The sequence below is a fragment of the Taudactylus pleione genome, unplaced genomic scaffold (genome assembly GCF_031769625.1).
Source record: "Taudactylus pleione unplaced genomic scaffold, aTauple2 ptg000788l, whole genome shotgun sequence".
NCBI lineage: Eukaryota > Metazoa > Chordata > Amphibia > Anura > Myobatrachidae > Taudactylus > Taudactylus pleione.
Window position 1 is genome coordinate 1,917,478 of NW_028285190.1, and position 249,337 is coordinate 2,166,814.

Below are 249,337 nucleotides of genomic sequence, written 5' to 3' on the forward strand. Positions count from 1 at the left end.
GGAGCGCACACCACCAAAAAATTGCTCAATTGTATGCGACACATAACCAGGCCCATAGAGCAAGTTCTCATTGCACCAGCATTATACATTAATAAGTGCAAATATTACAAACACCAGACTTGCTGGGATTACTTTTCGCACCTTCCTTTTCACGCTGCATATAAAGTTATCCCGTTTAATTATCCCCCTCTTGTGTTTCAGTTCTTACCTTGGCTCAGAGTAACACACTGACACATTAGCTGCATCCCTTTTATTCTAATTGAATGCCTTAATATTTCAGCAGGCAGCACCTGGGATTAGGTTCCACTACCTTACATAGTGTATTGCTGTACATTCTGGGCTGGTGTCTGGGGAACGATGTTTCCGCAGTTGGCCGATGCTCCTTCTACTGTGCCTATGGCATCTGTCGCTTTTCTGTACATTGTCGGCCGCAGTGAGGATTTTTATGCAGAGTGATTAGCAGTCCAGGAGCATTTGTGGGAGGTAACGGGAGGGGTGGCGACTCAAACGCAAGAGTGTCATGACCTCATTGAGGTCATGTCTCAGCCTGTGACTGCGATCCCATGCGCAGTTGCGAGGGCTCCGGCATCTCAGTTCCGATTTCCATAGGGTTACTCATAAGTTTGATGGAGTGACCAATGTGTGACCGACGGTTGCGTTTTTGTAGACAAGAGGCGCACCTGAGACAGTTGCATATTTCTGAACACCTGCTGTATACAAAGACACAGCCGTGATGTCATTAGCATCCATTTCTGAATCAGGCCCAATGTCTCCACAGTTTACACATCATAATACAGTACATTGGCTAATCTCTAGGGCTCTGGGAATTTTTACCACAATTGTAGCAATCTCCCAAACAGGGCTGCCATCAGAAATTGTGGGGCCCAAGACTGAAAAAATAGACAGCCCCCCCACACACACAAAGATATAAGGTGCTTATGTACTTCTATAGATCACCAGCACTGCGAGCTTCATCCTCTTGAACCACTGTTTTTTAAATCTCCCACTGCCTGGCTCACGTACACCAAGTAGTAATATATTTAAAAACAGCAGTTCAGAGAAAGCCTAGAAGACCACTGCGATCCCTGGACGTTCCTGGGTGGAGTCGGGGAGGTGGCCAAAAGTGTTCACAAAAGGAGGCCGGTCCGTGGGCGTTTTATGGGAGTTTCAAGGATGTGTCTGTAGAACGCAGCTTCGCTCCCAAACTCACATCATGCAGTCTCAGAGGCCATTATTAGTAGACAAAGTTGACTTGTAATCTGCACAGCCCAGGACTTACTTGAGGAGTCGATGTGGGTCCGATGTTGCTTCGATGGTGGTGTGTTCTTAACCCCAGGAGGACCTGCACATAAGGCAGATAGGGGAAATGGGTGTAGCAACATTTGCTCAGTCTGTCACACAGTATTTCAGGCATTCATCTATCTTTACACATTAACTGTGAGCGCGTTCGCGGCTGTGAATGTAATAACGAACAACTCTGAATCAGACCCATTATCACCAATTAGTAACCAAGTGCGTATTATTGACACATTGTTCTTCATTCACTTGACTTTGTATTGTATTGTATTGTACAAGCTAATGAGCCCACTATATAATTATAAGCTCCCAAATAAAATGTTCACTCCCAAATTAATTTAAAAATGCTACAAATGAATTTTGGACCACCACATAAATTATGTTAATAAATTAATTAACCATAAAAAAATGTATCAAATAATAAATATATAGATAGGAAACAAATCAATATTATATAATTTGTCAGAGTACTCAAAGATTTTACAAAGGTTTCCTCTGAATGATGAATCAAATGTTCCTATCTTCTGTATTAAAGTGTGTCTCACAAACATCAGCACTCATCCCCTGTTCTCACCTCACTAACAGGTTAACAGGATTATAAAACCTGTAGTTCAAAAGCATGTAAACCGCATTGGCTGTGCTGTGGGGCTGTGCCCTAGGTAGCGGATTAGTGAGCAAGAAGAGGATGTAGCAAAGCATGCAGGGAATTGTAGTCAATGGATTGCAGCACACTCTTATGGACTACAGAATAAACCAACAGGTACTGTAGTATGATCTATGTGCTCTGCCATATACAGGGGTATTCAATTTGGAGCGAAAAGTTCGGAATCTGCGATTAATTATCGGCGATGATGTCATTTTCGCCGATTTCAATTATCCCCGTATTCATTTTCAAAGACTTTTCGCAAGTGCGAAAAGTTTTTGAAAAAAAAACAGGGATAAGTTTTCACCATGTCTTACACGGCGAAAGAAAGTGCAGAATTGGGGTTCAGGGGTGCAGGCTTAAAAAAAAAATCCTGCACCCCTGGGAATTACATTTAAAAAATAACTGTGTAAAAAAAAGTTTAAAAAAAAAAAAGGGACACCCCAAAAAAATAATTAAAAAATTTGGGGTTAAAAAAAAAAAAGTGTTTAAAAATAGGGAAATAGGTTCAGGGCTATTCTGCAAATATGCGGCAGGTGTTTTCTAGAATAGATTATTAGCGGCAGGTGCATTTTTGCAGAACTTTTAAAAAAACACTTTAGGGACTTAAAAATATGCTACTACCCATTTTCATGTACCCCAAATTTGATGGGACCACTTAAAAAAATGGAAAAAATAACCTAAGTGCTCTTCTGCATCACTTCTTCAATGTCGGGAAAAAACACCTGCCGCAGCTATTTAAAACCCAGACTTACTTTTGCAGGCTAAAACGGGGGTACCCATAGTGATCCCCCATATCTGGACAGCTTTAGGGGGGTCCTATAATTTATTCCAGATAAATCCCGTTTTTTTTCGCCGATCCTGTTTTGCCGGCTCCCGTTTTCGTAACTTTTTAGTTGAATACGGGGATAAAGCGGGCGGACGCGCGCCCGATACTTTATCCCCAGAAAAGCACCGATGTGGAGCGAAAAGTCCAGCATGGACTTTTCGCTCCAAATTTAATACGGCTGTTCAAAGCATACCTCCCAACAGGAAGGACAAAATTATCTGTTCCTGGTCTCCCCTTTGTAATTTATAATTGCCATAACCTGTGTTGAAACACCTTTCTTATCAATTAAGTAGTTCAACACATGTGATGGCAATCATAAATTACCAGGGAAGTCCAGGAACAGAGCATTTTGTCCCTGCTGGAGGGGGTCATGTAGGGGAGGTATGTAGAAGAGTAACCGTGTGACTACTTCAGACGTTTATAGGGGCTGCCTTAGGAAGCAAGCAGCATCACAATACATGGGTGACATTCTATTAAGCAGCCAATATGTCCACTCCTGTTGCTAATGATGAATAGAGGCCTCCAAATCTGAAATGCTACAAACTGACTCCTTTAACTCTAGAATATACTGTATCTTTATAGAAACTGACTCTCTATACATTGGATGTTTACAAAGTGAGTTCATGATTCAGGGACATATTTATTAAAGTTATACAGCTGTTTTGTGGAATCTATGCAAAAGCTAAGCATGTTTTACCAGCAGAATTTGGCATCAGTTGTTCCCAGTCTTCCACACCACAGCTGAATGCATGCAGACCTTCCAACATGACCCATTTCATCAGGTACAAAATGCTCTGCTCCTGGACTTCCCACCTAATTTATGATTTGAGTCACCTGTGTTGAACTAGGTAATTTATGAGAAAGGTATTTTTCAACACAGGTGACTGCAATCAAAATTTAAGAGGGAAGCCCAGGAGGAGAGCATTTTGTACCTGATGGAAGGGGTCATGCTGGAGGGTCTGTGCATGGACCACTGATGGCAAAGCACTGTTCATAGACTCCAATAAAAGTGAATTTAATAAACACTGTGGATTGGAATCCATGTAATGATGCATAAAGAGTGGAATTCAAATATTGTATAATGGAAACATTGTACCTGTGAGAATTTCCCTCCTGTGAAGCTCCACCTTAACATCACTCCCAGGGCTAGGGGCATGAGAGAGTTGACGCTTCCCAGAGTCCAAGGCCTAGTGGGCAGCATGTTGCTGCCCTGTGGCACCTGCAATGCTCAGTACCAAAGTGATACCAGCTGCCAACGGTAAGAGGACTCTCACTGCTTTTCTGGGCCGTCCTGGTCTCCTCTGCACATGTGAGCCTCTGCTTTGTTGTTTTACACATGTGCAATGCACTGAAAGCACAGAATTGGACTTCTAGTTGCATATTTAGATTGTAAGCTCCTATGAGCAGGGCCCTCTACCCTCTTGTGCTTCTCCTAACTCTACTTTCATCTACTTCTTACTCCCCACTAGGGCACCTAACACTTGGTTGCTTTGCTCTGTTGCTTATCTGGGTGTTAGGGTGGCGAATGTAGCAATGTATATTATCCATGTCCTGTATTGTATTGTACTGTAAGTCACTGTAAAGCTGGCCACACACTTGACCAACTTACATCCAGCCAGCCAACTTGTTGATTGGTTGGAATGAAAATCTGGTAAGGAATGGGAGTAACTGATGATCAGCAATTTGCTCCTAAATGCCAGAAAACAGATGAAAATGGACGTTCAGACAAGTTTGTTAAATGTTTGATCTAAACAATTTGTTCAAACAACAGTTTTTGTCCATTTTCCAGCGTTTGGGAGCAAATTGCTGATTGTATACCTTACCAGATTTTCATTCCAACCAATCAAGTAGTTGCCTGGTTGGACAGATAATCTTTAGATGTGTGGCCAGCTTAAGTCAACCTTTTTGACAATGTACTTTGTAAGGCGCTGTGGAACACTCGTGGCACCATATAAATAAATGATAATAATAATAATAATAATAATAATAATAATAATAATAATAATAAAAAATCTTCAATAGAAAAGAATAAAATAAAAATGAAAAAAAAAAATTGAAATAAAAAATAGTTATTTTAATATATTTTGCTAAAGAAATAATGCTTTATTTTAAAAATATAGTATTTTTTCCAGTAGTGATTCTCTGCTATAGACATCTTGAGATAGTGAGGAGGCCTATTTAAACACATTTTTGCATAGTGAAGCTATCACGGCGGTAGCTGGCGAATGATATCACTGATGATACCAGGCGCTAGTTATTGCCAACCGTGGGCCATTGCTAAATAAGGAATAAGGAAAAGCCTTATCTCAGGGGTTTCCAAACGCGGTCCTCAAGGCTCCCCAACAGTTCAGATTTTAGAGATATCCATGGTTGAACACAGGTGGTTAATTAATTTAAGTCACCTGTGCTCAACTATGAATATCTCTAAAACCCGAACTGTTGGACAGCCTTGAGGACCGGGTTTGGGAACCTCTGCTTTATCTTACTTTAATAAATATTTCCCATAGTCATCCAGAAATCAGAATTCTGTATCACAGATGTTAACATCCTGTCACTTATTTTAATGTAGCATTGTCACAATAAAAGAAGAAAATACAGGGCCCGGTGTGACGAGTGATTACCGATTGGAACTGAAAGACTTGCTATTTCCAGCACAGAGAGTGTTAAGCATCCAGTGACAAATGAAATCCTCTTGTCAGCTGTGTGGAGATTTGCATTTATACCTTCTCTAAGGAACCCAGAGAGAGATTAACTATTTCTGGAAGTTTGAGTTTATCTAAGCAGCCTGTGTGTAAAAGAATGTACGGTTGCTGCTTAGTGTGTAAGCCGGAAGCTAATCTAGGAAATACCTTACAATTCTATTTACTTCCAAGAGACAGCAATTTGTTACCAAAGCTTTTGTGATGCCCACTAATCTGCTGCCTGTGCCATCTGAGACCATGAAACAAAGCGGGGAACATTTCTAGGGCAGCGTAAGTAAGGGAAGACTATCAGAGTTAAAATGACACCGGTTTGACAGTTTACATTGGTCATTGGTATGTTTCACTATAAAACTTTAATGATCTGCACATCAGAGCATACCAACATAAAGGAAAATGACACTTGCTGTGTAGAGGATGTCTTTGCTCTATTCCTGCTGTACGAGCCTGTAGGTGAGTAATGTTGATGTATAAATAGCTGTGCAATGCATGGAACCTAGCACTAGTTTAATACTCCTGAAGTTCGAAATGTCACATTATTATTAATCATGTAAGTTTATAAGTACAGTATGTATGTGTGTCCAGGTTTTAGGGAATATAGATTGTAAGCTCCACTGGGGCAGAGACTGATGTGAATGACTGTAATATTCTCTGTGCTGCACTGCGTAATATGAGTGCACTATATAAATAGCTGTTAATAAATAAACTGTTAATAAATAAGTAATTAGCAATACTTTATGAACAACAGATCAGCCAAATGTTTAGTTCCGGTTCATTATGCATTCTTTTTAATTATTATTGTCAATATATAAAAGCCTACAGAATAATCGTATACCCTAAAAGCAGATGAGATGATGGCATTCATTGAGGTGGACAGTGCATATTGTAGTTTTCTATATACAGTACGTGTTTTGGGAGGAAGCAAATAAACAGAGGTACAGTACACATTTCTGAAAACTGGTACGCAGATAATTGTACTATGTAATATGTTACAGTAAAATTTTTGCCACCAGTTTTCAAATTTTGTTCCTATGGGGATGTTGTGCATGGTACTGTGGGTCTCATTCAGACCCGCTCGCGAGCGCTGTACGCTCGCAAGCGTGTCGATGGTGCCCAAGTGTGCATGCGCACGACGGAGGGAGCTCCGTCGTGCGCATGCGAGAGACCCGGCGAGCGACGGGGAAGCCGTCACTCCAGGTCTCGCACCAAAGGGGGCGTGCTGTCGATGGTGAGTGACAGCACGCCCCCTTTGGTGGGCATGGCTGCCCAGACGGAGACGTTCCCATGGGAACGCCTACCTTCTGTGTCCGGCCCCACTGACATCACTAGTGATGTCAGTGGGTGTGATTTTGGCTCTGATAGAGCCAGAATCACTCCAGGGCTTGCAGCCACGAGACCCTACCGCAAGGATCTCGTCGCAAGCCCGATGGTCACGATGGTCTTGACCATCGCGACCATCATCATGGACGCTCGCATAAGCTGTGGGTGGTAACCCACAGCTATGCGAGCGTCCAAGAGGCCGCACTAATAAAAAAAAAAACGCCCTGATTCAGAGCGTCCGGCTCTGAATCAGGCCCTGTATTAGATGTGCAGTTCGGTTCTCGAGAAGTCACAATCCACCCTAATTTCATGAATCCGGACAGATCCGTGTCACGGTTCTGATCCCTTGAAGAGATTTACTGAATCCAGACAGATCCATGTCACGGTTCTGATCTCCTGAATAGATTTCATGAGTCCAGATAGATCCAAGTCGAGGTACTGAGCTTCCCATAGTTCGCACCTCAGATTTTGAATCCTTATTTCGGGTTTTGGATTGCAAAACTTACATGATTTTAGCTGTTTTTATAAACTTTTTAAAATTTAAATTTTTTTTTTTTAAACACAGATTCATAACCAAAACACTTGAGGGTGGTTTTGCAAAACCAAAATACGAAGATAAATCCAGATCCAAAACCAAAACACGGGGGTCAGCGCACGTCTCTAGTTAAATATTAACACTTGATTTTGTTAATAAAGTGGAGGATAGTTAATAAAACTGGTGCAAAGTGAGCGGCAGTGCCAATGGCAACCACAGTCTCCAATTTTTCTACAGCGTGTTTGGAAATGAAAACAACCCTACAATATAAATGGCTATCACAATTTGACCACTTCGTTTGTGTTTGATACATGCCAGCCATAAAGTTTAGTGACGTGTTTGGGGAGTAATGTGCAAATTGTATTTTGGAAATAACTGCACTATAACCTACAAAAATATATTACTAACACACTCTCTTTCCCTAGCTACGATTTACAAACAGCCCTTTTTCCCAGGACTCTGTCATTTCTGTAGTCAAGGGTGCTGAGAGGAAGGGGGGCAGATAAAAAGAACCAGTACTCAGGCCCGCCAAAGAGGCACAGAACCGCCCCTAAAGTCCTGAGACCATGCTCACTTCAGCAATGTGCTGCTGTAACATTTAGAATCAATTAGGGATTTTAAATTCCCAGGACAGACATTTCTTATGTGTGATGTCTGTAATACAGGACCTGCTGCTAATCAATACAGTTTAGTTAAGTAATCTCTTGATTGTAACTTGCTCACAGCACCTCCAGTTCTCACCTAGGGTTTGTGAGAGGTTTGGTGGAGCTCAGAGATATCAGTTACAACGATTCCACCTTAGGGTGGGGGCACATTAGTACATTCTTCTGTAACATTTACTTATTACATTGCTTTATCTTTGTGGTCTATTTCTATTTATAATATACTTGCCTACTGTCCTGGAATATCTGGGAGAATCCAAAACTTTGGTGAGTTCCCCCAGACTCCTGAGTCCTGTCCACTTTCCCAGTGAAGTGGGAAAGAACAGTTTGAATGACGTGAGTGGCATCATTATAGCCTTGCCTTGCTCCCTGATGCATGACACCACATTTTGCCAATTTATTTTGAATAGCGCCCCTCCCCCCACTGGCATACCAGCACACTACCTCCCCTTCACTTTTTAATCAGAATTTTTGACTGGTTTACCCCATACATTGCCAATTTGTCAGGACGGATTTGCTGGTGCAATCCAACATGTTGGGCTTCCTAATTTACAGATTCTGATCACTTTTGGTCAGAATCGGAGATCAGTGATACCCATACATTGCCAATTTGTAAGGGCAATCATCTGAAAAATGCTGAATCGCCCCAATTAATCCCAGATGTATGGGCCCCATAAGATTTTGCCCAACAATGCTAACGATTAGAGAGATTCAGACCAACCAAAACGATCCCGAAAATGGGCGATATACAGTGCACACACTTTCCTATAAGCATTTACTTCTAAAAGATCCTTTTGATTCCAAATTGTCTCATCTCAAAACGCAATGTTAAATAATTGTGCTTTTAGTAAAGGGGATTGCTAATTAATTAGCAGACAGCAGGTCGAGGTCCGTACACACTGCACTTTCTGAACGATACCAAAACAATGGGACCGACATAGTATGTGCAGCATAGACTGTATTGGGAACCAATCCCATGGGTTTTAGACCGACCGTCAGGCCCTGGTGCTGTGTACACACTACACAATTATCGGTCCTATCTGACAGACATAGCCATGCAGAGCCAAGAATCGCATAGTGTGTACCCAGCTTAAGTATGATTTATAGATTAGTTTCATATTAACCAAAATTAGAGGTAATGAGAAGAGAATTTGCTATAGGAGGTTTTATTTCCTGCATGTGTATAATAAAGCAATTATTTATTTCCCTAACATATGCAAATATCAATCCTGAGGCCATCGCTATCCACAAAAAGTATGCTTTTAATAGCGTACATTAATTTTCCTAATGTGCTTTCATTATGATTTGTGTTGTGTGATAAAATCAGTAATTATCTAATAATTATATATTCAAATTGTATTCACAAAATTGTGATATGAAGCAACAACCACTTGATTATCAATTAGTATGATCTAGAATAGGATTTAATAAGTGGTATTAGTAACCCATATATTGTGTCCACGTATGTTAGACATATAAAACTCTTGTATTTAAGCTGTTTACTATTGGCTATTTCATATTTGCATTCGTATTGCGTGCATTTCACATTTCTATGTGCATGTGATTTAGGGGGATATTTACTGTATCAGATCTTGGAGAGAGATAACATGGAGAGAGACAAAATACCAACCAATCAGATTCTGTCACTTTACGGGATGTGCTAGAAAAATGACAATTAGAAGCTGATTGGCTGCTATGAGTTAAGGTTCCCATGTATCTATGATGGATTAGTACAATTCCTCGTTTTGCAGATGATTGGAAAAAATGGACAATGTATGGGGTACACCAATCGTCGATTCCGACCAAAAAGTGATTGGAATAGGTACATTAGGTTGTCCAACATGTTGAATGTCATGACCAATTGGGGCGGTAGATTGCTAGTGTGTGGTAAGGATCTGCTGATTTGCCAATCGTCACTAATAAAATGATGAGCCTTTCAAGATTGGCAGATTTGCCTTTCCTGAATATGATCTGAAAACCACTGAAAAAGATCTGTAATGTATGGTCGAAAATTGGTGGATTGACAAATCTTTAAATCAGATGAAAAAAATCACAGAATCTGTAAATCTTTTGGGGGGATTCTTGGTGTACGGGCCCCTTTACTTCTCTCCAAGATTTGATAAATCTCCCCCTTATTGTCATTTAATTATCTAACCATGGATTTAGTATCAGTCTGGCAAACTTTGCAGACCTTATACAGTATGTGTGTATGAACATGACCTTAGTAGGCTCAGTTAGGTATGAGTGAATTAAATGGTTAAGTACACTATGCAGGCAACATTATATTTCGGCAAACCATATAAGAGAACTATAGGATGTTGGTTAAAAACTTTACATTTTTCTTTACATCAACTAACACCAGTATTTACTATATATGCAGTGTACTGTAATTGGACTAGAATTATTTAGTAACATCCTGCACATGATTCTATTTAATTATACAGAAATATGATACATGAAAATGAATACAATTTGTTTCCTTAAAGAGGTTACTGTCCATAAGAGCTAACCATTATACAATTTGCAGTTCAAATTTTACTCAAGTGATTACGTGAATAATGGGTCCAAAAATCCAAGTTCCAAATTTAGCATTAAAAAAATCAATAAATTCTAGGAGGAGGACACTTCTCCAATACCTCCAATGCTCTGTTCTGCTTGTATGTTTTTAATTACATTTTTCAATTTGTATATGTGATGTGTGGTATACGAGGGTGGTTAAATAAATAATTAAGGTAACAAGACCTCTTATTGCGTACATTTATTCAACTCATACATACAGTATACAAATGATCAATAGTATGGCCTTGGTACAGATTATTTTTCCACATAGTAATCATACTTGTCTAAGCATTTGTTCCAACGGTACACCAAGGAATCTATCCCAGCATAGAAGAATTCAGTGTCAAGCGCCTGAAGTCAGGAAATAACGACTTGCTGAACTTCACTGTCGGTTGTGAATCGTCTTCCACCCAGGTGCTTCTTCAATGGTCCAAAGAGATGGAAATCACTTGGTGCCAGGTCAGGGCTGTAGCGAGGATGGTCGTGTACCTCATAATGGTAGCACTGTAACAACTCACGTGTGTGGTTGGCTGAGTGTTACCTGGCATTATTGTGCAGCAATATGACACCTGTTCACAGCAACTCAGGACGTTTTCAAATAAATGACCTCCGCAAATGGCTCAATGTGCCACAATGGTGGACAGCATTCACAGTATCCCCTTGTTGAGGAAATCAACAAACATCATACTCTTTTGCTCCCAAAACACGGTTGCCATGACCTTCATTGCTGATGTAGATGTTTCGAATTTCTTTGAAGGTGGGGACGATGCGTGTTTCCATGTCATGGATGCTTGCTTCCTGTCCGGTGTCACATGATGCACCCACTTTTCATCGCCTGTAACAATACGCTGCAGGAACTGCACTTCCTCCTCATGGTACTGCGTCAACTGCAGGAGAGACAATCCCATCCTATTGTTTTTGTGTACTTCTGTGAGTTGCTTTGGTACCCAGTGTGAACACTTTTTCCTGTACCCCAGTTGCTCATGAACAATGTGCACAGTACCCACTGAGATGCTCAGTTCATCAGCAATATCACTAACTCGAAAGTGTCTATCTTCCTGAATCAGACCTTCAATGCGACACAAATTGTCTTCTGTGGTGGACGTGCTTGGTGTTATCAAAAGCAGCCCACCAAACCCAAACCAGTTTCCGTGACATGACATTATCACCGCACACCTCGACAAGTTGGTGACGACTTTCAGATGCTGACAGGCCCTTTAGACGCAAAGTAAGTTGGATGCAATAAGGAGTCTGCATTACCGTTTTGGCCAATGACCACAAAATGTGATTTAATAGGAAATTATTACATTTAAGTTTTTAACTAATATCTGTTATCACATTATAACCTTCCGTTGATTGGGTCTTCAAGAGTTGAATACAAGCTTTTGCTATTTAGGTTATAAATGTGCTAATGTGTTGTTTTTTACTTTGTATATCTGTAATCTACTGCTCATGTATTGCATAAAACATTTACTTTGTCTATTATATTTAATTTAAAGGTTCTACTGTACCAGGAATTGACAGAACAATTTATGTGTCTTTTATTAATGACTTTATTACCACCTGCTGGCTTTCTAGATTGCTGGGGTCTACGCCAATCTCTGAGACAACATATAATGATGACCAGTGGTGGGTAGGAAGTAGGCATGATCAGACTGAATAATTGAGCACTGTGTGTATTCAATGTGGGAGCCACCCAGCACACAGCCACCTCAGTGCTGGATGGTAGTTAAGGAAGTAAAGCACCAGGCTTGTGGGTATGTAGTCATTATGTGGACATTCAACATGTGGACATCTTGACATAGCAGTTTAACATTATGACCATGTTGACATTCTTGTGTCAACATTTCATACCTCACCCAGGCTTGTGGTGTGCTTGGGTATAGTCAAACACCAAGGTTGGTTGAACAGGGCCCCTTTAAGATTTATGGTTGCCGTTTTAAATATATTATATATTTGATTCTGAGGTAACCTATGGTGATAAGGGGGTGTGTTTTTGAGATGTTATATGAGTGACTGCTGTCTAGCAGCACCTCCTCTGGCTTTCATGAAATCTATGTTTTGTTTCTTTCTGTTAATGTCTTTGTTTTGTTGGGTGGCGTAAAGAACAGCTGTACAGTTGAATTGTTATTGTTTATTAGTTGGATGCGCTCTACACATCAATAAATATAGGCCAAAATGACCCTGCCGGGAATTGACACAGCATGTCTGGGTATGTTTTTGTATTTGGTATGCAGAGTTGAACGCCAGCGTTTGAGTTTATAGGCATGATTTATGGTTGTCTTGTCTGTCACCCGTTCTTTTGGTCTGCCACCATACTAACCCCAATCACTATTATTATTATAAAAATTTGACCTAACTTCAACACCAACTACAGTTGTCCTGTGTATTTATTAGATAATATATAAATATATAAGGTTTGTAATATTTAAAGGGTTATCCTTGAAAACCTCAATTGATAGGGAGTTTACTATACATCACCATGATGTTTCTCAGATTCCGTTTCATGTGAATATCCTTTAGGTGTATAGGTGAAATCCAGACCAGATCTTCCCTAACAATAATGTTAGAAGATCCAGCAATGTCTAATAGAAACTTCCATGTGACACTAGAGCAGTTGAAGTCATTCAGATTTTCTCCTCACACTATGGGGCTCTGAGTTGGGAGCAAAACAAACAAAAAAAGGAGTAACTTGCATCTTGCAAAATCATAATGCACCACAGGTTGAGCATCTCACAGGCTGTGTTTGAAAAATGACAGTTGGGAGCTGATTGGCTGGCACCTTATCACTTTTCACTGTGTCTCCTAACACTGCTTAGTAAATAGACCCCTTAGGGGTGTGTCCTAACTCATTTCTGTTCTGTTTCTGTTTTGCATGTTGTTGTGGGCAACGTGCAAAAGCAGCCACTATTTACCCTGCATGCAAAAGAAAAAAAAATATTTGCAGTCCTTGTATAGCAACATGGTTTGTACAGGTGCAAAGTTACTGGATTTTGTTTTTTTTTGCTTTGCTTATCCCATCTTTATCTCAGAATCAGCCCCATACATGTCTCTGCATGTTAGAATATCAGCGCTGCTATAGGCCCCCATGGGAGTGCTAAGTGACCCAGCTATTATTAAGAGGAGAGGACACTTACCATCTCACCTTCATCACCTGCAGCTGCCGGTATCTGCTTCTCCTCACATGACGACCAGTGAGAAGCAAGAAATTCCAGGAAGTGAGCTCTGTCACTTTTGTCTGGTTCTTAATAAAGTTTGTAAAAAGGTCTAAAACACTTCTCATTGCTGAACTGAAACTGCACGGGACAGGAGAGCAGAGGTGACCGGTAAGAGCATACTTGTCTAATATCCTAGAACGGCTGGGAGCCTCCTGAAAACTGGGTGTAGCTCCCGGCTGCCCGGAAAAGAGGGCAAGTTTCCGGCACTCATCTCTAGCCTCCTGCATTCCCCCGCAGCTGCCCACTTACAGAGCATAAGTGGGCAGCTGCGGGGGAATGCAGGAGGGTCAGAATGATTTTATGTTGGGGCAACATAAAATCGTTCCAGCGCGCAAATGCCCCCCCACTCCTCTCTCTTCCCTTCCCTCTCCTCACTCCCTCTCTCTTACCTGGTCCTGAGTGGTGGCCGCAGATGGTGAGGGGCTGTTCTTTATAGCAATAGGCCGCACAGCTCCTGCACCTCTTGGTGGAGGAGGTGTAATGTGCAGTGTTTTAACTGAACATTACACCTCCTCCAGCATATTTCTATAAGGCACAGCCACCGCTCCTTTCACATAGCCCCCCCCATTCCGACGCCCATGGACGGTCCGGAGGGGCGATGACACAGTTTGCGTCAATGTAGCATCAATGGCAGCAGTGTGGCCTTGCCCCCCACTATACAATGCATGTGATTTTGGCACTATATGGAAGGGGGAGGGGTCACGGTGATGCAATTGCTTAGACAAACCCACCTATGTGGCTGCCACGCCCCTTTTAGGCCGACCTGGCTGCCCCCTGCTGAAGGAGAGGACAGAAAATTCGGCAAGTATGGGTAAGATTCCACATTGTCAAGACGTGCAATGCGTCTCCAAGGGGACGCAAATGACTTTACATTCATACTCGTGGGCGGCTCTAGTTTTAGTACATCACTTTAGCCACCTTCTGCTTCGCAACGATACAATATGTAAACATTAGTGAGATGCATGGAACCAGGGCTTAAAGTGATCCTGAAGAGGTGGTGGAACTCATCTCTCCTGCCACCTACTCCCCGCTCCCCCATCACGGTAGTCTGACAGGCCAAAACAAGTGTGAAGCTTTGGGGGCTATGACAGTGTGAAATATATTTTAGATGCTTTTTTAGCACTTCTGCCATCAGCTGAGACTACAATGTTAGATCACTTAAAAAGAAAAAAAAAGTTCCATATCATCAGTGTTATGTTTCTGCCGTGCCTCTGAGTTTTTTTATGTAATCTACACAAACTAGTCTATGTCACTTGGATGACCAATGTTTTTTTGCAACCCCTATGTATTGCCTTCGCTTGATTTTTTCCTTACCTATATGCTGGTTTCTTTGAAGAAATTGAGATCTCCTAGGCAGACAGTGAGTGGCTCTCTGTCTGTAGGACTTCTGTGTAGGGACTTGGTGGAGGTGGAACTAGTTCCAACTACCATTAGAGGTGACGGAACTCAGTTCCACCCCGTTCCTGCCCACTTTAACCCCTGCATGGAACGGCTCTTAAGTGCTGTGGCTAGTATGTTTCAGCAGCCTGAGTTTTTAGTTATAAATAAGTCTCATTTACCAATATCATGACAATACATCCTTGGTCGTGCTGCAAGAATTGATCATTTGTTTCTTATTTCAGGCCGATGCATTAAAAATGTTTTCATTATGTGGAAAACCATTTGTATTTGATGGATTTCCTGACCCATCCGACACATGGGAAATAATTGAGACTATCGGCAAAGGGACCTATGGTAAAGTTTTCAAAGTGATGAGTAAGAAAAATGGAAGCAAAGCTGCAGTAAAGATCTTGGATCCATTTCACGTAAGTTCCTTACAGTACAAATGTCAATAGTTGCTTTTATTTTGAAAATGTGCATAATTATCCCATGTCCAAGAGATAGTTTTTGTTTTTTTAGTTAGTGAACATAATGGACATTTCTGAAAACAGTTGCACAAGTGACTGTGCAGAAATGGCGTTACTGATCAACCAACCAGACATTTGCTTTTTATTCTCTAATCTTTATGACACAAATGACAGTGAGAATCTAATTTGCTGCTATAATCAATTCAATATTGTATGCTATCAGTGTGTCTTCTTTATGCATTTTATGAATTGTTTAAAAGTCATTTGATATGAAATACAAGTGATAGGTTATATAATAATGCTACTCAATGCAATGTAACCTTTGTTATTATACAGTATATTATTTGATTTATTATTATATTGCCTTATGGTTGAGTCTCCCATATCCAAAATGCTTGGGACCAGGGGTATTTTGGATATCGGAATTTTCCGTATTTTGGAATATTTGCATACCATAATGAGATATCTTGGGAATGGGACCCAAATCTAAACACAGAATACATTTATGTTTTATATACCCTTATACATACAGCCTAAAGGTAATTTTATACAACATTTTTAAGCATTTTTTGCCTTAAACGTTTGTGTACTGTAAAGAAAGAAATCAGAAAGCAAAGGTTTCACTATCTCAGTCACGCAAAAAAAATCTGTATTTCTGAATATTTGGATATGGGAGACTCAACCTGTATATATAAATATCTTTGTTTGAGTAATGATGATTATTATTAGCATATATCTTTGTTTGTGTAATGATGATTATTATTAGCATATATCTTTGTTTGTGTAATGATGATTATTATTAGCATATTTGTGATTATCAAGCTATATGTAACAATGATAATTTTGTCTCTCTTGAAATAACTGCATATATAATGCTGACTATTGGAATACTTGTGATGACGCTGATTATAGGTATATTTGAGTTGATGAGAAAATAAAGGATTCTATGTAAATAGGAACAAAGGCCCTCATTCAGAGCCGTACGCTCTGAGCAGAGCGCACGCTCTGAATGAGGGCCGGGCTCCATTTTCATGGAGCGTCCTCCTGGACGCTCGTATAGCTGTGGGTCACCACCCACAGGCTATACGAGCGTGCATTTTGATGGCCGCGATGGTCGTGACCATCGCGACCATCGAAATTGCGAGCCGGAGCCTGCGGTTGAGGTTTTCAACCGCAAGCTCCGGAGTGATTTTGGCTCTATCAGAGCCAAAATCACTCCCACTGACATCACTAGTGATGTCAGTGGGCCGGCTTCTGACGGGAGGCGTTCCCGTGGGAACGCCCCCGTCAGGGAGGCACGCCCCCAGCACGCCCACCAAAGGGGGCGTGCTGTCAATCAACATTGACAGCACGCCCTCTTTGATCGGACACAACGAGCGAAGGAAAGTCCTTCGCTCGTCGTGTCTGGCGCATGCGCACGACGGAGCTCCCTCCGTCGTGCGCATGCTCAGTGCAGACCATCGACCCACTTGCGAGCGGACAGCCGCTCGCGAGTGGGTCTGAATCAGGCCCAAAGTCACAAGTAGAAATGTGCACATTATGCATGCTTTCTGAGATTATCTGCAAACACTGTATTCATTTTTTCTCTTTCACGTGACTACATACATTTACTAAAGTGAGAGTTTTTAGAAGTGAAGGTGTTGCCCATAGAAACCAATCAGATTCTAGCTATTATCTTCTAGAAGGTGCTAGTTAAATGTTAAGTAGAATCCGATTGGTTGCTATGGACAACATCTCCACTTGTAAAAACTCTCACTTTAGTAAATATACCCCATAATATCTAAACCGATCTTCTCTGCATCCCTATGAATAATGACCACATGTATTAATAACAAGCTAGTTACAACGCATAGCAAAGTTCATCATGTCGGACACGTTGGGGGCAAACACCCTCACTTACTGCATGGAATGGAGAAAATAGTTAATGGAGCAGGCAGCATTCAAAAAGATGCTGCCACATTGCTGATCTTCTGAACAGCAGACACAAGTGCCAGTGCAAAGCTCTAGGGAGGGGAGTATGAGCGGTGCCGTCACCCAGGGTGCAGGGCCTTGGGGTGGCGGCACCATTGCTGCCTGACAACCCCTGCATCTGGCTAGCAGGGTGCCTGGCACGTACCATGCAGCCAGTAGTGCAGTTTCAGTCTTGCACGGAGCATCAAAAGAACGCACTGGGCTTGGCACTCTGCAGTGTGTATCAATCTATCATCACTTTACACTAGAGATGAGCGGGTTCGGATTTACTTGGATTTACTCGGTTCTCAAAATGGCATTTTATTGGCTATCGGCTATCACATGTTTTGGATAGCCAATAGAATAAATCAGACTAATCTGAACTTGCGGTAATGTGGCGATAAGAACCGAGTAAATCCGAACCCACTCATCCCTACTTTATGCCCACTAGATTCATGTTGGCTGAAATCTCCAGGTTCTGAGTATATTAAAAATAGATCAAAGACAACTAATCCTGGGTAGACATTTAGACGATGGATCGGTCAGCAGACTGATCTGCAGTCAGAGAGGCCGATTGGTAAGCTATACATACTTACAGATCAGCCACTCAATGTGTCTAAGCTGTCACAACTGGGCGGACATTTAAATTTGCCCACCCAGTTGTGATGTCAGTGTCGGCGGTCCCTGCAGGAAGTGTATGGGTGGTCAGCAGGTCACTCGTACACAAATGTAGATACACCGATATATCGGCATCAGCTGTGCTGCAGGGCCGACCTGTTATGTCTGTGAACGACGTCGTTCACAGACATATCGGGTGTAAACCATTATGCACTCGCCATATATCCGATGCACTCGCCATATATCTCTCGTAAATAGTACAAGTGATATACTGTATCACCAAGTGTGTACTGAGCATAAGAGGCATGCAAATTGTATTATCAATGGAAGGGCTTTTATTTAAAAAACAATATGAAGATTTCCCTTTTAATAATGAGATTTTGCTAAAATAAAGAAAACTCAAAGTGTAGTAGATGTAGACTATCATGTCTTAAATTAGTAAATTTTAAGGAAGGCGTGCTTGCAGGGTCGGATTAACAATGGGGTGGATGGAGCTGCTGCTCCAGGCCCTTCTGTTAAAATAGGCCCATAGGATCCAGTCAGTGCAGTGCAGACCTGAGAAAAAACTTTTCTCCTGTCATTCCAATGTCCTGCCCAGTGCCCATTCACCTCCTGGCCGGCAGATCTGGAGCCCAGTTGATCATGCCCCCACCCTTCCCCGATCGGGCCTCCCAAAGCTCCGCCCAATTCAGTCCAAAGAGCCGACCCTGGTCGTGTCCAACCTTTGTCACTGTATAGTGCAGCAGAGGTATTTCATCACCTCTGTACTGTATATAAAAGTATATAGGTCCTCCATTATATAACAGAACTGCACAGTCACTGCAATGCTCTCTGTATGATATGTCAGTCACTACAATATTCTCTGTATTATATGGCATTCACTGCAATGCTCTCTGTATGATATGTCTGTCCCTGCAATGTTCCCTATATTACATGGTGGTCACTGCAATGCTCTCTGTATGATATGTCTGTCACTGCGATGCTCCTTGTATGATACGTCAGTCACTGCGATGTTCTCTGTATGATATGGCATTCACTGTGATGCTCTCTGTATGAAATGTCAGTCACTGCGATGTTCTCTGTATTATATGTCAGTCACTGTGATGCTCCCTGTATGATATGTCGGTCACTGCGATGTTCTCTGTATGATATGTCAGTCACTACGATGCGCTCATACTCCCCTCCCTAGAGCTTTGCACTGGTATGTCAAGACCATCGCGACCATCGGGCTTGTGACAAGACTAGAGATGAGCGGTTCGGATTCTGTGGAATCCGAACCGCTCCGAACATTGGGGATCCGAGTCCACCCGAACCCTGTTCGGGTGTTCCCCGCCTGACTCGGATCCCCGTTCTTGGCCGAACGGCGGCCGCCTGATGTCGGATTCTCACTAGAGAATCCGACATCAGGGCTCCTATTGTGTAGGGCAGAGCACTGTGATAGCGCTCTGCCCTACACAGATACAAACACACAGCCGCCAGCGGCAGCTGTGTGTTTGTTACAGCATCCAATGAGAGTCACACAGACTCTCATTGGCTGCTGCACGGACGGAGCCGGCTGGAGCTCACACATGAGCTCCGTCTTCCGCTCCCTCCGCAGTGTGTGACAGAGCGGACGGCGCGGGAGCGGGGATACAGGTAAGTTTTTTTTTTTTTTTTTATTACTTGTGCAAGGGCCGGGGGCGCTACTGGGGGGGTCTGCTACTGGGGGTCCATAATACTGGGGGGGCTATGCTACTGGGGGGGGCTATGCTACTGGGGGTGGCTATACTACTGGAGGGGGCTATACTACTGGGGGGGTCTGCTACTAAGGGGGGTCTGCTACTGGGGGTCCATACTACTGAGGGGCTATACTACTGGGGGGGCTTACTACTGGGGGGTGGTCTGCTACTGGGGGGGTCTGCTACTGGGGGGGCCATACTACTGAGGGGCCATACTACTGGGGGGGCCATACTGGGGGGGCATACTACTGGGGGGGCTTAGTACTACTGGGGGGGCATACTACTGGGGGGGCTTACTACTACAGGGGGGGGCATAATACAGGGGGGGCTAATACTGGGGCAGCCTACTACTGGGGGGGGGCTGCTACTGGGGCAGCCTACTACTGCGGGGGCATACTACTGGGGGGGCCATACTACTGGGGGGCATACTACTGGGGGGGCCTGCTAATGGGGGGCATACTACTGGGTGGCATGCTAATGGGGGGCATACTACTGGGGGGCCTGCTAATGGGGGGCATACTACTGGGTGGCATACTACTGGGGGGGCCTGCTAATGGGGGGCATACTACTGGGGGGCATTCTACTGGGGGCACTGCATAGGGGACCCTACTACTAAGGGGACTGCATAGGGGGCACCACTGCTGGGGGCATTGTGTAAGGGACACCGCTACTGGGGGCATTGTGTAAAAGGGACACCGCTACTGTGGGCATTGTGTAAAAGGGGCACTACTGTGGTCATTGTGTAAAAGGGGCACTACTGTGTGTCGTAACATAAATAAGAGACACTACTTTATGGTGTAATGTGAATCAGGCCCTATGTGCGGTGTAATGTGAATAAGATTGTGCACTGTGACTCCTTGGGCCGTAGCCCACTATGTAAACAAGTACTGTGACTCTGCTGGCCGTACCCACTGGGTGGGTGCACTACTTTTAATTTCTGCCACTGCTGTGTGGCAATGTGTCATAGATGTGCTTTATATTGTGGTGTCTGTGTCGTTGTGCCGCTGCTTTGTCGCTTAGTAACCAGTCAGCTCACTGCAACCTTTGGCCAATAATGTTGAAAACAATATTATAAGCTGTGATATGGTCTAAATTGACTGGAAATTAATGTTATTGAGGTTAATAATACTCTAGGAAGAAAAAAAAGACCAATTTATGTGATTTTAGCTTTTTTTGTAAATTTTTGTAAAAAAATCCAAATCCAAATCCAAAGCCAGTCACCGCAGTTTGGCAAATCCAAATCCAAATCCAAAGCCGGACGACGAATTAGAACCAAATCCAAATCCAAATCCGGCAAAAATGGTCCGGCGCACATCCCTAGACAAGACCCTGCGGTAGGGTCTCGCTGCAGCAAGCCCAGGAGTGCTTTTGGCTCTATCTAGTGATGTCAGTGGGGCCGGCCCCAGATGGTAGGCGTTCCCATGGGAACGCCTCCGTCTGGGCAGCAACGCCCCCGGCACGCCCACCAAAGGGGGCGTGCCATCACTCACCATCGACAGCATGCCCCCTTTGGTGCGAGACCCATAACGACGGCTTGGCCGTCGTTATTCGGGTCTCGCACATGCGCACAACGGAGCCGCCTCCGTCGTGCGCATGCGCACTTGGGCAACATCGAACCGCTTGTGAGTGCTCAGCGCTCGCGAGCGGGTCTGAATCAGGCCCTGAGTTCCTATCTATCAGTACTATAGTGTTCCTTGTCCCTGGAGTAAAATCCTGGTCTTACTGGCCTTCACAGGTCACTAGATGAGGTTTTGCCCAGTGGACCTTGCCTGTTCACTCCGGTGCCCCGGGCAGCATGCCCCCTTTGGTGCGAGACTCATAGCGACGGCTTGACCATCGCTATGCGGGTCTCGCGCATGTGCACGACGGAGCTCCCTCCGTCGTGCGCATGCGCACTAGGGCACCATCGACCCGCTTGCGAGCGCTCTGAATCAGGCCCACTGTATGATGTCAGTCACTGCGATGTTCTCTGTATTATATGTCAGTCACTGATGCTCTCTGTCTGATATATCAGTCACTGCGTTGCTCCCTAAATTGTATGTCAGTCATTGCGATGCTCTCTGTATGATATGGCCGTCACTGCGGTTCTCTCTGTATGATATGGCAGTCACTGCGATGCTCTCTGTATGATATATCAGTCACTGCAATGCTTTCTGTATGATATGCCAGTCACTGCGATGCTTTCTGTATGATATGTCAGTCACTGCGATGCTTTCTGTATGTTATGTCAGTCACTGCGATGCTCTCTGTATGATACGTCAGTCACTGAAATGCTCTCTGTGTGATATGTCAGCCACTGTGATGTTATCTGTATGATATGTCAGTCACTGCGATGCTCTCTGTATGATATGTCAGTCACTGGGATGCTCTCTGTCTGATATGTCAGTCAATGTGATGTTCTCTGTATGATATGGCAGTCACTGTGATGTTCTCTGTACGATATGTCTGTCACTGCGATGCTCCCTGTATGAAATGTCAGTCACTGCGATGTTCTCTGTATGATATGTCAGTCACTACGATGCTCTCTGTATGATATGTCAGTCACTACGATGTTCTCTGTATTATATGTCAGTCACTGAAATGCTCTCTGTGTGATATGTCAGCCACTGCGTTGCTCCCTAAATTGTATGTCAGTCATTGCGATGATCTCTGTATGATATGGCTGTCACTGCGGTTCTCTCTGTATGATATGGCAGTCACTGCGATGCTCTCTGTATGATATATCAGTCACTGCAATGCTTTCTGTATGATATGCCAGTCACTGCGATGCTTTCTGTATGATATGTCAGTCACTGCGATGCTTTCTGTATGATATGTCAGTCACTGCAATACTCTCTGTATGATATGTCAGTCACTGTGATGCTCTCTGTATGATATGTCAATCACTGCAATGCTCTCTGTGTGATATGTCAGCCACTGTGATGATATCTGTATGATATGTCAGTCACTGGGATGCTCTCTGTATGATATGTCAGTCACTGGGATGCTCTCTGTCTGATATGTCAGTCAATGTGATGCTCTCTGAATTATATGTCAGTCACTGCAATGCTCTCTGTATGATATGTCAGTCACTGGGATGCTCTCTGTCTGATATGTCAGTCAATGTGATGCTCTCTGAATTATATGTCAGTCACTGTGATGCTTTCTGTATGATATGTCAGTCACTGTGATCAGGGATGGACTGGCCCACAGGGGTACAGGGGAAATCCGCGGTGGGCCCCACTGTCTGTGGGCCCACCTCCCCTCCTCTAGGTGTCAAGTTTTAGACCTCAAATTATAGGTTGTTACTTTATTAGACAGTCAGTTACCTGGTAGAGAAGGACCACTGATGAACATGGGGGCTTGGTTCCCATCTGTAGAAACTACACCAAGATTTGCCTAATGGTTAGCCAAGCGTCTGTGGTGGCTGGTCACACCCCCTCTGGTGGATGACCACACTCCTTTAGCATGGGCCCTTACCACTGATTCCCCCGGTGGGCCCCTCATTGCCCAGTCTGACACTGACTGTGATGCTCTCTGTATGATATGTCAGTCACTGAAATGCTCTCTGTGTGATATGTCAGTCGCTGCAATGCTCTTTGTGTGATATGTCAGTCACTGTGATGCTCTTTGTGTGATATGTCAGTCACTCCGATGCTCTTTGTGTGATATGTCAGTCGCTGCGATGCTCTTTGTGTGATATGTCAGTTACTGCGATGCTCCCTGTATGATATGCCAGTCACTGTGATGCTCTCTGTGCGATATGTCAGTCACTGCGATGCTCTTTGTGTGATGTCAGTCGCTCCGATGCTCTTTGTGTGATATGTCAGTCGCTGCGATGCTCTTTGTGTGATATGTCAGTCACTGCGATGTTCCCTGTATGATATGTCAGTCACTGCGATGCTCTCTGTGTGATATGTCAGTCACTGCGCTGCTCCCTGTATGATATGTCAGTCACTGCGATGTTCCCTGTATGATATGTCAGTCATTGCGATGTTCACAATATGTGATGTCAGTCACTGCGCTGCTCCCTGTATGATATGTCAGTCACTGCGATGTTCCCTGTATGATATGTCAGTCACTGCGATGTTCCCTGTATGATATGTTAGTCACTGCGCTGCTCCCTGTATGATATGTCAGTCACTGTGATTCTCTTTGCAATATATGTTGGTCACTGCGAAGCTCTGAGATGGATGATGTAGTGTAGTACAGTCAGCAATGCTCCACACTGGCACCTTCATGTATTGGCACCAGCATGTGGCTTTTAGGATTCCTGCAATGGCACCCTGCAGCCACTAGTGCTACTACAGAGCTGCCTCAGTGTCCAGGTCTCTACTTATCGGAGCTGGCGGCAGTGCAGGTAATCCCGCCCTTAGGCATAACGTAATGATGTCATGGGTGTAGGGGGTGGGGCCAGCACAAGGTGCAGTGCCACCTTGTTACGATACTGCACACAAGCACTGCCCCCCCCCCCCCATCACTAGTCACACCATAGATTTTAGCTCCAGGCAGAGGCGTATCTATAATGGTTGCAGGGTGTGCGGGGAACACGGGCCCCTGGGTCCAGGGGGGCCCGCACCGCACACCCTGCACTGACTTCGGCACGGGCGTCCGGCGCTGTAAAACGACTGGAAAATGGCCGCGGCTGCTATTTTCCCATCGTTTGCGCATACGCAGTACAGGGAAAATGGCCGCCGTGGCCATTTTCCCGGTGACCTGTGCATTCATTATAGACTCTGGGCACACTCTAGTGCCCAGAGTCTATAACTTCGGCACTGGCTGCGCACAGCTCAGTGCGCTGCCGGCCGCCTTGCGGAGAGGAGGGGGCCCGTGTCGGAGACTGCACACAGGCCCTCTCCTCTCTAGAAACTGCCCTCCCCTGGCTCCAGGCCCATGTGAATATTAATTTGGCACTGCGTGCTAGAAAATAAACATTTTAAAAAGGGTGCTGGGGTCAATCATGTCAATAGGCAGAGGGACTGAGAGACCCCCTCTAATTAAATTTACACTGTCTGAATTCTGAACAAAAAAACTGAAAGACATCAGATCTACAGCACTTTCCTTCATGCATTTACTTGTGTGCATTTGTTTATGCTGGTAAGAGTTGAGCTTAGCAAGTCAACATAGGATCAGATGTAAAGGTGCAAAATGTAGTGGGATTGGTGCATATCTTGCTGAATATGGACTAGGCACAGTCACATGACTTAAAAATGTAATTTTCCATTGATGGACTAAATTCTCTAATGAGCTTTAAAGGATGGAGACTGATCTGATGGCATACCTCCCGACAATCCTGATTTCAGTGGAACAGTACCAATTCAGGCTCAGTCCAGCTATATGATCAGGACTGTATTGTCTTGAATGCCAGGAAGTTACTGAGGCATGGCGTAACTACCATAGATGTAAGGGGTGCAGCTGCTATGGGACCCAGAACTGAGGAGGGGGCCCATCTTCCTTGTCAAAGTTACATGTATTACATACATTTCTCACCATTGGGTGGTACATAGGGGTCCTTACAAACTTTTGGTATGGGGCCTTTAAATACCTAGTTACGCTCCTGAATGTCTGTCTGTCCCCATCTTTTGCTATATACAAGTGATGCTCCATGCTGGTCAATGGTCATGCAATGCATGGAAGTGCTTCCTAGCTACAAAGCCAGCATGTGCCTGTGTATGGGGACAGTAGTCAAATAGGGGATGTAGTTATGATCCTGTTGGTCAGGTTGCCGATGCTTAGAATGCCAATGCCGAAATCCAGACACTAGCCAGAATCCCGGTGCCAGCATCATGACCGCTGACATCCTGACGATAAGTATTGGGGTTTAGGGGCATTTAGGGTTAGGGGGTTAGTTTTAGACCCTAGGGGGAGGGTTAGGGTTAGGCTGCGGGGGGGGTTCAGTTTAGGCTGCGGGGGGGGGGTTCAGTTTAGGCTGCGGGGAGGGATGGTTAGGTTTAGGGGTAGGGCTAACCTACTCACCGGTAGGTGTTGGCATTGTAACCCAGTCTGGATGCCAGCATCGGGATTTTGAGTGCCTGGGGATCCTGAGCAACGGCATCCCGTAGCCAACCCTTACAGATGCAAATATTTTGCAATAGCAAATTAAATTTACAGTGTCATTCTATAACTGAAATTAAAAGTCTTGATGGACTTAAACCTGTATGTCTTGGGTTAATTTCCCTGCTGAAGATTACCTTAAAGGACATTCCATCAGCATGAAAAATGTCTGTGTGTGCAAAATGCAATGTGCTTAGAAAGTGGGTTATGTATTTTATGGTCGAACATTTCAGCAGATAAAACGAGAACATATTGAGCTGAGGAGTGAAAGTTATTTACTGACTAAAGACTCTCTCTTGTAAAATTTAATAGAAAACACAATTTTCCCCAGCTCGGTCAGAACATGGGAATCAACAGAGCAAAATCTAACAAAAGGGACAATTTGATGGACATTTGCCCTTTAAACTTCATCTAGTGTTTTGCTGGATAAAGAAACATGCAAATATTAACTGATTTATAGCTTCGGGGGAAACAGTGATTGGTAATAATATATTATGCCATTCATTGTGGTTATGTAAATATTTTGTGGAATTTATTAGGAAATAAATTTTTGTTCCAGAGAAAGGATCTTTTCTATTATTGCCCGCATATATAAATTATAATGTAACTCCATATTCTATGTATTATAAAATCTGTATGCAGATGAATATGTAAACTAGCTTTCAACAAAATGCAATGTGGACAAATGCAATTGTAATTTTGAAAAAATCAACCTTGGTATCAAACTTTAAACTGGGTTAAAAGCAAAGCTAATAGGTTGGATTATTATAGTTTTACATGGCTATAAGGGTACTTTAATGGTGTACTCAGCAGTCTCAGTATTTTGCGTTGAAAAAAATTAACATCGAAAGTTTCAGAATTATTTTATTGTAAAGGTGCATACACACACAACGATTTTTTGAACGATTATCATTAAACGATATCGTTTAACGATAATCGTTTGAAGAAATCGTTCACTTTCTGAGTCAAACGATGAACGATTATCGTTCATGCGCGTTCACGTTTGTATTTGTAGTTTGTCGTTTGTAGTTTGTAGTTCAGTCAGACTTGTCAACTCAACGATTTTCATTAAGGGAATATGCAAAAATCGTTGTAGTTCATAAAAATCGTTCATTACACTTTAAAAAATCTGACAGATAATCTAACAGATAATCTGACAGAAAATCGTTCATAAAAATCGTTCATAAAATCGTTGGTAGCAAAATCGTTGTGTGTGTATGCAGCTAAAAGGTGCATACACACACAACGATTTTTTGAATGATTATCGTTAAACGATTATTGTTCATGTGCGTTCACGTTTGTAGTTTGTAGTTTGTAGTTCAGTCAGACTTGTCAACTCAACGATTTTCATTAAGTTAATATGCAAAAATCATTTGTAGTTCATAAAAATCGTTCATTACATTTAAATGAACATAGTAAATGAACAACTTTAATAAACGATTTTAGTTAATCTTTTCAAGGTAGAAAATCGTTTACTAAAATCGTTCATTAACTCAATCGTTGTGTGTGTATGCAGCTTTAGAGTTGCATTCGTTCTTTTACTGTTTCTTCTCACACTCAGGGCCTGATTCAGAGTTGGGAATAGAGAGAGATATCTCTCTCAACTGATCATCTGGGTGAAACCATGCTGCACTGCAAGTGGGGCAGATTTAAAATGTGCAGAGAGATGTAGATTTGGGAGGAGTGTTTCCAAACTGACATCTAAATTATAGAGTAATAATAAAGCTGTGCAGTATTTGTGGGCTACATGCAAAAGCAGCCAGTATTTACCCCACATGTAGAAAAAAATTATGTATTTACACCCCTTGCATTGCAACATGGTTTGTTCAGGTTCACAGTTGAGAGAGATATCTCACTCTATTCCCAACTCTGAATCAGGCCCTCAGACATAATGGCCTGCCACTTTCTATTGTTATGCAAACAATGAGTAATAACTATTCCTTTTTGCCCACTGTTTAGACTAGGGGTGAGCGGGTTCGGATTTCTGAAATCCGAACCCCCCCGAGCCCCCCCGATCCGAGGCCGATCCGAGTCAGGCTAGACTTTTCCCGCCTGACTCGGATCTGAAATCGAGGCAAAACTTCATCATCCCGCCTTCCGAGTCTCGCGGGTTTTGGATCCTATATAAGGTACCTGCGTCTGCTCCATTTTCTCACTCGACTGTGGACAGTGAAGAGGGAGGGTAGGAGTTAGGGCTGGCTGGGCTGAGTAGAGTAGTGTAGTGTAGTGCAGAGTAGTGTTGTGCTGTGCTGTGCTGCGCTGTGCTGCTGTTGTCCACTACTTCAAAGTCCAAAGGGGCTGGCTGGACTGTGTTGTGCAGTCAGTTCTCCATAGGGGCTGTGTCCACTCCAAAGTCCTGTGCAGTGTCCCAGTCCTAAAGGGGTGCTGTAGTGTTGTCCAGGGGGTGCTCTGTCCATCAGGGGTGCTCCCCCCAAGTGCTAAAAAAATAATATTTTCTGTGTTTGTGAATTGTGTGCACTGTGGCTGCAAGTGCATCAACAAAGGAGCAGCGCCAAGCGTGCGCCTGTGTCCCATAAGTAAAAGGCCGGCTGGCTTGTCCGTTAAAGGGTGTTGTAACCCCCAAAGGGCACTCCAAACAAAATAAAAATATATATTTTTTTGTGTTTGTGAATTGTGTGCGCAGTAGCCGCACAGGCATCAACAAAGTAGTGCCAAGCGTGCGCCTGTGTCCCATAAGTAAAGGGCCGGCTGGCTCAATTCTTAAAGGGTGGTGTAACCCACAAAGTGCACTAGTCTCCAACAAAAATAAAAAAATATTTTCTGTGTATGTGTGCGCCTTAGCCGCACGTATATATCAATGTAACATAAATGGAGGACCAAACTTTCTCCGATAAAAATAAAATAGGGAAAGATCAAGAACCACTTCCTCCTAGTGCTGAAGCTGCTGCCACTAGTCATGAAATAGACGATAACATGCCATCAACGTCGTCTGCCAAGGCCGATGCCCAATGTCATAATAGAGGGTACATACAATCCCAAATGACAAAGTTCAGGAAAATGACCTTGAAAAAAACATTTAAATCATCTGAAGAGAAACGTAAACTTGCCAATATGCCATTTACGACATGGAGTGGCAAGGAACGGCTAAGGTCTTTCCCTATGTTCATGACTAGTGGTTCAGCTTCACATGACGATGGAAGCCCTCCTCCCGCTAAAAAAATCAAACGAGTTAAGCTGGCAAAAGCACAGCGAAGAACTGTGCGTTCTAAGAAGATATCACAAATCCCCAAGGAGAGTCCAAGTGTGGTGGCGGTTGCGATGCCTGACCTTCCCAGCACTGGACGGGAAGAGGTGGCTCTTTCCACCATTTGCACGCCCCCTGCAAGTGCTGAAAGGAGCACCCACAGTCCACTTGCTGATATGCAAATTGAAGATGTCACTGTTGAAGTACAACAGGATGAGGATACTGGTGTAGCTGGCACTGAGGAGGAAGTTGGCGAGGAGGATTCTGATGGTGATGTGGTTTGTTTAAATCAGGCTCCGGGGGAGACAGTTGCTGTCCATGGGATGAAAAAGCCCATCACGGTCATGCCTGGGCAGAAGACCAAACATTCCACCTCTTTGGTCTGGCAATATTTCTATCCAAATCCGGACAACAACTGTCTTGCCATATGTACCATATGTAAAGGTGAAATAAGTAGGGGTAGGGACGTTAACCACCTAGGAACATCCTCCCTTATATGGCACCTGCAGCGCGTTCATAAAAAGTTATTGTCAAGTTCAGAAACTTTGGCTAAGACCGTAAGCAGTCCAGGGACACCTAAATCCTGTTGTCCTGTTGTATCGAAGCGCCTGCAAACCACACCGTCAACTCCCTCCTCGTCAATTTCCTCTTTAGCCAGGATCGGAAGTAGTCCTGCAGGCCATGTCACTGGCATGACTGACTCTCCTATCCGGGATTCCTCCGGAGGATCCTGCATTGCTACGCCTCCTGCTGCCGCTACTGCTGTTGCTGCTGCTGGGAGTTGTTCATCATCCCAGAGAGGAAGTAGGAACATCACTACTTTTACTAAACAATTGACCCTCCAACAGTCCCTAGCAAGGAGGATGAAGTACGACAGCAGTCATCCTGAAGCAAAACGTATAACTGAGGCCTTGAATGCTATGTTGGTGTTAGAAGTGCGTCCGGTATCCGCCATTAGTGCAGTGGGATTTAGACAATTGATGGAGGTAGTGTGTCCCTGGTTCCAAATCCCGTCTACATTCCACTTCACTAGGCAGGCGATACCGAGACTGTACAGAAACATCAGAAAAAGTGTCCTCAGTGTCCTGAAATATGCGGTTGTACCCAATGTCCACTTAACCATGGACATGTGGACAAGTGGAACAGGGCAGACTAAGGACTATATGACTGTGACAGCCCACTGGGTAGATGTATCACCTTACGCAGCAACAGCAGCAGCGTCACCAGTAGCAGCATCTCAGAAACGCCAGCTCGTTCCAAGGCAGGCTACGCAGTGTATCACCAGTTTCAGTAAGAGGCACACCGCCGACAACCTCTTAGAGAAACTGAGGGAAATCATCGCCCAGTGGCTTACCCCACTTAGACTCTCCTGGGGATTTGTGATATCTGACAACACCACCAATATTGTGCGGCCATTACATCTGGGCAAATTCCAGCACGTCCCATGTTTTGCTCACACAATAAACTTGGTGGTGCAGAATTTTCTGAAAAGCGACAGGGGCGTGCAGGAGACGCTTTGGGTGGCCCAAAAAATTTCTGGCCACTTTCGCCATTCAGCGACTGCGTGCCGAAGACTGGAGCACCAGCAAACACTCTTGAACCTGCCCCGCCATCACCTGAAGCAAGAGGTTGTGACGCGGTGGAACTCAACCCTCTATATGCTTCAGAGGATGGAGGAGCAGCAAAAGGCCATTCAAGCCTATACATCCACCTATGACATAGGCAAAGGAGGGGGTATGCACCTGACTCAAGCGCAGTGGAGAATGATTTCCATGTTGTGCAAGGTTCTCCAGCCCTTTCGAACTTGCCACACGTGAAGTCAGTTCAGACACTGCCAGCTTGAGTCAGGTCATTCCCCACATCAGGCTTTTGCAGAAGCAGCTGGAGAAAGTGAAGGAGGAGCTAAGACGGAGCGATTCCGCTCGGCATATGGGACTTGTGGATGAAGCCCTTCATTCGCTTTGCCTGGATTCCAGGGTGGTCAATCTGTTGAAATCAGACCACTACATTTTGGCCACCGTGCTCGATCCTAGGTTTAAAGCCTATGTGGTGTCTCTCTTTCTGGCCATCACAAGCCTGCAGAGGTGCAAAGACCTGCTGGTGAAAACACTGTCAGCCGAAGCAGAACGTGACACGTCAACAGCTCCTTCTTCATTTTCTCCCGCAACTGGGGCTGCCAGGAAAAAACTTAGGTATCCTAAGCAACCCGCTGGAGGTGATGCAGGGTAGGCAGGACAAAGTTTGGACATCTGGTCCCGACTGAAGGACCTGGCAACAATTTCTGACATGTCTACTGTCACTACATATGATATTGTCACCATTGACAGAATGGTGGAGGATTACATCGGTGACAGCATCCAAGTAGGCATGTCAGACAGTCCATACCTGTACTGGCAGGAAAAAGAGGCAATTTGGAGGCCCCTGTAAAAACTGGCTCTATTTTACCTGAGTTGCCCCCCCTCCAGTGTGTACTCCGAAAGAGTGTTTAGTGCAGCCGGGAACCTTGTCAGCAAAAGGAGTAGGAGGTTGCTTCCTCAAAATGTGGAGAAGATGATGTTCATAAAAATGATTTATCAACTCTTCCAGGGAGACCAGCCTCCAGAACGTACAGAGGGACCTGTGGTGGTGGATTCCAGTGGGGACGAGTTAATACTCTGTGAGGATGAGGATGTACACAACACTGAAGCGGGTGAGGAATCGGTGGATGAGGAGGATGAGGACGACATCTTGCCTCCGTAGAGCCAGTTTGTGCAGGGACAGATTAATTGCCAGCTTGCTTTGTTGGGGCCTAAACGAACCAATCATTTCAGCCACAGTTGTGTGGCAGACCCTGGCGCTGAAATGATTGCTTTGTTAAAGTGTGCATGTCCTGTTTATACACCATAAGGGTGGGTGGGATGGCCCAAGGACAATTCCATCTTGCACCTCTTTTTTTTCTTTGCATTATGTACAGTTTGGGGCCTAGTTTTTCAAACTGCCATCCTGTCTGCCACTGCAGTATCACTCCTAGATTGGTCACGTGTTTGTGCCTCCCACTCGTGTCGCTTAGCATAGTCATCCAGCTACCTCGGTGCAACCTTTTGGACATAAAAAACACTATTGTGAGGTGTGAGGTGTTCAGAATAGACTGTAAATTAGTGAAAATTAAGGTTATTGAGGTTAATAATAGCATAGGAGCAGAAAAACCAACACATTCTGTGATTTTAGCTGTTTTTATGCTTTTTTTAAAAAAAATACAGATCCAAAACACAAAACCCAGAACCCAAAACACGGAAGGGTGGTTTTGGCAAAACCAACCCAGATCCAAAACACGAAGAAAGATCCAGATCCAAAACCAAAACACAAAACACGAAAAGTGGCCGGTGCACACCCCCAGTTTAGACCTAAACTCTAGGAGAACACGGTGAGGAGGTGCAAGAGGCTAGTGCAGGAGGTGTGACTACACAAATTGCATCATCTTGGCCCTGTCCCTTTTGTACAGTGACGTGAATCTCATGCAGCAGGGGGCGGGGCTATATTGAAACCTCATAAAGCAGCAGAGGGTGGGTCTATGTTGAAATGTTATCATGCAGCAGGGGGGGAGGGGGGCTATTTTGGAACCTCATCATGCAGTAGGCTATGTTGAAACAGTTCACTGTGAATAGCACCAAGGCCCCAGTCACTTGCTTCTGAACTATATAGGGGGGCAGCCTGCTCACCTGGAAGGACTCCCCTAAATTTAGGTGTCTGCCAGACAGTCTAGCAGAGTAGGCGAGTATGTTATTATTATCACTAATTAGCTGAGTGTTGCCTATAGTCTAGGTTGTGCACTGTGCTTTTAAGTCTAGAAAAAACAATACATGAAAGTGCCATTTTGTATGTGTAACCATGAGAGTCTGAGAGAGGCCTGTCTCCTATACTAAAAGGTATGAAACATAAACAACAAATCATGATTGTATATCATTAAACATATCCAAACAGATGTCCAATGGCCGCCCGGAGTTCACACAGAGAATCCGATGCAAATGCAGCCAGTGGAAGCCGACAGTGGCCTGTGGCTTTTGCATATTTTAGAGCAGCTGCTGCATACAAAGATGCAGCTGGGGTGACTTTAGCGTACATCTATGAACCAGGCCCTGTGTTTTAGTTCTATTGGACCCTATATACAACTACCTCAGAAAAATTCACTACAGAAGTACCCATCCAATCCTATACACCTGAACTCTCCCTGCACCCTGGCAGATATACCTGTTTTACAAAAGATGTGGTTTTATTTAGTAGTAAATACTTGTATGGGATATTTCAGTATCCTGCCACAGTGGATGCCGGTGCTTAAGAATATCAGCCCCGGAATCCCGACACCTGTCAGAATCCCGGCACTGGCATCCTGACCGCCAACATCCCGAAGGTAAGTAGTGGGGTTGGGGGGAGGGTTAGGGTTAACATTAGGGGTTAGGCACTAGGGGGAGGGTTAGGCACTAGGGGTGGAGAGTTAGGTTTAGGGTGCGGTGAGGGGGAGGTTAGGTTTATGCACCGAGGAGGGAGGGCTAGAGTTAGGGTAGGGAGAGGGAGAGGGTTAGGATACCTACCGACAGGTGTCGGTATCCTAACCATGTCTGGATGCCGACAGTGGGATGCTGATCCCAGCATTAGCATAAAGTCACATACGCTACTATAGAAAAAGACGCTAAAGAGGCCACAGCAGCATTGCCATTGTGAATCACCCCCTGGATCTTGCCGATGGTCGGGCCGATTTACCTTTGTCCTGGACCATGCAAGGTTGCCGGTACACATTAGAAGATTTAATGAACGAGGGAATGATGTGTCGTTCCTTCCTTCATTAATATGGCCTGCACCGCCTGTGATATCTTTAGATTGGCCTGCACTGCAAGCAGATCTGAAGATACGATGGACAGGAGCGCTCAATATTGCGTACACACTAGACTATGTGGTCGATGCACTAAAGCAAGAAATGCAGTCAAACCACCGAAAATTAAGTTTTCGGTGGTCTGACCACATTCTCATATGCATCTAGCCCCAGAATGCAATATATACTGGGGCTTTGATGCGGTGGGCAATGCTATCTTCAGATGGTGTTGCCCAATAGAAATGTATGGGCTTCCATTCACGATGCTCCCACAGGGAGGGATCCAATTGCGTCCCTCCCAGCACCCTCACCCCACCCCCCATGTTGCGCATATGCAGAAGGACGCCAGAGGGACATCTGGGTCATAAACCCAGAAGTCCCCCACTCGCAAAGGACACCTCTTACCGAGAGAGCTGTTCCTTGCATTCTCCGTCATGCATACCAACGTAATTAACTCCGGCATGCATGCAAAGACTGGCAGGATGCATCTCATCCCGAATGTGATACATCATATATCCCACCTTGTGTTTCTCCTGACACGCTGATAGCTCTCATGCTGCGAAGGAGATTGCAGTGGGTAATTTATGTACGCCCGTGAAACAGTGTGCAAACAGTCAGAAACACCTGCATCTCCTAAACCACCCCGTGTCCCTTCCCTCAAACGCTGACTACCTGTCACTCACTTTGTGAGTGAATCCTCTGTGCGAGCATAATCTCTAACCAATTGCTGCGCATGCTCAGTATGGCTTTCACGCATACACAATGGCTAAAAATGGTTCAATCTGCGTATCGGCATTGCGTAACTCTCTGAGTCAGGCACTCTGTTCTCAGCCGTCTGCTTTTCCCTCTATACATCTTCTCTCAATAAACTAGTAAGCTCTTTCGGCGTTCACTACCACATTTACGAAGATGACATAACAAATATACTTCTCCTCTCTTAACCTCTCTCCTCTTTTATTCCACATGTCTAACTGCCTCTCTGCCTTCTTCAAATGGATGTCCCAACATTACCGAAAGCTCAACATATTAAAAATAGTGCTTGCCAAATTTCCTCCTCCTAGCTTCACAGTCCTACGCTAGTCTCTCTCACAGGTGACAACATTACAAGTTCCCCTAATGCTCAAGCCCACTGCCTTGGTCTTATCCCTGACTCTACTATTACTGTAGTGTCTGACTTATGCTCTTCAAATTGCCTCTGACCTAGACCTCTCCTGCTCTCTGATAATCACCTTTCACTTCCACTTTCGAGTCTTCTATCCACATTTCTAACTCCCTCCTCCACCTAATCAGATTCTCCACCAACCTTTAATCCATCAGGTATTCTCTAAAAGCTCACCTCTTCTAGTAGTACTCCCCAATACTACTCCCTCTCCATGTTCTAGCAGCTACAGTTCCGCATCTACCCTGTGTCCCACTATCTCCTACTGCCTCAGCTTTGCACTCCCTCTGTAGACAGTAAGTCGGAGGTTCCCAAACACGGTTCTCAAGACAACAGTCCAGGTTTTAAGGATATGCATACTGAACCACAGGTGACTTAATTAGAATCTCAGTCAATTAGATTTAACCACCTGTGCTCAACCATGGATACCTCTAAAGCCAGAGCTGTTGGGGAGCCTTGAGGGCTGCGTTTGGGAACCTCTGCTGTGAGCTCAACCATATGCATTTGTTTTGTTTTTATATCTGCTTTGTATTTTGTATGTATTGTAATTCTGACTCTCTGATGCTGCAGAGGTTTTATTTGGCAACTTACAAATAAATGATGATTAAATGCAGTAGTACCACCCCTGAACTCACCTCCTCCACATTGCCTACATCACATATTGGGCTGTTACAAAATTGTATTTTATATTGATTGACATCAGTTGGACATCAAAAACTAATCAATCTCAAATGGCAGCTGTTTTATAGTACTGTGGTGTTTTCATAAATTTTGATTTTCTTTTTTTGCTCAAACATATTTTTATATTGATTGACATCAGTTGGACATTTTCATGTTATATATTGTTGCATTTTTTATTATATTGTACATTTCACACATGTATTTTCATTGGCCAATGATGTCTGATATGTATTGAATACATTTTTATATTCATATTATAATTATTAAATAGGTCTAATTGTGACTGATATAGCTGTTTTCATCACCCATAATTTATATTTTCCCTTCATTTATTTATTATCATTCATTATTTTGTACATTTTTTATGTTTATTTATTATTTTTCATTATTTTCAAGGTCTTAGGTGTTTCACAGTGCTGTTATTCACCGCCTTGTTTGTTGTTTCTATGGTTGGCAACTCATAACGGCAGCGTGAGACACCTGGTACTACACCAAGTGGTGTGTGTATATATAGTGATTGTTCTTTGAAGGATTGGTGGCTTTTATTTTTCATGTTACAAAATTGTCACCCAAAACACAAGCACGTGACAGCCTGGCAGGCTTTCCTTTGTCACATTAAAATAATATATATAATGAAACCAAGAAAAACAAAATGTAATTTAATGCAATGAAAAGTAAATTAATATTTTGTAAAAAATAAAAAATGCACACATTACTGTTAATTATACAGGTGATAAAACCTGTATAAATGCACTTAGCCTGTTGCCCTGTACTTATATATGGTCCTGGAGCTCCTTGGTGACTTCTAATATCCTTATACCACATTTCACAGTAAGGGGTACATTATATATTTTAGGCATTTGAAGGCCCCACAGCAAAAGCTTGTAAGGGCCCCCATGTACCACCCAATGGTGAAAAATTTATATAACGCATGTAAATTTGACAAGGAACCCCCTAAACTCTGTGCCCCATAACAGCTGCACCCCTTGACCCTATGGTGGTTACGCCCATGGTTATTGCTGATGCCAGGAAACACACCTGATTTTTTTGGATGAGTCCAGATTTAGCTGAAATCACACTTTTCTTGTTTGTTTACATTGAAATTGATTTTTCTGCACTTTCTTCTTATAAGTAAAAATTCCGGCTTTTCCAAACTGTTAAGTTATGCTCAATAGCAAGGTAGAGAATAAAGAAGAAAAAAGGCAGCAGCAGCAATTACTGGGGGGGGAGGAAATGTCGTTTTTGCTACATGTGATAAGTTCTTCCCTTTGATTAGTACTTTGAAGAGCCTATCTTTAGTGCAGCCTCCTTTGAATTGTCACACTGGCAATTTCATGGTTGGTGTTTCGAGAGTAGAGTTCCAGATAACATAGTGTGTAGTTCTAAATATCTTTGTGCAGTTGTAAATCCAAAATGTGTGCAGTTCTAATAATACCTTCAGGGCTCAATACACACTCCTCTGACCCCTGATGCTCAGCCTGTGATTGAGGCTGAGCCAATAGAGACACTGTAGCAGGAATAACAGGCCCTGCTCAGGGGCATATTAAGAGAGGAGGGGACGCCTAATCTCTACCTGGCAGCCCAGTACACTCTGGCCCTGATTCAGAGCCGAACGCTCTGATAGAGCGCTCGCTCTGAATCAGGGCCTGGCTTTTTTTTTTGTTGGAGCGGCATCTTGGTCGCTCGCATAGCTGTGGGTGACCACCCACAGCTATAGCGAGCGGCCATGATGATGGTCGCGATGGTCAAGACCATTACTTTTCAATAAGCCATCGTACATAAAGGGCCTGATTTATACCCTCTTGTGAGCGCTCGCAAGCGGGTCAATGGCCGGGCAGTGCGCACACGCGAGCCCTGGAGCGAGCGAGAAATCACTCGCTCCGGGGCTCGTTACAAGATGGGGCGGCTGTCGATGTTGATCGACAGCTCGCCCCGTTTTGTAGGCTGGTCGGGGGGGTGGCTGCACAAACAGAGGTGTTCCCTTAGGAACGCCTGCCGTTTGTGGGCGGCCCTACTGACATCACTCGTGATGTCAGTAGTGGACTTCCTGCTCTATTAGAGCAGGAAGTTTACTGGGGCTTACGGTGGACGAGACCCTACCACAAGGGTCTCGTCGCAAGCCCGATGGTCGCGATAATCGCGACCATTGCCATGCCGCCCGCTGAAGTTGTGGGTGGTCACCCACAGCTTAGCGAGCGGCCTGGAGGCCGGGGTTAAATAAAAAGTGTCCTGCTCTGATTCAGAGCTCGCGCTCGCAAATAGCGAGCGGCTCTAAATCAGGGCCAAAGTCTACTGCCACTACTGGCTGCATGAGTGTGTTCCACTATGAAATAATTGTGTACTAACCCTGCATATGCCTGCTGTGTATACTCTACATGTACCAAGTATTCCTGTGCATAGCTGGATCAGCTACTACCGTACATGAGCATACTGCATTAACTTTGTGTTATCCTGCAACGTGTTCCGGTTAATAAACCTTCCACCTGGTTAAGCTATTTTTTGTGTGCACTGACATCCATCGCATACTGCTGACACCTTGTCTGTCAATTAGAGACGTTGAAGGGGGGGAGACAAGGGAGCACTGGTGATATGGATAGTGCTGGGGAAGAACAAGAGGGTGGAGGGAAAAATTGAGCTCCTCTGCCTTTCAGCGGAGAAACAGGATGCTTGTTGCTCAAGTCCACCAGCTCTTGCTAGGTGACAATCCTATTCCCTAAAACAAAGAAAGTTTGCAGATCATAGCTTTCTGCAAACTAGTTTTTCCACTGTGCATACTAATTTTTAATTGTTGACATTTCCAGTGCCCAGTTTCACTGTTTTTGCTGTTTGGCAGTTCAAAATGTGTTTATTGTTTCTTTTTTGGCATCAAACAATATATTACTAACAATTACAAAAACATATGTAGAGGATTCAGATTATCATTACTGAGCAAATTTAGTATAAAGTTTTGATCATAGGAAACATGTTTCACCTCTGCATAGTGCTTATATTAAATATACCTAATCATAGGGTATGCAGTCGGGATGCCGACGATCTAAATGCCGACTGTCGGCATGCCGACTGTCTAATCCCGGCAAGTGTCTAATGACAGGCATCAAAATCCTGACGCCTGTCATTAGACCTATGCCGGGAGCCCGTCACCCGGCTTACCGATCGAAGGTAAGCCGGGCGCAGACAGCCGCGTGGGGGGGTGGGTTAGGTTAGGGGCTCCCTGGGGTGGTTAGGGTTAGGCACCCCCAGGAGGAGGTTAGTGTTAGGCACCCCCCGCCTGGGAGACTTAGGGTTAGGCTGCGGGGAAGGGGGGGGTTAGGTTTAGTTACTTAGAGGGGGGTTAGGGTTAGGCACTTGGGGGAGGTTAGGGTTAGGCACCCCTAAGGGAGGGTTAGGGGGGGAGGTTAGGTTAGCAAATAGAAAAAAATACTCACCTGTTGGGATCTACACTGCCGGGCTTCCGCTGCCATGCAGCCGGCGGTAAATCATAATGATTCCATTTATAGACACTGCAGGGTTTTTCTTGTGTTAAATGAAGTCAGGCCCCACACTCCCTGAACAATACTGCAAAAAGCTACAGTATATGGCAGGAACTTGTGGTGCTATGTGCCCCCATTCCATATGCAACTCCTACCTGGAAATAGGGTTACCTTATCACCCGTCCGGGTTTCCTCTGGAAAGTCTGGAGCTGAGGAGCTCAGTCCATCATTCAGAGGTTTGCTCATCCCGGACAGGCAGTGTCCAGGACTCCCACTGGGCACGGAGCCAGCGATGTCACTCCTCCTCCAGTCCCCTCTAAGACAGGATATGAGAGAATACTTGCGGCAGTTACTAGATTCCTCTTCACTAGAAGGACCTTCTGACAAGCTCTGGGGGGGACAGGGAGCGGGATTAAATACAAGCAGGATAGGAAGGTGTGAAAGAAAATGAATACATGAATACACCATGCTTTTCATCTTGCGAACAATTATTGTGGTGAACAAAATGTGAGGTAAAATTTGGGGGGAGTGGGGTAATTAATGAGAATGTGTTATGCCCCTGGTCCCCTGTGCCTTAAATAATTACTTTCCTGAATTCTATTTAGCCAACTTTCAATATCCTATTTTACAGTTCATCATTTGTTCCTTCTAATACCTACTACAGAGCTCTGTATATTATTTATTAGTCTTACAGGCAGAGGTATCTGCAAGCTGCTGATTTAGCTATGAAACAAAATTCAGGCTTCAACAGCTTTATTTCTCTGAGATAAACTCATTTTCATATTGTAGATATCCCACAATTTTATGAAAATTTGGCCACCATGGAGCATGTCATGGCTAAGGAGGCACTAAGGCTGGCATGTAAAAAGGTATTACTGAGGTGGCTCTGAAGCTGGCATGTAAAAGAACATTGCATGGCTATGTGGGCTTTGAGACTGGTATGCCAAGGGGCATGACATGACTTAATGACAAGAAGAGGACTCTGAGGCATGTAAAGGGGCATGAGATGGATCTGAGAAATTTAAAGAGGCATGAGGTGGCTATGAGGCATATAAAGAGGCATGAGAGGACTGAGGCATATAAAGAGGTATGAGGGGGCTCCGAGGCATATAAATGGGCATTAGGGGATCTTTATGACATTGGGAAAATGGCCTGATAGCTAGACATAAAATGGTTGTAACCCTCTTGATGTTTTGGTAATGGATCCAGTTACGCGCGTTGATCCAGTTACGGGAATTTGAAAATTAAAAGGTGGTAACCCTACATGAATTCCACCCATAGGGGATTCTTCCTGAGTGTACATTTAAAAAGTCTTTACATTTGACACAAAAGCAGAGATGTGGAAAAGTGGAGAATTTGCCCATAACAACTAAGCAGCTTATAGCTATCATTTACCTAGTACATCCTATACAATAATATCAAGAAGCTCATTGGATAACTACTTTACTTGACCTCTTTAGAAGGTCTGATACTTAGGTGGATAGATGAATATGAGTTATGTATAATTTGACAGTATTTGTATATATGAAGTATTGTGTATATGTAAAATAATGTATATATACTGCATTCATGTCATTTTTGCAGGAGGATATTGATGAAGAAATTGAAGCAGAATATAGCATACTGAAAGCTTTGTCTGATCATCCCAATGTTGTCAAATTTTATGGAATGTATTTTAAGAAAGACGCGAAGACTGGTGATCAGTTGTGGCTGGTTCTGGAGGTTTGTTATGATAACGTTACTACTATTCCTCTTATTAGTGTCATTACTCAAATTCTGGTCATTTTCAATAGTTGGTTGACCTATGCTTGCAACCATGTAAATGATGATTCCGTCTTCCGTAGCTGTGCAATGGTGGATCTGTTACTGATTTAGCAAAAGGACTTCTGAAAAGAGGAGAAAGGATGAATGAAGCCATCATTGCTTACATTTTACACGAAGCTCTTATGGTAAGAGAAGTGCAGCAATTCTCTTTATAAAGCCCTGCTATATTAAACCACTTTAGCCGACTCTGTCTGTCTCTGTGAAGGCAGTGAGCACAGATAAGTGCTTTGTGGCATGAAATGCATTACAACGCCTTGCTGTATATATTTTCTTTTAGAAAGTCTGATTAAGCATGAGTGCCTCTATTTCTATGTCCATATTTGATCTAATAATGGGCTCCAGAACTTAGGGTCCCATTTAACAAGAAACCTTTATACCAGTGGTATATATTGTTTGTATTGCAGTGAGACTAATGAATACACCATTGGTATTTAACCTTACTTACCTCTCCGGCAAGTTCCAGCAATGTCCCAGCATTCTCCTCATCTTCCCCACAATTGCTGGCAGCCTACCGCTGAAAAATGATGGGCATGCACGATGGCGAGTCTGCACATGTGCGTGACACTTTCACCCGGTGGGGACTCGGCAATCTCTGGAAGGCTTCGATGAAGCCGAAAATGCTGCATTGGGTCCCCATTGCCGGCAATGGGGATTGTACCGCTCTCGCCATCTGTAGATGGCGTTAGTGTTACAGTGACCAACAGTGGTAATCTTAGTTCACCGCTGTTTGTTAAATACTGAAAGGAGGACATAACTCCTTTAGCGAGTGCTAAGCGAGTGTTAAATGGGGCCCCCAGGGTGTGCTGACGTTTGTGGACTGGGGAATTTTCTGCAGATGAAGCGTTGTTCTAACTTCTTATATTATAGCAATTTGTCAGATCTTGCCAACAAGATACTGTACCTCAAAAATGATAAAGCTATACTAATAAACCCCGTTAGATTGTAAACTTCAAACATTCCTTCTTTCCTCTTGTCCATAGGCGTAACTATTCTTGGTGCAAGGGGTGCGGCTGCGACGGGGCCCAAGCTGCCTCCAGGGCCCACTTCTCCTCCTGTAGCCAGTCACGCAGCAATGTCTGCAGCAGTCAAACTGCTGCTGTGGTGGGAGGAGGCATGGAGGCCTGAGCAGGCAGCACCGGGGCAGAGTTAGATTAAGGGGAGGAGCTGGGATGTGTACTGAGCTACCCTCTCTCAGGTCTGTCTGCTCCACAAGCGCACATTTGCCTGTTGCTATTATGCAAAGCAGAGCAAGAGGAGACAGACTGGACAAGGAAAGGGGGCAGCCCAGATGAGGAGAGGGGGCAGGTTGGACAAGGAGAGGGGGCAGGCTAAGATCAGAGGGGTCATCCTGGATTAGCAGATGGGTGGGCCAGATGAGGAGCAGGGGATGGGATGTACTAAACTTTGCATTGTGGATGCAGTACATCAGTGGTGTCACAAGGGGGGTGCGGGCCGCACCCGGGTGTCACCCGCCGAACGGTGACACAAAGGTGCAGACTGACACTCCCCCACAGTGACAGGAGCCGGGTGCTGCACTGTAGTATTATGTGCAGCACCCGGCTCCTGACACTGTGAGAGAGCCAGCACGCACCCCCTGCACCCCCCAGTAAAGAGCAGGACCACAGGGGATCAGGATGCGAGACCACGCCACCATCCCGCGAGGCCACGTCCCCCGGCCAGCGAGGCCACACCCCTTCCTGGGACGCGTGCGGGTTCGCCACGCTTACAACGTCCCTCCCCGCACCAGGAGACACCGCGGGGAGGGACGCCACTGCAGTACGTACCCCCACTTATCGGGTACATATCGGCTTTAACAACGCCTGTATGTGCCTAGAAATGTGCAAAGGACAGCTTTCCCAATATGAGGCACTTCTGGGTTTATGATGCAAATTGGATCCCTCTCAGTGCAGAATGCACAAGGAAGCCCACAGGCGTCTATTGGGCAACGTCATCTGACGGCATTGCCCACCAGGTCAAAGCCCTGGAATGTATCACATTGCGGAGCTTGGGACATATTGAAAATATGGCCAAACTGCTGTTTTCGGATTTTTGGCCACATTTTCCGTTTAGCACATTCTGCCCAGAGAGTCCTGGATGGTGAAACATGCAGCTGCTGGCGATCTGGTATGCCAGTAGAGAGTACGGTGGCAGCAGACCTGCAGACCAAGTTCAGCAGAACAATAAGGAACTGGATGAGCCAACAGCGATGTAACCTGTGCAGCCAACGGTCTCCAGGTTAGTGTGTGCTTGGGTGAATATTTACAGGGTTTTTTATGTAAATGACACCTCAATCCCCAGCTTTAGCGTCCCGCCCTCTACTCTATCAGGCCCACCCACTCTGCTTTTCTGACTTCCCCCAGCTGTTCTGTCCTGCTCCCCCCTCCCCACACTGTCACTTTGGTGGAGTGTTGGGGGGCCCTTTCTAAATTTTGTTACGGGGCCCACAAAGGTCTAGTTACGCCCGTGCTCTTGTCTCATTTCTGTATTTTCGTCTTTCAAGTTGTATCTTTGAATTTGCTTTTTGCATGTTCCGTATTATGCTGTACTAGTATTACAGAGCCATCATGCGCAGTGTGGCTAGCTACTGTGACCGACAATGACATTGTTTATTCTCCTTTCTCTGTGTCCCACCCTCTGTCATGTATTCTCTTCTCCATGTCTCTCAGCTGCTACCTATCATTTTACAGAACACACTTGATATAACTGCTAGATAGAAGCTAATTGATTGCTATGGGCATCTTTTCCGCTTGTCCGCTTCTCCACTCTTTAGAAGGCTTGATACATTCCCCCCACATATAGAGCATAATATAGTAGAAGCTTGCCCAGTATTTCTGTTATTCAGTTACTTCAGAATTATGCCTGGTGTTCAACTATGTTTTGTGAATAACAAATAATTATCAAATGTATGATGCAACACAATAGTGTTGTCCCCTATAGATAAATAATAGAAGTAATAATTATAATAATAATAATAATAATAATAATAATAACAGCAATAATGATTTCTTCTGTTCCAAAATTATTCCTCATCAGGGCCTTCAACACTTGCACAGTCATAAGACAATTCATCGTGATGTGAAAGGGAACAATATCCTGCTGACAACAGAAGGAGGTGTCAAACTGGTAGATTTTGGTAAGACAGCACAGCACAGTATATATATATATATTAGGGGTGTGCACCGGCCACTTTTCGTGTTTTGGTTTTGGATCTGGATCTTTCTTCGTGTTTTGGATCTGGATTGGTTTTGCCAAAACCACCCTTCCGTGTTTTGGGTTCTGGGTTTTGTGTTTTGGATCTGTATTTTTTTGAAAAAAAGCATAAAAACAGCTAAAATCACAGAATTTGTGGGTTTTTCTGCTCCTATGCTATTATTAACCTCAATAACCTTAATTTCCACTCATTTCCAGTCTATTCTGAACACCTCACACCTCACAATAGTGTTTTTATGTCCAAAAGGTTGCATCGAGGTAGCTGGATGACTATGCTAAGAGATACGAGTGGGCGGCACAAACACGTGGTCCATCTAGGAGTGGCACTGCAGTGGCAGACAGGATGGCAGTTTGAAAAACTAGGCCCCAAACTATACATAATGCAAAGAAAAAAAAGAGGTGCAAGATGGAATTGTCCTTGGGCCATCCCACCCACCCTTATGTTGTATAAACAGGACATGCACACTTTAACAAACCAAACATTTCAGCGCCAGGGTCTGCCACACGACTGTGGCTGAAATGATTGGTTCGTTTGGGCCCCCACAAAACAAGCTGGCAATTAATCTGTCCCTGCACAAACTGGCTCTACGGAGGCAAGATGTCGTCCTCATCCTCCTCATCCACCGATTCCTCACCCTCTTCAGTGTTGTGTACATCCTCATCCTCACAGAGTATTAATTCGTCCCCGCTGGAATCCACAACCACAGGTCCCTCTGTACGTTCTGGAGGCTGGTCTCCCTGGGGGAAGAGTTGATAATTCATTTTATGAACATCATCTTTTCCACATTTTGTGGAAGCAACCTCCTACGCCTTTCGCTGACAAGGTTCCCGGCTGCACTAAACACTCTTTCGGAGTACACACTGGAGGGGGGGCAACTCAGGTAAAATAGAGCCAGTTTGTACAGGGACCTCCAAATTGCTTCTTTTTCCTGCCAGTACAGGTACGGACTGTCTGACATGCCTACTTGGATGCTGTCACCGATGTAATCCTTTAACAGACAGACGCACGCTTGTCGCTGCTGCTTTGAGGATGCAAGTGTGGCTACAGCCCACACAATTCACAAAGACAGAAAAAAAAAGAACAATATTTTTATTGTTTGTGTAGCACACTTTGAGGGTGTCACCACCCTTTAACAGACAGACGCACGCTTGTCGCTGCTGCTTTAAGGATGCAGGTGCGGCTACAGCCCACACAATTCACAAAGACAGAAAAAAAAAGAACAATATTTTTATTGTTTGTGTAGCACACTTTGAGGGTGTCACCACCCATTAACAGACAGACGCACGCTTGTCGCTGCTGCTTTAAGGATGCAGGTGCGGCTACAGCCCACACATTTCACAAAGACAGAAAAAAAAAGAACAATATTTTTATTGTTTGTGCAGCACACTTTGAGGGTGTCACCACCCTTTAACAGACAGACGCACGCTTGTCGCTGCTGCTTTGAGGATGCAAGTGCGGCTACATCGCACACAAGTCACAAACACATTAAAAAAATAGTTTTTTATTTTTTGGAGCACTTAGAGAGTTACTCCACCCTTTAACAGACAGACGCACGCTTGTCGCTGCTGCTTTGAGGATGCAAGTGCGGCTACAGCCCACACAATTCACAAAGACAGAAAAAAAAAGAACAATATTTTTATTGTTTGTGTAGCACACTTTGAGGGTGTCACCACCCTTTAACAGACAGACGCACGCTTGTTGCTGCTGCTTTGAGGATGCAAGTGCGGCTACAGCCCACACATTTCACAAAGACAGAAAAAAAAAGAACAATATTTTTATTGTTTGTGTAGCACACTTTGAGGGTGTCACCACCCTTTAACAGACAGACGCACGCTTGTCGCTGCTGCTTTAAGGATGCAGGTGCGGCTACAGCCCACACATTTCACAAAGACAGAAAAAAAAGAACAATATTTTTATTGTTTGTGTAGCACACTTTGAGGGTGTCACCACCCTTTAACAGACAGACGCACGCTTGTCGCTGCTGCTTTGAGGATGCAAGTGCAGCTACAACCCACACAATTCACAAAGACAGAAAAAAAAAGAAGAATATTTTTATTGTTTGTGTAGCACACTTTGAGGGTGTCACCACCCTTTAACAGACAGATGCACGCTTGTCGCTGCTGCTTTGAGGATACAGGTGGAATCTAGACGAGATTTGGAACCGGGGACACACTACCTCCATTAATTGTCTAAATCCCACTGCACTAATGGCGGATACCGGATGCACGTCTAACACCAACATAGCAGTCAAGGCCTCAGTTATACGTTTTGCTTCAGGATGACTGCTGTCATACTTCATTCTCATCGCTAGGGACTGTTGGAGGGTCAATTGTTTAGTAAAAGTAGTGATGTTCCTACTTCCTCTCTGGGATGATGAACAACTCCCAGCAGCAGCAACAGCACTAGGAGGAAGTGGTTCTTGATCTTTCCCTATTTTATTTTTATCGGAGAAAGTTTGGTCCTCCATTTATGTTATATTGATATATACGTGCGGCTAAGGCGCACACAAACACAGAAAATATTTTTTTATTTTTGCTGGAGAGTAGTGCACTTTGTGGGTTACACCACCCTTTAAGAAATGAGCCAGCCGGCTCTTTACTTATGGGACACAGGCGCATGCTTGGCGCTGCTCCTTTATTGATGCACGCGCAGCCACAGTGCACACAATTCACAAACACAGAAAATAATTTTTTTTTGGTTTGGACTGGAGTGTACTTTGGGGGTTACAGCACCCTTTAACGGTCAAGCCAGCCGGCCCTTTACTTATGACACAGGCGCACGCTTGGCACTACTTTGTTGATGCACGTGCGGCTACTGCGCACACAATTCACAAACACAGAAAATATATATTTCTTTGGTTTGGACAGGAGTGTACTTTGGGGGTTACAGCACCCTTTAACGGTCAAGCCAGCCGGCCCTTTACTTATGACACAGGCGCACGCTTGGCACTACTTTGTTGATGCACGTGCGGCTACTGCGCACACAATTCACAAACACAGAAAATAATTTTTTTTTTGGTTTGGACTGGAGTGTACTTTGGGGGTTACAGCACCCTTTAATGGTCAAGCCAGCCGGCCCTTTACTTATGACACAGGCGCACGCTTGGCACTACTTTGTTGATGCACGTGCGGCTACTGCGCACACAATTCACAAACACAGAAAATAATTTTTTGGGGGTTTGGACTGGAGTGTACTTTGTGGGTTACAGCACTCTTTCACGGTCAAGCCAGCCGGCCCTTTACTTATGACACAGGCGCACGCTTGGCACTACTTTGTTGATGCACGTGCGGCTACTGCGCACACAATTCACAAACACACAAAAAATATTATTTTTTTAGCACTTGGGGGGAGCACCCCTGATGGACAGAGCACCCCCTGGACAACACTACAGCACCCCTTTAGGACTGGGACACTGCACAGGACTTTGGAGTGGACACAGCCCCTATGGAGAACTGACTGCACAACACAGTCCAGCCAGCCCCTTTGGACTTTGAAGTAGTGGACACAGCCCCTATTAACAACAGCAGCACAGCACAACACAGCCAGCCCCTATGGACTTTGAAGTAGTGGACAACAGCAGCACAGCGCAGCACAGCACAGCACAACACTACTCTGCACTACACTACACTACTCTACACAGCCCAGCCAGCCCTAACTCCCACCCTCCCTCTTCACTGTCCACAGTCGAGTGAGAAAATGGAGCAGACGCAGGTACCTTATATAGGATCCAAAACCCGCGAGACTCGGAAGGCGGGATGATGAAGTTTTGCCTCGATTTCAGATCCGAGTCAGGCGGGAAAAGTCGAGCCTGACTTGGATCGGCCACGGATCGGGGGGGCTCGGGGGGGTTCAGATTTCAGAAATCCGAACCCGCTCACCCCTAATATATATATATATATATATATATATATATTAGTAACAGTTGGCAATATAAACAGTGCTTGTGACATGTAAATAATAAGGTAATATTCTAGATTCATAAAATATCTTACAACAAATATTTCGACATAGTGTACAGTAGTACAGTAATATAATATAATGTAACACAGTAAAACCACCATTCCTCTTACACATATACATAGCTCTCCTAATAAATTACACGTCTTGGATTGGGATTATAGTTGTTGCAATGGCAAAACCAAAGCAGTACAGGTACTATACTGTATCTTTAAATCGCTGACTCTGCAGATCTTGTGAACTATCACCAAACTGCTTCATCTCTTCTCACATCTAAGCAGCACTTTACAATATTCAATAAGGGCACTACACCTTTCAATTAATCCCTGTAAAGCGAAAAAAATAAAAAAATAAATTGAAATGTTTGAAGCAGTTATAGTTTATGGGAAACCAATATTAATCCCCAAATTAATGCCCTTTAAAGATCACTAAGGGGTTTATCTACGAAACTTCAGTTTGTAAAACTCTACGCTTCTGATAGTGTTTATTCCCATTTTTTAAAAAGGCAATCCTTTTATTAGCAAGACACAGCTAGTAAAAGCATTGGCCCTTTTAATATTGGACATAAATAAACACATTCAGAAGCGTCGGGTTTTACAATCAGACACTTCGTAAAAACACCCCAATGGGTAGATCAGTTTTTGTCTAACATTTTCTAGAATGCAATGGAGAAATGATAGCTATAATCTGATTGGCTGCTATGGGCAACAGCACCACTTTTAATATTTGTAAGCTTTAGTAAATCTACCCCCAAATCTGGAATTTTCAGATATGAAGCATAAAGATACAATGCATTTTTCAATGTCAACCTAACATTCCTGCTGGAAGAAATAGAAGCGAATCTCTCAGAAACCGGAGCCGCAGTTAAATTATTATTATGATAATTAATTTAATTTCATATCAGTCTAAATTCCCTAACACACAAGTGCACAAACACACACATCCAAGACAAGGGGAAATCATTCAAACTCCACAGATATGTTTGAGAATTTAAATGATAACCTCAGTGTTGTGAGGCAGAAATGCTAACCACTATGCCATTGTGCTGCCTATAATGTAGAAAATAATATGTGATTTATTTCCAAGAACAGGATTGTGCATATTAAGATGCAGTGTATTCGTCACCCATTTACTGATATCCATATATCAGTAAATGGGTGACGAATACACTGCCTACAGATTGTATTTACAATGCATATTGTATCATTTAGTGATTCCTGTATATGGAAGATACATTTTAGGTGAAAATAAATATTATGAAACAGTCAAAATGAAATATTTTTAGGAAGGCTGCTCCAGAGATCAAACATAGCGTTCTTAGCATGGATCCTACAATACACTGTGGAGTAGCAGTTTACTTACAGTACTGTGTAAATTGAACATTAAATATACTGTCCATTAACATTCTTTACATATAACTATATTACAGGTGTATCAGCTCAACTGACAAATACCCGTCTCTGTCGGAATACATCTGTAGGAACCCCTTTCTGGATGGCACCTGAGGTTGGGTATTATTTGTTCTTTCAGTATGTCTTTAAACACTGTCATTTATGTAATCACTGTGTTGTGCTCTACAAGAGTTAATTGTGTATCAACAAAAGCATATACTTATACTGAGGAGGAATCTGTTGATATGTGAAAAGGAGGTTAGTCCAGACAGTTTACCCTTAAGCAGGTTTGGAGGTTTATGCAGGATAACAGTGGTTGTCAGTGGTAACAGCGGTAACAGTATGTAATACAGAGAGACAGTGCCGAAGCCGGCAGCCAATCAGCAGCCGCTCTACAGTTAGCGGTAGCTGATTGGCTGCCGCCTCTGGCTCCTGACAGTTTCCACATGGGATGTGCAGTCAGTAGCCGGGTAGCGATGTATGTGGTCACACATACATCACTACAGTCCGTTCTGGTCCGGGTGTCGGTTTGTTATGCTGCTAAGACCCATGGATGCTACGGAGACCAGCGCAAGGACTTAGGTGAGTATAGGATTTTTTTTTAACAGGTACACCCGTGGATTTCTACTGGTCAAGGGGACAGAACAGGTAAGTATGTGTGAGTGTGGTAGGTAGGTATGTAATAACATTTTACTTACTACGGTGTGTGTGTCTTGTGGTTTTTTTAACTTTTTTTTTTACAGCGGTGGTACGGGTGCTGACTGCTTGCTGGCACTTATAGTTCCACAAGTGCCAAAGGGCAGGCACGTTGGCACCTGTAGTTCTACTAATGCAAAAAAAGCTCAGAATAACATGCACAATTAAACGTGGAATGCAGCTGGAGAATGTATACAAGCTTAGACACCCAAATATACTCCAAAGGTTTAGGAAATTCATAAATAGATATATAAATCTTAAAAGCGCTCTCCAAGTACCATGTTAGCATATAGAAACACCATAGTGTAAAGCATGTATAATAAAAGCTGTAATCACTGTCGAATATTCAAATAACCACTCAATCCTTTTCTAATAAGGTGGTTGAATCACAGGGGTTCCCAAAACTTCATGTGAAACATCCCAGTTCTTCAGACAATTAATTCACTTAGAAGCACCTTGATAAATCTGTAATAGACAGAGGGCCTGATTCAGAGCCGGACGCTATTTGCGCTCGCTCGTTCAGAAAAAGGGGCCGGCTATTTAAATTGAGCGCTCGCTCTTTGCGGTCTGTTGACGCCTCTATGTCTGAGCGAGCGAACGAAACATGCGCTCGCTATTTTGTAAAGATGCCCCCTGGCCGCTCGCATCCTACGTCATCTCCGCTATTTATTTGATTAATCGAGTACATCGAAAGTGCTTGTGGTAGGATTTTCCTACCGCAATCATGCGAACAGTTCAAGCTAAGAAACAACCAAGCGATGTGGTCGATGGCGCTGCTTTGTTAATTATGCACACCCTTAAAATGCCCGTTTTGACCGTTTGGCACGCCTGCGTTCGGATCTCCACTCCCCGTTTTCAAGCACCGTCCCCTGTTGCCACCCACAAAGGCCTCATCCTGTCACTCAAATTAGCAGGCACTCGCTATTTTGCAAGCGCTCGATTTCCGACTGCAATGACTGGTTGGCGCATGCGCATTACGACCCCTATGCATGTGCAGATGTGCGAACATCGCTCGGAGCGAACGGGCGGCCGTTTACGAGCGGCTCTGAATCAGGCCCAGAGTCCTCCCTCCCATATGCAGTAGCAGGGCCGTAACTAGGTTAGTGCAACCAATGCCATGACACAGGACACTGCAGGGCTGGGGGCACTTTTTGGGCCTGTCTATTTTCCTGTTTATTATCATTCTCACTTGTAGCTTCCTCTTCTTTTACCCCCAGCATCTCCTGGCCACCCCTATCTCTTTCCTGGCCCTTCCCCATATGGCCATGGCCCTTTTTCAGGTGCACTATCTTATGTCCACATTTAAATGGGGGCGCCAATGCTTTCTCTGGCACAGGGTACCAAAAAATCTAGTTACGGCTCTGTGCAGTAGTATAATGCAGTGGGTAGAGGGGGACACATAAAAACAGTACAAAGATAGTGCATATTTCCTTGTAAAACAGTGAATGTAATTACAGGTTGCACACAAATTAGAAGATAAAAGTATGTACCTGAGATGATAAAGGCATAAAACATTTCTCCATTGGCAAACAGCTACAGGCATCAACAGACGTACTCCCCTAGCTCCAGATGTTCAGAAGGGATGGTAGGAACCTTAAGCTGGATAATCAGATCCACCAAGGGGGACACACCATCAGCGCTGCTTGTACCAGGAGTCCACAGATGGATGAGCCACGCGCGGCTCATCCATCTGTTGACTTCAGGTAAATGCTTTTATCTTCTAATTTGTTAGTGCAATCTGTAAAATTAAAATTCCTGTTTTACAAGGAAATCTGCACTATCTTTGTACTGTTATTATGTGTCCTCCTCTACCCACTGCATTATACTACTGCATATGCTTTATCAAGGTGCTTCTAAGTGAATTAATTGCCAGAGGAACTGGGATGTTTCACTGTAGAGCTTGGAGAGGGGGGATCCCTTTATTGGGGGGTCCCCATCTCCCAAGATCCCCGGCTTGGGCTGACCAGCTTGAAGTGCTAATGCTTTGGCTGAAAGGGTCCCCTGGCTGTGGCATTACACCCAAGCCGGATTTGAGCCCAGTGCTGGTTTTAAAAATAGGGGGACCCCTACGCAATTTCCCCCCCCTATTTTTAAAACCAGGACAGGCTCAGCAGCCCAGAGCTGGTTCCTAAAATACAGGGTAACCCTACTTATTTTTTCCCCTTATTTTTAGGAACCAGGACAGGCTGAGTGACCCGGGGCTGATTATGGTTTTTTTGGGGGGACCCTACGTAATTTTTTATTTAATTATCCCTTTTTTTTACAGTTAAAAGACACAAGCAGCCTTCGCATATCTCACTGATATGTGCAGGCTACATGTTCGGGAGTATTTGGCTGCGGTCAGACACTGCAAACTGGGGTGAGAAATCTCGATCAGATACACCATTGGAAAACACGCTCTAAGCAAAACACGATCCTTGGTAAATTTCAGTGTTTTAGAAGCCTAAAATCACCCGAGATTCAGCGAGTCAAATCGAGTTTAAAAACAGAAAAACTCGACCAAACACAATTCTTAGTAAATTTACCCCTAAATTTAAGAATACGGGATGGGTACACTACAAGATGCGTTTAACTTTGCATGCGTGCAACTGCAAATATAAATGCACCTAGTTAGTGTCCCTTTAAGGCAATTCCCTTTAAAAGAGCCATGGGCATTCCCTGGCAGTAGACAGAATATACACTCTACCTGCAGTGATAACTGATCACTAGTAATAAAATAAGCATCTGGAAACATTCAAAATATTACTGTTTCAGCCAGGGGCGTTTCTAGAGAGGAGGGGACCCGTGTGCAGTCTCCAACACGGGAACCCTCCTCTCCACCGGCACTGAGCTGTGCGCAGCTAGCACCGGAGTTATAGACGCTGGGCACTACAGTGTGCCCAGAGTCTATAGTGTATGCACAGGTCACCGGGAAAATGGCCACGGTGGTAATTTTCCCTGTACTGCGCATGCGCAAATGATGGGAAAATGGCTACCGCGGCTATTTTCCTGTCGTTTTACAGCGCCAGACCCCCGCGCCGAAGTGGGACTCCAGAGAGATAAGTAATTCTACGGGTGCAGGGTGTGCGGTGTTGGGCCCCCCTGGACCCAGGGGCCCATGTTCCCCGCACACCCTGTACCCATTATAGATACGCCCCTGGTTTCAGCGACAAGTTATCCATATGAAAGTACATATAATAGAAACTGTTACAGTTGCTAATTGTTTACAAATACATTAAATATTCTGTAGCCAGAGTTCTATTATACATATTAAAACAGTAGGGATTATTTTTGTTTTGCTAGGTGATTGCATGTGAGCAACAAGTGGATACAACCTATGACTCAAGATGTGATGTCTGGTCTTTAGGCATTACAGCCATAGAACTAGGGGATGGTGATCCCCCACTAGCTGACTTGCATCCGATGAGAGCACTTTTTAAAATACCAAGGTACTTAAACACTTCTCCTTTTTAAAACTTTACTTTCTGTAAGATGTTTAGGCAGACATAATGATATTCATGCATAAAAAGTACATTTATTAAAAATAAGATGCCTGTTTTAGAGCTACAGTATTATATTTCATATGCACTGTTCATCCATAACATTAAAATCACCTGCCTAATATTGTATAGGCCACCCCAGTGCCGCCAAAGCATCTCTGACCCGTTGAGGCATGGACTCCACAAAATCTCTAAAAGTGTCTTGTGATATCTGGCACCAAGATATTTGCAGCAGATCTCCATGGTCCACACTTGTTTTTCCAGTACATTCCACAGATGCTCGATCAGATAGAGATCTAGGAATTTGGAGGCCAAGTCAACACCTTGAATGTTTTGTCTTGTTTCTCTAACTATTCCTGAACAATTTTTACAGTCTGGCAGGGTGCATTATCCTGCTGAAAGAGGCCACAAACATCAGGAAATACTATTGCCATGAAGGGGTGCACTTGGTCTGCAATAATATTTACAGTCAGGTGCATAAATATTGGGACATTGACAGAATTTTCATATTTTGGCCTCTATTCACCACCACAATGGCTTTGAAATTAAACAAACAAGATGTGCTGTAACTTCAGACTTTCAGATTTAATTTGAGGGTAATTACATCCAAATCAGGTGAACGGTGTAGGAATTACAACGGTTTCTATATGTGCCTCCCACTTTTTAAGGGGCCAAAAGTAATGGGTCAAACTAAACAATCCTAAATCTAACTTTCACTTTTTAATACTTTGTTGCAAATCCTTTGCAGGCAATTACAGCCTGAAGTCTGGAACGCATAGACTTCACCAGACGCTGGGTTTCATCCCTGGTGATGCTCTGCCAAGCCTCTACTGCAAATGTCTTCAGTTCCTGCTTGTTCTTGGGGCATTTTCCCTTCAGTTTTGTCTTCATCAAGTGAAATGCATGCTCAATCGGATTCAGGTCAGGGGATTGACTTGGCCATTGCATAACATTCCACTTTTTAGCCTTAAAAAACTCTTTGGTTGCTTTTGCAGTATGCTTCGGGTCATTGTCCATCTGCACTGTGAAGCACCGTCCAATGAATTCTGAAGCATTTGACTGAATATGAGCATATAATATTGCCCAAAACACTTCAGAATTCATTCTGCTGCTTTTGTCAGCAGTCACATCATCAATAAATACAAGGGAACCAGTTCCATTGGCAGCCATACATGCCCACACCATGACACTACCACCACCATGCTTCACTGATGAGGTGGTATGTTTTGGATCATGAGCAGTTCCTTTCCTTCTCCATACTCTTCTCTTCCCATCACTCTGGTACAAGTTGATCTTTGTCTCATCTGTCCATAGGCTGTTGTTCCAGAACTGTAATGGCTTTTTTAGATGTTGCTTGGCAAACTCTAATCTGGTCTTCCTGTTTTTGTGGCTCACCAATGGTTTACATCTTGTGGTGAACCCTCTATATTCACTCTTGTGAAGTCTTCTCTTGATTGTTGACTTTGACACATATACACCTACCTCCTGGAGAGTGTTCTTGATTTGGCCAACTGTTGTGAAGGGGTTTTTCTTCACCATGGAAATAATTATTCTGTCATCTACCACAGTTGTTTTCCGTGGTCTTTTGGTGTTGCTGAGCTCTCCGGTGCGTTCTTTCTTTTTAAGAATGTTCCAAACAGTTGATTTGGCCACACCTAATGTTTTTGCTATCTCTCTGATGGGTTTGTTTTGATTTTTCAGCCTAATGATGGCTTGCTTCACTGATAGTAACAGCTCTTTGGATCTCATATTGAGAGTCGACAGCAACTGATTCCAAATGCAAATGTCACACCTAGAATCAACTCCAGATCTTTTACCTGCTTAATTGATAATGAAATAACGAGGGAATAGCCCACACCTGTCCATGAAATAGCTTTTGAGTTGATAGTCCCATTACTTTTGGCCCCTTAAAAAGTGGGAGGCACATATAGAAACCGTTGTAATTCCTACACCGTTCACCTGATTTGGATGTAATTACCCTCAAATTAAATCTGAAAGTCTGCAGTTAAAGCACATCTTGTTTGTTTCATTTTTAAGCCATTGTGGTGGTGAATAGAGGCCAAAATATGAAAATTCTGTCAATGTCCCAATATTTATGCACCTGACTGTAGGTACAGTAGGTGGTATGTGTCAAAGTAAAATCCACATGAATGCCAGGACATGTTTCCCAGCAGAACATTGCCCAGAGCATCACACTGCCTCCACCAGTTTGCCTTCTTCCCATAGTGCATCCTGGTTTCACCTCTTCCCCAAGTAAATGATGCACATGCCATGGCCATCCACATGATATAAAGACAACATGATTCATCAGACCAAGCCACCTTCTCCCATTGCGCCATGATCCAGTTCTAATGCTCATATGCCCATTGTAGGTGCTTTCAATGGTGGACAGGGGTCACCATGGGCACTCTGACCAGTTTGCTGCTGCGCAGCCTCATAAGCAGCAAGCCATAATGCACCTTGTGTTCTGACACCTTTCAATCATAGCCAGCTGCAAGTTTTTCACCAATTTGTGCTACTGTGGCTCTCCTGTGGGATTGGACCAGACGGGCTAACTGTCACTCATCAGGTGTATTACTGAGCCTTGAGTGCCTTTGACCCTGTGGACCATTCACCTTTGTCCTTCCTTTGACCTCTTTTGGTAGGTACTAACCACTGCATACCGGGAACACCCCCACAAGACCTGCCAATTTGGAGATGCTCTGGCCCAGTTGTCTAACCATCACAATTTGGCCCTTGACAAAGTCACAGATCCTTACGCTTGCCCATATTTCCTGCTTCCAACACATCAGTTTCTTGACAGGTGCCATTGTAACAATATAATTAATCGTATTCACTTCACCTATCAGTGGTTTTAATGTTATGGCTGATTGGTGTACAGTACAGCCATACCTTGGTGAAAAATGAACATACTGCACATGTATTTGTATTTAGAGTTGCATGTATCTTGCCTTTGTGACCCCTTATTCTTGGAGTGGGGAACCAGGCAGTGTTAACACAGTAAGAGTGTGCATATGCAGATTAAAAACACCCCTTTGAGATGCTTCTGTGGACTTACACATATTTTTAAATGCATTAGCTATAAGATGTACATTTTGAACTTACTTGAATTAGGTGCTGGAGTTGTCCTTTTAATGATGATGATTGAGTCAACTTTGCACATGACACATCTATATGCTAGGTTTAAGGTTGCACATATCTTAATTTCTATGCAACTCAATACAAATAAACATACATTATTTTACATTTCCATTAATGGGACAACTACAGTACCGTAAATAAACTATTTTTCATGTATTAGAGAAGCTGAATATCTATGAATAAGCCGTTCTTGCTAATGTGGTATACATGAGGTTTTACATCGCTCTAGCAAAGGATAGAATCATTTTACATTAACTGTTCTGCATCCATGTTAAATGGACACACATTTACATACATTTTACATAAACAGGTTTATTATGTGTGCATTCTATGACTACTGTGTGTATGATTATTGTGGCAGTATCATGGTGCTGGTGAGCAGCAGATTCTGTATTGGACAGGACAGATCCACCCACAGAGTAGAAAACCATTGTGGGAAGATGCCTAATGGCTGCCATATGACCAGAGCCCAGGTGAGGCTGTTGGTGGACACAGTCGGATAGTCCAGGTGTGGCTGCAGTGTGAGTGAACCAGACCAGGTGGTCAGGATCATACCTGCAAGGAGGCAGGGAGATCCCTATACCTCTGACACTGTCCTGGTGAGAGGCGACAGCCAACAAACTAAGGAAGCTATACCAGGCTAGGAGGTCAGTGTCCAGTCCTGCATGTGGCAGGAAGGACCACCAATCTCAGAGACTGTGAGAGACTTTTATGCAGACTAGCTGCTTCTATAGAGAGGGTTCAAGAAGTGAACTAGTGGCCTTAGAGAGGGCTAGGCATTTATTATTTTTTAATTCTGTTTACTGGTTTCCATACTGGAAGTAAAGCACCATTTTCATTTATTTTTACTGGAATACAATGTGTGGACTCTAATTCTGCACCTAATCACAGCACCACTGACCCTAATCTACTGAGCTACTTACCCCACAACATCAGTATTTTCTAACTGCTTATATTGTATTGACCTCTAGTAATAGCTATCTTTAGTGCTACCTAAAAAAAGTACAGTACATGTATGATTTCCTAATTTATAAGATAAATACTTTAGTTATTAAACATTAAAAATGTTTAGATATTTATCATAATAATCAAAGTTATTATTTCAGAAACCCACCGCCAACACTGCGTCAGCCAGAACTGTGGTCAGCAGAGTTTAATGACTTTATTAACAAGTAAGTACTCATGTAAGGCTGATTTATTCCAAGTTGATCTACAATAAGCACTTTATTATTGCAAATAACACTTTGGAGGAGATGGAGGGAGGTAAAGTGGAGAGAGAGAAAGTACGAACCAATTATCCCCTGTCATTTTTTTAAACACAGCCTGGAAAATGACAGAAGATGATTCATTAGCACTTTATCTCTCCATTTTATCTCTTTCCAAGCTTTGATAAATATCCCCCACTTTAGGAGAGAAAGATCTGTTTATGCAGATGTAGATCAAGAAATGGATTGATTCTCTGGCTCCAAACAGAAGAATGCCTGTGGTACAGGAGGCTTAGGTGGGAAAAAGACAGTTATTACCCTTTCCAATAAAATAAGGTACAGTAGATGTAAATACAGTAGATACACACTGCAGTTCACCATTAGCCACTTACTGTAATTGGGAAGCCCATATTAAACCTAACAGCACACTTTTCCTTTAGGGGCCTTTTCATTATCAAGGGCCAATAAGTAAGTATCCAACTTGACGAAGGCTGTGGTGGGGGATACTAAAATACTGAAGCAATTCAATATTGCTCTGGTTTTGATTATGGCTGCTCCAAAAAGCAGCTGTACCTGTGATATCACAGCTGATCCCACCACTAATTATTAGTGGCGGAATTCACACTGTCGGATTTGACCCAGCAGTGTTAGTGTGGATGCGTTAAGCTACCGTTGGCAACCTCCCTGGGTTGGCCATGCCCCCCTACCTGTACCTGGGACTGGCAGATCTGGTGGCAGCCCTGCTTGTAATATACATGACACATACTGAATCAGAGCCATTACTACCGGTGCTACAACCAAGGGTGGAAGGCCGACGGGATGGCACCATTGCTGACTAAGTAGCAAATGCCTTACACTTCTGGAGTGCCTGGAAGGGCACACTGCTGCTTGTAGAAGTGCCTGGCAGGTCTCACTCCTGTGCGTGGGAGGGTGGGCATCGACAGCCAGCACAATGTGTGGAAGCGCCCTGCTATGGCTGAGAGCAGAATTAGTGGCTCCTATCATTTATTTTGTATTTGGCACTTAAAAATGAAGCAAGAACTATTTGAGATTAAAGGGCTTCAGAAATAACTATCACGTTACATCTGCAGATTTGATTGAACTTATCATATTATTGTCCCAAAAGTATGGCGACAGCATTTTAAGAACATGGGATTTCAATCCTATAAAATGTACAGTCTGCTAAATGTACAGTATTTGTAATAAAATGTGCACAAGATTACAAGCAACAGATGATGATTCTCAAACCAGGGTTATCCCAAGGTGTCATTAATATGTTAGAAAAGCAAGCTCTTGTAGACTTCTGCATACCCTGTGTTATGGCTATAACTGTTTGCATGTCTGCATATTTATTCCATGGATGCAAATTATGTGATGCAAACTAAAGCAAGAATGTGGTATTTTTTTACTGCAAGCAAATTGTGGTGACGTTTAAATAAAACTATTCAAATCAGTAGGTGAGTGTTTCTCCCAGATTGTACAGCACTTTGAAATTTACGTTAGTCTCAAATGTAGTTATATAAATGTTGGAGAATATGAGAATCTGGTGTAATTGTTGGATAATTTAATTTTTTTTGCATCACCATTGGCTCTGGTGAAAAGTTTAATGCTACAGACTGGTGGAAAGAGCCTTCCTCAACTTGTGGGTTCCCTCGTCCCCCATCCTGGCCTCTGGGTGCTGACAGCCAGGGCTCTAGAGAGGATTGCATGCAAGCCTTAATTTATATATCTTCATTGCTGTGACAGTTATAGTTCTTTACCTGAGAACAGTTTGGAAGAGAGGTTGTGTGGGAGCCAAGCTGCCAGTGAGAGCTGTAAGGGAAGGAAAGAAATGGGGCTTCCATGCAGCTCTGAGTCTGTGCCAGACTGCTGATGTGGAAAAATAGCATTTATTTTTAAATGTATTTATGCCTGTGAGTTTACAGTGTGTACAGACACAAGACAGATCTCCCAGCAATATCTCTCTGATTTTTGTATGGCTGCCCAAACTTTTAGACTCAGAGGGTGCAATTCATATGTTTTAGCGCGCCCGAACTCCCATCTAAAGTGACGGGAGATCGCGGGGTGCTATTCAATTAATGCCGATTACCGCGCCCATAGAGGCTTATCCGCATAAAGCGGTTACCCCCGATCAAAGTGTTGGGCGCGATTGTGAAAAGTGCCACTTGGGCGCCCAAACGAGTCAATTTTCGCCCATTTCAGTTTGCACTCCCCTGGAGCAACAATTGAATAGCTCCATTGGCCGCAAAGAGGGCCAACGGAGAATTCCGCCCAGAAAGAGGTGTGTAACTGTGTCCATTGTATGTTTTGATCTGGATGGAATTTGAGCAGATCAGGGAGTGGTTTGAGTGGGTCAAGGTTAGTATCTCCTGAATCAGTGGTCACTTAAATCAGATTTCTGTCAGTTTGTAGTGGATAAAAGAACGTTTAATAGTAAATGTATCCTTTGGATGGACATCTCCTGTAACTTGAAGGTGAATTTAACCTTAACATTGATGATTTTTCAGAACTAAGTGGTAAAATAAGTGTAATTGGAGTTATTCCTTATTTCTAAGCACAAATTGCTTTAGGCATTAAAGCTTTATTTGTTTTATGTGCTAAAGCAGTATTTCCCAACTCCAGTCCTCAAGGACTCCTAACAGTACATGTTTTACAGATTTGTTACACAGGTGTATTCATTATTGGCTCCCTCATTAGTGATAGTTTCACCATCTGTTTCTTTGTTTGGTATACATTGGTTAACGCAGTATTACCCGTTGGGGTGCTGCAAGTATATAAAAGTTTTAACAGTTTATAAACAGGTTATTTAGATTGCGCCTGGTATACTATTTTGTGTTATTTAATTGTTTAGATTCAACGAATATCTGCAAACTGTACATACTGTAGACTGCCGGTAGCCATCGCAGACTTCACATGAGCTGGACCATGCAAATGCACACGGGCGGGGATTGAAATATCAGACGATTCAATACATTCGTCATCAGATCACTCCGTGTAACGGGAATTTCTGGATGACTACTGGATGAAGACAATGCGATTGCACGGAACTGATGCATCCCGTGGGAGTGTCATGAGATTGTCAATGGCGTGTAGCCCGACTTCCATGCTTGTTTGAGGCGTCTAGATGACGTGGCCATGGGTGCATTCAGCTCAGAATCGGGTCCACAATGTTCCCATTTTGAATTGACAGTCTCACATCATTACTGCGGGCACGATACTGAGGTGAACGCTAAAGCATACGCAGCTGTGGCAGCAGCTATAATAAATATGCAAATGCTAGTCTCAGCCTCCCTTTTGTGTACTAGCATGCGACGGACTGTGCAAGCCCTGAGAAGCCCATTTTTCCATGCCCATGGACTGCACTCTGCTCGTGGTTTCAGATACTCCACCATCGGTGCACCACCGACAATTGCTACATGGGCTGCTCAGCGATTTCTTTTTAAATCCCTCTTGAACATGGCATCTGTGACCGACACTGCACCAACCTCTGCCTTAGGCCCTGTGTGCTGCTCCTTTCACTATCTAAGCCTAATCTTTCTGCTTGACTCGAATCACCTGCCCACAGTGCCACAGTGCCGCCCTAATCACCTGCAGCGTTGTCCCTCATAATCATGTATCTACTGTATGATAGTTTGTTACTTTGTTTTCCCTGTATTACATCTTTGCTCTGTACGGTGCAGGGGTATATTGTGGCGCCTTATAAATATAATGCTAATAATAATAATGATAATACTGTGTGTTGATGTGAGTATTTTGGATACATGTTGTTCAAATCTGTGGACAAAACAGTCAAGATTAATAACAAAAAGGTCCCCTGACTGTAGTAAAATTGAGCTTAGAATTCTATTACAAAAATATTAAGGGCAATCAATACTTTTGCGCAAAACTGGATATAAGCAGCCTCCTAAAACACCTTATTGAAGGAAACACCAACTTCACAGGCTAGTAAATAAATTAAAATTACTGTATGTACAGTAGGTGAAAAGGAATGGCGCTAATGCCTCAGATGGATGAAGAATATATATGTATCCCAATCAAGGATACAGCAGAGAACAAAATGTATTCAATATTATTCAAAATCAATTTTTGCAGTCACCTAGACTGGAAGTGACACTTGTGGTCCACACGTATAATTCCGGCCACCGGAAGTGACACAGGCGCTATGCCCAAACGTCACCTCCAATTACAAGGAAAACCGGGAGCACACCGCGTAGACCGCAAGTGTCACTTCCAGTTTAGGTGACTGCGAAAATTGATTTGGAATAAATTTGAATATTAATTGTGAGTACCCAATTAGATCACTTTTGGGGGTATAAATATTACCACAATCTGAACAGCATGTTATCCACATCAGAAGAAGAATTGATCACAATTCGAAACGTGTTATGGACTACATGCTACAAGGGAACCTTTGACTATCAGCAAGCCAGGACACTTTACATTCTCTGCGGTGGTGCCGAGCTTCATTGTCCGGGCCCTCTTGGATTTTGCTTTGTTTGAATCAAGCCAACCGCAGTCTTGTCTAATGGTGAGAAGCTATTTTCCGGTTACCTCAATATTTATGCCATCTTGATTTTATGGAATATATATATGTTTTAAATAAATTTTGTTCTCTGCTTTATCCTTGATTGGGATACATATATATTCTTCATCCATCTGAGGCATTAGCGCCATTCCTTTTCACCTACATAATTTTATTTTCTTGGAATTCTATTAGCCTAATACATGTTACCCATACAAGTAAGCGCTCCAAACTGACACAGTACTGTATGTAGAATAGGACACAGTCTCATTCTCAGGAACGGAAATAGCCCAGAATCTATTAAAGATTTCTACAGTTATTTAGAATCATATTAATTCGAAAAGTAAGTTGCAAACCGTAAAGAACTGACAAATACATACAGTATTAAGCACGTTTATCCATTTGTGTAAGATTCTGTTACAGTCTTTTATTATAAAATTGGAGCATGATATTAGTTAGGTAATCATGCATATTTGTGTAATGACCTAATCACGGCTGTGGCACTTGCACGTCACAGCTTAATGAGGGCCGAGGGGTAAGTATAGGGCGATGGGAGGGGGATGGGGATGGGAGGAGTGCAGCTCCTGTGGGGGTGGAGCACCTGAGGTAACCCGCCAGGTGCCAAGTAAATTTATTTACTACTGTGATATAAAAAAAAGTGTGTGAGCAAAATTTGTGAAGCACATATATTGTCAGTATTGTTTAGTAAATTTACACTTTAATTAAATGGGTTTCAAAGTATTAACGTGCAAATGTTTTATATATGTCTAGTTTTTATTACTTTACAGCCTTTTTATTATCTACAAAGTTAAAACTTATGTTGTAATAATTCTATTTTCCCGTTTTCATGATTTTCAGGTGCCTAGCCAAAGATTTTGAAAAACGCCCCATGGTTTGTGATCTCTTAGAACATGCTTTTATTAGACAAATTAAAGAGAATGAAAGAGCACTTCAAAAGCAGCTAATGGAATTCATAGATATCCACCAGCAAATGGGGATAATGGAGAAGAAGAGGTAAACAACTCACTCCTACAATAAGTGAATGTGCTGCAGGAAGTACTGTAATTGGAATTTGTTTAATAATTACATGCTGCATTAAATAAAGTCTCATTAATATGATTTTTTTCTGTAGCTGGGTATACACTGAACCCCAGTGAAAAGAGCTCCGATAAGAAATTTTTTTGTTTTGAGGCTGTGGAGGAGATGGCATGCAACTTAGGATGGCCATCAAAGGGTTCAACATCAATGGTCTGCATCGATGATGCCATCAGTGATTTACATTGATGGCATGGAACTATTGGTAAAAAACATTGATTGTTTCAATCAGATACCTAGTATCTATACTGTGGGACATGGTGGGCCATTCAGGGAAGTGGGTATGGCTAAGTGGGGTAATGGGTCAATTAAGAAAGGGGCCAAATTCAGCAACAGGGTGGAGTTAATTAGTGGTTATTAATGTATGTCCGTTAAATTAGGGCAGTCTGCTGTAAGGTTTTCCATCAAAGGGTTTGTCATCAATAGTCTCTTTATCAATGGTGTCATTGTTTCTTTCCATTGATGGCAGGAAACCATCAAATGAGAACCTTTTATGCTTTGAACCATTGATTTCTATACCTAACCCTTCTCCAGCTTCCAATGGTCACAACCGCATATAGCATATGTTATTTAATAAGACCATCTGTACATTTTGCTTATTTATCAATTATATAGTGTGTTAAAATATCTGTCCCTGACAATCAAAGTCAGGACACACGGTCCTTCCTCCTTTCTTGGTGCCATCTCCTCCTTCTGCCCTTTTCCCCTAGAGAGCCAACTAGGCGTTACATAGTGCTAGTGTCTCATGCTCTGTCCTGCTGCAGTGTGACCAATCTCTCAGGATCCCAGCATGGAACTGAGAATGGGGAAGAGAGAAAAGAGGTGGAGATAGGACACGGGTGGAGAGAGAGAGAGAGAGAGAGAGAGAGAGACAGGAGGAAAGAGAAATGGGACAGAAACAATAAAGAGAGAGATGGGGAAGAGGGGTAAAGAGAGACAGGGAAAATGGGGTAGGGGAGGATAGAGAGAGACAGAGATGGGATAGGCCAGAATTAGAAAGAGATGTAGGGAGGAGAGGGAAAAGAGATGGGGGAAAATAAATAAAAAATAAACCAACGGCTGTATACAGACTGATCCATAATACTGGTTTAACTTAATGAAATATGGGTTAAACAATGAAAATCAACTAGAATAAGCCCAGGCATACAGTATGAGTTTGTTAGCTTTCTTCTGACATATGTGAGCATTCCATTGGAGTTACTAGAATGTAGGGATGTGCAGGCTCGGATAGGTTCGAGTTTGCACGCTGAGTTCGGATTTTTCCCTCCAAAAAAACGGAACTCAGAAAGAGGCAAAACGTCATCTTGCATGGACAAACATCATCATTCCTGGACATCCCTACTAGAATGTAGTGTTTGTTGCTTCTTTTTCCATTGACGGCAGAGCAGAATGCAGTGCACAAGATATGACAGGAGGCCAAAAGCCTTTTACCATATAAATATAATCACAGTGTTATTCTATTGCTGAGTGTCTGGTAGGCACTGTAGTGTTTCTTAGTCAAAACAAAACTATTTTTCATTATTTACTGGTCATTTTTTCCTGTAAGTTAGTTTTAAGTGCTATGTACTGTCTCCTCCCCCTCCTCTTCCTCCTTCTCGATGTACTGCTCTTCTCCATTTGGTCACCTTACAGCCAGGTTGTGTGTTCTATACCCTGCCTGGCAGTTACTGGTATATAGGAAAGCAAGATTTGCATGGCGCTGAAATGGTATTATTAGTAATTGTGTCTATGACACATAGGTTGGTTCAAATTCCTTACTTGCCGAATGCAGTGAGCTAACCATTAAGGACTGCTCATTAATTTTAATGGAACAGATTCCATTACTCACTTGTAAACTGAGCTATGTGTTAGCAAGAAATGCCCAACAATAATAATGTCAAGAAAAACATAATTTATTATAATACAATGTACTTCAATAATACAAAACCATAATGTCATGGATAAACAAGTTAAAATGTTGCAAACTGTTCTTTCTAGTAAGGACAACTTCGTAGCTAAGAAAGAAAACATAATGTAAATATTATAAGTCGTTTGTAGAAATCAAAGTATTACATGATAAAAACATAATGGCATGATTTTGGTAAAACATAAATGACATATAAACATAAACCATAAAAAGAATAAAAAGGCACACTAAATTGCTGCAACCCTTTAACTTTGCAAAATATATTGTTGCGCCCTGATCCAATGACAGCTACATAGCGGCAGTTTTTGCATAGCATACTGGGACTCTGTTACATGACATATAGCTAAATAATTTTCTCCAGATATCCTATTGGCTTATACTGTAGTGAGTTTGCTGAGAAGTAAACCACCAAAGATAAAGGAGTCTCCTGAAATAGACTCAGCTGTAACTGACAAAAGTGGGTATTTTGCAAAGTTAACATTTTGACGTTTTGTGTTTATTCAAAGCATATTCTGTTACCATGACACAGCTGACACAGGCCCCTGTATATAATTTGACTGCAAATGAGGCCTCATTCTTTGGCGTAGGTCCTCACCATACTGCTATAGGTGAGCAAACTAAAGATTATGCTATGCAAACAACTCAAAGCAAATTCAAATTCTTCATTTACTTCCCTGTCAAACTACTGAAAAATGAATTACTTTGCTCTGCTGTCTGAAATATTCCCCTACTAACTCACTGTTCTGGAATTGCTGGAGCTTACATTTTTGGAAGACAATTTTATTACTTATTTTCTTTGCTGTTTAGGCATGAGCGGATTCATACCAAGAAAGGCATCTTCAGAGATTCTATGACACCCAACCAGAATGATGTGGATGACTTGGCAACCTTAGAGGTCCTGGATCAGGTACGATGGAACAAAGCTTTGTCCATTTATTTATTATTCACATTTTTTCCTTTCTTAGGACATTAGTTTGGTGCTTACGATATTATTTAAAATCACAAATGTATATGTCTTAATGCACAACTGAAAGTTCCTATTGAATTCAATGTACTGTAAATTGCACATTTGATTCTGAGCTTTCATACAGTTCCAAAATTTTTATTTTGTGGTTGTAAACTACTCATAAATTGAAAAAAAAGTTTCATTTGGTTTACAACTATGGCTTCTCATTTTTAGGAAGTCTCTAAAAGTCCTAAAAACAAAAATAATACTGTACAAAAAAGAAGACATGATGTAGTAATAAGATTACAAATATGCCAGCATGACCATTTGGTGCTTCTTTTTGGAATCACTGCGAGGAGCACTGTTAAACAATTTAGTAGGAGAATTACTGGGCCAGTGTGAGAAAATTTTATTCAGAAAACCCTATAAAGCTTGCCGGATAAATAATCCTATACCTATGATTTGTAAAAATAACTATTAGAGATAAGCGGTTTTGGTTTACTATGGGTTTTTTTTGGATCTCAAAAATGCCATCATATTGGCTATACGGAGCTCACGTGTTTTGGATAGACAATAAGATAAATCTGAACTAATCAGAATTTCCGCTAATTTGGAGAAACCGAACCATTCATCTCTAATAACAACCATCAATTTCAACTATTTTAAGTTTTTCAGAAATATTATTTACAATAAAAACACTCAAGGGTAGATTCAATATACATCAAATTTACAAAGCTGCCGATGGATTTCAAAGGGCAAAAGTATTACTAAATCAGCGTGGTTTCGCAGTAATCGCAATCGCCATTTGAATAATATCGTTCAAAGCCAATGATCATCATCTAGTTTCTGATCCCAATGTCTAGTAAATCTGCCCCTTAGTTTTTTTAATAGGTGTAGAAATAATGAATAAAATAGAGATAACACATCGATAAATGATATTAGTGCGTTACTTTGTTTTAACAGTTTAACGTTTAGACGTTGGTTTGAAGAAAAAAATAGATGATGCACCTTGGTCATCTTTTAATAATTTTGGCAATTATTTGATTGAAAATAAAATCCTCATTAATAGCACATGCTAATAAAATTATAAGATAGACCAGGGGTAGCCAACCTCGGTCCTCGAGAGCTACTGACAGTTCACGTTTTCCAGACCACCTAGCTGCTAGACTGGTGTATTCATTACTCACTAACACATTTGAAAAGATCCACAGGTAGAGCTAATTATTTCATTGGTGATTCTGTGACGAGACCTGGAAAACATGCACTGTTGGTAGCTCTCGAGGACCAGGGTTAGCTACCCCTAAGATAGATAGTTATGAGTTAGATCCAAGATATGCGATAGATTGATATGAAAGCTTATAAAATATTGAAAAATATGTAAAATACAGTTATGTTAAAAAACAGATTATCTATATATTAATCAGTTCTTATGCTGGAAATACACTATACAATTATCTGTCAGATATCTGTCCAATCTGGCTGGTTGGAATGAAAACCTGGTAATGTATGGGAGCTAATGACAATAGAAATTTGCTCCCAAACACTAGAAAACGAACCAGATTTTCCTTCCCACCAGACAGATTTGACAGATATCTGACAGATAATTGTAGAGTGTATGCCCAGCATAAGAAATAATGGCCCTCATTCAGAGCCGCTCGTTAGCGGCAGTACGCTCGTTCCGAGCGATGTTTGCACATCTGCGCATGCGTACGGTTTTTAGTACGCATGCGCGAACCAGTCAGTGCGGCCGAAAATCGTTGGTACGCAATATAGCGAGTGCCTGCTATTTTGAGTGACAGAATGAGGCGTATGTGGGTGGTAACAGGGGAAGGTGCTTGAAAATGGGGAGTGGAGATCCGAACGCAGGCGTGCTTAAAGGTCAAAACGGGCGTTTTATGGGTGTGCATATTTAAAACAGCAGCGTCAGTGACCACGTCACTGGGTTATTTTATAGCCAGAACTGCTCGCAAATTTGTGGTAGCAAACACCAACCACAAGAATAGCGAGCAGTTCATACGCTGGTCGATGTACTCGATTAATCTAATAAATAGCGGACATGACGTAGGATGCGAGCGGCCAGGGGGCGTTTTTAACAAATAAACGAGCGTATGTTTTGCTCGTTCGTTCAGACTTAGAGGTGTGAACAGACTACAATGTGTGTACGGATCATTTGAATAGCCACCCCTTGTTTTTAAACGAGCGACCACAAATAGCGAACGGCTCTGAATGAGGGCCAATATTCCTTGTTTTGCATTACCAGAATTTGCTTTCTTAATTTAGCAAATTTAGTTGTTTACCTGTATAACAGTTTTATATGAAAATGATACATGCGTGTTCAGTTCTGCAACGGAATGTAACGTTAGTCGGTTATTGTAAATTAAGCTAACAGAGTGCTATAATGTTGCTATGAAGCTTGTGATACATATTGCTGGAATGTGAAATGACATAAATAATAGTATTCTACACAAACTGCAATATGATATTTTTTGTATTTGAGAATATAAAACACTTCACTGCTAGAGAGAAACACTAATGTTTCCTGTTATACATTAACAAAACTGTATAGTGCCATAAGTTTTATGAAATGCAAATTATAGCTTGTAACCTAAAATAATTGTCCAACTATTTTCTTGAATAATTTGCGCGCACACACTCGTACACGCACACACACAAACACACGTACTGTACACACACACAAACAATGGACACATAATACAAACAGTCCTGATGCTCTCTTACTCTCATGATTAATTTACTTCATAAATAAGGCTAAACTGAGTATCATTATTGGATAAAACCTAAATATGCTGGGGGAGATTTATCAAATCTTGTAGAGAGATAAACTGGAGAAATTAGCCATACCAACCAATCCGCTTCTAACAGCTTTTACAGGCAGTTCTGGAAAAAAGACAGCTAGAAGCTGATTGGTTACTATAAATGAGCAACTTACCCTCTTATATACAAGATTTTATATACCAGCCCCATTATTTAAGTGTATCTTACATGAGGCTGGAGACTTATGTTGTGTTTAAACTCTTGCATGTATGCCTGTATAGTTACACTTACCCGGCACACAGAACTTCATGTACTTCCAGATGTACCTAAGGTAAAATTAAGGAGTTTTGCTCTGTTCAGCAAGCACATGTTGTTCAACAAATAAAATAAGCACTCATTTCCTTCCAGTGGTATCACTAGGGGGGAGCGGACCACAACTGCTGTCACCTCCTCAGATGGTGTCACCGAGTAGCGGTGATAGATGACGCATGCATACGCGCATCACTCACACTAGGCCAGGGCCCTGGAGAGGATTGGGCTGCCCAGCAGCTCCCAGATCGCTGGGCAAGCCCCCAGCTTTACGAGACCATGAGAGTGACATGCAGTCACCCCCCCAAAATGTCATACAACAGGGGGCGTGGCATGTCAGACATGAGGCCGCACCCCCGATTGCCTTCAATGTGCACGAGGAGTCCGCAGTGGTGCACTGGGTGACACCAACCCTAGTGATGCCACTGTTTCCTTTAACAGCTCAAATTGACCTATTTATTAGTGCTTAGATGATGTTGCATTCACATTTTACATTGGCTGGAGGAATTAAGATACTCTTTATTTCAACTATTATTAGGGCACACAGAACTATAATCTACAGTAAATAACCCCAAAACAAGAAGAAGAAATTGTTCCCTCAGAAATTAGGGTTGTGGGGTTAAAATAACAAATTACTTCATAGAATATACTGTATATGACAAAGCTACTCTTGTATTGTAAATTGTTTTAAAATATTATAGTTGACAGTTATCTTATTATTTATTTTCTCTCGTAGAATTCTGTAACGGACCAGCTCCAAAAACGCTACAACAGGGATCAGATATATACCTACGTGGGAGACATTCTTGTTGCAGTAAACCCTTTTCGAAGTTTGGATCTCTATACATCACAGGTTCGATTGTGTTCCATGTTGTCATACAGCAGGGGGCTCTCGTCTGAGTTTTCCTTCCATTGCTACATGAGAATGACTATATTTTATTATACTGTAGAGTCTAAACCAGTGTTTCCTAAATTCAGTACTCATGGAGCCCAACAGTGCGAATTTTCCATACCGCCTTGCTGAAGCACAGGTGTTTTCATTAGTTACTGACACATCTTAAAAGCTCTACAGGTGGATCTAAATATTTAATTTGTGATTGATGCCTGGGAAAACATGCACTGTTAAGCAGGGTACACATTAGACAATATGTCGCGGATCAGGCCGACATATTGTTGACATCAGCAAATGTGTACCCACTGTGTCAGCTCACGCAGTGTCGTTCATCGCATCGACAGATCCACAGTACATTCTTGTCAATCTGTCAATGTGATGAACGAACCCACGCATTTTGATGCAGCTGGTGAACAACATATTGTGTGGTCATTCACCAGAATGTGTGGTGTGTACGGACCACAAATGTTGTCCATCGCATCGTTGGTTGGCTGGGTCGTCTGTTGCATCGTGGGTCATCTGATGTGTACCCACCTTTAAGGTGCCATTATGAGTTGATTTGGGAATCACTGGTATCTTATATATGAAATTCATTGATATGTGTGTTTGTATGTCCAGTTATGCATTCAGACACCCCTGCACCATTTGGGATGAAACCAACACAAGGTGGTCAAGATAGATCCTGGCTAGGTTTTAGGGGAGTTAGGGTCCCGGTCAGACCTCCCATTGGTATACACTGGGCAGAACTTTAACCTGGGGAGCCTGTTCTGAGCCTTCCAATGCATGGATTTGGACAAAAACTTGAAAATGAGTGGTAACATTGGATCCCAGAAGACATACTAGGGGATTGAGTTCCCGGTCAGACCTCCTGTTGGTGTACGCTGGATAGAACTTTGACCCGGGGACACTGGCCAGAACTTTGACCTGGGGAGCCTGTTCTGGGTCTTCCACTGGCTAGATATGGATGAAAACTTCACAGATGTATGGCAATTGGTCTGGGATGACTAATGGAGTGGTTGGAGTCCAGGTTGGACCTCACGGCAGAGTGCGGCGGGCAGAACTATGACCCAGGAACCCTGTTCTGTGTCTTCTACTGGATGGATTTGGACGACATCACATAATTTGGACCAAAACTTCCCAGAGCTTATAACATTGGATGCCAGAAGACATACTATGGGGTTGAGGGTCCGGTCGGACTTCCATTTGGTATACGCTGGGCAGAACTTTGACCCGGGTAGCCTGTTCTGGGCCTTCCAGTTGGATGGATTTGGATGAAAACTTAACAGAGGGGTGGCAACGGATCTGAGATGCCTAATGGAGTGGTTGGGGTCCCTGTCGGAAATCACGGCAGAGTGCCTTGGGTAGAAATTTGACCCATGGAGCCTGTTTTGGGCATTCCACTGGATGGATTTGGACTACATCACATAATAAAACTTGCTAACTTGAAGATTTAAACCCAGGTAATGCCTGGTACTTCAGCTACAGTAGTAAGCTATATAGCTGAACTTGCCATAATATCCGGGACACTTATGATTTACACAGGTTCTGTGGCTGATTAAAACCAGGTGAAATCCAGGATTGAATTTAGCCAGCCACAGAATCTGTGTAATTCATGAGAGTCCCAGATTAAAGGGATAATATGGCAAACCTATATATCGCATAATGCTGCACTTTAATTTTAGGTTATAAAAAAATCACGTTGGTTCAATTGTCAATCCCCTTTATTGTCTTCTTTTTATATTTGTAAGCAGCATACAGTAAGGTAAGATAATACCAGTTCTGTTTTTACAGCATTCGCAAACATACATTGGTGCAAAGAGGGCATCGAACCCGCCACACATCTTTGCTGTTGCTGATATAGCTTATCAGTCTATGGTGACTTACAATTCAGATCAGGTAAGATCAGGTTTGGTAAGAGTATATCTAGCACATCTTCGAGCAGGTCTGTTTAAATACCCATTTGGGATATTACTTATTATAATTAGAGATGTGCCGTCCCCCGTGTTTTGGTTTTGAATACGGATTCATCTTCGTGTTTTGGTTTTGCCAAATCACCCTAACATGTTTTTTGGTTTTGGTTCTGTATATTATTTTTTTTTTAAATTACTTAATTTTGATCTGTTAGCATGCAATCCAAAACCCGAATTTGTTTTTTAAATCCAAGTTCTGAACCGCGAAAAGATGCGAATCGGGACTCGGTTCAACGTGGTACCCCAAAGTGATTATGAACTCGGACTCGGTTCGACAAGGAACCCCTATATTCGGTTATTGTTGGTTCTCTGAGAACCGGACCCATACATCTCTAGTTTATACTACTACTTTTTACTTTTATATTAAGCTTCCCAATCTCTAATAACCAAATCACCATCAAACAGCTTACACAGATTACATTTTCCATATTTAGATGCTCTTTAATTTACTAACCACATTGCATTAGCTTTTAGGTAAATGGATTAAATAATACTGACAGATTTGTGTGTTTTCATTGGCTTTGGATTTGACACAAAGCACAAATTAATAATATACAGTAGATGCTCTGATCATTGTGGAATGACAAAACAATAGACAGTAGAGCCGCAAGTTTTTGCTTTCAATGAAGCATCCTGAGCACATTTTTACCTTTTGGTTTTGATTGGTTGGAGTGAAAATCTGGTAAGGTATGAAAGCAAATGACAATCAGCAATTTGCTTTCAAATGCCGGAAAATTGACAAAAACTGTTGTTTGAACAAATTGTTTAGATCAAACATTTAACAAATTTGTCTGACGACCATTTTTATCTGTTTTCTGGCATTTAGGAGCAAATTGCTGATCATCAGTTACCCCCATACGTTACCTGATTTTCATTCCAACCAATCAACTAGTTGGCTGGTTGGACAGAAAATCTTTACGTGTGTACTCAGCTTAACTTTGCCTCTCAGGATTGAAAATATAAAATATAAATATAAACAATTCATACTAATATTGGTTCTTTCAATTTTAGTGCATAGTTATTTCTGGTGAGAGTGGTGCAGGGAAGACAGAGGGTGCTCATCTTCTGGTCCAGCAACTCACTGTTCTTGGAAAGGTAACACTTACTTTGTGCACAATACAATATAGGCGGCTTCGCGTATAACACAGCAATAGTAATATCATATGTGATGCAAAGTTGGATACATACTTAACATAATGGAAGAATTATACTTTATTATGCGCTTCAGTTCAGTCCTTCCTATTGGCAAAATCAAGTAGTGAGCAAACAATTTACATGATTGTGAGTCTCAGTGGGGGTGGATTGTAATCTGCCAATATATTGTTTTTTAGTCAGGTATAACTAATAGCAGGCCAATAGGTATGGATATGAACCCTTCCGCTGCTCGGGGATAAAGGCTGAGGGGGTGCCTGTGTTTGGCTTTCAAGGTGACTGGTAGGGCACCCTTCAGCCTAGAGAGCCACTCATCACTTCCTTAGGATGTGCTCTGCACTCAGCCTCCAGATCCAGGCCCCCTCTTCATGTATCATGATGATGTGTATCATGGCGACACATGACCGAGGGTGGTTCAGGGGCTGGTCCAGAGCACTGGTTGTGTGTAATAGTTGTGTAGCATACTATGAGCTGTATTCAATTTGAGCGGAGCCGCGATACTTTTCCGCCTCCCGGACTTTTTGCCTACTTCGCCTGTTTTGCAGGCGGAAAAGTATCATGCTCATGCCCGCGTATCCCCGTATTCAATTTGAAAGTACGCGAAAACGGGACCCGGCGAAACTGAAACCAGCGGAAAGTCATGTCAGATTTGTGGAAATCAGCCTGACACCCCGCAAAAGATGCTCTGACATGGGGGTTCACTATGATACACCCCGATTTGGCTTGCTGAAGAATTATAAAGTTGCTAAAGTTAAGTATAAAAAAACTTGAAAAATCCACCTGCCGCAAGCACCTGCAATGGAAAAAAACCTGGGGCATACTTGGGGACCCCCCCTTGAGTCTAGTTTGCTAGTTTATTAATTTGTTCCCCAATTTTATTTTATTTTTCGCCCCCAAAATAAAAGTGATTTTTTTGGGGGTGTTCTAAAGGGGTTTTTTTTACATTTTGACGCAGTTTACCTTTGGGGGACTGTCTGAAGGCTGCACTGGGGTTCCCGCAATGTTGCACCCCAAAACCCCAATTCTGCACTCTTTTCCGCCTGCTATTCATAGGCGAATCTTTTTCGCCTATTACATTGCATTCACTTTCCGCCTAGGCGGAAAGTCTTTCAAATTGAATACGGCGATACTTTTCCGCCTGGCGAAATGACGTCATCGGCGAAACTTTTCACCGATTTAGGCTTTTCACTCCAAATTGAATACGGGCCTATATACTGTATCTAGAAATTCCTGATCGCTGACAGATAAACACATGGTGCAGACCATGGAGCTCATTTATTTTTGCTTCCTTGCCATGTTCATACACATGTGCATGTCCATGTCCAAGGTTATGGGTCTACCCACCACATCCAGGTTACCTCTTAGGGTAGGTCCCAGACATACTGGGGTTAAAGTCCAGAGAGCAGGACACCATCATACCAGCCAATCTGAGCCACCCCAGGGCATCAGTCTAGAGAGAAAGGTGAAGTGTAAAAGAGTGTAAGATAGATAGGAGCAGCTGCTGCATATGTTAGAAGTGAGGTGAAAATTAGATGTGTGAAAATGTTACATATATAACAAACAAACAATAGAGGTGGCTCAGCTGGGCTGGTTTGGGGCTGTCCTGCACTCTGCTGCTTCAGAGCATCGCATTATAATTTATAACACATTTTTCCTTTTTTGAACTTTTAGCACCTTTTATTGTTTGTTTGTCATCGTCACATTGTGATTAACCCCTTGATGACTAGAGATGTTTTGTACCTAAGTGGCCAAGACCAATTCTACTATGCAATGTGCAGCCTGCAGTTCCACTTACATTCAACTCTTTATCAGGCCCTTACAGTGCCGTGGGCTGAGATAAATGCCTGGGGAGGCACTGGCTAGTATCAGACCCATATTTACACACATACATATATGAACTTGAGGGTTCATGTGGGCATTATACAAAGGTGCAGCAGTATATAGTGCTGGCAACTTGGTGTGTTTTGATCTGGGATGTGTGCAAAAGGTAGACAGGGGAGGCAGTGCCTCACCTGCCATACACTTTTACTCCAGTGTTTTGACTATAAAAATGATTAGAATAATACAAAGAAGACATTTATAATATTTTCTTTACATTTTTCTTATCATTTTTATAGTGAAAACTCTGGAGTATACCTAAGTATGACAGGAAAGGCTCTGCTAACCTGCCTCACCTGCCCGCACATCACTGGGCCCTTAGTGCACAAAAACAAGGGCATGATGCAAATTAACTTGAAATAATGTAATATATCTAAATCTCCTTTTTTTCTGTCGTTTGACTGTTGTAAATGACCCTTTGTGTTACAGTCCCGCATAACAAGCATTAGTCTTATTCATTTTTAAGACAATTGTTACATTTTTATAGTTGCACTATTTTAATCTTTTCTATATTTGTTAATAAAAGATGATCAAACAATACTGTAGTTATTATAAACTATAATTCATGCAACGCTATGAAATCAATGTTTAAATAGTTTTTCCTTTGGGGTACGTTAAAACAGAATCATTTGCTAAAAATCAACATAAACAAAGTTTTTTTCATGTCTGAAATTTACCTAAAAGATGCTATGGGAATTTCCATTGCAAAACAGCCTTATTTAACTTTAGTGAAATAAATTGTTTGTTTTCCAAAGCGCTTTAAGGGAGAGCAATGATATTTGCTCAGTTCGGTGGAAAGTGAAGTACAGTTAAAGATTTGAATTATACTGGTCTCCATAGGTGTAACTACCGTTGGTGCAGGGAATGCGGTTGCTACGGGGCAAAGCTGCTTCTTCACCCAGTAACGCAGCACTGTCTGCAACAGTCAAACTACTGCTGCTGTGCTGCCTGCCCTGCTGGGACGTCTGTTGGAGGAGGAGTGAAACGCAGCAGAGTTGGATTAACACTAGGGGTTAAATTTACTAAAGTGAGAGTTTTTAGAAGTGAGTTTTAAAAGTGATGTTGCCCATAGCATCCAATAAGATTCTAGCTATTATCTTCTAGGAGGTGCTAGTTAAATGTTAAGTAGAATCTGATTGGTTACTATGGGCAACATCACTTCTAAAACTCACTTCTAAAAACTCTCACTTTAGTAAATTTACCCCTAGGTTTACAGAGGGTGGTGAATTGACTCTTTTAAAATTTTGAAATGTTGCTGCTTTGTAGTTTAGGTAATTCTGGCTACGTAATTTTGTGACTTTTAATAATTTGGGCGATTTTCTAAAAAAAAAAGTAATAAAACTATTTTTCAAAAACAATTAGGAAATCTAATTTTAGCTTTTTTACCTCTCTTTACCAGGAGTGGTCATATGAATGTTCCTATGTTTTGTTGAAGTAACAATGGAAAAATGTGATGATTTCATTTGTTGATGTTTTTTTTTAACCTAACATGGGGGGCGATTCAATTCAACGCAAATTGAATAACGTTGGGAGCGAGCTCCCGGAGCTATTAAATTCAGTGCACTTTGTGGTTGGAGAATGCCGGTTATCGTGGTCATCACGCCTTAACAAGGGTGTTAAGGTGCGGTAACTGTTAGCGCCGCGCTATACAGAAAAACAGCCACGCACCCGACACTTTGATCGGATTTCTCTTTGCATCCCCAGGGGGGTGTGAGAAGAAAACCTTAGTGCGCCCAAACAGTGCGGTGTATTGAATAGTTTCGGGAGACTGCAGCAGCCGGAGCAGTCGGAGCAGTCTCCAATGGCTGTGGGGGGGAGTGATCACATGGTTCGCGCCCCCCCTGCTTAGCACCGGGCTGGGGGCCTTACAGCACCCTCCTCCCCGGCATGCAGCGCCGCTACGCGGCGCTGAAAAAGCTATGCTTGTTTCTTTTTTTCCAAGGGGGTGTGGCCACGCCTCCCGTGATTAGGCCCCGCCCCCTCCATTATCCGGGCCAGGCTCTCAATGGCCCTGTGACCAATCGTGTAAAAAGTGCTGTGTGTGGGCATGATAACGATGCCGATGCATGCCCCTGCTGTCGTACATTGTCGTCGCTAATCAACTAAACCTGCAGGAAGATATTGACCTACAGTATCTTTCACGATATGAATGACATTGTTCCGTGTGTGTGCACGATGCAGATGCATTTAGCACTGACCAGGGAGATCCGCGCTACATGCATTTGTGTCATTGACACAGAAGCATGGATGGGATCAGTGAGAACTGTCTGTGTTGCTGTGTATTTCAATGACACTGATGCACGCACGGACCAGGGAGATCCATTCTACATGTATCTGTCTCTTTGACACAAAAGCACGGACGGGATCAGTGAGATCCGTCTGTGACGCTGTGGTTAAAAAAAAGATTCCTGTGTAAAGAAAAAATGGCTCCCCCCACCCCCCCAAAAAAGAGCAACCAGCCCCAGGCTTTTAGTGACCCAGTGCTGGTTGGGCAAAATGCAGTGGAAAAGCGACATAGCACAAAACCCTTTTTCCCTTGGATTTTACATAATACAGGGGGACCCTACTCATCTTTTCCCCCTGTATTTCCAGAACCAGGACCGGATCAGAGCCCAGTGCTGGTTGCGCAAACTAAAGGGGACACCTACGTCATTTGTCCCCCGTATTTTGGCAACTAGTTCTGACTAGCCCAGTGCTGGTTGTGCTTAAATACAGGGTATCCCTATGTTGTTTGTCCCCTGTATCTTGCACAACCAGCACTGGGTCACTTAAAGCCCGGGGCTGGTTGCTCTTTGGGGTGGGTCAGGCCATTTTTTTTTTTTACATAGGAATCTTTTTTTTTAACCACAGCAGCACAGATGGGTCTCACTGATCCCATCCATGCTTCTGTGCCAATGATACAGATGCATGTAGCATGGATTTCCCTGGTCTGTGCGTGCATCTGTGTCATTGACATCCAGATGCATTTAGCACGGATCTCCCAGAGGTAGAATGCTGGGGGCCCTTTCTAAATTTTGCTGTAGGACCCACAAAGGTCTAGTTATGCCCCTGCTGGTCTCAAAACTAGAACGCAATCAGAAGTGGTTGTACAAGTCATCAGCAAAGGTGTATTTGTTGTAATTATAAAAAAAATAGTTTAACTATTATGAAAAGTGGTTTTAGCATTGTGAAAGATATGTACAAGGTAATTTTATGAAGTAGTTGGCTACTTATTAATTTTGTATACTACTTAATATTGTAATAATTATTGAAAGGAGAATATGTATACATGAGTGTAGTCATTCAGCAAAGTATGAGATCTACCAGATTTTGAATACAATGAGCTAGTTCACAAATTCAGAGTGGACCGTCAAACAAGAAAAAAAGTTGGATATGTTCTTTGACTGCATGCAGACTAGAGATGTGCGCGTACTCTCGTGTTCTGGTTTGGGCAAAACTACCCTCAAATGTTATGGTTTTGGATTTGGCAAAACCACCCTCAAGTGTTTGGGTTGGATCCAGATTTGGTTTTGGATTCAATTTTTAAATTCCAATTCCAAACTTACAGCAGACCCAAGCTGGGACTTGGTTTTACCCGGAACCCCAAAAATGGTCCGAGCCAGGACTCTATTTGACTCAGAACCCCGGGTGTGTTCAGTTTTCAGGAAAACCTAACTCTGCATCTCTAATGCAGAGAGGTCTTCATAATTTGCCTGTAAGCATATGGAGAAATGAAACACTTGGGAAGAAAATAAATCACCTAATGCTGCATTAACTCCTATGCTGTACCCTAACCAGTTCCTTACCCTGACTGAAATGTCATATTAAGTTACTGGTTACTTTCCAGAACACAAAAACAAAGGTCCACAAATGACGCTGTGGGGAATCTAGCTGGTTGTGTTATTGCAGAGATGGGAATGCTTTTCTAAGACCTGCTAAAAGAGAAATCCTCAATTCCAATCAATGTAAAATCAAGTAAAATAATCGATCTTTCAAAAGCAGATCAAACTATCAATTAGAAAATAAGATTATCCAAAGGTGTTTCCATATTTAGTTTTTTTGCGAAAGGAAAAATAATAGCTTACTGGGGGACAAAGTTAGAGATGTAAACAATTTAATCATGAGTGTAGAAACTGCAATGCACCCATTAATCTATTCATTAAACACTTCACAACTATTCATATTAATTTCCTTGTGCTGTCCCTGTGCCCCTCCCAACCTCTCCTTATCTCCTTTTCACTTTCTGTATAGAAAACTCAAAGCATTTTTCCTTGACCCTGTATAATGTGGGCCATACATCTACATGCTGATTCCCAGCTCTGCCAATGCCGATCTGATTCACCAATCAGTGATCAAAAACACAGATCGTTGGACACCGATGATCGGCAATCTGTCAGGGAATCTACAACATACAGAATGTTAAAATTCCTGACTCGCCATTTCCGATCATTTTTGGCAACGGCAGAATGGGGAGTTGCCCCGATATCTGCCTGATGTATAGACCCCATTACTAGATATTTGTTTATTTAGGTACATATCCTATGTGTTCTCATATGATATTATTTTTTTCTATCTTTATGTTCTTATCTAAAAATTTAAATAAATATATTATTTACAGTAGAACTGTGACACATTAATAAAGACAGTCCCAACATCTTTTGTTAAATTTAGCTACATAAAATAGGCTCCAACTAACAGTACTTTAGGTAAAATAAAGAAAGATAATACTTTAATGGGTAATCCATATGTGTTGCTAGGCAGTACTCTCTGGTAATGGTTAACTATTAAAGGTTTGACACGGGGATTTCCACACAGGAATAGAGAATCCTAGCATATACAGTAGTAATATTATTTATAACCAGCAGTAGCTTATGCATTATTAGAGATCAAAAGAGGTCTTGTTTTAATTGTTTGTGTTGGTAGTGCTCCCCAGTTTCACATAATTAATTGTCATAAAGCAGAGGATTCTCTACCAGAGTGTAGAGTAGAAGAAGACTCTCTGTTGGGGGCACTGTTACTTAGCTTTACGTTGTATTGTCATATAAATAATAAAATGAGTCCATATGTAAGACCAATGTTCCTAATTTATTGGTTATTGACATCCTTTTAACATAAAGGTTCAGTTCTTTACGGATGTCAATAACCAATAAATTAGAGAGATTGGTCTTACATATGGACTCATTTTAATATGTATATGACAATACAAGGCAAAACTAATTATTTGTGACACTGTTATACAAATTCATATATTTTCCGCCCAAGGCACTACCTAGCTATAATTTAGCTTAAAATTATAGGTAAGTAACACTCTCAGTCTCTGATAAGTACAATTCCAAGAAATGCCTATGTGCATCATTATTCCTATCAATTTTTTATAGTTCGATATGAGTTATGTATTCTTTTTTGCCTTTTTAAAGACATCGATTTTTTGACCCATGCTGCTACTTATTTTAAACAAAAACTATTAAAAGATATGTTTTAACATACTACAATTTACCAAACTTTATAAGAGTGCCCACAAAAAAGAGTATTTTTCCACTCTATACTCTGGTAGAGAATCTATTGTTTAATGGTTAACTTTTACCAACATGTACATTACTTTGGTCATTTTGATTATTATGAGCAAAGCTCCAGCGCAGACAACTATTGGGGATGTTATTGGGTGGGTCCAACAATGTGTTGCAATGTTTTAGTCTGCCACATAGAGTAAATAGGCCAGTGGCATTACTAGGGGGAGAGGACTGCACATGGTGTCACCATCCAAGGGAGTGACACCAAAATGTCGGCTCCTCCTCTGTGACAGAGAGCCAGCAGGTTGGGGAGACTCTCTGGTGGCATACCGGCATCATATGGAGTGCTGGGCACACCCACAGAGTGATGAAATGGGGGTGTGCCACAATGCCACACCCCTTGCTGTGAGACCACACACCCTTTTACAGAGAAGGGGATCTACTTGCTGCACTGGCTGTCACCGACCCCAGTGACACCACTGAAGTAGGCATATTATAGATTTTGAAAATGTGCATTGGCTTTGGACTTTTAACCTTTTAGTAAATTGTCAAAGTGGCGTGACAGTATATAGAACTTGACATTTGCATTCTGACTGCTTTTGACTTCCCAGGCAAACAACAGAACATTACAAGAGAAGATTTTGCAAGTGAATAACCTTGTGGAAGCATTTGGGAATGCTTGCACGTTCATTAATGAAAACTCAAGTCGCTTTGGGAAATACTTAGAAATGAAATTCACAAAGAATGGAACAGTAGTAGCAGCCCAGATATCTGAATATCTCTTGGAAAAATCCAGAGTTGTCCATCAGGCTATGTAAGTGCCCAAAATAATCTGTACACCAGTTTATTTACCTAAAGTATACCACGTCCAGTGGTATCAACCATGCAAATCCAGACACAGTTTACACATGCTACATGCCTGCCAGGTAGCTTTGCAGCTATTCAAAATACACTTGAACTAATTGAAGAAGTCATACATTATTTCGCTTCATAGGTGTCTTAGCTTACTTGGCTGATCTGTTATCTCTAAGTTTATTTTTTTGCTCTTGTTTTGCTTAATTAAATTATGCCTGTAATGTGGGCAAGGGCAGACTAGGCCAGCGAGAGTGGAATAAGGGGAGATACTGATGTACTTTAATGAACAAAAGGGTGTTTACAGAGCTTTTAAATTTAGTCTGGGGAGTGTCTGATTTGGAGTTTGAGCCAGTGTGTTCCCTAGAGTTGAGCGGCATGGGCGCAGTCTAGATGGTGGATGTCAGTTGTGGGTCAAAGCTTTAGTCATCTGTAGAGCAGAGAGGGCGGGAGGGAATGTGAAGTGGCATCATGGATGTAGGGGGTGGGTGCCTGAGGGATCAACAGGTGGCAGTTTGAAAAAAACAGTGCTTCCATTATGTTACAGCAAACCAATGGTTATTCTAAGCCAAAAATAAAAATATGCACATTTGAAATAAAATAATTTGAAAAAAATATATATAATTTTTATGTAAAATAATTCTGTGATTCACTGAATGAAAAAAGGAGATTATATGTATATTAGCTTATGACAATTAAATGTTGACAATGTCAATTGTTAAAGAATATAATATATTCAGAACATGATTTATCTACTGTGTTAAAACAGGCAATGAAGTTACATAGGCAGGTGATGCCTGTCCATAAAGCCTCTGACAATAAAACACTGGAATGCATCTGCCCAGAGATCACATATGGCTCTAAGGGACATGTAACCCTAAGGTGATCCCTTATCAGTGTTAACAGTCCATACGTAGCTCAGTAAGATTTTTTAGATATTAGTATTTATCATGTAATCATTGCCTGTAAAACTCCAAACCAGAGTTGGACATTGAACAATGTCCTCACTTTTCTACAATAAAAACACCTACAGTATGTGGCACAAAATGTGGTAAACTGAACATAATGATTGATGCCAAATCACCACCTTCTAGGATGTTTTGGTTTTGGTTTTGGATCGGATTCACCTTCGTGTTTTGGTCTTTGTTTTGCAAAACCACCCTCACGTGTTTTGGTTTTAGATCTGTATTTAAAAAAAATAAAATAAATATATATATATAAATATATATATAAACAGCTAAAATTAAGTAATTCTGATCTGTTAGCAAGCAATCCAAAACCTGAGTTTGGTTTTTAAATCAGGGTTCCGAACCGTGGGAAGATCCAAACCAGGACTCAGTGAGCCTCAGTACCCCAAAGTGATTCAGAACTCAGAATCGGTTTGACTGAGAACCTCTAAATTCGGTGGTTGTCTGTTCTCTGAGAACCAGACCCGCACATCTCTAAAAAACATCAGTCCATTTTGTGGTATTAAAAAATATGCATTTCATTATATTTTGTGCATTTAATTGCATTAATCTAGCGCACATTCAGAACAGAAATTTTGCACATTCAGAACACAAAATTTTGCTCCACACAGTTACTCCATGGTGACACACTAAATTATATGCTTAAATTTGAAGATAGGTGCAATTTTGCAATTGTAGATAAATAGCACAATAAGTTGGCATTTGTGCCAAAATAATTTTGTGGTTTGTAAATTATCCCCATTGAACTAACTACAAAATAAATCAAATCAATAGCACATGTTCGATTAATAGTTAACAATGTGCATTTGTGCCACCTATCATTATTTAGCTTTGATCATCTATTAATTATATTTATACATTCAATACAAATTTAAAATAGGTTGCTTTGGGCTCATGGGCATATAAACCAATATTGGTATGCATACTATACAGGCAGAAGCCTATAAACAAATCCACAAATTCTTACTGTATAGCACAAAAACCTGAACTATTCTCAAGGTAAATAATAATAACAGTGGTAAAAATAATAATAATAATAATAATAATAATAATAATTATTATTATTATTATTATTAATAAGGCATTCAAAGAATCACATATTCTAATAATTGAATGATAACAGTAACAATTCAATTATTTCCTTGTTTATTCTTATAGAGGAGAGAAAAATTTCCACATTTTCTATTATATTTATGCCGGATTGTCTGAAAAGAAAAAACTTGTACATTATAAATTGCCGGAAAACAAGCCTCCCAGGTAATACATTGGATTAAACTGAAAGATGTTAGCATATGATGGCGAAAATTTACTTTTCCATTCTCATTTAAGTGCTAATCATTTATCTTTCAAATTTCAGATACCTGCAAAATGAGCATATTAAAATGGTGCAAGACTTTATGACTAACACGTCCTATAAAACTCAGTTTGACTTAATTGAACAGTGTTTCAAGGTAATAGGTTTTACAATGGAGGTGAGTGATAATAACATGTCTCTTTTCTTATCTGACTTGCCAGAGTTGGTAGCCAACAGAATAATAATGTGTTCTATAAAACAATTTTATCCTTGAAACTATCAAGATGTATATATTTTTAATTTGATATAAAATATCAAACATAATGAAAAATTATAATACATTACATTATTAATTATGTGTTTATTGATTTATGTCGGTCAGTGCCTTCATGTTACTTGCTTATGTTACTATTGTTATCTATGTTGAAAAACGTTTTTAATAATGAAAGGCTAGTACGCATCTGGGACAGAAACACCATCAGACTATGGAAGATATTCCATGTCATAAACTTAAAGAACAACTGGCCCCTTTCTTTGGAAGGTGACCTAAAGAGTAAAGAGTCCATATTTGCAAATGGCTCTAAACTATATAGTTATTAGCATAGGAAAGGCTTATACTGCCTGGATGCTTACTGGATTAAGGCGCAGTAGAAAGCTGTGCAGGGACTTGGCAGATGAATTTTGAATTGGGTTATGCCACACTGTATATGCAACATGGATATAGATAGATAAACCTTAGATGGAGAAGCATTGAGAAATCCATGAGACAGTATTGTTGCACTCACTGTCAGACAGCTGCTGTAAAGGGGAGTAGAACCTGAGATACTTAAAAGGGGGATAGCTGCATGAGGTGCTATTACAAATTTTCTGGTGTATAATTTATTTGAAAGGATGGGGCAGATGTACTGTATCAAACCTTCTAAATAGGACAGCTGAAGAAATTGCTCATGTCAACCAATCAGCTTCTAGCTATAATTTTATTTACAATGTACTTGATAAACGCTAGCTGCACACTGACTGGCTGCTAAAGGGAGGGCCAGATCTATCCTGCTTCAGTTGGTAAGCAGCCGCCTGGGTCACACACTACCCCCCATGCAGAGGGCATTTGTCTTACTTGCGGTGCCCTCCAGTGGCTGGTGCTATATGCGCTACAATAGTTTGAGTATATGTCAGGCCGGACCTGCCTAAGGGGCAAGTTATCCAGATGTGCAGTATGACATACAGTATAGGGGCCTATTTATGAAACTTATAGCATAACTTATATCCCCTTAAATCATGGGAGAATAGCCTTCAGCTAAGAAACACTTCATTCCATGTCTATAGGACTGTGGCCTGCACCAATTTCCCAAGCTCTTTGACCCCCCTGATAGAGCCATTGTAATACAGTCTTGGAAATGCTTTGTTATAGAGGGATCTTTGGCTCTCTCCCCGGCAGCCTATACTTGCACATGTCCGGCATAATGGCTGTGTAAGTGCAGTAGGTAAGCTGCAGTTAAGTTATAGGATAAGCTACAGTATAATGTTACTGTTTTCTATTGTCCAGCACTGGGTGTATATGAGCCACTGTCTTCGCAAAATAATGTTGGTAAATAACTCCCCCCCCCCCCCAGAAATTATCATTTCTTATTATCTTATTTCTGCGATATGTGACAGTAAGGAATAATACTCAGGTGACCTCACTACGGCCAGTGATAAAGAGGCCCTATGATGTCACATATCTTAATGTTGTCTTGTGTATAATATTAACACTATATTGAAAACAAGTGCTAAGGATAATGATTGCTTTCAGGAACTTGGAAGCGTGTACAGCATACTCGCTGCTATTCTGAATGTTGGGGACATTGACTTCACTTCAGTGGCATCAGAACATCAGATAGACAAAAGCAATATCTCCAATCCATTAGTACTTGAGAACTGTAAGTCCATCTATTTTCTCCACTTAGATTATATTTGGTTTAATGAGAATTTTTATATTGACGAGCAGGACCCTCTTCCCTCATGTGCTTATCCTTCCATTACTTATAATATCATAAATTATACAACAGTCCATACTGCCTACAATGGCACCGAACCCTTGGTTTCTGCTGCCCTGCTGCTTACCTGAGTATTATGGCCCCTGATGCAGCAATGTTTATAAACCATGTCCTGCAATGTTTGAGACTATCAGTCACTTTTTTATTGTCTTGTTCATTCTGTTCATGTACTTTGTGAGGCACGGTGAATCCCTTGTGTCGCCATATATATAAAGGATAATAATAGTAATTATATCTTTATTATAATTACTATTGTAGGTAACATTATGGAGCGCTTTACAGAGAATGATTATTCTTTCACATCAGCAGACTGATCAATCAGCAGACAAACAAGTCTAAATTTTCTTCTACACACCCTAGGATTAATTTAATTGAAAGTCAATTAAGCTATAAGTTTAATTGTGGTCTTTAGGAGCTGGGATGGCCCTAGGCTTTACATGGAGCTTTGCCAATGGGCAGATGGATCAGGGGCAAGGGGTTGTTTGCTGCAGTGTTTACTATATATATATATATATATATATATATATATATAACTAATGTATATATTGTGACAGGGACAGCATGCTTTCACGTGAAGTTAATGCTGCTGTGGGTAATCGCATGGCACGATGCGTGCGCATATTTGTACTGCAATCAGCAAGGATGAAAGAGGACACATCTGTATATACAGTATATACATTTTTTCTGGTGGCTGGCCCCTACAGTGGACATTACCATGAGCATCCCGGATCAGTATAGAGCTTATCCGTCTCTCCTCCCACTCCACCGTCTGGTGCGCACACTTTACAGACACTTCTTACCCAAGTTTCCCAGGGTGACTACAGACATGCCAACTTGTCAACCTCCTTTGCGGGTCTTCATAGAAGAGCAACACCTGTTGTAGTGTCAGCATTCAATGTAAAAAGGTGACACTCTATTTAGATAAATGAAAATACTAAAGCACCTATATTTTTCCAGTTATGTGTGTTTGCTTCAACTGAATGATGGATGCTTATAAATTGCACAATTCACTAGTAAATAGACACTTTGGAATACAAATACAATACATTAGAAGGGAATGGAATCGTAATGCCGGTGGGTGTTTAGCCGCCGGTTCAAATCCCGGCATCGTGGGCCTGACAGATAGAAATCTCGACAGTGTGAGGTAAGTACCCTAACCCTCCCCCCTAACCCTCCCACCCCTAACCCTAACCCTCCTTTAGTGGTGCCTAACCCTAACCTCCCCCTAGTGCCTAACCCCAACCTCCCCCCCAGGGGTGCCTAAACTTAACCCCCCTCCCCGCACCCTAAACCTAACCCTCCCGGGGGGTGCCTAGCCCTAACCTCCCCCTGAGGTTGCCTAACCCTAACCCCCCCTAGCCTAACCCCAACTCTCCCGGGGGGGTGCCTAACCCTAAGTCCCCCCTAAGTCTCCCTAAAACCTAACCCCCCCTCCTGCGGCTAACAGGACGGGCGCCCTGTACTCACCTCGTTCAGACCCACGTTGTCCTGGATTCTGGTGTCGGGATTATGACAGGTGTCGGTATCTCGGTGCCTGTTATAAATCCTTAGCCGGCATTCTGCCATTGGGATTGTGACTGGTGGCCTTGCGGCCGCCGGTCACGTGACTACTTACCCATTAGAAGATGTCAGTCAAAAGATGAGGTATGCTTATGCTAAATGATTGCTAGTGCTTTAGACTAAAGTTAATATATATCTTCTTAACGTAGAATATAGTACACACAGTAAAGATAAGAAAAGATAATTTTATGAATAATTTTTGCAAAAGATTGACAGTCTTCCATATATTTATTGTACATGAATAGCCATCCTACATTCTGATTAAACAAATCATGTCTTTATTGTATGATGGTGACTGAGAAAGATGTCTGTGCTGTATGGTGGTTACTAGGATGCTATCTGTGCTGTAAGGTGATCATTGGGATGTTGTATGGTAGTCATAGGGCTGCTGTATGGCAGTTACTGGAATGCTGTCTCTACTATATGGTTGTCATGTGGACTCTGTACTGTATGGTGGTTACTGGGATACTCTCTGTACTGTTTGACAGTTATGTGGATGCTCTTTTTCTTGTATGGCAGTCATGTGGATACTCTCTGTTTGGTGGTCATGTGGATAATTTCTATATTGTGGCTAGGGCTAACCCTGCCTACATTTGTGTTGGCCCCACTTGCAGAGTATTTGGTCCTGTCTACATAAGTTATATAGTTATTTATAAATACCCTTAATGAAGGCTATATTTAAAATAAAGTAATGAAATATTTATATTGCTTATTAATATATTAAATGAATTTGGGGGATTCCCAATACTATTGATATTACCTCCTGTCAGATAGTAAACTTTAACTAGGAATAAAGCACTATCTTACAGGATATAGAAACCAGAGGTGGCTTCTAATATCTGTAATATCTGCAATAATTGGTAGTGATAAGTGTGGGTACATTATTCCTAATGAACACTGACATGATAGAAGAAATCTGTTTATACATATTTACAGGGATATTGGTAGATACTGATGTTATTGTTGGATATTGATTCATAATTATTGTTATACAATGGGAATCAATGTACCACATATGTATTGTACTGTCCATTTCATGATTTGAAGCTTGCATTATGTTTCTTTTCCTCAAAGGTAGTTCTGACATAGTTTTGGATCATTATCTTGCTGTAGGAGGAACCCTTGATCAACTAAGCAAAGACTAAAGTGTATTGCATTATGCTGCAAAATGCTGTGGTGGCCCTTTTGGTTCAGGGTACCAGTCACTCTGAATCCAAGATTCTCATGCTTCCTCCTCCACGCTTGACGATTGGTGTCATACTCTTAGAAACCATCCTTTTGCTTATTCCATTGCATACAAAAACCCTGCAAGAGGAACTAAAGATTTAAAATTTTAATGAATCTGTCCATATTGCCTTTTTCTAGTCTTCAATAATCAGCTGGTGGTGCTTCGTGGACCAGGAAAACCTCTTTTCTTTTATTGCCATCTTAGCAATGGTTTTCTTACTGCTACTCAACCTCAAAACTGCAACTTAAAGTAGTCTATTCAGAGTTCAAAGACTTTCTGAATTTCACCATTGTTAAGTTGTGGAGACAACTATTACCAGAGGAGCCAACAACAGTTACCAGAGGGAACCAAGAACAGTGACCAGAGAAGGCCAACAACAGTGACCAGAGGAAGCCAAGAACAGTGGCCAGAGGGACCCAAGAACAGTGGCCAGAGTGAGACAAGTACAGTGACCAGAGACAACGGTGACCAGAAGGAGCCAACAACAGAGACCAGAAACACCCAACAAGTGATCAGACGAAGCCAAGAACAGTGGCCATAAGGTGCCAAGAATAGTGACCAGAAGGACCCAACAACTGACCAGATTGAGCCAGCAAAAATGGCCACAAGGAGTCAAGAACAGTGACCAGAAGAAGCCAAGAAAAGTGACCAGGGGGAGCAAAGAACAGTGACCAGTGACAACAGTGATCAGAAGGAGCCAACAACAGTGACCAGAGAGAACACATAACAGTGACCGGATGGAGCTAAGAACAGTGATCAGAAGAAGCAAATAACAGTGACCAGAAAGAACCCACAGCAGTGACCAAAGGGAGACAACAAAAGTGACCAGAGGGAGACAACAAAGGTGAAAACATAATAAAGAGTGAAAAAAAGGTGGCCAGAAGGAGCCAACAACAGTTACTAGGGGGAACCAACAAAAATGGCTTGAAGGAGCCAAGAACAGTGACCAAAGACAAGAGTGACCAGAAGGAGCCAACAAGTTACCAGAGAGAGCCAAGAACAGTGACCAGAGAGAGCCTACAACAGTGACCAGAAGGAGCTAACAACAGTGACCAGGAGGAGTCAAGAAACTTGACCAGGGAGAGCCAAGAACAGTGACCAGTGGGAGCCAAGTACAGTGACCAAAGACAACAGTGACCAGAAGGAGCCAAGAACATTGACCAGAAGGAGACAACAACAGTGACCAGGGAGAGCCAAGAACAGTGACCAGAGACAACAGTGACTGGAAGGAGCAAACAACAGTGACCAGAGGATACCAACAACAGTGGCCAGAGAGAACCCATAACAGTGACCAGAGGGCCTGATTCAGACCCGCTCGTGAGCGCTGAGTGCTCGCAAGCGGGTCGATGTTGGGCCAGTGCGCACAACAGACCCGGCTCCGTCGTGCGCATGTGCGAGACCCGGATAGCGATGGGCAAGCCGTCACTATGGGTCTCGCTACAAAGGGGGCGTGCTGTCGATGGTGAGTGACAGCATGCCCCCTTTGGTGGGCATGCCGGGGGCATGGCTGGCCAGATGGAGGTGTTCCCATGGGAACACCTACCATCTGGGGCCAGCCCCACTGACATCACAAGTGATGTCAGTGGGAGTGCTTTTGGCTCTGATAGAGCCAAAAGCACTCCAGGGCTTGTGGCAGATGAGACCCTACCACAAGGGTCTTGTCGCAAGCCCTATGGTCGTGATCGTCTTGACCATCACGACCATCTTTTTGGCCACTCGCTATAGCTGTGGGTGGTCACCCACAGCTATACGAGTGGTCAGTAGGCCACTCTAAAATCAGGAAGGATGGCCCTGATTCAGAGAGAGCGCTCTGTCAGAGTGTCCGGCTCTGAATCAGGGCCAGAGGGCCTGATTCAGACCCGCTCACGAGCGCTGAGTGCTCGCAAGTGGGTCGATGCTGCCCAAGTGCGTATGATGGAGGTGGCTCCATTGTGCGCATGCGCGAGACCCGAATAACGATGGCCATGCCGTCATCATGGGTCTCGCACCAAAGGGGGTGTGCTGTCAATGGTGATTGACAGCACGCCCCCTTTGGTGGGTGTGCCGGGGGTGTGGCTGCCCAGATGGAGGCATTCCCATGGGAATGCCTACCGTCTGGGGCTGGCCCCACTGACATCACTAGTGATGTCAGTGGGAGTGCTTTTGGTTCTGATAGAGCCAAAAGCACTCCAGGGCTTGCGGCAACAAGACCCTACCACAAGGGTCTCGCCGCAAGCCTGATGGTCGCGATGGTCTTGACCATCGTGACCATCATTTTGGCCGCTTGCTATAGCTGTGGGTGGTCACCCACAGCTATGCGAGCGGCCAGGAGGCTGCGCCAAAAAGTAAGAGGGACGGCCCTGATTCAGAGCGAGCACTCTGTCAGAGCATCGGCTCTGAATCAGGGCCAGAGTTAGCTAAGCACAGTGATCAGAGGGAGCAAACAACAGTGACCAAAAAGAACCTCCAACAGTGACCAGAAGAAGCAAACAACAGTGATGAGAGGGAGCCAAGAGCAGTGACCAGAAGAAGCCAAGAACAGTGACCAGAAGGAGCCAACAACAGTGACCAGAGGGAGCCAACAACAATGGCCAGATACAACAGTGACCATAAAAAGCCAAGAACAGTGACCAGGAAGAGCTAATAACATTAATCAGAGACAACAGTGACTGGAAAGAGCAAACAACAGTGACCAGAGGAAGCCAACAACAGTGGCCAGAGAGAACCCATAACAATGACCAGAATGAGCTAAGAAAAGTGATCATAGGAAGAAAACAACAGTAACCACAAAGAACCCACAACAGTGACCAGAAGAAGCCAACAACAGTGATGAGAGGGGCCAAGAACAGTGACCAGAAGGAGCCAACAACAGTGACCAGAAGGAGCCAACAACAGTGACCAGAGGGAGCCAACACCAATGGCCAGAGACAACAGTGACCATAAAAAGCCAAGAACAGTGACCATGAAGAGCTTAAAACATTGACCAAAGCCAACAGTGACTGGAAGGAGCAAACAACAGTGAGCAGAGAGAACCCATAACAGTGACCAGAGTGAGCTAAGAACAGTGATCAGAGGGAGCAAACAACAGTGATGAGAGGGGCCAAGAACAGTGAACAGAATGAGCCAAAAACAGTGACCAGAGGGAGCCAACAACAGTTACCAGAGGGAATCAACAACAGTGACCAGAAGGAGCCAACAACAATGGCCAGAGACAACAGTGGCCATAAGAAGCCAAGAACAGTGACCATGGGGAACCAAGAACAGTGACCCAGAGACAACAGTGATCAGCCGTAGCCAACAACAGTGACCAGAAGGAGCCAACAACAGTGACCAGGGGAAGCTATCAACAGTGACCAGAGAGAACCCACAACAGTGACCAGAGGGAGTTAAAACAGTGATCAGAGGGAGAAAACAACTGTGATCAGAAAAAACCCACAACAGTGACCAGATGGAGACAACAAAAATGACCAGAGGGAGACAACAAAAGTGACAATAGGAAGACATTAACTGTGAGCAGAGGGGAACAGCAGTGACCAGAGTGAGCCAACAACAGTGACCAGAGAGAACCCATAACAGTGACCAGATGGAGCCAAGAACAGAGATCAGAGGGAGCAAATAAAAGTGACCAAAAAGAACCCAAAACAGTGACTAGTGGGACACAACATAAATGACCAGAGGGAAACAACAAAAGTGAATATAAATAAAAAGTGAAAAAAGTGGGCAGAAAGAGGCAAGAACAGTGAATAGAAGGAGCCAAGAACAGTGACCAGAGACAACAGTAACTGAAAGGAGCAAACAGCAGTGACCAGAGGCAGCTAACAACAGTGACCAGAGAGTACCCATAACAGTGACCAGATGGAGCCAAGAACAGTAACTAGAAGGAGCCAAGAACAGTGACCAGAGAGAAATAACAAAAGTGATCAAAGGGAGCAAACAACAGTGACCAGAGGAAGACAACAATAGTGCAACAGTGACTGGACGGAGTCAAGAACAGTGACTGGAGGGAGACAATAACATTGGTTGGAGGGAGCCAAGAACAGTGACCAGAGTGAGCCAACGACAGTGACCAGAGGGGGCCAACCACAATGTTGAGCCAACAACAGTACATAACAGAAACTTATAAGAGGTCCAGTGAGACCCTACAATACTGCCTAGGAAACAAACAACAGTGTCCAGAGAAAAACAGTCTATGGACAGAAACAACAGTGTCCAAACAGATGCTTACTATCACTGACAAAGAGGCAGTATTTTACTAATGGTCATGATAGTGAATGCTGTTTGTGTCCAATAAAGACTTGATTCTATGAGATGCAGCAATCATCATGAGCTGGATGATACTTGCTAATCGTGACTAGTACTGATTCCTCTACCAATATAAGTAAGTGATGTTTAGTGAAAGCCACAGAGATTCTACTTAAGGTGCAAAACTGAAGAAATCCGCACTCATCTCTCTGTGTTGTAGCCCTCAGTCCTCTGCTGTAAATTAATAATGACCCAGGTGCAGAACCTTATTCCAGCCCTTCCATGTTCAGAAAAGCTTAGCAAACACAGCACATGCTCCAACTAGTGGGTAATGAAAAAATAATTTTAGGTGGAGGTGCAAACAGTGAATACGGAGATCTTTCATGTCTGCTATGTCTCAATGAATCCAATTTATCAAAGGCCAATTCTTCTCTTCCCATTTAGCCTGTTGGAAACCAGCTAAGGAACTGATTAATCTTCCCCATGCAATTATCCTTCATTATGAACATTTCATGGTAGAGGAGCAAAATCGGCCTCTAAATAAACAGAGTGTGATTTGGCAATAGATTGTGAGATTCATAAAGAATCCAGTGAATGGAGCACTGCAGGTATTGAGTGACGCCTCTATTATCTAACCCTAACCCCATTGGTGGCTATTTACCAACAAAATGTATATACAGTACATGCCAATGAGCAGTAACCACTAGGGGTGAGCGGGTTCGCATTTCTAAAATCCGAACCCCCCGAGCCCCCCCGATCCGAGGCCGATCCGTGTCAGGCGCGACTTTTCCCGCATGACGGATCTGAAATCGAGGCAAAACGTCATCATCCCGCCTTCCGGGTCTCGCGGGTTTTGAATTCTATATAAGGTACCCACGTTGGCGCCATTTTCTCACTCGGCTGTGGACAGTGAAGAGGGAGGGTGGGACTTAGGGCTGGCTGGGCTGTGTAGTGTAGTGTAGTGCAGTGTTGTGTTGTGCCGTGCTGTGCTGCGCTGTGCTGCTGTTGTCCATAGGGGCTGTGTCCACTCCTCCAAAGTCCATAGGGGCTGGCTGTGTTGTGCTGTGCTGCTGTTGTCCATAGGGGCTGTGTCCACTCCTCAAAAGTCCATAGGGGCTGGCTGTGTTGTGCTGTGCTGCTGTTGTCCATAGGGGCTGTGTCCACTCCTCCAAAGTCCATAGGGGCTGGCTGTGTTGTGCTGTGCTGCTGTTGTCCATAGGGGCTGTGTCCACTCCAAAGTCCATAGGGGCTGGCTGTACTGTGTTGTGCAGTCAGTTGTCCATAGGGGCTGTGGCCACTCCAAAGTCCTGTGCAGTGTCCCAGTCCTAAAGGGGTGCTGTAGTGTTGTCCAGGGGCTGCTCTGTCCATCATGGGTGCTCCCCCCAAGTGCAAAAAAATATATATTTTTTCTGTGTTTGTGAATTGTGTGTGCAGTAGCCGCATGTGCATCAACAAAGGAGCAGCACCAAGCGTGCGCCTGTGTCCCATAAGTAAAGGGCCAGCTGTCTTGTCTGTTAAAGGGTGTAACCCCCAAAGTGCACTCCAAAAAAAAAAATATATATATTTTTTTGTGTTTGTGAATTGTGTGTGCAGTATCCGCACGTGCATCAACAAAGTAGCGCCAATCGTGCGCCTGTTTCAAAGGTAAAGGGCCGGCTGGCTTGACCATTAAAGGGTGCTGTAACCCCCAAAGTGCACTCCAAACCAAATAAAAACATATTTTCTGTGTTTGTGAATTGTGTGCACTGTGGCTGCACGTGCATCAACAAAGGAGCAGCACCAAGCGTGCGCCTGTGTCCCATAAGTAAAAGTCCGGCTGGCTTGTCCGTTAAAGGGTGGTGTAACCCTCCAAGTGTGCTCCACAAAAAATAAAAAATTCTCCTCTTTTTCTGTCTTTGTGAATTGTGTGGGCTGCAGTTGCACCTGCATCCTCAAAGCAGCAGCGACAAGCGTGCGTCTGTCTGTTAAAGGGTGGTGTAACCCCCAAAGTGCACTCCAACAAAAATAAAATATTTTCTTCTGTGTTTCTGAATTGTGTGCACTGTACGTGCATCCTCAAAGCAGCAGCGCCAAGCGTGCGTCTGTCTGTTAAAGGGTGGTGTAACCCCCAAAGTGCACTCCAACAAAAATAAAACATTTTCTTCTGTGTTTGTGAATTGTGTGCACTGTACGTGCATCCTCAAAGCAGCAGCACCAAGCGTGCGTCTGTCTGTTAAAGGGTGGTGTAACCCCCAAAGTGCGCTCCACAAAGAATAAAAAATTCTTTTTTTTTCTGTCTTTGTGACTTGTGTGCACTGTAGCTGCACGTGCATCAACAAAGGAGCAGCGCCAAGCGTGCCCCTGTGTCCCATAAGTAAAGAGCTGGCTGGCTCATTTCTTAAAGGGTGGTGTAACCCACAAAGTGCACTAGTCTCCAACAAAAATAAAAAATAATTTTCTGTGTTTGTGTGCGCCTTAGCCGCACGTATATATCAATATAACATAAATGGAGGACTAAACTTTCTCCGATAAAAATAAAATATGGAAAAATCAAGAACCATTTCCTCCTAGTGCTGAAGCTGCTGACACTAGTCATGACATTGACGATAACATGCCATCAACGTCGTCTGCCAAGGCCGATGCCCAATGTCATAGTAGAGGGCACATACAATCCCAAATGACAAAGTTCAGGAAAATGACCTTAAAAAAAATATTTAAATCATCTGAGGAGAAACGTAAACTTGCCAATATGCCATTTCCGACACGGAGTGGCAAGGAACGGCTAAGGTCTTTCACTATGTTCATGACTAGTGCTTCAGCTTCACATGACGATGGAAGCCCTCCTCCCACTAAAAAAATCAAACAAGTTAAGCTGGCAAAAGCACAGCGAAGAACTGTGCGTTCTAAGAAGATATCACAAATCCCCAAGGAGAGTCCAAGTGTGGTGGCGGTTGCAATGCCTGACCTTCCCAGCACTGGACGGGAAGAGGTGGCTGTTTCCACCATTTGCACGCCCCCTGCAAGTGCTGAAAGGAGCACCCACATTCCACTTGCTGATATGCAAATTGAAGATGTCACTGTTGAAGTACAACAGGATGAGGATACTGGTGTAGCTGGCGCTGAGGAGGAAGTTGGCAAAGAGGATTCTGATAGTGATGTGGTTTGTTTAAATCAGGCTCCGGGGGAGACAGTTGTCCGTGGGATGAAAAAGCCCATCACGGTCATGCCTGGGCAGAAGACCAAACATTCCACCTCTTTGGTCTGGCAATATTTCTATCCAAATCCGGACAACAACTGTCTTGCCATATGTACCATATGTAAAGGTGAAATAAGTAGGGGTAGGGACGTTAACCACCTAGGAACATCCTCCCTTATACGGCACCTGCAGCACGTTCATAAAAAGTTACTGTCAAGTTCAGAAACTTTGGCTAAGACCGTAAGCAGTCCAGGGACACCTAAATCCCGTTGTCCTGTTGAATCCAAGCGCCTGCAAACCACACCGTCAACTCCCTCCTCGTCAATTTCCTCCTTAGTCAGGATCGGAAGTAGTCCTGCAGGCCATGTTACTGGCATGACTGACTCTCCTATCCGGTATTCCTCCGGAGGATCCTGCATTGCTACGCCTACTGAAGCCGCTGCTGCTGTTGCTGCGGCTAGGAGTCGTTCATCATCCCAGAGAGGAAGTAGGAACACCACTACTTTTACTAAACAATTGACCCTCCAACAGTCCTTAGCGAGGAGGATGAAGTACGACAGCAGTCATCCTGAAGCAAAACGTATAACTGAGACCTTTACTGCTATGTTGGTGTTAGACGTGCGTCCAGTATCCGCCATTAGTGCAGTGGGAATTAGACAATTGATGGAGATAGTATGTCCCCAGTTCCAAATCCCATCTAGATTCCACTTCACTAGGCAGGTGATACCGAGACTGTACAGAAACGTCAGAAAAAGTGTCCTCACTGTCCTGAAAAATGCAGTTGTACCCAATGTCCACTTAACCATGGACATGTGGACAAGTGGAACAGGGAAAACTAAGGACTATGTGACTGTGACAGCCCACTGGGTAGATGTATCACCTTACGCAGCAACAACAGCAGCGTCACCAGTAGCAGCATCTCAGAAACGCCAGTTCGTTCCAAGGCAGGCTACGCTGTGTATCACCGGTTTCATTAAGAGGCACACTGCCGACAACCTCTTAGAGAAACTGAGGGAAATCATTGCCCAGTGGCTTAGCCCACTTAGACTGTCCTGGAGATTTGTGATATCTGACAGTGCCACCAATATTGTGCGGGCATTACATCTGGGCAAATTCCAGCACGTCCCATGTTTTGCTCACACAATAAACTTGGTGGTGCAGAATTTTCTGAAAAGCAACAGGGGCGTGCAGGAGACGCTTTGGGTGGCCCGAAAAATTTCCTGCCACTTTCGCCATTCAGCGACTGCGTGCCGAAGACTGGAGCACCAGCAAACGCTCTTGAACCTGCCCCGCCATCACCTGAAGCAAGAGGTTGTGACGCGGTGGAACTCAACCCTCTATATGCTTCAGGGGATGGAGGAGCAGCAAAAGGCCATTCAAGCCTATACATCCACCTATGACATAGGCAAAGGAGGGGGTATGCACCTGACTCAAGCGCAGTGGAGAATGATTTCCGTGTTGTGCAAGGTTCTCCAGCCCTTCGAACTTGCCACACGTGAAGTCAGTTCAGACACTGCCAGCTTGAGTCAGGTCATTCCCCTCATCAGCTTTTGCAGAAGCAGCTGGAGAAAGTGAAGGAGGAGCTAAGATGGAGCGATTCCGCTCTGCATGTGGGACTTGTTGATGAAGCCCTTCATTCGCTTTGCCAGGATTCCAGGGTGGTCAATCTGTTGAAATCAGACCACTACATTTTGGCCACCGTGCTCGATCCTAGGTTTAAAGCCTATGCGGTGTCTCTCTTTCTGGCTGACACAAGCCTACAGAGGTGCAAAGACCTGCTGGTGAAAACACTGTCAGCTGAAGCAGAACGTGACACGTCAACAGCTCCTTCTTCATTTTCTCCCGCAACTGGGGCAGCCAGAAAAAAACTTAGGTATCCTAAGCAACCTGCTGGCGGTGATGCAGGGCAGGCAGGACCAAGTTTGGATATCTGGTCCGGACTGAAGGACCTGGCAACAATTTCTGACATGTCTACTGTCACTGCATATGATACTGTCACCATTGACAGAATGGTGTAGGAGTACATCGGTGACAGCATCCAAGTAGGCATGTCAGACAGTCCGTACCTGTACTGGCAGGAAAAAGAGGCAATTTGGAGGCCCCTGTACAAACTGGCTCTATTTTACCTGAGTTGCCCCCCCTCCAGTGTGTACTCCGAAAGAGTGTTTAGTGCAGCCGGGAACCATGTCAGCGAAAGGCGTAGGAGGTTGCTTCCACAAAATGTGGAGAAGATGATGCTCATAAAAATGAATTATCAACTCTTCCAGTGAGACCAGCCTCCAGAACGTACAGAGGGACCTGTGGTGGTGGATTCTAGCGGGGACGAATTAATACTCTGTGAGGATGAGGTTGTACACAACACTGAAGAGGGTGAGGAATCGGTGGATGAGGAGGATGAGGACGACATCTTGCCTCCGTAGAGCCAGTTTGTGCAGGGACAGATTAATTGCCAGCTTGTTTTGTGGGGGCCCAAACGAACCAATCATTTCAGCCACAGTCGTGTGGCAGACCCTGGCGCTGAAATGATTGGTTTGCTAAAGTGTACATGTCCTGTTTATACAACATAAGGGTGGGTGGGAGGGCCCAAGGACAATTCCATCTTGCACCTCTTTTTTTTCTTTGCATTATGTACTGTTTGGGGCCTAGTTTTTCAAACTGCCATCCTGTCTGCCACTGCAGTGTCACTCCTAGATGGGCCACGTGTTTGTGCCTCCCACTCGTGTCGCTTAGCATAGTCATCCAGCTACCTCGGTGCAACCTTTTGGACATAAAAACACTATTGTGAGGTGTGAGGTGTTCAGAATAGACTGGAAATTAGTGGAAATTAAGGTTATTGAGGTTAATAATAGCATAGGAGCAGAAAAACCCACAAATTCTGTGATGTTAGCTGTTTTTATGCTTTTTTTCAAAAAAATACATATCCAAAACACAAAACCCAGAACCCAAAACACGGAAGGGTGGTTTTGGCAAAACCAATCCAGATTCAAACACGAAGAAAGATCCAGATCCAAAACCAAAACACAAAACACGAAAAGTGGCCGGCACACCCCTAGTAACCACTAGTATCCAATCAGCAATTAGATTGTATTTATCTGGGGAAAATTAGATAATGAAAGCAAGCATCTCATTGGTTACAATGTTAACTTGCTCCCAGAGGATTTACTTCATACCAACAGGGGTATCTTTCTGTGCCTGACCTGCAATTCACTTTCCCACGTCCTCTTTGCATACTGTAGCTTCCCACAGCACTAACCCCCACCTGCTGTACTCACATTGCATCTGAATAAAGTAATGCAATTAATCCTATCCATGCTTCAATTACTAGAACATGTAAATAATTTAATAAATTAATTTATTGCAAATAATTGAAAAAATTCCAATGTACAAGCAATTGCCACCCACTGCACACCTGTCACCCTAGGCAATATCTTTTGTGGGCTTTGTACAAACACTCATTGTTTTAATGGTTTAAATAAATAGTTTCTCTACTTTCTCCATGCATATTTATAGTTTTACTTTCTTCAACTACTCTGTGACCTTACAATTACCTACAGTTTTGAAGGAAAATATGTGAGGAAGTAAAAATATTTATTTCCTTTTAAACAACAGTATGTTATGCAAACATAAGAAAGCCCAGCTAAAATAAGTGGATCCTGTAAACAACAGCTGTGTTAAAATGGCTGAGGTTTGATGCATATTAACATAACGTACTCTGATGGAATGTAAAAAATCTACAAATTGTTGTAATAGTAAACCTTGGCCCTCATTCAGAGTCGTTCGTTAGCATCAGTACGCTCGTTGCGTTCCGATGTTTGTAAACCACGCATGCGCCGGTGTTCCACTGCGCATGTGCGTACGGCAGATTGCGAGCTTTTTTTGTCTCGTTCGTCAAATTGCGAACAGGAAGTGACATGTCAAATGTGATTGACAGAACAGGCCGTTTTTGGGCGTTGACGGGGGTTGAGATGGGAAAACGCAGGCGTGGCGGGGCGTTTTTGGGGCGTACATAAATTTTCTAATGCGAACGTCAAATGTGTTCGTACCATGTCATACGTCACTGGATGATCCTCTTTCCGTTCAAACTGCTCGCACAGCTTGGGGTCTGGATTACTCGACCACAATGGCGATGGCCTTGTCCTCCGTCCCTGGCCTCCACGATGTTTCATCGATTAATCACGGCTTGTCAGAAAAACAATCAATTTTGAATTGAAAACCAGCTTGTAATGTGTTTTGAAAAGAGTTTTTTTGGTTAGCACAAAACCGTACGCAGGTGGAAATCAAAGCTGCTAATTTCCGGATTACACAATCAATTAGCGTACATTTGTAGGTATGTTTTTTTTTTTGTTTTTTGTTTTTGTGCTATTGTAACAATAATGTAGTCATGTTTGTGTGTATTTTACCATTTTGCTTTGGTCAGGAGAATTTGCATCCTTATGTAATTTTTAAAGTGTTCCTTAAAGAGCCCTTTTTTTTAAAACATTTTTTTTTTTTGGGAGGTCGTTTTTGTCTTGTGAGCCAGGATTAACTCTAAACCATTTATAAAATAATGTCACAATACAATGTAGATAATTTTTTAAAAATTTATTTTAAAATAAACACATTTTCAGGCCCATATTTTGCCAACACTTTTTGGCCAGTGTTATTCCAAAAAAATTATAATTGGGACAAACATAAAAGGTATGGGCAACTTAAACAAAAAAATTAAAAACAATTCACAAGAAAGGAGAGGGAAGTTTTGGCCAGAAAGGAATATGGGGCAAGCACAGAAGGAGTGTGGGAAAAGTAGCCAGTGCTGTCAACGTTTTTTTCCCTGTTTGGCTGGGGGAGGGTGGGCGCCAGACCGGGTCCGGGATGTCATCTGGCTGGCCTGTCCAGAGGCAGATGTTGTGGCCTCTGGACTAGGCACAGGGCTAGGCACATTTGGAGGATTGGCTGATGTTGTGCCAGAGGTGGAGGATCCTGATGTTCCAGTCGGCTCCACCATGTGCTGGCGAACGAAATGCTCCAGGGCATTGGCGATGCGGATGTTGGCCCTGGTATTTTCCGCCAGGGCCTGACCAATGGTCACGTTGGCCGCAGCATTTTGCTCCAGGGCCTCAGCCACCCGTAGCAGACTGGTGTCCATCCTCTGCAGAATCTCCGTATGGAAATCCGATTTAAAATTGAGTTCTGTGAGGAGTGCCACTGCCTGCGAGGGGGATTGCCCTGGACTGGCTTCTGCAGGGTCCTCAGCCGGATGTACTGGTTCCTCCCCTGCACAGCCAGCAGAAATTCTGCGGCCAAGGCTCCCCTCTGGAGCAGACTCATCCGCCTGTGTCTCTGTGAGAAAAATGAGAAAAGAGTCACATTAGAATCTACATATTGGCACAATAACATTTCAGAGTTGGTTACATCACAATATTTACCTGGGACAACATGAGGAGCCGCAAAGTCTGGCATGTCCGTATCCATGTTGGACACGCCAAACACCTCCACATCCTGCACACACCCCTGTGCCAGCTCTTCCAAATCATTCAGCTCCAATGACACAGGGGTGGGACCTCCACCTGTTCCCCTTGCGTGCCTAGCCCTGTCAGCCAGTTTTTGCTTCAGGCGATATTTGAAGTCTTGCCATCTGTGGGTGAAAAATTTGGCATTATTCCTGCATTATTTGGCCCTGTATACTTTTTTTTTATTTCGGTTTTAACTTACTGCCGTTTGACATCCCGGTCTAGACGGACATAATCACCCACCCTATTGACAGCACTGGCTATCTCCTCCCACATTCTCCACTTCTGGCTTGCACCCATATTCCTGTCTGCCTGTGGCAGGATGTCCACACACTTCTGTACCAAAACCTCCATCTCCTTTCTTGTGAATTGTGGCTGTCTTTTTTTGGGGGGCGCTTGGCCAGGAAGACTGGGCCCAGCAGCCTCTTCCATGTCATCCTCAACACCTATTGAAATTAAATTATTTTAATTTGAGATGTCAATCTTTCAATATTTTCTTAATCTAAATAATCCTTGAAGATAAATGATAGAAATACTTACCGGCCGCCTCTTGGCCATTATTGGGCTGGTCTGTAGCCATTTTTAACAAGAAAAATTGAACTACACCAGACCGTTTGTGTTTTTCCGTGACGTATTTATACATGTGTCCTTATTTTTCGACCGCATCATTGATTGTGCTTTCCTATGATCCGTCCTTAATTTGAGCGGAAACGTAACACTATTTTTGGCTGTTGGCGACTCGAGTCAAGGTAGCGGGTGTTGTTTGTTGGAGGTTGCGTGGTTCGGAGTGTATTGTTGGAGGGAGTAGTGTTTGGAGTTGGTTTTTTGGAGTGTGTTCGAGGCGTTTTTTGGAAAACAACTTTCCGTTCGCTTTTTTTGTTCTGGTTATTTTATTTGTGTTGTATTTTTGTGTAAGTTTTTACCCGTCATCCTTGTGTAAAATTTTGTTCTGCCATTTATTAATTAGGGGTCTAAAATGTGTTATCTTTCTTTTGTAGGTTTTTTTTGGCTGTGCCCCAACGACGTTTTTGTTCTGTGACTTATTTATCGTGTATTGGTAAGTTTTGATTTTAACTTTTTTGTAAAATATTCATGTATTGTTCTTCGCATATTTTGGACTCATTAATGTTTTTTTTTCTGTTTTTTTGGGATGTACAAAATGCGAACCATTTAGCGCACTTTTATTGGCTGTATTCCCCTGTTAAAAATGTGAACCATTTAGCGCACTATTATTGGCTGTATTCCCCTGTTAAAAATGCGAACCATTTAGCGCACTTTTATTGGCTGTATTCCCCTGTTAAAAATGCGAACCATTTAGCGCACTTTTATTGGCTGTATTCCCCTGTTAAAAATGCGAACCATTTAGCGCACTTTTATTGGCTGTATTCCCCTGTTAAAAATGCGAACCATTTAGCGCACTTTTATTGACTGTATTCCCCTGTTAAAACTGCGAACCATTTAGCGCACTTTTATTGGCTGTATTCCCCTGTTAAAAATGCGAACCATTTAGCGCACTTTTATTGGCTGTATTCCCCTGTTAAAAATGCGAACCATTTAGCGCACTTTTATTGGCTGTATTCCCATTAAAAATGCGAACCATTTAGTGCACTTTTATAGGCTGTATTCCCCTGTTAAAAATGCAAACCATTTAGCGCACTTTTATTGGCTGTATTCCCCTGTTAAAAATGCGAACCATTTAGCTCTCAAAATTTTGAAAAATTAAATTATGGGGGCAAATTGTGGAAGTCCTCTCAATGTAGGTTTACTATTGTTTGAAATGTGTGCTCACCCCCATTTTCTGGAACACAATTTAAAAATAAACCTAAAAAAAAAAGGCCATCCAAAATTCTATGTTTGTTTGTTTTTTTGGGAAATGTAGGTTTTGGAAATCATAACAATACCCCGGCATGTAAGCATCTTTGGATTTTAACGTAAAGATAAGTATTTTTTATATTATTTTGGGGCAAGATACCGTAACTATAATTCTTACCATTTCAGGTTGATGTTAGTCGTCTTATTGTGGACATGCTCCCGGAAGCCGACCAACCTCAATCTCGTCCCAGGCGTAGGCATCGTAGGCGTGCTAGGCCCCAGATATATAGAACACGTGTCAGCCTTTTTGGAATGCCCGATGATGAGGTGTTAAGTCACTACTGTCTTCCGCCCCAAATCATCATAGACACTCTCTCTTTAATAGAGAGTGATCTTGAGCGGCATATTGACAGTCCAACAGCAATACCACCACTTATGCAATTAATGGCGGTGTTACATTTCTGTGCCTCAGGATCCTTTCAAACCACGGTGGGAATAGTTCCGGGAATCTCCCAATCCTCCTTTTCAAGGATCCTGAGGGCAGTGATGGAGGCCCTTTTCAAACACCTCCATCATTTTATTAAAATGCCTTTGGATATGGCTTCCCTTAGTGTGGCGAAGGCCAATTTTTACCAAATAGCTGGCTTCCCACACATCATAGGGGTTGTGGATGGTACTCACATACCACTTCAGCCTCCAGCACGGCTGGAGGCCAGTTTTCGGAACTGAAAACACTATCACTCACTGAATGTAATGGAGGTATGTGATGCCTCCCTCCAGATCCTGTCCCTGAATGCAAAATTACCCGGGAGTGCACATGACTCATTCGTCATCTGGCAATCAGGGATTTGGCAGAAATTAAACAACCTACAAGCTGGTGATGCCTGGCTTCTGGGTAAGTGGAGACCTTTAGTAGATACCAATGCTAAGCTTGATACACAGTGATCCTGATGTTGTCACGTCTTTTTCACAGGAGACAGTGGCTACCCTTGCACGCCCTAGCTGCTCACTCCTTATTTGGCTCCCACACCAGGGCCACAAAGTGATTTTAATTCCGCACTTACAGCCACCAGGCAAGTGGTGGAGCGCTGTATCGGCCTTTTAAAAGGCCGATTCAGATGCCTACACCGCTCTGGTGGCGAGCTCATGTATTTGCCGGATATGGTTTCGAAAATTGTGGTCCTGTGTGGGATATTTCACAACATCGCCATAAGGAGTGGTGTCCCAATGCAGCCAGAGGATGCCTTGCCTGAGGATGGCCCCCCCGAGGTTGGTCGGAGGTCAGTATGTGGGGGGGCCATACGCGATGATGTGGTGGCCAGATATTTTAGGTAATTATTGGCACAAAAGAAGTTCTTTGACACAATGTGGTAAGGATTTTTGGAGACCATCTAATTAATTTGTTTATTATTTCCCATCTTCTGTTTGATTTCATAATCTTTTGGACTGAAATGATGACTACTTCCTGCTACCCAAAACAAACCTTCATGGGGACACATTGGATACATATTCTGGACCCAATATTGCAACGCCACATTTGTGGAATCATGTTGGCATGCTCATTCGTCAACCAGTTCTTGATTTATCTTTAATTTTTTCTTATGGTGTTTGATGGTTTTTACATTTTGTTATCACTGTGTGTATTGTTTGTGAGCCAACACTTTATGTTGTGAATAAATTTTTAGAATTTGTAATTCCCCAAATTTTCTTGAACATTACAAGCAAGTGTAACCAGGTTCACCCACGTTAAATTTGCTTAAGAGTTAATCCTGTAATGTCGCAATTTGCACAAAATGTAACTATGCTTTCTGGGTCCAAACCAACACCAAAAGGTATTATGTCGAATCAGTATGCTTTGGAATCTCGGTCTAAGCAGGTTTCCCCCAAAATTGGAACATGTAAAATGTACAAAGTGAAAAAATGTAAACCAAAAAATTGCACCAAACCGATTGTTAGTGTTAGCTGTTTCATGTGCCTGTTTTCTAAAAATCAACAACACACAATCTTAGTGACATTAGTTGCAAATACTTGCTGCAAGAGTCTACTTATGTAAGTGTAAACAATCTAAGATTTGGAGACAAGGAATGAGACAAGGAATTTATCCTTTAGTGGATCCCTTGCTTCTCGTAATCTTTGTGCATGCATTTATGAGGGTAAATATTAAAATTGAAAAAGGCAATAATCTATTGTATCTAATATATAATATGCTTTTAAGCTGGGTATCCACTATACAATTCTCTGTCAGATATCTGTCCAATCTGGCTGATTGGAATGAAAACCTGGTAATGTAATGGAGCAAATCACAATCTTCAATTTGCTCACAAACACTGGAAAATAGCCAATAATGGTTGTTCAGACAAATTGGTTAAAACACACAAATTTAACGAATTTGAACATTTTTTTGTCCTTTTTTCAGTGTTTAAAACCGTATGATCCACTGTCATTTGCTCCCATACATTACCAGGTTTTCATTCCAACCGGCCAGATTGGACAGATATCTGACAGATAATTGTATAGTGGATGCCCAGCTTTAGATTGGAATTAAATTTGTTATGCATAAAAAAAACCTCTGAAGGATCATTAGAGAGTGTCTGTGTTCTGGGCCGCTGTGTGTTCAGTGTGGTTCTCATTTCATGACTGTGGATGTATTAAGTGGTGGGAGGTAGGAAGGCATAAAGCATATTTCTGGGAGAGATAAAGGGGTGGCTAGAATTAGAATGTCGTCAGTTTACCAAATCTTTCTGTACCTTTGCTGACTGTAACTTGTGCTCTGAATGGTAATGATGTGGCATCTGCCTATCATGCACGCTATGTGCTGTGGTTATCACGAAATGCAGGGACATTCATACAAAGAGCATGCTTCTGCCATGTAAATCTTTAACCAACATAATGTTGAAACAGGAGAAAATAAAATGTATCAAAAATATTTTCAAGAGCAAACAGATAATCTGGTATTAAACTCAATTCATTTCCTAGAAACAGCATGTGAAGGACTTATATACAAGAGTGAGTTCCCCACACAATGAGGCATGAAAACTTCTATAAACAGTGACTGTTTTCCAACTGTCAGTAAATTCCCTCAAAATGTTATCCAGGAGTCAGGAGTGCCTGCAAAAGGATTAATATTTTCTCTTTCCTTCCCTTGGTAGGATCAGATCAGTGTAAGCTGGACTCAGAAATGGCAGGCAGTGATGAGTTACTCAGGGAGGAGCAGAGCAGTGTAAGCTGGACTCCGAGATGGCAGGCAGTGATGAGTGTCTCAGGGAGGAGCAGAGCAGTGTAAGCTGGACTCAGAGATGGCAGGCAGTGATGAGTGACTCAGGGAGGAGCAGAGCAGTGTAAGCTGGACTCAGAGATGGCAGGCAGTGATGAGTGACTCAGGGAGGAGCAGAGCAGTGTAAGCTGGACTCAGAGATGGCAGGCAGTGATGAGTGACTCAGGGAGGAGCAGAGCAGTGTAAGCTGGACTCAGAGATGGCAGGCAGTGATGAGTGACTCAGGGAGGAGCAGAGCAGTGTAAGCTGGACTCAGAGATGGCAGGCAGTGATGAGTGACTCAGGGAGGAGCAGAGCAGTGTAAGCTGGACTCAGAGATGGCAGGCAGTGATGAGTGACTCAGGGAGGAGCAGAGCAGTGTAAGCTGGACTCAGAGATGGCAGGCAGTGATGAGTGACTCAGGGAGGAGCAGAGCAGTGTAAGCTGGACTCAGAGATGGCAGGCAGTGATGAGTGACTCAGGGAGGAGCAGAGCAGTGTAAGCTGGACTCAGAGATGACAGGCAGTGATGAGTGACTCAGGGAGGAGCAGAGCAGTGTAAGCTGGACTCAGAGATGGCAGGCAGTGATGAGTGACTCAGGGTGTGGGGCAATCTCTGCTCCAGTCCAGTTCACAGGGGCAGGGTACTCCACAACTCTACCTCAATTCAAGACTGCAGGGCAGGTGGTGAGCCAAGCAGAATGGCAGAGGGCAGTGGAGCACATCTGCATGGTGCCCAGCCACTGTGTTTACCATCCGCTCCACTATCTTCCTGAACTGTTATGTTAGGAAAGACACTTGGTTTCTGCCTGACTATGACTACACTGCTAAGTTATCACTAAAAGTCAGAGCAGTGGAGGCAAAGCACAAGGGAGGGGTTAGCAGGCTGCAATTCGCAGACACTGCTCATCCCGGATTGCCATACCTCTGGACTCCAGATAAATCTTTTGATTTCTGGAATGTACGGAGGAATCCCGGACGCGTGGTAACCCTAATAAGTTATTTGGTGCTTACAATCATGTGTCTAGCAAATACAGCACACCCAGCTTGAGAAATGACTAGTTTATTTGAAGAAATAAAAAAGTACCCAAACAGTGTGAGGTACTAGTATTTCACTATACAGCTGTGTCCTCATACACTGTGACTTCAGTCGCACCAAAAACAGGCTCTCTCGGTGCACTCAAAATGTGTGTCATATCCGCAAAAATAATACAACTGGAACCAACAAAACGACTCTGCTAGATTGCGCTGATCAATTTGACCTTTGTAAATCTGTGTGCGACTGAGTCTAAACCTGAATACGAAGTGCTACGATGCAGTGACGGCGGCTTTTCCTCATACCAAGTTCCGTTCTGCACCTTTGTACGCATTCATAACTGATTCCTGTGCAGTTAATGTCGCAGCCCAGTGACTGTAGTACACTGTGAGTGGTGTTTTGCTGCATCTACGATGCTAATAAGAAGCAACATTTAAAGAAAAATTCAGTACGCTACACCTCTCAGAGCAGCTCAGTGTTTTGCACTTTGTGGTGTACTGAGACAAAGTGTATTTATTTATTTATTAACAGTTTCTTATATAGCGCAGCACATTCCGTTGCACTTTACAATTGGAAACATTTATAGAACAAAACAGGATAACAACAGACAGACATAGAGGTCAGAGGGCCCTGCTTGCAAGCTTACAATCTATAGGGAAATAGGTATTGATACACAAGAATAGGTGCTATACATTGCAATTTGGTCCAGCCAGAATGCAGAGTTTCTTAGTTGGCTGCATGATCCAGTCACACAGGAATGTCGGCCAAATGTCAGGAGTATGTGACAGAAAGACAATGTGTGAGGTTATGTGTGGACTGTGAGAGGGGATGTAATAAGACATGGAAGCTTTGAAGTTTTTGTGGTCGGTTTTCGAATCTGATAAGCTTGTCTGAAGAGGTGAGTTTACAGGGAATGCTTGAGGGATTGAAGACCAGAGGTAAGTCTTATTGTGCGTGGTAAGGCATTCCATAGAGTGGGTGCAGCCCGAAGAAAGTCCTGTAACCGTGAATGGGAGTAAGTAATGCGTGGGGATGAGAGACGCAGATCTTGTGCTGAGCGGAGAGGTCGGGTTGGGAAATATTTTGAGATGAGTGGAGAGATGTATGTTGGTGTGGTTTGGTTAATGGCCTTATGTGTAAGTAACAGTGGGCCTGATTCAGAGCCGGACGCTATTTGCGGACGCTCGTTCATAAAAAGGGGCTGGCTATTTAAATTAAGCGCTCGCTCTTTGCGGTCTGTTGATGCCTCTATGTCTGAACGAGCGAACAAAACATGCGCTCACTATTTAGGAAAAAACGCCCCCTGGCCGCTCGCATCCTACGTCATCTCCGCTATTTATTTGATTAATCGAGTACATCGAAAGGCGTATGAACTGCTCGCTATTCTTGTGGTAGCATTTTCCTACCGCAATCATGCGAGCAGTTCAGGCTAAAAGACAACCAAGTGACGTGGTCAATGACGCTGCTTTGTTAATTATGCACACCCTTAAAACGCCCGTTTTGACCGTTTGGCACGCCTGCGTTCGGATCTCCACTCTCCGTTTTCAAGCACCTTCCCCTGTTACCACCCACAAACGCCTCATTCTGTCACTCAAACTAGTAGGCATTCGCTCTTTTTGCGAGCACACGATTTTCGACTGCACTGACTGGTTCGCGCATGCATACTAAAACCAGTATGCATCTGCAAAAAAGCAGATGTGCGAACATCGCTCGGAGCGAACGAGCGGCCGCTTGCGAGCGCCTCTGAATCAGGCCCTCTATTTTGTAGTGAATATGGTAGAAAACCAGCAACCAATGGAGGGACTGACAGAGCGGTGCAGCAGACGATGAACATTTGGCAAAGAAGATAAGCCTCGCCGCTGCATTCATAATGGATTGTAAATGGCGATAGCCTGTTTTTGGGAAGACCAGTAAGGAAACTATTGCAATAGTCAATGTGGGAAATAATAAGTGCATGGATTAGAGTTTTGCAGTGTCTTGTGTGAGATATGGTCGAATTTTGGATATGTTTTTTAGATGTATGTAACATGATTTTGAGACAGATTGAATGTGGGGAACAAAGGACAGTTCAGAGTCAAGGATAACACCAAGGCAGCGAGCCCTTGGGGCAGGGTGGATTGTTGAGTTATCAACAGTGATAAAGAGATCAAGTTGGTAACTGTTATTGGCCGGTGGAAATATAATTCATTCTGTTTTAGAAATATTAAGTTTCAGGTGGCAAGACGGCATCCTAGATGAAATGGCAGAAATACATTCAGTGACACGGACCAATAAATCTGGAGAGGATAGGTAGGTTTGAGTATCATCCGCATACAGATGGTACTGAAATCCAAAAGAGCGGATTAGTTTGCCAAGAGAGTTGGTATAGATTGAGAATAGCAAAAGACAGAGCCTTGTGGTACTCCAACTGATAAAGGTAGCGAAGAGGAGGTAGAATCCGAAAAATGAACAGAAAAAGAGCGATCAGATAGGTAGGAAGAGAACCAAGAAAGAGATGCGTATGAGGACACATCTGTATGTAGAAGGTGAAGGAATGACAACTTGAACCAAATCTTTTATAAAAAAATATACTTACTAAAACATCCTAAGAAAACATACAAAAAACATTCAACAATATCCATAATATAAATGTGTGTCTATACCTTTTTGGATATTATTGATGTCTTACAAATATTGCAGTCAGTAGTAACATTAAAACAAATAAATAATATGTTTGGAGTTATAGGTAATGAAATTAATGGAATAGTATATTATTATTATTATTATTATTATTATTATTATATATAATATTTGTATTATTTAATATAAAGTCTGTGAATTCCTTCTCTGAATTTTTAAATGTTTGACACCTGTAGAAGCCCTTTGTATTGTTGTCTTCTCTTTTTTATCAAAAAGGAAATCCTAACTAGTTTATCTTTCAACGATTCTCCAATTTTTTTATCATGTTACGACCTTCTCTTTTTTTGATGATATGACTCATAGGGTTTTTTGTCTCATGGGTGGGTTTGTTTGGCTTCAAGAGTTCCAATTTATCTACCCCATACACCTTATCTTTAGCATTCTCAATAAGTTTCTTTATCTAAAAACCTGTACCCATGCCATCTATTTGTTGCTTAAAATTTTTTGGTTTTGAACCATTTCTTGTCAGCCTTTCCAACTGGCCTAAATGGATTCCCTGTATATAAATAATGGAATGGAAAAGACTATTTCTGATTATTTAATGGTAAAACCATTAATGTTCAAAGATGTATGAATATCAGTAGGTAGAAACTCTTCACTCCAGTTAAAAAATATCATCTATAAAATCTATACGGGGATACCTGGTAAATAGAACATGGTTGAATGACAAAGAGAGACCCATTGTCTTTGTTCACTCTTTAGCTGCCTTATTGCTTTGCATACAATCCGATGAACTACAAGACGCTCTCACATCCCATTGTGTGGTGACTCGCGGGGAAACTATCATTCGTCAGAACACTGTGGAGAAAGCAGCTGATGTCAGGGATGCGATGTCCAAAGCTCTGTACGGACGGCTCTTTAGTTGGATTGTGAACCGAATTAATGCTTTACTAAAACCAAGTGAAGAATTAAGGTAAAATAATAGTTATCTATTAATATTTTTAATGTGCAGCCACTGTCACAAACAGATGGTCATTAAAGCTATAGGAAGAGGTAAAAGTGTGATGTGTGTAGGAGATGTACCATGTTTTATCAGTGATGAAGGAGGAGGAAAACAGAGAAACAAACACAGACAATACCTCCATCCAATACATTGCAGGATGGTGTCATTCAAATGCTTGATTATAGAGTGAGGGTGACCAGTCCATGAAGAGAGCATAATTAGAATGTAGCAAGCTAGAGTCTGCCTCATACAAACTGCAGTGTATACTAGGCCAGCAATCACAATAATCCATTAGATTTGGCAGTAGGAGTAAGTTTTGGAGTCTGGGGAAGCAACAGAAGAACCTAACACTGACCCAGTACATATGTGTGCACATTGATCTCATTATATAATAGATGCTGTATGTAATACAGTATTAATACTGTCATTAAAATGATAGATGGTCTATAGTGTAAGCAGGGGCGTTTCTAGAGAGGAAGGGGCCTGTGTGCAGTCTCCGACACGGGCCCCCTCCTTTCCGCCCAGCGGCCAGCAGCGCACTGAGCTGTGTGCGGCCAGCGCCAAAGTTATAGACTCTGGGCACTAGAGTGTGCCCAGAGTCTATAGTGTCTGCACAGGTCACCGGGAAAATCGCCGTGGCAGCCATTTTCCCTGTACTGCACATGCGCAAGCGATGGGAAAATGTCTGCCGCCGCCATTTTCCAGTCGTTTTACAGAACCGGACGCCCGTGCCGATGTGGGACTCCGGAGAGGTAAGTAATATTATGGGTGCAGGGTGTGCGGTGCGGGGCCCTCCTGGACCCAGGGGCCCGTGTTCCCCGCACACCCTGCACCCATTATAGATACGCCCCTGAGTGTAGGCTGTAGGAGGGAGTCTTAAAATAAACTCTGTATGAAACATTTATCTCATATAAATCACATAAATGGTCAGGAAAAGCTATTGCATTCCATAATAAATATACATGAATAAAAAAGCAGTGCTGTAGGAAAGAGAATGGAGCTTTCTAAGCACACATTTTCCCACCTCATGTTAAAACACTTGTATCTTCTTGCTGGCAGCTGCTCTCTGGTCTGGTGCACTAATTGAGTGTTCAGGTCCACACACATACAGCAGACTTGGTAGGAGAAGCTGCTGCCATTGGGCAAGCACAGCAGTTCTGTTCCTTATACTGCATGTTGTGGACACAGCTCTATTACTGGCGGAAGAGGGGGTAGCACAGATTAGGGATGGGCAAAAATTAGGATTAGCTTCATCAAAATCTTGTGATGTGCACACCCCCTAAATGATGTGACTGTGCTGGCCAATAGGACTAATGGTCCATATAATCACTTTTCTCCACCCACAATAGATGGAGATGCAAATGAAAAATTAGGCAAAATATTGATTTATAATAAAATATTACAAATAATTTTATACCAAGATACTTAATTATATGAAAAAAAGAATTAGAAGGCGGACCATTATAAGGCATTCTGTGTTGCACGCAGGTTCACCGGACAGATCTTAGATGTTTAGTCTCCATTTGTGAAATTGTTGCTTCTGGGTGTCAACAGGTGGTATGTGCCAAAGGGCACAATCTCATGGGAGAATTGTGGAAGTGTCATTCGGTGTGTGTAGCCAGAGCAACGCCATATTCTGAGTCATACATATGCCAGGAGTACGCCTACAGTATTTCAGTCATATCTCTTGCACCCATCATTGGGGGTGGGGGGATGTGCTATTACTAGTGATGACAGCTGGAAAACGTGGGGCAGAGCAATGTACATATAGCCGTATTAGCATTCTGTATGCAAAGCGACCAGAATTCGGACTTGCATGCAACTTAGGGCCAAGATATATTGGGTTAGGATCATTTGTTCAGCACAGACGGTGTATTGGTTAGCATTACTGCCTCACAGCGCTGAGGTCGTAGGTTCAATTCCCACTACGGCCCTAACTATGTGGAGTTTGTATATTCTCCCTGTGCTTGCGTGGGTTTCCTCCGGGTGCTCCGGTTTCCTCCCACACTCCAAAAATATACTGGTAGGTTATTTGGCTCCCAACAAAAATTAACCCCTAGTGTGCATGTGTGTGAGCATGTGGTAGGGAATATAGGACCTCATTCAGAGGCAGTTGCACGGAGCGATTGGTCGTAGCGAGCAATGTTTTTTCAACTGCGCATGCGTGTACATGGCAGTACGCGAGCCTGTCTTTCCGACCGCAATCCTCTTGCTCGTTAGTCACTACGAGTTCGTAGCTGAGATTGCCGTTTCGTGCCGTTTGTGGGTGGTTACAGGGGAAGGTGCTTGTGAACGGGGGTGTGGTGGTGCGGACGCAGGCGTGGTTGACCTTAAAAAGGGTGTTTTAAGGGCGTGCATATATTGCTGAGCGAGTCATCACTCACGTCATCTCGTTGCAATAACGATGCTACTGCTCGTAGTGCTAAAGGTAGCCCAGGGTGTACCTTTAGCATTGCGAGTGCAGGCGATGGTTTCTGCCTCAACCAATGTTTGTAGGCAATGAACACTGTAGTTAATTGTGCTGACGTAGGTTGACGCCTGCGACCGACTCTGAATTAGGCCGTAGAGATAGGAGGTGTGCTTTCATTGTTGTGGGTGTTTCCGTGCTTACGATGTGCGTTGCGACTGAGCACTCTTTTTGCATACTCTCGATCACTTTGGGTGCTACCGATCCCCCCCGAGCAACTGCCTCTGAATGAGGTCCATAGTGTGTAAGCTCAGTACCAGATTAATGTCCACATGGGCCTGGAACTGTAATTCATGAAGGGCCTATTGTGTGTCGCTGTTGGGGGTGTGACAAGTGCAGTAGCAGTGTGACTGGTGATGTAGGGTCGTGACCAGTGTTGTGTAGGTGATGTTTACATAGGGGTGTGCCCTGTGCTGTGGGTATGTTTAGTACCATGGAAGGTGTTGCTACCTTCAACCTGGAAATCCGCCAGTCTCTGTCCTTCCCTTTAAACACCACCCTCAGCCGCAGTCCCGGCTGAGACCCGATGACGTCATTGGCGTGCGACACGTCGGCGGTTTCGGGATCTCGCTGGGGGCAGCTCCTTATACATTATCTCGCTGACATTTGTTATGTTACAGGCTCACATTGTCAGCCAACGTCCTCATCACCATGGTTATGCTCATGTCACTAGACCACGCCCCCAGAGAGATCCCGACCGCCGGCGCGTTGCACGCCAATGACGTCATCGGGTCTCAGCCGGGACAGCGTGGATCATTTTGTGCATGTCGGGTGTATCACTCAGGTATATATATATATCTGTTGTTTGTATTCTACATGTTGTTATGTCTTGATAAAAGGGCTAATTCCCCTGAAACGTTGTCTTTATATTAGACTGCGTTGGTGCATTATTTCTGCTGTGGAGACTCCGAGTGCCATCCATATTTTCACTCTCATATATCTATCCATGGGAAAGTCACCGGAGCAGGCTGTCTATTTTTCATTTTTTGAGTGCCGGACATTCTCTGTATTTATAACTGTGGCAGGTGGCACTCAGGACGCCTGGCAATAATGACGCAAACGCCGCAATGGCTAGAAATCGACATTATCCTGAAGAAAATGCTGTGAGCATTGAAACATCGATTTCTAGTCATTGCGGCGTTTGCGTCATTATTACTAGGCGTCCTGAGTGCTGCCTGCCACAGTTATATTGATTTTATCACAATTGCTTGGGGTGGTAAATAGGAGGGCACCGGATGCAAGATTTGCAGTTCAGCAGCGGAGTGCTGTGATATATGTAATATATATATATATATATATATATATATATATATTAATTATACATATATACACACATATACACACACACACACACAAAGCAATAGCGGTGGCAGCAGCACTCCCCCAATAAAAGATACTACAATCGGGTTACAAAGAGCCTTTTATGTTTACTTTTGAAGTAAACATAAAAGGCTCTTTGTAACCTGATTGTAGTATCTTTTATTGGGGGAGTGCTGCTGCCACCGCTATTGCTTTGTACCTGTCATTAGTGGAGGGCACCCATCATAACAGGAAAGTGGAAGAGTGCCAAGACAGTGCTGCATATATATATATATATATATATATATACACAGTACACACATATGTATATATACACATATATACATACATAAATACTCAGGGGCCACACCGACCTCTGGGAAGTTTATCTGGACCTGCTGGGCTGTCTTCCCTCCTGATTCCTGAGCAAAGCGACAGGATGGTGAACACTGGTCACGTCTTTAGAGCACAGCAGGATGGTCGGGGCGGAGCTTCGAATGTGTCTGCACTGCAGCCTGTGTATGCTGTGGGCCTATTTTCAATGGGAGGCCTGGAGCTGTAGCTCCACCCACCCCATTGTTAATCCGGCCCTGTGTAAGCTCCACTGGGGCAGGGACTGATGTGAACGGACAAATATTCTCTGGAAAGCGCTGCGGAATATGTGTGCGCTAAATAAATAACTGGTAATAAATACATAAATAAATTTGGTGTAAGATAGAAAATGTACAAACAAATAAAGTAATAAAACAAACTATATTAAAATAATTCAGTCTCACCACTACTGTGTCATTTATAGCAAAGAAAAAGAGTCAAAAACACATATAGTCGTGGGGGCAGGGCAGTCCCCTATCACAGATACAGGTGCATTTCTAGAGAGGAGGGGGCCCGTGTGCAGTTTCAAACATGGGCCCCCTCCTCTCCGCCCGGCGGCCGGGAGCGCACTAAGCTGTGCGCGCCCAGCGCCGGAGTTATAGATTCTGGGCCCAGAGTCTATAATGAATGCACAGGTCACCTGGAAAATGGCCGTGGCGGCCATTTTCCCTGTACCACGGCCATTTTCCAGTCGTTTTACAGCGCCAGACCCCCGCACCGATGTGAGGTAAGTAATATTATGGGTGCAGGGTATGCGGTGCGGGGACCCCCTGGACCAGGGGCCCATGTTCCCCGCACACCCTGCACCCATTATAGATACGCCCCTGCACAGATATGCTGCTACCTAGCTACTTACGCAAAAAGGTTTTGGGAGCAAATAAAGAGAAGTCAGAAATCAAGCCGTGCCATACACTGGATAGCTAAAAAAATGTTATAGAACAAGGTGCTGAAGCTGCATAGGGAGATTAATCCTTGCAGCTTGCCTGAGTGAAATTTAAATAGGAGAGCTTAATTTTAAAATGCCACCACCATGACTGCAAATACAAATCTGCCCATCTGCGCAAATCAGCATGCCAATCCCTATAGAAGAACAGCATAGACAACTACCATCATAGTGGAGGATGAGGTGGAAACAGAGAGAAACCAGGTGACAGCTGTTGATGGACCTTGTAACTGACAGTTGGGTGCCTGATGCTGCATATTGCGGCAGCATGCACTTAAAGTGCACCTGCGACCTGTACACAGTTTGTTGAGTGAACCAAGAACGCAGCCTCTTCAGTAGGATTCAGAGGCTTTTCCGTATGACATGTTCTTGAGGCACTGGTTCCTAGTGAACTGCAGTCATGTGAACATTGGTTTAGTACACACAGTGGTTGACTCCATTGTGCAGGGGACTGGTGCCTTGAGACTGATTTCATCTTAATTCTGAAGACAGGATTAAGATCACCATAGAGTTAAGGACCCAGCTACTAAATGTTCTTTGGCCCCTGAGTGCTCATTCTTTTATTTCTTCTCTGTGCTTCGTTTGAAACCTCCTGTGCAATTTGTAGCCCAGTGTGAGATCATTTTGGGATTGATGTAAACACAATACATGAAATAAATGTGATTTGGAAAGAAGATTAATACTGCAAATGACAGGCTATAAATAGAACACAATTAAATTTGCTGTTTGATCTTTTCAGCGAGGACGAAGCAGGGTACAATATTGGGATTCTGGATATCTTTGGTTTTGAGAATTTTAAGAAGAATTCTTTTGAGCAACTCTGCATTAACATTGCAAATGAACAAATACAATTCTACTTCAATCAACACATATTTGCTTGGGAACAGGTAAAAGAAGATATATCAGTTATACAGTTATATTGTCTAACTTCAGATCAATGGAAAATGGGCATTTTTATATTATATACAAGTGTTTCCTAAATATATTTAGATAAATATGATCTCTCTTGACACCAAGCCAAGAGCCTTGTAGCACATAGCATAGTTTTCTCTAAGTGCACTCATTGCCGATACACAGGAAAGGCAGCCATTTTGGTGGGCTGACCGGGCAGCCATTTTGGTGGGCTGACCGGTATCAAAACACATTCTGACAAATGACTAGTATGCAGTGACATCACTGAGACACTAATCTGAGGCAGCCATTTTGAGGGAAGAACCAATATTCATGAGACTATCAGTGACAGGGCTGATGCATGCATGTGAGATCCACGTGTGTGCAAGCAATGTTACATTATACCAGTACAAGCATGCACTACCAACTGGCATGGCCTACATATTGTAATTTTTTTACAGTGCTACTCTAATCAGGAGCATCTTTAGAGAGGAGGGGGCCTGTGTGCATTCCCCATCTGGGGTGCCCTCCTCTTTTCACGGCGGCTGGCCACCAAAGCATTAGTAGACTCTGGGTACTAGAATGTGCCCGGAATCTACTGCGCATGCGCAAAACACCGGAACAATGGCCACGCTTTGTGTACAGCGCTGATACCTGGCGCAGGACATCGGAGAGGTAAGTTTTAAATAATATGAGTGCATGGTGTGCGGTGTTGGCCCCCCTGGACGTGGGGGCCCATGTGCACTGCACCCATTATAGGTACACCCCTGATAACTACTCTGGGGTGTCACTGCATCAGATTGGAGGGTTTCCCCATAGTCATGCCTAGCACTTCCAAAGCACCAGTCCACTCCCAAACCCTCTCCCCTCCCATCTACTAAACACTCCTCCGCTACACTCACTCAATACGGTGGGTGGGACATGCATCCCAAGAGTCCCAGCAGTTGGAACAAAAGTTCTGGCTTTCGAGACAGAAGAACAGTCCCCTAGTGCTGGGGCTTTCTTTGCACAACTTGGACATTTTGGTAGTATGTTCTATATACAGTACACATCCAATTTTAAGTACACCCCATTGTGAATGATAATATAAAAAATATACAAAACAAACAAATTTTGCCTTTAAAAATGCAGTTTGAAAACATAAAGCTGTTCATAAATCCAAACTTCCAGCACAAAGGCCCTCATTCAGAGCCGTACGCTCTGAGCAGAGCGCACGCTCTGAATGAGGGCCGGGCTCCATTTTCATGGAGCGTCCTCCTGGACGCTCGTATAGCTGTGGGTCACCACCCACAGGCTATACGAGCGTGCTTTTTGATGGCCGCGATGGTCGAGACCATCGCGACCATCGAAATTGCGAGCCGGAGCCTGCGGTTGAGGTTTTCAACCGCAAGCTCCGGAGTGATTTTGGCTCTATCAGAGCCAAAATCACTCCCACTGACATCACTAGTGATGTCAGTGGGCCGGCTTCTGACGGGAGGCGTTCCCGTGGGAACGCCCCCGTCAGGGAGGCACGCCCCCGGCACGCCCACCAAAGGGGGCGTGCTGTCAATCAACATTGACAGCACGCCCCCTTTGATCGGACACAACGAGCGAAGGACTTTCCTTCGCTCGTCGCGTCTGGCGCATGCGCACGACGGAGCTCCCTCCATCGTGCGCATGCTCAGTGCATAACATCGACCCACTTGCGAGCGGACAGCCGCTCGCGAGTGGGTCTGAATCAGGCCCAAAGTTTTCCATTGTACATATGCACTTGATTTACATTAAAAACAGTTTTTAAAAAACTGTGAAAATGTACCTCTACTTATTTAAATGTTTACTATATTTTTGCGTTTTTTTACTGCTTGCTCATTTATCTTTACATTATGTGAGTTTATAGTACTCTGCTTTCTCATCTAAGAAATTGTGTACAGTACTGTGCTATAACTGATGTAACTAATATATATATATAATTTTATATATATATATATATATATATTAGAGATGAGCGGTTCGGATTCTGTGGAATCCGAACTGCTCCGAACATAGGGGATCCGAGTCCACCCGAACCCTGTTCGGGTGTTCCCCGCCTGACTCGGATCCCCGTTCGGGGCCGAACGGCGGCCGCCTGATGTCGGATTCTCGCTAGAGAATCCGACATCAGGGCTCCTCGGGTGTAGGGCAGACCGCTGTGATAGCGGTCTGCCCTACACAGAACAAACACACAGCCGCCGCCGGCAGCTATGTGTTTGTTACAGCAGCCAATGAGAGTCACACAGACTCTAATTGGCTGCTGCACGGAGGGAGCCGGCTGGAGCTCACTCATGAGCTCCGTCTTTCGGCTCCCTCCTCTTCGCGTGGCAGCAGAGCGGACGGCGGCTGGAGCGGGGATACAGGTAAGTTTTTTTTTTATGTGTGTATGGGGGCCTGCAAATGGAGGGGCCTATTACTGGGGGGGCATACTACAGGGGGGCATACTACTGGGGGCCTTCTTATGGGGGCATGCTACTGGGGGGGCCTACTACTAGGGGCCAGCTAATGGGGGGCATACTACTGGGGGGATACTGCTGGGGGCCTGATTATGGGGGCATACTACTGGGGGCCTGCTAATGGGGGGCATACTACTGGGGGGCATACTACTGGGGGCCTGCTAATGGGGGGCATACTACTGGGGGGGCATACTACTGGGGGCCTGCTTATGGGGGCATACTACTGGGGGCCTGCTAATGGGGGGAATACTACTGGGGGCCTGCTAATGGGGGCATACTACTGGGGGGCATACTACTACTGGGGGCACTGCATAGGGGGCCCTACTAAGGGGACTGCATAGGGGGCACCACTACTGGGGGCATTGTGTATAAGGGTCACTACTGTGGGCATTGTGTAAAAGGGTCACTACTGTGGGCATTGTGTAAAAGGGGCACTACTGTGGCTATTGTGTAAAATGGTCACTACTTTGGGCATTGTGTAAAAGGGGCACTAGTGTGTGTCGTAACATGAATAAGAGACACTACTTTATGGTGTAATGTGAATCAGGCCCTATGTGCGGTGTAATGTGAATAAGATTGTGCACTTTGACTCCTAGGGCCGTAGCTCACTTTGTAAACAAGTACTGTGATTCTGCTGGCCGTACCCCACTGGGTGGGTGCACTACTTTTCATTTCTGCCACTGCTGTGTGGCAATGTGTCATACAGTAGATGTGCTTTCAATTGTGGTGTCTGTGCCACTGCGCCGCTGCTCTGTCGCTTGGTAACCTGTCAGCTCACTGCAACCTTTGGCCAATAATGTTGAAAACAATATTATAAAGTGTGAGGTGTTCTAAATTGACTGTAAATTAATGTTATTGAGGTTAATAATACTCTAGGAAGAAAAAAAAGACCAATTTATGTGATTTTAGCTTTTTTTGTCAAATTTTGTAAAAAAATCCAAATCCAAAGCCGGACGACAAATTAGAACCAAATCCAAATCCAAATCTGGCAAAAATGTTCCAGCGCACATCCCTAATATATATATATATATATATATATATATATATATATCAGGCTTAATCCACGGCACTGAACCATCAGGGGTGCTCTTGGTATGTGACTACACCATTTACATAATAAAACCATACAAACTCGGCACTCCCTTCCTTTTCAAACTGTAATGGAATGTTAGTTCCAAAATATTTGTTCAGCTGGCCAACCAAGTCAGGGTCTTCCCATCTGGGTTAGGGTCCCGGTTGGACCTCCCATTTGAGAATATGAAGAATAATTCACTCTTCTTATTTTAAGAACAAACCCAACCATTTCAAGTGAATGACTCTCCTGGTATTTATCAGGGTTTTTAAACAATTGTACATGTCAAGCCTATAAATATTATTTCTGTACATCCTAACAATTTGCAAATGAGCTTTATAAAACTGTGCTATGAACAGGTTCCTTTCCCATATCTGACATGCACATGTATCTGCCCAAAAACATAGCTGTGTGGTTTATTTCCAGCATTAATGTATGTGCACATTAAGAACATTTACAATGCAAATTCTCCTGGTTTCATTTGCATTTCTACTGCACGCAGCTATATGTAATTGATGTGACCTTTGCAATTGCTCATGATAGGTCAATTAGAGGAATATGTTTGTTCTATGTATATGCAAATAGTTTATATGAATCACTGATGTAATCACAGTATGAGCTTTCTGTTCCCCAAACGATCATCTGCAGTTTTTCACTGATGTAACATAATATGTCATATATTATTATAAAAGCTGTTGTCCGCAACTTCGCTCACAATGAAATCGCTTCTGCCAACATTTTCCTGTCTTATTTAAGGTGTTCTAGTTGTATTGCTTCGCATAGAATGTAACGAGCAGGGCCCTCTACCCTCTACCCTCTTGTACTTCTCCTTAGTTTACTTTCATCTACTTCTTACTCCCAACTAGGGCAACTAACACTTGGTTGCTTATGCTCTGTTGCTTATTTGGGTGTTATGGTCTCTAATGTAGCAATGTATATTATCTATCTTCCTGTGAAAAAGCCCCTAGCGAAACGCGCATCGGCACTACTAAAAGTGTACCTCTGTGCGCACAGAGGACCTCTGCGCCACCAGATCCTAGCCAACTGGGAACCCATTGCAACTATCTATCAGATACTTCATCTCCCCTCCGCTATTCTCTCACCAGCTACAGCTCTAACGCTGACACCCTGCAATGGTTCAGCTCTGAGCCAGTGCAGGCAGTAGAAACAGACCTATTGTTCTTTAACTGTGCTGTTGCACGGGACTCTCATTCCCAGTCACATGCAAGGCAAGACTGGGGAAAGCAGATCCCAGTGCATATAAATACACAGCTACTGTATTTCCTATCCATACTCTAAACAAATAGGTTTTAATGCATTTTACCTGAGAATATTTACTACAGTATTGATACTGAAATGAAACAAACAAGATGTGCTTTAACTGCAGACTTTCAGATTTAATTTGAGGGTAATTACATCCAAATCAGGTGAACGGTGTAGGAATTACAACGGTTTCTATATGTGCCTATATGTGCAGTTAAAGCACATCTTGTTTGTTTCATTTCAAAGCCATTGTGGTGGTGAATAGAGGCCAAAATATGAAAATTCTGTCAATGTCCCAATATTTATGCACCTGACTGTATAATCATATTTCCAGTTGTTTGAGGGACACCTCACTAAACAACTAACTATCTGCATATATCGGGTGTATTTTACACTTTATCTATATATCTTCATCAATATATTCGCCGATATTTACCTAGGTGGTAAATACAATCCTTATTTAACACAGTGTATGTATACAAGAATTTACAATTTTTATTCATTTGTTTCATTTTTAGTCAATTATTGTGATATTTATTGCCATATTTCCTCAATAAGGACTTATGCAAATGAATTGTTGAGCTTATACGTGTTGATTTATGCTGTTTTTCTGATTTTATGAGATGGACTAATTAAAAGTTATATTTTAAGTTATATTTTAAGATATTTAGAATAGTTTTGATGTGTGCCTCTGCACACCGGACACCGGAACAGATTTAAACTGAAAAGTGTTTTTTTTAATGGGTGAACTTGAAGACATGTACACTGATAATATAAAGTCCAGAATATAGATGGGGAGGTGATGACTTGAAACTGAAGTGAAGCAAGAGTGGTTAATGTCCAGGTAGTGACAGAAATAATAAAAAGTATTTGTAATCCAAATGGTTACTGTGACGCTGCAGACAGGATATCAGGTTACAAATTGATACTGGTATGATGAAATCCAGAGAGGTTATGGAGTAGTTGAATAACTGATGAATAGCACTGAGATGGCTCAGTGTAGAAACAGGAAAGCTAGGTAACTGGTGGCAGTGTAGGGACAGCTGATTGGCTGGCACCTTATCACTTTCTTATCACTTTTCACTCTGACTCCTAACACTGCTTAGTAAATAGACCCCTAAGTTAAGTTTCATGGTTTGTATCTAACTTTGTAAAATTGTTATATAATTTATATTTAATTAATCTTTACAATGTTCTTTAAATAATGCAACAAGTTAACAAGTTATAATTAGAGATGTGTGCCGACCTCATGTTTTGGTTTTGGATCCGGATTCATATTCATGTTTTGGTTTTGCAAACTCACCCTCGCTTCTTTTGGTACTGGATCTGTATTTTTTTATTTTTTTTTAAAACAGTAAAAAATCTGAGTTTGGTCTTTAAATCTGAGTTTGGAACCGCGGCAAGATACAAAGCGGGACTTGGCTCGACTCTGTACCCCAAAGTGATTCCGAACTTTGACTTGGTTGATGTCGGTTCTCTGGGAACTGAACCCGCACATCTCTAGTTATAAACAATCCCACTGATCTTGCAGTGTAGTACCAGAGAGCAATCCTGTCTACTATTCCAACAATCAGGCTGAAACTACAGGTTTGTCCTGAATAGATTAGACACATATCCCAGCTGTACATATCACCAAAGCTAAAACTACTATACAGTATTTCACTGGAGTCTGTAATTAGCACTCTAAGGGCCTGATTCAGCAAGGATCGCTATTCTGCTACAACGCACCCCCGCAGTTGCTAATATTAGTGGTGAAATGCAAATGTTTGCAATCGCATTGCGATCGCAGCTTACCATAAGGACACCCATATCCGTATACTTGGGCAACATAGCGAAATAATCGGTAACACCGAGTAACAGCGAACCCATACGCACAGTTAAGGCAGGTCAGACCTCACTCAGGAATTGCTAACGTCAGGTCACGCTATGAGGCCTCAGGCTGCGTATGGAATTGCAATGGATAATTTATGCATGCCCCTGCAATGGTGTCCCAACGCACTGGCATGCCTACGTTCGCCCAACCCCCCCCCCCCCCGTCACCACCCACGGCACTTCCTGTCAATCACTGTGCTCGGGGTTTGCGTAGCCTCTGTAAATGCATTTCCCATCGCAATTTGCGCAAGTGCACTGTGATGCATACGCATGTGCAATGCGAATTAATCAACCGATTGCATGCGTCTTTGCAACTGCGATCCTTGTTGAATCAGGCCCTAAGACCTACCCATACACAACATAGTTCTTTTACACAGAATATTCTCTAGCTTCACTGAATCCATCAGATAACACTAGGGTGGCCCCTCCAATATTTCTTATTCATTCATGCAAGTTTGCTGTTGAAAAAGGAGCCTCTGCTGCCCCTTGACCCCAACCTACTGCCCTAACTGCCATAGATTTGCTGATGCGTGCATATATTCTACCGTAACGTAACAAGCTTTTCCCCAAAAGGAATATTCCCATAATGGTCATAGATTTATTATTGGCTTCACGATGAACCTAACTTCAACAACAGATACTGTAACACTTATCTTTGTGACTGAGGACAAAACAGAAGAGAAACCTGACAGGTTGTTCCTTAGATTAAATTGAAAATATGTCAGTACAGTATAGTCACCCTGAGCCCATCTACCAAGGTATAAAATGTTTATAATATAAATGATGAAATAAAAAATAAGAAACCAGTTTCAGCCCTTTTGGAGTTTCTTTAGCGGTATTCTGGATACACTCGTAATTAATTCCTTTAATCATTGCACTCACAACCTTCACAAGGGAGAATGTAATCACTCTTAGGAAAATAAATGCTACCTGCTCACTAGTACAATGACTAAGGTAGAAAATAATTTTGTGATCAAAGATAGGGCTTTGCTGTTTTTGGGCACAGTTAAGGTGAATGAAGAGTGTGGAAAAGTTAGGCCTTTATTTTGTTATTTGGAACATATGGTATGTATTGGTTATAAGTTTTAGCAGTACAGCAGCCATGTTTCTTACTACAAGTACTTTATATGCTAAGGGGCCAATTCCTTCATATTTCTGATGGCCCCGTTCTGTAGCCAGCTGGGCATTATCTTGCTGTCATGAAGATAGGCCTATTTTTATGTGGAGGCCTGGAGCTGTAGTCCCATCTGCCCCCATTGTTTATCTGGCCCAGGTCTCATTTCTATAGGATGGAACCATCTTGCATCACTACCCTCAGTCCAGCTCAGTTTTCAGAGCTTAATGAATAGTCAATGCCATACTATGGGGACGGCGTGCCACTTTGTCTCTGTAAGGGACGCAAAGAGATGTCAGTGACTGATACCCTGGATGATGGTCTCCGATGTTACTGATGTATACGCAGGACTGCGAGGTATTACGGAAATGTGAAAGCAGCAGTGGGCGTCACTATGCTGGCTGAGCGGTAGCAGACTTTAGCATATATTTGCTGCTCCATTGCATGCGATTACGCTGCTGCGATCACAGTTGCAATCTGTGCTGAATCTGGCCCTTAGTCCTTCTTTACTTACCATTTTCTCATGCTGATCCCCTCCCCCCCGCTGTCCTCCCCCATTTACTTCCTCTCTTATTCGTGAAGCCATGTATTGTTTTTGGTGTAATCTTCAATTGTTATAATTAATTCCAGAAACAGGAAGAAATCCACTTTCACACTTATCCAGAGTGCAGAAGTTACTATAAATCTTCTATCATCTTGTAATTTTAGTAGAGTACAGGCACCTTTTTATTCTGAGTATGGCATTTTTTTCCATAAAACAAAACACTGCCGCTTATGACACAAAATGACTCACAGCTGTGGTCTGGACATCACTCTCTTGGATTATCATTCTCCTATCATTCCCCTCCCACCTCCATTCGCTTATATCCCTTACACCACCAAGTTAAGTAAGGTTCCTCAACTGTTTATTACATTTCCCCCGAATATAATTTGCAGTGAACTTTCTTCGTAATGTTCACAGTATTTCATTTGTATCTAGGGAGTTTATGTACCAAGCAGTGAAAATTGTGGAGAAGTAGACTAGTGTAGAAGTTGCCAATAGCAACCAACCAGCTGCTATCTATTATTTTGTATGATATAAATGCTACTTTAAAGCTGATTGGTTGCTATGGGCAACTTCTCCACTCTTTTCCCTGCTTAATACATAAACCCCTAGGTGTTGTATTTGCATTTCAGAACATATGCACCAGTAATGAGATATCCTGTGTTCACCTGTTCTCTCCAATCTGTATTATTGTTCGTACTTCCCAATGAAATCTAATTGCATAAAAATATCTATTATTTATCTATTTATATTAGGGGTGAGCGGGTTCGGATTTCTGAAATCCGAACCCCCCCGATCCGAGTCCGATCCGAAACAGGCTCGACTTTTCCCGCCTGACTTGGATCTGAAATCGAGGCAAAACGTCATCATCCCGCCTTCCGAGTCTCGCGGGTTTTGGATCCTATATAAGGTACCCGCGTCGGCGCCATTTTCTCACTCGGCTGTGGACAGTGAAGAGGGAGGGTGGGAGTTAGGGCTGTGTAGTGTAGTGTAGTGTAGTGCTGCTGTTGTCCACTACTTCAAAGTCCATAGGGGCTGGCTGTGTTGTGCTGTGCTGCTGTTGTTAATAGGGGCTGTGTCCACTACTTCAAAGTCCATAGGGGCTGGCTGGACTGTGTTGTGCAGTCAGTTCTCCATAGGGGCTGTGTCCACTCCAAAGTCCTGTGCAGTGTCCCAGTCCTAAAGGGGTGCTGTAGTGTTGTCCAGGGGGTGCTCTGTCCATCAGGGGTGCACCCCCCAAGTGCTAAAAAAATTATATATTTTCTGTGTTTGTGAATTGTGTGCGCAGTAGCCGCACGTGCATCAACAAAGTAGTGCCAAGCGTGCGCCTGTGTCATAAGTAAAGGGCCGGCTGGCTTGACCGTTAAAGGGTGCTGTAACCCCCGAAAGTACACTCCAGTCCAAACCAAAAAAAAAATTATTTTCTGTGTTTGTGAATTGTGTGCGCAGTAGCCGCACGTGCATCAACAAAGTAGTGCCAAGCGTGCGCCTGTGTCATAAGTAAAGGGCCGGCTGGCTTGACCGTTAAAGGGTGCTGTAACCCCCGAAAGTACACTCCAGTCCAAACCAAAAAAAAATTTATTTTCTGTGTTTGTGAATTGTGTGCGCAGTAGCCGCACGTGCATCAACAAAGTAGTGCCAAGCGTGCGCCTGTGTCATAAGTAAAGGGCCGGCTGGCTTGACCGTTAAGGGTGCTGTAACCCCCAAAAGTACACTCCAGTCCAAACCAAAAAAAAAATTATTTTCTGTGTTTGTGAATTGTGTGCGCAGTAGCCGCACGTGCATCAACAAAGTAGTGCCAAGCGTGCGCCTGTGTCATAAGTAAAGGGCCGGCTGGCTTGACCGTTAAGGGTGCTGTAACCCCCGAAAGTACACTCCAGTCCAAACCAAAAAAAAAAATATTTTCTGTGTTTGTGAATTGTGTGCGCAATAGCCGCATGTGCATCAACAAAGTAGTGCCAAGCGTGCGCCTGTGTCATAAGTAAAGGGCCGGCTGGCTTGACCGTTAAAGGGTGCTGTAACCCCCAAAGTACACTCCAGTCAAAACCAAAAAAAAAATAATTTTCTGTGTTTGTGAATTGTGTGCGCAGTAGCCGCACGTGCATCAACAAAGTAGTGCCAAGCGTGCGCCTGTGTCATAAGTAAAGGGCCGGCTGGCTTGACCATTAAAGGGTGCTGTAACCCCCAAAGTACACTCCAGTCCAAACCAAAAAAAAAATTATTTTCTGTGTTTGTGAATTGTGTGCGCAGTAGCCGCACGTGCATCAACAAAGTAGTGCCAAGCGTGCGCCTGTGTCATAAGAAAAGGGCCGGCTGGCTTGACCGTTAAAGGGTGCTGTAACCCCCGAAAGTACACTCCAGTCCAAACCAAAAAAAAATTTATTTTCTGTGTTTGTGAATTGTGTGCGCAGTAGCCGCACGTGCATCAACAAAGTAGTGCCAAGCGTGCGCCTGTGTCATAAGTAAAGGGCCGGCTGGCTTGACCGTTAAAGGGTGCTGTAACCCCCAAAGTATACTCCAGTCCAAACCAAAAAAAAAATAATTTTCTGTGTTTGTGAATTGTGTGCGCAGTAGCCGCACGTGCATCAACAAAGTAGTGCCAAGTGTGCGCCTGTGTCATAAGTAAAGGGCCGGCTGGCTTGACCGTTAAGGGTGCTGTAACCCCCGAAAGTACACTCCAGTCCAAACCAAAAAAAAAATTATTTTCTGTGTTTGTGAATTGTGTGCGCAGTAGCCGCACGTGCATCAACAAAGTAGTGCCAAGCGTACGCCTGTGTCATAAGTAAAGGGCCGGCTGGCTTGACCGTTAAGGGTGCTGTAACCCCCGAAAGTACACTCCAGTCCAAACCAAAAAAAAAATTATTTTCTGTGTTTAGCCGCACGTATATATCAAATCGATATAACATAAATGGAGGACCAAACTTTCTCCGATAAAAATAAAATAGAGAAAGATCAAGAACCACTTCCTCCTAGTGCTGAAGCTGCTGCCACTAGTCATGACATAGACGATAACATGCCATCAACGTCGTCTGCCAAGGCCGATGCCCAATGTCATAGTAGAGGGCACATACAATCCCAAATGGCAAAGTTCAGGAAAATGACCTTGAAAAAGACATTTAAATCAGCTGAAGAGAAACGTAAACTTGCCAATATGCCATTTACGACACGGAGTGGCAAGGAACGGCTAAGGTCGATCCCTAGTATGTTCATGACTAGTGGTTCAGCTTCACATGACGATGGAAGCCCTCCTCCCACTAAAAAAATCAAAAGAGTTAAGCTGGCAAAAGCACAGCGAAGAACTGTGCTTTCTAAGAAGATATCACAAATCCCCAAGGAGAGTCCAAGTGTGGTGGTGGTTGCGATGCCTGACCTTCCCAGCACTGGACGGGAAGAGGTGGCTCTTTCCACCATTTGCACGCCCCCTGCAAGTGCTGAAAGGAGCACCCACAGTCCACTTGCTGATATGCAAATTGAAGATGTCACTGTTGAAGTACAACAGGATGAGGATACTGGTGTAGCTGGCGCTGAGGAGGAAGTTGGCGAGGAGGATTCTGATGGTGATGTGGTTTGTTTAAATCAGGCTCCGGGGGAGACAGTTGTTGTCCGTGGGATGAAAAAGCCCATCACGGTCATGCCTGGGCAGAAGACCAAACATTCCACCTCTTTGGTCTGGCAATATTTCTATCCAAATCCGGACAACAACTGTCTTGCCATATGTACCATATGTAAAGGTGAAATAAGTAGGGGTAGGGACGTCAACCACCTAGGAACATCCTCCCTTATACGGCACCTGCAGCGCGTTCATAAAAAGTTACTGTCAAGTTCAGAAACTTTGGCTAAGACCGTAAGCAGTCCAGGGACACCTAAATCCCGTTGTCCTGTTGTATCCAAGCGCCTGCAAACCACACCGTCAACTCCCTCCTCGTCAATTTCCTCCTTAGTCAGGATCGGAAGTAGTCCTGCAGGCCATGTCACTGGCATGACTGACTCTCCTATCCGGGATTCCTCTGGAGGATCCTGCATTGCTACGCCTACTGCTGCCGCTGCTGCTGTTGCTGCTGCTGGGAGTCGTTCATCATCCCAGAGAGGAAGTAGGAACACCACTACTTTTACTAAACAATTGACCCTCCAACAGTCCTTAGCGAGGAGGATGAAGTACGACAGCAGTCATCCTGAAGCAAAACGTATAACTGAGGCCTTGACTGCTATGTTGGTGTTAGACGTGCGTCCGGTATCCGCCATTAGTGCAGTGGGATTTAGACAATTGATGGAGGTAGTGTGTCCCCGGTTCCAAATCCCGTCTAGATTCCATTTCACTAGGCAGGCGATACCGAGACTGTACAGAAACGTCAGAAAAAGTGTCCTCAGTGTCCTGAAAAATGCCGTTGTACACAATGTCCACTTAACCACGGACATGTGGACAAGTGGAACAGGGCAGACTAAGGACTATATGACTGTGACAGCCCACTGGGTAGATGTATCACCTTACGCAGCAACAGCAGCAGCGTCACCAGTAGCAGCATCTCAGAAACGCCAGCTCGTTACAAGGCAGGCTACGCTGTGTATCACCGGTTTCAGTAAGAGGCACACCGCCGACAACCTCTTAGAGAAACTGAGGGAAATCATCGCCCAGTGGCTTACCCCACTTAGACTCTCCTGGGGATTTGTGATATCTGACAACGCCACCAATATTGTGCGGGCATTACATCTGGGCAAATTCCAGCACATCCCATGTTTTGCTCACACAATAAACTTGGTGGTGCAGAATTTTCTGAAAAGCGACAGGGGCGTGCAGGAGACGCTTTGGGTGGCCCGAAAAATTTCTGGCCACTTTCGCCATTCAGCGACTGCGTGCCGAAGACTGGAGCGCCAGCAAACACTCTTGAACCTGCCCTGCCATCACCTGAAGCAAGAGGTTGTGACGCGGTGGAACTCAACCCTCTATATGCTTCAGAGGATGGAGGAGCAGCAAAAGGCCATACAAGCCTATACATCCACCTATGACATAGGCAAAGGAGGGGGTATGCACCTGACTCAAGCGCAGTGGAGAATGATTTCCGTGTTGTGCAAGGTTCTCCAGCCCTTCGAACTTGCCACACGTGAAGTCAGTTCAGACACAGCCAGCTTGAGTCAGGTCATTCCCCTCATCAGGCTTTTGCAGAAGCAGCTGGAGAAAGTGAAGGAGGAGCTAAGACGGAGCGATTCCGCTCGGCATGTGGGACTTGTGGATGAAGCCCTTCATTCGCTTTGCCATGATTCCAGGGTGGTCAATCTGTTGAAATCAGACCACTACATTTTGGCCACCGTGCTTGATCCTAGGTTTAAAGCCTATGTGGTGTCTCTCTTTCCGGCCGACACAAGCCTGCAGAGGTGCAAAGACCTGCTGGGGAACACACTGTCAGCTGAAGCGGAACGTGACACGTCAACGGCTCCTTCTTCATTTTCTCCCGCAACTGGGGCTGCCAGGAAAAAACTTAGGTATCCTAAGCAACCCGCTGGCGGTGATGCAGGGCAGGCAGGACCAAGTTTGGACATCTGGTCCAGACTGAAGGACCTGGCAACAATTTCTGACATGTCTACTGTCACTGCATATGATACTGTCACCATTGACAGAATGGTGGAGGATTACATCGGTGACAGCATCCAAGTAGGCATGTCAGACAGTCCATACCTGTACTGGCAGGAAAAAGAGGCAATTTGGAGGCCCCTGTACAAGCTGGCTCTATTTTACCTGAGTTGCCCCCCCTCCAGTGTGTACTCCGAAAGAGTGTTTAGTGCAGCCGGGAACCTTGTCAGCGAAAGGCGTAGGAGGTTGCTTCCACAGAATGTGGAGAAGATGATGTTCATCAAAATTAATTATCAGCTCTTCCAGGGAGACCAGCCTCCAGAAGGTACAGAGGGACCTGTGGTGGTGGATTCAAGTGGGGACGAGTTAATACTTTGTGAGGATGAGGATGTACACACTGAAGAGGGTGAGGAATCGGTGGATGAGGAGGATGAGGATGACATCTTGCCTCCGTAGAGCCAGTTTGTGCAGGGACACATTAATTGCCAGCTTGTTTTGTGGGGGCCCAAACGAACCAATCATTTCAGCCACAGTTGTGTGGCAGACCCTGGTGCTGAAATGATTGATTTGTTAAAGTGTGCATGTCCTGTTTATACAACATAAGGGTGGGTGGGAGGGCCCAAGGACAATTCCATCTTGCACTTCTTTTTTTTCTTTGCATTATGTACAGTTTGGGGCCTAGTTTTTCGAACTGCCATCCTGTCTGCCACTGCAGTGTCACTTCTAGATGGGTCACGTGTTTGTGCCGCCCACTCGTGTCGCTTAGCATAGTCATCCAGCTACCTCGGTGCAACCTTTTGGACATAAAAACACTATTGTGAGGTGTGAGGTGTTCAGAATAGACTGGAAATGAGTGGAAATTAAGGTTATTGAGGTTAATAATAGCATAGGAGCAGAGAAACCAACAAATTCTGTGATTTTAGCTGTTTTTATGCTTTTTTTAAAAAAATACATATCCAAAACACAAAACCCAGAACCCAAAACACGGAAGGGTGGTTTTGGCAAAACCAATCCAGATCCAAAACACGAAGAAAGATCCAGATCCAAAACCAAAACACAAAACACGAAAAATGGCCGGTGCACACCCCTAATTTATATCTATATAAATCTATCTATATGTATTCCCTCTATCTATTATTTCATATTTATCAGCATATTTACATTTCACAGTGGATCCCTATTTTAAATACATTTTAATTAGTGTTTCTGTACTAGTAGGAAGATATTAAAATAATACAGACACCAGTGTCTGTTTTTAGACTTTACTGTACGTCTGAACTGGGTCATCTCCCAGCAGCATTAATATTAGAGACCGGGGTCCGCGCACATCTCTAATTAATATAGCTGCAAAGATCGTTTCTCCACTTGATGCTGGAATATCAGTTAACCCAGATCCATGAAACTTCTGTCTCCAGCTACTGTGGAACTGGTTGGGCATGCTAAAGGGCTACAGCCTCCCTAGAAGGAATCAGTATGTAATTCTGGTGGACGGGATGCCGACAGTCAGTAGACCGACTGCGGCATCCCGATCTCTAAAATACAGTCAAGTGTCGGTAATTATACTAACCCTACCCCTCTCCTCCCCCTAACCCTCCCCTGGTGGTGCTTCACTCTAACCTCTCCCTGGTGGTGCCTAACCCAAACCTCCCCCTGGTGGTGCCTAATCCTAATGCCCGCCTCCCACACCCTATACCTAACCCTCCCAGCGAGGTGCCTAACCCTAACCTCCCCCCAGTAGTTCCTAACCCTAATCCCCTCTCTCTGCAGCCTATCCCTAACCCTCCTGGGTGGGTGCCTAACACTAACCCTCCCCGGGAGGTCCGTAAACCTAACCCCCCACCTCCAGCCTAAACCTATGCTAACCCGGATACTTACCTTCAGGATGCCGGCGGTCGGGACGCCATATCGGCGTCAGCATTCTGACATTCGGGATCCCGTCCACTGGCATTCTCAATTCATCACGCCTAGAATACAGTGCAAGTCTACTTGAGCATCATGTGAAGAAGATACTGTCCCCTCCTCAGACAAGCTCATATGAATTTATCTTTCACATAAGTTAATGTTTCATTTATAGTGTGTACTGTATATACCATCTCCAAGTCACAAGTTTAATGTGACAAAAGCTGGCTCTCCAACCCTGTAACCATTTTGAGGGTGCAATTTGACTTCGGGCAGTCGTCTCTTGCAATTATTTCATCATAAATGCTAGGAGTAACTTCTGTGAGGTGAAAAATATTTTACCATCCTAACATTAATGTAACTTTTTTTTCTCCTAAGACTGAATATTTAAATGAAGACGTGGATGCAAGAGTTATTGAGTATGAAGATAACAGACCACTTTTGGATATGTTCTTACAAAAACCAATGGGTTTACTGTCACTTCTCGATGAGGAAATTAGATTCCCGCGGGCAACTGACCAAACACTTGTAGGTAGGTACCGTTGCAATATTATTATAATAGTAGAGCTGTGACCTAATATCAGAAAGCTTAATTAGCACAACAATTTATTTTATCAGGTATACAATGTAAACATGATGAGCCCAGTACATGTGCAGTTGGTACTTTACTCTGAACTTTCATATACTCAGAAGAGGCCCAAATCTACTGTTTTGAGAGCAGAATGAGGACCCGGGAGCTTAGAGCGGCATTGTTGGTCTCTATTTCTATGGGGTCTAAGGATTTATCTCTGATATGCACCCAAATCCATGCTCACACAGAGACTTTAACATCCTCGACACTATCCTCTTCTTAGCTTCCATTTCTCCACTCTTGTCCTGTCCATGTAGCAGTCTCTTTTTGCAAGACTATATTCACAAAAGCCCTAAATGAGTCAACTCAAGCCACTGCAAAACATCTATGGTGAAGACAAATCCTGTCACTATAACCAGAAATGCCATCTGCAAAAATGCTCCTGTCGCACTAAATTCAATTGAGAAAATTTTAGTCCAACGCTGCCTTCCTTCACTACAAATGTATCTTACTATAGTGTCTTGCCAAGTAAACCTACTTGAAGTCCTTAAAATTCACCCAGTTGACCAACACAATTTGCCTATTTGCCATCTTAAATTCACTGCCCCCCCTCTACAAACCTTATTCCCTTACTTTTCATGAGTTCACATCTACTTCAAATCAATTCCATCCATCAATAAATCACATCTTGCCATGTCCAGCATGCCACATCCACATTCTCCTCCATTCCTCTACACATCCTCAGTTATTTAATAAGGGTAGCTTTGCACTCCTCTCTAACTTTATTCTGTGACCCTGTCCTACCACCCCAGTTTCCTTCTAACTACTCTGCTCCTACCCCAGTGCTTGTTTGTTGCAACTAACTCTCCTTTCCAACTTGTCACTCTCCACTGGCACTTTTCAAATATCATCAAAGATGCTATCATCTTTCCTATTTTCAAGAAACGATCTCTAGACTCTACATATCATCAGCTACTACACCATGTCTTTGCTTGCACTACTTGTGTGACTTTTGTACAACTGCCTAACTCACTTTCTTTCCAATCAACCACACCTCATGCACTACAATTGGGTTTATAGCCTCTACCCTCCACTGAGACTATTCTCCTAAAATGACTAATGTTCTACTCATAGCTAAATTGAGACTTCAATTCTGCCTTCCTTACCTCTTTGCTTCTTTGATTCATTTGATAGCCCTCTTTTCCTACATGCTCTTTGCTTCACTAATTTTTCCTAACATTGTTCTTTCCTGGTTTAACTTTCTAAAGTCTCCTTCAGACTCTCTGCCTTTTGCACCTTTTCAACTCCTATCTGTTGATGTCTCTCTAAATCCTGGACTCAGGTCTCTGCTTTGCTCTCTTTAAATATCTCTTCTTAGAGAACTAATACGAACCTTCAGCCCCTACTACCACCTCTATACAGATGACTCCCAAATCTAGCTTTTATGCCCCTGATATATTTCTCTTTTATTCTGTGCATCCAATGATTTCTCCCCATCTCAACTTGGACATCCCAAGCTACCTAGAACTTAAGAGAGATGTGCCCTCATTGGCTATCCTTCCAGCTGGACATTTGCACGGCTTTGAGTGATACAAAAATATTGCGTGATGAGGTATCAAAGTCATGATAGGGTGTCACAAGCTACTGTAGTATCCTATAGAGTTCTATGGAGTACTAGCTTGTGAGACCTCCGGCCCTAGTAGTCGCAGCAGGGCTATCCAAGTCACACCTTGGTCCTCAGGCTCTAGTAGTTGCACCACAGCTAACCAAGCTGCACCTCGGTCCTCAGGCCACATTGTATCCTCCGGCTCTAGTAGCCACACCACGGCTAACCAAGCCGCACCTCGGCATCCAGCCACATCAATCCTACCAGCTACTTTCTGCATCAATTCAACAGGCTATACCGGCTTCATCAATCCTACCAGCTACTTGCTGCACCAATTCAACAGGCTATACCAGCCTCATCAATCCTACCAGCTACTAGCTGCATCAATTCCTCAGATTATACCAGCCACATCAATTCTTCTAGCTTCTTGCTGCATCAATTCAACAGGCTATACCAGCCACATCAATTCTTCCAGTTTCTTGCTGCATCAATTCAACAGACTATACCAGCCACATCAATTCTACCAGCTACTAGCTGCATCGATTCCACAGACTGTACCAGCTGCATTACTTCACCAGTGGCAAAAGCCGCATCTGTACCACCATTGCTACATTAGGTGCATCTATACCACCAGTGCTAAATTAGCCGCATCTATACCACCAGTGTTGCACTAGCCGCATCTCAGCTACCGGCTCTCGTTGGTGTCATATTTTATTCTGGTACACCTGGGAGATCTGTGTAAACCCCTACTACTTTGAGCATCCTGGTGGATGCCTAAGCACGGGTGAATGTTTCTAGCTCTATGGGAACAATGGGTGGTTGTTAGTGGCAGAAGATCTCGTCCAGTGAGTTCTAGGGGTTTGCGCACGGTATCCTTGGAAAACCGTAACAGATACTTTCTCTAATTTATGTTCAGCAAGAAAGAAAGCTATATGAGGACACATCTGTATGTCATAGCTAATCATATTCCTTCCTTACAATGTCAATACTCCCTCCAATTTCCTTCACCATTCATAACATCACATTCTTCCATGGCATTTTCCTCAAATCCACCCTCACGCTTAATCCACATATCCAGTATCTTAAGCTCTCATGTCACCTCCTCATTGAAATGCATTTCTAGCAGTTCATTCTTCAAAGTCCTAACCAGCACATCCCCTTATACATCTGTGACTTTATATGAGATATCTGACTTCTTGCTCATGGAACCGACAGGATTTCAGAGAGTTTGTCACTACATTTAAAACACTAATGGCACCATTATAACTGATTGCTGCTTTAAATTTGGTGGCAATTTCACTGAAATCACAGCTGTTTTGTGAAATCTGCACCTATTACATAACGCTCTAGATATCAGAGTTCTGATGCATCTGAGTAAGCTGAAAGACATTATACAAATGAAATAAAGTAGGAACTGGATTTAATGGACTGTGAAAACATATTACATGGGTGTCCCAGTTTTCTATTTCAAAAATATTTAAAACCTTCTAGTGATTATAAGGCCTGATTCAGGTTGGATTGCACGCAGCCAGGCGATGTTTGTGGTCTGCGCAATGCATATGTGTCGCAGTGCGCGTGCGCTAACTGGCCACTGCAATTGGGAAGCAATCGCACGGAGTACGCAGTCCCATCACATAGTGATTGACATGAAGTGACCGTTTGGGGGTGGAGAGGGGGTTGGTCAGGCCTATAGTCCAGTGCCACTCACACATAATAACCTGATGATTTCTCCCATGTTCCATACAACCCTATTGTAGAGGATAAAGTGACTTGGTTCTTCTGCAAGAAAGTATCATGGAGCATTTTCTTTCTTAGGGCTCTATACCTCGAAAAAAATCTTGATTGAACTACTGTATGCATCTATGACAAATCCATACAGACCAAATACTAGAAGGGGCTCTTATGTCAGTCTAGTCACTATTGTTTATGTTGCCTCAATATGGAAGCAGAAATGGTATAATGGTTAGCTAGCTAAATCTTTTTAGTCATTCATTTATATCATTTACAGAAAAATTTGAAGATAACTTGAAATCAAAGTATTTTTGGAGGCCAAAGGGAGTGGACTTAACATTTGGAATTCATCACTATGCAGGGAAGGTAAGTTGTAGCCTCCAAATGAGAGATGCTTTTTCAGCTTGTCTCTTGAAGTTCTGGTCAAATTAATTGTGTAGGATTCTTTTGTGGTTTGACCACTAAACTGTTAATTCGAACTTCAAGTTTAACCCAGGGTTAGAAGTTCACATTTGCAGCTCACAGCTAAAATATGGAATTTTGAACACTGGATATCACTATTCTCAACTCACCATCAAGTTTGAATGTGCACTTTGCATTGGAGAACACAGTATACAACAGAGGTTATTCAAATTGACTGAGGTACTAATTAAGTCACCTGTGCTCTACCATGGATATCTCTAATACCTGCACTGTTGGGGAGCCTTGAGGACCACGTTTGGGATCCTCTGGTATACAATGTAGTTACTCAAGCTTGAACAAGTTAGAACATATATTTGAACCGGCTTGAACATGGTTTTAACATTTTATCGTGTTCAAATCATATTTTAAAACCGGTTCCATGGATGGGTTCACAAACTGTCTCAACAAACTGGTTCCAAAAAGGACCACATTGAAACATTTTAACCCAAGCACATGTAAAAACCAGTCTAATATTGCTAGTATGGCAAGTGTATTACAGTATATATCCAGATGGTTATTTCTCTACCACCACTGGGTAAACAGCATTTTATAGATTTACATGAATCAATGCAGATGCAGTGCACTATTTTCTACATACAAATAAATAATCCAATGGAAAATAGGTGTATAGCAAAAGCACAAAGATTTAGAATACCAACAGCAAGCCTTCAGAAAATAAAAAAAGTTTTTCACCATACTCCCCTTATGGACATGAAAAATGGAGGATAGTTTCCTGGTATGATGCTGCTCTAAATCCAAAATGTTCTTCACAGGATATATCTCATCGGTGGTGAGAATTTATACAACAACAGATATCATAGCATAACACTGTGTGAATTAAATTACTAAAGGTTTTTATTAAACAACCAGCAAAGTAGACTAAAAACTAATAGCAGAAGGCTTAAATATACTGTACATGACACATATAAAAATAATCATATGACAAACAGACCAGTAGATAATAAACTCATACCAGAAATAGCAATGCTAACAAGGCACTTCAGAATATCGCAGAAAACTACTTGTAGAATAGTCAGTAAGTGTAAGTAAGCATACCAGATGTTAGTAAAAAGGTACAACAATAAAAGAGCAAAGTACCGGACACTCTGCAACATTCAGATGACTCTTTGGTAAAGGGCACATCACCGGCTACTCCTCTGTTGATCGACGCATTTCGATTTTTCTTTATCCTGATGTGGAATGGAGTATAGTTTGATTGCCCAGAGTATAGTTTTATCCTCCAGGATCGGAAATTAATTGTAAATACTAAAAGTAATGTGTGGTTCAACTGCAGAGGAACATACAGTACTTTCACATATGCAAGGGTTGATAGGCGATTACCTATTCACCTTCTAGTAGGCAGAATGCATATACTGTAAGTAAAGTTGGTTGGTGATTTATACTTGTGTTGAGGATTTTACCCGACCTTCACATTCAATAAGGGATGATAGCATCATTTATTATTCTGGTACACCCACCATATGAAAGGGGATAAGTTGTAATTTCATCTCAATTCTTTGCCTACATTTTTGGAGAAGCTCCACATTTTCTCTCAACTAACAAATTCATCTTGTGGCTTTATAAGTCATACAGTGTTATGATACGATATCTTTTGTTTTATATGTTGTCACCACCCATGAGATATAGCCTGTGAAGAACATGTTGGATTTAGAGGAACACCATATCAGGAAATGATCCTCTGTTCTTCAAATAAATAAAAAAATATTGTTGATTGCACATATTTTATTTTCACGCAAGGGAAGTAATGTTATACAATTCAAGAGTAAAACTTAAGTGACGCTGACATTGTTCAGGTCAGTGTAACATGATCTGCAGAGAAAAGTATTTAAAAGTTAAAATCAGCAGTGCACCATCCCTCGGCTTAATCTCCTCACTGCTGACATTCTGTTTTACTTCAAATTATTGGGTGTCAAGGATAAAGACACCATGAAGAAAGCTTCTCATTGAGTATTTATTTGAAAACAGAGGGTTACTTTTAAATGTTACCATGTCATGAAACACCATATTTCCATTTAAATTACCTGATGCCCAGCTTTTCCTCGTTTCACGGCACTTTGCGGGTTCTGCATAACGTTGTACATATTCATCCAACAATTTGTAATACAGATGAAATAAAAGGAATTTCAGCTGTGGTTGAATTATATGCAATTGATCATTCACAGAGACTGATTCACTGCATTTTGTTGGTATGTGTGAGATGTTACCGGCAGCACAATAGTAATATTGCAGTGATATGAGCAGTATAATTAGTTTACTTTCATCGTTTGTATTTTGGCTGTTTCCCAGTTCCCACTTTAGCATGTGTAACGAATTGCATGTAACTTGCTATCAGTAATGATTTTATATGAAGAGTTGTTCATTAAGTAGAGATCATCGTGAACAAGGACCTCCCAAAGTGAGGTCCTTATGTACGAAGCATTTGTCCTGCAGATCCATGCTGGCACTTTAGTCTGCTAATGTATTGAGATTTTCATGTCTCAGTGCTAGTAGTTACTGTCTTGGATCTTTGACATTACATGGACAGAAGAGCTGAGATGATGCAATGGAGGATAAGGAGGGGTGCTTCCCGGAGGGGTGATAGTATACTCTACTCTACGCATCAAGCCCTCCATTGAGGGGTGTGATTTCCCTAGTGTGAGCAGGGGAAAAGATCACGAGGGTTAACCCACCATTCAGGTAAATGTGTATAGTAACGTGTACACTTTAGTATAAAAGTGGAAAATGAATACTGAGTAAATTATAGGAAGAGAACCGTATACCGTTGTTAGTTATAAATACAAGTCCTTTTGCAAAGTGAAACTAGTTTCTGCAGAGTCAGGAATAGCTGTACAAATGCACCCTCTCCATACCCCAAATCTTGTTTCTGTAATCTAGCTCTGAAATAAGAGACCCAGTGCACCCAGGACACCAAGAATGGGGGGTACAAAATACCATGGACCAATGCTACTCTGGGGGCCCAGAAGCTCAGGGGTGCGTAATTACACCCCGTTGGATGACATAGACTAGTTCCCCACAGTGCACACTGCATGATAGCACACACTTTTAATTTAGAGCTACTGATGGGGAACAGACATGCACCCGCCCATGAGTGGCCAGGCCCGTCAATTACCATGTCCTAGCCAATCTGTTGACTTTTGCTTAATTAGCAATACAATCCCTTATGCCTGCCCTTATGCCTGCTCCATTTTATCCCCAAACCTTTGTACTTTGCAGAAATCTAGATGCAATTTGGCAAATCAAGGAACCGTGGAGCCAATGCCAGCGCTTTTCCTATCCTCAACCATCTATGTTCGTCAGTGACCTCCAATGTATTAAATCAAATGGAAAGTTCTTTAGTCAGTGTAGCTACAAAAACACTATTCACCTAAGTGAAATCTTAAATCCTATTTAAATAATAATGACTCCTAATATTTATATGTCAAGAATCGCTTGATGAGATTTTGTCTATCACCTAATAATAAAAAGTAGTCCCTGAGCATTGTGGCCACAGTGGAAGATATAACTGTCGCTCCACATTTTATTCTTTGTCAAACACTTTAACTACATTTGCAGACATAAATCAGACAGAGAGAAAGCGATAATAAAGCCGTGCGCACACTGAATAACTCTTCATTGCTGCAGGAAATTGCTTGAGGAATTGAAATTTCTGCGGTCACATTGAAACACTTTAATCAGTTGTTCTACTCTTTGATTTTAACAATGTATTTTATCTTAAGGTTCTCTACAATGCAGCTGGCTTCCTAGAAAAGAACCGAGACACTCTACCCGCTGACATAGTGCTTCTTCTACGATCATCCGAAAATAATCTCATTCGCATATTAGTCACTAATCCCCTAACAAAGACAGGTAAATCTTTTGTTACTCATCCTTTAACTCCATTTTTAATTCAAAAATGCTTTAAATATTCCCTGTAAATCAGTCAATGATTAGTCATAATTTTATATTTTGGGAAGGGCGTACTCCCAGCACACAGAGAGGAAGAGACAGTACCTGCCTGGTCAGGGCCACCATTAGACAAAGGGTGTGTGGCCATATGTGTGGGTCATGGCCAGGTCACATTGGGAAGTGTGGGCCCCATTTGTCTAGGTCAAAACTGTAAGGGGAGTGGCCACAGCATGTTGGGGGAGTGGCTGCACTTCCGTGGCAGGTGCAGGTAGCCAGGTAGGCCCATGTGCCCGTACTTTCTATCTTATATCTTGGAGCTGAGGTGTCTGGTAGTACACTGCTTTATTATTCAGCATCTAAAGACAGGTTGTGTAATTAATACTATGGCTTTTACTGGTGTCAGCAGATATGTTGCCTATAAATATTTGGGCACCATGTTCACATTGTTCATATATTAAGAGGATGAGGAGAGTGGTGGGAGGTGGGGAATGATGAAACACATTAGCCGTAGGGAAGAAATTAATCTCTTCTATTAATTAGACCTCCCAACAAATTTGCTCCACCAAGGCGTGTAGTAAAATCAGAGCTCTGGAAACCCCTTCCATGACTTCACATGCTGCAAAAGTCTGGGATCTTCTCTCTCAAACTATAGTCGGCCAATCACTCCTCCAACAGCCCCAACGCGTTTCAAGTAAATATTCCTTCTCAAGGCATTGTGGTTTCCAGCGTGGAACCGAGAGAATATCCCGGCAGCATGGTATTGTTTGAAGCACCACACATTGTTCATCCGAATTCATATTATCCAGTATATACATTTCTTCTGTTATGAATAAAGGGATCAGAAGAAGCAGTATATTCAGCCTCTAGTTCTTTTTTACACATTTTCCCTGTATTACTGTATAACTACTGTATATCAAATGTTTCTATATGTTCTCTGCTAACTGAATAGGGGAGAATTATATCTCTGCAAAAGCAATCCCAATAAATTGCCCTTACTGAAACAGAACAGATGAAGTAAAGTAATTCTAATAAAATAGAAGGTGCTGCACATTGGTTATTGTTGGCATATATATATATCTGTTTTCGAAAAATGCATCCTTCTCCCCATCTAGAACCAGCAGGGAAATTTATAGAGCAGGAAAATGTTCTCTGATCTACAGCAAACTGCAGTTACCATGAATCAATAACTAAATGATGTGTTACGGAGTGAACAGAGCTGATCCATAGTCCACGGACAGATGAGGCTGCAGATACTGCAATGAAATATGACATTCAAAATACCTTATTTTTTATTTTAGTGTATTCATTTATGTATAGTTTTAAAATGTAGGGCCAGTTTCTGTGCGTGCGCAAGGCTGCAAACGTACTGGCAATTTAGAAATGTGTGCATCTCAGCTGTTTCTCTGTTGCCACTAAAAGGGTGTTTCTGGGTGGCAACTAAGTGGCAACAATGCGAATGCAATAGAAAAGTTTTGTGGGTGTATTCTGGTATATTGCCAGTAGGTTCTATTCTGAGTCATGTGTATATACAGTGGATGCCAAATTCAGGTCTTCTGCACCTAATATGGGGCAGGTGTCAGAAGATGCAGACCCTGGCCACGGTACTCCCAGAAAAATGCAGACTAGTCTCACCCATTCCCCACCCCCAAATGGTTGCAGCCTCACTAGCACACGCAGGGGCGGTTTCTGAGTACCCAGAAATCCCCTCTGACAAACTGGGGAGCAGGCACCATCTTTTTAAGCCCCGCCCCTCACGGCAAAATGCTGCAATTCGCAGGTCAATTGGGAGGAGGCGGAGCTGATATGATGTGATTCCATTAGAAGACCGGTGCAAGTTTCTAACATCGGAGTAGTACGCAAATCATCGGGTTTGCGTGCTACTTTGAATCAGACCCACAGTTATTATAAGATAGTCACAATATATTGTCTAATATTGTTTATGATTAAAGTTTAAAGATAAATAAATGAAGACTTTCGCATCTTGCTACATGCAGGCAATCTTGCGCATACGAAAACCAAGGCAAGAATAAATTCACAATCGTGGTCAACACAGAAGACGTCCAGCAGCAACAAGGTAAAAACCATGTCTTGTGATAAATGATATTGTCTTTGCTACAAGAACATTGATAACCTCCTGTAACAACATCCTGGTCTCTGTGTTTTGTTTTTATTTTATTTCTATCAAGCTGGATATCTTAATGTTATACAAATCTTGTTACTTCTGTGAGGTAAACACATTCGTCCATGTTCGCTGTCTGTCAGCTTGGCTTTGCTATGTAGCTCAACAGAGATATTTTTTTCCTTTATCATACGTACTATGTAGGTAAATATTGTATCATATTATATTATGGAGACAGTATGCAGTTTCTGTGAATAACACTAATGTCTCTCATCCTGTGAATAGTAAGATGAAAGTGACATGTCCCACATTGCACTACGTAACAGAACGGGTGTGGATTGAAAGATCTACAGTAAAAAGGTAGACAATGTCTAGATAGACAACAGCTGTTAGACAGTCAATAGGTCGATAGGAACATAGGTCGACAGGGACAGAATGTCGACACACACTAAAGGTCGACATGTAAGAAGGTCGACAGGGTCAAAATGTCGTCATGAAAAAGGTAGAAACAAAAATGGTCGACACATGTTTTTTTTGTTTTCCAACCCTAATCTTCACCCTAACCCTCCCCTTGGCGCCTAACCCTAACCCTCCCTCCTGGTGCCTAACCTTAACCATCGGGGTAGGTGCCTGACCCTAACTGTCCCTTCTAATGCCTAACCCTAACCCTCTGGTAAGTGCCTAACCCTCCCTCCTGGTGCCTAACCCTAACCGTCAGGGTAAGTGCCTAACCCTAACTGTTGGGGTAAGTGCCTAACCCTAACCCCCTGGTAAGTGCCTAACCCTAACCATTGGGGTAAGTGCCTAACCCTAACCCCCTGGTAAGTGCCTAACCCTAAACCTAACCCTAACACTAAAACTAACAGTAACAGAACAGTATGTGTACAGTGCACTGTTAAAATTCAAAATACAGTTTTAATTGTAGAGCTTACTTGTCACATTGAATTTATTTGTATAATCCCAACAGGGAGATTTTGGAGATGCCCGTCATCCTAGAGAGACCACCAACATGAAAACACAAACAGTGGCATCATATTTCAGAGTAAGTTTTATGTTGATCTTAAAAAACACACAGAGGAGGCAGCCATTTTGTGGCCTGGACTGATATATATCAGAATGCAGCATATCAAATCATGAGGAACCACTGATATCACTGAGGCACTTCATAACCAATGCTCATTAAAGTCACTAGTTTCTAATAAAACTGCAAAATGTGACAGGTTCTCTTCAAACATTTTAGGATAATTAGACATAAAGGGCCTGATTCAGACTAGGATGCAGACGTGGTAGCGGCTGCATCTTTTGTCTCAGTCGCCTCTGTTTCTTTATGCCAGTTATGTGTGGTGAGGTAAATGGCTGGGGAGGCACTGGCTAGTATCAGAGCCAGATTTACACATACATATATGAACCCAAGGGTTCATGTGTGCATTATACAGAGGAGCAGCAGTATATAGAGCTGGGATCTGATAAGGGAAGTGTGGTAAAGGTAGACAGGGGAGGCAGTGACTCACCTGCCATACACTTTTTACTCCAGAGTTTTGACTATAAAAATGATTAGAATAATACAAAGAAGATATTTATAATATTTTCTGTAAATTTTTCCTTATCATTTTTATAGTCAAAACTCTGGAGCAGGGCCATAGCTATGGTAGTGCGGCCGGTGCCATCACACAGGGCACCACAGCTCAAGGGGCGCTGTTTGGGCCTGTCAAATTTCTGTTTATTATCATTCTCACTTGTAGCTTCCTCTTATTTCATCCCCAGCATCTCCTGGCCTCCCCGATCTCTTCCCTGGCCCTTCCCCATGAAGCCATGGCCCTTTTGTGGTTGCATTATGTCTATTTGAAAAATGAGGGGGGCGCCAGTGCTCTTTCTGGCACAGGGCACCAAAAAGTCTAGTTATGGCTCTGCTCTGGAGTATACCTAAGTATGACAGGAAAGGCTCTGCCTCATCTGCCTCACCTGACTGCTGATCACTGCTTTATGCTAATACCCTACAAAGCCCCTCCCTATTGTAAATCTGTGTGCCTGAATGTATGAGGGCTCAGACGCCCACTCGCAGAGTCCGTAGATGCAGCATTTAGCGTATGATGCGTCTTTAGACGCATCATAGCTTGCGCCATCAAAACTTACACTTGGCAAGTTTGTATGGCTTCCTATACGAGCAGCACAGCGTCTTTGGGGTCTATTCACTAAGCCTTGGAGAGAGATAAATTGGATGGAGATATAGTACCAACCAATCAGCTCCTAGCTGTCATTTTTCACAGTTTGTAAAGTGACAGGAGCTGATTGGTTGATACTAAGGAGCTCACAACCGACTCGATGTTGCCCAACAGCGCATGCGCACGACGGAGCCGGCTCCATCGTGCGCATGCGCGAGACCCGGCTAACGACAGGTGATCCGTCGTTAGGGATCTCGTAGCAGACGGGGCGAGCTGTCGATGTTGAGTGACAGCTCGCCCCGTTTGCTGGGCGGGCCGGGGGCGTGCCTAGCCAAACGGAGGCATTCCAGTAGGAGCGCTTGCCGTTTGGGGGGGGCCCCACTGACATCATCAGTGATGTCAGTGGGGAGCTTCCTGCTCGATCAGAGCAGGAAGCTCCCTGGGGCTTAAGGTTGACCATCGCGACCATCACCCTTGTCGGTCGTTAGAGCTGTGGGTGTTAACCCACAGCCTAACGACCGACATGGAGGCGGTCGTTCAGGATGCAAGCGGCCGCCCTGTTTCAGAACGACCGCTTGCATCCTATGACCGCCTCTGAATGAGGCCCTATATCTCTCTCCAAGTCTTAGTGAATAGACCCCCCTTGTACACTGCGACTTTCAGTGACATTCCAGCTCTCACGCCTGTAAAACTCCTATACGACACAAGGGGGTATATTACTAAAGTGCGGGTTTATAGAAGTGGACATGTTACCCATAGCAGCCAATCAGATTCTACTTAACATTTATCTAGCACCATCTAAAAGATAATAGCCAGAATCTGATTGGTTGCTATGGGCATCAACTCCACTTCTAAAAACCCGCACTTTAATAAATATACCCCAACATCTCTGTGCATCTTTTTAGCCATCCCAGTTACCTCCCAGTCACCATCCAGGAACGTCCGTTACATTTCTGCTACTGTGCGTCCAATACTGTATTGCGACTCTGTACATACAAAATCGGAACGCATGCGTTGTGCGACTCAGATGCATGCGCATAAGAAAATGTTGCTCCACTGCGTCCGACATCGCCGCTGCGTCCAGCTCAAAATCAGGCCCATAATATTATATATGTAAGTGTTCTGTTCCATTAGTAAAGAACATATGTTCTGTAGACTATGTGGCAGATTTAATTAGCAATGAGGTTCCATCGGACCTTCTCGTACTAACACTACTAGTTGGGTTATCCTGATAGGAAAACCTTGCTCATGTGCCATATATGTTCCAGCAAAGACCAAGCAAGATTTTCCTACTGTATCCTGTTATGTTTCCAGCAGATGGAACCTCGCACTCAAGTGAATCTGCCCCCATAGTATTATCAGTGGTAGAAAGTATTGACCTCTCTACCAAAAGAAGTGATTTCAATACACTGGGCAAAATTGACTAAGCGGCGGGTTCAAAACCACGGCGGTTTGGTGGCGGTTTGACGGCGGGTTCTATTCTGTTCTAAACCCTGGAGGTTTGGTGGTGGTTTGCAGCAGTTTCTAAATGAGAGCCCTGTTCTATTCTATTCTAAAATGTGTTTTTTGACTGCGGTTTACCGGCGGTTTTGCTATCTGCAGATTTACTAATGCCAAAATTGCTGCAAAACTGCTGTCAAAACACATTTTAGAATAGAATAGAACAGGGCTGTCATTTAGAAACCACTGCAAAACCGCCAGCAAACCCCTGGGGTTTAGAACAGAATAGAACCCGCCGTCAAACCGACACCAAACCGCCGTGGTTTAGAACCCGCTGCTTAGTATATTTTGCCCACTGAGTTTAGTAGAAAAGGGACCATGCAGTCAAACCATATGTGGTCAGGTCTGTTTTTAATCATGTTTGTGTACACTATCACTTTATTATAAAAAAATATATATTAATATATAAAAGTTGCACATTGAGTGTAAAATGTTGTTTTTTTAATTCACTTATCACTTTATTAATAATTTAATTTATTACTTGTAGTTTATTTCCTGAGGCTAGTACCATAATAACCCCCCCCCCTCCCACATTCTACACATCTAGCTGCACAGCATGAAGTCTTGCTAGAGAGCATTTTATTATAATTGAGCTGGTAGGGTCGATTCCTAGGGCAAGTCAATGAATGAGGAAGGCATTGACATCTATTATTGCTGCTCTCTGTGATCACTGTTGCTCCCAGGTGGGTATCCATACCAATGTTCATGTAATAATGTATTGGCTCCTACTTTACTCCCTCTTCCACCTTGATACTCATAGGACAAGTGATCACTGGTGGCTTTTTGTGCTGACCCCTGTGCTCCTCCCAAACCCTGCAATCCAATGGCTTCAGCATTGTTGCTGCTTTAGAAGTTGGTGAGGTGCAGGCCAGATAGGCAGTCACAGGTTATCTTACAATGACGCATTATCTAAGTAGGAATTCCTAGTCAACTGATTGGCTGTGCTGTTATGCACATTGGTGCAGCCAATAATTTGCTGTCATTTCGCGTACTGTAAGTGGGTTTTCTTTGAGTGGTTTCTGCTAGTCCCATTTTATTGTGAAATGTGTTTCAGATGTCTGATCAGTGGCGCCGAGAGGAGGGGGCGGGAACTAGTTACCCGGGCCCGGGCTTGCTGGAGGGGTCCAGTGGGGGCCTGTGTCCGGTACCGCTTCCCCCCCTCTTTTACATCACAGCAGCCCAGCATACGCTGCTGTGTGCTGGGCTGCACTGGGAGACTGCTCGCTGCTGCTAAGAAGCAGCCACAGCAGTCTCCTATGCCTGTGGGGGGAGCGATCAAGCTGATTGCGCCCCCCACTGGTTTTGCACCGGGCTGAGGGGACTCATTGCACCCCCCTTGCCAGCGCGCAGCACCGCTGCGTGGCACTGCAAAACTTTTTTTTTTTACCTAAGGGGGCGTTGTCATGCCACCGTGATTAGGCCACACCCCCTTTTTACCAGGGCCCGGCACAGCTCTTGACGGGCCTGTGTGTGATGCTATGTTGTAAGTGGGCGGGACTTATTTCTTGAGTCTGTATGGACATACTGTCAGGTTAGATAAGGACATTATGGGCCTCATTTATCAAGAGTTTTATCATTCACAACAAGTAATAAAACTCGTTGCGTATGGTAATGGTGCTCCAGCCAATTGGCTTCCAACTGTCAGCTGTTTGAAAAATGACAGTTGGGTGATGATTGGCTGGAGCACCATTTATCATAAGCAATGAGTTTTATCACTTGTTGTGCACAGGGCCGTTACTAGGGTGGTGCGACCAGTGCCATGGCACAGGGCATCACAGGGCAGGGAGCGCTGTTTGGGCCTGTCAATTTTCTGTGTATTATCATTCTCACTTGTTGCTTCCTCTTAGTTTATCCCCAGCATCTCCTGGCCTCCTCTATCTCTTCCCTGGCCCTTCCCCATGAGGCCATGGCCCTTTTTCTGGTGTGTTATCTCCCTATTTAAAAAATAGGGAGGGCGCCAATTCTCTTCCTGGCACAGGGCACCAAAAAGTCTAGTTACGGCTCCGGTTGTGCATGATAAAACTCATTGATAAATGAGGCCCTATGTTTTTTAGGATTTTGCTAAATCAAGAAGCATTCATGAATAGGAATATACAGGAAAATCCTTATTACCGACACCTATATATATAGATATAAAACTCAAATTACTTTGAAAATGTAAGTTACAAAATATACTAGTAATGTACTGTGGGCCTATGCGCTCGTGTGCGGGTCGACGTTTGGCCACTGCGCCGTGCACAAGACTTGGATAGCAACGAGCGCTCCATCGCTCCGGGTCTCGCACCAAAAGGGAGCGGCTGTTGATGTTGATCGACAACTCGCCCCGTTTTGGAGGTGGGCGGGGGGGTGGCTAGCCAAACGGAGGCATTCCTGATGGAACGCCTGCCATTTGGAGGCGGCCCCACTGACATCACTCTATTAAGAGCCAGAAGCTCACTGGGGCTTGCGGGAACAAGACCCTACCACAAGGGTCTCATCGCAAGCCCCGATGGTCACGATGGTCGAGACCATCGCGACCATCACCTGACCGCTCGCAATAGCTGTGGGTGATCACCTACAGCTATGCCAGTGGCCAGGAGGCCATACAAAAAAAAAAAAACGCCCTGATTCAGAGCAAGCGTCCGGCTCTGAATCAGGCCCTGTATACTGTATATTGGGCCTAATTCAGAGATTCATTTAAATTAAATTTTTATGTCAGTCTTTGATGTTTCCAGGTCTGTGCATGTAGAGATCTGTTTCTGCGATGTCGGTCAAGGTGTCCTACAGTTGCAGCATGATAGACAAAGCCAGTGGCTGCGTCCTTGGATGTAGTTTCACTGGCTCCTGGATGTGTGATTTTCCTGGTCATCCTGCCCAATGTTCATGCAGTTGATCCTATGCTGCATCTTCAGACCCAGCACCTGATCACAGAAGCCGGCACTGGGCGTCTTTTTACTTAAGACACCTCCTTAAGCTTTTGCTTAGTTTAGCGCAGCCGCTGTGTATAAAGATACAGCGGCTGTGCTATAGCATTTATCTCTGAATCAGACCCATTGTTATTTATATAATCCATTGATTTACATCTACTGCAGTTCCAATGATGTCTGATGGTTGTGTCATTTGTTGCTCATGTAACTAATGAACGTCATATTTCTGTTTTAGTATTCCTTGATGGATTTATTATCAAAAATGGTGGCTGGCCAGCCGCACTTTGTACGTTGCATCAAACCAAACAATGACCGGTTGCCAAGTAAGTTTGATCGGGAGAAAGTGCTAGTGCAACTGAGGTACACAGGCGTTCTGGAGACGGCAAGGATTCGCCGACTTGGCTATTCACACCGTCTTCTTTTTGCTAACTTTATAAAGCGGTAAGTGCAAGAGCAATAATATTAGACAACTCCTCAGTTCTGGGGCCGACATGTGCTGTAATACAAGTCCCAGAAATCTGTAATCACTAGTCATATCCTCCTTATTTTACTGTTGTGGAGATTTTATTCCTTGCAATAAAGTTTATCAAAGCTAGTTGCTTGTAAGAGATGCTATTCAGATTAAAGTTTTGATAAGATATTGGGTCACATGCAGAGATGAATGTCTTTTACATAAAAAAAAATGCTCAAAATGCGTTGAGGAAAAGAAGCAACTGCTGGTGTATACTGACAGATGCATCTCAGGATCAAGATCTGTAGCAGTCATATATTCAAAAGTCTTACACCAGGAGAAAACAGTAGCATATGTGCAGTGCTGGATTTCTCACTAGGTAAGTGAGGCACGTGTCTACGGGCGCCACTGGCTGGGGGTGACACAGCAGTTTCTCTGCTTCAGGACTTTCCAGTGACCCAAATGAGCCATCTGCTGTGCTGCACAGCAGATGGGATATGTCTGTGAATGACGTAGTTCACAGACATTTCTGCTGTACATACCCAGCAATGCACTAGATATATCATTTGAATGGGCAATATATCTATCAGTGTGTACCCAGTTTAAAGTTGCACACTGCAGGCACAGTTATCAAAATGTAGCAGAGGAGTAGCAGAGTTAAGATGAACACTGGATTTTCAGATTAGGGATGGCCATCAGTGGGCTTTCCATCGATGTTTCCATTGGTGATTAATGTCAATGGCACAAAGCCACCTACATTGACCCATAGATGGTTTGCACCCCTCGAAGGTCACTGCTGCTGGGGGGCACAGCGGGCAGTAGGACGTCATGGGTGGGGCTTAGTGGGCCACTAGGAGGCAAGGCTAAGCTCTGTGCCATCAGAAAGAAGAAAAACAGTTTGGGTCCTAGTCTGCCATTGATAGCGGATAACCATTGGATCTCTGCCATCAATGGCAAAACCATCAACCAGCAGTAGTTAACCATCGATGATATGTATTGAGAGTGAAATCCAACCACAGGTATTATTGGTTCTGACCTCAGTCTCTAGCTTGATGGTGGGGAGACTGATGTAATGTACTCCCTAGACTGCACATGCTAGTTTTAGCCCTGGCTGTGGAGCACTGAGCAGTGTCCGGGGTGAATCCAGTTTCCTGTTTTGGGAAGATGTCAGGAGAGCTGCAGCTGCGGCCACAGGGTATGAGGAGAGCAACTGAGGGCCTGATTCAGAGGTGCAAGCAATACCAGTTGCTGCTATGATTGCGTACACAGTGGACTTGGAGTGGAGAAAATATGCTAATGACTTAGCATATGACGTTGTCTCACATCCACCCCTTATGTGCAAAACCAAAAAGATCGGGATCATTGTTCGCAAGACTAAGCCTATGCTGTCTCAGAATGAGCATATCACCTAATACGCCGGGGCCTCTCCAGTTGCGTACAAATTAGCAGAGGTTCCTTAGGGCACAGCCAGAAAATGGACCCAACACACCTCCATTTTTCTAGCCACCCCCCGTAACCTCCCACAAATGCTAACTACCTGTCACTCACAATGAGAATAAGGGATAGATGTACTAATCCTTGGAGAGACATAAAAGAGTCTATGTACTAAGGTGAGAAAAGGGGTAAAAACGGTAAAGGCAGAGAAAATTCCTGTACAGTACATACCACTTCTCAGTATGTACTAAAGGGACTTTGGCCCTGATTCAGAGCCGGACGCTCTGAAAGAGCGCTCACTCTGAATCAGGGCGTTTTTTTTTTTTTTTTGTGCGGCCTCCTGGCCTCTCGCATAGCTGTGGGTGACCATAGCGAGCTGTGGCTATAGCGAGCGGCCAGGTTGATGGTCGCGATGGTCAGGACCATCGCGACCATCGGGCTTGTGACAAGACCCTTGTGGGTCTAACAGAGCCGGAATCTATCCACTGACATCACTCGGGAACCACTCTCCCAGCCCGCCCACCAAAGGGGGCGAGCTGTCACTCAACATCGACAGCTCGCCCCCTTTGTTGCGAGACCCGGAGTGATGGAGTGCCCGTTGAAATCCGGGTCTCGCGCATGCGCACGACGGAGCCGGCTCCATTGTGCGCATGCGCACTGGCCCATCATCGACCCGGTTGCGAGTGCACAGTCCGTGTGCTATGGTAAGGACGCAGCAGGTTTCCTAACTGTCCCTGTCCTACCTTGAGTTCTTTGGCAACAGTTTCCTCCGGTTGTTGCCAGTTCCTCTGTTCCCGCACTGGGACTCTGAACGCCAGTGTCCCATCCCCAGCACTCTGCTCCTGGAACACACTCACTGAGGAGCTATAAACATACCTGGTGTTCTCAAAACATTGACTTTACTATTTTTACTTTATCATTATTTTTACGTTATTTTAAATTTTTTGGTTTTTCTTTTTTTCTTTTTTTATTATTTTAACAGATTTATTCTTATTTATTTTTTCTATATTTATTTTATTCTATGTCATTTAATTTAATTTCATCCATATACTTTTTCTATTACCTTCTATCTATACATCTTGCTTGTTCTAATCCCATTCTAATGGTGCATACACACGATCAGATTTTTTCTTCAGATATGGACGATAACGATTTAAAAATCGTTCAGTCGTTCATATCTGATGAAAAATCGTTCATATCTGACATGCCTGAACGATGGACGATCAACGATGCGCGTTCCCGTTTGTCAGATAACGATATCTGACATCTGATGGGTTTGCAGTCAGACTTGGACGATTCCATTCATTTTAATGCAGTCAAAAATCGTTCAATCGTTCAAATCGTTCAAATCGTTCAAAACTTTGGTCAAATCGTCCAAATCGTTCAAATCGTTTAATCGTTCAGTCGTTCATCTGACAAATCTGACAAGTCTGACAAATCTGACCGTGTGTACGCTCCATTAAACCTAAATATCATAGTGCACATCTACTGGACTCAATTCTGCCCCTCCCATTATATATATATATATATATATATATATATATATATATATACCCATTCCTCCCAATACATTTTCTACACATCCTATCTCCACTCATTCATTCCACCACCATATTCATAAACATTTCACACGAAAGCGCTCTATATACTTCTATACATATATTGAAACCACTATGGGGCACATTTTTTTGCAAAATGAAAAGGCTTTCTGTATAATGGGTAGGTGTCTTAAGAACCTGTATTCTTTATTCTGGGACCATCTGTGCTATTCATGGACTCCAGTTGTGTTAACAAACCTGGCCCTTGGGTTGTCACCTTTATTGTGGCAAAACACAAGACGGGGCAAATCCGGGAAGCGTGGCCATGTTTCTCAAAAAACAAAAAGAAATAATACTATGTATGGTACCTTGTGCTGCAAAGGGGGCCATCGTGCACTGCAAATGGGGTTGCCATGCGTTGCAAAGAGGGCCGCCATATGCTGCAAAGGTGGTTGCAAAGGGGACAGTGTCCCTCTCAGCAACTGATCTAGGCACTTTTCAGGCTCCTCCAGTACAGAACACAGCATGTCCCTTTCAGCTACGGTACGATCCTGTATAATACAGAATGGGTGGGGACCCTACCTGGCCAACACAGCCCAGAAGGATGGCAAATAAATGTATGAAAATATATAGATATAGGAGGCAGGTCTAGATATGGGAGCAGTGAGACAATGAGAGTGTGACTATAGTGTAAATAGAGTATATTTATAAATTAGCCAGATATGTTGTACTTTACATGGAAGTGCTGGTGAGGAAGCAGATTTGTTCCTGGACCACACCAGATGAGAGCTAGCTCTGAGAGGTCGATGTAGATCCTTTCATAACTTTACAGTACATTGACAATGGACAATTTATCAGTATATATATAGTAACTATATGGCTGTTTACTGATATCCCTGGCCCATACGGTGCAATATCATAAGGCTCTTACTTCTGTGTGAACTAAGGGAAAAAAAGTGAATGCCTTCCCTGGTACTGTACAAACAAAGTTATCATAGTTAAACAACTCTTAAGAAAAGGTACAGTACTCAAAATGTTTATCAATGCACGCGCATATTGTGTGCAGTATTTTGCTGCGACTTGCTAATACTTACAAATTATAAAAACATGTTTGTGTCTTTCCAGGTACTACCTGATTTGCTTTAAGTTTCATGAAGACCCTCCAGTCAGCCCAGAATGCTGTACTGCTATACTAGAGAAAGCAAATTTAGACCAATGGGTATTAGGAAAAACAAAGGTAATTGCTTTAGGACTGGGGGCTCTCAGCAGATATCACTGGCTTATAAGTGAGGTTCCCTGTTGGTTTAGTGACTAACATCCTGCTTGTCCTGACAAAAAGTAACTCCCCCATTTGATAGGATTACTCTTCTAGAGGGTGGAGCTAGTTGCTGCCATCCAAATTGTTGGTAATTCATCCAGCAGTAGAGTTAGGGAAGTGATGGGCTGTTTGACCCATTTCAAAGCACTGTACATTATTACTCTAGTACAGTAAGTTAAAACAATACTTTTGTTCGTAGAAAGATAATAACTGTAATAACATATCAGTTGGCTTTGTCATGTAAGATAAACTTTCTGTTCATATAGAAATCAGGAGTCACACAGATCCTCCCCAAGTAGTAAGGGGGGAGATGGGAGCCATGTGGTGCAGACTGTATGTACATCCTCCTTTGATCTCAGATGGGCTCCTTGCTCTACGTGATGACTCTTCTTTGTGCTAACAAGGAAGTCATGTGATTATTCTCCTGGCAAAAATGAAATCAAGTCTTGTCTTGTTCTCTCATCCCAATGTCCCAGCTTTCAATTAGTGCCAATTAGTGCTAAAGTTCAAAGATGCAATGCTGGAAATCATGTTAATCGTCCTATTGAGCTACTAAATAAGATTTACATGAAATGCAGCCCCATCCATCCATCTTATGCTTGTCTATGGGCCCCCATGATGATCCTACAGAAAATGTGCATGTTTGAAACCATACACTTTCCAACAAAGTACAAATTGCTCCAACATTAGGCTCATGCTCCTTCAGTATTATAAATGTGTCTCTCCAAACCTTCATCTCATTTAAATAATCTCATTATGCAAAACAATGCCTAATTTTACCATGTAGCATAACCCATACTCAGCCAGGAACAGCTCAGATCCACCCAACTCTTCCTATCGCCCAGTGCAATCTTTTTCACACCCGAAATCGCCAACATCTTGGCCTGAAAAGCCATATACTTCTAAGTAACCTGTGGTGCAATCGCACAAAGTAGGAGACTGACATAAATAAATAGCATTTAACGGTCAATTTTTTTTTAATGGTTTGTAAATTACCTTCATTATCACCTAATTTTTTAATGCGTGAGCTATTATAAAGTTTATGTTTCTTTATTGTGTTGTGTTAGGTTTTCCTCAAATATTACCACGTGGAACAGCTGGACCGGATAATAAAGACCATAGTTGGTAGAATTGTTTTTCTTCAAGCCTGTGTCAAAGGGTGGCTGGGGGCAAAGAGATACCAGAAGATAAAGTATAAAAGAGAGCAAAGTGCAGTGAAAATACAATCAGGTAATCCACAACTGCATACATTTTAGGAATATTTTAGTTATTTTATTGTAGCGAAAAACAACAGAGCTGTAACATCATGGTTACAAAATAGAATTTTAATGTTGTCACTTACACTGCAAAATTGCAGCTAATATCAAGCAATTGGACCAATAATACAGTATTTGTGACCTGAAATCAGACAAAAATCCTGACAATATTCAAATCTACTGTAGATTTATTAGATTATTATTGGGCGCTAGCTGGGATACCCAGCGTTACCCGGGTTGAAGAATGGACCTTGAAGTACATCTGCAATCTTCATACTTTACATTGCAGACCAACATTTGAGACCATGGCATATGAAAATGTGCTTGCAGGAAATTAGTAACTGTCAGTGCAGGTACAGCGTGACAGACTCACTGTTCTTCCATTGGAGCTCTGCCTCCCCTTCACTGGTAGATATCAGCCTGTGCCTTCAGATCATGCAGTTTAAGGCAATGGTAGACATCCACGAACTTGCTTAAACAAAACTTTCAAATCAGAGACTCCACGGCCTACTAGGTGGGCACCATGTAGACCTCCATGGCCCTGACAAACTTAAAACATAGCCAAAAACCTAATCCTGGTCAAACTACACCACCATGCCAAATTTGGTGGAGCAGTGAACAAAACTCAGGCTAGGCATAAAGGACAGACAGACACACACACACACACACACACACTTTCTCGCTTATTATATAGACTAATGACCCACACTGGCTTAGAATGGGAGCAATTTAATCTCGCCAAAGCCCCCTGCATCTCATAACAATCTATGCCATGTCAACACAGTCCCCTGCATCTCACCACAACCCCCTGTTTAGCACTCCTGCCCCCTGCATCTCACCAGTGTCACCAAAAGCCCAACTGCTGCTGCCCTGCAGCTGGCTGGGGCCCAGCCACTGGGATGTGCTGGGAAGGGAAGGAGGATCTTGGATGAGAGATTTGTATTGCAGCTACCATAAGCATTATCAGCAGCATGTCCCCAGGGCTGGGGCACCTGTGTATATTTCAGTAGCCTCCATGTGCACCCCTCCCCGGGAGCTGATCATGTTGATGAGCAATGTCCTCTTTGCACATGTACCCTGTATTTCCTGGGCTTCTTGTTGAGCTTCCTCGCTGTGTTGCCCCTGTTCAAGAATAATGCTGACATCCGTAGGAGGTGCCTTCTGTTCACCGAGGTTGTGTAGCTGAGCGGGAACATTACGCTGGAGAGTCAGCACTTCAAGTTGGAGGAGGGGTGGCCAAAGTCCGCCTGCAGGTTCAGTGTAGGCATGGACATTGGAATTCGATGGATACTAACCATCAATGTTTTTGTTCCGATGGTAGTGTTTGTACCATTTGATGGTGGCGGTCCGATGTTTGCCACTATGAAATGGAAACCATTCTATGGTATTCTGATGGGTTTTTAAAAAAAATTCCTGATAGATATGCCTCCCCTGTCTCCTTCCTGGCTTCTGTGTCTGCATGAAGGCATCTTCATGGGTCCATTGGAAACTGTCTCTCACTCACTGTCTCAGACGTGACCCTGCTCAGTCCCTGACTCCCTCCCTTCTCTAGGCTGCTGCTAAGCAACAGGGCACATTGCTATTTCTGACTTGCTCTCACTGTCACTTGCTGTTTCAGAACCCTGGCCAGCTTCTATACAGCAGCTTGGTGCAAGATTTTATTCTGCAACTTTGCTGTACTAAAATTGTCAAAGCTCGGCTCCCTGTTGTCACAGATGAATGGTTCACACACCAAAACCTTCCTTGACAAATGCTTCATAGAATAATGAAAACCCAATTAAAATCTGTCCAGTGTCTCAAGAGATTAGCCCGAATAAACAGGCATACCCCTGAACCGGGTACTTTATTTTCTATATATAGACATGTTGTAAAATGTGGGTGGAAGTTGATTGCTATCAGCCTTCATCTTCATATTCTGACCAAACAACAGAGCCCAGAAATGCCGGAAGTGGACTGACTGCACATAGTATTCAAATTGGACCCGTCATTCAGCAAATAGCACTTAACTGCAGGATTTGCTTGTATGCGGCTGGCTTAATACCATCCTACCTATTACCCTAGTCCTAGTGTAGTAAATGTAGAATGGAATGGAAGGAATGCAGGAGTTCAGGTAATAATCTTTCCAAACTGAATACATAAATGCAAGTTATATAACTTCAGCTCACTAGCACATAAGTTTAAAATACCTCATATATGCGCATTTTCTATCCAAAGACAGCAGAAAATGTAAAGAAAACTTTACCTTGACTATAATTTCTAAAATAATGTTCCCCCTTTAGCAAACATAACAGAGATGGATTGGTATCTGGGATTCCGGTTGTTTGCCAGATACTCCAACAGACCATTCTCCTGCAGGAGAAGAAAGCAGAACTGAGAGCCTTATGGCAGTGCCATACCTGATCACTTTGCGTTACCTTGTCAGTTTGGCAGCCTGGGCATGCACAACAGTGCGCCCTTTCACCCCATCTCTTTTCCCCCTCTAAATACTTTATTAATGAGTAAGGGCAGAGTTACCTCTGACCTCCCTCTTCCTAACCCCCCCCCCCTTGACTTCTGGCATACATTCTTCTCTCTTTGCTTCATTTTTTTTTCTTTTTCTGTTTAATTGTACTTCTTCACTTCTCTTGTCGGGCTACTTCTCACAGCCAATTTATCAATTTGATATATAGTTTGGAATTGTAAAGCCGGCTGTCGGGATGCCTCCTGTCAATATATCGACAGCAGCATCCTGATGGTTGGTATCCTGACAGGGGTCGGGTAAGTATACAGTACTTACCCTCCCCCCTTCTCCCCCTATCGCTAACTCTCCCTTCTTGTAGCCTAACTTTCCCCACCCTACACCCTAACCCTCCCCGTTAGTGCCTAAACCTAAGTCTCCCCCCTTTGTGCCTAAACCTAACTGTCCCCCCTTAGATCCTAACCCTAATCTCTCCCAGTGGTGCCTAACCCTAACCCCTAGGGGTGCCTTACCCTAACCCCCCCCTAACTCACCCCAAAAAAACTAATGATAACCCTGCTATGCTATCTAAACCTAACCCTTCTCCCGTGCGGCTACCACTAAGGGTGCCCCGGGCTTACCTTGTTCAGGCAGCTGTCCCATTGTGTTCCGGAGCGTGTTGGACTTTCAACGTCGGGATTGAGACTGGCAGCATCGCGGATGCCAGTCTCATAACTACATCCCATTTGTTTCATGCCATCATTTTAATCAATACCTCCTATTATTTCCAGCCAGGCACCACGTCGATACCAGGGTATGAATAGAAGTATGGCCACATCAGAATGGAGACATTGCCATGTAATAATGGGGCATGAACAAACCTGAAACGCTAGGCTGAACTTAAATGTGCGTACACACTAAGCAAACTCATACAATATATTGTTCTAACGCTGATTGGAGCGATATATCAGCCACATCGCTCAGTGTGCATGGGTGATGGCGCGCTCCCATGTGTCGTTGGTTGCATCTTCTCATTCGATGTGCATGCACGGCAGATCAGAAGATCCAGCGGCTGACACCATGCCTCTGGATGCGGCAGGGGAACAATATATCAAGCAGTCATACACCAGATCGTATATTGTGCCGTCATAGCTGCCAGCACTGGGTACACACATCATCTAGTGTGTACCCAGCATAACACTCCTCCTATACTCTCCTCTAAAATTTGTGTTATGCATACAAATGTCAGGATCACGTGGCTCCTGTTAACCACCGCTCTTCTGCGCACATTCATATCTCTCTGTATTCTGCCTTTGGGACAAAGGTCTGCAAGTGCAAATAGAAGAGATTTATTAAACCTTCTAAAGAAGACAAGTGTAAAAGTTGGCTTTAGCAGCAACCAATCAGCTTCTCATTTATCAAATACATTATATAAAATGATAGATAGAAGCTATGCTATGTACAATTTCCCTACCTGTCCTCTTTAGAAGTTCTGATGGACCTTCCCCATGGTGTGAACACTACAATGGTTGTATTGGTGCCCTGAGTGGCAGCTGCCCCGGGGACCATGTGTAAATCAAGCATTACAGTTTATTATTATAACATAACCACTTTTAACTTTTTTTTATCTTTATGAAGTGCAGTATTGGAGCTAAATTATGTCCTAAAGTATGTCATATTAATTTACTGTAGACCATTTGTGGTATGTTCAATAAGTCTTACACTGTATATACTTAAGTAAACTTAACATATACTAAGGAAAACAGATGCATTATCATATTCTGTTTAAAGCTTACAGGGGCCATATTGTACGTAAAGAAATACACACAAAAGAAGATTTCGTTATAAAGTTCCAAGCACGTGCGTATGCATTTTGCTCCCAAAATACAGTACCATGATTTTTATTACAGTAACATCTGAATTTTTTCATCACTCGTGTGTCCTGTACTGTACTTCAGGTGCCAGAGGTTACATAGTAAGAAAGAAAAGGACTGACATGCTAAAACAAAAGGATGAGGCGGCAACTACAATCCAATCTCACTACCGCGGCTTTAAGGAGAGAAGGAGTTTTCAGAGAAAAAGGTATTACAGTTATGTAAACAGCAATAACTTTTGTTATAACATGTTCATCATATAGTCACTGTACAGTATGTAGGGCAGTATTTCCCAACCTCTGGTCCTCAAGGCACACTAACAGTCCACGTTTGAAGGTAAGCCATACTGGAGCACAGATAGCTTAATTAATATCGCAGTTATTTTGATTTAGGCATCTGTGCTCAAGCATGGATAGCCTTAAAACCTGGACTGTTAGTGCGTCTTGAGGAATGAGTTTGGAAAACACTGATGTAGGGACTCATGGGGCTGTAAAATAAGGTCTATTTCTTTTTTTTGTTTTCAAATAAGCTATTCCAATGTTTGGTGCATACTGTACGTAGGCCTTCTTATGTAAAAATTTCATTCAACAGTCCTCAACAAACTTGAAAAAACTGTAAAAGGCTTTTAATAAATAGAAGTGTAATTAGCCTTTAAGCAAAAAAAGAAACACTATCATGGAATAACAGGTAATATTAAAGAATAGCTGGCTATCTCTGGCAATTGGTTCCCTATGGAAAACTATTTAAGAAGGATCATGGTGGTACATCCTATTATCGCTATCTCCATCTCAGGAGCAGAGGACTTGAAGAGGAAAGTTTTTTATTTATTATTATTTACGATTAAGATTTTTTTTCTAAAGTCACAATATTAAAAAAAAAACCTTTTTCTTTTTTACAAGATTTTAATTTTTTTAAACTATTATTAATTTTCCTCAAAAGTGAAACTGGAAACCCAAGTCCTCATTTGTACTGTATGTATGCAGAATGCCCCAAACTGACTGTCAAAGTGGTATCAACGGTGAGTTTAGCATCCCAGACAGATTTAGAGTTGGGAGGACATCATTTCCTAGCCAACTCTAAATTACAATGTAAAACTCAAACTGGCTAATATTTGTGTGCTATAGTATATCCAATAACAGGTGGTATTTTCCCTGCATGCAAAAAAAAGATTGCTTTGCCCCCACTTACATTGCAACATGGTTTGTCAAGATGCAAATTTGTATTGCATTTAAAAATAACTGTAATTGAGAACCATTGTCTTATTTTCTGCTGATAAATACACTTGCACTGTGTGCAATTGCTGGATAAATTAATTAGTTGCTAGACACTTTATTAAACCATAGGCTATTATGAGCTGTTAACAGTTACAGTATATTCACTATTCATCCAGCATTATAATAACCATCTCTATGTTGTCTCAGTTGTCTAAGTAGCTGGTATTAGTCCCGGTTGATGTTATCTTTTTTTCACAATTAATTGACTTTGGAATAGTATTTTAGTGTAACATGTTTTATTCAAATAGTATTTTCAGTACTCAAAAATAAATGTGAACATGTCTTCCATATAAGCCAACTGGAATGTAGTTATAACCCTGAAACAATTATGAGTCTGTTGTTTCATACTTCTAAATTAATATATCGAGTACTTTTTTCTTTAATTATAAGTACTCAGAAAAAAGTTACTAATACTCTAGTGGCTTCCATACTCTGGACAAGTCTCCTCTATTTTCTGTTACTAGTCGTAAGTAAATTATACTGAAAAAAAAATAAGTGTCAGCACTTGGTGCCATTGAGTACCATCAGCAAAAAAACACTGAGTACATGTATATTTTCCACAAATAGAAAAACAGTTGAGCCAATGACCTTAAAACAATAATACAATACAAAATTGATGCTTTGACAGGGAATCATTGCAGAGGAAGCAAGGTAAAGATACACATGACGTGACAAAAAATGACCAACCAGAGGAGAAGACTGACACTGAACAAGCCATTGAAGGCAAAAGTAAAGAGGAAGCAGCCGTCGTGATCCAAAGTCATTTCAGAGGTTACCAGCAAAGGAAGCAAACAAAAGATGAACGCCAAAGAAAACAAGATGAAGACAACTCACAGTCTTCTGAACAAGAAAGAGAAGATGCCGTGGAGCAGGAAAATAATCAGTCGATGTCTAAGATGGACATCGACGAAGATGCTTGCCCGAAGCAGGAAAATAACCGCAGTGACTTAGACGTTGATACAAATGACAATAGAGAAGATAAAGATAAAGCTGCTACAGTTATCCAAAGCAACTACCGTGGCTACAGAGAGAGAAAGAAACTCCAAGAGGGGAGGCAGGTAGAGATAAAAAGTACATCCTCGTCCAACAGTCACGGTTTGAATCATTCTACAGACAGCGAAATACAAAAAGATCACCACCCAGTTGCTGGTGAAAAAATATCCCAAAATGACGAAGCGTCCAATGAAAACAGTATAGTAGATCTTGGAAACCAAAGTGATAAAGACAAGGCAGCGGTAATCATACAGAGTAATTACCGGGGTCTAAGAGAAAGAGAAAAACTGAAGAAAGAAGGAAAGTTAAAGAACAAGAATGACACATCAGAGGAGGACAGAGCACGTAATAAAACACTGTGTGTGTTAAAGGACATTGAAGATTTGGCCCTCTTCACAGAGCAGGTGAGTACAGCCCAGTATAGGTCTGTCTCTTTCTACCTGGTGACTAAATTGAAGCATAAACAAGGCACCATTTAATTGAACTCTAAATTATTTAAGGATTGGAACAAGTTGTTTAGGCGCTCCCACGTATTAACAGAAATAACATGGCCCGATTCTGAATCCGCTGTTTCCACACAATTTTAGAGAACTTTATTCTTGATAAGGAAGTGTGTATACTTTACACTTCCCTCTCTCTCTCTTTCTCTCTCTCTCTCTCTCTCTCTCTCTCCCTCCCTCCCTGTCTCTCTATACCATACAACTTTCTTTCCCTCCCTGTTTCTGTATACCTTACACTTCTCTTTTTCCCTCTCTCTGGGTCTCTCTATACCTTACACTTCTCTCTCTCCCTCCTTCTGTCACTCTCTCCCTCTCTGTTTCTGTTTACCTTATACTTCTCTCTCTCCCTGTCTCTCTCACAAACCCTTCTCACGAGACCATGCCTTTTTTAGGCAGGCATTGGGGGTCCCGAATTCAGATTCCTATATGTGGGGAGGCATGGACTTTACCCCCAGGTCTCCTGGCTTATACCTTACACTTCTCTCTCTCTTCCCCCCTGTCTGTCTGTCTGTCTGTCTGTCTTTCTATACTTTACACTTTGTTTTTTCTCTCTCATTTCACACTTCTATATTGCTCTCATTTTCTCTCTCTCTCTTTACATCACAGTAATTCGTTTTCTCTAATTCGTCCTCCTATGAAAGAAATGGTTCAGAACAGTTCTGCCTCATAACTTTCCAAATCACATATCTCAAACAGAATGTCTGCGAGATGTCTGTTAATATGGCAATATGTAATAAAAGTGGCATTGGTGTTTTCTTTCCAGTTTTGGATGCAATTTAAATTGTTTCATAAAGAGAACTCGTCTTTGTTTCTTGTTCTTTCTATTTTATGCTGGTTCTTGTTAATTATATTAATTGTTTTAGTACTGTAAATAGCAATTTTGCCACACTCTGTACTATTGTATTAGAAAACCTATTAAATCATATTAAAATAAATAACTCCAGTGTTGATTAGGGCAATTGTGATGTATCCTTCCCCCTATAGCTGAAAATGATGGCTCATGACTTCAAATCCCCATCAAATAAGATAAATATATTGTTTTGCCATTGCGAGTTGCAGGGGTGTGGGAAACATACATGTTTGCATGTTCTCGCACCCTATTACATAGGGAGGGTTCTAAAAATGTGCGAGCTCTATCCTTGCACGTTTTCAAAACTCGGACCCTATTACATTTTTTGCCCATGGAATATAAAGTCCAATTATATAGTCTCCCAAAATGTTCTCATTTTACCCATCTTACCATTGTTCAGCAATTAAATGTATTAAAAGACATTTCTGAACACTGGTAGTGTCACCCATAGCAACCAATCAGATGCTTTCTTTCATTTTCTAAAGTGAACTCGTAAAATGACACTTTTATACCTGTATTTGCTAAAGTGCAGATTTTTAGAAGTGGTAATGTTATCCATAGTAACCAATCAGATTCTGCTTATCATTTATATAGCACCTTCTAGAAGATAATAGTTAGATTCTAATTGGTTGCAGTGGCAAACGCAGGATTTCTAGAGGGTTGTTTCCAAATGCTTGATTTTGTGGCCAGTCCATGAAGAGGGCATAATTAGTACTCATACAGCTTTAATATGCGTCATACAATGTGTATTGTGTGTCATAATTCCAGCATATACAGGATCACAGTAAGCCATTAGATGCGGCAGTAGGGCCATCCTGCCTGAGCTGGATGTTTTTATTTTAGATGTGAGCACCATTCCAGAGCATTGGAGCAAGTCCGGGAGCCTAGAGGAGCAGCAGAAGAACCTAGCACTTCCCTGGACATATATGTACATATTGGGCTCTATAGCAGTGCATCCCTAACAATGCATATTTTCCAGATCTCCTAGTTGGTGCACAGGTTATTTATTACTGGCTGATACATGTTAAAAGATCCCACAGGTGGTGCTAATTATTTCATTTGTGATACTGAGAAGAACATGTGGCACTAGTAACATTCAATTATATTATTATTTCTACTGTGGTCATGGTATGTGCTGGGGAGGGGAGTTTCCAGGCAGATGGAAACCCCCCCTGCGTTTGACTATGGGTTGCTGTGGACAACAACTCTTCTTCTAAAAACCTGCACTTGAGTAAATTTACCCCTTTGAATCTGATTGTTTGCTATGGGAAATGCAACCTTTCCAGACCTGAGCGTTCATAAATGTTCATAAATGTCCCTCACTGTTTCCTATTTCATGTAGTTTTATAAGAGAAAAAGCAGAATGAGGTCTCTTTTATTAGGAGATATGTTTCCAAATGCTCAATAGATGTCTCATTGTGCTTTTTTTCTAATACTTTATAGATCGCCAGATTGTCAGAGAACTATTTAATTTTACAACAAAGGCTGAATGAAATGCTTATGTGTAATCAACTCAAAACGGAGAACACTGCTGTTTACTTAAGGGAGAAAATAATGAAGGAAAATCATCCACATGAAAATGAAATAGGTACAGTATGATATCTTTATGTTTCAGTCCCTGACATGAGGGTGAGGAAATGTGCACTGAGGATTGGGGAGAGTTGCAATGAATCTTGTGCCGAGATTTGTTATTTGAGGCATATTTTCAGCTTTCAAAGGAATCAGAAATCCCAGTGCAATCCCAGTTGTTGCTACAGTACAGTAAGTCTCTATTCTGGAATGTTTCATTTCCAAGAACCCTACTTATACTGTACATCTGAATTTCCAAGATTAGTGTGAATGTGGTCCTATAACCATGCCTCCCAACTGTCCCGATTTCAGTGGGACAGTCCTGTTTTACAGGAACAGTCCCACTGTTTCATCCGTGGGTTGCCATGTCCCGCAGAAGTTGGGGGGGAAGTTGGGGAGGACGCTCTCACACCACTGCTCTACATGCGCAGGTCACCCATGTATACTATGTCAGCTCTACAGGGTGTGTGTCAATCCCCCTGTAAGCCAATTGCAGTGATGGTACCGCCCCCAGGCCATGTTAACACCTTTATTTATATAGTTATGTTGACGGACCAAACTTTATGTATTTGAATGTCACTGTTTTCTGTTTTATAATGGTGTGAGAAATAGAATTGGCTTAAATACCAATATGATATTTATTATGAAAATACATATCATATTGGTTGTGTTCCATGAGATTTTCAAAGTTTTGTATATTTTATACACAGAGGGCAGATTCATTTTCCTGCAGTGTTAACCGCCCGGGTTTAATGCCCGGAGCTACAGATGTAGCCATGCTCATCTATCTCACGATGCGTGCGTATTGCGGCATTGATGGCGTGCCTAATGTGCCTGCACCTATGGCGTGCACATGCATATGCCATAGACTTCAATGGAGAAACGTCAGCTGCGACGAGTCACAGCCCAGTGAGTGCTGCGCTATGCCGCAATACGTGTGCCCGTGCGCACGCATCGCGGCAACAATGAGCATGTCTACATCTGTATTCAACTATCAGTCAATTTAGCCATGGGGTGTACCAACAGGTAGTGTACGTTAATCCATAGATTCTGCAATAAGTGCTGAAATCTATGAGGCTGCAAGGAAAAAATCCACCTTCTGTGGATTAATGCGCATGGATGAGGCGCTTCATTGAATAAAGCAGGGCTGACAAGTAGTCGCAGGGTACACCCCACGGCTAATTGAATCTGCCCCAGAAAGTGGTTGCATTCTCTGGAGTGTAGTTTTCTTAGTTTACAATGGAGCTAAAGCATGTGTGAACTCTTTACATTTTTCTGAATTTCTACATAAATATAACCTTAAATCAAGATTATGGGAACTACAAAAATCAAATAACACAATCAATGACATAATAATAAGGTGTAAGTTTGTGTGGCTCTGCCCTATTTAAAATACATAAGCTTGAGTCTTCACTACCAAAGTGTAGTTTTCCACTCAGGTTTCAGTATGAGTGTTATGCTTCTATCAAAGGAGTTATCTAGAAGAAAATGTTGATGATTCTCATCAGGATGGAAAAGGTTTCAAAATAATCTCTACAGACTTTGGACTTCACCAGTCAACTGTACGGTAGATAGTGTACATACAGAGAAAATTAATCTCCCCAGGAGTGCTCCCAAACAATATGGCATTTAATATTCCCGGTAGATCACAAAGAGCCCAAGGGCAAAGATTAAGGATTTGCAGGCCTCTCTTTTATTGGCTAAACAGTGTTTGAGTGTACCATCAGTCAAACTCTGGACAATAGCGTGCATGAGAGGATAGCAAGGAGAAAGCCACTATTCTCCAACAAGAACATTACTGCCTGTTTAAAGTTTGATAAAGGCCACCATAATTAGACAAGAGACTACTGCCAGAATGTTCTGTAGATAGATGTAGATAGAATTTTTTAGCTTAAACAATCAGATTCTAGCTATCATTTACAGAATGTACTATATATGAGATAGCTAGTATCTGATTGGATGATATGTGCAACACCTACTCCTCTTTAGAATGTTTGATAATAATGAGAACATTTATTTTTGGAGAACATAGAAGCCTTGTCCCAATCATGAAACATGGTGTTAGTGGTGTCATGGTTTGGGGCTATTTTGCTGACACTGGTACAGGACAGCTTGCCATCGCTAATGTACTGCAACTATGAATTCTGTATTGTCCCAGCAAATTCTTAAGGAGAATATCAGATGTTGGGTCTTCCTGAAGGACAATGGCCCTCATTCAGAGCCACTCGCTATTTGCGGTCGTTCGTTCTAAAACAAGGGGTGGCTATTCAAATGAACCGTTCGCTGTTTGCGGTCTGTTCACTCCTCTATGTCTGAACGAGCGAACAAAACTTGCGGTCGTTTTTTGAAAAAATACGCCCCCTGGCCGCTCGCATCCTACGTCATGTCCGCTATTTATTAGATTAATCGAGTACATCGACCAGGGTATGAACTGCTCGCTATTCTTGGGGCTGGTGTTTGCTACCACAATTTTGCGAGCAGTTCTGGCTCTAAAATAACCCAGTGACGTGGTCAATGACGCTGCTGTTTTAAATATGCACACCCATAAAACGCCCGTTTTGACCTTTAAGCACGCCTGCGATCGGATCTCCACTCCCCGTTTTCAAGCACCTTCCCCTGTTACCACCCACATACGCCTCTTTCTGTCACTCAAATTATCAGGCATTCGCTATTTTGCGAGCACATGAATTTCGGCCGCACTGAGTTGTTCGCGCATGCGTATAATGATCCGTACGCATGCGCAGTTGGGCAAACATCGCTCGGAGCGAACGAGCTGCCACTTACGAGTGGCTCTGAATCAGGCCCAAAGACTCTAAAGCCTGCCTACAAAATACATGGTTGATATAGAAAACATTTTGTGTTTTGGCTTGGCCAAGCTAAAGTCCAAACCATAATCCAATAGATATTTTTGTGGCAGGACCTGAAGCGAGGTATTCATGCAAGAAAACCCACCAATATCGATGAATTTAAGTAATTCTATGAAGCATTAGTGCTGCCAAGGGGGTCCGACCTTTTTCCAAAAACATAGATTCATGAACTTTTTCTGACAAAGGAATTTATTGTTGGATCATTTTGATCAATAAGTGCATGAAAAAGCATATACAGTATCTGTGTGTTATTTGATCTATTGGGTTCTCTTTATCTATTTTTATGATATAGACGAAAATCTAAAAAAAACTTAATGTCACATTTATACAGGCAAGTTTACAATTTTATAGGGTTCACAAACTTTCTGGCAGCACTGTATTCACCATTCTTTTCTTCTATGTTTACTAATGAGTTTGTGGCTTTCTCTGACATGGTCATATCCCAGTGTGCCATACATGTCCATTCCCTGGCTGTTATTGAGGCAATCTGTTTTGCATATGTGCCGGAAGGATTCCCTCCTGCTTGTCAAGCCCCTGGCAGTGATGTAGTGGACTGTGATCACCTAATCACTGCCAAAATAGTGCTCCAGAATGGCACTCTGGGGCACATGTTCTGGGAACAGTAGTGTGCAGAAGGGAACTTAGTTTTCCCCAAAACTCTACTTACCTGATCAATGGGAATCAGTATGTAATGCCGGGTGTCGGGAATTCTCCTGTTAGAATACTGACAGTGGCATCCTGATGGTTGGTATCCCAACAGGGGTCAGGAAAACTATACTTACCCTCCCCCCTTCCCCCCCTAACCCTCCTTTATTGTAACCTAACCCTCCCCGTTAGTGCTTAAACCTAAGTCTCCCCCCTACGTGCCTAAATGTAACCCTCCCCCCTTCATGCCTAAATCTAACCCTCCCCCCTTAGTGCCTAACCCAAACATCCCCAGTGGTGCCTAACCCTAACCCTCCCCCCTAGGAGTGTCTAACCCTAACCTTCCCCCCAAAACCTAACCGTAACCCCGTTATGCTCCCTAAACCTAACCCCTCCCTGCGGCTAACACTAAAGGCTTACCTCGTTCGGGCTGGCGTCCTTCGACGTTCCGGCATTGGGATTAAGATAGGCGTCGGTATTTCGATGCCTATCTTAATTCCCTTGTCGGATTCCCCTGTTGGTATTGAGACTGGTGGCATAGCGGCCGCCGGTCTCATAACTACATCCCGATTAATGCATGTGCTCTGCGAGAGGAGCTGTACTCTGCGAGAGGAGCAAATGCCACAAAGGGTGGTGAGTAAAGCCACAGGGGTGGGGAGGGGCTAATGCTCACAAAAGAATTAGTGGCCCTGTGGTTGGGTGGGTTATACATATATTTATAGTGACGCATGTTGGTGGTGGTTGTTGGCAGGGGGGGTTGTGCCACAGACAGGGTCTGGATATCTATTAAAACTAGGGGGTTGGGATTAATGCTCTGGGTGATTCTATTGCCAATAAGGAATGGGAGGTACTATTACAATGGGGGCCTAGAGACGGGGGTGCTAGACATCCCCAAGGCATATTTTATTCAATAAAATATTTATATCCATTTTATAAAATACATTCTAAGCTTAATTAAATAAAAACAACCAGACAATCTCAGTGTTTAAAAAAATAAAATAAAATTAGCCATGCGTATAGTAATGAATGAAACTATAAGCTCCATGTTGTGAATTCCAATATTCTCTGTACAATACTGCATAATATAATTGGCACTAAATACATAAACAATATTTATAATAATATAATAATATGAACTACAGTAGTTGAGCTCTGGTGCAGGGGCAGAACTATGGGAGACAATGGAGGCGCCTGCCGCCGGGCTTCAGCACTGAAGGGGCACCTCCTCCATTGTCCTCAACATATTTACCCCACTTAGGGCTGTAACTATGTACCCGGAGTGTACCGTCACGGCCCGCCCAATACATGGCACCCCTTCCCGGCACAGGAGAAGCCACCATACACTAGTGGAGAGCTTCATATCAGACCATCAGCTGCTGCCTTCGTCTATTTATAGACTATCTGCATGCGTAGGGCTACATTACAGTGTCAGCGGCTGTGATGAGGGAGGAGGGGGCACCAAATTATAACTTGCCTCCGGGCGTCTGGGATGAACTTACGCCACTGCTCTGGTGTTTTCTTTTTACCCTTTTCCAAAAGCTAGTAAAGTATGTAATATGTCATTTTATTATATTTGTCTATTATGCACTATAGCCTAGTGTGATCCACATACATTTAGGCTTACCTACTGCCTACGTATTTGATATCCTTGCCCTAAGATTATTGTATGCTATAAATCATAATATAGAGAGTTGAGATCGTAACCTAGAAATGTACTTATTTTTCGTACAGCCATCTTGCTGTGTTTTTTCTGATTAATTTAATGCAAAATACTCCGTACTATATCAAATATATCACCTGTTCATTTTTCCAAAAACAAATTAGCATTTCCAGAAAGCACAGTCTGTGTTCTTGCTTTCTACTTGAGCAGTGTTACTGCGTCAAGACGATATCTAAAGGTATTTACAGGTTCATTTAGTTTTTGCTATCTTCTGTCAGATTCCATTATTAGAAATGTTTTGAGGCAGAAATTGTTGTTACCTGATAACTTTCAGCTGATGAAATGAAGCCGTTGCTTTCTTTTTGCCATTTAGATCTCAGATGCTAGAGAAAGCAAATGATGTTCTTTTGTAATAAGAAACATGATATGTTTGCTGATCCATACTGTATTGAAACTGTCATTGTCTCAAATAGAAAACAAAGACAATTAAAAGAGAAACATTATTCAATTATTAGTTGTACCTAATCTTATAAACCAACCTAAACATAAATTGAAATGTATTGTAGTGAACGGGGAAATAATATGATCAATGTGAAAGCCCAAGTTTGAATCTTTTCAGTTTCACTTGATAGAAGTCAGCTGGATTTTCCAGCACACAAGAAGATATTTCAAAGAAATGTTAAAACATTAATTATTTCCACCACATTATTTGTGGATATCTGATGATAATAATAATAAACAAAAACTATTGTATATAATCTTATTAGATGGATGTGCAAGAAATTAATTGTATTTTAACCACTGATTATAAAGATACATTTTATCATCATGTGATAGAACCTATCTCTGCAACTATAGGATGGCAAAATGGACTTACCCACTGTGTGTAAATATTTGGTAGGTGGTACGGGGGTAGAAAATCTGGAACCTCACTTCGAATATTGGCATTGGGTGTCATTAATAAATTATTTGATTTTGCCTGATCAAAAAGACCCTTTAAATGTGTTTTAATTTATTATAGACATTTTTCTCAGCCAGAAGTCAGTAGAATTTTATCAACTTATTCTATTATTATTTTAATGTTTGCAAAGAGCCCCAGGGCTATGCAGCACAGGGCTGTTTGGCTCTGGGGGGGGAGTCGTTTACTAATTTCGTCAAACTAGTGCGTCAAAGGTCTTACACTCCAAATGCCTTATGTCCATTTCTAAATAAGACACTTAGGGCCTGATTTGGAGTCAGGCGCTTTTCTGTACAGTTGCGGCAGGCTACTTAATTCCTTGTGCTAATGAGAGAATACATCTGTATTTTCCATACATCTATGCGTCTGTATGAGAAACCTATCCTGCCCTCTGTTTTTATGTTCGTAGCTGTATCCATCATCATCAGTACCTGGATTTGCACGCACCCTAGGCTGGTTGCAAATGATCCGTCTTAAACAAGCATCCAATTTCCTACCACATGCTACGATCATGCACGGCAGTCGGCTAATACACGAACAGTACTCCCACGTGACGGAACAGTTCCGTAATTTCACATAATCGCCAACCCATTTACGGACCACAAATGCCCGTTTTATGGAAAGTGTGACCTATTGGCAGGCGGATTATTCCATATTCCATACACACCTGTGATCTTCATCAATATGCGCAGGACTGATCTGGCACATGCTCAGTTACCAATTTCTTTCTATGGCACATGTGCAGTATTTTGAAATCCGCGAGATCCATCCACAATTCCACTTGCATCTGATTCAGAGTCATGCACCTACTATTTAAAACATACAGTAAAGACAAAGACAGAAGCTGAATGTAGAATATATACAGTGAAGTAGAGATGTGCATGGACCCTCGTATTTTGGTTTTGGTTCTAATTAGATATTTGAGCCGGGCCGTCTTTGCTGGTTTTGTTTTTTGTTCTAATTCGTCACCCGGTTTTGGTTTTGCCAAAATGTCGTGAATGGTTTTGGTTTTGAATTTTTTCAAAAAATTGACAAAAAAAAGTATTATTATTAACTTCAATAACATTAATTTCCAGTCATTTCCACTCAATTTTGACCACCTCACAGCTTACAATATTGTTCACCAATATAAGCCAAAGGCTGGCTAAACGAAGAAACAGAGCAGCGGCACAAACACACGGCAGTTATTTCTGTTTAAAAATGTTTTGCAATTTAGCCTTTTTGTTGAGCAGTTCCCCAAAATCTCCCCAACCATAAAAACAGTGTTACCGTACCTGCGGGTTGGATACAGTGCAGGTTACAGAGCGGGTTGCATACAGTGCAGGTTGGATACAATGCGGATCAGATACTGTACAATGCGGGTCGGATACAGCGCGGGTCAGCTACAGTGAGAGTTACACTGCAGATCAAATACAGTGTGGGTTGGATACAGTTCAGATTGGATACACCAATGGTGCACTTATTGTGACAGAGGGTGCCAGCGTTGTCCTCAGTACGAAGGGTGCCGGTGGTGTCGGCTGTGCGATGGTGACGGTGGTGTCGTCTGTGTAGGGATGGCGGCGGTATCCTCAGTGCGGGGTTGCTGGCTGTGTCGGCAGTGCGGGGGTGCCGGTGCTGTCCTCAGTGTGGGAGTGCTGGCGGTATATATCCAGTATTTATCAGTGTAGAGAGAGAGAGAATGTTTTACAGACTTCTGGCTCTTTTTTTATGTTTATTAGTCACCTACCATATTTTTAACAGTTGTCGCCTGGTCCACGCTAAGGGGCACGTCCGGGTACATCTACTGAAGATGATAGTGACTGAGGACCAGACTCAGATCCCCTCGCTAGATGCGTTCGCTCGCATGATGCGTATGCAAATTTGGGAAGGCACATGGCAAGGCATTATTACGCCCACTATGTCTTGGCGTGCGATCGCTCTGTGTATGCAGACGCCCACCAGCCTGTCTTAATACTCCCACTTGTGCATGTCATCTCCAGGAAGTGTATTCAGCCATTGGTACATTGGGTGCCATCGGATGCGATCGAAGCGCTTGAGGCAGACCATACCCAATCGCAAGTGTTTCAGATGTATTAAAGGAAGGCAGACACTGCATGTTAGTTCCAAGTAGCCATGTTGTTCATAACCAGCACACAAAAAACCACACCCACATCACAAGTAGCTGCACCTTATAATAGTCTACATAGCACCACTAGGTGGTGCCAAATACAGAAGATTAACATTACACTAACATCTCCCCTTTTTAACATATGCTATAACATAACTATAAATTAAGTCTGTCAGGTGGCTGTGACTGACGTCCACTATGAGTATAGACAGGATTTCATTGAGTTGAAGTTGAACTTTGTTGGGCAGGAGTCTGTATAACTCTAGCAGGTGCTAATGATGGACTGCCATCCGGTATGCTTGCAAGTTCCATATTCTCATTTTCTCCATATTCTTCTGGTATAACAACCTGTGGCCTTTCAAATTCCTGACTTGCCATTGGTGCAACTGGCTCCATAATCAGACCAGGAGTGGAATGTTCAACATTTTCATGTAGAATTGGCCGCTCAGCTACTCGCAAATCCACACGATTGCGTCTGTACAAAGTTCCGTCCACATCCACAAGATATGAGCGTGGTGCAACCTTTCGCACACAGGAACCAAGTCTCCAACGGCCAGTGCGATCTCCTGGAAGGGACTTGATACGAATTGGCTCACCAATAATAAGTTCAGGCAACTCCTTGGCGAATTTATCATACCCCAACTTAGAAATCTGCTTCCTCTGCTGTATCATCTCTGGTACACCTTGTACTACACTTGGATAAAGTAAAGTACTGGCTACTGGCAATGATGTTTTAAGCCTCCTCGACATTAGATGCTGTGCAGGACTAGTCCCCATGCCCTCGGTTGGTGTATTCCGCCAATGTAATATGGCCTTCCATGGGTCTGTATAATCACTGCTAGCTTTTTTGCACAAAGTCTTCACTATCTTAACTGCTGATTCAGCTTTACCATTTGATTTTGGATAACGTGGGGATGAGGTAACATGCTCAAACTCCCATTCAGAGGCAAATCGTCTAAATTGTTCACATGCAAACTGTGGTCCGTTGTCTGAGATCACTCTTTCAGGCTGACCATAATGCGCAAATTGCGATTTGCAGCGCTTTATTGTAGTTTCTGCGGATAAGTCTGGGAGAAGCTCAATTTCCCAAAAATCAGAATAATGGTCCACTATTAACAGAAAGTCTATGCCTGCGTAAGTAAAGAAATCCATGCTAACAATCTGCCATGGACGTATTGGTATCTCATGTGATATCATAGGTTCTTTCTGTTGTGCATGTGCATATTCATTACATGCTGAGCAGTTACTAACATAGTCCTTAATTTCACTTTGCATGTTAGGCCAGTACAATGTATCTCTTGCTTGTCTGTAGCATGCATCACCTCCAAGATGGCTTGAATGTATACGTGCCAACATCTTGGATTTTAAGGATTTTGGTATTATGACTCTTGGTCCCTTGTACAAAATGCCATTCTGTATGCTGATCTCGTCTCTAAATGACCAATAGTCCCTCACAATGAGTAGGGTCTCTTCTTTCAAGGCTGGCCATCCAGCCAATACAATGGATTTCAATATCTGCAAGCTCTCATCAGTCATGGTATGCTGCCGAACCTGATGCAGACGCTGATCAGTGACATTCAGATAATCTGCTTGGTTAATCTGTGCAAAATCAGTCATCACCTGATGCATGGTGCAGACTGTATGATAACTCTGGACTGCTCCAGACTTCCCATGATCCAGAGCAATAGCTCTACTAAGAGTATAACTTATGTACATCTCAGGGCCTGGCTTGTAAGTGACACAGAGATTATAATGCTGCAAAGTTAACATCATACTCTGAAGTCTTTTAGGTGCACAGAGAAGAGGCTTCTTAAAGATGGCAATTAGTGGTTTATGATCAGTCTCCACAGCAATCATGTCCCGGCCATATAGAAAGTAATGAAAATGGGAACAAGCAAACACAATACTCAAGCACTCCTTTTCAATTTGCACATAGTTCTGCTCAGTAGGAGTCAATGCCCTTGAAGCAAATGCAACTGGTTGTCCTTCTTGCATCAGGCAACATCCCAGTCCATTTTTACTGGAATCACTCTGTATATTGACTGGCTTGGTAACATCATAATACTTCAGCAAAGGTGTAACTGTGACCAAATGCTTTATTTCCTCCACTGTCTTATCATGTTTTGGAAGCCAGTGCCATATCGTATCTCTGTCCAGAAGTCTGCACAGAGGTTCACATACTTCTGAAAGGCGAGGCATAAATTTGGCTAAATAGGTCACAAATCCAATCAAACGTTGCACAGACTTTACATCTGTGGGCGTTGGCATTTCTAAGACAGCTCTAACTTTTTCAGGGTCAACTTTCAAACCTTCAGAGGACAGGATATGACCATGAAAATGAACCTCTTTCAATTTAAATTGCAGTTTCTTCACACTAAGTCTTAATTTTACTTGCCTGCAACGATCCAACAGTGCTAGTAACTTGCGGTCATGATCATCCTCTGCTTCCTTTTCTGTCTCCCCACAGCCAACAACAAGAATATCATCTGCTATCGGCTCAATGCCGCAAAGTCCAATCAGCAATTCATGTTGTTTTTGCTGGTAAACTTCAGGTGCCACGGAAACACCAAATGGAAGTTTAAGCCATCTTTTTTTACCCCAGGGGGTCCAAAAGGTGGTCATATAGCTGCTTTTTTCATCCAGCTTACATTGCAGAAATGCATCACGTGCATCAACCAGCGTAAAGACTTTTGCTTTGGGAAGCTTATATAAAACATCCTCTAATGTTGGCATAGTATAATGAGATCTCCGCAGTGCTTGATTTAAAAATTTAGGATCAATATAGATTCTTAACTTGTCAGGCTTTGCCACAATGACCATATTGCTAATCCAGTCAGTTGGTTCAGTCACAGGTGCAATATGCCCATCTGCTTCATACTGATCAAGTAAAGCTTTCACTCTTGGCTTGAGGGCTATAGGCACATTGCGTGGAGCACACTGGAATGGTGGAACACTAGGGTCAAGTTCAAAATGTACTTCCCCAGGAACAGACTTCACTGGCCCATTGAACACATCATCATAGGCATCTATTATTTGCGCTTTCCTTAATGGTCCAGACAAATCATGTTCCATGTTATGCAGTTCAGCAGGAATAGTAAATTGCATCAACCCCAAACGCTCACAAGTGGAACCTGACAATAATGGTTTCTGATGGGTGTCCACAATTTCAAAAGTTAGCATGTGGGTATGTCCACTAATGACACATTCTGTTCTGAACCGTCCCAATGACTTCATCAGGTCCCCAGAATGCAACTTCAGTTTAGTGTCACTTGGCAGTAACCGGACTCTAGGAGCCAATTTCATCTTATCGCTCAGACTCATCACATCACATATTGCAACTGAGTCTAAATGACATGGTTGCCTCTTATTATTCAAAATCAGATGTGCAAACCACTTTTGGCCTTCTGATCTCACAGTCCCAATACATTCTGTTGTATAAATCACTTCTGCATTATGGGTATCTGTTTCAGTTATTTCTTCTACTGTGTGTACTTCCCCTGCTGAATTCCATCTCTTGCTTGACATGCACACTTTAGCAAAATGATTGGTGATGCCACATGATTTACCGATTTTCCCAAATGCTGGGCACTGCTCCTTCCCTCGCCTGTGCATTTTACCACAGTATTTGCAAAGTGTATATTTGGCTGCTGGTGAGCTCTGCTGCTGATTTTTATATTTTGGGCCACCCATCAAATCTAGAGAAAAATCTTCAAACTCAGCTCTAAATTTCTCACAGTTAATGCACACATTGCCACTCATCTGCATCCCATCAGGTGGAGGAATATTGTTGGTAGTTGCCATGTTGGTGTGCTCTGACTCCAGTAGAAAAGTGTATACAATGCTGTTTCAATCCACTTGATATCTATGCACTCCTTATCCTTTTCTTGTCACTGCAGGTTTTCTCATAATCTTGAGCTCTTGTACCATTAATAACAAGCATCATTTGTGGGCTCAGGCACTTCTGACACCATGTTTCAGATGTATTAAATGAAGGCAGACACTGCATGTTAGTTTCAAGTAGCCATGTTGTTCATAACCAGCACACAACATCAAAACCACACCCACATCACAAGTAGCTGCACCTTATAAAAGTCTACATAGCACCACTAGGTGGTGCCAAATACAGAACATTAACATTACACTAACAGCAAGCACTGCGATCACTTCAGTGTAAAAACCAGCCAGGTGACGTGTACTATGATGCTGCCTCTTAATTATGTATGCCTAATAAACGGCGTTGAGATGCTCAGTCATGCCTGCATTCTCACCTCCACTTCCCCGTTTTTTATGGCCAGCCTGTCACCACCCACAAACGGCTTCTCCTGTCACTCACTCAGCTGGGCAGTCTATGCGCAGCAAGTGAACGCTTCCCAATCTCTTGCAGTGCTACGCACACTGCGATGCGTATGGATGTGCACAATGCAAAAATCGGCTATCTACGAGCGAATGCAGCCTACGAGTGGGTCAGAATCAGGTCCTGAGTCTTAGCTCAGCAGCACCTGATCTCATAGTCCCTCAACAGCTCAGCTTCAGACTGAAGTCTGAGACACATACAGTCTCGTGAGATGATGATGTGTGTCTCTCAGTCAGACTCAGGATAGAGAGTTCTGCAGCGGCAGCTGTATAAGGAACAGCTGAGCCGCTGAGGAGAACCAGAGCACAGGCAGCAAAATGCTGTTTTGCGCTTCGTTAATGTAGTAATTGTGGTGACTGTGTGGGGGCATCCTAAGTGTGACCACCCCTGCCACCCTGCCTATAATCCGGCCATGGTTCTCAATGCAGGGGTGCCAGCAGTGTGGAAGTGCCAGCGATGTCGACAGTGCAGGAGTGCCGGTGGTGTCCTCAGTGTGGGAGTGCTGGTGGTGTCGGCAGTGCAGGAGTGCCAGCAGTGTGCTCAGTGCAGGGATGCCAGAAGTGTCAGCAGTGCAGGAGTGCCGGCAGTGTTCTAAGTGCTGAAGTGCGGCTGTGTTGGCACTGTGTGGTGTTGCTGGTCATGTCAGCAGCGCTGGCGTGTGGAGGTGTTGGCACTATGGGGGGTGCCGGTGGTGTCCTCAGTGTGGTGGGGGCCACCATCTTGCATCCGTTTGCCCCATTGAAGTCTATGGGGAAGCTCTGATTGGCTGAGAGCTGTGACAGATGGCTTCCTCAACCAATCAGTGGTCAACCCATTGATTTCAATTTGGACTTATGAAATTGGTGCCTGAGTCAAAACCGCAAGATCTGACAGCAGGATCTTGAAGTTTTGGCACAGGTAGGGATCCAAGGCAGACAAGGAGATTTCAGTTGCAGCTCGGATCGCCCCGGATTCCAGAAGTTCGGGTGTGTTCGGATTCCAAGGAAACCGAACCGCTCCTCTCTAGTTTAATTCATCATTGTGTTTTAGTTTTGGCAAAGTGATTCTGAACTAGGACTGTATTCGACTCTGAACCCCAAAGTGATTCCGAACTTGGACTCGATTCAACTCAGAACCCCTAAGTTTGGGGGGGGTGTTCATATTACGGGAAAATCGAACCGCACATCTCTAATATAGAGTACCAGTATAAATATGTGATGAATTATAAAGTTATGGGTCCCCAGTAAAAAAAATACATACTCTTGCGGTTTTCCTCCATCTGTCACTCGTGCTGTATAAGTACTAAGCTAAATTGTCACTATTCGTGCTCACTTATATGGTCAATAAAAGCTTCAATGCCAAAAGGTAATAATAACACTTTCCTTTAAAATCTTTCAAATCAACATCTATAGTTAAACTAAAATGCATTCATGTTTTTGTGATATGGCTCTAACCAAATGTTCTATGTTCCAAATACGTTGTTCTTTCTGAATGTAAATCTTCTGTAGGACAGGAAATGATAACTATTATATGTCAATTTAAAATGTCTCCACGCTGCCATTTTTGTATGCTATGGTTATTTATTTTTTTTGTTAATGTTGAATTGTTTTTGTCTCTGATTAACTGGCTGTATTGAGTATGCTTTTATTTTCATTTCTATGGGGTAAATTTACAAAAGGGCTGGTTTGCAAAACTGCTGGGTTTTCTGCATTTCCAAAATGGTTTTGCATCCTGCTGATTTACTAAGGTCAAAACCATGGTGAAATGCAGCAAAATCCCTGTTTAGAAGCCATATTACCTGTAAGGGCGCTGGGTTTATATAGGCTCTCTGGGGTAAATTTACTAAAGTGAGAGATTTTAGAAGTGAGTTCTAGAAGAGATGTTGCCCATAGCAACCAATCAGATTCTAGCTATTATCTTCTAGAAGGTGCTAGTTAAATGTTAAGTAGAATCTGAATGGTTGCTATGGTCAACATCTCCTCTAAAACTCACTTCTAAAAACTCTCACTTTAGTAAATTTACCCCTCTGTGTTGCATGAGGAGAGACCTGCCATGAAAAAGAATGTACAGCGCGGTACCAGTTCCAGATCACATGGGAAAGGGACAATAGCAAAGGTACAAAGATACCTTTGCACAGCACGCAATGTGCTGTAACAATGTAAAAAAGGTAACTTAACTGTGTAGAATATATACACATAATATACAATGTACTACCATCAAGTATCATTTCACCTGGAGTGCCTTCCACCCCCTCACAGTCCGACTGTTCAGTGTTAAGCATCTCATAGTTAACCACATGTGCAAGGGAAGTACTGTTATTAGAGAGGACAATGAGAGAGATGACCCTGTGAAGAGGTCTCGCTGTGAGAGATCTGGTCTTTCTTGCACTGCTTTGGTACAGAGAGTTCCGTCTTGGTCATGAGGGTCCCAGCTGCTTAGTCTGATTGTCCCCTGCCAATGTGGTAGGGACTTGTTTGTAAATCAGCCTCCATCTATGCTGTGCCCTGAATCTACTGAGTCCACAGGAAGCTCCCTGTAGTGTGAGCTGTTTGACATATAGCCACCGATCTTTAAAGTGGAGTAGCAGTGGATAGATCCTCCTTGTTCTGTATATACTGCAAGATCTCGCTACACCTGGCAGAAGTCAATGCCGATGCCAGTTCCTCCTGGAAGATGTACAACCACCTCAGGATCTCATTGCAGTTTTCAGGGGTTTTACCGCATTTTCCATTTGCATTCTGGTGCTTCGTCCCTATGGGTAACACCATCTTCAACAGCAATCAATGTTAATTTAACCTAGTTTACCACCGATTCCTGTTACCCCTTTAAAATTATCGGGCGTGTCGCTGGCGTATTGCTGTAGTGGTTGCGTACACAAGCGTTCAATTGTTCACTCTGGAGGCCGTACTGAGGACAGAAAATCTGCACCTGCCATAGAGCAAATTTCAATGGTGTGACCGATGGTGGTGTCTAAACCGTATACGTACGGGAACCCGGCAGACGCAATGCCAACCGCCGGCTTCCAGACTATTAAATCCCAGCGAGGGTTAAAAGACAGGTTTCTAAATCTAGATGCCTGTCAGTTTACCAACACTGGGAGACCGGCGCCCGGCATCCCGATTGAAGGGATGCCGTGCGTCAAGCGTGGACAGCCACGGGGGGGAGGGTTAGGTTTAGGGCTCCTGGGGGGGACTTAGGGTTAGGCACCCCCTCAGGAGGTTAGGGTTAGGCTAGGGAAAGGGGGGTTAGTGTTAGACACCCCGGGGGGAGGTTAGGGTTAGGCACCCCCCGGGGGGTTAGGCTTAGGCACTTGTAGTGGGGATTAGGGTTAGGCACAGGGAGGGGAGGTTAGGGTTAGGCACCCTAAAGGAGGGTTAGGGTTAGGGGGGCATATTTGGTTAGTTATACCTATCTTTAGGGCGATCAGGATTTCCTCCTCTGTCGGTGTTCCCGCTGCCGGGATTTGAACTACCGGCCGCATAAATCATACCGAATGCCTAACCCTAAGACTCCTGGGGTGGTGCTTAACCCTCAGTCCCCCCCGGGGGTGCCTAAACCTAAACCTAACCCCCCCTTCGTGCATCTAAGCCTAACCCTCCCGGGAGGTACTTCACGCTAACCTACCCCTGGGGGTGCCTATCCCTAGCCCTCCCCCCTAGGGGTGCCTAACCCTAATCTCCCCCCAAAAAACCTAACCCTAACCCCACTACACTCCCTAAACCTAACCTTCCGCCCTGCTGCTAATGCTAAGGACGCCCCGGACTTACCCCGTTTGTGCTGTCGCCCTTCGGCATTCCGGCATCTGGATTATGATAGGGGTTGGTATTTCGACACCTATCTTAATTCCCCTGTCGTGCTTCTCCTGTCGGAATATAGACCAGCGGCATTTAGTCCGCCGGTCTATAAACTGCATCCCCTTCTGATGGTTGCAACTAAAGACCCACCAAGCGGGATTATTGTATCTAAAGAAAGACACACAAAGTGGGAGTCCCAATCCTTGCACAGTCAGATGCACAGATGTACACCAGGGTAAGGGCTGATACTAGCATTAACATAAAGTCACAGATGTGACTACGGCAAAGACGCTAAATGCATTCACAGCAGTTTAGCATAAATTCACAAATGTGATGCTAGATGCCCAGCCTGCGACTCTGAAAGCCCCTGTGTCTCTGACCCTGCAGATGAGGCATAAAGCGGGGTGTTCTTTTCTACCATTAACTAGTCATGTCTCGCAGCTCTCAGGATGTTTCCACTACTGATGTCAGTGCAGTAGCCAAGAGGATTCAAAGTATTTGCTGTAATGTCATCTCAGCAATCTGAGGAAGCAGCATGTTCTGCTAATTGTAGTTTGGGGGAGTTAGTCTCTGACAGTAATCATATATGGCATTAGTCATCCAGCTTTATGTGTCTTGTGAGGGAATGAATCATCTCCACGGAAGCTTAACTTATTCAGCACTGTCAAACTTTTCTCACATATTCATACTATATAATTATACATTGTCGGATACAATGTTAATGAGATACTTCTGTTTACAGTGTTATGTGGTGCTGCTCAGTCTGTTATTCCTCTGTACAGTCACTGGCAGAAGATAACAGGAATGCAGTGTCAGAGGTTCTGAGCTGCACGTAATTCCGCATGCGGATGGATCTCACAATTTTTAGTAAACTGCGCAAGCATCATGGGCTGCCTGCGCTAAATGGGCATTACTGGGTGACAGCATTGGGGCAATGTGTGACTCGTGTCTTCTGTACCAAGGATGGGGCTGATGCAAATACAGGGCCTGATTCAGCAGCAAATGCAATCGCCTAAGGATCGCAGTTGCTAAAATATACTAATGCTTGCTAAATCACAGCCGACATAAAGATGCTCACTGCTGCCTTCTCATATCCGTCCGATGTCACTCTTCTGTGTGACCATCGGTACCATCGACGTACATCGAGTAGTCACGTAGCATTTACAACAAGTCTGACCAGCCGCAGAACTGCAGGACGCGGAGAGCTCTCGTGCAGCGTATGCAATCGCAGTAGCTAATTTATGCACGCTCATGAAACAGCATTCAAATGGACAGGCACTCATGCATTTTACTGACCACCCCCCCACCCACCCATCACCACCCACAAATGCTGACAGGCTCTCACTTTGCAATGGATTCCTTCGCCATTGCGCACACTGCTGAATCAGACCCACAAATCATAGTAATGACAACGCTATCACAAGGGGAGGCCTGGGGGTAGTGCGGTCGCATAGTGGACAGCTCAGAATACAGGTGGATGATATGAAAGCAGCCAGAAATGATACCACATTACATGTAACTCAGAATTAGGGGTGAGCGGGTTCGGATTCCTGAAATCTGAACCCCCCCGAGCCCCCCCGATCCGAGGCCGATCCGAGTCAAGCTCGACTTTTCCCGCCTGACTCGGATCTGAAATCGAGGCAAAGCGTCATCATCCCGCCTTCCGGGTCTCGCGGGTTTTGGATCCTATATAAGGTACCCGCGTCGGCGCCATTTTCTCACTCGGCTGTGGACAGTGAAGAGGGAGGGTGGGAGTTAGGGCTGGCTGGGCCGTGTAGTGTAGTGTAGTGTAGTGCAGAGTAGTGTTGTGCTGTGCTGTGCTGCGCTGTGCTGCTGTTGTCCATAGGGGCTGTGTCCACTACTTCAAAGTCCATAGGGGCTGGCTGTGTTGTGCTGTGCTGCTGTTGTCCATAGGGGCAGTGTCCACTACTTCAAAGTCCATAGGGGCTGGCTGGACTGTGTTGTGCAGTCAGTTGTCCTAGGGGCTGTGTCCACTCCAAAGTCCTGTGCAGTGTCCCAGTCCTAAAAGGGTGCTGTAGTGTTGTCCAGGGGGTGCTCTGTCCGTCAGGGGTGCTGCCCCCAAGTGCTAAAAAAAAAAAAAAAAAAAAATGTCTGTGTTTCTGAATTGTGTGCGAAGTAGCCGCACGTGCATCAACAAAGTAGTGCCAAGCGTGCGCCTGTGTCATAAGTAAAGGGCCGGCTGGCTTGACCGTTAAAGGGTGCTGTAACCCCCAAAGTACACTCCAAACCAAATAAAAAAATATTTTCTGTGTTTGTGAATTGTGTGCGCAGTAGCCGCACGTGCATCAACAAAGTAGTGCCAAGCGTGCGCCTGTGTCATAAGTAAAGGGCCGGCTGGCTTGACCATTAAAGGGTGCTGTAACCCCCAAAGTACACTCCAAACCAAATAAAAAAATATTTTCTGTGTTTGTGAATTGTGTGCGCAGTAGCCGCACGTGCATCAACAAAGTAGTGCCAAGCGTGCGCCTGTGTCATAAGTAAAGGGCCGGCTGGTTTGACCGTTAAAGGGTGCTGTAACCCCCAAAGTAAACTCCAAACCAAATAAAAAAATATTTTCTGTGTTTGTGAATTGTGTGAGCAGTAGCCGCACGTGCATCAACAAAGTAGTGCCAAGCGTGCGCCTGTGTCATAAGTAAAGGGCCGGCTGGCTTGACCGTTAAAGGGTGCTGTAACCCCCAAAGTACACTCCAAACCAAATAACAAAATATTTTCTGTGTTTGTGAATTGTGTGAGCAGTAGCCGCACGTGCATCAACAAAGTAGTGCCAAGCGTGCGCCTGTGTCATAAGTAAAGGGCCGGCTGGCTTGACCGTTAAAGGGTGCTGTAACCCCCAAAGTACACTCCAAACAAAATAAAAAAATATTTTCTGTGTTTGTGAATTGTGTGCGCAGTAGCCGCACGTGCATCAACAAAAGTAGTGCCAAGCGTGCGCCTGTGTCATAAGTAAAGGGCCGGCTGGCTTGACCGTTAAAGGGTGCTGTAACCCCCAAAGTACACTCCAAACCAAATAACAAAATATTTTCTGTGTTTGTGAATTGTGTGCGCAGTAGCCGCACGTGCATCAACAAAGTAGTGCCAAGCGTGCGCCTGTGTCATAAGTAAAGGGCCGGCTGGCTTGACCGTTAAAGGTGCTGTAACCCCCAAAGTACACTGTGAATTGTGTGCTCTGTGGCTGCACGTGCATCAACAAAGGAGCAGAGCCAAGCGTGCGCCTCTGTCCCATAAGTAAAGAGCCAGCTGGCTCATTTCTGAAAGGGTGGTGTAACCCACAAAGTGCACTACTCTCCAGCAAAAATAAAAAAATATTTTCTGTGTTTGTGTGCGCCTTAGCCGCACGTATATATCAATATAACATAAATGGAGGACCAAACTTTCTCCGATAAAAATAAAATAGGGAAAGATCAAGAACCACTTCCTCCTAGTGCTGTTGCTGCTGCTGGGAGTTGTTCATCATCCCAGAGAGGAAGTAGGAACACCACTACTTTTACTAAACAATTGACCCTCCAACAGTCCCTAGCGATGAGGATGAAGTACGACAGCAGTCATCCTGAAGCAAAACGTATAACAGAGGCCTTGACTGCTATGTTGGTGTTAGACGTGCGTCCGGTATCCGCCATTAGTGCAGTGGGATTTAGACAATTGATGGAGGTAGTGTGTCCCCGGTTCCAAGTCCCGTCTAGATTCCACCTGCATCCTCAAAGCAGCAGCAACAAGCGTGCATCTGTCTGTTAAAGGGTGGTGTAACCCTCAAAGTGCACTCCACAAACAATAAAAAAATTCTTTTTTTTTCTCTTTGTGAAATGTGTGGGCTGTAGCCGCACCTGCATCCTTAAAGCAGCAGTGACAAGCGTGCATCTGTCTGTTAAAGGGTGGTGTAACCCTCAAAGTGCGCTCCACAAACAATAAAAAAATTCTTCTTTTTTTTTCTCTTTGTGAAATGTGTGGGCTGTAGCCGCACCTGCATCCTTAAAGCAGCAGCGACAAGCGTGCGTCTGTCTGTTAAAGGGTGGTGTAACCCTCAAAGTGCTCCAAAAAAAAAAAACTATTTTTTTTATGTGTTTGTGACTTGTGTGCGATGTAGCCGCACGTGCATCAACACAGTAGCAGCGCCAAGCGTGCGCCTGTGTCATAAGTCAAGGGCCGGTTTGGACATCTGGTCCGGACTGAAGGACATGCCAACAATTTCTGACAAGTGTATTGTCACTGCATATGATACTGTCCTCAAAGCAGCAGCGACAAGCATGCGTCTGTCTGTTAAAGGGTGGTGTAACCCTCAAAGTGCGCTCCACAAACAATAAAAATATTCTTCTTTTTTTTCTGTCTTTGTGAAATGTGTGGGCTGTAGCCACACCTGCATCCTTAAAGCAGCAGCGACAAGCGTGCATCTGTCTGTTAAAGGGTGGTGACACCCGCAAAGTGTGCTCCACAAACAATAAAAAAATTCTTCTTTTTTTTTTGTCTTTGTGAAATGTGTGGGCTGTAGCCGCACCTGCATCCTTAAAGCAGCAGCGACAAGCGTGCATCTGTCTGTTAAAAGGTGGTGTAACCCTCAAAGTGCGCTCCACAAACAATAAAAATATTCTTTTTTTTTTCTGTCTTTGTGAAATGTGTGGGCTGTAGCCGCACCTGCATCCTTAAAGCAGCAGCGACAAGCATGCGTCTGTCTGTTAAAGGGTGGTGACACCGGCAAAGTGTGCTTCACAAACAATAAAAATATTCTTTTTTTTTCTGTCTTTGTGAAATGTGTGGGCTGTAGCCGCACCTGCATCCTTAAAGCAGCAGCGACAAGCATGCGTCTGTCTGTTAAAGGGTGGTGTAACCCTCAAAGTGCGCTCCACAAACAATAAAAAAATTCTTCTTTTTTTTTCTGTCTTTGTGAATTGTGTGGGCTGTAGCCGCACTTGCATCCTTAAAGCAGCAGCAACAAGCGTGCGTCTGTCTGTTAAAGGGTGGTGACACCCTCAAAGTGTGCTCCACAAACAATAAAAAATTTCTTCTTTTTTTTTTTGTCTTTGTGAAATGTGTGGGCTGTAGCCGCACCTGCATCCTTAAAGCAGCAGCGACAAGCGTGCATCTGTCTGTTAAAGGGTGGTGTAACCCTCAAAGTGCGCTCCACAAACAATAAAAAAATTCTTCTTTTTTTTCTGTCTTTGTGAAATGTATGGGCTGTAGCCGCACCTGCATCCTTAAAGCAGCAGCGACAAGCGTGCGTCTGTCTGTTAAAGGATTACATCGGTGACAGCATCCAAGTAGGCATGTCAGACAGTCCGTACCTGTACTGGCAGGAAAAAGAAGCAATTTGGAGGTCCCTGTACAAACTGGCTCTATTTTACCTGAGTTGCCCCCCCTCCAGTGTGTACTCCGAAAGAGTGTTTAGTGCAGCCGGGAACCTTGTCAGCGAAAGGCGTAGGAGGTTGCTTCCACAAAATGTGGAGAAGATGATGTTCATAAAATGAATTATCAACTTTTCCAGGGAGACCAGCCTCCAGAACGTACAGAGGGACCTGTGGTTGTGGATTCCAGTGGGGACGAATTAATACTCTGTGAGGATGAGGATGTACTCAACACTGAAGAGGGTGAGAAATCGGTGGATGAGGAGGATGAGGAGGACATCTTGCCTCCGTAGAGCCAGTTTGTGCAGGGACACATTAATTGCCAGCTTGTTTTGTGGGGGCCCAAACGAACCAATCATTTCAGCCACAGTCGTGTGGCAGACCCTGGCGCTGAAATGTTTGGTTTGTTAAAGTGTGCATGTCCTGTTTATACAACATAAGGGTGGGTGGGAGGGCCCAAGGACAATTCCATCTTGCACCTCTTTTTTTTCTTTGAATTATGTACTGTTTGGGGCCTAGTTTTTCAAACTGCCATCCTGTCTGCCACTGCAGTGTCACTCCTAGATGGACCACGTGTTTGTGCCGCCCACTCGTATCTCTAGCATAGTCATCCAGCTACCTCGGTGCAACCTTTTGGATATAAAAACACTATTGTGAGGTGTGAGGTGTTCAGAATACACTGGAAATGAGTGGAAATTAAGGTTATTGAGGGTAATAATAGCATAGGAGCAGAAAAACACACAAATTCTGTGATTTTAGCTGTTTTTATGCTTTTTTTTTTAAAAAATACAGATCCAAAACACAAAACCCAGAACCCAAAACACTGAAGGGTGGTTTTGGCAAAACCAATCAAGATCCTAAACACGAAGAAAGATCCAGATCCAAAACCAAAACACAAAACACGAAAAGTGGCCGGTGCACACCCCTACTCAGAATAAGGCCCTAATGCTGGGTACACACTAGACGATATGTCGTCCGATCCTGGCAGATCGGAGCGACATATAAGGTACATACTACATAGTCTAATGTGTACCCATGATATATGCTCTCCCACATGTCGTTGGCAACACCTACTGCAGGGCCGAAGGGAATGCCGATAACGATGTCTTGCTGCAGAATGCAGCATGACACGTCCCTCCTCCCTGTTGGACCCGGCATCGGCAAGTGTGTTCCGTAGCTGGTGATGTTGCGCTGAGTACACATCATCTAATGTGTACCCAGCTTTAGTGTGCTCCTATGTACTTGCCAGAATCTAGCTCTTGGTGCACTAAATACCCAGCTTTATAGAGGGTATGTTTATCATGAATGTTTATCAGTGGTTCCAGCTTTGCCCTGGTACACTTGCAGGGGTGCCTCGGGACCAGGGGCAGAACTATGGGAGACAATGGAGGCGCCTGCCGCCGGGCTCCAGCTCTGGAGGGGGCACCTCCTTCATTGTCCACAACATATTCATCCCATTTAGGGCTGTAACTATGTACCCGGAGTGTACCGTCATGGCCCTTCACGGCACCTGAGAAGCCACCATACACTAGTGGAGAGCTCCATGTCAGACCATCAGCTGCTGCCTTAGTCTATCGATAGCTGTCTGCATGAGAATTGCTACATTACAGTGTCAGCGGCTGTGATGGGGGGGCACCAAATTATAACTTGCCTCCGGGCGTCTGGGATGAACTTAAGCCACAGCTCGGGACACTTGCAGGGGTGCCTCAGGTTGGTGGTCCAGCACCAAATCAAATTCTTTATGGTCAGTGTAATGTAAATATGTGGACAAACAGAAGCACAAAAATGTGCACCACCACATAACTGAACATAAGGATGACAGGTAAGCAGTGGCAGCTCCAGAGGTGTGAGTCCCAGCCGGCGATGTTTGGAAGGGAAGTTGGTGTAGCTCCCCTATTTGAATTTTGGACTGCGCTGCAGCCCCACTTCTGGAGCCGCCACTGCAGGTAAGCACAATTTACTTCACTTTACTACTTCACTACATTTTTTTCCGAATTCCTCAATAACAAACTTTTGGCTTAGCGGTGCCGTGAAAACAATTCTGATGCACTGGGGCGCCGTTATTTAAAAAAGTTTTTGAACCACTGAGCTACACTGACATGGAGCAGCAAAAGTTAGGAGAGTTACAGCAAAATGAATCACAATGATAAAAGCAATGTGCAAGTAAATGTACATTACCGTGAAAAAAGCATATTAAAAAACATTTCAAATCCATTTATTAATTATACAATTTATTTTATATATTTTTTTAAATGTACTTTTAAAGTAGGATGCATTGTTACTTGCACCTTGTTTCTTAAAATCCTTTTCAGTCCCATTTTTTTGCATGTAAATTATATGTTTACTGCATGTTTAAAGAATAAAAAATAAAAAAATAAATGCAATAAACACATACCTGGTCATAGTATTCACTTTCATCATAGGCTAACATATTGGTATTGATATTGACATTATTGATATGTATTAGAAATACAAAGTATATAATAAATAAATAAATAATACTTGTTAAATTACCTTTTGATCAATTTTTTAAATCATTTATTTTGTGTAATATAGATAGGTTAGTGACTGGCGCCAATGTAATGGAAGATATTACCTTAGTTGGCAGCCAAGGAGAAAAATAGGGGCTTTCTCACAACCCCACCAGATTTCTCTAGCAATAAGTTATTTCTCCAACACTAACTAGAGTATTTTAAAACCACAGTATAAATGTATAATGTCTTTTTTGGGTAATCCTACTCAATAATGAGCTATTTGTAAATAAGGAAATGTCCATTCCATGTAGGTATCATCATACCAAGTGGTTTTATTAAAGATACATATAATACTGCAGTGTACTGAAGATATTTTAACTCCTAGAATGGACACACAATTAATCCAATTTTACAGATCACAGAATAAAATTAAATGGCATAATATACAATCATAAAGAAGTAGTATATATGTATATATAAAAACATTAGGAACAGGCAAAAAAATAAACTATAAAATAAAAGTCTAATTTTGTAGTTGCAACACATTTCACAGGTTTGTTTCCTCAGGCAGTTGTTTGAGTAATGGTTTCTTTGAGTGGAGGGTGCTGAAATACATTTATGGAAGTAAAGTTTAGGTTTCACTGACTTAATTGATAAACAGTCATTAATTTGTTATTGCTGCAAATAGCAGACTTTATTATATTAGCTCATCTCTACCTCAGTAGGAGACATTAGGAAAACTTGTCAAAGGAAAAATATGGTGTTTCCAAATCAATTATGGGGAGATGTATCAAGCTTTCAAGATATAGTGAAGAAGTTGCCCAAAACGTGTTGGGTATGAAATACCGTTGGTTGACTAGCCGGTTCAAATCCCGATAGTGCAAGCCCGAAGGTGGAGAATCCTGATGGCGGTGGTAGGTAACCTAACCCCCTCCCTACCCTGATCCTCCCTTAGTGGTGCCTATCCCTAACCTCCCCTGGGGGGTGCCTAACCCTAACCTCCTCCCGTTGGTGCATAACCCAAACCCCCCCTCCCCGCAGCCTAACCGTCACTGGGGGGTGCCTAACCCTGGTTTCCCCCGTGGGTCCATAAACCTAACCCCTCCTTACCAAGACTAACCATGTATACTTACCCATATCCATCATTCAGGATTCCAGCGGTGGAGATGCCGACGCCTGCATCCAGATCCAGATAGTGGCATCTGCATTTTGCCGGGCGGCAGGATTCTGGCGTCTGTATATTGATGCCCAGCATCCTGTCCACCGTCATACCCACTACATCCCGCCTAAAACAACCAATCAGCTTTTAACTGCCATTTCAAAGACTGTGCTGGATAAATGACAGATAGAAGCTGATTGGTTACTTTGGGCAAATTCTCCACTTTATCTATCTCCAAGGCTTGGTACATCTCCTCCTATGTGTGAAGTTTACTTACTTAGTTTATTAATATTCTAATGTGCATTAAAAAAGTAGCAGAATCTGATTGCCGGCTGTGGACAATACTGTAATACCCTTTTCTTTTTATTCAGTTGCCTCTAGTGTTCGCTATAATTTCATGTAAACATTTTATTTGCTTTACTATACTGTATTTCCTGACATCTATTTTTGCTTACACTGTTTTAGAAACTTCACAGTTAGAAGATGTTAAACCACAGAGGGTCACAAGAAGACAGAAACCAAAGACATTAAACAGCCCTCATGATTCTACATACTACAATCTTCTACATGTAAGTTACTATTGCTTACTATGTGTTTACAGCATGTTTGGGTAATATTTTTCTTCATCTACTAGTTCTATTTTTATATATATTTAACTATCCTTCCACGGTAAGTTATGTTACTATAAAACATTAACCCATAACTACTTGGAAACTGCTGTACGTACAGTATGGCACTGTAAGCTACTGTACCATTCTGCAAAACGTGTGGCTGTAAAATGTTCTACTTAGTGTTTTATGGAATTCCTAGGTGTTGGCATCTCTTTTACTCTAGAATTTGCTCTTATATATAGCATATCATAATGAATTATAACAGGCAGCAGTGTAAGGGGAATAAAGAGCCATAGATCTGTAATATACTGTACTGCAAGCACAGCAGATCTTACAGCCAGGAGTTGTGCAGATGGAACTGTTGAAGTGGTCATTGATGGATCAAGATAACAAGGTGAGAGAAGACTGAAGTTTGGCAATACTGCGTTACTAAGTAAGGGGGTGGGATAGGAAGAAATAAAAACAATCTCTCATTATTTTAAGTATCTGTACAGGCTTTGTAAAACAGTTTCTTTCACATTACAAAATATCATTCCAGAGCATGTTACCCATGGATTGTGACACGATTGTGACACGTTCTTGTGTTATAGCCACTACAACAGCCACCTCAGCCATATGAGGATCAAAAATGTATCTGTAGGTTTCAGGGAAAATGGGGGTCACAAGTTTCAGAGCGACTCCTCTTGTTCATGGGTCAAACATTAACAATGGTGTTCTAGGTCACAGTATATACAGTATTTACAGTATATGTTCATATGTAATGAAAAAGAATACAATGTTTAAAGTGTGCTTTTATTGACTTACTAACCAATATACATTTGAGTCATTATCACAGAAGTTACTAAATGGGTAAATCTTCTAATCAGCATTACCTCCAGGACTGGCCTTTGCAATTGAGTGGTCCTGTGTCATATCTGTTTTTTTAACCACCCCATCTTGCTGGTGGGTGTATAAATATTGCTACTCCCATTACCTCCCTCATCATTATACTCTTCTGAAAATCCCCCAATGTTAACATGTCCCCATCATTATGTTCTCATCATGCTGCTCCCATCATCTTCCCTATGCACAGTACAGATGCAGCAGGTTCTCTCTTCTCTACCACTGCTCACAGTCTCCTCTCCCCACTTTCTCATGGATCTCTAACTACCCTTTCTCCTAACTCTGCCACAATGTTTTTCATAATAGACAAGTTTTTGTTTTGTTAATTGTCTAATCACAAGTATCTATGAATTCCTGTGGGATTTTGATCATAGAGTAAATAGGGTTGCAGCACAGACCTACAGTATAACACACAGTTCACTTGAATAGGATAGGCTACATAGCAGTCTGTGCACAGGGCACACAGTGACATTGGTGTGAGAGGTGGGTGAATAGGATAGGCTACATAGCAGTATGTGCACAGGGCACACAGTGACATTGGTGTGAGTGGTAGATGAATAGGATAGGCTACATAGCAGTATGTGCACAGGACACACAGTGACATTGGTGTGAGAGGTAGGTGAATAGGATAGGCTACATAGCAGTCTGTGCACAGGGCACACAGTGACATTGGTGTGAGTGGTGGGTGAATAGGATAGGCTACATAGCAGTCTGTGCACAGGGTAGTGACATTGGTGTGAATGGTAGGTGAATAGGATAGGCTACATAGCAATCTGTGCACAGGACACACAGTGACATTGGTGTGAGAGGTAGGTGAATAGGATAGGCTACATAGCAGTCTGTGCACAGGACACACAGTGACATTGGTGTGAGAGGTAGGTGAATAGGATAGGCTACATAGCAGTCTGTGCACAGGGCACACAGTGACGTTGGTGTGAGTGGTGGGTGAATAGGATAGGCTACATAGCAGTCTGTGCACAGGGCACACAGTGACATTGGTGTGAGTGGTAGGTGAATGGGATAGGCTACATAGCAGTCTGTGCACAGGGCAGTGACATTGGTGTGAGTGGTAGGTGAATAGGATAGGCTACATAGCAGTCTGTGCACAGGGCAGTGACATTGGTGTGAGTGGTGGGTGAATAGGATAGGCTACATAGCAGTCTGTGCACAGGGCAGTGACATTGGTGTGAGTGGTGGGTGAATAGGAAAGGCTTCATAGCAGTCTGTGCACTGGGCACACAGTGACATTGGTGTGAGTGGTGGGTGAATAGGATAGGCTACATAGCAGTCTGTGCACAGGGCACACAGTGACATTGGTGTGAGTGCTGGGTGAATAGGATAGGCTACATAGCAGTCTGTGCACAGGGCACACAGTGACATTGGTGTGAGTGGTGGGTGAATAGGATAGGCTACATAGCAGTCTGTGCACAGGGCAGTGATATTGGTGTGAGTGGTGGGTGAATAGAATAGGCTACATAGCAGTCTGTGCACAGGGCAGTGACATTGGTGTGAGTGGTGGGTGAATAGGATAGGCTACATAGCAGTCTGTGCACAGGGCACACAGTGACATTGGTGTGAGTGGTGGGTGAATAGGATAGGCTACATAGCAGTCTGTGCACAGGGCAGTGACATTGGTGTGAGTGGTGGGTGAATAGGATAGGCTACATAGCAGTCTGTGCACAGGGCACACAGTGACATTGGTGTGAGTGGTGGGTGAATAGGATAGGCTACATAGCAGTCTGTGCACAGGGCAGTGACATTGGTGTGAGTGGTGGGTGAATAGGATCGGCTACATAGCAGTCTGTGCACAGGGCACACAGTGATATTGGTGTGAGTGGTCGGTGAATAGGATAGGCTACATAGCAGTCTGTGCACAGGGCACACAGTGATATTGGTGTGAGTGGTCGGTGAATAGGATAGGCTACATAGCAGTCTGTGCACAGGGCAGTGACATTGGTGTGAGTGGTGGGTGAATAGGATAGGCTACATAGCAGTCTGTGCGCAGGGCAGTGAGATTGGTGTGAGTGGTGGGTGAATAGGATAAGCTACATAGCAGTCTGTGCACAGGGCACACAGTGACATTGGTGTGAGTGGTGGGTGAATAGGATAGGCTACATAGCAGTCTGTGCACAGGGCAGTGACATTGGTGTGAGTGGTGGGTGAATAGGATAGGCTACATAGCAGTCTGTGCACAGGACACACAGTGACATTGGTGTGAGTGGTGGGTGAATAGGATAGGCTACATAGCAGTCTGTGCACAGGGCAGTGATATTGGTGTGAGATGTGGGTGAATAGGATAGGCTATATAGCAGTCTGTGCACAGGGCACACAGTGACATTGGTGTGAGTGGTGGGTGAATAGGATAGGCTACATAGCAGCCTGTGCACAGGGCACACAGTGACATTGGTGTGAGTGGTGGGTGAATAGGATAGGCTACATTGCAGTCTGTGCACAGGGCACATAGTGACATTGGTGTGAGTGGTGGGTGAATAGGATAGGCTACATAGTCTATGCACAGGGCACACAGTGACATTGGTGTGAGTGGTGGGTGAATAGGATAGGCTACATAGTTTGTGCACAGGGCACACAGTGACATTGGTGTGAGTGGTGGGTGAATAGGATAGGCTACATAGCAGTCTGTGCACAGGACATACAGTGACAGTGGTGTGAGTGGTGGGTGAATAGTATAGGCTACATAGCAGTCTGTGCACAGGGCAGTGACATTGGTGTGAGTGGTGGGTGAATAGGATAGGCTACATAGCAGTCTGTGCACAGGGCACACAGTGACATTGGTGTGAGTGATGGGTGAATAGGATAGGCTACATAGCAGTCTGTGCACAGGACATACAGTGACAGTGGTGTGAGTGGTGGGTGAATAGGATAGGCTACATAGCAGTCTGTGCACAGGGCACACAGTGACATTGGTGTGAGTGGTGGGTGAAGGCACTGCTACCACCAGTCTGTATAGCTCTGCTGGTCACTTGGGCAACTCCCACAACAGGGCCCCATGCAAAGCAATACACTGAAACACCTCAAATAAAACAAATCTTGGCAGAAGTGATTTCATCGTGAGCGAAAGCTGCGGACAACAGCGAGTTTGTAATTAATTTTTTTGTACATTTGTCTACATTATCAGTGGACCATATTAAATTTAAAATGTTCATTTAATTGGAGTTTTACATTAACTGTAATAGAAATTTGGTATTTATTAAATCATTGTTAATTACAAAGTGTCACTTAATAGCATTTTATAGCATTTTCTATACTAAATTTAATTTTTTTTGTTTAATTTAATTTAGTTTTTGTGATATGATAATCTATAAGAATAAAGCTATTTCAATTCCTTTCACCCAGTTCTTTCCCACTACCACAAGTTCTCTTTCATTTCCCCCCTGTCTATCTGGTAAGATAAGGAAACTCCTTGTCAGCAGTTTCCTAACCTTACCAGACAGACATGTCAGGCAGCGGCTCCTCTCCTGTGGAACAGATCACATACTTACAAAGGGGAAAAAGGAAAAAAGAAAATGTATTATTGAGCAGCACCCTGTTACAGATGGGGCCACTGGAGTTATTAATCATGTGACCCTGTGCGGTGGCACATTTGGCACCTTCCCTAAAGCCAGTCTTGCTGGCATACTATGAATGTATTTTAATACTGCCATATTGCAGTGTTCTCTATAATCAGCTAATATATACAAATATCCGATTATTAAAGTGTTACTGTTATAATCTGTTCTAGATCAGCTATTCGCATTGCTGATGTCTGCACATTTGGAATAAGTTGATACCTCCTCTGGACGGTTACTGTTATAATAATTATGATAACTTTTTTATGTATTAGATAGTTCAAAAAGGCAGACTAGATGGGCCAAGTGGTTCTTATCTGCCATCAAATATGTTTCTATGTCTCTATAGGGGCCTATCCATTAGCAGATAAATTGAATGACTGAACGATATATTGTTCAGTTGTTCAATTTATCTGCTATGGATAGGCCCTGAACGATGACAGATTCGCACTCCTGCGGCCGATAAATTGAATCTTTCATCTCTCCAACATGTTGGTCAATTATCGCATATCGCTGCAAGATATTAGCAGCAGTTACAGAGCGCTGTAGAGAAAAAAATCCACTCCCTGAATGATGTCATGCGATATCGTTCATCATTCATCTTTTGCCAAAATCTGTCATGTACATGACAGATATCTTTCAGCACAGCCACCGGAATTTTCAATAGATATCTTTTGTCTTTCTTCTTTCAGAAAAACATCTGCTAATGGATAGGCATCCTTATTTTAGGTACATCTTATATTCTTTATTTGCATTATTACCCTTACATTGCTACATTCTTTTTACGGCATTATTATTATTATTATCAGTGAATTGTTTTATATGTTTCAATTTAGTTATGCACTATTTCACTCTTCATTTGTTTTTTTCTTTGGGCATAGATCTGTCTATGCATGTATAGCTTTTATAGTGTTCATAGTTCACTTTGCACAAGCTTGCTTAACAGTCTGCTGCATTTAACAGTGTACTAATATTGTATCTAAGGGTCTGGTGGCCCCCTGGTAAAGTAAAGGACATAACTAACTAAAACTTCTACTTAGCTACATTGTGACTTCACGACATTGTGCGCGCTGCACTTCTGATTCACAATATCCTGGAGCATTGAACAACATCATGTGACAGACCACAGAGCAAGGAGTTTGGACCAGAGGGAAAGGCTGGAGTAATTTGCAAAGAGCCTTCCCCAGCATTGGGCAACTGCAGCCCCCCCTCCCCCAGAGGTTTCTGAGCACGATGCCACCCGAACGACCTTGAACATCACCACTGGTGGGTGTCTTCCTAAACAACCAGTAGTTATTATCCTGGCAATCACTCATTTAAGTCTCCAAATAACTCCATGCTGACAGTAAGGGGTAGATGTACTAAGCCTTTGGGAGAGATATAGTGGAGAGAGATAAGGTACCAACCAATCAGCTCCTGTCATTTTTTAAACACTGTATTATGACAGGAGCTGATTGCATTGGAGCATCTATAATAAGTGCAATGTGTGTGGTGCACACAGGACCCTGGGTTTAGGGAGGCCCACACCACACACTCTGCACCAATGTTTAATGCTTACCTCTTCGGAGTCCTACATCGGCGCTGCAGGAGCAGTGCAAATCATTGGAAAAATGGAGCAGCAGCCATGCACATGTGCAGTAGAGGTGTCCCCGGTACCAAGACGCGGGCACCATGTTACCAGAGACCTGCGCATGTGCAGTAGAGGTGTCCCTGGTACAATGGTGCAGGTGCCATATTACCGGAAGCCTGCGCATGTGCAGTAGAGGTGACCCTGGTACAATGGTGTGGGTGCCATGTTACCGGAGACCTCTGCATGTGCGGTAGAGGTGTCCCTGGTACAATGGTGTGGGTGCCATGTTACCGGAGACCTGTGCATGTGCAGTACAGTGCCAGTGTCTACTGCACCACAGAGAGGAAGCGGCCCGCACGGAGAAGTATGCACATGGTTCCCCTCCTCTATTAAACTGCCCCTGGCTGATTGGTTGGCACTTTATCTCTCTCCACTTAATCTCTCACCTTAGTACATCTCCCCGAAATCTGGTGTGGAAATCTAAATTGCTTCCCAGAAAGCAATCTGATCTTTATCGCAACTCTCTTTACTGCTAAAATATTCTATAAGATATTTCATGTAGATACAGTATACAGTATGTGTGTTCATGGTAGGCTATACAGCAATTTGCTTTAAAAAAGAAAAAGAAAAGATGCTTTTGAAGGAGAATAACACGGGTCCCCTGGTGTAACCTCAGCATAGTAATGAAGCAGTGTGTGGAGTGAAGCAGTTCACCGTGTCAGGACTAAAAGGACGTGGAGAAGCTGCAATAGAGGGATTGGATTGCTGTGATGCAACTGTCTGTGATAGAAGTGCTACATTTCCTGACACACAATTACTCCCAGCATGACAATCATAATGGGAGAGGTGCAAAGGTTCCACATGAAAGAGAATGGAACCAGATGCAGAGAAGAGTTGCAAGTGTTCAGGAGAACAGTCCATATTCTTGGAATAAATATCACTCAGTGCAGTAGATGAGATGGATTGTTAGCAATACTACAGGTAATCACATCCAGCGCATACTGTATAGTAGCTTACGTTTATGATATTGGAGTCACTTAAAACTGAAGTTAAAAGTTAATGTTATATATTTGCGAATCCCATAATTGTGAATATAGGACACTGAAATACCTGAACATTGTAACCCGGCTTCACTTGACTCCACTTCCATAAAGGTCTCCCAATGTGTGTATTACTGTACTTTGTAGTACAAAGTGTAGGAGAATAAGCCTGCGAGAAATTCCTTTAACATGGCAGCACTTTGAGTCATTGCTTTAAAAACTGGGGTTTAGTAGATTGGCTCAGGCTTTTACTGACTAGAACTCGCTCCTAAGGAAAAACTGTTTCACCCTTATTAGTTCATCCAACTCCATTTTAATAGGAAGCATATAAATTTGACTATCAGCTCTAACTACAAGAGGAATATGTTTAATAGTGTAATATTTGTCAAACTGATTATACTGCATTGTGCAATATGTTGGCTCTATATTAGCAAAGGCCCTGATTCAGAGCCGGATGCTCTGACCAGAGCGCTCGCTCGCTCTGAATCAGGGCCCACCTCCATAAATATGGAGCGTCCTCCTGGACGCTCGTATAGTTGTGGGTCACCACCCACAGCATATACGAGCGTGCAGGATGATGGTCGCGATGGTCTTGAACATCGCGACCATCGCCACTGCGAGCAGAAGCCTGCGGTTTAGTTTCTCAACCGCAGGCCAGGAGTGATTTTGGCTCTATCAGAGCCAAAATCACTCCCACTGACATCACTAGTGATGTCAGTGGGGCCAGCTTCTGACGGTAGGCGTTCCCTTGGGAACGCCTCCGTCTGGCAGGCACGCCCCCCGGCACGCCCACCAAAGGGGGTGTGCTGTCAATCAACATCGACAGCACGCCCCCTTTGATCAGACACTACAAGCGAAGGAAAGTCCTTCGCTCGTCGCGTCTCGCGCATGCGCACGACGGAGCTCCCTCCATCGTGCGCATGCGCAGTGCAGACCATCGACCCACTTGCGAGCAGACAGCCGCTCGCGAGTGGGTCTGAATCAGGGCCAAAGTACAATAAGTATAATACCCATAACCCATGTCTTACACTGGGATACGTTAAATATTCCGGCAGACTGAATGTGGTCAGGATTCTCGTGGTCAGGAATCCAGCACCAAGATTCTGATTGGTGTCGGGATTCCAGCTCCTGCAACCCAGTCTGCCGGAATCCTGACCGCCGGAATCCTGAAGGTTAGTAGCGAGGTTAGGGGGAGGGTTAGGGGTTAGGATTAGGCACTAGGGAGAGGGTTCAGTTTAGGATGCGGGGAGTGGGAGGTTAGGTTTAGAGTGCGGGAAGTGGGAAGTGGGACGTTAGGTTTAGGCAGGGGCGCCAAGAGGGGGGATAGGGAACAGATTACCCGGGCCCGGGCTTCCTGAGGGGCCTGGCGGAGGCCCGGGTCCAGCGCTGCCCCCCCCTCCCTCACAGCAACTCAGCACACAGCCACAGCAGTCTCCTATGCCTGTGGGAGGGAGCGATCACACTGATCGCGCCCCCCCCCCCACCTGGCTTTGAGCCGGGCTGCAAAACTTTTATTTTTTTTAGGAAGGGGGTGTGGCCACGCCTCCCATGATTAGGCCACGCACCCTGTTACCCGGGCCCGCCGCGGCTCTTGGCGGGCCTGGGTTTAGGATTAGGGGAGTAGAAGGTCAGGTTTAGGCACTAGGAACGGAGGTTTAGGGTAGGGAGAGGGGGAGGGTTAGCATACCGACCGACAGGTGTCGATATGCTAACCCTTTCGGGATACTGGCGTCGGGATTTTGACTGCCGGGATCCCGAACGCCAGCATCCTGTACCCATCCCCTTACCTTTGTACCTGCAATACTCAGATTGCTGAGAGTCCTGCATTACCGTGTGTACAAACGCTGACCTGATTACATGCCTTTCCTCATCTAACCAGATTAGGCCACCCACAGTAAGTGAGAGACGCCTGGCAGCCTGTGGTATGGCAGAATCAGTTGCAAAGTTAATAGTAATACTGGAAGAGAAATCTTCCGCCTGGTTGCCCTGCAGCATCTCTTTTCTGCTCTGCTGCAGGGAAGTTCAGGGGACTGAAGCAGGAAAATGCTGAGAGATGTATGGTACACAGCTATTATTGAAGCATCATGATGCTACTAAGTGGTAGCATTGCAAAAGAGACCAAGGCTATGAAACTAGGTTCCTTCCATAGACGGAAGGTGCTCTATCCACAGAACTCATAGGGGGACATGTATCAAACCTTATACAGGCAAAGAGTGAATTGGTTGCCCGAAGCAGCTTCTAGATATCACTTATCTAGCACAGTCTCTAAAATGACAGAAGCCGATTGGTTGCTACAGTATGGGCAACGTCACTTTCTCTTCAGGTTTGATACATCTCCCCCATAATATCAGCACTTTCACTCCTAGGTAATGTAACTTTGTGTGACTACATCATCTATGTGTGTGTGGCACCACTTACTGTATACCCCTGTGCTGACATCTTAGGTACATGGGCCCTGATTCAGAGCCAGACGCTCTTTCAGAGCGCTCGCTCTGAATCAGGGCGTTTTTTTTTTTTGTTTTTTTTTTACCACCCACACACAGCTTTTGTGAGCGGGCAGGTGATGGTCGCGATGGTCGTGACCATCGCGACCATCGGGCTTGCGACAAGACCCTTGTGCGAGGGTCTCATTCCTGCAAGCCCCAGTGAGCTTCCTGCTCTAATAGAGCAGGAAGCTCAACTACTGACATCACGAGTGATGTCAGTAGGGCCGCCCTCAAATGGTAGGCATTCATTCGGGAACGCCTCCATTTGGCCAGCCACCCCCCATCCCCGCCTACAAAACAGGGCGGGCTGTCCATCAATGTCGACAGCCGCTCCGCCATGTTTTGAGTCCCGCAGCGAGTGATTTCTCACTCGCTGCAGGGCTTGCGTATGTGCAGTGCCCGGCCATCGACCCGCTTGCGAGCGCATAACGCTTGCGAGCGGGTCTGAATCAGGCCCAGTGTCCTTACCATTATCCTGGATCTGACTGCTGGGAGGATTCTAAGGGCATACTGTGAAACACTGGGATGTTACACTGTTTCAGTTAAAGGACATAAAAGATACATTTGTCCACAGTTTTACTCATGTCTATATGCAGTCTCATCATCGTATAAAATGGTGTATTTAGGCTAGACATTTCTATTAATCATCAGGCATTTAGAATGTTTGTTATGACAGTCACAGTAAATGTATTTTCCATCTCTATTAATATCATGTACTCTATGTAATGTACAATGTAGGCAGTATACTATTTCCCAGAATGTCCAGTTATATCTCACTGGATCTTGGCTTTGTTTTTCTTGCTTAAACCATCCCAATCACATACAGGCCATCAAGCAATTCAACATTTTCAAGGAGGCTGAATAGCTTAATAACCCCATACTTTTTACCAGACCATGGGTCCCTCTAGGTTTTCCACCATTGATGATTTGGAGCCTTTGGACTTACATACTTTTTGTTGCTTAAAAGGTGTATGTATTATACTTGTATATAGTTACTGTACTGCATTACACAATTGTCAGTGCAACAAGTTATTTTGCTATTATTAAACTATAGTATGTGAATTTATTACAACAATACTTGTAGTAATGATATAGATGGTATTATAAGGAGTACTATAAAACATATATTTAATCTTGTCAGCTGTACAGTAAGTAAAAAATCAAGTAAAATAAATATAACTGATTCTTTTTTACCGTTGAATGTATATCAATATACAGTATATGTCAAAATATTCATAAATATTTGAAATGCCATCACCATAAGCATAACTGGAGTTATTATGGAATATGAAGTTACTGTTGTGTTAATGCCAGTTTAATTGAATTTCATTTTGCCAAACACTAAGCAGTGAGGAACAGCAGGAGATCATGTTATGGAAAGAATACTAGCAAATTCCATTAAATATAATTTCCTTTTACTTAATACCTAAAGCTCAAACTACTGTATTTTAGTGTTTCCAATTCATGTGAAAACAAGGTTTTCTATTATGCAATTTTCATGCCTTCCCCAGTTTAAGGCTAAAGGTATTGACATTGCTAATGCTTTATACCCTCCTACATCCAGCACCCTATCGACCACTATATCTGTGCATCCAATCTTTAACTGCCTGTGCTTTCTATCTTATTTCATTGGATTTATTTATATATTATTTCCCCCAATATATTATGTCAGATCAAAGCAAGAAGAGTGTAGGTAAATAATTGTGCCACTAAACTACATCGATGCAGCCATCATTATGGCACACGTCTTAAATATTTATTTTAAAAAAATGGGAGTCATTCCAATTAATAACTTATTATAGTGGCTCATTATAATTAGTTATACAGTAGGTGGCATTGTAATTAGTTATACAGTATACGGGGCCAAAATTTTTTCCATATAGTACGGGGCAATGTGAAGAAGAGGAAGGCCAGGTTTTAACTAAAATAATGACTGTTTCCTCTAAATCACAGACAGTTTAGGGCTTTAAAACTGCCAAACACTACTGGCAATTTCAAAAATGATTCTATCCATATGTGGTCACACCTGTTGCCTTCTTTTTGCCTAAAACTTTTTTCTTACAACAATTCGTACCAACAAATCTTGACTGAAGTATGTTAGTTATCTTGCCTATCAATATTGAAGACAAAATAAATTAATAGTAATTCAGTACTACTAGAACATTTGCTAAATCCTAAAAACAGTACTCTTCCAGGGATCAATGTGAGCATCGTTCACTTTTATATATATTATTATATTATTTATATTAAAACACAACACTGTAATTATAAAAAATAAAGGGAGTGGGGGAACACTGACTTTGGACTATCCTAAACCAGTTTTGAATGTTTGCCCCCTCTCACATAGCGTTTGAAGAAGTTGTGTCTTTCCTGTGCATCGTAAAAATGCTGAATTTAAAAGTAGAGCAATGTGTTAACTTAAAATTTGTAGTTAAATTGAACCAAACACCCACCAAATCTTTCTGTATGCTAACTGAGGCTTCTGGGGCAGATTGCATGTCACGTGCAGCTGTGTTTGAGTGGCACAAAAGATTTAGTGACGGTCATGAGGATGTCGAAGATGATGAATGTCCCGGAAGGCCTTGCTCATCAGAATCAATTGAAAATGTGGAAAAAAATTGAGAAGATAGTTTGAATTGGCTGTCGGCTCAGCATCCGAATGAGGAATCAACATTACTACAAAAATGTTCTCGCTACTTTGCAGGAAGGAATAAGAAGAGAGAGGCGAGAGTTGTTTCATCCTCCATCAGGACAACGCTAAAGCCTACACAGCTCTCTCTCTGAAGCAGTTTTTGGCCAAAAAACAGATTGTAGTGCTAGAACTCCCTCCATACTCACCAGACCTAGCACCGTGTGACTTCTTTCTTTTCCCTAAAGTCAAATCTGTACTCAAGGGAACCCGTTTTGCACAGTTACTGAGGTAAAGAAAAAACAACGGAGCTGTTGAGACAGCTGACAGATAATGAGCTACAGCACAGGTTTGACCAATGGAAAGTAAGAATGCAGCAGTGTGTGGATGCAGAAGGGGAGTACATAGACGGAGAACGGAGATAAGATTTACTTAATATAATTATACATAAATTATAGTGTTATCTAATAGCCACACCTTGTTGTATCTTTTTACAACATTCAGGTGTCTGAGAAGCCTACTGTTCATACAGATCATAAATCAATAAGTATTCCCATTAATAAATTATATTCTTTCTTAATAATTAAAGATTAATGGGCCTATTAATCATATAATATTTGTGGGACACACGTTTTCTGGGGTAACTGTAAATATTAACGATCCCCAGGATGTAACAAGGAGGGACAGCAGAAGATATCTCCAATATCTGCTGCGATCCCTCCATTTGCAGCAGCAGGAGCAGCCCCCATAGGTTTCTATGGGGGCTACTAGGCTGTCGGATTTACCAAGCTCCAGATGGCATTAGTCGCTGTAGCCTATGTGCTATAGAACACCGAAATTAGAAATCATTTCACTTCCTGCACATCGCAGGGACTGGCTCCTTTCAAAGCACCTGTCTCCGCAAGATATTATTATATGTAGTATAGAATTACTTATTGCCCCAAATTGCGGTGATAAGATATTCTAATAATTGGGTAAAAATCCAGACGATTAATAAATTGTGCAATAATGCGGCTATTTTTAAGGCATGATTGTTGCCGTAAGGGCCTGGAGTGATATTTTTTTGTTTTTTAATGTGTATTTTACAAAATTATTTTTGCCTTTGTAGAATATGCTATATATTCCCTGACATGTTACTGTCTGTACTGAACTTCAACTGTTTTACTGTGCATACAAGTTCCAAACAAGCTCATGGAGTTTATGATTTTATCTCCCAGATAAAATGCTTCTCTAAGCAATAAAACACACTAATGAAACCATCCACTTACATTAATACTGTGTGTCACTCTGTGGTCTGAGAGCTTAAAACCAAGCCACTCAAAGCCAAAACATTCTGGTTTCTGGCTTGTTAGTATATTAACTGGGAGAGCAATTTCCTGTCTCTGTGCATTTGAAAATGAATGTACTTTTGAGTTACATATTGCATTTCTTTCCAGTATAACATACAGCATATAATAAATGTTTGGTGGGGAAGTATATGCCATACAAGTAATCAGGAAATAGATTCTGTATATAAATGTATATACTCTTCTGAGGTTATGGGAGAGCTGTGTCCTGGGTGAGGTGAGCAGATATTAGCTGCTGTCAGACCAGCAGAGAAGGTACACTGACTATAGCCAGTTTTTATCCTAAATTGCAGAATTCACAAAAACAGGCCTTAAAGACAATTAAACACAGCAAGACAGTGCAAATTTTCACACATTAACAGTACTTGCCGCCTGAATGCAGAGAGATTCTCTGATATAGTTGTTATCTCCCTGACTCTTGAGAATCTATTAATCTAGGGATAACCATCGATGGTTATCCACCAATGGCCAATGGTTTGCCATGGATGGTGGAGATCCAATAGTTCTCCGCCAGCGATGGCTCAGAGCCCCGCAATGTTTTCATTTTTTCCTAGTGGTAGGATACAGAGCATACTGCAGCTCCACCACCCAATGTGACCCATGAACCCCATCCCTAACTCTGATAGTAAGATACTAAGAGCGCAGTGATTACCATCAGTGAGCAAAACCATTGATAGTTCCCCGGCAATGGTTTCATAACATTGAGGTTAATCAAAAAAGTTACCATCAATGGTGACCATCGATGGTTAACCCACTGGTGGCCATCTCTATCTCAATATCTTTAGGACTCGGTTGTATGTACGCAAAACAATGGTGATGTCACCATTCTCCTCCCACCATGGAGGAAACACTGGGGAGAAGAATGAGAATGTGTGCTTTAAGAAAATGTCTGCCATTCTCCAGCAGACGTCTGGCTACAGGAGTGGCTGCATGCTCAAGGATGTGTGATGAACTACATGTGATTTGTGTCCAAGGAAGTGTGTTGATCTTCTGGCGATGTGTGTTCCATTACAGAGCAGTTTCTGTTTGAATTGCCTGAAGCTTTGATGATGAGTAGCAAAGAAGGCAGCAGTCCTAGTGGGAGATGTATCAAGTCTTGGAGAGAGATAATGTGGAAAAGTTGCCCAAAACAACCAATCAACTTTTAACTGTTATATATCTACCACATGCAAGAGATTTATCAAAGCTTGGAGAGAGATATAGTACTAACTAATCAGCTTCTAAGTGTCATTTCACAGGTTGTGTTTGAATAAATTACAGGAGATGATTGTTTGGGATTTAATCTCTCTCCACTTTATCTCTATCCAAGCTTTCATAAATTTCCCTCATAGTCTTTGAAATGACAGTTAGATGCTGATTGGTTACTTTAGGCAACTACTCCAAGGCTTGATACATCTTCCACCAGGGTGAACTTCTTGCCAGTCTTTGAGGGAAAGGCTGCATATTGCTCTGTCTGTTACAGGTATTCATTAAAAATAAAGGTGGTAGATGGACAGAAGCAGTTTTTACAGAGGTGTAGAGTTTAAGAGCTACAGCACCCACAAGATTTAGTAACTGAATAGTGTTAACCAGTTGAATATGTCACCGAGTGGGTGTGAGCCTCACAGACGGAATCGGTATGAATTGCCGCCGGACGCAAGTTTGGCGGTTCAAATCCCGACAGCGGCTGGCCGACTTGGCTGAAAATCCCGATCGTCCCCAGGTAAGTATCAACTAACCTAACCTAACCCCCCTAACTCTCCTTAGGATTGCCTAACCCTAACCTTCCCCCAGTGCCTAAACCTAATCCCCCTCTTAGTGCCTAAACCTAACCCCCCTTCCCCACCGCCTAACCCTAAGTCCCCCCCAGGAATCCTAAACCTGTCCCTCACCCCCGCGGCTGTCCGCAACGGCGCCCAGCATTACTTTGATCGGGATGCCGGGCGCCAGTCTCCCGGCATCGGGAAAATGACAGGCGTCTAGATTTAGATGCCTGTCATTTAACCTTCGCCAGGATAAAGCAGTTGGGAAGCCGGCTAACGTCCGCCGGCTAACGTCCGCCGGCTTCCCGACTGCATACCTCGCAGGGAATGGGTAGGATTCCCGTCAGTGGCAGCCCGACATGAGCAGAGTTCGAAGCAGCGGAAGCCCGACAGCGCTGGAAATCCCGATCGTGGATAGGTGAGTATCTATTAACCTAACCTAACCCCCCTAAACCTAACCCTCCTTAGGGGTGCCTAACCCTAACTTCCCCCCCAAGTGCCTAACCCTAATCCCCCATCTAAGTGCCTAACCCTAACCACCCCCTTCCCCGCTGCCTAAACCTAAGTCACCCGGGGTGGTGCCTAACCCTAAGTCCCCCCCGGGGGTGCCTAACCCTAACCCTCCCTCCCCCATGCCTAACCCTAACCCTCCCAGGGGGGTGCCTAACCCTAAGTCCCCCCTGGGAGCCCTAAACCTAACCCTCCCCCCCGTGGCTGTCCGCTTGCGGCTCCCGGCATCACTTCGATTGGGATGCAGGGCGCCGGCCTCCCGGCGTCGGGGAAATGCGGGTGTCTACATCTAGATGCCCGGCATTTCACCCTTGCCGGGAAATGACAGTCGGGAAGCCGGCTGCCGGTATTTAGGCAGTCGGCTTCCCAATTGCATACCCCTCGCAGACCAATAAAAATATGCTTCCTATTGGCTATTGGTTTCACACTGTCATGTAAAAGAATTGCTAATTAGCCTATACAGAACATTATAGTAAAACAGTGGCCTTATCCTTTAAGTTTACAAAATAATCCCACTTCAGCAAACCTTTTGCAGGTTTGGGTGAGTCTAAGCTCTCATAGCAGACAAAATTCATTAAGTTTGTAATCATACTGAATTATTTTGCTTATAAATATCAGTGTTATAAATGTAATCACTAAAGTTATCATACTAGAACAGCATATAAAGCTAAGAGTATATATGTGCTGAAACTACAGATGTGCGGGTTCGGTTCCCAGAGAACCGATAACAATTGAATTTAGAGGTTCTGAGTCAAACCGAGTCCGAGTTAAGAATCACTTTGGGGTACCAAAGCAAACAGAATTCCGGTTCGGGGCTACCAGCAGTTCGGAACTCGGATTTTAAAACTGAGGTTTTGGATTGTATGCTAACAGGTCAAAATTATGTCACAGCCCAAAAGATCCAAAACCAAAACACGTGAGGGTAGTTTTGCAAAACCAAAATACGAAGATGAATCTGGATCCAAAGCCAATACCAAAATATGGGCATCGGCTCACATCTCTAGCTGAAATCCATATCATCCAATCCAGTGGTCAAAGTGGGGTGGTATACGGCGGTATGACATACCGCCACTTACCAGCCCCACTTCATTTTAGCTGCAGAAAAGAATGCACCAGCGCTGGGATGCAGTATGGCATCCCAGCGCTGGAACAGCGGCGGAAATGTGTAGAGATGTGTCCCGCAGGGGACACATCTCGATCGGCGGCAGCGGACATGCTGGCATGTAGCCGGGACAAGGTATCCGGTCCCGGCTACAGTCAGCACACACTGGCCGCCAGCCAATCGCAAGGTTCGCGGCCGCAAGCCAATCACGGGGCTCGCAGCCGCCAGCCAATCACAGGGCTCGCGGCAGCCAGCCAATTACAGGGCTCGCAGCCGCCAGCCAATGAGAAGCTGCCAAGTGGCAGCTTCTCATTGGCTCGCACAACTGTACCAGCAATGTGGGACCTGGTGCTCCTGAGTCCTTTCAGCTCCGTTCCAGCAGCGCACTGAGCGCAGGACAGAGGTAACTAGTGAGAGGGAATAGAGAGAGGGGACGATGTGAGAGGGAATAGAGAGAGGGGCAGACAGAGGGAGGCAGGCAGTTAGTATTGTAGGGGGTGACAGAGAGGGAATTAGTGAGAAGGGCAGGGTGTGAGAGAGGGGAGCAGGCAGGGAGAGTGGGGGGGTGAGACATACAATGGGGTGATATGAAAGCAGGGGCCCAAGGGGAGGGGGGGGGAAGAGATTCATTCGCCATAACCCCACCTCTAAATTCCCACTTCGAGCACTGATCCAATCAAAACTCATAGCTTATAAACTATAAGCAAACGTATTGTAGGTTGTTATAGTAACAAAACAGTTGTGCGCATAATAATACTTTATTAAATAAGTCCAAGGGCTCAATCCAATTAGGTGCGAGTAATGTGCTACTGTAAGCTGCATTTACGTTACCACCAGACTTGTGGATTTTTGTTCGCAGCCCCATAGGACTGCAAGCAAAATGTGCGAGTCCTGTGTGACACCGTGCCGTCAGTTGGGGTGAATTGCGGTGCCGTTGCCGATATTTCTATACCGTTGCAAGGACTACTCGTCCCCTTTGCTGCTAAGTGAAATGAGCACCAAATGTCTCATCTCTTTGAGTATTTGAAACGTGAAAGTAACATCTGCGATGACACTATGATTTACTCATAGAGATTCTCATTTCTTGTTTTCGCAGTTGCCATACAAAGATGAAAAACGCAAACCAAGAAAAGAAAGGTGAGTTATTTATATCTTACTAATCCTGAATGGAATCTTCTTTTCGCATTTGTCAATTACCTGTAAATAATTATCATAAACTGGCATTGTATAATTACACATGTTAGCATTAAATTCATGTACAGTATACATTATCCCAGGTTGCTGAAAAATATAGAGCTTTGTTGGAAAGATTTTTCGCATGGTTGGGTTTTGTCAAAGAGTACACATGTTTACAGAGTTTGGAATTAACTGGTGCTTAATTGTTTTATTAAGAATACAGATTTTCATAGACACATGTAAGTATCAGTTTATTTATTTTGTTCTACATTTTATTTGAGCTACTGTTGCTGGTGGTTAATTTATTATTATTTTTTAATATTAACAAAAATATGATTAAAACAGAAATTATTCAAATATATTGAATATACATTGTCAAAGGAACATAATGATATAGCAGTTACGCTTTGTGTAGACCATATATATTGGTCCATAAAAATGTAAGCTAAAAGCTCCTCTCGAGTTGAATCAATAAATACTCAATAATGTTACAGTAGTTGTAACGTGTACTGTGGTAGACTGTCTTAAAATGATTGATCTGTGTACAAATATTACTTTAAAAGGGTTGGTCTTCACCCAGCCAATTACAGCATCAGGTGTGGTTCCAATCCAATGATGATGTCATGTTTTTGTACGTGAGGGTATTATATGATTATTATACTATATGAAATCAAGCATTGCCCTCTTTGGCCAGGATTGTCATCTGGGTCAGTTGGCGGCCTAGGGGTGAGCGGTTTCGGTTCTACTCGGTTCCGTTCGGTTTTAAAAACCGAATCTTATTGGCTATCCAAAACTCGTGACAGCTGATAGCCAATAAGATTCGGTTTTTAAATCCGAACGGAACCGAGTAGAACTGAATCCGCTAACCCCACTTTATTCATGCAGAAACTGGTAAATTATTGGAGGCCAATCCATTTAATAAGTCGACAGGTTAAAGTCTTGCTATAATCCAATATTTTTTTTTTATCTCAATAAACATAGCTCTGCCCACTTTCAGAGATACATAGGGGAATTCAATATGGGAGCGAAAACATCGTTTTTGCGATGTTTTCGCACCTATGACGTCATTATCGCAGGTTTTCCTTTTACACAGGTTCACAGGTTCGAAAAGTCTTTGAAAAAAAACGGGGATAACTTTTCACCACTGAATAGGTGGCGAAAAAAAGTGCAGAATTGGGGTTTAGGGGTGCAGGCTTAAAAAAAATTGCCTGCACCCCTGGGAATGACATTTAAAATATAACTGTGTCAAAAAATGTAAAAAAAAAAATAGGGACACCCCAAAAAATTATTTTAAAAATTGGGGTGAAAAAAAAATAAAAAAAAAGTGGAAAAAATTGTTTAACAATAGGGAAATAGGTTCGGGGCTATTCTGCAAGTATGCGGCAGGTGTTTTCTAGAATAGGCTATTAGCAGCAGGTGCACAAATGCAGAATTTTTAAAAACTTACTTTAGGGACATAAAAATATGCTAGTACCCATTTTCATGTACCCCAAATTTGATGGGACCACTTAAAAAAACGAAAAAAATCACCTAAGTGCTCTTCTGCAACACTTCTTCAATGTCGGGAAAAAAACACCTGCTGCGGCTATTTAAATCCCCGACTTTCATTTACAGGCTAAAACGGTGGTACCCATAGTGATCCCCCATGTTTTTACAACTTTAGAGGGTCCTACAATTTTTTTAAGGAAAATTTTCGTAAATTTACGCAAATCCCACTTCGCCAGGTCCCGTTTTCGTTAGTTTCATATTGAATACGGGGATAAGCGGGCGAGCGCCCGATACTTCATCCCAGGTAAAAGCTCCGATATGAAACGTAAACTTCGACAGCGAAGTTTACGTTTCATATTGAATTCCCCTCACAGTATCATAGAATTGTAACACTGATAGGTACAGCAAGTATTAATATTAGCTTTTATCTACAAAGCTCTAGCATAGTACACAGTGCTGTATTTTGAAAGTTGCATTTAGCCTACATATTCCATTCATTGATACCAAACAGAAAGTACATACGGTTCTGCCCAAAACAATATAAAATGTGAGGGGAACATGTGACACATATGGTAGAGGTTGCTGCTGGTGGGGATTGCTTGTGTGACTATTGTAAGGCTGCAGCATTATCACCCACCAGTCATAAATTAGTCATCAGTGAGTGCTATTATAGTGCAGCTAGTGGTGGTGTAGCATGCTTGTAATGAAGAAAGACAACGGAAGATATAGACAGCAAACATAAACCAGTCACTGTCAGCACACAGTATATTGCTCATTTATCGCCATAGAAAACATTTGAGCCCTCTTAAAGATTGATGATATAGTTTATATAATATTTCTCTATGGATATAGTATATGACAGCACTATGGGGTTTATATATTGCAATACCTGCATTAAGTGCAATATTAATTTTAACTGTTCTCCAAAGTGTAGATTCTAGGTGGCAGTAACTGCTATCCCCCCATGAGTTAGTTCCTTGGCAGCTGTGATGGTTATGCCAGTTTTGAGTTCAGGGGTTGCCGGTAGTTGAACTGTAAATGTTCTTCCCTCCTTCCGTGCCACACACCCCCCCTCTGTCTGATACCACCCCCATATTGCTGCTGCTCAACCCTCCTGCAGTGCTGTAGCTGCTCAACCTGCTTACCCCTCCGCTCTGACTCCACCTCCATCGGGTAACCCCCTCCCATTCCACCCGCACCCACTCCCATACTTAGCCTATTGCCAGCAGCCAGTCATCCTCTCCTAGGTCTGTCTCCAGTCATCCTCTCCTAGGTCTGTCTCCAGTCATCCTCTCCTAGGTCTGTCTCCAGTCATCCTCTCCTAGGTCTGTCTCCAGTCATCCTCTCCTAGGTCTGTCTCCAGTCATCCTCTCCTAGGTCTGTCTCCATCACAGTGGGAGCCATTGCAGCACAAGCCCCAGCTGCCACTTGAGAAGACTGGACAGATTTTGTAATCCATGTTCCAATCTATATGTAAGAAATAAAATTAAAAAATTTTGTATGAGTATAATTAAAAAAAGGAATCGTCAATATCAAAAACTAATATCCATTCTCCATTGTATATAAAGTTCAATTCTGAAGTAAGTTACCAAAGAGAGCAGTCACAATTTGAATTGAACTGAAGGAATGATATCTGGGCCTGCTTGCCCCAGGGAAGAATAACTATAACTGATCCTACTGTGTTCACTGTGTATTGCACAAGAGTAAAGTTGTGGCACCCAGGCATACTGTAGGTAGACGGAAAATGTGACACGCTATCATTATTTCACTCTTTAATGCATGGGGGGGGGGGACTCTAAAAGCAGGTCAGCCAGCAGTTTGAAGTGTCACAAACTGTGTTATGAAATTGAACTTACTTATTGTACAGGGTGGTCCAAAAGTCTCTAAACATAGAGAAAATTCCATACAGTGGGAACATGAACACAACTTTACACTCATCAGTTGATGTACGTGGGCGACCAATCTCTCAGTTGGTCTGTAACATTTTCAGTCTTCTTGAACTTCTCAATAAGTTTGGCAAAAGTGTTGAGTATGATGTTCTTGCCATGTTTCCTGTTCATGCTTCCTGATCTGGCCATCAGAATAAGTTCTATACATTTTTCTTTCGAAGAAGGCATTCTTAAAGGGAATCTGTGTTTTACGAATAAAATATGTTGTGAATAAAATTACATTTTGTTCAAAAAAGTTTTATTTTTTCCCTATGTATGGAGACTTTTGGATCACTCTGTACTATACACTAGTATTGAGGCATTCAAAGTATAGAAATAATGTGCTTGTTTTAGCATGATTCTGTGTGGGTTTGCACATGGCTTAATTAGATAATAACAATTTTCTCAGTTTAATGCTTTACAGTTTGCACAAATCAAAATCAGGACACTATACTGTATTAAACACCCCATGGAGTGAGCTGTTCCAAGAGCTTATCTATTCAGCGCTATTATTATTTATTACCAGTTATTTATATAATAAGGTAGGGAAGAATTCCTGCACTCACCACCAATCCAATATGTTAAATAGTGCACAGCTGGGGTGCTCCTCTTGGACATCTCTATCCATGAACATAGAAAATCAATACCACACATGCAAGTAGGTATATAAGGGCACTCACCACATGTTCAAATCCAACAGCGTATTTATTAATGCAGTTAGGTGGAAAAATAGGTTGCAGGTAAAGTCACCAACGTTTCGGTCTACATAGAGACCATTATCAAGGCAATGCAATCCAATAGTCAGCAAAGGCAACCGGTTTCACAAAGGAACTAATAGCAACAAACGTCCATACAGCCGTCCAGTAGATACAAAGTGCAGTCTCCCAGGGCCCCCGCTAAATACACCCACCAATTAACATCTTTGCTTATCAAGCTCACATCATATGTCTGCCACTCACCTCAGCATCCGGTACACCTGGTGGTGTATACTCACATGTGAAACCAGCACGCGCGCGTCACGGCAGCACCACTCCTGGCGCGACCACAGCGCCGCATGTATCCGTCCAACCATCGCACACCCTGATGACGCACCATTCCTGGTAGGTCACGTGGTCAGCGCGTGTGATCAGTACACATTACCCGGCTACACACGCCCAACCCATGGAATCCACGGTGGAGCGCATGCGCGGCCTGGGGGGAAGTTACTATGGCAACCAACCAAGCGTAAACACACTGAGAGAAAACTGATCGGCAACAATGCTCATGTGTATCTAAGGGCTGCAAACTCAGTGGAGGACCCTGGGTACCACATATAGGACAAACAATACATTATATTGCATCAGCAAACTAGGTGCTGAATATTTTTGAACATATTATACTTAGAAAATATTATATAAAGCAGTTAACAACAAAAAAACATTGTCACTTGTAAATACAAATAGGTTTAAGGAAATTAAACCAATAACAATAAGACTCATAAGCAGAAAATAAAAAAATAAAAAAGAGGAAGATTATTTAGGGAGAAATAGAAGACAAAAAAATAAAAAATAAATAAAAATATATACTGAGAAAGCATCACATCAAATCTACGTGAGAGCAGTCACAATTTGAATTGAACTGAAGGAATGATATCTGGGCCTGCTTGCCCCATGGAAGAATAACTATAACTGATCCTACTGTGTTCACTGTGTATTGCACAAGAGTAAAGTTGTGGCACCCAGGCATAGGTAGACGGAAAATGTGACACACTATCATTATTTCACTCTTTAATGCATGGGGGGGGGGACTCTAGAAGCAGGTCAGACAGCAGTTTGAAGTGTCACAAACTGTGTTATGAAATTGAACTTACTTATTGTACAGGGTGGTCCAAAAGTCTCTAAACATAGAGAAAATTCCATACAGTGGGAACATGAACACAACTTTACACTCATCAGTTGATGTACGTGGGCGACCAATCTCTCAGTTGGTCTGTAACACTTCCAGTCTTCTTGAACTTCTCAATAAGATTGGCAAAAGTGTTGAGTGTGATGTTCTTGCCATGTTTCCTGTTCATGCTTCCTGATCTGGCCATCAGAATAAGTTCTATACATTTTTCTTTCAAAGAAGGCATTCTTAAAGGGTATCTGTGTTTTACGAATAAAGGGTCTGATTCAGAGCCGTTCGCTATTTGCGGTCGTTCATTCAAAAACAAGGGGTGGCTATTCAAATGATCCGTTCGCAAATTGCAGTCTGTTCACACCTCTAAGTCTGAACGACCGAGCAAAACATACGCTTGTTTATTTGAAAAAAACGCCCCCTGGCCGCTCGCACCATACGTCATGTCCGCTATTTATTAGATTAATCGAGTACATCGTACAGCGTATGAACTGCTCGCTATTCTTGTGGTTGGTTTTTTCAACCGCTATTTTGCGAGCAGTTCTGAGTTAAAAAAAACCAAGTGACGTGGTCAATGACGCTGCTGTATTAATTATGCACTCCCTTAAAACGCCCGTTTTGACCTTTAAGCACGCCTGCGTTCGAAATCCACTCCCCCGTTTTCAAGCACCTTCCCCTGTTACCACCCACATACGCCTCATTCTGTCACTCAAAATAGCAGGCACTCGCTATATAGCGTACAAACAATTTTCGGCTGCACTGACTGGTTCGCGCATGCGTACTAAAAACCGTACGCATGCGCAGATGTGCAAACATCGCTCGGAACGAGCGTACTGCCGCTAGCGAGCGGCTCTGAATGAGGGCCAAAATATGTTGTGAATAAAATTACATTTTGTTCAAAAAGTTTTATTTTTTCCCTATGTATGGAGACTTTTGGATCACTCTGTACTATACACTAGTATTGAGGCATTCAAAGTATAGAAATAATGTGCTTGTTTTAGCATAATTCTGTATGGTTTTGCACATGGCTTAATTAGATAATAACAATTTTCTCAGTTTGATGCTTTACAGTTTGCACAAATCAAAATCAGGACACTATACTGTATTGAACACCCCATGGAGTGATCTCTTCCAAGAGCTTATCTATTCAGCGCTATTATTATTTATTACCAGTTATTTATATAGCACACAAATATTCCTCAACGCTTTACAGAGAATATTTGTCCATTCACATCAGTCTCTGCCCCAGTGGAGTTTGCACTCTATGCCCCTCATTCAGAGGCGGTCGGAGGATGCAAGCGGTCGCTCAGAAACTGGGCGGCCGCTTGCATCCTGACCGGCCGCCTCTGTTTCGGTCTTTAGGCTGTGGGTTTACACTCACAGCTCTAACGACCTCTAGGGTGATGGTCACGATGGTCATAGACCATCGCGACCATCGGGGCTTACGACGAGACCCTAGGGTAGGGTCTCACTTGTCGTAAGCCCCGGAGAGCTTCTGGCTCTGTCAGAGCCGGAAGCTCTCCACTGACATCACTAGTGAGGTCAGTGGGGCCTCCCCCAAACGGCAGGTGTTCCCATGGGAACGCCTCCGTTTGGGCTGCCACCCCCCGGCCCGCCTTCCAAATGGGGCGAGCTGTCAATCAACATCGACAGCTCGCCCCCTTTGGAAAGAGACCCGCTACGACCGGCACTGTCGGTCGTAGCGGGTCTCACGCATGCACACGAAGGAACCGGCTCCCTCTTCGGATGCGCACTGGACAAACATCGAGGCGGCCATGCGGTCGTAGACCATACGGCCGCCTCTGAATGAAGCCCTATATACCCACCACATGCTCACACACATACACACTAGGGTTCATTTTTTTGTTGGGAGCCAATTAACTTATCAGTATATTTCTGGAGTATAGGAGGAATGGAGGAAAGTACTTGGAGGAAACCCACACAAGCACAGGGAGAATATAAAAACTCCACACAGTTAGGGTCATAGTGGGAGTCAAACCCTAGACCTCAGTGTTGTGGGGCAGTAATACTGTTGAATTAGATTGGACAGATTCATTATTCCAACATGTTGAACTCACAAGATGAATTAACTGTTAATAGCTCCCAACTTCAGTTATCAGGGGGTACGTGATAACTGTACCTTTATTGCATGGAGTGGAAACAATGGACAACCTCTATTAGGCATGGGTACAAAAATTAGCAGGCAGGATTTTGATGTGATGTTGTTATGTTTGTCAGTATGGCATTGCCTTCCAGTCTGTAATCCTGTATGATGGTTGTCTAGAGCATTTGCATGTGGCCACTTCTTAGAGCAAAGGGGAGCCTGCAGCTATATATGTGCAAGATGGACCAAAGGAAAATAGAAGCATAGAAATATATATTGCACGTCTGAGATTTTGTAGTTTCATGAATGACCTTAATTGGTCCAATAATAGGCTATACCAGATCCATACTTTAAGTTTTGTCTGACTTAAATATTTAGCAAAAATGTGAAATTGGAATTAGAAATTGATGTGGTCTATTTTCAATGTAAATCCTATGTTTCCTTTTATTTATCAGCACAGATTTCATATGTTGTTTTTGCTGTTCTACCCTAAAACACTATAGACACCACATCACTCCTAATTGTTAATCCACATGTTTGGTTACCCTCACGTGTTTAGATTTATTCTAGAACTCTCAATAAAATAGACAAAGGCAATTTTCTGTTTTTTCACAGTCCAGGCAAAGTATTGGAATCAGAAGATTATTATAAAGAAATTTATTCCAACCATTCAGTGTCAATAAATAATCCCAAAACACATGATGGTTTTTCTGCTATGGAATTTGCAATCATAACCCCAACTAAGAGGTAATTAATGCTTTTTTGTTAAAGCAAAATGACTCTGGTCACACAAATGAGTGCTGTTTATCATACATTCTAGCCACTTAGAAGAGATTAGTACTATGTTAGTGTACTAGTGAGAATGTATGAATACAAATGCTGACTGCAGATAGCATTGCGTTGTTTGGCGTTGTTGGGCTTTTCCTAGGTTGGTAACTTGGTACTAGCAGTGCGGTGATGCTGATAAACTGGTAACTGTGGGGAACCGAAAACGTTTTGGAGTTCAATTATTTTAAAAACTGTATTATTTGGTTGAATTCATTTATAATTATCATCCTAATCCTCATTTTTCGTTTCTGTATCCAACTGTTCATTAAATATCTTCAATTGAATTAATCTTTATGATAACCTCATTAACATCACCCCAAAGCTTACAAATAATTACAGGTATTTTTCATTTTCTATATTTTTCTATGTGAGTGGCTTTCCATCCTTTGCAGAGGGCGCAATTTCAAGATTTGTACTTGTGCCATGACCTGTTGCTACTATAACTTTAGAAAATTAAGTTCTTATGAATGAACCAGAACCGGATTCACAACCTGAATGTCTCTAGGTCAGATAATTGGGAACCAGTATGAATGAATGCCGGCTGCAAGGCCGGAGGTTCAAATCCCGAATCTGGCAGACCGGCAGCAATGGAAATCCCAACAGGAGAGTTAGGTAAGTATAACTAACCCTAAGCCCCCCCTCTAACCCTAACCCTCCCTTAGGGGTGCCTAACCCTAACCTCCCCCCCTGTGCCTAACCCTAATCCCCCCTCTAAGTGCCTAAACGTAACCCCCCCTTTCCCCTAGCCTAAACCTAAGTCCCCCGGGGGGGTGCCTAACCCTAACCTCCCCCCCGGGGCTGCCTAACCCTAAGCCCCCCTTCCCCTAGCCTAACCCTAACCTTCCTGGGGAGGTGCCTAACCCTAAGTTCCCCCGGGAGCCCCAAACCTAACCCTCCTCCCCCGCTGCTGCCCATGCCTGCCGCTCGGCTTACCTTCGATCAGTATGCCAGGCATCAGGCTCCCGGCATAGGTATAATGACAGGCATCAGGATTTTGATGCCTGTCATTAGTACCCTGCCGGGATTTGACAGTCGGGGAGCCGGAAGTCGGCATTTCGACCGTCGGCTTCCTGAATGCATCCCAATAATTGTAGAATTCCAAACTAAGCTGAAATAACAGGAATTTGACATGAAGTATAAATTTCAAAAGCAGAGCGAGATAACATGCAGAATGCGTGGGATAGTGACGTGTTAGTGCTACAGTAAGAATAAGTGAGCAAATCCTTTCAGCCTGAGAGATGGTCATATCATCAGCTGGATTAACCATCAAGTAACCAAGGCTCCTGCCTAGAGCCCAGTGGGCACTGAGGGCCTGGATTGCACTAACTCATTTGTATGCGTGCGTGTGTTTTTTAGCAGAGAGGTGAGGAGTTTCCAAACCAGTATCTTCCTTAGCGTTCCATGGGCTCTTAATCATGGTTGACCATAAGGTGCCTATAGCCATGGACTAGATGTGCCTAATTATTAGTCTGGTGCTGCTGAAATTATAATAAAGGAAAATGGCTGAATATCTGGACTGCACAGTTTCCTGTATACAAAATAGCTGCTTATAACAATGACAATCTATACTGTACATACAATTATGTTTTTTGACATACTATTTACCAGGATAATAGTTGAAGATTAATAAGAAAGTACATTGTGAATGTAAAAATAATTTCCTGTGGTATGTGGGCAAATTTACAAATGGATTCTAGATTGTCACCCCTACTTTCAGATAAGAACCCCCTTTAAATAAATATATTTGACTTTTTTCAGTTTCTTTCCATAAACCTACTTGTCCGACCTCCATTAGGCTGTGCCCAGACAGCATCGCTCTCAGTATGTGGCAATGCTCCCTTTCAGCTGTGTTTCAGAACTTTCTGAATGCAGCTCTTATTGTACTTAGATGCTGTAAGGAGACCCACAGAACAGAGAACCTGATTCAGCAAGGAACGCACGGTTGCAGATGCACGCAATCAGCCGATGTTCGCGGTCTGCGCATGCATATGGGTCACAGTGCGCGTGCCCGAACCGCTAACTGCATCCGCAAAAGCGAGCACAGTGAATACGCAGACCAAGGGAAAAGTGATTGACAGAAAGTGCCGTTTGTGGATGGATACAGGGAGTGGTCGGCCGAACGCAGGCGTGCCAGTGCGTGCACACCCCGTTACAGGGGCATGCATAAATTAGCCACTGAGATGTCGGATGCAGCCTGGCGTCCCTCTGCACGTCTCTTAACTTCTGCGGCAGGGTCAGGTCAACCTTTAGTCTGCGTGCGGCAGCGATGCTACTCAATGTTCCCGATGTCTTCTCAGCCTTGCGCATCAGTACGGACTTTAGCGGAAGGGTAAAGGGGGCAACATTATGTAGTGCTGGGCGACTGCATCTTTGTGCTGCAATTGCTATGCATATGCAATCATTAGTATATTCTAGCAGAGGCCGGTTGCGTCTGCATCCGTGAGTTCCTAGCTGAATCAGGCCCAAAGTACCAAGCAGTAACCACAAAAAAGTACTGTCAATACTTGTTACAGCATTCCGTGGCTATGTCTCCATTGATGACAGTAAATTCAATTGTACTCATGCCACAGATGGAGAAAAAGGCTGTCCGAATATAGGGCCTGATTCACACACAGCGCTCGCAAGCAGGTCGATGTTCCCTGACTGCGCATGCGCCGCCTCCGGCGTGCACACGCGAGACCCATACTGTGATGGCAGCTCCATTGCAACAGGTCTCGCTACAAGACGGGGCGGCTGTCAATGTTGATTGACAGCTCGCCCCATTTTGTAGGCGGGGAGGGGGGGTGGCTGCACAAACGCAGGCGTTCCCTTAGGAACGCCTGGCATTTGTGGGTGGTCCTACTGACATCACTCGTGATGTCAGTAGTGGACTTCTTGCTCTATTAGACAGGTCCTCCTCGCAAGCCCAATGGTCGCGATAATCGCGACCATCACCAGGCCACTCGTAAAAGCTGTGGGTGGTCACCCACAGCTTAGCAAGCGGCTTGGAGGCCAAAAAAAAATTTAAAACCCCGCCCTGATTCAGAGCGAGCGGTCGCAAACAGCGAGCTCCTCTGAATCAGGCCCATAGTCTTATACTATTAGTTAACTCAAGAAGCTCAAGATGACAAATAGTAATTCAATTGTCATATTTGTGCTGTTCATAATCTGATTAATAAGCACTTTTTTTGTAATGTATAGTGCACACTATTGGCCTCTGCATTACTTTTTAAAAACCACAATAGTCAGTGAAAATTTAAGAGATAAAGTTACTTTTAACGTCATGTTTCACTTATCAGTTCAACTTAAAAAACAAAATGATGAGTGAAACATAATTAAGTGAATAATATAATCACATGCCACTTTTCACATCCATACTTCGAGTATTTATTTTTTGGGGGAAATATTTTTATTAAAGCAATAAGTGTTACATATGAATATTTTATTGGGACAAATTATGAGATTTGAAACTGCCAAATGATGATGGTTCATAGTAATTCTGACATTTGACTCTCTAAAATAATTTCCTAAAATGGACACTGTTCAAATATTTATGCTTGTGCAGTATGTATTCATTGTAACCACCCACACTACAGTGAGCCCACTGTAACTGAAAAACGTGTGTGTGCATACTTAAGCAGGCCACACATCTAAAGATTATCTGTCCAACCAGCCAACTAGTTGATTGGTTGGAATGAAAATCTGGTAACGTATGGGAGTAACTGATGATCAGCAATTTGCTCCTAAATGCCAGAAAACAGATGAAAATGGTCGTTCAGACAAGTTTGTTAAATGTTTGATCTAAATAATTTGTTCAAACAAAAGTTTTTGTCCATATTCCGGCGTTTGGGAGCAAATTGGTGATTGTCATTTGCTTTCATACCTTACCCAGATTTTCATTCCAACCAATTAACTAGTTGGCTGGTTGTACAGATAATTTTTAGATGTGTGACCAGCTTCAGAGTACCATACAATATTTCTCTGAATAATAAAACAAACACAAATGAACAATCTAATATTTGCATACATTAAATAGCATTTTTTTTCACATAACAAATCTAAATTTGGGGACTTTATAAATCTGATTATTCTTATATATTAATGAGTATCGTGAAATTCAGTACATTTTTGTCATTTTATTAACTGACTGTAAAATCATACTGATTTACCAAGAACAAAAAATTGTTTACTCTTTGTCAGTAGCTCTACAAGGCAAATACTACAGAGTAAGTACAGTATAAAAATAGCCAATTTGAGGCCACTTTGTTTTTTTTGTATTGTTAAATCTTCACAAATTGCTCTTTTGAAAATATTACGCTTTGATTTTTTTTTTGTATTATAAGCAATTTAAAACTCAGTAAAATTTAGGACTGAATTCAGTTAGCCATCTTAATTGAAAGGGTGATAAGTGATCGCCGGTTCATATCCAATTAGCCCCGTCTATATAGTGGATTATATCCCCATGAAATGTGCAATTACTGGGTGATAACTGCAAGTGAATGCACAGGTCCGTGAACTTATCACAGATCCTGTACATTTAAGCCCAGTAAGTGTTAATGTATGTGGTTAACAAGGTTATCGGGTGAATGCGGGAGGCTAATTGAATAGCCCTGAGCGTTAAACCCAAGGCTACCTCCCTTTATTACCTGTGGTAATTTACAGTGGGCAATTGAATTCCCCCTTTAAGCCTGGTACACATTACACTATGGACCTCATTCAGAGTCGGTCGAAGCGGCCGCATGGTCGTACGGAAAAAGGGGCCGGATATTCAAATGATTCCCTCGCAAGTTGCGTCCCTAAGTTCGGATCGGTAGTTGGCCGACCAAGGGGAGGAAGCGGTCGGAAGACAAAAAAATACACCCCCTTCTCGTACGCATTGCACGTCATCTCCGGGCATATAAGGATTAATCGAGACCATCGGGAACCATCGGCACTGGTCGTAGAGCTTAAGGTTGACCATACCCTCTCTTAAGCTCTACGATCATGTCAGTGTAAAAACCTCCCATGTCACATGTGCCATGACACTACTTTGTTAATTATGCACTCCCATAAACCTTATGCACTCCCATAAAACGCTGTTCGCATAATTAGGCACGCCTGCGTTCGGATTTCCACTCCCTCGTTTTCAAGCACCTTCCCCTGTTACCACCCACAAACGCCTCAATCTGTCACTCAAACTACCGACCTGGCTGTGTTCAAGGAGAGAGAAATTTCTGATCGTAGCGGCTAGTTTGCGCACGCGCATTGCGAACTTTACGCATGTGCAGTATAGCGAACATCGGTGGCGTACGACCGTGCGGCTGCTTCGACTGACTCTGAATGAGGTCCAATGTGTGTACTAGGCCGACCCATGATGCAACGATCGACATATTGTGCATTCGTTTGACACTGCAAGATCTGGTGAATGACTACATGATACTTTGTTCACCAGCTGCATCAACAATCATGGGGTCATTCATCAAATTGACAGGTTGACTCGATCTGGCGATGTGATGAACGACCCGCGGGAGCGTGCATGGTCGCTCATAGTAGGTATACACTTGCCGATGTGGCCAATATGTCGTCCCGATCCGCCAGGTCGGGCGACATATCGTCTGGTGTGTACCCACCATTAGTCTACTACAACAGTAGGTGTGCTTTCATACTTTTATAAATGCCATTAATGTATCACAAAAACAGATTACAGTTGCTGTACGCATGCCATTATAATAGCACTGCATACATATATTATAATTGGTATGTTATTTATCATGGAGTTAAAAACATGTCCGATATGGAAGTAATGGATTTTGTACATTGCCAACAATGTACAAGATCAGCAAAGAAGCTTTCGGAATTTTTTTAGCTTCCAAACCCACACGCAGTAAGCAGAAAGAGGTGGCTTGTGGATAACTAATGAGTGTCCCTTTTCCTCCAGATCTTCCACAGCAGATGAGCCACAGCAGACAAATCTAATGGAGGAGAACCCTTATGACTATAGGAAACTGCTTAGAAAAACATCTCAGCGTGACCGCCTTATGCATCATTTTTAACTTTGTTTATTACTATTTCGTTATTACTGTAATTATTTGAGTTGTTTCGGTATGTGATGCTTAATTGTAAGAAATGACAAGCAGCAACATATTAGATTAGTTTTAACTAATTTTAACTATAACTATGCAAAAATATGTTTATACAATGCATTATTTACAGAGACGTCCATGATTTTTGAACATATGTTTTTGTAAGTTTGATATTTTTTATGGATTGTGTTCTGTCCATTCATACCACTCTATCTATATTGTGCTTGCTATGTTTATCTTCTCCTTTGCAGTTGCCCTGGACAGCAGTGTGTAATGATAGAGTGCAGGCAGTTTTCAGATGTCAAAAGCAACATGTCCTGACTGTTATAGGAAGAGAGTAGAGAAAAGTTTCTTTCTGTATTTAACAAACAGCCATCTACACACACAGGACACAGGACCACAAAACTGTCAATAAAGGTTGACTTTCAAATATTACGGTTGGTGGGAAGTTCTTCAGTATGGATCTCATTTTTCAATGTCTACAATGGTGAGAGTTTACCTGCACTGGGAGTTTGTGTATATAATAAGGTTGTTGCTATCACCTCCACAATACTGGTTCTGGTTCCAACTACATCTTTGCCAATCATGCAACAAACGTGCGCACACATCACGCCATGCGATTACCCGCAGCAGCATACGCTACGGTTCGCTATGGAGCACACTGTGATAGCACCATTTAATACTATGGAGGTGTGAGTGTGAACGCAGTGCGTGCATTGGCTTGCTGGTGCATACCTTGCGCCATGTGTGCCACGATTTGCTGTGTACGCAGCAACAATGTAGCAGGACACATCTGTACTGCTGTAGCACAAAGGATTCTTAACAGGGACCACTTTGTCTATCAATACGTTAATAGTGAGTCAGGTTTGTCTAATGCTAGTGTAGTGCTATCATTTTGTGTTGTTTTTGGAAAGCTGGAGTAGGGACTCTGTGGGTGTGACCATCGCCATGTGCAGCACATGTCATTAGGGTGAGCAGCCTGATATACTCTGCACTGAGGGACGTATCTAGCACCACCTAGGGGCGTGCCTTTTCATGTCATCAATCCATCCTCTAATCACTATGCCCCACCCAAATTTTCCCCCATATCCATATTCGCCATTAATTACCCCAACTCCATCACCTTACTTACCTACAGTATGAGAATATTAGAGCATGAAGAGAACGGGAGAGCGCCACTGTTTGCATTGTTGGCCATGGAGTGACTTACATTGTCATCTCATGTGAATGACAGTAGCACAGAGATGGCATCTGCCATTAGGGTGAGTCAGGGCACACTCTGGGCCATACTTGCCAACTCTCCCTCATTGTCAGGGAGACTCCCTGAAATAGCAGCAATCCTGTCTCCCTGAAGAGTCTATCAATCTCCCTGATTGCACCTTATCTCAGTTATGAAGTTGTTATATTAAAAAGAAACATATATATACTTACATTCAAATGGAATCATTACTATAATTTCCCTGCATTGGTTATAAGGCACAATGATCCCTATTGCTACATGCATTATTTGAATAGTATCAGTGCGTTTTCATTAACAAATAGATCTTACTAACTACTTTTGGGATTGTTTACATTTGGATGTAAGTCACTTTTTGATACGCCTCTCAGATGTAGCAGTACACGCCCACTTTACCGCCGCGCTCATACTAGGTGTTGCTTTCACAATCTCCCTGAAATGCTTTTTCAAAAGTAGGCATGTATGACTCTGGGCCATATGTACACACTCTTATGGGTGGGACTGTAGCAGTGGGATAGTGAACTACATATATGTGTGGGTCAATTTCAAAATGTTCATAAACTTCTAGTCACAACCCTTCATATCAATGTGACTGTCTCACCTGACGTATTCTGCTGTCACCCCTGACAATGACTTACGCTCCTAACAGACTCCTCTTCTTTTCTAGATGCTGTTACACATTTCACACTAAAATACATATGTCCAGTAAAAACTCCGGGCTTGATTCAGAGCCGGACGCTCTAAAAGAGAGCTCGCTCTGAATCAGGGCGTTTTTTTATTTGTTTTGTGCGGCCTCCTGGCCACTCACATAGCTGTGGGTGACCACCCACAACTATTGCGCGCGGCCAGGTGATGGTCGCAATGGTCTCAACCATCGCGACCATCGGGGCTTGCGACGAGACCCTTGCGGTAGGGTCTCATTCCCGCAAGCCCTAGTGAGCTTCTGGCTCTTAATAGAGCCGGAAGCTCACCACTGACATCACTTGTGATGTCAGTGGGGCCGCCTCCAAAGGGCAGGCGTTCCGTTGCCTGCCTGCAAAATGGGGTGAGCTGTCGATCAACATCGACAGCCGCCCCCTTTTGGTGCGAGACCCGGAGCGATGAAGCGCCCATCGCTAGCCGGGTCTCGCGCATGCGCACATCGGAGCCAGCTCCGGCGTGAGCATGCGCAGTGGCCAAACATCGAACCACTCGCGAGCGCATAGCGCTTGCGTGCCGGTCTGAATCAGGCCCTCTGTTTGCCAGTAATTATTTATAACATTGCAAATAACAATATGTTTACAATGGGTGACAAACCCAGGTCTGGCAAACAGCTGTTTTCTATTAGTAATTCATCATGTCCTTCACCTTCCCTTAATCTGCTGTGTTTGTCAAGATACAAATCATACTGATAATTGGCATAATTACCATCCACATATAAAGAGCCAGTCCCCATATAAAGAGCCAGTCCCCATATATAGAGCCAGTCCCCATATATAGAACCAGTGCTCTGGTACATTAAGAAGGTTTTCTCATACTATAACTTATTACAGGACATAGTGATGTCATTGCCCAGCTCCTTCTGAGGTCCTGCATGTCTCTCTTACTTTGGAAGAGGAAGCATCAGACCATATGTCCCATCTCTCTGTATCCTTTGGAGTTCAAGTGGTTAAGAAAAATGTATAGATAAAATTCAGAGCTCTTTTAGTTAGGAATGAGAAGTGTAATTGCAGTAAGTGCTGCTTGCCAGGAGGATGTACGTAGGATGCACTACTGTGCAATCTTCTATTGTTTTTCTAATGATTGCTGTTCTTTTATCCCTTTTAGCATCTTCATGTATAATTTCATAATTTGTGGATTGTTCAAGGGAACGGGACAATGAGAATAGATTACGTGCAATTAGCAAATTATTGCAAAAATGTAATATTAATAAATGCTAATATTTGAATAATAATGATCATGCTGAATAATTTTAAATACTTGGATGAAACAGTAACACAATGTATATAGCCATTTGTATAACGAGTTCCAGACATCAGAATGCAGTAAACGTCTTTCCCATGCTACCCTCTATGGCAAATGCCTTTCCATGTCGGCAACTGGTAATCAGCAGTCCGTGTCTCACAGTGATGACACCACACAGCTAGTACCTACCTTCACATACTCAAAATGGCTACATAGTGGTTAAATGGCAATTTACTGTATGAGCTTTTTTAAAAAAAATAAAAATATATAGATGAAGTAATTGTACTACATGTGGCTTAAAACGTATGTACATTAACACTTTGTATATGTCTTACTTCTTAGAGGAGAAATTAGTGGTTTCACATAACACACAGAGGTTTATTTAATAGCTGTTACCAAATTATTATACAATATTGTGTCTAATTTATACATTGCTGATTTTTAGATATCACATCTATAGCAATGCTTAAAGTTTTTTTTTTCTTTTTACAATTAGTACTGTTATCTCTCTATGAAAGAATGAATTAGTTACAAAATAATTATTCCTTTTTGGTGAAATATTTTATATGTAACCCGCACCTTTCTTGAGTCCCTTTAAAAATAGGAATCATTTTTCTGGGACCCTCATCCTCTGCATTGTATGAGTCCTGTAAGAAATCATGTCCCCACACAAGCAGGACCCTCTGTACACTTCACCGTCTGCTCCCATCATTTACAGCTCCAGTTCCAAACAATCCTGAGTTTGGGCTATTGCACTAGCAGCCTATAGCAGCATGGTGATGGAAGCAGAAGGCAGAGATAATAATTGCATAGTAATTTGGTAGATGCCATGATGTACGTTTATGTTGAAGACTAGCTACCCGTCCCAGCTTTGCACGGGAGCAATTTCATCTTGCCACAGCCCCCTGCATCTCATAACAACTTACACCATGTCACCACAGTCCCCTGCATCTCACCACAACCCCCTGCATCTCACCACAGCCCCCTGCATCTCATAACAACTTACGCCATGTCACCACAGTCCCCTGTATCTCATAACAACCTACGCCATGTCACCACAACCCCAGCATCTCACCACAACCCCCTGCATCTCACCACAGTCCCCTGCATCTCACCAGAGCCCCCTGCATCTCATAACAACTTACGCCATGTCACCACAGTCCCCTGCATCTCACCACAATCCCCTGCATCTCACCACAGCCCCCTGCATCTCACCACAGCCCTCTGCATCTCATAACAACCCCTGCATCTCACCACAACCCCCTGCACCTCACCACAGCCCCCTGCATCTCATAACAACTTACGCCATGTCACCACAGTCCCCTGCATTTCACCACAATCCCCTGCATCTCACCACAACCCCCTGCATCTCACCACAGCCCTCTGCATCTCACCACAGCCCTCTGCATCTCACCACAGCCCTCTGCTTCTCACTTCTGCCACCTGCATCTCACTAGTGTCACCACAACCCCCTGGGGCACAGCCACTGAGATGTTGTGGGAAGGGCAGGAGGATCATGTATGAGAGATTTGTATTGCAGCTACCAAAAGCATTATCAGCAGCTTGCCCCCAGGGCCCGGGGCACCTGTGCATATTTGTGCAGCCCTCCCCAGCTGCCGAACATGGCGATGAGCAATGTCCTCTTTATACAATGTGTCCTGTATTTCCTGAGCTTCCTTGCTGTGGTGCCCTGCCGAAAACAGTGCTTACTTTCATGGGCGGTGCGTTGTGTGGAGGAGTGGGAACATCATGCTGGAGAGCACTTCATGGTGAAGGAATTGTGGTTACTAACCATCAATGTTTTTGTTCCAATTGTAGTGTTTTTACCATTTGATGGTGGTGGTCCGATGTTTGCCTCCATTGAACGGAAATCATTTGATGGTGTTGTGATGGTTGTTTTTTTTATAAACTTGATAGCTATTCCTCCCCTGGCTCCTTCCTGGCTACTGTGTCTGCATCACAGCATTTTCATGGGTTCATTGGAGGCTGTCTCTCATACTCTGGGACAAATGTAATAGGGTGAGAGTTTAGAAAATGTGAAGTGAACTCTCACACTTTTTAAACTCGGCCAATGTAACAAAGTCTGAGAACATGTAAACTTGCATATTTTTCAGACTCAATTTTTTCAGACTCAATAAACTCTCGTGATTTAAACTGTCATCCAGATGTTTTCCTATTTAGAAGATACAACTCGACCAATGTAATAGCGTGAGAGGTTAGTGCTAAACTCACATTTTCTAAACTCTCATCCTGTTACATTTGGCCCTCTGTCTGCTTCAGATGTGACCCTGCTCAGTCCCTGATTCCTTCCCCTCTGTAGGCTGCTGCTAAGCAACAGGGCACATTGCTATCTCTGATTGGCGCTCATTGTCTCAGAAAGCCAATCAGAGCGCAGCCCTTGGCCCTGCAGCAGCACAGAAATCAGTCACTCACATAGCACAACAGTTTTTTCTGTGACTTGCTTCATTCCAAGCCTCAGTTTCAGGTGCTTTTTTGCTGTTTCGGCATCCTTGCCAGCTCCTATGCAGCAGATTGGTGCTAGATTCTTTTCTGTGATTTGCTTCACTAACATTTTCACTGCTCGGCTCCCTTTTGTCACAGATGAATGGTTCATACACCTAAACCTTCCTTGACCAATGCTGTATAGAATAGTGAAAACTGTTCAGTGGTTCAAGGGATTAGACCAAACTAACAGACAAACCCCTATACTGGGGACTTTATTTTATTTATAGAGAGAGATGTTGGCAGATGGCCATCCAATGAAATGCGTCAGCATTAAATTTGTCCAAAATTGGCATAAATTATAAAATCATCCCCAAAATTCTCCAAATTATAATAATTTGATTTATTTATTCAATTTTGGACAACTTTAATCTGATTACTATCATGGTGTTTCCCATTTATTTAAATAGTAAATGCAATTCAAAAGCCAAAGTTAAAATCTCAGCCAATCACAAGCAATGTTGATGGTGCTTACAGTTTCTCAATACCCAAGAACTGATGAAAACTCTCATTTCATTAGCTTGCCAAGCAGTGAATGACTGCCAGAGCTTAATGGTATTTGTAGTTTAACAACTTGATAATACAGTATACAGTATTGTAGAAGAACCACAAAGGGAAAAAGAAAGGAAAGAATTTATATCTTAGATAGTAAAAAAAATATTTAAGTCACATTATTGATGAGAGAAAGCAATCTGGAGTAGGCCAGGGGTGAGACTTATCTACCCATGAATTTGTCAAATCAATGGATTTCTGGATTTGTTTTGACTTTTCAAACTACCTGATTGATTAAGGGCAAAACCACCAGAAAATATTTTCAAACACAGTATGCTACAAATTGCCATGCTGATTTTATTTAACATGTAAAAAATACAATATATATGTATAGTGATGTATACTCTAAGCTGTGGTTTAACAAACTGCAGGAAGTCCCATTGGAAGAAGATAGCTCATACCACAGGCTATTTGAGCTATCTTGTCTGTCATCAATGTCTGTTAACAAAAAATAACTAAACAAAACAATGTAAGAAAATCCACCATACCCTTCATTAATGGACTGTGCTACTTAGCATTGGTGTCAGATTAAGAGGGCGACACATGCCCCAGTCTCAAGGCACCTGCCTGAACCCAGATTATAGTTATGAACCATATGGTTGATCCGCAGCATCTTTGCACCAGCCCTCGCATATAAAAACTTCCTTCTTCCAGTACAATATACTGCACATCACATGGGTAAGTGATCCTGTCCCTAGTCAGACATGGGTTCTCCTCAAGGGCTGTTTACAGGCCATAATATGTTTTGGGGACGCCTTGGCTTCTGGTTGTAGCTCCTCCCCTGTCTGCTCATCTGATCACTGGATGTTAAGGCTTGCTGGCTTGGTTTGATTTTGCAAACACTCATTGTCTCTGGTGGGTGGGCTGTGTAAGCACAGAACTTGAAATGGAAGGTAGGGATGGACACTGAATGGTTCACCATCGATGGCCCCATCAGTACCTTCCTTCAGTGGCAGGAAAGCAATCAAAGAAAGAGGGAGGAGCCATGGGGATGGCTGATGGGAGGGAGGCTAAACAATGGACAATTTTAGACCATACAGCTTAAATTTCCAGATGGTAATAAAGAAATAGACTGCTCACAAAAATCTCCATTATTAAGTGAGTTAAGGTCTGGTATAACTGCTTCCTAGACAGTGAGCCAATTTAGAGTAGTCTCTTATTGTTATGTCAGATCAAGCATAAAAGAAGACTGTAGGTAACAGTTAAGGAAACCATAACACTAAGGAACATTTAGGGACCAATAAGTTTGAAAAGATATATATTATATGGTAATGGGGCACTATTAGTTATAACAATAAATAAGGGGGCACTATTATTTACATAATAAAATTCAGCAGTACTATTTATAGACATGAATTAGGGGATTCTATTATTTACAACTTAATAAGGGACACTATTTTTCAATAGAAGCTCTATGGAGGACACTGTCATTTACTTGTTTTCCCTGGTGCCCAGGCCAGAGAGACCAATTAGTACCCCCCTCCCCAAAAGGGTCAAGATTGATGCCAAGAACAATGGCCCATTAATGAAGAAGTGATAGGTTGGATCTTCTTACTTTACTAAGAGTGGTTTCATGTAAACCACAAACATGGTATAAGGGGACCTCTGAACATCACTGTCAATTTGAATTGTTCCGCACCGCTTGATTTGCCACCAAAAAACAGTCCAAAAAATCATAAACATACCCCCAGGCAAATCAAAGGTCAATTTGAGAATTTTTTAGATAATTGAAATATAGGTTTTATCATAGGGGAATACTATACTCCTATCCCTACCATATCTCCTGTTAGTAATCATATTCAAAATAATGCAGGAGCCTTAGAGTAGAATTAATGGATGAGGAATATATAGAGGTAAATAACAAGGGTAACATGCAATGTTAATATCTTAACTTCAATGATGTTGTAGCAGCTTTTATATATAGTATATGTTTGAAAAGTGTTGTGTTAGTACATGTTAGAGCCCAATATAGATGGGAGTAGACACTTAAATTAAGTGACCATTTGTAATCAGGTTTTACCCCTGGGTAAAATGTGTGTTTATGTTTATGAGAAAGAAACCTTATCTAAGAGGTGACACTCTGGTCAGAATATTTGTGCTGCTGAACATCAGAGGATCGGGACTCTGCCCTGCCATTTGCCTGACTTAGTGCCAACCTGGTCACTGATACTTGTCACTGCTTATTGGTGCCTTTGCTTCCATTGTGAATGAATTGTGTCCATCAAGTTAGCTCCCTGCCACTGCTGTGACAGAGAGATGGACAAGACAACATACAGAAGATGATGTCCTAAGCGACCATGACTGGGAAAGAAGATGTAAGCAGTCTGCAGGGAGGGTGAGAGAGGGAAAAGATGGAAGACTGGTCAAAAATTATAGAGAGACAGAGAGAGAGAGAGAGAGAGAGAGATAGATAGATAGATAGATAGATAGATAGATAGATAGATAGATGCAGATGTGCACTCACTCCCATGTTTTGGTTTTGGAAAAACTACCCTCAAGTGTTTTGGTTTGGATTTCTTTATAATTAAGACTTACAGCAGACCCCCGAACCGGGATTTGGTTTTACTTGAAACCCCAAAAGAGATCTGATCTGGGACTCAATTTTACTCGGAACACCTTAGTTCGGTTGTATAAATTTTTTAGGAAAACTCAGCCTCATATCTAGATGATAGATAGATAGATAGATAGATAGACAGAGTCAGATTAAGGGGTGGCACGTGCCTGGGACCCTCCTCTGTCAGGCCCCCCAGATCTGGATCACCAGTACATTCTACTATACATGTAATTTCAATCAAACTATAATTTAACCATCAACTAAATTTATTACAATGTGCAGCTCAAAACTTTCTGAAACCGCTGTAGCATCATGTCTAAATTGCCTTTAACTTCTAAACTGTTAAAATGAAGCATTGTAATATAGATTTAACTCAAACACTTGTATGAAACTGACAACTGATAGAAGTGTCATCTCTGTTACTTTCTAAAATAAATTACTGGTTGTCAAACAAGATGAAGTCCTCAGTCACACAACAAGGCAACAACCTGAAGAGTAGGTGGTGATGTATGTAATATTCTATCGAAGCTAATTTTATATTACATGTTTAAAAAAAAAAAATTAAAGAGAGACCTTGTGTAAAATACTAAAACAAGAATAACAATATAATTACACTCCATTTGTGTTACCATATAAGTGAAATATTAAAAAAAATTTACTATTCATTGTATTACATTTATTAAAGCTTGCTGTGTTGCTGTTGATATTTTGTTTTATGCTTGATATGTACTTACTGAAAGTCGCATCACAGATATTGTATTTCAATAAGAGAAAACTAAAGGTACCCTCCAATGGGCAACAGTTGCATTAGATAAAAATGAAATGTGGTTCAGTTGTAGTTAGAGAGAGAATCACACAAGAAGTCCCACAATAAGGAGGTTATAAATATATAGATTGAAAGTGGGGATATAACCAATATATTTTGATAATATATGACAAACAATAGGTTAACTTCAAATCCTAAATTGATGGTGCCACCAACTGACTATTCATACATATACAACAAGAAGTGAAATAGAGTCAGTTTTGTTTGGCGCACTCTAATCCCCCATAGAAAAAAAATACTTTAAAACCAAACCCTCCCCCTAGCCACTACCAAGCATTGGGCTGGCAGTCGGGATGCCGGCGCCGGAATCCTGACTGGTGTCGGGATTCTGGCACCAGCATTCTGAACGCTGGTATACCGACAGCCGGCATATCAACTACCTCCCAAAAATAACAGTGCATAGCAGTTTTAATCACCTTCTTTATTTATTTTCACACTTCTTTATTATTTTATATTTTGATTGCTTGGACCCTGACAGGAGTCTTTGTACAAAAAATTGCTCGCTGCTGCTGAGCCTGTGGATGGGAGCAATCACATTGATCGCGCCCCCCTGGTTTTGCGCCGGGCTGAGGGGCTCACAGCACCCTTCTCCCCAGCGTGCAGCGCCGCACAAATAGGTTTTTTTTTTAAGGGGGATTAGGCCACTCCCCCTTCCACCCTGGTCCAGGGTGGCTCTCTACGGCCCTGCCTGTATGCACAACTGGAGCTTAAGATACATGACACTCCCATGACACTCTCACAAGGCAGGGTGGCACCAATTCGATCACCTTGTCACTGCCCAGTTGCCGCCCCAGAATGCCCTACTTCACTGACACACAGATCCTGCCCAGTTGCATCCGACTCAAAATAAGACGGGCATATGCAAAAAAAGCTGCTTCTGCACGTGCGCTGTATGCAAATGTTGTCAAGTTAATAGAAAAGCACCCATGGCCAAAAAGCAAACAAACGTATTAAATGCAACAGGCAACTTGTAAGCATAAAATAGTACTAAAAAAAAGCAAGCCATTAACCATTTGGGGGCAGAACGAACCATTTAAACATATTTCAGGTATTAATTATGTTTTTAAAGGGAATTCCTTTGTGCTGGGGATGCTAACAGGTAACATGTATGTAGCCTACTACATCATTTGAAGCACTGAAATAGGAGGGGAAGACACTGGGTTAAATTGAGTACATTAGCATTCTGGGAAAGTGTTGGGTTTGGCTAGAAAATAATGGAGTGATATCTGCTGAACGGTTTGACACAGCCTCACTCTGAACTCCTTACCATCTGCAGAGAATCCATTATGAATTAATTCCTATAATTACCTCCTTGGGGCTGCTTTGTTGCATAGCTCCCTCGCTGCTAGAGACGTAACTGTCTAAAAATCAACACTTTCATTTAAATACAGTGGAGGGAGGGGGAGGCACTGTACAAGCAAAGCACTGCATTTCACAGGAACACGAGAAGTGTCCTCATATCTAGCTTGCACTGCTTCATGTTAGTGAAAGGAATAATGTCATGTGTTTAGCTAATGTATCTACAGTAATCAATCATTTGGTCTGAAGGTTTTGTCTATAATCCACTGAATCCATACTGTAGCCACTGAATATATCTTATAGAACCACAGTTATTTTAGAGGAAGGGGCCGGGACTGCACACCCTAGCTCTTTCTAATGGCCCAAATGTATGCCAAAAACCTTGTATATGATGTATAATTAAATTAATAATGGTTGTATGGTGCATCTGCTCTCCCCCTTTTTTCTATGTTGAAGTACTAAGTCTCAACTAGGTAGCACATCCCATTACAAAGAGCTTCTGTAGGGTGTGCAGTCCAAGCTCCCTTCCCCTAAAATATACTATGTATTATATGTATGTAATGTACACCCAATGAAGGTCGAGACTCCTTCAATCTGGACTAGCACCCCGCCCACCTGCCTCTGATGTTTTTAAATAGGGTCCCAGCATTTGCTGACTGCACGGTCTGCATAGCAAAGCCACAGGCAAGACCTTTATGATTTTAGAACTATATAGCAAGTCAGTTGTGGGGTGCACTTTGGGGCATAGGGCGTGGGGCCCCTTGAACTGCTCTGGCTGGACTTCTTTGGGGCATCACCACTTAACACTTATTTTTAACACTTTATATCACACTATCAGGGGTATTCAATTTGGAGCGAAAATTTCGGAAACGGCGATAAATTATCGCTGATGACGTCATTTTCGCTGATTTCAACTATCCCCGTATTCAATTTCAAAGACTTTTCACAGGTTCGAAAAGTCTTTGAATTGAAAAAAAATGGAGATAACTTTTCACCACTGAATAGGTGGCAAAAAAAAGTGCAGAATTGGGGTTTAGGGGTGCAGGCTTAGAAAAATAGCCTGCAACCCTGGGAATGTCATTTAAAAATAAACTTATATGTTATTTAAAAATTGGGGTGAAAAAAAAGTGGAAAAAGGTGTTTTAAAATAGGGAAATAGGTTCAGGGCTATTCTGCAAGTATGCGGCAGGTGTTTTCTAGAATAGGCTATTAGCGGCAGGTGCATTTTTGCAGAATTTTTAAAAAATTACTTTAGGGACATAAAAATATGCTAGTACCCATTTTCATGTACCCCAAATTTGATGGGACCATTTAAAAAAATGAAAAATATAACCTAAGTGCTCTTCTAGATCACTTCTTCAATGTCGGAAAAAAAACACCTGCCGCGGCTATTTAAAACCCCGACTTTCATTTGCAGGCTAAAATGGGGGTACCCATAGTGATCGCCCAAGTTTTGACAACTTTAGGGGGGGTCCTACAATTTATTCCAGGTAAATCCCGTATTTTTTCGCCGATCCTATTTCATCGGCTCCCGTTTTCGTAGCTTTTTAATTGAATACGGGGATACGGGCGCGCGCCCAATACTTTATCCCAGGAAAATCAGCGATGTGAAGCGAAAAGTCCAGCACGGACTTTTCACTCCAAATTGAATACCCCTGTATGATTGTTTTTATTTATGTCACATATTTATTTTTAGTTTTCTAACACTTCCAACACTAAGCAGCCACTTTCACTTACCTAACACTTCAACACTTCACTGATATTTTTATTTGTGTGGTGCCCTGGGGTGGTTTGGTTGGAATGGTTTGGGGGTGACCAACGCCTCAGACATGAACCCCCATAATGTTAGGGACTTACCGGATGAAGGTTACCTTGACGTTGGTGGGTAAACTCATATCTTTGGCCAAATTTATGCCAAAAACCTTATATATTATGTATAATTAATAATGGTTGTATGGTACATCTGCTCTACCCCTTTTTTCTATGTTGTAGAACTACCGTTATGCCAGATGTTGTGAATACAGAAATATTTTAAAATAAATCACAATTCATGTCCATAGTTCGGTACACTGAATACGATATATCGTTCCGACACAGATCGGAACAATATATCGTACACATCGTATATAGTGTGTATGCCCGATCCGTTGTTCACGAAGATCTTTCATCACATCGTCTTATCTGCTGTGCGGCATAGCAGATAGGATGATGCAATGAACGACGTGGTGCTGTTACATGCAGTATGTAACGACACATTGCGCCGACGTACACTGGATAGTGCAGTGAGTATGGCGCATGCGAGGTATCGTTACATTGCATCACACCATCGCTGGGTCACACATTGTATAGTATGTACCCAGCTTAACTAAAGAAGAAATTATTGTCATTGCTCGTCTTTGTGTGTATTACAAAGAAGTATGAAGCATAATATTGTTTGGTACACAAATCAATCCACCAGTTTAAACTTTCACAAACACCTTTACCATGTAAGATGTTTATGACTTCAAGTATTAGGCTCCTTCTAAAATGAAAAACTATGGCTCCCATATACTAACGAGTTTTATCACCAAAACGAGTGCTAAATTTCACTGTGTATGATAATGGTGCTCCAGCAAATCAGCTCCCAACTGTCATTTTTCTAACAGATGACAGTTGGGAGCTGATTGGCTGGAGCATCATTATCATACAGTGAAATTTAGCACTCGTTTTGGTGATAAAACTCGTTAGTAAATGAGGCCCTATATTTCCTACTGAAGGAGCTAATTGCTATATACATTCAACTAAAGATTAAATATAAATGTAACTACTTGATTACAATGTAGAAATTTTAAATTAAAATTTTTTGATGAAAATAAATGACAAAGAGATGGCTGAGCTTTTGTAAATGATAGTGTCTCTGTCTCAGGAAGCATATGACTGATGCTTCACCTCAAACCCTTTCATGATTAACATGAGAGGTTCAAATGTACATTGAATCCATGTTGATACTCCAGACAACAGCCACATATTGTTACTTCACCTTACACATTGCTATTTATACTAAAATAAGTGCATTATTAGGTGTTCAAATATTTACAGATAGAGTGTCCTTTAGTGCATATACCTTACTCAAAATGTATAGCTAAGACAATATGCTCATGATATGGATCTAGCCAATTGGAAAGTCGGGTGACACAAATGTTATGATAGAGGGGGTGATTTATCAAAGCTTGGAGATAACATGGAGAGAGATAAAGTTCCAACCAAGCAGCTCCTATCTCATTTTTCAAAATAGCCTGTATACTGACAGAAGCTGGTTGGTACTTTATCTCACTCCACTTTATCTCTCTCCAAACTTTGATAAATCTCCCACACAGTCTGTCTGTATAGAGATGAAAGTGTCAATTATATTGGGATATACTTTTAAACCGCAGTTTATATGCTGTCTGTATTAGTCCATGCATATATATCTCGTTATCCGTTTTTCTCCATGTACAGTATGGTGTTACGGAACCCTGGTGGTGCTCTATAAAGAAAAGATAATAATTAGAATTGTGTATTGCAGCAATACTACAATATAGTTGACAGTGAGTGGCCTTATTAGCATGACCACCAGGTAGTTTTATGCAAAGTGGCTGTTCTGCAGATAATGCTGATGTAGGATGTCTGAATCTGAACAGAAAGGCAAAGGTACAGTATTCAGAAACTAAAAAAGTACAGCTCTACTGTAGTAATGGGCACACTTTGAACATGGAATGATAGTTGGCACTTGAGCAGCAGTGCGAGCATTAGCTAAATGGTTGTACTTGTGAATTGTTCAAGTGCAGCAGTTGTTACATTGTACATAGAGTAGACCAGCAGGCTAAAAACTGGGCCTGAGCACAAGGTCTGTGGTCATAAAAAGCTACTGGATGCTCAAGCGAAACAGAGAGTGGGCAGACTTGTTTAGTCCCACAGATGGGCAACAGTGCAAATCTGAATGAGGGACCAGTTCAGATGGTCTCTCAATGAACAGTACATTGCACATTAGATTTTATGGGCTACAGAAGCAGAAGGCCTGCACGTACACCATTGGTTTCTGCTGCAAACAATGCGAAACATCTCCAGTTTGCTCAAGAGCACAGGTATTGGTCAGTAAATGATTGGAAATGTGTCATGTGGTCTGAAAAATGTCCTTTCAATGACACCATGCAGATGGTACGGTGAGGATATGGAGACAACAGTGTGGTAGCATGGATTCTTCTTGCATCATCATGACTCTTCTGGCTGGCAGAGGCAATGTTATGGTAAGTGGCTGGGCCCTCTGATTAATATGGACAGTTAGTAGAATCTATCCAAGTTCAAACCATGGCCAAACAATGTACTAACCATGCAGTAGTGTAGCAGCTGCGATTTGTGTCTCAGCCACTACAGCGACTGAATGGTAATGCCATGGCCAATGGGCATCAAATTGAGATGACCACCAGCCGTGGTGCGAATTTGCAGATGTGCATACAGAGATGCACTATCGGCGGATCCATTAGCCGCACCATCGGACATTGCAGGTGAAGAATGTCCATGGGCCTATGGCCACCAGTGTCAGTATAACTGAGGCCCTGATTCAGACCCTCTCGCAAGCGGCCACTTGCTCATACACGGCTGATGTTATGCAACTGCGCATGTGTATGCATTGCAGTGCGCGTGCGCGAAGTAGTCCGAGCGATCGGGAAGCGCTCTCTTACCCAGCAAAGACAGCCCAGTGAAATGAGTGACAGGAGAGGCCGTTTGTGGGTGGTAACAGGAGCAGGGCAGTAGTAACGGGGGAGTGGAGTTGCGAACTTAGGCGTGCCAGAGTGTTTCAACGCCATTTCAGAGGCGTGCATAATTATTAGGCTGTGTCATAGTACACGGCCCCTGGTTAAATTATACACTGAAGTGCTCACAGTGCTTGCGGTAGGGTACAGTCAACCGCAAGCGCTGCGGTCAGATCCAATGGAACCTGATGTACCGATAGTTGTATATACTTCCCGGAGATGATATTCACTAGTGGGTGTCTATAAACACAAAGTGATCGCTCGCCAAGACATAGTGGGCGTGCTTATGCCTTGCCGTGTGATCGCCTGCCTTGACATCACTTAGCTGAATTTTCATATGCTAGGAGCGAGCGGCCGCATCTAGCGAGTAGGTCTGAATCAGGCCCTGAATCTTTGGACACAGGCCCTGATTCAGAGCCGGACACTCTGACAGAGCGCGCGCTCTGAATCAGGGCCGTCCTTCTTGATTTTTAGAGTGGCCTCCTGGCCGCTTGTATATCTGTGGGTGACCACCCACAGCTATAGCGAGCGACCAGGAAGATGGTCGCGATGGTCAAGACCATTGCAACCCTCGGGCTTGCGACGAGACCCTTGTGGTAGGGGCTCGTTGACGCAAGCCCTAGAGTGCTTTTGGCTCAAACAGAGCCGAAAGCGCTCCCACTGACATCACTTGTGATGTCAGTGGGGCCGGCCCCAGACGGTAGGCATTCCCATGGGAACACCTCCGTCTGGGCAGCCACGCCCCCGGCATACCCACCAAGGGGGCGTGCTGTCACTCAACATCGACAGCACGCCCCCTTTGGTACGAGACCCGGAGCGACAGATTGCCCGTCGCTATCCGGGTCTCACGCATGCACACGACGGAGCCGGCTCCATCGTGCGCATGCACACTGGGCCAACATCGACCTGCTTGCGAGCGCTCCACGCTTGCGAGCGTGTCTGAATCAGGCCCATAGTCCCTGATACAGACACACACCCTCCCCGCCCCAGCCAACATGTCCACCTTTGCATCAGTGTATAAGTAAATGCCAAAAGCACAGAAAGAAGCCAGTAAGATAAATCAAAATATTCTGTAAAGGCTTCAGGACCACAATGACACATCAATAAATAAAAGCCACCAAGAAGTGAAAACCACGTTAAGCAAGAACTTTATTTACACATTCAAATTTAATGTTGGATCAAGTGGGCTAGCATACGGAATAGCAGAACTATCAGTCAGTGGGGGACCTTGCACATCAGTAAAATGGAAGATATAATTTTACCATAGTGAACCCCACTCAATACTAAACTTTTTTGTTGGAGTTCTCCAGTAATTGATTCTGAATAAAGAATGGAATTGTTGATGGATGTACCAGCATATGTGTATGAAGAACAACAAATATTCTGGTATTTTCTTGCTCAACAGAGTGACAGCTAAAAAGAAGATACTGTAGGCCACCATACATGTTAGATTTAGCCACCAGCTGTGCAAGCCATTGACGAAGTAGGCTGATGCATCACACATTTCCAATCATTTACTGACCATTGTGAGCAGAGTAACAAAAGGGCTACCATCAGTTTCTGTAGTTGATAGTCGTATACAATAGTAATGATAATAGAGGCATGTCAGAACACATACAGTATTTTATCATCAATTGTTGGGTTTGGGGCATGGCAGCTGATATTAAAAAACATGAATAGAAGGTAAAGGCAGAGGTTTCCAAACTCGGCGCTCAAAGGGTTTTGAAAATATCAAAGCTTGAGCACAGGCAGCTTAAATAGTACCTCAATTTGGTGTAACCACCTGTATTTAATCATGGATATCCTTAAAACCTGGACTGTTGGGGCGCCATGAGGATCGAGTTTGGGAAACACAAAAAGTGCACACGGCAGGATAGACCTGGTCTGTTGATAAAAAAGCCAATATATTGGAATTTGATTTTATGGATTAAACTGTTACAAATTTAAATTGGGTTTGACAGTGTAACAGTCAAATGTGAGTATTATTGGCACACAGTTGGTCTCTTGATATCAGTAGAGCAATGTTTGAAAGCCTCAGGGCATCTGAACATAATTGCAAACTGGGTGTATCTCTTTATGTGTACTCATCAGCAATATTTTTTATTAATATTTCATATATTTCCATGCCACAAAATGCCAGACAGGTCTTGGAATGGTTCCAGAAATGGCGAATTTACCTTCAAGGGTTTGGAGTAAAAAGTGCCTTAATTCCTGTTCATAAGCAAACACAAGCCCCCCTACTGTCTGTACCTCCCATTGTTATAAATCTCTGAAGCACCTTCTGTCATATTGCTGAAACATACAGAGATAAATGTTTCTTCCATGAGACCATTTAAAGCAGTGGTATTTATGACACAAACAAATATACTATTTTCTCACAGGCAGTCATTAAGTCATTATTTTCGGCAGTGACTAAGTCATTATTTTATATTATTTTCCCTAGGTGAGGAAAATTTTGCAGTAAAGTTATGACTAATTAAGTGGTATAATTACAATCACACCTAGCAAGTTTGGCTGCTGTTGAAATATAGTTTCAAAACTACACCAATTACAGTGTTCCTATAAACGTATGTTCTAAAGCATTAATATAGCGCATGCAAGCTGTTATTTTTATAGCGCTTTTAAGAATATTATTTATGAGCTTCTTGGTATGACTTCATTTTTACTGTAATGGTCTTGGTGTTGTACTAATATTTGTGAATTACAGGGACTGTAGAAACTACTGGTTTACAGAATCTGTACAAATATTGTTGATGCACAAAATCTGTACAAGTGAACTATTCACTGTTTCAATTTATTTATAGGAATGCTGGTAATAATCCATCAAAATCCTGAAGGTAAGTAGTGGGGTTGGGGGGAGGGTTAGGATTAGGCACTAATGGAGGAGGGTTAAGTTTGGACACTAGGGAGGAGGTTATGTTTAGGCACCGGAGAGGGATGGTTAGGTCATGCTAGAGTTAGGGGTTAGGTTAGGAATATTTACCTCGAGCCATCAGGATGGTAACCTAGTCATTATGGCGGTGTCGAGATTCTGACTGCAGGGATTTCGAATGCCGGCATCTTGTACCAGATCATATATCTCATGATGTATGGCAATTAAGAAACCAATTGATGATGCAGCTGTAGTAGGCTATAGAACACAAAACTGAACACTGCGGGATAGACCTGGTCTGCTGATGAGAGAACCAATATGTTATATAAGTCACTTTATATCTCTCCAAGCTCCCATGAATATCCCCCTTAATTGTACAGAAAGTGTCTCCAGTTCTCATCCGACCACATGCGCATCTCCGGTCATATTATTGGGCCACACACTGTCACACAATCCCTACAAAAGGGGACACTCTTAAATTACACAGGTTTCAGGGCTATCTCAAGTGGAAATTGGCAGTCTGCTTAAAACCTGTCTGAAAGCTACAAAAGTATCCTTTTAACCTCACAGTCTGAACAAGTGTCAACTTTATTACTCATGCAAGTTCATATTAAATCCAGAGTTAGTCCTTTTTAAAGTGACCATATAAGTATTAGTCAGCCCTCTGTGTGTGTATGCAAGGGTGTAACAAGAACTTTGGGGGTCACATAGCAAGATCTTAAAGGGGTTCCACCAGAGGTAAAAAAACACATACATTTGCCCCCACACAGAGTCCATTCATGTTATGCCACATAGACCCTATTCAGGTTACGCCACACCTTAAGGTTATGCCCTTATACCAGTGGTTCCCAAACTGTGTGGCGTGGCACCCTGGGGTGCCTTGGAACACTTACAGGGATGCCTCACAATGATGGTCCAGCACCAAATCAAATTCTTTATGGTCAATGTAATGTAAATATATGGAAAAACAAAAGCACAAACCTGTCCACCACCACATAACTGAACCTAAGGATGACAGGTAAGCACAATTTACTTCACTTTACTACATTTTTTTTTTATTTCTCAATAACAAACTTTTCGCTTAGGGTTGCTGTGAAAACAATGCTGATACTCTAGGGTGCTGTGATTCTAAAAAGTTTGGGAACCACTGCCTTATACACATCATGCCATGTAGTAGTAGTGCCCCTTATACATTATACCACAAAGTAATTCTCATTAAACTACACAGAAATGCCCCTTACACATTATACCACACAGTAATGCCCTTTACAGATTATGCCACATAGTAGTAGTGCCCCATATAACACATTATTTCACACAATAGTAGTGCCCCTCACACATTCTGCCACACAGTAATGCCCCTTATAACATTATGCTGCACAGTAATGTCCTTTACATGTTATGCCCCCCAGCAACTCACCTCCATGTGTCTCTCCAGCAGCCTCTTGCCTCTCCCTTTGTGCCATCAGCAGCCAGCAGGTGTGGATTTGGTACCAGACTGCCAGCCAATTATGGGTGGCGCACTGGCAAACATAGACAGACAGCACCAGTGCAATTTGAATCTGGCGCCGGTTGCAAGACAGTCAAGCTTGCAGAGCCAATCGGGAGCTGCCACTGCTGATTGGCTGTCGGTCTCCAATCTCTGATTGCTTTGCAACCAGTGGCACTGTCTCTCCATGTCTGCCTGCCAGAACATCAGCTGTAACCAGCTGGCAGGCCAGCAACAAATCAACACTGCTGCCACACTGGCCCACTTCGGAGGCCCTGACTGGACCAGCCCACCTTGAGTGCATGACTGGATGCAGGGGGAGCGGTGGGCCGCAGAGGCAGCTCAAACACCACAGTAACCATACCCTTTGGAGCTATGGTAGTTACGTCACTGTTTGCATGCATGTTAACAAACAGTGGGGTCTTTTTCAGGATTAATGGAATGAGGTAATAGGGAAGGACAATGTAAACAAATTAAGGCTGAAGGTGTACTTCAAGGTCCAGTCTTCAACTCGGGCAATGCCGGGGGTCCCAGCTAATGATTAATAAAATGGTACTGTTATTACAATCACTCATAAGGTGTTTGGTTGATGTTGACATAAAGTTTCAAAATTCTCACCAATTACAGCTTATTCATAATTGTATGTTGTAAGAGTTAAATATAATACATTCAAATTGTTGTTTTTTTGTCTTTAATAGCATTAATTTAAAGAATATCAATTATTATGAGCCCCTCGGCTTGATGTAATCTGTAGGTCTTACAGAAAAGTAAATAAATTAAAACAATTTTATACAGCTATTGCTAGTTTACAGGGTCTTTACAAGCATGTGGGTTCACAGAGTCAGTACAAATCAATAATTTATTGGTAATATTTTTCTACAGAAATACCCAGAAAAAAAGAAAACAAGTTAAAAGAGCAAATGATAGAAGCAAATATAAATATCAAACATTTAATAAAAGAATGTTATACAATTTTGGAAAGGTGATTTGCTTTGTTATTTCATTAAAAAAAGATCATTAAAGGTTCTAAATGATGCAAATCATCTACTTTGAAGACTTAAAGGGGGAGATCTACTAAGCTCTAGAAAGTGATAAATTGAAAAGAGATAAACTACCAGCCACTCAGCTCCTAACCTTCATGTCAGGCTGTGGGCCTGATTCAGAGCTGCTCGTAAGTGGCCGCTCGTTCGCTCCGAGCGATGTTCGCCAAATCTGCGCATGCGTATGGGTTGTAATGCGCATGCGCCAACCAGTCAGTGCGGTCAGAAATCGTATGTTCGCAAAATTGCAAGTGCCTGCTAATTTGAGTGACAGGATGAGGCATTTGTGGGTGGTAACAGGGGAAGGTGCTTGAAAACGGGGAGAGGAGATCCGAACGCAGGCGTGCCAAACGGTCAAAACGGGCGTTTAATGGGAGTGCAAAATTAACAAAGCAGCGTCATTGACCACGTCACTTGGTTGTTTCTTAGCCTGAACTGTTCGCATGATTGCGGTAGGAAAATCCAACCACAAGCACTGCGAGCAGTTCAGACGCCTTTCGATGTACTCGATTAATCTAATAAATAGCGGAGATGACATATGATGCGAGCGGCCAGGGGGTGTCTTTAAAAATTAGCGAGCGCATGTTTCATTCGCTCGCTCAGACATAGAGGCGTCAACAGACCGCAAAGAGCGAGCGCTCAATTTAAATATCCGGCCCCTTTTTCTGAACGAGCGAGCGCAAATAGCGTCCGGCTCTGAATCAGGCCCTGTGTTTGAAAAATTACAGGAGCTGGTTGGTTGGTACTTTATCAGTCTCTAATTTATCACTTTTCAGAGCTTAGTACCCATTAGAGCCCATTTAAAATTGTAGAAGCCAGATATAGTACAGATACTGTCAAGTCACTTTTTGAAATTAATATATTATAAAAGCTTAAATATTTTTATAACAAACAACTAGATTGACTATACTTAGCTAAGGGCCTGATTCAGCAAGGATTGTAGTTGCTAATATGCATGCAATCAGGCGATTGTTGCATTTTGCACATGCGTACGCAACGCGGTGTGCGTGCGTGAACTAGCTATTGTGATCTGGACTGTGAACGCAGAGGCTATGCAGGCCCATCGCAGGGTGATTGACATGAAGTGCGGTTTGTTGGTGATGGTGGGGGGGTTGTCGGTTGAATGCAGGTGTGCCAGTGCGTTCGAACACCGTTTCAATGGCGTGCATGGTACTTGATTGTACCAATGTGTTCACTATTCTGCTAAGTATTACGGATGTGCGTATGGTAAAGTGGGCGTCCTTATGTAGTGCTGACTTTGCATCGCTATCGCAGTGGATTAACTTGATATCGCAGTTGAACTGTGTGAGTAAGCAGTATTGCAATCCGTAGTGAATCAGGCCCTAAGTCCACAACACTCTATTTTACTCTTCTTCAGCAGGTTACCATATTAGGGACATGCAGTTCTCCTAAAGAAACACACAAATCTAGTGCAAATTTAACTCTATGTTCAAGGCAAATTTGATTTAATTGTGCACCTAGGTACTCTGTCTAACACACATTTAGTTTTATACAGGCACTCTGCCATCAGGAGACTAACTAGACATACACCTTGGTGAACTGAGAGGCAGAAAAACTTCTTCCGGTGCACAGTACAAGAGATTAAATGTCCCATCAAAAGATCAGCCTTCTAGCAGGTTAGATTCACTACTTTCAGTGAGTTAATCTCTTCGATTTTTCTCCTGAAAATAGTATTATTCAGTTCCTTAATTTTCCCTCAGTTAATATTATTACATTTAGATTGATTTAAATTAACATTAACACTCCACCCAACTCCTTCCCTTGGACAGTACAAACTTCTGCTCATCCATAAAATAGTGTCATCTTATTCCACAAACTAATTTTCTTTGCCAGAATGCATGGGGCACTTGCACTAACTAATATGAAGTTTTCTTTTACAGCACTTTCATTATATTACAGCATGCTCCACAAGTGGCTGACAGCTAGGTGGACTTGGTTTGCAGAAATGTACAGTACAGTATCCTGACCAATGGAGAGCTCTTGGAGAATGTCAGGTTAGCACTAAACAATGCACTGAACACACATGTATATATATATATATATATATATATAATATATATATATATATATACCATGTGTGTGTTTGTTTATATATATATATATATATATATATATATGCACCTATATATAATTGTGGTTTAATATTCCTTTAAGCTCCAAATAAACAAAGTCAAAACCATGATCAAGCAAGTAAATCATTTGAGTATACTGTATCACATTCATTTTCAAATATATCATGCTATGTCAAAGTACAGAAGAATTTGCATTTATCTGTGCGTAACCATTCAAAATAAATGTTTACCAATTAGGCATATTTATCTTGATTGTTTGCTATAATAAATTCTTCTTCTGATCATAATTGAACATCATGTAAAGTTTTCTGCACTAAGAGCTTACTCTTTCCAGTGAAGATATATCTATGCCTTTTGAACAATTCTCACTTATTCTACATAAGACTGATATGCCTGTATCTCTTATTCAGTCGTGTGGAGCCAATAGGGCTGGGAAATGGCAGTGGTGCCTGCAGGGTCCCATCTAGATGTGGGGGCATAAATCTGTTTCAGCCTTGAATCTCACGCTTCATTGGTCACCTAGCTGGAATTTGCACAAAGGATCCCTATGTGACAATTCTAATGATGACTAAGCCCATCTTTGGCATTTCAGCTTCTGGGCTCAAGATAATGGGTGAGAGGTGTTATTATTATTTTCTTTAAAAAAAAACTATATTTCTAGACCAGAAAAAAGAACTAGGATTCTACAGAAAATTCTGCATACTTACAAATTCATACAATATTTACAAAATGTTCAGACTATATCTGGGGCTTGTAATAAGAAGGAACTATATAACAAATATAATGCTTTTACTATATATTATTATAAAATGTCATAAACCATGACTGAAATGTTTAAGGAGAATTGTAGAAAACAACATGACATAATGAAAGTTGCTTTTGTGACGAGATTGTTTTTATAAGCTGCAATGATTATTCTTACAGCTTATACAATAAATTAGCATCAATATAAATGCATACTATTCCATTTATGCAATATTTTCTTTAACACGGTGAAATAGCATTAAAAGCATAAAAAGTGCAGGTGTGAAAGCAAAATTTTCATTTTGTTCTTGATTACTACTTCTCTCTATATACATCTGCCAGGTTATTTTCCACTTGTTCAAATAGACCTAATCAATACTATCTCATAGAGTTTAGATACTGGTGGTATGTTGATTCTTAATAAGCATCAGGAACTTTGAATTGAAGACAAGAACCTTTAACAAGCTTAAAACACCACATTGTTTCTGAAAATTATACATCAAGAAAGATCCCTGTCATTGTTGCATTAAGTGTTTTCATTCAATGCACTCTTCATATAAGTAATAATGTACACAAACGTCAATCTTTACACACCGGATTCTTTTTCACGTTTTGGTGACGTCCTGCAGTGTCATTTTAGAGCTATTGAGGTCTTCCCATGTAATTTGTCCTACAAAATACTGTTACAAAAGACTGTTGTTAACCAATAGGTGGCTGAAAGAGCTTAGGGAGGGAATGTTGTGGTTGGTTTCTCACAGGAGTCTGACTATGCGTATAGTACTGAGGTCTTAGTCACTTACACAGGAGTCCAGTGTTTTCAGTCAGTCTCAGATCCATACACAGTTACACGCAGAGACTTTCAGCACCATAGAAAGTGACAGTCAGTATCAGCACCATGGACAGCTACACGGACTCATTCTCAGCACCATAAACAGCTACGCAGAGTCCGTAGTCAGTGTCAGGTCAGCACCATAGACAGATACATACAGCGAGACTTTCAGCCCCATGGATAGGTACATACAGATAGACTTTTTAGCAACATGCACTAGACAGCTACATAGAGACACTGTCAGCATACATACAGCAAGACTTTCAAATCAATAGACAGCTACAAGCAGAGAGACTTTCAGAAATAGACAGCTACACGGAGAGAGACTTTCAGGACCACAGACAGCTACACTCATAGAGACTTTCAGCACCACAGACAGCTACACGCAGACAGCTGGATGCCGGCTGCTCCGTGCAA

General features: G+C 43.0%; 1 protein-coding gene across 1 annotated transcript; it reads left to right on the plus strand.

Moving 5' to 3' along the window:
- Positions 1 to 15,398: 15,398 nt before the first annotated feature.
- MYO3A (myosin IIIA) lies at positions 15,399 to 226,239 on the plus strand. Its single transcript, XM_088457809.1, has 34 exons — positions 15,399 to 15,566; positions 40,873 to 41,010; positions 41,133 to 41,237; positions 44,146 to 44,245; positions 49,710 to 49,786; positions 53,650 to 53,795; positions 58,094 to 58,159; positions 63,573 to 63,728; positions 66,523 to 66,622; positions 70,482 to 70,598; positions 72,429 to 72,533; positions 73,619 to 73,702; positions 81,738 to 81,940; positions 84,105 to 84,203; positions 84,304 to 84,418; positions 86,030 to 86,156; positions 111,428 to 111,638; positions 117,489 to 117,636; positions 133,814 to 133,967; positions 137,621 to 137,709; positions 141,543 to 141,672; positions 143,706 to 143,785; positions 144,798 to 144,872; positions 150,634 to 150,839; positions 154,947 to 155,058; positions 156,207 to 156,369; positions 160,624 to 160,692; positions 160,791 to 160,914; positions 162,609 to 163,377; positions 165,767 to 165,911; positions 191,709 to 191,812; positions 209,824 to 209,864; positions 217,914 to 218,045; positions 224,023 to 226,239. Exons 1-34 carry the CDS (start codon positions 15,399 to 15,401, stop codon positions 224,135 to 224,137), a joined length of 4,773 nt encoding a protein of 1,590 aa, XP_088313935.1. The 3' UTR covers positions 224,138 to 226,239.
- Positions 226,240 to 249,337: the final 23,098 nt, after the last annotated feature.

Bases quoted from the DNA above. Each gene is read 5' to 3' on its own strand.
- MYO3A (XM_088457809.1), top strand. From the start codon at position 15,399: ATGTTTTCATTATGTGGAAAACCATTTGTATTTGATGGATTTCCTGAC. The intron at 41,238-44,145 runs GTAAGAGAAGTG...ATTCCTCATCAG, and splicing joins TTTTACACGAAGCTCTTATG to GGCCTTCAACACTTGCACAG. The intron at 150,840-154,946 runs GTAAGTGCAAGA...GTGTCTTTCCAG, and splicing joins TTTGCTAACTTTATAAAGCG to GTACTACCTGATTTGCTTTA.